This window comes from Anas acuta, chromosome 7, assembly GCF_963932015.1.
Source record: "Anas acuta chromosome 7, bAnaAcu1.1, whole genome shotgun sequence".
Lineage (NCBI taxonomy): Eukaryota > Metazoa > Chordata > Aves > Anseriformes > Anatidae > Anas > Anas acuta.
Window position 1 is genome coordinate 19,313,718 of NC_088985.1, and position 266,540 is coordinate 19,580,257.

Genomic DNA, 266,540 nt, shown 5'->3' on the forward strand with positions numbered 1-266,540 from the left:
CTGCACCACCCGCAGCACCAGAGTCGTGCTGCATGAGTGCTTGCGGCACCTCTGTCCCGTTAGAAAAACTGGGACAGCCCCCCCAAAAAGTGAGCCTGTGGGAGATATTAAAAGGCTTGGAAATTAAAAATATTTGGTGAGAGGTTAGGTGATACATGCTAATAGACCTAGCAGTTGCAGGGGGAACGAATAGATAAATTCAGCGTAGATAAACTGAGGTTAAAAATAAAAAATCAACCACGATATGAAACTATCAGGAAGTTCAGAAATATGCAATGAAGGCAATTTTCTCTCTCACTAATGTCTGTAAAAACAACCGAAAATCTAGTTATTCACCAGTAGTAACCAGGACATTTATGACTCAACTTGGGTGAATATTTTCCCAGGAAAAATAAGAAAAAAACAAACCCACAGTTTTTCCATTTAGAACATTTGCATAAGAAGCTTCTGATTTTAGGGGTGAGGAAGAGACTTAGCAGAAAGAGCATGAAATCTGCAACCCAGGCCACTGAAAAGTATGGTTGAAAATATATTTCAGTGACAACTTTTATATTTTACTTAATGTTATTTTTAGGTCATTTTTGTTTTGACAAGACAGCCTGTCTATTTACTGAAAATAGATCCCTCCCTGCAACTAGAAAGATATGCATCATCCCCATTTAAAAGAAAAACATTTATGTCCCCAGAAATCTACTTATTAATCATAATAAGATTTTCCTCATCTCCATGTCTTTAGGGCTGACCAATAGTCAGATATCAGGGTATCATCATACCAGGCACTGTCAAGAGTTCATAAAAGAAATCTGTCCCTGTGCCAGAATTGCTTGTTCAGGCACAATGTGGAAAGTGGATAAAAGAGCCGAGACCAAGTGTAGTGAGTCTGGTACATGCTATTACGAAGTCTTGATTCTGCTGTGCCTCAGGATGTTTGGGTGGTATTTGAGGAACATGCCCAGGAGCTTATGATTTGTATCTCACCTAAAGGTTGCTTAAACCTCAGTTTCTGTGTTAAGAGTCTGTTCATCAGTTCTTGACAGGTGAAGAAGCCCGGGGCTCATGAACTGGAGGAAGTCCAGAGGATCTGGCAATGGCATGCCACCACAGCAGGACGTTCCCCTGACTGGGGGGCATCATCTAGCTGTGCAGCTCTCCCACACCCCACAAAGACTGAGCAAAGAGCCTCTCCTTCATGCTTAGTCACTTTTTAGTCCAGGTGAGAAATTGGGAAATTGCTAGAAACAAGCACTTAAAGGATCAGAGATTTCTGTCCTTCACAATGCATTAAAAAAGAAGAGAAATTGCACAAAATGAAATGGAAGCAAAAAAAAAAAAAACAAACACAAACGGAATTTTTTTTAAAACCATTATGGAAGTAAACAGTTTTTAATGTGTACTATGTGTACTAAGTATCCATGTTTCCCATGGAGCTTTGGAAATTTTTAATAAATTGATCTCACCCACCCCATCTCCCTTCCACCCCCTCACCCTCCTTGAATTAATGGAAGGATTTTCTGTGTGTGCATTTTCAGGCACTTATTCTCCAAATTTGCTTTCTGTATCCATTTCAGCATCTTCCTCCTAGATTTTGTCAGTCACTGCCACAGAGATTTAGCAAGGCTGTCTTGTAATCACCGCTGGTGTCATCCTGAGGGGGAAAATTTAAAAAAAAAAAAAAAAAGGTGAGTATAGAAGTCCCTCTTAATAAACTGGCTGCTGCCTTTGTCAGCAGATGGGATATACCCCCACAACAAAAACACTTTGAAAAAATCAAGCCAGATTTCAGCAGGGTTACTGCCAGCTGAAACCATCAAAAGTGAACAGAAATGAAGCCCATAGCTTCCACCTGAAACAAAATTTATCAGGTCCAATTCTTTTCTTCGGAATCCCAATGAGTAATTGATCAGGGCTCCATCCCACAGAGTGGCACAAAAAGTCAGCACGAACAAGAGAAACCAATACTGTTGCGTTCAGATTTTACATCCCTAGTATTTGTGTAGTGTTCCCTCCCTTATAGGAAGGGAATGAGCAGTTAGCCCTGAAAAAGGATGTTTTTAAGAAAGACACAAATATGGTCATTTTGGTCTAGAGAAGAACTACAGAGAACATCCTGAGACAGAAATTTTACTCCCTTTGAATATTTTGTGATGACAGCTATAAAGGCATTTCCACTTCTCAGAGGAATGAATATTCCATACAGACCCTCGAAGACTTGATCATTAATCAACATGACAGACACTGACAGTGTCAATTAGAAGAAAGGGCCCTCATTGCAGAATGAGACGTCCCATGGGAACTGATAAGCATAGGGCTTTTGTGCCATTTGCACTAGGGGAAAGGGATGCCCCAGAGACCTTATACAACAAATTATAAAACCCAGCTTTTCAGCCCTAATAGAAAACATGGCTTTTTGCTAGGGGAGGGTCCTTTGTACAGTGCTGAGACTCAAGCACCAAGAAATACAGTAAGATTTGACAAGGTTCAGTTTATAAACTTAACTCACCACAGCATGGACCAGGCCTTCATTTGGGGTAACTCAGTTTAAAATAAATAAATAAAAACGCAACTGCTTTGACTTACACGGCACTAGTTCTAGGTAGTAAAGGACAGCAGAAAAGAGAAAATGGCACAGCATGGGAAACATGTAACATGGATAATTTAATGCATCTAGATTCATTTAGGAGATCACGAAGAACACATGAAAAGCCTAGAGCAGTCTCTCATCAGGTTTGGCTTTGCCCACGTCATGTTTTTCTGGGCAGGTTAGGAATGCACATGATGACTAAGAGCTATTATATCAAGATGCTGCTTACCACAATCATGCTGGAGAGAGACTGTCCTGCAATCCGCTTGAATTCAGCCTTGATAAGATTTAAGTCAACTTCACTTCGAGAAACAATCACCCTTATAAGGGTCCCATCGCGGGTGCCAGCCCCCTGAAATAACAGATACATCAGTCTGCAGTGTTAGTGGGCATTCAAGGGATAAGCTGTTGCGAACTGGTCTGGGACTAGGTGCATTAGCTTTCAGGCATCACTCGGCACACATTCTGCAGCAATCTGCTTTTCCTTCTGAAGATGCAGCATCCCCACCACCAAGGGCCACTGTCCTTACCATAAGCTTTCTGTCTCAGAGTGCCATGAACCTTTGCACATGTCAAATGCAAAAGCACTTACAGGACTGAAAGAGGGCACTGAATACATACTACCCTTCTGCAGCAGCACCCATACAACCAGTATTGTGAAGGCACCTGCCTTCAACCAGTATTGTTTAATCAGTCACAGGAAAATAAAATTCACTTCAATAACAAAAACCTTTGGGGGAATAAGAAAATAAACAATCATCTCAGCTTTCCACCAAGTTGGGAGACCGGACATATTTTATACATCAGTTAAAAATTATAGGGACGCAGTCTGCAGTTGTCTTACATATTGCCATTTGAACTTTTTGTTTGTTTGTTTGTTTTAACTGTTTTATTAAGAGCATTGCTTCCTAAAAAGAAAATATTGCGGCCCAGTCCATAAAGTTAACATCATGGGCAAAATCCCACTATGACAAACCTCCTCAAAAAGCTTCTTCCAAAAGTTGGCAGAAGCCAGATTGCAGTAAAGTCTAGTATGGAGAAAAAAAAGAAAAAAAGTACACTGCAATAAATGTCTTACCTTTAAAGCATGGTATAGCCTCTCTGCAAAGTAGCAATGGATGTTCCTTGTGCATTTCACTAGGCATATAAAAAGACTCAGTAAGAATCAATGATAATTGCAGTCTAGGGCAGCAGGCTCAACAGATTCAGCTTTTCCATTCACTCAAGTCTGCCCCTAGGACATGAACTAAGCATCCTTTACTTCCTACCAGAGATCTTTATAAAGCAGGTCCATCCCATGACAGTCAACTCAGACAAGAGTCTGACTCAAGACAAGAAACTCAGGCAAAAGAAAGGGAAATGAGACACTTACCAATAGCCAGCATAGCTTCCTCTAGTGAGCCACTAGTCTCACTCCTGATGCTGTCTTCTATGCTTTTACCAGCAAGTTTCTGGTATTCTTCAAACACTGTTTGAAACACAAAGCACTTTGAATTTTCACCAAGCAATTGCTCAGGCATTTTGTACCCAACATTCACAGGTATTGCTTGTGTGGTGATATGAAAATGAATATCCCACTAAAGCAATGACCAAATTTGAACCAACTTCAGTAAGCTTTAGTCAAGTCCAGAAATCAGCTACAAAAAACAGCTTCACAAAAACCTATCTCCAAGAAAGAAGTATCTGTATGTACACAAAGCAACTAATTGAACAGAAGGGGCTTAATTCCCTGTCTTAATTTGTAAGAGCAAGTTCAGTCAACCTCACATTAATTTGGAAATCTGTTTCTTCATCACTGCATTTAACCACACAAATTAAGTAGGCTCCAGAAGGATAAGCACAACTATCACTTGGTCTTGTTGCTGTCACTAGCTTCAGGAGCCAAAATAGAATCAAATTAAGTCTAGAACTATGCTCATGGCCCTTGGACATTTAAATGATGACAACAGTTTGGGAAAACTTATCTCAACCACAATTTAAAAGCAACGCAGAAAACAAAAACAAAAACAAAACAACAACAACAACAACAACAAAAAAAATGCAAAACATAGTAAACAGATGCAGATTGTAAGCTATATAAACTCCCACATAAAATATCAACAGAGTCATTGTTCCCTTTATATACTCTGGATACAGATTCTGGTTCCAAATTACAGATCCCTGTTTTGATTCCTAGCTTTTACACTAACAAAAAAGGAAACTTGCTATGTAACACAATGTATATCATACTGAAGTTTGCACAGCATTCAGGATCATACTCCTAAACATTAACACACAGATATTTTGGTGAAAGGTACTACTACAGAACAGACAAATGGATACAAACCTTCTCAACTCAGACCTATTCTCCATGTTAAAAAAAAATAGTTGCAACAAATACATGCAAGTTTTTTAAAAATAAACTATTACAATCTGCTTTAGTGCAGAGGAAATCAGATTCATTTCCTTGATAATTTAGTATGTCCCAAAGATTGTTTACATCCAGACCAACTGCTGCAATTAAGTTTTTAAAGACAGACATGGCCAAAGACTAGAGTCAGCTTTTTTGTTTTGTTTTGTTTTGTTTGTTTCTAAGTGCTGTTGGGAGATTAAGTTTAAAAACACAAGGGGGAGCTGGCCTCCAAGGGCCTTGAAAATAGTCTCCAAAGACTTCAGCTTGAAAAAGTTCAGGCACACCTAGGTCATCAACAGCTAAATTTATCAACTGAGCTCCAGTAAATTCACACACTACTTGATGTGCTTGGATCAGGGACAACATAACATCTGTTAGTCAGAGCCTTGGACTGCTTCAAAAGTCTTGAGATGACAAGGCCAGGTCTCTGCTGCTTCATGCTTTGGGGAGCTGAGGGCACCCTTAGCTGGAGCTGGGTTATCATCTCCCCTCCCAAGCAGCCTCCAATGCTCTCAAAAGAACCTAGGCCAAAACTGGAAGAGTCTCCCTGTGGTTCTCCAGCACTGGCGTTGTCAGTGATTTTTTTCCAAAAGAAACCCATGTCCAAGGAGTCATGAGCCTGTAGACTGCACACTTCTATCCAGTTAGGAAGGGAATCTCTCCCCCTAGGCTTATAAAAATAGCTATACCATCTAGTCATCACTGCTGTATCAGGACTCCTGTATAAGCAGTCTGATTTTCAGTTGCACTAAATCTACATAAGCTTCAAAGCTGCTGGCAGCTTTTGGGCACTGATTGGGCAAGGATTAGTAGGCAGACTTAGGTGTTTATTTCCGATCACCTGAGCTTTGACATCTGTATCCCTGCCTCTTCTGTTTAGGCTAGGATGATTTCTCATTTCAGATGCTTAGGAACGTGGACTGCTTCATACCTTTCATCAAGTGTGTGGCACTCCTCGTGCACAGGATGGTGATGAACTGTATCTCATCGGTGCCCCGTATCTTCTCCCCAGCAGCATAGAGAGTCTGAAATTTAACACACTATTGTTAGATTTTCTGTGCATGCAGCTGGTAAAGGAATAGCATTTGGCTTGAAGTACTGCTTGGTACTCAAAGTAACCTAAAGTACTGTATGAACTAGACTCTACTAGAGTAGTTGACTGTGTAGACCCTTGATTGTGTCTTCTAGTGAAATCGGGGCAGTCACTATCTCCACCCTTGCTATCCCTCCTGAAACAGCTGGAGCAGCCAACAGTGCTATTGAGGTTTCTTCCCTATTCTTCAGCGTCCCTCTCCACAATGTCTATATATTTCTACATGTAAAAAGCAGTGGAGCCTGAGCCCACTTCTCATCCTTCCTGTTTGGAACAGCAAGGCTCAGCAGTGCGTGCAAAACTGAAGAACTCCAAGCTGCTTCTGCTTCAAGAAGGCCCCTCCTGAAACTGTTATGGATCCAACCCCATGCTGACCTGGACTCTGTCACCCAAGGACCCTGAAATTCAAGATAGGCGGGATGCAAGCATATCACTGATCACAGGCATTTGAGAGTACCTGTGCATCCTGGAGAGCCAATGCAGTATCCACATAGAGAGTAGCATTGTCCCTCTCACCCTATGAGAAGAAAAAGACAGACACCATTTGCTCTCATGAATTATTTTCCACACGGGGATCACAGTGTACACGCTAGACAAAGAACAATTCTCTTCCTCAGTTATTTTTGCAGAGTACTCAGTCAGTAATGTTTCAGGCAACACAAGAGCTAACTCCTTGACTGAAATCAGTAATGTGAAGTGGAGCCAAGAAGTTGGTACGTTATTCTGCTTCTTGGCAAGAAAATTGAGAAAATTCAATAGGATAAATAAATCCAAATGTGCTCTCAGCATTTAGGTGACAGACTCTAGAATAGTGTTGAATCATTGTTGAGATTTTTTTTTAAAGACTCCTATACAGTGTAGTGACACATGTATGTAAAAGTGAGATGTTTCCGTGCAGCAGAGCTGACTGTTCCCAGCTCTCTTACTGCTGCTGAGGGAGGGTTCCCTGCCTCAGTCACATCAAAGCTGAAAACAGAGATCCAGTTCAAGCGATGTGTTTGTCACTGTAGTTTGTAATTTGTGACTGCATTGTCCCTTCTATCGCACGTCTTCTCCAAAAAGTAATAGAAAAATTAAGATCTTTAGATCCTCTTTTCTCTAACATTACCTGAAGAAGGCAAACTAGAATCTGTTCAAAATATCCACTTGTTTCTGATTTTATGTCTTCTTCCAGATCAGAACCGTATTCTACACAAGAGAAAGAGAAGAACAATGGAAGTATTTATTTGGATGTTATGATCAGGATATCACAAGTCACCTGGGGACATACACTAATCAAGGTCACTAGTGAAAAAAGCAGGCTGAGGTCAGCATACCCTCTCAGCGATACCCAGACAGGCACTCCCATCTGACTGAGTGTACCACTAGCTCCAATGACAAAGGCATAAACCCATGGCTAATGTTAGGGATGTAGTTTGAGGGACCAAAGAAATAGTTACAAATATATTTGACAGATTCCCAATTACAGCACATTTAAGGGAGAGAAAAAGCCAAGTGTACAGCTGTAGCTTTATTTGCCTTCTGGCAATGGTTGCGCTGGGCACCACAGACTAAATTTGTGATTTGCTGGCCTTTTCCTCTGACTGGAAGAAAGCTAGAGAGGGATTTTTCAAATTCACTCAGTTCTGTTTGCCAGGCGGAGTTAGGCTGCACCTTCTTGCTTCTACAATCCCCTTTTCCTGCTGACAGTGTTAGCTGGTAACACCATTCCGCTGTGCAGTCATGCAGTGGCACATTGCTCTGACCACACAAACCAGAGCCCCAGGCACTTTACCTTCTTTGTACGCCTTGATTATCTCTCTGATCTGCGCCTTTGTTCGTGATGCCAGGATCTCTATGATAACACCTTCACTTGTTCCCACACCCTTTGATGGAAAACATAGTGGAAAAAAAAGGTAGAGAAAGATATCAGATGCAGTGAAATTTACTGCTAGAAAAGTATGGTCAAACGAGGAGTCTTATGGCAGCAAAGGGCCAGGCTGTGTGCTGAGCTGTGAGAAACTGTCAAGATGAAAACTGTAGACACAAAGCATGTTTAGTTTGAGTGTGGATTCATTTACTGAGATGCCCAATTTGTAAAGGATGATTGTGTGTAACCCTGCACTTTTGCAATGCATTTTTGGATCTGGATCTTTGGTGGACAGTATCAGAGGGATCAGAGGGATGTGGGGGCACTAATGTTTGTCTAGTCAGTACTTTGTACCATTAAAAAAAATACTATATCAACAGGCAGGATGCCAGTCAACCCCAGATTGGGCCTTGCACCAACACTCATTCATTTCTTTGATTGTTTTTTTAAAGGTTTCACTGTTCAGGTGGGATGTCATAGCAGCAACTTTGGCCCAAGGTCATTGAGCTCCATTCACAAGATGCACTACAGAAAGCATTGAAGAGATTCTACAACTACACGTTAGAAACTCATCTGTGGATGTTTATCTGTTGCCAAAGGCAATTTTAGATCCACTGTTACCTTCCCAGGCTTTGAGACACATACATACAGAAACTCATATATATATTACATATAAATATTACAGCAGCATTCCCCCCTCCCAACATACACTGATAGCACAACTAAATATTTTTCAAAGGGTACTGTTAATAATGAACTTAATAATCATCCACTAGCCCAGTTACTATCACTTTTCATTAATAGGCAAAGTTACAGGAAATGAACATTGGACCTATGCTACTAAAATAGCAACATGCAGTTTGCTTACCTTCATGGCATCATACAGCTCCTTTGCATCATACTTGTACGGGGGATACATAAGAGCCACAATGAGCCTCTCAAAGTCGCCACTCAGTTCAGACTTCAGGCTCTCAATCAGATCCTGTAGAACATCACCATGCTTATCACATAAAAAGCCTCAAAGGTTCTCTTTCCTGCCCAGTTTCTATCCCCATGGCCTACAGCCGTAAAGCTGAGTGACATCATTGTGTTGACAGTTTATTAGAAAAGGTCCTGGGGGGTGGAAAAGGCACCTAACTCCAAAATGGATTTTGTCTAGGTCCTTCCACTTCCTTTGTTCCCCAGTATCAAGCTTCCCCGAGGTAATAATTTTGCAGCAGAGCAGGGAAGATAAACATCTTCCTCCAACCTGTTTTAGACAGGGAGCAGAACCAGGAGCTGAAGGCCTTGAACTAAGTGAAGGATACAGCCAATATCCAAAGCCTACACATGCGCACAGACACATAGGACTTCTGCAGAATCAGGCATGCAATCTGTTTAAAGACAGGCTTCAAACCTTCCTCTCATTATCATATAGCTTTTTTAGGGTATGCCTTGCCCTGTTTCAGTGGGTATATGGAATGAAACCATTCTATTCATTGTCCCATACACATTTGCTTCCCTTTCTTAGGTTCTTTCAAGGCAGTTCCTGTTCCATCAGGGTTTGTTGAAGATTTCCTGTTTCTATATTGACCCAAGAGCCTATATTGCTCATTGCTAATAACTTTCCTTCCTCCACACTTTTAGATGCTACTCTCACACATCTGGCTACACCAGTGGGCTGGTGGAAGAGTTTGCAGCACAAGCGTTTCTAATGAGAGTAAAATTTTATCAAAGAGAGAAAGATAGCCACATAAAAACATGATTGTCAACAATTGCAGTTTGTTTTCATTTTTAGAATTTCCAAATAAGTGTAATGAAATAAGTATTTCAATTGAACTTTATCACTTAGAAGAGCCCCACACCAGCCCAATAATTTACTCAAAAGGCTACTTAGAAAAGTATAACTTTGTTATAGCTTCAAAAACAATAAGGAGTTACACTTTAAGACAAAATGGATTTTTAAAAAGTATTTCTGGTCAAAATGCCTTTTAGAAAGAAAATTACAATCACTAGACAAAAAGCAGTTTATCCCACCACAAACTAATTTCACATATTCACCCCAGGCCTTATTATCAAATATTAACCTGTCTGTTTGCAAAAGACCTGCATATTGTTTACACCATGCTTGCAGGATGAACTGTACACCCATTAACTACATCCCACATGCAGTGAAACAGTGACTGAATATGGCTTTGTTTTGGAAGAACCTTTCCAAACTGTCCTTTGAAGGATTTGGCAATCTGTTGACGCTGCATGTTGCTCCTCTTAGTTAGGACATCAATTATAGCTTGTTCATCAGTCCCTATGGAGAGCAACAAAAAGCCATAAACACAGTGCACAGAATAATAATAATAATCCCAATTCAAGTAATCAGACAACCTCCCCTAGTTTATTGCCTTCATGATGTAGAAATTCAATTATGTCTTGCAGAAATGATGATTTTGAATTATCCACATTAAAAATAAATAAAAAATCATCTCTAGCTGCAATTTTCTTCAGGAATGGCTTTTAACTGAGCAACTATAAATGCAACATAGAATTTACACATATGGATGGAGTCAACTCACCAAGCCCCTTCATGGCCTTGTACAGGGTTTGAGCATCAGGTACAGGGTCAAAGTTTAAAGCACCTGTCACAGACACACCCTCTGCTTCACTCTGAAAAATAAGAAAAAATACAACACTTCATTCCTGCATTTTGTCAGCTCAAGGAAGGGTATTTTGGAAAGTAAATTAATATTATCCACTGCTTACACATGTGGAAGACAGAAAAGTGGAAGGATTGGTTCAAAGCATTCTTCAGAGCAAAGCTCAGAAGACAACACAAGTTTTTTTCCCTCCGCTTGCCTGTGGCAGCCTCTGGGTCCTGGTAGAAAAATGAGGTCAAGCACTGTTGCAGAAGTCATTAGGTGCAGGTGGTCTGGCAGAAAAAGCTGAGTAGCCTGGACTTTCCCATTCAAGCCTTTCTACAATGCTTAAGAGCATGTATGCTGTCATATCATACTGCTATTAAGCGCCACAGTTTCCAGTGCTTTGGTGCAGAGTGGTTTTATACCTAGCATTTTGGTTTCATGGAATACATATGCTCTCACAAACCATGTTTCTAGTTAGCAGCTTTATTCTGCTGCTGCTTCACTCAAGTACAACTGGTTTCACATAAGGAAGCACCTCCTCGGGAAGGATTTGGGCCAAGAGGCTACTTTGATGGAACAGATCCATCTGGAGAAGTACAGTTACAATGTTCTCCTTCTCTGAGCTGAGAGCCAACTACACAGCAATCCTCCAGTCAGACCCGTAAGGCACAGCCAGCATCGGAGTAACAGGGCAGAAAGACACACTGGGACTTACTCCAGTCACCCTAAGATAGTAAGGACATCAACCAGAACCCAGGCTTAAGAGCTTCTGTTTAAACAAAGCTGTTAGGCAAGGGAATTGGCTTGAACATGCTGACATTTCCAACAATAATGTCCTATCAACAGGGAAGTCTGTGAATGGTTAGTCATAAAGAGTCATCACCACTTTATTCCAATAACTGCAATTTTCTTTTCCTTAGCAGCAGAGAGATTTAAGCTTTCCCAGGAAACTGCTGTATTCTCATAAATGGACTTGTAGGGATACGATTAATATCGAACTAATGATATCAGCATGACTTGATGGATTTTTTCTAAGGGGGTGGCCTCACAGTCAGGTAAAAAGCACCTTCAATCCAGAGCTTATGGAGCTTAAGAAATCACTAATGCTGTCCCATATGACTTGCATAATATAGACCTCCAAATGCCACCCAGAAGCCTCCTGCTCTGGTGTAAATTCCTTTTGCTCCTATTTCCTTTGTGACAGAGGGATCTTCCCCCCCTTCTCATTGCGCCCTCTCAGGTCATTCATGCCCTCCCCAGAGAAAAATCCTTCCCAGAGCTAACCTTCAAGCAATCTTTGCCAGGTAGAAAGGTTTGTGGAAATTTCCTTCAGGACCTGCGTTGCTGGCATTTTTTATTTTTAAGTAAGAGTCTGGAAGATTAATGTCATGCTCCTGAGCACACAGCCAAGAAACACTAGGCCTAGCCCAGCGCCACAGCTGAGGCATAGCCATGCCATGCTGCACAGATACTCAGGCTGGCTCAGGGCAAGCTTGTTCAGGTGTTCTTGTCCAATGCTCTACTGGTAGACATAGCTGGCGGGTGTTTTCATGCCAGCCAAGCTCTGGGAACAGTATCAAGCAACCAAAAAATGATGAGCTTCAACAGAAGCTGTATGTTCAGCAGACAGCAAGATCTGGAAGAACTTGTGTTTGCTGAAGTTTGCTTCACAGCCAGTACAGCAACAGAATCCTGTGCCACCACACCCTGCTCCAGGCAGGGAGAGGAGCTGAGGAAGGGACTGCATCAGTGGGAAACTTCTCACTAGATGCAACTTTGATTACGTCCCAGTGATTACTGAGCAGCAAGTTTAAGGCTGTGGTGAAGCTGTCACTGCAGAGCCACCCCCAAAGGCTTGCCATCAACCCGGAACAGGAGGCCTGGCTGGGCTGTTGGGCAGGATCAGAGCAAGCGCTCCTTTTCTGCTCCCCTGTGAAGTCAGCTACTACCAGCAAAACTTCCCCGGAAAGCAAGATACACTTATCTGTCTGATTTTGCTCTGAAATAGATGGACAGTCCTCTCTAGCTGCACTCAAAGGCTCATGTGAAAGAAATGCTCTGGATCTATGCCTGGTGACTCAGGGTAAGAGGCAGTGCGAAAGCTCAGCTTTCCTTTGGAGGCAGCAGTAACAAATCAAACAATGGCCCTTTTTGGTATTAATTCCAAGAAACACGGCCCATCCTCGTTCAAGTAGTTTACTCATGACTCACTCATAGGCTTGATTCTCTGTGTTCCAGCACAGGTACAATCACAGTCAGTTTCCAGAGAAACACTATTCAGTTTGGTCTTGTTTTCCAGATGAATTGATGCTATAATTACCTAACTGAAACTACTCAAAGCATCCATGCAAATCTCCTCGTAAGATGAATAACTAGTGCAAAAGCAATGTAATCTGTGTACTCTGCAGCTGATGATGTGAAAAGCATTCTACTTATAAATTCAGGGTAGGGGGATTTAAAATATATCAGAATATATATCCTATCAAGATGTTTTCTAACCTAAGGAGTAGTTCATCAAAATCCTGAAATGTGGGTGACAGGTGGAGTTATTGTTTTTTCAGTGGAAAATTTCTGAGAGTGTTTCACATTTTTCATAGTTTGCATTTGAGTTGTATTTTTATGGAGGATTTTGAAAAACAATTTATTTTTAGCTACTCCTCCACTGCCTGCCTGTCTTCATACCTCCACCCCTACAACACCAACAGATAAGAGTCCTCTAGAGCTTTCAATGACTTTTCCTCCTTTTCTCACTATGTTTCCAAATGATTTCCAGCTTGGAGGGTGGAGGCAACAGATCAACATAAAGGGAAAAATTAAAGTGAGAGTTCCTCCAAGCTTTGGAAAAAAAATCCATTTCACTATACTAACTTCCAAAAGGGTGGTGACCGGGCAGGGAGAGAAGACTTTTCCACCAGTAGTCCAACACATGGCATTCTCCAGCAGCTCTCTTCTAGGCCTTGGCTTGTAGATATCTAGAGATAAAGTCCCTGGGGAAACCTAGCCTTCCATAGAAGCTAATGGGAGAGCTGCCACTGAGCTGTATGTGGAGGCTGCTTCAGGGCACCCCACAACTCCCAAAGCCACAAGAGTTTAAAAGAGAACAAACAGCATTTCTGGCTTGGAGCAGACAGGCAGGGCGTCCAAGTCCACAGTGTTGAAGCAATATTCAAAACCCAGAAAAGAAAGACACTGTGGCTTGACAAACCATACCTCCCTCCATGACCACAGCCTACCAGCACACTTGGGACAGGCCAGTGCCCTGAACCCACTGCCAGAGGTGAAGGAAGGGACAAGGAGACTGCAGCGTTCATACCTAACGCAGACCTCTGCTGTGTAGCTTTGCTGATCCCCGGTACCGTATCCCCATGTACACATAATTATCCCTCTGCACCACTCAACTGAAGGGGCAGGGAGAGTCTGGTCTTCTTGAAGCCAGCATGCATATTAACACCTTCTTTAATTAAGGTTATGGAAGTGCTGAAAACTATTTTATAGTCAGAAAATCAGTAAACAGTTTGGATGATCTTTAAAGGGAAACATTTCATTCCCACACAGTACCTGATAGAGCTTACAAGTTAACTTATTATATTGCCAAAGAAGTCAAGGTGTTTCACTTCACTATTTCCTCTACTTACCCAAGCCTTCCACCATGCCATTGCAGTGTCAGTAGTGATACCTGGGCCTGTTGATGAAGAAAACCACACGCATCACACCTCACAGTTAGGGAATCTGAGATTTGAAGAGGGTGGGGGAAAAAAGAGGAATATATATATATATATATATATAATTATTTTTTTCAATAGACTTACCACAAGAAAATTAGAATAACTGTGTTCCTCAGGAGGCTTATTCCCTCTGGAAGCAGCAGAATGTAACTGGACTCTGTGCTGAGAACTGGCAGGTATAACCCATCCTTATCTACAAATTCCATGGGGCAACGCCCGCAGACACTGCTTAACCTGTTTTGCACGTATGATCTCACAGGGAGAGATCGAGTTGCTTAATAAACCAGGCTTCCCCTGTGAGGAGCCCTACATTCAACCTCAGTTGACTAATGCTCATTGTAATTTTTCCACTGCTTCTCCCCCACACCCTAACCCGCTAACACTTTAGCCTCTGGCACTGACATGACATGCAAATTAAAGCCAGGTAGTTTCTTGGCATTAAACTCCACTAAGACCCAGTGAGTTCTGCTACAATGAAATAAACCACTCTCACGTTATTAAGGACTCTTTCTATTTCTACCAATTTGGATGACAGCAAAACAGGATTCTCAAAACTTAACAAATGCTCACCTACATCCCTTCTTTCAAAAAAGCCTATTAAAAAACACTAAGTCAACACCCAAACATGCCCTACATGTCATAGCAAAGCTCAGTACAGCAGCAGACTGTATACTGACTTGGGAGGTCTCTCCCTGTCATGTAACCTGGACTCACACAGCATGAGCAAGAAGCATCTCTAGGCTGACACAGAACCAGCACGTTTCAGGCTAACTGCTCTCAGCAATGTCAGTTCCAGCAAGGTTACTGTAAGGCTTGCTATTACACGTTAAGGCTTAGTGCAATGTGAATATTTTTTCCTTTTTCTGTTCATAGTAGGAGCCAAAAGGCTCTTAATACTTAAATTTAGAGAAGTGTTTCCGTGAAACCAGCTGAAATATCTTACGGCTGTAGCAATATTTTCCTGTCTAGACTTTTGTCAGAACCCATCACGCCCGTATTATTTATTTGTTTTTAAATGGAAAGCTGCCCTGATGGAAGCATTCCCATCAGCTATATCTTAACCCTTGCTATAGAGGAACTCTGTCCCCTCTCACATTTACAAGCCCACACAGGACCCTGGGTAAACACCAAACCATGGGCCTCTCTTACTTCCTTCCCACACGCTGTTATTTCACTTAACCCAGCTGGGTCCCCACGGCCTGGGAAGCTGCTCTGGTTATTCCCACTGGAACGAGCTCTGCCAGCTCCTCCTGCCTCAAACCCATCCATCACACAGGGAGGGCAAGTCATGGAGGAGGAGGCACTGTCCTTGGCATAGAAAGTGTGCAACTAGGGTCCACACCAGCTTGGTTTCCAGTCATGTTTGAGAGGCAGGGTCATCAACAGCACACAGCAAGGAGGGTTCATGAGTGGTCCTTCATTCCCCCTCCTTCTCAGGAAGGGTGGTCAGAGCAGGATAGATTTGCTTTTGCTGGATCTCAGGGCTGTGCCTGGCTGCTTACATATGCCTTTTCCCTGTGTTGGGATTTAATTAGGTCAGCTTGCCATGAAGGTCAGCTTTCTTGAGGACTCCATGGACAAAGAAACCCTTCTAGACAGAAAGTCACAGAGCTGGAGCTAACAGCTGTAGGTCACAGAGGGGAGCAGAGACCAAACCAGAGAGAAAATGGGAAAACGTCCAACCAGTCATTTTTGCCAGCACAAACTAAAAAGGCTGTAAAGGGACATTAGAAGGGATTTTAACAGGGGAATTAGAATTTAACGCAGAGGAACAGTGGCCAGATTTTAAGAAATCGGTATGAATGGGCTAGGTAAGGTCTGGAGAAAATGAACCCTGAGCAATCCCTCTTCAGGTATGGTGCTATTGCTCTGAACTGATTCCTGATCTTCATTCATTATGGTTTATCCTGTAAGAATTGATCACTTTGTCAGCTGTGAGTTGAACTCTATTGCAGTATTGTCTCAGTTCATGATGGATGCAGCTTCAATGCAGCAAGGCTCAGAGCAGCGCTGCACAAGCTTCATGCACATGAGAGCAGTCACCGCTCTCAGTCCAGCGCAGCAGGAGGCACACACTGCAGTCCAATGCCCTTTTTGCTTGGGCAGAGTTTTTGTTTTGAACAGCTCAGGTTTACAGACTCATCTACACATCTTGGCCCTCCCATACCACACATGTTGTGCATGTGAGTGAACTTGCCTGTGGTTCGTGTACTTTACTGTTATGTACCAGGAACACACACACACCTTTTACAGCAGCAGTAGAACCTCACATAGTGCAGTGATTATCCACAGGATTGTGCAAAATCCCCAAAAGGGGTAGAAGACAATACACAGGTTTCCCCCAAGCCTCTCTGTCTCACACACACACAGAGAAATCATTTCTGCATCCCTGATAAAGTGAACTCCATATTCACTAAAAATACTGTCAGGAGAACTCTGCCCAGCAATACATTAAGGTGGTTAAAATTTGACCTCATGATCCTGCTTGTTTGCACTGTGGTACCCCCACAAAAGAGTCATCTCTAAGCCACCTGCAAGAGTGTCATCTGAGTGGTGGGTCAGTCATATTGTGGGTACAGACATCCACAAAGTGTCTCCACAGCAAAGGTCTCTCAAGCCTCAGCCCTGAACACCTCCAAGCTTTCAGCAAGTCCCTGGTTCTGCCAGTGTGCCTGGCCAAGTCAGCTGTTGGCACGGCTATCAGCCACCAAAAGCAGTCAGAAACCTCCAGAAGAAGCAGCACAAGCACCATAACTAGGTTTGGTTTGTGTGTCTTTAGGCCACTCAATCCAAACCCATTTTCAGCTAGACGTAATGAAGGTGCTCTGCACTTAGCTTTTTCTTGACTCTGCACTTGGGACTTTCCAAGCTTGAATCGGGGACATTGAAGCTACCTCAGTACATACCAAGCCAGTGTAAGGAATGCTATAAAAGAATTCATGAGCAGGACTGGATTTTGCTCAACCTTGTTCAAACCCATAAAAGACCTGAAGTATTAAAAAAAAAAAAAAAGTGCTGATAGCCTTCAAAAGGTTCATTACTTACATTGCTTCAAGAATGTACCACCCAGTAAGTTCTGACTGCTCTGTTTTAGGTTGGACAAAAGCTTAAAGGATGCTCTAACATAGATGGAGGGTAGCAGAACACTTTTAGAGTGCAGCCCCTTTCTCCCCTTCCCCATTTGTAGGTTAGTAAAGTCTGGCCCTGTGCCTGGAAAGTTTGAGGCCAGGAGCTGACTGCTTTGGAACATGAGAGCTCATGCAAAACAGGTCCTCAACTGTCCAGCAATTTTACTTACCCCGTGGCTTTTCACTGCTACTAGAACTTTATGCAGCACGACAAGAACAGAACAGCCTACTGGGAATTTCACCCCCAAGTTTATATATTTTTAAGCCAGGAGCTTAATCATTCTGGAAACAGCAGACCAAACACACATTGATACTTGATTCAAACCAATAACCTAACTAATCATGAAATATTTTACTATGTAAATTTGAGGAAATTAGAGCACACCCCTCAGACCAAGCAGGAGAGAAGTATTCTGCTGCAAAGAAAGAAGATAAACAACATTTTCCAGCCCAGTTTTTAAGTAACACTGTATAGAATCACAGCTCTGATGAGGACTAATTTCAGCAAATTGCAGGGTTTTCTTTCATGTGATACAAAACTGTTAATATCTCTTCCAGTCCTATGCTTTCCAGAATGGGTCATTACCCCCTTGCTTTTTAGTCTTCTAGCTCCAGACCCATTACTGACAACACTTTGCCCTACCTTCCAGTGACTTACATCAGTCTCTTGCCCTAACAGCTGCCATGTTTGCAGACCAGATTACACTCCCTCACTGTACAAACCTAACCCGTCTCATCCTGCAGATTTTAAATCAATGTGCAAACAACTCCACAAACCAAACACTAAGTCTTGATTCTACTTCTCCCTTCTTTTTTTCCCCCTTCTGTGTATTGCTACTTAAATAGATACTATCAGCTGACTACCATCAGGGTTAAGAGCAAATGCCCTTGCATCTACTAACCAGCTCACTATCACCTGAAATCAGATCATTATACGTGAAGGCTGTGTAAATTTGCTAGCAGGCCAATCCAAGCAAAAAGTTATTGTCTGTTTATGAAAGAGGTGTGAGCTGGGGTAAACGAGCAGATGGGAAAGGCAGTAGTTTTCAAAAGAAGAGTATCTGCAATGCAAAAATAAAGTCACTAAAGTCTAAAAAAATTATACTCACATACCTGGCAGCTCACTGCTCACCCTGCCCTTTCCTCTTGTGCCTTTGAACCATCTTTCAAAGTGAAAATGATCCCAAAATAGGATTATTTCCATTTGAAAATCACTAGCTCAGCTTCATTTTCCAAGTTTCCTTTATTACCACAAGCAGCTTTGTGCCAAGTATCATAAGAGAAAACCCATGCCTGTATGTTTCAGGGGATGTTCAAGCAGCAACAGTGTAAAATCTCAGGACCTGATTGTGTCAGCACCAGGAGGACGAGCCCCAGGGTCAGTGGGGCAGCCAGTGCCACAGGGGACTGTGCACAGAGCTGTTTGCAGGTTAGCAAAGGGTGTGTCAGCTTCACCTTTGCCACACAGGCCCCCTTGGCTACTGGTGGGACAGCCAGGGTGAGGCACTGACACAAACAGATCAGAGCTTGGCTTGCTCTGGCTCTGCTCTGACTCCGGCTGAGCATTTTTCTGCTCATTCCTTTCTTGCACTAGTGCTGGCGCCAAGGAATTCTTCCCAGTTGCCCTAACAACCATTCCCCACACAAAACAGGCAACTGCTGCTCGTGTTTAACCCCAAAGGCCAACAAAGAAAGCACCCTCTGAATCAAAACGGGCGAAGGCAGCACATTTGGGTCTGATGGGGACATGACAGATGCCAGGAGTTCAAATGCCAGCAGTGGGTGTGAGGCAGCATTCAGGATGCATCGGGTGCTTGTGTGTGAAATATTTTGTGCACATCCCCGGGCACCTCTACAGGGATTATTTTTTAATAGAGTCCTTGATGGAATAAGTACAGGGGCCTGTACACGATTAAAGACAGACCTGCTGTTTGAATCAGCCCTGCAATGGAGAAGGATGTACACAGAGCTGCCTAAGGGTAACCCCTTGATGCCACCTGCCATGCCCCTGCTGACGTGCTTCACTCTGCAGCAGGGATTGAGCCAGCAGCCCCACATCAGGCTCACCCTGATGCTGATCATATGGTGCTTACCCATCAGTAGCAGCTGCATCTGGATGGCTCAAGAGCCACAGAGTTCAAGCATTGTGGAGTGATTGGAGTGATCTATGCTAAGGGAGGTTAAATTTGAAAACAAGAGAACACAGTGTCACTTCTGGTTTGTTGGTAAAATTAGACATAATACTACTTTTTCACATCCTCCTCTACAGCTAGACTTTCCTTCAGCTTCAAAGTGGCCGTATTCCAGCCTAGATCTGGCAACACTGAGGACAGCATCCTGGAGCAGACTCTGTAGATGCTAGTGGGTCAGCTAGGCTAGTAGCTTGGCTTGCAAATGCTTGGTAGCACAGTCTCTGAACATTGCAATACTGCAGGCAGTACTGTGCCTATGCCAAAGGCCCAAAGCCAGTACACTTCAGACCATGCCCCTGGTGAGTGTATAGAAGCAGAGAGCCTATGAGCAAACAGACTGTTCTACTAGCTCTAATGGAATTATTATACTTCTAATATTCTTATATACTATGTACTTATATACTATATACTTATATACTACATACTTATATCTATATACTTCTAAGGTTCTACTTCTAATTAGGGCACTGCTATATCATGATAGAAGAAACAGTTATAGATCGATACACATGCACACACACAAAAAAAAAAAAAAAAAAAAAACAACCACCTTTTCTATCAGGTGCAGATGTTTCTCTGTGTTCCTTTGTCACCTATAAAACCAGTGGGAGCTCTGCCAGTGATTGGTATGAGTGCTGAGCCAGACTTAACTTTGGTCCCCCTCCCACTGTGGCAGAATTTTGACACTGCTGAAGTCAGCATGTCCATGATGCCAGTTACACTGGTGACATTGTGATTGGTATCCTGACTTCTGTTTGTTTACAGTGAGGTGTCTTGGTAGAGACAGCAAAGGCACTTGTGTCTCAAAATCTTGACAAAGAAAAAGGGAGGCAAGGAGACATAAAGTATTTCCCAGAGAAGTGGTCTTCAGACTCTACTCAAGTACCTGTGATCTTCACCATCTAAGCAGACTACTGGGAACCCTTTACATGAACAAAAGTAAATGAGGAAGTTAAACTTTGGTAAATGGTTCTGCCTGTCTGAATTTGTCATTCAATGTATAGACAGGTCACTGAGCCAGATCTCACAATGTGGGCACATACATCTGCCCTCTCACCCAGATGCCAGTTTCTGGGATGCACTGAAGAACACACAACTAGAAATGTGTGTGAGGTGGGAGTTGTTTGTTTTCTCATTTTATTGTGAGCTTACACAAAGGCTGTTGCTTTGTATGGGAAAACCAACATATTTCACAAATTGGTTTTGTAGTAACAAGAACTGAAAACAGGGCAAGTAAGTTTATAATGGAAAAGACTTTTGTATCAAAGGCACTAAAAATAGCAGCAGTGCTGCTAAAACAGCCAGCTTTCCTTAAGCTGAGGGCTGTGGTCTAGCTGTGCTAGTTGAAAATCTTCCAAATGTTCTATTGTTTCCTTAGAGAGCTCTGCCAAATATAGGTGGTTCATCCTTAGTGTGGAATGAGACCAGCCCCTCTGTAATACTGAGATAATTAGAGGCCATGGGGATCAAACCAGAGAGGATGTGTTTAGAATCATGGAGAGATCAAGAAATCAAAATAAGTTCGTTCTCCCAAGAGTTAGGCTCACAGTGCCACAGCATCTCAGTTGTGGGATGGTGGGATGTATCATCTGTGCCTCAACAGACTACATTGTGCCCCAAACTGTGAGTTATTTTCAGCACTAATTTTTGTCACAAAAGTGATAAATGAGGGCTGGATGTTTCAGACATTGAATCAGCAGCAGCTCATGAACCAGCTCAGTTAGATGCAAGAACAGAAGTACACTGATGGTCAGGGTTCTTCTGCCTGGAGGATTTTAGTCAGCACACATTTCAGGGCTGATTTGTGTCTCTTTGACAGTGATAGAGCAAGCAGGTCACAGCTCACCAGTGAATATGGCTATATAAAAAGTGCACTGCAGAAAGCACAGTGCTGCTGCATTACCAGCTTGGCTCTGCATGGAAGCTGCAAAGGGCAGAAGTATGGCTGAGAAAGGAGCAGCACTGAGGAAGGCAAAGGGAAGAGCCGGGAAAGACGATCTGCCCATGGCAAGGACTTGGGAAGGAGGTGAGGAGGTACCAGTAGTGGCAGAGGTCTGTAAGTGCTGGGGGGAGGAAAGATGGCAGCACCAAGGTTAACCCCAAGTTTTCTTCAGCCTACAGTGGAAACAGCACTGAGCAGTGGCAATACCAGGCTGCAGTTACCTAGCTGCAGTCCAGCTATTGAACACCCCAGAAATGCTGAACAGTTCCAGGTCCAAGAACTGCACCTCAGTGGAACTCTTAGCCATGAGACCTTTTCTGTTGCAGAGATCTACTTTGGTGCAAGATAAATAACAGTAGATGCTGTTAGCTGATAGGCTTAGACAGTAATCTTCTTCTATGCTGGGTACTAGGGAAAGCACCACATTGCTGCCAAAGCTGTGTGGTGTCTTGAGGACTGCTTTTCTTGGGTCAGCCATGTCTCATTCTGGTCATAGCCTTTGTGAATCTCAGCAGACTCTTAGGCAATTCCTATGCAAGCAACAGAAGTCCAGCATTGCATCACAAATTGATGGTAACCAGGAAACAAACGAAAACTCTTATCCCAGGAGACTTTTACAACTCTCATTTCCAGTTTATGTTGCTGTCAAAAGGCAGCTCTCTCATGCTGTGTGTGTGACCTGACCTACCACAGGGAGCACATGCTTCCAGCAGCAGGCTGCTCCTGCTTGGTGCCCATGCAAACCCCATCCCAGCGTGTGGTGTTGGCCTCATGCTCGTGGCGGCTGGGGACAGCTCAAGGCCAACGCTGGTGGTGGGTGGTGAGGGTAAGGAGGGCCAGCAGCTGGCAGGAGTGTGGCCACGAGTTTTACAGCCAGTGTGGCAGCAGTGTGGCCACGGGTTTTACAGCCGGGGAGTTGCTGCTCCTTGGCAGGTCAGGCACAGAGAGCACCATCACCTTGTGGGCGGTACAGGAGCCGGAACTGCAGGTTTAACCAGGGGTTCCAGAACAAAACCAGCTTAAAACACATTATTATTATTATTATTATTTTCTTTAAAAGCCACGTTGACTTCCCGCACTGCTCTGGGAGCTCCCAGCAGGCTGCTCCACCGCGGGCCATCGGCTGTCCAGCCCTGCCCTCCAGCGGCAGCCTGGCCGGGGCCAACCGCAGGCGGGTGAGAAGGAGCAGGGGGACCGGTCCCTCAGGGCAGGAGGAGGCCCTGGGGGGCTCTCCCTCAGCAGAGGGGCAGGGGAGGTGTGTGGACAGCCAGAGACCTCGGTGGGGCGCTGGGGGATGCCAAACTGTGGTGGTATGGGTACAGCAAGATGGGGTTGGTAGCAGCCCTTTCTCCATCCTGCGGATTGGTAGGGCTCTGCTCAGAGCATCACTTCCAGGGCAGCTTCAACCATCTCCCTCTTCGTTGTCCTGAAAGACGAGTGGCTACAGAGAATGTTGGGGTCGACAGGCTGCCCTACAGTGAGCCAGCAGGCTCCTGGGGCCGACATTTGCCCTCAGTGCACTGCCTGGCCAGCAGCAGTCTTGCAGGGTGCAAGTGCTTCTCTGCAGCTTGTCTGCCCCGCACAGCTCTCCAAGAGATGGTTGGGAAAGGGGCTGCCAGGGCCAGATCCTGGCAGAGAGACATCACACACTTGGCTTGGCTGCGAGCACACCGACAGGGTATTTTTACACTTGTTTCCTGCTGTTGATTGAGGCTGTTCACAACCAACCAAAACCCTGGCAGTCCAGACTGAGCCTTCTGTATGGCCAGTGTGGGGAGCCTGTCCCAGAGCATCCCCATGCAAAGGGGAGAGCTGCTAAGGCACCCAGAGAGGAAAGCAGGCTGCTGCTGAATTCAGACACAGCCACCATGGCTACAGCTGCAGAAACTGTCAGAGAAGGAGTGCTGAGACGCACAGTTCAACCAGCCATAGCTGGGCTCTGTCCTTCCAGCAAGGGAAACTGAAGCACAAAATGGAGGGCAGAGAAACAGCCAAAGCCTACTTCTCCTGTGGTAGCATTACAGGAAAGCAGGAAAAACTTGATGCTGGCTTTGCCACCCCACAAGAATGACACTGCAGAGCTGGTGAACCCAGGGGTGCTCAGTCAGCTCCTCAGAGCCACCCTTGGCACCAGCAGGCTGCAGATCAGGCTGTTGGGGAGCAGACAACCCCCACACGTACACAGCTCAGGAAAAAGAGAAGGATGCGATTCCTGGATGATGTAGGAAACCTACCCTCCAGATATACCTTTCAGGAGACCCTGCCAGAGGCACTGAGGCCACCCATGAAACATCCTGCCTGTTCTTCCTGTGGTGATGCTGGGTCCAGATGGGTTAGACGAGGACCTGTTCCTTTGCTCCTGTGCTAGGGAGGAAAATGAGCTATTTGCTATTTTAACCTGTGGGTCACTTCAGCAATGCAAAAACCATTAGAGTTGGCAAAAACAGACAGAAGGCTGGGAAGCTCCAGAGCCTGCAGGGAGCTGTCTGTTCTCCCCACTCACTTGTTCCCTAGAAGAGGATGAGTGCTGCAAGACATCTGCTAGCTCAGGAGCAGACAGACCTGACTCTCTGTGACTGTCCTGCTGGATGGCTGTCATTCACAATGTCTCAGACATGGGCTGTAAGCATTTCTGGAGAGGGAGGCTCCCAGTGACCCACAATAGACCCAAGTCTACTGTCATGATGGCAGTGGCTTTCAAGGTTTATTAACAATCTTCTGAAACCATCTTTCTGCTGAGGACATTGCAGCATTTCCCAGCTGGCAGCAGGCCCAACAGGTGGAGCAGAAATTCAGTAAAGAATAGAAAAGACCTCTAAAGCTGACCATCACTAACTCCTACCTCTGGTCAGGTTCACTTTTGCATAAGGTATTTCTCTTATACAAGGAAACAGAGGCACAAAGCAGTCACACTTGTGTTTTTGAGGAGGTTGAGCTGCCACAGATGCTTACCACATTTTCCCATCGGTTTTGGTTAGCCAAATATGCTTTTGATGACGTAGAGGAATCTTAAGACTCATGTTTTCAGCACAAAGCATCTTCCTACATACTGAAATAATGGAACATAGAAAACACTTTAGTGTACTTAATATTCTACCTGAAAGGTGCATGAGCCATGGTCTCTAAAGAAAGGGTAGTTTTATTTAGTAGCTTGTCAAATGCATGTGTTTTTACTACAAGAGGATGTCTTGAATGCTGTGTTCATCTGTGCCCTCTGTGAAGACTCAGTCTATAAATCCAAACCCCTTTGCCCTCAGAGGGAAAAGTGTACACCTCCAGTGCTGTGTGCTCTGGGTCATGAGACCTAGGATATTGCTGCAAGTCTGCTCCCAAGAATCATGTCTCTGAGGTTCAGCAGAATGCAGGAGAACAGTAGCATGGACAAAGGGCAACTCAGCTGTTACATGGCAATAACAAACTGGTATGGGAAGAGCTCACTTTGTTGAACTTGGTGGCAAAGACACAGATAGGTTTATATAAACACTTTTAATGAAGTATTTATAAATGCATGCCAATGCTGCATCTTGGAAAGTTTAACAGGAAACATTTTTCAATCAATGTCACAGGCAAAACCTTGCAGCAGGATGTCACATTGTTCCCTTGCTTTCAGGGCTTTTAGCTCTTTCGTTTCATCTTTGGGGTCTTACTGGTTCTCCTGAGCTGCTGTCAGAAATCAGAGTAGCACTTAGCTAGGAGACTTCCAGCATACCCTGCCTTGCAGTGACATGGGGTTCCTCAGCGTGAGGGGAGGGGGCAACTTAGTTGCAGAAACCAAAGAAGCTTGGGATTACTCTTACCCCAAGGCCAAAGCACATTCATAGAGTAAAGATCAGAAAATTTTCAGTATGGGCAACATACTCTGCCTGTGGTTTCTTTAGGAATGGGAGCATGGGGAGAATGGGTATTTTTCAGTTACTGGCTCAAATGCTGAAGCCAGTAAAATTCTTGCTGCTGACTTCCACGCAGCCACATGTTGGTGTATGTTCACATGTAAATGCCACTCCTGAGACTGTGAAGTATGTTTGGTGAAAGGTGCTAAATCAGCATTAGAGACTATTTATAGACAAGCCTGTAACCAAAGCCTTAGCCTTAGCCCGCATTGTGGGGAAGTTCAGGTCAAAGCTGAATTCTGTTGTCTCAGACATGCAGAAACCTAACCAACCACAGCTGCAGCCAGTGTTGGGTTTTTGTTAACGCAGAACAAAAATGCCCAGAGCCTCGGCTCCAGCTTTTATTTGTGTGATCTCTTTTGAGAGCCCTAGCCTCCCTTTCCCGTAAGAACCAGATGGAGGAACAAAAAAGAGTGAAGGCCACAAAACCATTCTGTCAGCCTGGGGAGCGGAGTGAGGGCAAGCTGGGCTTTGTCAGAGACCCCGATGCCATGAGGAGGCGCACAGCTCTAGGCAAAGGATTTCAGTTCCCACAGGGATGGGGGCACCTGGCTCAGTCACCATGCAGCTCCCCCCAGCTTTGTCAGAGTTCACACAGCAATCAGGCCCCCAGAAAGCAGTGCCTAGAGTTTTTCCAGATGAGGCTTTACTGTGCTATGAAGCTGGGCTTAACTGACCCCTCCCATTATAGCTCCTTGGTAAGGATGGGGATAAGAGCCCAGATTGGCCCAGTGAGCATCTTGTACTCAGCTGGCTGCCAGACACACACTGCTTTCACAGGAGGATGGCATAGACAGAGCACAATTACTCCCCCCCACACACAATCTCTGCTAACAATGAACCTAGAGAAGCCTTTGCCCAACTCCAGCTGAGAAGGAAGTCACAGATAAGTCACAGATGTGCTTGGCATCACCCTGTCATGTTGTGTATCCCAGGTAGCGATGGCAAGGGCTCAGGGGGCTGCGTGTGTGCAAGGATCAACTTCATTTCCCATTGCACACAAGACTGTGCAAACTATGCACATAGCACAGCTCAGCAGCTTTGCAGCATCCTTGGTTTCCCATAATTGTAGCCTACTTAGGTTAGAGATTTTTGTGGATAACCCCTGCTGACCTCCTTGCCTGGCTCATGTTTCCCCCAGCCCCCCAACCTCTAAATCCTCAATGAGGCTTGGAGAGATATAGAGGAAGCCTTAGCAGCAGCGAGAGAAGAAAAAAATAGCTTCAGAGACAGTGAAGGAGAAGGGAGTTTAGGATCAAGTCCTGCATTCTTCAGGCAAGGCTTCTAGAAATCAGTAGTTGTGCAGAAAAAATATTACAGATAAAAACCAACCATGGCCAGATGCTGGTGTCTCCAGTGTTTTCACAGGTGTAGGCTTTGCTATAGAATTTGCTGTTTGCCAAAGACTTGAGCTCTAGCATCTTATTTTGCTTGGCTTTATGTTCCTGTTTCTATGCACTAGACTCCTCTTTAGATAGCAGCAATAAGCTCACATCCTACTCCCTGTGTCAATCAATGTTCAAGTACCAACTTCAGTGGAAGTTACTCATCATTTCTACCCTACCTGAGAAAAAAAGGCTTAAAACAAGTGAATGAGACAAGGATTTCAATTCTCAGGAAACTGAAGCACTGAATGTACCCTCGTCTCTAGTCATATAATGACTAAACAGCAACTTGGGATGGGAATTCTGGCAGCCCAACCCCACATACTCCTCCTGACTGTTAGAGGGTTGAGCTGATTAGAAACCCAAGTACAGAGAAGCTTATCCCTTCTTAAGATGACCCTTATAATGAAATTCACTGTAGTGTTTAACCAGTAAGCACTTTTATTGTTGATTCTGAATCCATTAAGACTACATTATGTTGGATTACAAGACGTTGGCTACATCTCCCACATCTGCATGCAGGCATTACATTTGCAATGTTTTCTCAGAAAAATGGAGCAGGCGCATAAAATGCATAAAGGTTATATGATTATAACATGGAAGCAGCATGTCAGTTACAGAAATTGGTACCACATGTATCAATACCACCCCCCCACACACCCCCATTTATAACTTCTTTGTCCATCAAAAATCAAACTGGTTTCTCTGTCCCTCATCTCCGTTCCCTGGCTGTCTGTCAGCCCCCATCCCCACTGTTTCTGAAAACACACTTTTTTTTTTTTTTTTTTTAAAGAGTTTAGTACAGTAAACTCTTAGCAGAGTTTAGTTTTTCCCTTAAAAACAAAAACCTTTCTCCTTCACTATTCCCTCCCCCCAAAATGAAAAATCTATCATAACCTACACATCTCTTCAAGCAGTGTTAAATGTTAGGAATCTATTGCAGTATCAAAAGTATCAGATCAGTAACAAACTTCTAAACATACTAGGATGACCCTAAAATTCCCCTTTCCCGAAACTACCGAGAACTGAAAATGCTATACTGCATTATCACACTTGCATGCATGTATCCTGAGCCACCTGTATTTATTCACCTTAAGCCCCTTTTAATAAATAACTGTCCAGCAGTAACATCCAGAAGTGTGCTGTCTCTTCCAAATTAAACTATATTTACAGAAGTAGGGCTGTTTTTTTCAGTGAAATGTTTTTTTTTTTTTTTAAACAAAACAAAACAAAATAACAACAATAAAAACTAGCAAACGATTAAAGAGAAAGCATATTACTGATCACGTTGTCTAAAGACCAACAGGAGTAAAAAGCATTAGGAGCACCAGGTGCACATGCATTTGAACTGCTACAGTTCATGAAATATCATTCATTGTTATGCTCACTCATTCAGATGAGGAGCAGATTATTTTCCTTTCTTTTTCCTTTTTACATTTAGGACTGTCTGCTCTGCAGGCTACTCCCACAGATGGCAATGCATGCACTGAGGTTAAAAGATGGCCATAAATATGCTTTGATCAATGTGGTTCCGTATCAGCTTTAAACACTTGGGGTTACCCTCCCCGCTGCTTTGCACCTTGTGTCATTTCACATCTGTGCTAAGTGTGAGCCAAAGGTCCCTCAAATCCACATTTTTCTCTTGGATGAGGGGAAGCATTAGATGCTCACTTTTTGTTAAGTTTGAAATGATGCTGAGCTGGAAAACACAGGGGAATCATCCCACATGAGAACATTTCTTAGCAGTGTAAGTACTGTAATCAAAACTGATATACACGCATATCAAAACAAACATAGTTAAATCTTAAGCCAGTTAGAAGGATTTTTTTTTTTCTTTCTCTTATTTTGAGCCAGCTCTCAGCTGATACACACCAATATTACTGCCTTGACTTCAGTTGGCCTATGTTAATTTACATAGGTAAGGATACCATACACCAGGTAAGGATCAAGCTTGAGAATCTGAAATAGCAACTGTTTTCTCTTACTGCATTGTTATAGTGCCTGAGATCACTGCAACCAGGCACATTTCTACAAAACCAAAAGGCCTTAATGTAGCCAGTGCGGTATTTACATTTCAAAGGTAATTCAGCCAGATTCGCTTTCTTTTCTTCCCACGTTACCAGCAAACTATCACCTAAACCTGCAGTGCTGCCATCATAGAAGCTGGTGGGGGGCACCAAAAACTTTGAGTTATCCACCACACGCTTAAATTTTAATATAGTGAAGATGCTGGGAACTCCATTTATGCTAAACCTAATTTTCAATTTCTTGGTGCTTTCTGCTTTATCATACATAGATCTGATCACCTGGAATCACCAGACCACTCCTATTCTTGCTTCACTTGTACATTATGCAGAAATTATAAGTAATTTATATCTGCAAGGCTTCCTATTTGTAGCAAAGGAGAATATTTTCCAGAACTACAAGTGACAGGTGTGTTGGAAGTTTGATTGCAGAGAGTCCTCCCTAAGCCAACACCTGCATTTTCACTGAAAGCGAGTTAAATTCTACTTTAACATCAATCAAAGTCTGCAACAACTCTGACCCCCCTTCAAGATCTATACAGGAGCAAGAGAACAAAGAATCTGTCTCACAGGCTTTTTCATTAGCTGAACTTTACTCCTAACACATTAGTTCAACTTGATTAGCAGATACTAAATCAGTAAGCAAATTTTCCCTTTTAGTATCACGTAATTTGTGAGATCCACCATTATTACAATCCCATCACCACCTGTTGGTAAGAGACTTAGCATCTACAGAGCAGAGGCCTGCTCCAATCCCACAAGCAGATAACTCTCACAGGCTGTGTTTTGCCCCAGCAGGGGGATTTTTTTTTATTATATTTAATTACCCTCTGCCATTTCAATTCTTGAATAGCATTTGTGGCTTATTGTCCATTGTCCATCTAAACTGTATTTGTGGCTGATGTGAGATACTACCAGGTTCAACTGTATGTACACATTACAACACATCTTAGATCCAACAAGTTTACTTCACATAGGCTTCCATAGGACAAAAATAACATCAACCAGTGATCTCTGCTTGTGAAAGCACCTTCCCCCATATCCAGGTTCCCACCCTCTCACTGGAGTCATCCAGTTGCTTCCACTGGTGTCAAAAGTGGAGCTTCACCAGAACTGCAGTAGAAAATTGGACGCATTTAGATTCACCTTTCAACTAAAAGAAATGGAGATAAGTGAGCGATGACTGTGTTGCACTGGCTACAGAACGCCTTTCCATTCATAGGAGTGCTGCTCTCTGAGCAACTTTTTGTAAAGGAAGAGAAACCAAACATTAAAAACCTACACACTTCCCACACACACAGACACATACATACATACACACAGTTCTCCTCCAAACAGAAACCCATTCTTAGAGATCAAATTATGCAGACCCTCTTCAAGTGGCTAAAAACATGAGGAGAGCAGAGTACATCCCAGTTCTCCTTTCTGATTATGAAGTCACAGGTCAGCAAAATACTTGTGCATAAGGATGTTCCTCTTGACCTGCAGGACATATTAATGCATGCAGAAGTGCTTTGCTGGCTCCAAGGCCAGCTGGCACCCATGAGTGTGATTCCATTACCTGCACCAATATACATGAGGTAAGAGCATAACTCAAGAGAGCAGAGCAGTGCAAGAGGAGAAAAGAGGCTCTGTGGTTCTTCTGAGTTTAACTTTGACAGCCTCAGCTGCATACACACGGCATGTCACAGTGATCAGCACAGACTGATGAGAGCTTGGTATGGTGTTCTGCAAGTGGGACTTCCACTGGAAATAGTAAGCCTGATTCCTATTTGCACCAGTGCAATGTTATATGCCTGTAAAAACTGCATGAAGAGGCCCTTACATATGGAATAGTTACATGATACAGCTAACGTTTTATCTTGGATCTATATGCCAATAACTCATATGATGTGCTACACACCCACACCTACACACAGATGGAGAGATAGGTATATGCTGAGCCATAGTGCAACATACACATTATTTCTACAAACATCCTAACTACACAGCTAATGACTAAGCTAACCAGCACAGGGATTTGCAGACACCCTCTCCAATACCATATGATAAGTACTGGTGGAGAAAAGCAAGCTCAGGTGTTACTTTGATTACTAGGGAATGATCTGGGCACAACCCACACAGATGCCACAACACAAACTAGGCATGGGCTGTCCCACAGTCCCGCGTCAAACTCCCACCTCTGTGTAGGTGCCCCATCACTTTTCTGATGACACGTAGAATTGAGGGCAAGCAGTCAAGACCTGGGAAATCCTCCAGTCAAACTTTATAGAAGAGAGGGGAAAAAGCTAGCACCGACAAACCACACTGTGCCTATCGCAACCACAGGTAGACTGCAAGGCTACATGTTATTGGGATCTGGGCCATCTAAAGAAAGCTACTTATAGGGGGATTTATTTACGCCTGAATCACAAGAGGATCCAGTCCTGCCTGGCAGTAAGCCTGAGAGGAAAATGTTTAGTGATTAACCAGCAATGGAATCAGTCCCTCCTGATTTATATGACATTCTGTTTGCATATGGTAGCATTCATGCTCAAATTACACATTTTTGTTCCATTTTGGAGTGTGTTTTCTGTAAATGAAAACAAAACACCTATCCAAAACACTTTTCAAAATTCTTCTGAACTTGGATGAAGCTGAACCTAGGTTCAGACTTCTGGAACCAAAATCTGGTCTTCAGTGACTACCCCATGCAACCAAATCTAAACATACCTAGAAACGGCAGGCTCAAAACTGATTTTTCCAGAGAAAGACACCCCTCTTATATGTGAGATTACTGGCACATAGTCTTATCTTACCTTATTATTGTTATAACCTCCTTATAAAAATTTCATGGAAATTCCACCTGCAGAACTAAAGGCAGAAATTATCTTTGCAATTATTGTTCCATTTTAACATCTGGATGCAGTACTGTTTGGGAAACAAAAAGCAAATTCTTCAGAGAACTATGTTTAACCAACTTGCAGGTGGCAGCTATCAAAACAGATGCACGTGTATCCAGCTAAAGTTATTAACGTATGATCTGTCATACCAAGTCAGACAAATGTCATGTGTAAATAGATCTTCAAACGTATACATATAAAAGCTGCTACTGTATCTAGATGATCATTTTGGTTTGTTTCTGTACCCCATAGCTCTGAATCTATCCACTGAATGTTTACTCAGCACGTGTGGTATAAATATATTCATACACTAAAATTGACACTTGGCAATTTTTTTCTTTTTTCTTTTTTTTTTTTTTTTTGCTGACCAGCAACAAAATCTGATATCTTTAACTGTAAACCAATACTCAATAAATATGCCGCATTCAGCAAAGAGACATATTTTGTCGATCAGGATTTTGCTGTACTAAGCCATGGGCTGCGGAGGTGGCCGTGAAGGAGGAGGTCCAGGAGGGGCTCGAGACGGGGGTGGTCCAGGAGGCGGCTGCCTAGAAGGGGGCTGCAGAGACACGGGAGGAGAAGGGCTCCTTGGAGCATAGTTGAGAGGAACATCGTCACGTCGTGGCAGCTTTGGCGGTGGGCTGTAAGGGGCAGAGGTCCCATCTGACTTCACCCGAGTGAAGTTCATGCATCTTCCCTGGAGGTAAAAGAAAAATTCATTATTCATAACAAGCACGTGTTTTGACTCATCAGCAACTAGCCAAGAGTGTTGAAAGCAGAGGGGCCAGGCTGCAATTAGAGGTCTTCATCCAATGTCATTCACTGGATCCTAGACATGACATTGAGACAAGGCTGCACTAAAGGTCAGTACTAGAGTCCGATGTTTTTCCTTGGGTTTCAGAGCTCCTGCCTATGGAGAACAGCCTAGGACTGGTTTAACTCAAAAGGAAGCCCAGTGTGACTTTGCTCACATGCACCCTCTTCTTTGCTATAAGAGCCATGCAGAATCTGGCTAAAGCCACAGATCCACCGCAAAGTCCTGCCTGCCTCGGTGAGATCCATTACTGACACAGCTGTGCTGGAAAAAAAAAAACTCATTGGGAAAAATAGGATTATACCAAACAACATTAGCAAAGGCACTATCTGTAGCTTTCCTTTTCACAGTGATGCTAGCCTAGCTGGTGTCCATGCTTCCAACGCTGTGCTGGGATAGTATGTCTGTCTTCTCTGCTCCAAATGTAGCTGGGGCTTCTCTGTCATCCTCATAAAAACCTATGATGTGTGGGATTTATGCAGAGGGAGCTCCAGTGGGTGTATTTTCAGCATGGATGTGGGATACAGGCAGGCAAGACCTGGTGGAGAATTGTGGATCTTGGAGCAGGAGTAGATGAAGTTTGGGGAAAAAATAAAATAGCAAATGCTGAGGATATCTTACTCACAACTATGGGCTACACACAGCTACAGCTGGATTTCCTTAAACCAAAACAAAGCTCTATACAGGTTCCCACTAACCAAGTTCCAGACAGAAAGAGATACAGACAGACCCCAAAGACCACCAAGCCTTTCCTGTGAGGAGCAGCCAGAGGCATTTCAAAATCTACACAACAATCTCATTCAGGAACCAGGACCTCTGCTGTCTGCTTTACTTGCTTCTCCCATTGACCACCATGTTTTGTTACAAAGGAGTCCACTATTGCTGTGAAAGCCTCATGAAATCATGCAGACACAAACTTGGGTGCAGAGTTACAATTCTTGGCATCTCTGTACCCATCTCCTCACCTGGAGAGGTGGGAGGAGACGCTTTGGTAACAACCTCTCTGCTGCAACCTCAGCAGCAGCCTGCACCTGGAAGCCAGAAGGGCCTTTCATCATCACATGCAAAGGCTGGAGGTAAAGACTGAAAATGCACGAGTGGCACTGCCAACTGCCCATTTACAGGAGCCTTCAAATGCCTGGTGAACTGACTAATCCCACCAGTCTCAGCCCCTGAATTTTAACACAGCAGCACTTCATGAACACTTCAGATAGAGAACAGGGTCATTCACAGCTCCTATACGCTTATCAAAAAGCGCACACAGACTTATTTTCCTCATTGCAACTGGGACGTGGTTTCCATACAAGTAACCATAGGCAGGAAAATACCCATCTCATTGGTGATGAACTCCATTTTTCCTTTGTGCAGCAGGCCTGTTTTGTTTCGTACAGTAATCATCCTAATGCAGATGCCCTCTGCAGTTTAGCATAGAGAGGAATGTTACCTGTTTTTCTCTTTCCAGCACAAACACTGGGTGGGGAAAAGCAAAAAAGCTGTTTGCTGTGTTTAGAAAGCATGTTGCTGAAGGCACCTTTCCCTCCATTGTTTCAAAAGGCCTGCAAAGCCATAACACTGGCGAGAGGTTTAGGTTGCATGCTGGAATCAACAAACCAAATTCAGCTCTAGGTTATACCAACACCTCTCACGCAAAAATCAGGAGAATGATTCCAGATTCATAAAAGCTTCCTTCAGGACTATACAGCTGTAGACTGTGATCCCTGTAGTTACATTGCTGTGACAATGGGGATATAAGATCCCATACCAGGGACGGATTGCTGCTGGTACGGTGCTGCTTTGCACAAACAAACACTGAAGGTGTTTAGGGAACTGCCTGAGCTTCTGAATCACAGCTTCCACCGGAATCCAGGCAGAAGCCATCACAGCTTAACCACAACTATCTGTTAAGTGACTTGCAATGCCTGTATTTTGGTTCATGAAACTATTCCTTTAATAAGAAGGGAATCACTTTATTTTATGACTTTCTAAAGAACGGCAAACAGACATGTTTCTGCTATGCATCAAGAGAACCTTGTGCAAGCTCCAGAGAGCCTAGAAAATGATTCAACAAATGTAATAACGCCCAAATGGTACCACCCTACTACTTACTTGGATTGCATGGCTCAGGGCTTCAAGAGCTCAGCTGCAGCCAAGAGTTATTTGAATGGACATGTTGTTGCCTGTACATGAGATGTACTCAGTAGCTCTCAGCCCCAGTTTTCACCATCACAAATTCACCACTACACTTAAGCAACAGCCTCAATAAATAGGATAAAATCCTCTTTCTGAAAAAGGAGGCTTGTTACAGCAGACTTCACGTATGAACCTGGCTCAAGGCAACGCTGTACTGGGGCCAGATGCAAGGAGACCTCAGTGGGCAAAAGCCCAGGTCTTAGTGACTTCTGCAGAGATAAACCATTGGATCAAAAGACACCACAAGTCAGTGCTTTGCTCCACTGTCACAGAACTCAAGTCCTTCCCAGCACTGCCGTGAGTGACCATCCTTGTCAGCCTCCAACTGTAATTTGTCTTCTGCTGTGCTCCGCTGTACCCAAAGCACACTTTGGAATTCAGCACTATTTACTGCTAGGCAATGAATGCTACAGATAAACTCAATAGCTCTACTGCAAAAACATTTAAGGAAATTCAGTCTTGATATTTGTAACTTTATGAATTTAAAACAGCCAAATAATCAATTCAGGAGAAAAAAAGAAAGGTATTCAGATGAGATGCAACATAGAGGGAGGGGAAAAAATACAAGAAAAAAATAGAACAATCTCCCAGAAAAAAATGCAAAGCTGCAAACCCAGCACTAGTGCTTTTGCCTACAAGCCTTTCCAGCCTCTCTGTTGTCTTTCCCCCAGACATCAATTCCAAATATATTCATAGTCTATAATCAAAGGGGATCCCATAAATCTGTTTGCATTACTTTCACTTCAGTTAAAGTGATAGGCGACGTCAAACTGCTGCCAGTTTCTGCCACACTCACTGATTTGTCAGACAGATGGGTAATTTAAAGGCCATGCGCCGCATTGTGTCATGAAAAATACGGTTGGGTTGGGAGAGTCTGACAGACAGAGGCTCGGATGATCGATGTATGTATTGTGACACTTCCTCACAAAAGATTACCAGTGTTACCCTACAATCTCATACATCAAAGACTTCTGGTGAACACTGGAGCAAATCCTCCTGAGTACTTCAAGCAGCCATTGATAAATTGAGGCCAAACTTTTAGCTAGGGTTAGGATTAACAGCCAAAAGGGAAAGGGAAGAACAAGTGACAATAAATCGTAAGCCAGTTTGAACTTCTCTGGTATATTTCAAAGGATTTCAGCATTGGAGAATTAAGCCCTGCACTCATCATACTATCCTAAAAACAAAACGCCACAGCAATTCTGCCTAGCAGGCACACCCCTCTGGGATTAGCTTCAAAAAAATTGTGACTGTTTCTCAAATAAGCTCTTTCTTAAAGTAACCACAAGATTTTTAACACTGTGTCTGAAAGGATTAAGTAATTTCCTCTTCAAATGCATTTGAAGTCTCTTAAACCACAGAAATATTAGGACTTTATTCCAAAAGTATCCTGTACCTCTGCTCTCCTTGCACAGAAGGAAGGAGAAGCATCTTTTTTCTAGGAGCATTGTATACACCAAGTACTTTAGGGAAGGGGTTCTGAGTTGCAAGGTGCAGTAATATGATGGTGATCGCAGGCACAACAGCTGTGAGTAGCTGCTTTGTTGTCTACGAAGCAGATGATCTGCGTAAATCCAGTTCTGTCTGGTTTCAGCTCCACTCCCAGGACAGCAACCCTCAGATGCTGCGACCCGCACGGCGTTACTGTCATTCAGGCACCAACTGAAGGTCAACAATGCGCCATATGGAGTTACGCCCTTGCTTCAGCTCACATCTGCACAGTCTTCCAAATGCACAATTATTTTGCCTCCCCATATGTCCATCCACTTGTTAGGCTCTTGTTACGCTGCTTGCCAAATTGGCTTTTCAAAAAGTACAAATACTGAAGCAGCGGGATCTGCCCTTGTCCCAGCTCCAGCTTTTATCCCAGTGTAACAATCACATGTGCAATTCAGGCACTTTGTACTTCTAGGCAATGCCTCCTCGACCACCTAGGATGTGTTTTTTTGTGTGGTTTGGGGGGAGGAAGGGAGGAACCTCTTGAAAGCCACTGCATCTTGTTTCTGGACTAGTTTCACCATAGTGCTCAGTATATCACTCCCCAGTGCTTGTTCCCCTCAAAATTTTTAGCTACTGCTCAGCAAGGTTCTGTTAGAAAGGAACAATTCTGTTAAAAGGACCCAGGCAATTCAGTGTCATAGGCAAGTCTCTTCACCCATGATAATAAGAGCATTTCAGAAAAAAGCATTTCGAAAATCCACCCCATCTGCCAGTAACTGTCACTTTTCTCTGTCCATTACAATAAACATATTGATATTTAGCAAAAAAATCAATTCCACTTTTATCTGTGCACGATGAAATGTTTGTACACTCTAAGGTCAGCCTGTTTCCTCTTTCTAGCTGTATTAGTTGACCTAATAAAAGATATCCTTCCCATTATAAACTTAACTTGGGTTTCCGTTCACCCTCATTTTTGCTTATGGAGTCTCAGTGCCACAATTTTGACTAGCTGAGGGAGTATATGACTGCGGAAGAATTGGCTCCAATTAAATATTTACTGAAACTTCTTAGTCTTTATTTTGGATTAATATGATACTTGCCTTTATGGTTTAGAATGAATTAAATAGAACATACCTGCAAAGCTTAATTGCTCTAAAATGCAAATTTAAAGATCCTCACATAGTCGTCCAAAATATGGGACCATGAAAATTAATATATATATATATATATAAATATATATATAAAATGACTTTTTCATTAGTGTTTATTTCATTAGCATTTAGCTTTACTTCCTAAATCTCAATAGTTCATTGCAAAAGTGGAGTTCTAAAACTCAGCAGAATAGATCCAAGTTTCTATGCGAGCTAAAAACTCAGGAGAGGAAAGCACAGTAAAAGTAAAAGGAATGCTAAAACTTCAAACCATAAGGCAAAGGAATACGTTGAAGTGCTAGCATCTACAAAGAGTCACAATCACTTTAGCTAAGTAAAGGTTTTGACCCAAACACCCAGAAACTGATGGGGTATCACTTTTAAGATCAATGACTTCTGCAAAAGAAAGTTTAATTTTGGAGACATTAGAGGGCAGTGATTAAAAGAATAAAGACTTTTTAGTAGAAATACCTACACTGAATATCCTAATCAGCTACAGTACTGAAAGCTGTTCTACTAGATCTATTTGTGAATGAGGCAGATTATAGATAGATATTTATTTATTTATTTATTTTAATAAAAAGAGCCTAACCAAGGAGGTACAGAGCTCCCACTACTCAAGTCCGCTGGGCAAGTATCAGGATTAGCAGCTGGCTCCTCAGCAGCCAGGATCTACGTGAAGCAGCCTTTGCCAAAAGCTTCTTTGCACTGCACTGCTTCATGCTGACTGCGTGCTGAACATGTCATGGCTCATTAAAACCTTCACGGATTTCCTGGGAATTGCACTGATTACCCTGCAGCACACAGGCTAGAAATTAGTGAGCCACTGAAACAGTTTGTCACATAAAACCCAACCCTGCCCTGTTTTCAGACACAGTCCAATAACTTTTACTAACTACTCATCTTATATTTGGGACTGAGATACTGCTTTTGAGTTGAAAAATAAAATATCAGAATTGTCAGAGATTCCTGTATCAGCAGTTTGGTGGTTGGTCATGCTTTCAGTTGAATAAATATGTAATTTACATTTAATTTCTAGTTATAATTAATGGTGATTAAATTTTAATTCTTAAATGACGTTGTTGTTAACAGATTAAACACCAATAACTAACATGTAATTATTTTTTGTATGTAGCCATTTTTGGTTATTAGATCTCAAATCAAAACAATATAATTACCATAAAATATCTGTTTGTATGAGAGTTTGGCTCTGTAGACATCCTCTAGTTTGACAGGTCCTCTCCTGTCAGTGACTTTTATGGTGATATATTTGGCAGTTCAGAATTGTTACCTAAAGTTGTGTCAATACAAAACTATTTACAGGTAAGAGAAAGTGGGGTTGACTGAATGGAAAAGGATTTTAAAAGATTTTAAAGAAGTGGAGTCCAACAATGACAACATACTTATTCTTCACCACCGCTTTAAAAAAATAAAAAATAAAAATCTAGTCCATCCCTTTCTTTATCCACTATATTATGTGGCATCTTTACCTGCAAAATGATATCACTTTTGATCCCTCCTTTTATGATGGAGCTATCTGAGGGGAAGAAAATCACTATATTGTGGGCTATAAATCACTCATATGGTAACAGTGAGTGCCTTACAATAGCTGTAGGTACATCTAATAAATTGAAAATTACAACAAGATGAATTCAAAGGCACAAGAATGATCCAAGAAGCAGCAGAAAACTGCTTACAGGCCAACATGACATGCACACCTGCAGACACTGCTCCCACCTCACAGCTCAATCTGTGCAGGGCATTGCTTAAAACCAGGAAGGGGTCCTCTAGGAGAAATCTACTCAAGTTCAAAGTCCAGTGCAAGAGCACATGGAAGAGAAGTGGGCTAATTCCAACCTACACCAGGAGAAATCAGACAGGAATCAGATGGAGAAATTGGCTCTTTTAATCTAGGATCAGGGACCTTCAGCAATATAAACTTCATGATGAGCACATCCATACAATCTGTCTCTCACATGCCTGCTACCACTTTTCCAGCTTAAGAACAGAAGGAAAGAACAACACAGCAGGTGTTGGACATGGAGAACCTATCCCAGTAAAGAAGTCAGGACTATTAAATAATTTGCATCATGCTCCATTCAGCAGGAAGCTGCATGTTTTTTCCAGCCTTGCCTTAGCAAGAAAATGCAGCAATGGACTACAGACACCTCCTGAAAGAAGGGCCAGAGTCACAAGATATCTTGCAGGAATGCACAAAACATCACATGTCTTGGACCTTACTGAGGTTGTGGCTGAAGTAGCTCTCAGTGCAGAGCATAACAAAGTCTGTCAATTCTGAGCCCTAAAAAGCTGAAATGGTGAAAGGGATAGAAACGGATGACAATAAGCATAAACAAAGTAATGGTCCATCAGTCATCCTTTATGTTTGCTACCAATTTCCAAGAATAGTCATGCTAAACCAAACCCCATACAAACCTGACAGAAATATATTGCTTAGGTCAAACCTAAACCTGCACTCATGATGCACAATTTACTGCCTTCCTCTTGGCTGCCAGCTTTTATGGATGAAGCTCCTAAAGTAGAGGAAGTGAGAAGAGACACTGCTAGGTTGTATCATCTACCCAAGGTCAGGCAGAAACTTGGGAAAAAACCTGGTACATACAAGTTCAGGACTCGTGACTCACATCCCTTGTTTCAACCACAGCACCACACATTTCCACACTTGAATGCTGACCAGACTAGAATGTGGTTCAAGGGAAAAAACAGTGGTTAGTTTGCAAAAGATTTTTTCTCATTTCCTTAGCATTTTCAGGGAAAAGGAGGTTGCATGTGCACATCACCAAAACACGGAGAGCTTTGGAGCATAGCAACAATAGCAACAAATACTTGCTGGTCATGACAGGCCTAACCTTGAGGTGTCAGCGGGTTGCTGGGAGGAGCAAAGGAGGCCACAAAGGACCACAAGTGGTCTTGCTCCAACTGTAATTGTCACTGTGCTTTCCAGGGTGAATTGTTTGATTGTCTCTGCAGGAGCAAGATGGAGATTGTGATATACAGCGAGGAAGAGCACTAGGCTCTTTATGCACCCAGCATATAGGATAACGTTGGAGACCAAGAGCTTTCTAGAGAAAATGGCTATTAATTTTCCTTGACTTAGACAAAAACATAGAACTTGGGCCCACTGTGAAGATAAACTGCCTCTTTGTTTAAAATTTGGAAACAAATACTAGCATGCCCAAGCCCTCTCTGAGTAACTGGCCCTTAGGAGGCTCCGCTGCTGTCTAGGACAAGTAGATGGTAAAATTGCAATTTTCACGTTACCTCTGTGCTCATCTCACAAGGACTTTCCCCTCCTAGGATGACTACTACAATTCATTATCAGTATTAGCATAATTTGAAAGCACAGAAAACCTCTACTTGCCTCAAAGCTCCTATGTTAAGCTGGATGGAAGAGCTCCTTGGGACAAAGACATCTTATTTCTAGGAATGAACACACCAGTGAAGCAGTTCAGGTTCTGAAGTCCCAACATGGAACTTTCTTTCCTATTTGTAGTGCACTATAGAGACCTAACACCCTATGAAAAACTGTCCCTGCCACGCTTCCCCTACGCAGCATGATCAGTCTATCAAGTACCAGTTCTGCACTTTGAAGCAGACAAAGCTCTTCCACAAATAACTGATTGCCATCGCTCACACAAATTCTTGCTATACACCCTAGTCCCAGTTTACCAGAGGTAATGACTTATCCCCTCAGAAGCACAAAACAACAACAAGAAAAACATAAAACATAGGTACACTTTCATTTTTCCTCAGACCCCTAAGGAAACTCAACACTCAGAGTGCCCAGTCTTTATCATTGCAAGACGGGACACTACTTTGTGAGCTTCACTTCAAAATTTCTATGAACCCCACTCCTGAAAGTTATCAGCCAGTGAAGACTGAGGTTTGTACTTATGTAATTATATTCCCTAGAAATAACCCAAAAAGCAGAGAAGAAAAAAATATTTAATGTGAAAAACAAAACAAAACAAAACAAAAAACACAGAAAGACCTTAAAATGCTGTAGAAAATACCAAAGTTTTTGCTGCAAATGCACAGAACTCGGCTTCCTATCTGAGACTAAAACTGCCATAGAAGTCTGGAGTATTTTGATACTTACCTGATGTTTACGTTCAAAGTAAGATTAAGTGACTTAACAAATATAGCTTATAAGCTCTCAGGTCACATAGTGTCTTTGTGCTACCCACATACAATAGCAGACAGTGATTTTGGGTAGTCCTCTGGTACCACAACATGAACCACAATAGATTATACAAGAACAGAGGCATCCAGAATTACAGCTCTTCTGTAGACAGCAATGATGCAATACCTTTTCATCTTTAGTTAACATTCTGTATAATAAACTTAGAATGAATAACAGTATTAATATATCACAGCACTTTTTATTTCTAGAACTCAAACATCTTTAAAGGACGGTCATGGCATTACTCATTCTCCACATGGGGAATCAGATTCCTTCACAGCTAACAGAAGTATGTAAGCAGAGAGCTAAGAAAGGCTGGTTAGGTTAAGTTCTGGACTATTACCCAACTCAGAAGACAATGAGGGATGCATTTCCCAGCAGTGTGAAAGAAGGCAACATGGGGTTCAGCGTTGATCAAAGGGCACTCCTCCTAAACCCAAGAATACTCAAATGAATTCAAGCCAGGCATGTACAGCTCACACATTCTATTCCAAGTATTATTAGAGCAGCAATGCAGTCCTGCCTAGAAAATCTTGATGACATCCACCAAAGACAGACACATCAAGGTCACAGTTAGCAAGGAAATAAGCCGCTGGTTCTTAACCCAGGGTCATGTTCCCTATAAGCACTGAGAATCAGATCTAATAAACCCGTTCCTTTGCCTTAAAAAAAAAAAAAAAAAAAAAAATCAAAGTATCAAACTTACATATGCTTTAAGAGTAATAGAATATCACCACCCTATCTACCTAACAGCCAATCTCTGAAATGTTCAAAATGCTGACAGGTGCAGTCTCACTGACCTAGAACTTAATCTCATTTATTGGTGGGGAACTACAGTACAACAGACATAAAGCAACTTACATCAGGTACAGCCAGAGTATCTGAAGACACAGCTCAGTGTCTTAATCACAATGCCAATCCTTCTTCATTCTGCTGTGCAGCCCATGCTGAGTAGCACCAGCCCTGGGATCTGCACCAAACTTCAGAAGAGCCTCTTTCAGTGGTTGCTGCAGAACGTGCCTGTGGCTCCCAAAGTCGTGGACACACCACTGATCTGCATGGGGGCAGACAGGCAGCATCTACCAAAAAGCCCATTTGTAAGCCCTTCTTCTGCAACAGAAATAACATGAACTTGGCACAAGTGAGAGGTAGTGCCAGTATGTGGGCTTCTTACAGGACAGGAAACCCATTAGTCACTGATTATGTTTCCAGCTGCAGTGCTCAGCGTATCCTGGGAACCATGCATTAGGACACAGGCCCTGCACCAGGGAGCTTCCCCCCCATACCATGTCTCTTATAGCAGGAATTAACCTTACAAATACTGGTCTCCTTTGCCAAAAGAAAAATAAGTCAGGCAGGGGCTACATGTGTTATTTTCATCAAAAGTGACAAAGATCACCCTACTGTGGCAATGTCCCAGTCTCTTGAATTCTTCAGATAGAATTCTCTTTCTATCTATGAAGATAATTGGCTCCAGGAAGGTTAAAGATATGGAGAAAAACCCTCAAACAGCATACATCTCCTACAGCATACAGTCTGAAGGAGAACAGTGCTGCTTTTCCAGTACCCCTATAGATCTGCCAATTGCTACTTGGACAATTACAATACAGCTCTGATCTGCGGAGAAACCTATTAAAGGCCATTACTCAGGCTTGAAAAGCAGCAATTAGTCTGAGCTCCAACTAGCACTGGTAAGTGAGCAGCTAGTGTAGAGTGACAGGCGGGTGCTGCCATTCCCGTGGGCTGCTTTCAAACCACTGACCACCTGTGGGTAGTAGCCAGAAAATAATGACAAGTTATTAATAACCGATAGGCTTGGTGTCCCACCTTTCATCTGAGGAGTCCCAAGTGCCTGTCAGGACTTAATTAAACCTCACAGCTGTAAGGAAGGTAAACACTGTGTCCTCAAGATTATTTTGCAGTTGGGAAAACTAAGGCATTTATAATCCATTGTCAGCTTTACTAAGAATCACTCAAAATTTGACAATATTCAGATGTTCTGAACATTAACAAACACACCAGCTTAAGAGTAATTGCTTTGAAAGTGATGCACAGAATAAGGAACCCATCTCCTCATTTCGAAGCCTTGTGTTTAAAATCCCAGTTGCCACGACTTACTCCAAGTCATGCAGTGGATCTGTATGTAGAACTTGAAAGGACACAAGTCCTGGCTTCCAGCATGAGCAGCCACTAATAGTTTGTTAAATTTTTGAATGCAGCACAGCCTTTTTACGTTCAGTTTTGGGGGAATAAATAGGAAAAAAAAAATCCAATTTTTGTACCACAGTCTGCTTCTAGTCCCTTTCCCCAAAAATAGATTTTGCACATGCTAACCAAAGGTTAGACTGGTAAAGCATTACTTTTTTTCTGAGTACAGTCCCATGGGTATACAAGGGTAACAGTGACAGCAAAATCCAGTCTACACTCTCTCTCTCACTGCTGCAGGTAATTTTCAGTGACAAAAGTAGGATCACTTTCTAAAGCTTTAAGTAAACAAGAGCTATTTTGCGGGAGGGGAGGGGGGACGATATCTTTTTTTAGCTGAGGTTTTTGGTAAACCAAACTGCTGAGAATTTCCTGTGACAGTATGTGCTGAAATGCAAAATGGAATGGATTTGCTGAAAGCAGCAGCTAAGCAGACCATTTGAAAGAAGCATTTCACCTTCCTCTCTGTACATATCGGAACTCTTAATGTATATTTGATGGCATTGTTAACACACCCACTTTTGATCCAGGAGGCTGAAGAAGAGCAGCTCGAAAGCTCCCTTTTGCACAGAGTACTGAGAACCTGCCTGAATAACCCTGCCCCTGCCCCTCCAGCTGCTGGGGTTTCTATTAAATACTTTGAGATATTCATGTATGCCTATTTCCCAAACCCTAATCTTTATAGCAGCCCGCTGGCAAGATCACAAACTCCTGAATTTCACAGGGGAAGCAGAGGAGAAGCAGTCAACACAGCTGGTCCTGCTGGTCCCACCAGTGGTGTTGGCACCAAGGCTACTGCAGGGCCATGTTCCTGCTCTGTCAGTAAATTCCTCATTGGCAACCAGAGTCTCCTTTTGTCAAGGAAAACAAATATTATATGTGGAAAAAAGAATAAAAAAATCAAATAAGAAACCATCACCACCTGCCATTGCCTGGGGGCATCCCAAGCTGGTACTGCTTTGAAGAACATGTATAAAGGAACCCTCATTCAGTAGCAGGAGATTCCTAAATGCATTCCTAGAAGACTGAAGAGCTTTTATATCTGCCCACACTGTACGACTCAGACCTGATGCTGCACTTTTCAGTTAGAGCCCTCTGTTGAGCCACAAGAGTTGAGCAAGGCAGTGCCCACTGTTGCTCTAAACCCCAAATCACTGGTAGAAGAGAGGGGTAGCAGCCTTGGGATGACCAAGGAACAACATAGCACTGAAAATGCATGCCTCTGTAAGTACCAGCAGTAAACCAAAAGCCTGTTGACCACCTCACTCCTGCACATCTGGGTGGGAGTGACCACATCCTTGCATGGGCTCTTGGGGCAGCCCGGCTCCTCCAGCTCCCTACAGCCCTCCACCTATCCTTTAGCCAGGATGTATGGATGCACACGTGTGTATACAGGTAAGTATGCATGAGTATGCATACTTATGCAATATACTCATATATACTCACACAATCCCTCCTCACCAAAATCTAAAGTCAAAAAGAATTGGAAAAGTCCACTGAACAATCCATAGCCTTGCTCTTCTGTGCTAGATTTCTCCATGAAACACAGGCCTGTGATACTCTTTATTTATACAGCAGAATGATGTCCAGTTATTTTCTTGTTTCCCATTCAATTTTCTTCAGCTTTAGTTAATTTCACAGACCAGGGAACAGAGATTATTCTATTCTTCCACCAAATCTGGCTCAATAGGATTCTTTCCACCCTATTTCCCAGATGTACGTTTGATTTTCTAATGTTTGCCCTGATACAATAATCCTTCAGCTTGCTCTGCTTTACATAGCCTCTTTTGAGTCACCCGTCCTCCCTGCAGCAGAGCTGGAAAGCAAGTAACTGAGCATCCCTGTTCTGAGCCAGCCCCTGCATGTTTCTCAGCCACGCAGGCTAACAGAGGCTCTGTTGTGCTCTGCACCCATAGAAACGTACCAGCCAAGCGAGTAAAAGGCAGAGGATAGATTCGTAGTATACAATGTTAGCGCTATCAAAATACAGCTGGGCCTAAAGAGCCTATTCAGAAGCTCTAGATCGTGCTTAAAAAGTAAATAAGGTGTCTTGAGCACAGCTGCCATGAAAATGCAGCTTGATAAAACAAGTTAAAAGGACATCTTACAAAGTAGCATGGGATACTGAGTTTGTTCTCTTAGTGCCCTCACACACCCAAAGAAAAATTGAAGACAGTGCAGTTTAAACAGCAAATCTGAATGTTTGGTTAATAACTAGAAAAAAGCCCTAATGAGATTTTGCCAAAAGCCAGAGGGTTGCAACTTATTTGCCCAAGATGATGGAAAGTAGGGCTAATTTTAAGCCTGTTTTCAGAGATGAAAATCAACCAGGCAGACAAGCCCAGCACAAGGCCCCCTGTACCACAACCACCCCAGGAGAGCACCTGATGGCCCCCACTGCTGTAGCTCTATAACCCTTTCAACCGAAAGCAAAGGTGATGAAATATACATATTCTGGGTACAGAATGGCCATGGGGCAGAGAAGAAAGATACTATCATCGCTGCTTGATCCTTGTGTTTAAAAGCTCCACTGTGGAAGGACAAATCTGAAGGCAAAAAGAAAAAAAGCAGCAGCACTCAACTATTATGGAGTTTTTCCTCCAGGACAGCACAATAGACAACTGTAACTTTCCAGGCTCTCATGGGGAAGCAGAGAGCTTCTGGTATCACAAGTGACCCTGGAGCAGCAGGCAGACAGCTGTGTGGCTCAGAGGCACAAACTCCCTGCTTTGTCCCAGGAAGAATCTATTCCTGATCTGCATTTGACTTTAAGAAGACAGGAGATATCCTATGCCTCCATACAAGATATGGAGAAGAGATGCATCTCTGCTCAGAGTTCCAAGGAAATTTTTTTCTCCATTAACTTTGCTAGAGGTTATTTCTTCATCACCTGTACTGTTCATAGTTTCTCGTTAGCAATCAATTTTATTATCAAATCTGAAAAGCTGTTATCCTTCCTACCAAACCTCAGAAATATGATGTTGAATTTAATATGCAGTAGTAGTTTTACAAAACTCGCAGTCCAACAGAGAACCTTTCCTTTGATTCCAACAGGTGTGTGCAGGAAAGAGAGGCTAAGAATTTACATTAATGAAAGAGAGAAAGATGCTACCAAAGCTGGTCAGCTTCCACCTCAGTCTGCTCAAACCATAACAGTGGAGACATCGCTGTTGACCTTTTGGGGCAATACTTTTAAACAGATGCCACTGCAAACATTTTAGCTCATTTTGAAATCTCTGGTTCTCATGACAAATTTTTAGCCTTGGGGTAATATAAAAAGACAAGTTTTCACACACACACACACACACACACACACAAAAAAAAAAAAAAAGCAGGGAGAGGGATAGCACACTGATGCTGCTAACAGGGAAATGGAATGACAATTTGTTTGTGACACCTTACCTTATCCCCTGGCTGTGGTCTCATAAGAGAGACTTGATCATAGCCGCGTCGAACCAAAGCCCATAGTGCATCAAGTTTGCCCTGAAATAAAAATCACATGAGATGACCAAGAAAGCTTGGGATAACATCACGAAATTAAACTACAGCTGAGCTGATGCAGCCTTTCTGTATCAAACTGTATGAAAATTGGTCCTTGGCCTTTGCCCCATGCATGCCAGAGAGCCAGAATAGAGACCTCGATGTGGTAACACATACCTTATACACAGTGGGCCACACTCACCCTGCTCAAAATTCACTGAAGATGACTAGCTTAATGTGAACAGCACCTAACTGTACCTCTTTATGGAGTTATATTAGCAACAGGCAGAACAATGAAAGTGTTCTGTATTGGATAAACAGCCACTAGACCTAGGCAGGCATTAAAATTCACAGGTACTTTCCAGCCAATAAATTCAAGCACTGTTAAACCCATCTGTGAACCAGCCACAGCAGGATGGGGAAGGTGGAACTTCATTCCTGCACCCACAAAGCACTGGTTTGGGACTTGGCCACAGGTTTCTGGGATGAGTGTGGTACGTTCCTGCCTCCATCGGCACGAGCCCTCCAGCTTCCTTAGCTGTAAGCTGAGATAACAGCTCTGGGGTTGTGTGAGGATACATACATTAGGGATGGGGAGACATCAGATACTATAATGACACAGGAGAAATGAGGATGAAAAAGCACGGAGAGACTGAGTGACGTACCCAAAATCAAACACTACATCTTGTGGCTGAACTAGAAGGGAAGAGAGCTGAATCCCAACCCCAGGCCTTAGCCACATTGCAGCTGAAGCGAGGACAGGGCACTCCATCTGATCCTCCTTGTATGCTGCCGTGAAAGAGCATACAACTGTGACCTTTCCCAGAAGAGCTGAGATATCTGCTGTTGCAACCCAGTCAGCACAGAATTTCCAAAAAGGGGTGAGATAAGAGCAGGAAGATTTCTGCTCCTGCCCTCCAACACGCCCCTCTACCCCCAAAAACTGTGGCAACACAAGGCCTGGTGCAACACATGTTCCAACAAGTGGGCCAAGTTGAGGCCACTTTTCTATATACAAGCTCTCCCAGCTCCACCATAAGAAGGGCTGCACTATGGAGGCAGGATGTAGTAGCATGTAGGACATAAGATTTTGTCAAACCAAGGAACAGATTCATTACCTTGATTGGAGTGTACCACTTCCTCTGAGAAGGCGGTTTTCTCACGTGGGGCTTTTTTGGCTTGGGTTCCCATGGCTCATACTCCTGCTCTGGCAGCTTAATTATAGCATTTTTAGGTTTTTCCAGTTTTGCTCCTTCCTCTGTTGATCCTTTGTCTCCCCACCGCACCTAAAGCCAGGAGAGCACATTGTAAGTACAGACATTTCTGTGGTCCCTCCCCTAAGCAGGTGCTTTTTGCAGATGTTAATCTAGTTCCATCAGGTAATCCAAATCTAAATCAGGTAGTCCAAATACCTCCAGACACAAAGCCAGATTTATGTAGGTACCCAATTGTCACTGTAACCAGATACGCATTTCTCGTGAAAGCAGTCTGAACTACCAGCATTACACCTTCTGGCAACAAAAGGTGTTGTGGGAAGTTGCAACATCTAGGGCAGATTAACTTATTTTCAAGTGAAATACAAAGCCCTGCTCTGCTAGAACACAGGTGTAATTTGCTTCCCATTGACTCACCCTAAAAGCAGGCAGCAGCACTAGCTGCAGAAAGGCAGTCATTTATAAACAGCCTTATTCTGATTAGTTCAAAAACTAAAAAAGGGCCAGGGAGAAAGACTGGACTGTCTTCTTAAAAGCAGCAGCCCTCAGACTCATGGGTAGAACACTACTAAAAACATCTCTTCCAAATGCACAGCCACAGAAGGGGACAGTAACTTTATCCTCACATACCGTACACTACTTATCTCAACCTGAAATTCTGCTTTTGTAGTCTGGCTCAAATAGAAATGTTATCCCACACTGAAGGGCAACATGGGAACAATGGGACTACTCAACCTGAAGGATAAAAATTCTGAACAAAATGGTTAAGGATGCTGCATAGCCTTTCAGAGATTTGCAGAGAAGCCACTGCTTTCATTCTATTAGCCCTAGTTTGGTCCAGAACCTCAGCTGGCTTACATCAGACCACCTCCCTCGGCTACCTACTAGATCAGATAGGAGTTTCTGGTGGGGCATCACTAGAAGTCATAAGTAGGATCTCAGCAGATATGAGTGAGTGATGAGGGGAGACCTCATCGCAGTCTACAACTTCCTCGTAAGGGGGTGTCGAGAGGCAGGAGACCTTTTCCCCATTAACACCAGTGACAGGACCCGCGGGAACGGGGTTAAGCTGAGGCAGGGGAAATTTAGGCTTGACATCAGGAGGGGGTTCTTCACAGAGAGGGTGGTTGCACACTGGAACAGGCTCCCCAGGGAAGTGGTCACTGCACCGAGCCTGTCTGAATTTAAGAAGAGATTGGACTGTGCACTTAGTCACATGGTCTGAACTTTTGGGTAGACCTGTGCGGTGTCAAGAGTTGGACTTGATGATCCTTAAGGGTCCCTTCCAACTCAGGATATTCTATGATTCTATGATTTCACTAATATTATGGTGATTTACAGGAGTTAGTAGCTGATCACAGCATTATCAAATGTATGTATCACAGGATAGCACAAGACATGTTTATTTCACAGTAATGCTTCACCTCACCTTACACGTGAACACTGGCTTGTGCATGAATCCTAGGGCAAAATTTGATTTATAGGACAATTTCAACTCAGAGGATCAAGAGTGAAATTTTTCCCTGACAATTTTTGTGCATGTTCATTTTGTTAATGCTCAACTGAAAAAAAAAGTCACTGTTTATAATTCTCAAAACCAACTGCTTCCAGTCAGGAACTGTGTAGACAACATCCTCAAATACTACATTTTTTTTTTTCCTTATATATAAAAAAGATGAGCTTGTTTACTGTTAGGGTAACAGAGCACTGGATCAGGGATTGTGGAGTCTCCTTCTCTGGAGATATTCAAAAAATGTCTGGAGGCAATCCTGTGCAACATGCTCTATGTGACCCTGCTTGAGCTGGGGTTTAGACTAGATGATCTCTAGAGATCCCTTCCAAACTTAGCAATTCTGTGATTCCAAAACAGCATAACTTTGCAGCAGACAAGAGAACTGGAGCCTACTACACTGAATGATGAGTTAGTTTCAGTAACTCAGAACTTCTTTTGGTGCTTGTCCCATTTCTTAACCTGCAAATTTTCTCCTGCTCATAATGCTAGATTCAATTAATTACTCATGCAAATGTGCCAGATTGATGTCTGATACTTGGATGTCAGGTGCAATCAGGTGGACAAGCCTTAATTAAATCTCAGCCTCTACTCCAATGAAGTAGGTGTGTGGGTTTTGTTTTTAAACACAAACACATTATTAAAGTTAAGCACATTTGCGTTGATTTTTACAACAGCAAAGAAAAACCCAAATACCTCCATCCTCTTAATTCCACCAACACCTCGGCCTCCGTAATAAGATGCATCCACAGTCGGCCACTTTTTCTTTGGCAATCCATCTTCATCATCTGATTCCTGTGGGAAAGACGGGGAGATGTTACTGTTGTTCTCACATAAATGGGAAACAAATGAACATCCTATGGTCCAATCCTTTGATATCTGGCTTTGTGTGTTACACTTACTTGCTGACAAAAAACAAAAGTGTCTTGTCTCTGCAGCTGCAAATTTAACTGAGAACTGCCTATTCCTCTTGCCTCTTCAGGCAGCTTTTATTTAGTCAAATATGCATTGAGCTTCAAAATCACAATTGACTTTTAAGGGATGGCAAAGTGCGGATGAATTGTACATTATACTGGCTTGCCACTACGCTGTGCAGAAAATGCCACAATCAGCTAACCCAAAGAAATCATTTATTAATTGTGCTTTTAGAACTTAATGTCACCTAACAGGCAAAAAGCTACCACTGTGAGATTTCTAACATGTGCATCAGGCCCTTTTCTCATGGCAGCTGTAACCAGTTGTTCTACGCTACTCGATTCTTTGCAGAGTCTGGCTCAGGCTGTACAGTTTGGAGCTGGGACTGAGACTGGAGCACCTCCAAGTTTTTAGGAAGCTCAAATCCAGAGTTTTTGACCTGCATTTCTAAAGATTGCAGATTTTCTTCTTCTGGAACGTGGGAGATTCTGAATCAGGGTTTTACTTCAGGTTCACTGTTCTGTTCTTGCTTAACTGAAAGCTGGCAAATATTTCTTGTTCAACAACCCTGGGAACGCATCCCCAGCTCTATCATCTTGAGCTGTAGAAGTTACTGGGATTTCTCAGTCTCCCTGTCATTACACCAGAATCAAGGTGGCTGAAAGTCACACCATAACACTTTCCCTGGCAGTCCCAAGAATACATACGATTGAGGGAGGGGCCCAGCAAGCCTCTTACACTATTTTTGTTCCTCAAAAATTAAAAAAAAAAACAAACACACCTAATGTTGATATATAGATGTGAATGCTGCTGTTGGACTGGCCTCAATTTTCATCAATACAATAGCACTCAATTTTCATCAGTACAAGTATGATTCTAGAAACACTGGAATTTTTATTCAAATAACAATTAAAAAAATAAAATAAAATCAAGTGAAATCCAAATACTAGAGAAAGACAATTTGTTGCTAGGTTATTAGGTGACATTTTCTTGAAGTGGCCCTATATGTTTCTATTTCAATGTGAAAGGAATTGAGGCTCCAAAAGCCAATAATGTCTTTTTAAAAGCATGTCTTTATTTTTGCTTATTCATACTTAACTCTTAGGTTATGCTTTGGAGAAAGCTATTTCCATTCAGTGACATCTGAACTCTTAGCTATACCTCGTGAGTCAGTTCTTCTAACAAATTCTTTAGTATAGCCAGGCAAGACATTTCCATTACTGGTAAGGAATTTGGGGGTGTCACCCTCAAGTCACAGAAATACACAAGGAAGTCATTTCGTGCATGTTTTGATGTTCTTTTGGAAGGGTATAATACACAAACCCATTTTGTGTCACATTAAAGACAACAACCAGTGAACTATATCAGCAGTTTTAATTTGTTTCACTTCATTGGGAACTTGAGCACTACATAAGAAACCCCGTCTCTTCCATGGGATCTAACAGATTTAAATTCTGTATGTCTAACAACCCTTATTACTGGAAAGCCTGACAGTTACAGGACAGTTAATTATGGCTTATGCTATTATTGTTGATAAAGAATTTATACTAAATATCTCCTATACCAAGCATGATTTTTGGTGCATATTCTTAAGTTAAATTGTCTTGGTGCTGCTGCCCAGGACAAGCACCAGGATCACAGACACAGCAATGGTGGCCTTTCGCAACCTCAAAACAGCAGCTGTGGTTGTCTCCTGATATTCATGCCAAGTTAGAGCAAATTAGCAGCAAACTGTAGGCTTCTCTTGTGGGTTAGGCAAGTATATTCCACCCTTTAACTGCCTGTGCCTAGGAAAAGAACAAAGGCTGGCATGAGCTTCCTCTGGAAATGCTTTTATTTCTTGCTATTACTTCCATCAAAACAGTAGAGTGAAACCTAAGCTGAGGTCAGGGCCTCTGTGTGTTACCGTACCAAAAAGAGCTCAGTTCAGCCCAGCTTCCAACAGCTCACAACATAAATAGAGAAGGGCCAAGTGTCCTGCCAAGGGTCAGGCTGCAGCAGAACCACAGCCAGAGGCCAGCTCCTGCTCACTTCCCTGTAAAGCCACAAGAATGCAGTCTTCACTGTCGTTTCTTTCAGCTGACAGACTTTGTTTTTTACTTCCAAAGGGGCTAAACTGCTGCTGAGAACAGCAGCTCTACTGGAGGAGGGATGTTTTTGATGCTTGAGAAGCAAAGATTTTCATCCACACACCTGTGTGATGCACAGCAAAAGGAACAAAATACCATACAACCTGTGGGCCTGCGGACTTCTGAATTACGCAACTATTTTCTCTGAGAATGAAAATAATCTTGCTGTAGTTATATAAAGAGGCCAGAAGGCAGAAATAACTGCCCTGACCCAAGAGACTTCCTCTCTCAGCTTCAGGGTGTCATTAAGACACCTCCAGGGCTGATGCTCCTGGGCAGTACGATGCACTACAGTGGCTGCAGTGTGACAGCTCAGAAATAGCACACTTACAGGCTCCGGAGGTGGTGGTGGAGGTGGCTCCTTGATCACCTGGAATATATAAACAACAGAAGAAATCCGAGTTAATAGTAGGGCTCATCCATCCCAGTGCTACGCCCTCTCTGCTTTCATGCTTGTGTCATACATGGGTTGCCCTGCTCTGTTCCCCCACATTCAATTCTCTTATTAGCCTTTCTGCTTTTCAGCAGAGAATGTTAATGCAGATGAGAAGCTAAACCCATCAGATTGAACTATCCAGTAAGTGAAGTGCCTTCTTAAGTAACTCATAATACAGCTCCCCATCCTGGTAGTTCTGCCTTAAAATGTAGTGTGATTACCAAGCTAGTGCAAAATATTCATTCAGAATCTGCAGTTCCTATGCATAAAAAAAAGTCTAGCTCTAGTGTTTAATAGCAGAGCTTATGTACATATTAGTAGATCAGTTTCATTATGCTCTTCTGCAGCAGGTGCCAAAGCTTGTTTTACAGAAGCATCGACCCCTGTAGAAACTTGGGCCAAGCTCAGGCAACAGCAGGAAAAGGAACTGAAGCCTCTTGAAGCTCTCACGTGCTGTTTATTTGGCTACTTCTATATATTTCATTTGGTATCCTCTTTTGCAAACACTGCACTTGACCCTGCAAGTGTCCCTCCTGTGAAAAACCTCAAGGGAATGACTGATTACTCACGGCACACAGCACCACAAACAGCAGACTATAGTTACTTGCACGGATAGCAACGTTTGTGCTGCAGCACCAAGACCACCACATGTCGTAAAGAGACCAGGCTTCCAGCCCTGCCTGGTGCTTACTGGCCCCTGTGAAATGTCCACAACTTTCAGCTCTACACACATTAAACTGACTTGCATGTTTAATAAATAATGCAAAAGCATTTCTGATTTACAGGCACTTCAAAAATTGTGCAGAGAACTTGCATCATATAACTTTCAGGGTATCTAGGCATCGCTTCACCCAAATGCATGCGCTCTAGTCAGCTGATCTATTTTTGGAATAGCAGTGTGGGCATTTGCACCCTACATTACTCTGACTGTAGCTAAGGGTAGATCTTATCTGTGATGCACAGTGGAATGCATTACAGAATCCATAACACTGCAGAGTCAAGCTACTTGGTCCACTACTACATGAAGAAACTAGAAGTCCAAACCATTGTGATCGTTTTAGTGATAAGCCAAGAAAATGGAAATCAAGTAAAAATAAACAAATCTGTACTTACCACTGTGCAGCAAAGGGGCCAGAACCACCAAAGAAGAGCCAGAGCCAGCAGCAGAAAGAGAATCAGGAGAGCAATGAAAAGGATGGTTCCAGTCAGCTGCAAAAAAAGATGATTGCTTCTGAGTTATCTCTGTAAGCCAAAAATGAGGCTGGAGTCCAGAATTTATGCAATTAGATTGGGCAAAATAAGCCAGGTTTCCCTTACTGCAAGGGCTCACTTAGGCAGTGCAGTACATCATTGTTATCATTAGGGTCTCATCGGGATTTAGTGTGACAAATGTGTATTTGAAGTCATGCTCCAGGAAAGCACCTCCTGTTTGTGGTATGTATATCTGCAGTTTATATATAAATTTACAGTACGCCTATAGATCACTAAACTCAAAGGAACTAAAATTGTACACAAACTATTCCCAGATCTGTGCTGTCCCTTAATACTGTCAGAAGGACATTTCAAACTACATGGCCAGACTCAAGTAATCTTCCATCACTAGAGATGCAGAATATATCAATGTTGATATGCAAAGAATAGGAATATTGAGGCTAGGAGCTTACAGGTAACTTAACATGTCAACATCACACAATAGAGCAAAACTTATTATTATCTCGGCCTCAACAGCTCCCACACCAGCCTCTGTTGCCTCTTGACTCAAACAGCACACAACCCCAGCCTGAGGACTTAGACAAACTAGTCATTAATGCTGCTGGTTCTTGGTATGCTTCTTGGGACTGGTTTGACTTTTTAATAACATGCTGTGAGCTTAACCATTCCTCTTTCTTATATTCTATCTACCACTCTGCAGGTGGGAGTCTGGGGTCAAATAGTTAAGGAACTACATTCAAAACAGATGTCAAAGTTTTCTCTAAAGAGTTCAGAATTAAAAACAAACAAACAAACAAAACAAAACAACAAAAAACAAACAAAAACAAACAAAAAAACAAAAACAAAAACAAACAAAACACACACACAAAAAAAAACAAAACAAAACAAACAAACAAAAAAAACCGAAACATTTAACACTTGAAACTAGCTTTTCCTGTGGAAATCTTGCTCTGAGTGCAAACATGACAAGATGTGCTGACTGAGTATTGCTCTGATAACTATAGGAAAGCAGGTCTTTGATGTGCTGCTTGGCCCCTGCAGAACATATAAACCACATGGCTTTTTGGAAATTAAACATTTGATGCAGATGAACAGTGGCATGGTGAGACATGCAGTTTCCTTGGACTGCAATGGGCTCTGGGATGAGGTTAATATTAGCTCTGGTGATCCAGACCTGTGAAAATAAACCTCTTTAATGATAAATTGAGCTTAAGAGGTTTAATTCACCAGCAATTGGGATATCAGAGAATAAGAAAAAAAAAAACAAAAAAACAGTAGCAAACTGGAAGACAGCCTGGGACTGGGAATTGAAAAAAGCTTGAAGAAAGATCTGTCAATCAGGATGAGGTAATGTGAGATGGCTAGAGAGAAAGCTATAAGATGCTTTGAAACAAGGATAGGTTGGACGTTTAATGGAAAGAAAGCAAGTTCCAGTGCAGATGCATGGAGGTTAAGGTCCATGAGATTTACCTTCTTAAATCTGAAAACTACTTGCTGAATTCTCATGACAGGACAACTCAAACTCATAGCCCCTTCTTTCAACAGGGCTTCCCTTCATTGTTCCTAGTTGATTTCTTTTATCCCTCAGACAGCAAAAAGGCTGAGGGTAGAAAAGAACGTATGGGCTGATCAGAGTTTTGCAAAGTCTAGATGAGATCCTGAGTGGCTGACTAGGGTGATACCTGCTCTTCCTCAGGCCAAATCTTAGATCTGTCAGGACTGGCATGTGAAGACACGACTAACCTATCTACAGCTCCTACACCATGCTTAGGCATGGGCCCCAGTATCCCACAATTCTAGCACTGCATAACCAACCCTCCACTGCTCTGCAACTTCTTGTCTCAGATGCAACAAACCAACCTGTTCTGGGATACACTACATAGCTCACATCATTCGTTAGGTCAGGGAACAGGAGAAAGCCAAGGTGAAATGCCAGGTGTCCTGCCCAAAGGAGTCCTGTTGGAAGACACTATCCAGCTGCAGCAAAGCTGCATCCCCCTCTGGCACACCCCTGGCCCCAAACAGCACTAAAACATTTGGGAAACTGACACTTGGGAGATATCAACTCCCAGTGAAGCCAGTTTGCTGAGAAAAGAGTGATTAAAATCAAGTATAACTTTTAAGAGGCGTTTCTGTACTCCTTACAACAAATCCAAGCACAGCACCAATGCAGCACATGAGCCACAGACACGTACATACCACTGCTACTGTTACTGCAAACACACATTGCCTCCTTGTCCCGTTCCCAGGCATTGCTTTTCCCATGCTAAGTACTCATATAAATCACCAAGACATTTGCCAGCAGCAGCTCGGGAGCTGCTGGCAGCAAGAAGCTAGAGAGTCCTCTTTCAGTGATCGAATATACAAAGCATTGTAATGAAGCTGGACTTCGAAAAAGGAAATAGCAGACTTAATGCAGCTGAACAGAAACGAGCACAGGGATTGCACAGAGGCTTTAGGAGTAAAGTCAGGAGAAGATACTTACTGTACAGAAAGGACAGAAGCGCCAGCTGGGGAGGAGAGCTGAGCAGGCCAGCTGACTGCCGCTCACAGAAAAAGGAGCAGGAGAAGAAAGGAAATGGAGGGAGTCTCTAAAACAATAAGAGCGAAAGGCATGAGATTAGGACAAAGTTGGAAAGTGAACTACCAGCCTCCCTGCTTATGGAATGCAACTGGGATATCTTTCCTGCACCAGATGAGAATCAGGCCCCTTGCCTCCTTCACATTCAATCTGCAGGAGCTGGGCAAAAAACGTGAGATTGACAGGACTGGAGATTGGAGTTCTCTCTTTATCCTATGGCTATTGAGAGGAAAGCTTCTTCCGACCACATTCTGGCCTGAAGGGACCCCAGCTAGGACTAAGACTTCAGCCTCCATCAGAAAAATTACATGTGGGTAACTAAATGCACCAGTTAACACTTGTGTTTCACTGCGGACTCAAAAGGCTTCACGGTATCTGGGGTAGAAGGGAGTAAAGTATGGAAATATAAAGCCTTAATGTAGAAAACTTGGAGGAAAGTTTGTAAAAAAAAAAAAATATATTATATATATAAGGCAAAACTGCAAAATCATCTCTCTGCTAGACTCTGCATCCTGACACCCCGGGCTGTTCCAGCAATCTGCTGTAAAATTTCCCAGCTGCATTGCTGAAAACATCAGAAAATCAAGTCGCTGTTTCCATTCCAGTCTTTCTAGTCTGCAGCTATCAGAAAAGCCAACAATGATTACAAACCAATATGACAGCATTTGGTGTAGGCTATAAAAGTCCTTTTGACACTAACAATAATAATAAAGCCCAGCTTCGATACCAAATGCTTAATACCAGGTACTTTGGCAAACTTTTAGTCTGCAAGCACGAGGCCCAATCTCTAGAGTAAACTGTTAGCTTGCACTAGCTATTGTTGTTGCTTATTTCTACTCCATAGCAAGGAAGAAAACTATTTATCTACTTGTAGTCAGCTTTTTTTAAAATTCTAAAATCAGTTTTTGCTGAAAGATCACTTCTAGCTGCTGGTCCCTTACCCTCCCCCGGGGAAAAATGGTCTTCCTGACATCAGCCAGGATATGTGTAGCAAAGCCATTGCTGTCCCACAGCAGGACATGCTCCTTTAGCTGGGCAGCAGCCTTGTATCAGGAAGCTCACCACAGGATTTGAGGCTGGTATCTTTCTGCTCATCCCCCATGATATCAAGAGAAAAGCAGCTACCTCCTGTTGTTAAAAGTGCAAACAAAAAAACAAACAAAAAAAAGCCTTGGCAAGTCCTGAACTAGGTAAATTGTGGAGGTCTAACAACAAATGCAGTGAACTCCAACCACAAAATAAAACATGGAAGTTTAGAGGATCTTCCACGCTGTGGCCCTTCTCCGTCAAAGTTCCAAAATTTGTACATTTCACCTCAGACTCCACAGGTGATCCCAATGCTCAATAGCATATTGATTCTTGATGCTCTTTCTTCCATTTTCATGGATTCCCTTCTAGCCAGATCCTATCTTTAAGGACATTTCTCTCCTGGGATAGGAACAGGCCTGGAGACTTTTGTTGTAATTATTTACTCCATAATTATACCACAATCTAGCCATCAGCAATTATGATTCAGCCTTAACTAGCCTGGTTATTTTTCAAGGAACTGCTGGGATTCACTCAACAACTGTGATGCTGAAGCTGACTGAGCATGAGCTCCCTGCAAGGAGGCTTTGCCTGAAGAGCCACTGCCTCTTTCCTAGGTCTCATGGTTTCTCTGTCAAGCCCCATTGCAATTACTTACACACTGTGTGCTGGTGATGCTGACAGAGCTGGAGATGAACGTTAGCCCGTTGTTCATGCTGACTTGCAGGAAAACCACCCTAAAGCACAAACAGATACACTTATTTTTAGTGTCATCTTTATACTCATTGTTCCCTTTATTCCGGCTGTGTTTTAGCCATTGGCTGATGAACATGCATGGATAACATGCCCTGCTGAGTCAAGGCATTATTGTGGCTTCAGGTGCTCACCTACCTCTGTCTCTCTGCTTGCCCAGGAGCCATCCTTTTTATGTTGGTTTAATTGAGTTGGGACATATGCTCTTTATTTAAAAGTCTCCATCCCACCTGGGGCAAAGGGTACTAGGACAGTGAACTGTAGCAGTCTCAGACATTTGCAATACTACCCTAGATAGCACAGGAAACCTCCAGACTTTGCTTTTATTTTAAATCTTTCTGGAGCTTAAAGAGACAGTATTTTTTTTCTTTTTAAAAGCTTGTCTAAGTAAAGTCAGAGTACCTGCACAAGGTAAGGGGAAAAATTACTGAAACTGCAGTGAAATTGAAACAGAATCTGGCCCTAGACATTTTCCAATATCAGAGAAAGGGTCTGAGGAGAAAAAAAGTTTCCCCCACTACTCAAAAATAGGGAAGGGGAGGGAGACCCCAGTACAGTATTTAAGGACCCAGAAGATTACCAAGGAAAAAGCTACAGCCTTGTGCCATGTCTCCCTGAAGTCTGCAAGATCACAATGGCTGAACAGTACCAACACTAACCAAAGCAGAACAGGGGCAAAACACGGAAAGCAATGTAAACATCAGCAAAAGAATTCAGGTTAAGTATCTCTTTTCAATCAAAATGAAAAGTTTGCTTGGAACTCAGTTAACTTTTGGCCTGGAAAAAAATGGAACAGGAACTGAGGAGAAATTACACAGGCATCCTCAAAAATCCTCCCCCACTAGCATCTGAAACCCTCCCTCCCCACTCTTCTTATTAACTCTAGATTTCTTCAAGTCATCTCATGGCCAATAGCCTCCCAGCTGCACTGGGTTCATGGGGGAAGACTTCCAAGATGTCTTATTAGACCGTCCCTCCCAGGCAGAGCCTTCAAGTTGTAGAGATGCAGTACAGAACAGCTGCAGCTAGCTGGACTGCAGCTTCCTGGGCAGGCTGCGGTGGGAAGGTCAACCCTAACAACCATCAGCATCCACAGAAACAGAGTAAGGACTGACACCAATGATTACGGTGACTTAGGGCAGCTGTATCTCCAGAGACTGTGTATGACATGGGTCCAATGATGTCAAAAGGTTTGTGGCACAGCTGTTGTGGGAGTTTTTATCACCAGCCCTATTCTTCATTGAATAGAACTGCACTGGCTCATGCTAGGAGGGTATTTGGTATGCACAAGATTGCCCTAATCCCACTACAAAAATTAATCTTCTTAGCTTGGCACTTTGGGTGAAATTATGAGCCCTTGGCTCAGTAATGACATCCCCATCCAAAGTCCCCTCTCTCCTGACACCTACTGGAAAGCAATACTTACTGTCCAGCATCTTCTATTACTGGAGCAGGGCAAAGCAGATAAGTATCATGAACAAGGGTTGGCTTTTCATCTGAAAAGGAATTAATACAACTGTCAGAAATGAGAAAAACCTCAAGCAACAACAGTTATTAGAGCTGTTCTTTCCTGTTTCTCCCATCCCAAGCACACCTGAAGACACAGCTCATTTTCATGGCCTTATCCTGCCAAAGCAGGTAAATTAGTGATGTGTTTTAGGGCCAGCCTGATGGTGGAAAACAGCACAGCCAACACAGATCAGTGTCTTATCACATCAGCTGCTGCAGACCTAACCCAAGGAAAACACAGCATAGAGGACATATGGAATTAGGGCAGTTTTTCTCCTTTGTACTTCTAGGTCAGCCCTAGCACTTGCAGTGTGAAATACAGTCAAGGTACCAGTGGGTTAGGGACAAGGAAGACAGCCAGGAGTCTGGCTACCTGGTAAGCCACAAGAAGCAAATCCCCAGCAAAGGGCATCTGTAAATGTGATGGGAGTGAGACCACCAGAGTTTATTTAACACAGCCTCTATGTAGGCAGCAAGGATGGGAAATGAAGGAGCGATTCATGCGTACCCTCTCTAAGCAAATTCACTGCTAGGGAAGGCACCAGTCTGGCCGCAATAGAGTATGAAAGCCCCTACTGTGCTCAGCCAACAAGGGCAGCATATAGAGAGAAGGAGCCAAGCTCCCCTCCCCATGCCATGCTTCACCCTGCCAGACACACACTGCTTCTCACGAAGAAGAGAAGACTGCTGAGAAAATGGACACTCGATCTTTTTTGGCCATTCAGTCCTTTTCCTGGCTGCTGAGAAACCAAACAAAAGACCCCGTTGAGCACAGCGATTACAGGGAGTTTCCACGTTACACATTCTCTGCGATAAGACCGGCAACTTGTGTCAAAGAGGAAAGGAGCAGGGCTGAAGGGCCCTGCTTTATGGTAAGCATCTTCTGAATCAGTGAACAAATAGTTTGAACACACCACCAGGGTATCAAGATAGCATTATTTATTTTTTCTGGAGATGATCCATGGAATAGGGAGCAATTTTATTTCCTTCCTGTTAAAGCCCAATAGCCAGCCCTTGCTGGCTGTATGTATTACCCACGTTAATCGTTACAGCTAGCCTGGAATTCACTGTGCAGCAGTATCTTCTGTATAAGCCCTCACAACACAATGCCCACAGGTTGTAAGACTGAAAAAGGATGAATTTCAAGCTGCTAGATGCATATCCCCACCCATCTCCCTGACATCCACTGCAAGGGCTCCCCTGATACAGATGGGAGACAGGCTGCATCCCATGGGATGACAGCCAGTGGGGAACTGGAACCCCGCAGCCTGAAGACTTACTGATAGTAAGGCTGTCGTTGAGCTTGAAGCTGCAGAGTACCTGGTCGATATTTCTTGCATGATAAAAGCCATTGCCTCTTACCACAACTTGAAAGGATTCTGTAAGTAAAAGCACAAAAGAGTTATGAGAAATAGCCCAAATATAGCATTCCCTTCCAGAGTGGTCTGAAGTACAACGTGACAACAGCTGTTCTCCGCCCTGTGTCTGAATCCAAGTGTTCACATTGACAATCAGTACTTAGCAGCAATAGCCAAGAGTATTATAGTGACATTGGTGCTTTGCAGAGCAGCATTCACCTCGAAGGTGCTCCCACAAGCATCCCACAGACCTTCAGTGCCTCAAAAACACTGCAAGCCTGACTTGGCTGATGGTATCTCATGGTTCCTCCACAGCTTTGGGGGCAGATACCTTCTGTAATCACAAGCACCAGGCTTTCCTCTTTTCTTCCCAGCAGATCACGCTCTGGTCTCAAGCAACAACAGCTGCTCTGTTCAGTAAGACATGGAAAACAGGACCGCCCTCCTCACCCCGCCATGAAACAGGGGGAAAGGCTTTGTATCTGGCACAAGCCCTAGTGAAAGTCTTTCAGTCTGTACAAGAACTGAACCTGTGTATAGCCCCACTAGCATCTGCTGCATGTTTTACTTCTCCATAGCAAGGTTTTAGAACTATTATTAGTTCTATTATTTGTATTAATTACTAAATATTAGTAACAACCTCTATGGGTAACACTTCTTCCCAGAGCTCTGACAATACCTGAACACCCATCTAAAAATTATTTTTGTCTCTTGATTTTATAGAAAAGCAGCTTGATGAAATATAATTGCAGTTAGATCCTCCCCCCATACTAAATCTTAAAAAGCAGCAACCACAAAGATTTCACTGAGAAGTATTTTAGTGGTTTTAAAAAGATACAAAAAAAAACAAAAAAAAAACAACACGAAGACTTTAAAAACAAAAAGGTAAAAAAAAAAAACTACATCTAGAGGTCTAGTCTTGTCAGGACAGGTTACTCCTCCTGCCCTTCTTTTCCCCATCACTGCCGTTCTGCACAGTCACTTGTGAGAACTGACTTTGGAATAACCTGCCCATCAACACAAGCTGACAATTGAGTTTCAATCCCAGACTTGCAGGGAAACGCAGACAGCTGGTACAGGATTTGGTTATTGCTGTTGAGAAGTCTGCCCCTTCAAACGCTCCTGAGCATTAACATGTTCTGGGTGATGGTCTGTTGAAATGGCTAATTCCATTTAATTTTGCGCCCTGGCTCTGGCTGCGTCCTTTTCTTCCTTAGTTACTGTCAGCTCGTAGATTGCAGCTTTTGACAAGACAGCGAAGGGAAAAAGGTCAGCACTGAAATAACCGGGCAGCGCTGGCAGCGAGATGGTAGGTTGGAGCTGGTGTGCGCTGGCTGTGCTGTCGGCTTCGCTTCTGTGACTCTGATGAGAAGCTGACGGCTTGCATCCACACCTGGGAGTTGATGTGGCCAGTAGGATGCCACATCCAACAAAACCTTTCAATCACATCCACGTACCGTAAGCATAATCAAAGCAACGATGCTGTCAAACAGGATATGAGGCACCTCCGCTGCGGCACTGATAGCCTGTTTACAGGCTGCACGTCTTGGTCACTTTAAATCAGAGGGAAGAAAAAGGACCCAACTCCGTTTCTCCACAGCGGGGATGACAAATTTGCAGGGTCAAAAAGCATTAAGCATCAGATAGCTGTCATAACACAACTAGATCAATTTGTAAACGGACTCACTGGATAGCTTTGTCACAGAGAGCCAGAGCCCCAATAGGAATTGTCATAATTCAGCTTCAACCACATGGAAATCGTTTCATCAGCAATTTACTAAACCTCTGGCAAATCAAAAATGAAGCTGAGAACACCAGTAATCAGCACTGTTGTAATTATGAGCTGCAAGAATCATTGTGAGCTGCAAGAATAATTGTGAGGAGTAGGTCAGTCTGCTCTAATCCCCAGTACAGACTGGCTTCCACTGAGCAACACAAAGCCTGTCTGCTTCCATACCAGATTCTAGAAATAAGTAATAATGTTGAATAAAATCGAGACTGATTCTCCCCTCCTTACTCAGATAACATGCACACAAGAAATGCACGGATAGATCCATATTTCAAGGCTAAAAACAAGCAAGCTGTTTTGCTGGAGAATGTCACAATATATGTCACTTCCAAAAAAATTAAGTATTTTTGGATCAAAATTTTGAAATGCAGATTTTAATTATACGTTCTTTTTTTTTTTTAAATAAAATTCCTGACTAAAAGAAGAAGGGGGACAAACCTTATATTTCTACAAAATGTTGTGTTCCAATTTTCAGCCAGCTCTAAATGCACAGTCTACATATTTTCCTATAGGATTTAATGACCATGTGACCTTATTTCTTACCTATAATATATTACCAATAAACTATATTAGTGATTACCTAAATTTATGTGTTTTCAAATTTTTAGATTACTTCAGATGCCTCAGGACTTGTCTGTGTTGAAGTCTGAATAATGAACATTACAAAGTCACATTACATATAGAAAATAATTATTATCTGACTCTCCAGTGAACTGAACTCAGGATCTGGATTCACACTACCATGAAAAAAGTTGTTCAATCCAAGGGGACCCCTTCCAGGAGACAATAGTGCTCACAGCTACAAAGACGAACCTCTGGCTCTGCTGAAGGAAATGGGATTACTCAAAACAATAAAGCGAAGCACAAGCATAAGTATTTGCAGCCACGTGCTGTAGAACTCTTGCTGTTGATTCCAAGTATGGCTTGCAGGACTAAGCCCATAGTAAAAACTATTACAATCCCAATTCTTGATGTTAAAGACCATTTAACCCACATGTTGACAGCTTGCACCACTTAGAGCTGCACTTGCTGCTTCCTCCTATTTTCAAGCTCTCTGCTGCTATAAGCAAACCTTCAGGCACCTGAGATCCACATCTTCATGCCCTGATGATTCAGTAACATGCTTTGCTCTGAGCCCACCTTTGCTGAATGACTTCATCAGCGGGGACAGAACAAACCCCAGATTTTAAGCATCCTGCTGAGTTAACAGAACACAAAAAAAATTGTTTGAGTTCAGTCAAGAATTGAGCTGATTCGTTTTTCAAAACATTTTCGCTCTTTTTGCTGGAAGATGTCGTTTCCAAAAATCATGTAATCAGAGAACAGTTTGGGTTGAAAAAGACCTTAAAGATCATCTAATTCCAAACCCCTGCCATGGGCAGGGACACCAAAGGTAAACTTTTCCTGAAAAGTGAAGCACTTAAGAACTTTTGCAAAATATTTTGCAAAAATTGAAAATTTGAAAAAATTGTTTTCAAATTCTATGTTTTGATATGCTTAACATTATGCCAAATCAGTACTGGAGCTGTCACACTTTCATCTGGCTTAAAGCAATTTTCGATAAGCAAGAAAACTTGCAATAAGTTGTTATGCAAAAATATGCCTGTTGTACAGCAAGAAAACAAATGTTTTGCTATGAAATAAAAAAGCTTTTAAGTTGTTTTGATTAGTTCTACAGAGTCTGCAAAGAATATTTTTAAAAGCAAAATTATTCCTTTTTGAGATTTTCCACAGATTTTTACGACAAACGTCTGTTCCACACTTACACGTTTAAGAATAGTTCAAAAGATACAAGGATATTTGTTCTAAATTTAAATACTACGGGCAAGATCATACTGCGATTGACATGTGGAAGTGAGTGAACAATTTCTCTTTTGTGCTATTTAATAGATTTTTCCTGAACCTCTTATTTTATATCCTGCATTTGTATGCACTCTTTTTTCAGTGGATGAGGAAGTGAACACAAGACATGAACATCAGATCTAAATAACCATGCCATAAACTATACTGTCCAGCAAACTTAAGGTGTCACTCTCTCTCTGCTGCAATAGTTTCTTAAGTAGGCAAAAAAAAAAGAGCAAGCTGCTAATGTAAACAGAACAAATACAAGTTAAATATACCAGACAGAAAAGGCACGAAATTATCAGCAGCTCCTCTTGGGATTCTTCACATTTGCCTGTACCCTAATAGTTCTTTCAGTGCAAGTAAGTAAAACACTAATGCTTCAGAGAATGTCAGGTATCTCGGCCTATGCAGTTAGCTAATTACATCTGGTTCAGTAACCCTGAAGTTTCTGACTGTTCTGTAAAATCTTGTTCTAACTGCTGACAAGCCCTAGCAGCTCTGCGGAACGCAATCTTTCCAGAAATTTGTGAGATGTTGCGTTAGGCATTAAGATAGCCTCTGGCAGTCTGGCTTTATATCACTTTTGTCTCCTCCTTCTGTTGGATGTTTTAAAGAGCAGTATCTCCAAATTTCCCAGTACTCTCTCAGAGAGTTCTTCAAGCCAGCGTTCAGAGGCTACCTGCGTATTGACACCAGCAACTTCTCAAACTCAGAAGGGATTCACGAGGCTTCAGCTGCAGCCCCAAGGGATCTCTCCAACACATCCACAGGCTTCATCTCTGACACTATATCAGGTAGTTACTGATATTTCATCAGTGTTATTGGTTTGCCTTAGCACATCATTCTTGCGGAAGCTTACCTCCTGCACAAACACTGGATGGCTCAGCTGCTAGGATCTCAATGCAAGATTTCTTGAGAATCTGTAAGATTTAGATAAATGCATTTTTGGTGATCTTTTTATCTATGCTTTATTAACACAGGAATGAGTACCTTTTTTTAGGTTTCAGAATAGCCAACTTACTGAATCAATGGTTCCTCTAAGGGCATAAAAGCCTCCCGTAACTGGAAAAACATGATCGATGCTGTCAGCAATTGTTGACAGCTGCAAAGAAAGACAATCATAAATCATGAGGAAAATAAAATCACAGTGAATAGAACTGGGCTCCTTCATACTTGCTAAAAGATATCATACTGACACGAAATGATTTATGCCTCAAGTAACTAAATAAATGCCTTCAACTGATGCTGTTATTTCTGCACTAGTGTAACAAAAACAAAACAAGAAGCAAGCAAGCAAGATTACCTGAGTTTCATTGAAGTCTTTCACTCCAACACAATAAACAATAGCTCCAAAGCTTCTGGCTCTGTTGGCCTGCATGAGAAAAAGAGACAGTAAGTGCAAAGCCATGTAATCAGTAGAGCCAAAACAGTAAATGCCTACACATGAGCTAGTTTAGGTAAACATGAAGGTGACTTACTTCTTGTTCTGCATAATAAAACTGAACATCTTGCAACTCTCCATCCGTCAGAGCAATAATCACACTAGCAGTCCGAACTCCTACATGGACAACAGTTAAGAGTTAGAGCACATACAGATGACACAAGATTGAACAATGAAAGTAAGCGAAGTGACGCATGTCTCGTTGCTGACAAAAATACAAAACCACAAGGCCAGACTCTCAGCCTGATGTGTATGGACTTGATTGGAGATGCACTGATCTACCCCAGCTGAAGGTCAAATGCATGGCAACATGCAACAAGCAGGAACCCATGCACCTTCATCACACACAAGCAGCACTTAAGGGGGAGTAATGCTCTGGCAAAGTCCATGCACAAACTTTGTCCTGTGTAAAACACAATATCTGGCCAAGGCTATATCTAGACCCTTCATGTGGGGAAATGGCAAAATGGAAAATACTTCTCTACATGAGCATTGTCCAGAGACTGCTGATGTGAGACCTCTGCAAGAGGAGCTTTCCTACCACCCTACCTTTCCTTCCATCAGGTTTTAAAGCAGCAACCCCACTGAACACAGCACGAAAAGGTGCTGCCATAGGGGGAGGGTCAGTCCTATACCTCTCATGCAAGAAAGAGTGTTAGTGAAGTTCATAGGAATTCTGAGAGCAAAAAAAATGCAAGCCCAGATCCACTGGAGAAAATACATGTCTTGTGCTAAGCCATTTCATGTCCCAACTATTCTTATATGAAAAGAATGCACAGACTTTGGATAGCTATGTATGTAATGTGCTACAGTATACAATATGACCTGGAAAAATGCAAGATATTAAAAATTTAATCCCAAATAATATGCAAACTATGGTTCAACACACCATTCTGCTTCAATAATTCTCACTAATGTGTGCACACGTTACTTTCAGGGAAGTATTTATTATTTTATCAGAATAATCTGGTACAGTTTCAAGTGTCTTTCCTGATACTGTCTGAAACTAAAGACTGATTAGCTTTGACAGGTTTCTTATGCCATGCAGTCCTTCCCATGTCATGTCAACACAGACATAAAACCTTAAAAATGACCTGCAACTTTGGAGGGGAAAAAAAGCTTGGATTCCCATATTCATCATTTTTTTGGCTGAGGATGCTTGAAAGAGGCCATAAAGAATCTAAACTTTGTTTTCTTCTGAATTTTTGTTTCTTTCCCAATACTTTATTTTATAAATCCAGATGTCATCTACTCCTTTTTCCTTCCTAATCAACTTAGCTAGGAACTAAGCAACTACTCTCTGTCTGTTAGGAAGAGGTAAAACAGTTCTCTTTAGCTCATAAAAACTCTTGATTTGCCTGGTAGAAGCAAGTGAGAAGCCATACAAAAGAGTTGCTGCTCAAGACTCCACATGCACACCCTATTTTATTATAAGGCATTGACACTTAAGAATCTTACAAAAAGGCCATCTATCTACAAATGGAAAAAAAACTAATTTCAGGGTGCAAACTAGGCAGAAAGTGCTCAGTTCAACTTCTTAGGCCTGTTTTTTTCTTTTTTCTCCCCTCTCCCACAGAAAAAACAAAATAAAACAAAAAAAAAAAAAAAACAACAAAAAAAAACACAGATACATTTCCCTCTCCAAATTTAGCAAAAAATTGCATAACAAACTCAGATTCTAATCCTAACTTTTTCACACTGATGGAAAAAATCTCCAGCTGATCACACTCGTACCTATGCTAACAAGAAGGAGAACCTGGGGGCACGAAGCAGACAGGGCTGAATTCATCAGGGCAGGGAGATTCATCAGGACAGAGCAGGGCAGGGCAGGGTGAAGGTGTTCCTGTCCCCTAGATGCAGTACGGGCAGCTCCGGCTGCAATGTTCTGGTCTGTATTCTGCACTGGGTCAGATCTGGGATTATAATGGTCTCCTCTGGTCTTAATAAACCATGAATCATGCATCTGAAAGTAGGGCTGTAGTCAAAATGGAATGCAATGATTGTGTAACACCAGTCCCTTCTCCAACACTTCTTTCAGCGGGTTTACTGCAGGTCACATAAAAAACACCATCACCCCTGTCTTTTCCATGCAGATATGTAACATTTGATAAGCAATGCCTACCTCCATAGGTTTCATGGTAAATCTGCTCATTTGCCTGCAACAAATTTTAGAACATTATTAGCTCTTAAGTGCAGAAGAAGAAAGGAAATCAAAGTTTGCATATATAAATCAAAGAAAGGAGGTGTTGTGGTGTGTACCCTTTTAAATCCTTCATGCATGAACGTGTCTCCTCCAGGCACTTCATACTGAAGAATTTCAAGACCTCGTCTTATGGCTTCCCTTTGGATTAAAAAAAATAATTTTATTAAGAGGTGGTTTTCCCCTCCCCCCATGAGATATTCCTGTAACCCAGATAGATCACACATCCTGTCAATACATGGCACAAAGTACATACACACCAGCTAAAGCACTTGTAAAACTAAGATTAAAAAACAGTTGTGACATGAACTGAGCACCCACAGAAGCACAAAACCAGGCATATGATACAATACTGGGGTTAATACATTTTTAAGGGTGAAATGCTGACACTGCTCCCTCATTCTACTATATTGTCAGCCAGGAAAATACTGAATTAGAGCAAATGCCAGATATTGAACACTGACAAACTGCAGATGGAATGAGAATTTAAAAGCTTATGGCCCTGTCATGAAAATGGGATGACTAAAAGCTCATTATTCAATCAATCATCAGGACAGTTGGGATTAAGACTTTTCCATTATAAAGACAGAGGCCAGAAAACATGAAAATAGGATGGGAATGAGAATTTCCTGTCCCAGACGAGAGGCTCAAACTTCTTCAGACAGTTTCCTGGTACAAGAGTGACTTGGAAACCATCACTCCTGTTGCATAGCTTCCTACTCCGCAAACAAACACCTGGAAACCAAGAGGATCACTCAGGGAAATTAATACTAGTTTTCCTGATTACTTAGAGATTCACAGCCACAAATACAGGGGAAACAGGAGTATGTGGGATTAAAGTAAAAATCAGGGGCTGGGATTAGGGATGTCCTTAATACCACATTCAACACTATTTTCCTATTTGAAAATAGAAAATTCCCCCTGGGAAAAGTAAAGAAGTTTGACCTCTGTCTAGACAACAGAGGCCTGAGGACTTGATTGTGAAGGTGGCAACAAGAATTTTGCTCTGGCCTAAGACTCTCCTAAAAAGGCTGTGGCCTGGCTGCACAGTGGCAAAGCACCTCTTGCACAGGTGTTGTCCAAAGGCAGGGATGCAACAGCCTGGCAGATAACACTCCAGCACCATTGGTACAATCAGTGCTGGCATCAAGCAGGTACCTGAGCTGATGCCACACTGAAGACTGACACAGAGCTCTGCGTCCTGGTTTTGGGGCCACTCATTGAGAGTGACTTCAGAGGAGGGGTAGAGGGATGAAAGCTAGGAAGTACTTGCCTGTTTTCTGTTAATTTCATGATTGTAGTGCCTCGTGAAGAAAAAACGATGAAAGACATGCGCAGCATTGGACTGAAACAGAAGAACAAGCCAGATCCACGTCTCATACACATTACTTCAGCAGATTTTCATTTCATAAGGAGTGAATGAGAGATAATGCATGAACATGTGTATGTATACATATACGTAATCAATTTTAAAATACCATCTAAGAAAGCTTTACCTTATGAACTTCTCAGCCAGGCTTTCCACAAAAGAGTAAATCTCTGTCCAATGATTTCTGACACTTCCAGATCTGTATACAAAACATAATGGATTACCTTCATCGTATTTCACAGTGAAATTCCTTGTAGCACTCTGAATTTTAAGACTGTGATAGTCTGGAGGTGGCTAGAGACACAACCTGGACAGAGGTCCACAGAGATAGGGCAGCTAGCTCTGGTGAGGCTTCTACAGCAGTTGTGCTGGAAGTGGTAAAAGAACAATTATTACAAAACCCACTGACCTAAACACAGCAGAAATATTTTTTTTTTTAATATTTGTTACATAAAATATTTATAAAATGAATTGAACTAGAAGAAAATATTTGACATTGCTAAATTATCTGGTAACAGACTATTTACTTTCCTAGAGCACAGCTCTGCTCTTGCAGCCACACAGAAAGTCCGGACTGGTCTTTGACCCTCCCAGAACGCGTGGGAGAATGTTTCCATGAATTACTGTTTGTTTCAAAAGAAAAAGCTTTTGAAGTAATTCAGAGGGGGAAAGGCAGTACTAATAGCTAACACACAGCACTAGCGTTCTGCAGAGTCGATCCCTGCTTGTTACAGACTTCCTGTGAAAACTTGGGCAATAAGTTATATGCACAAACTTAGGGGTTTTTGCTCCCATTCCTGATCCATAAACTGCATTACTCACACTCCATGGCTTTTCTCAGTTTGGTCTTACATTCTCAGCAACCCTAGCAGTCTTGTGGGACTCAGACCTCAGAGCCCTGCGTGCAGCATATCTACAGTGCAGTTGATTTGCACTGTATGGATCTACGGCATACACTTCCAAGCCACTTGAAAGGCTACAAAACATGAGAAGTCAATGGTGTGAAAAGCCCTCCCCAGGACTGTGGTGTTAATGAATGAATGGCTCATTCACTTGGCTTGCAAGGTGAACGCCTGCATCAAGTGTCTTGGGCACAAGTGGAGAGATGAATAGTGCAGCAGCATGTCTGAAGGATCACAGAGGTTTAGACACAAGAACTAAAATACTTATGAAACATAACTACTGAAGTAAGAAACAAATTTTTGCCTTAGGTTTCCTTTTACACAGCAAATGTCTAATGACAGTGTGTTAGAAAAGGGAAATAAAATTGCAGTTCTGCTATGGGTTTTCAAAGCAATCCTATATCCACCCCTATACACCAGGTACGGATCAGCAAAGAGAAGTCCATGCGTGTGGTGCAATATGGCACTGCTTGCCTTGCAGCAGTGCTAGTGGGATGAAGGAGAGCAAAGAAAGGGACAAAAACCATCAAGGGACCACTGAAGTATTTAAACTTGAATGAGCCTGCCTGTGTGCTTTGATGCTACTTTTCTGGAGAACTGGTGACTCATTCACAGAATAAACTGGTTATCAAAGAATGAAGAAATTAATTTGCCAGACAGCAAGGGAGGGCAACAAAGCACCAGAAACTGATCAAACTAAGGACTGCTCAGTCTCCAATTTGTGTGTCAGTCAATGGATGCGCCAAATTCACACATTTGTGAACAGTGCCAAGGAAAGGTGATGGCATTACTAGAAAACAAGCCATTTTCTTATCATAAAAAAAAGTACATACTTCACATAGTCATGGATTAAGGAGTATTTTTTCAAAAGGGATCTGAGGCAGTCCAACACCTACATGTATATTTCTCTAGGATTCTTCTGAAAGTCTCAGACTAAGCCTCTAAGTTAGCTGAACTCAGATTTGCCTTGAACCTAAGCAAGGTTCAGGATATCAAGATCTATGCATTTAGAGCTCCCAACTTTTATTTTTAAGTTACCCCCTTACCCCACCCAGAAATGACACTTCATTTTCTCTCTGAGCTTGCTATCCCATTTCAGTTCCATTCTTGCAGTTTCCAGCAGGGTTACTTCTTTATACAGAATACCGTTTCCTACTCAGAAAACACGGACCTATTTTGGATGAGGTATCAAATTTCTACTGCCAGCTGCAGAGGTAATGATGCAATCCAAAAAAGAAAGTAGCAACTAATTCTCTTCGTAATGCCAACAAATCATCACCATTTCCAGTACCTTTTTAGAACTCTGAATTGCTTTTTCTTTTTTTCTTTCTTTCTCCTCTTACATACCTAATTTTTAGGCAAAGAACAGCTTGATAAAAAAAAAAAAACAGACACTGAAAATTTAAGAAAGTTGTAAATCATTAATAGCGGAAAAACACAAACACGGTACAAAAGCACAGATAGCCTTAATACATGCACTTCCTATGCACTCAGATAACCTTAAATATAACAAAACATCCCATCTTCGAAAGCACAAGTGGTGTTAAGAGTAACAAGAAGTGGCTGTAATAAATCTATAGGTACCTACCCCTGAAAAGCTAAGGATGCCTCTGTCACGCACTAGTCCTCGCAGGAAGCATACTGTCACAGAGCTACAACCCTGCGGAGCAGAGGCACTTCAGGGCAGCAGGGGGTTTCCTGCTCCACTGGGAGGAATTCTGCACCCACACATGGCTTATTTCTTGCGTGTCAGCTGGGAAATGTCAAAGCCAGACAGAAGCTCTAGCAAGAAAAGTTTTACTGTTTCCAAATCTTATATGAAGAGGGCCAGGGAAGTGGTCAGCACTTAACTACTTCCTCCATCACACTCCTTCAAGCTCAGGTGTTGTCCTGTTGACACCAATGCTCAAACACAACCAGTGCTGGTAATCTCAAAGCCCTCAAGAACCAGAGGTGGCCTGGCTTACAAAACGACATGATTTCCCCTCCCTGCCCCTCCAATTCCTCTCTAAATTGGCCACTTTAGTAATAGAATAATGAAAATTTCCAACAACAAAATGCAATTTTACTGTATATAGCTTTGCTAAGCTATATACTAAGCTGCCCGCTCCTGTCATAGTACTCCTAACACTGACAGAAACAGAAGAAGCCCAGCATTAGGGAAAATACCGAGACATTTCACTGCTTTCTGCATCTTAGCTTTAATACCACAAAAACCTTTTTGCTGGCAGCACAAACTAACATGCTGTGCTGTGTGGCTGGATGGAACTAGGAAGTTTCTGCCTTGCTTCTCCATGGCAAGTGGGAGGCTGTGACTTAAACCCCTCCAAGCATACTCTTAGCTCATTTCTGACAAAGGTCAATGCTTGAAAGACACCCATTTTCAACTCCACCATTCCTGATCCTAGATTAAGTATGAGGTCTTTCATACTCTCTGCACCACAGATTATTCCTGGACATCTTCACAGCCTGACTTTTACAGCAGTTTTTGTGCCTTTATCATTTTAGTCCTATGATAACTGAGAAAAAAAAAAAAAAAAAAGTAATTCCTGTTAACCAGCCTACTGTTGTTAATAGGAGCCTCAGACAAAGCTGGCATGTTGTCCCAAACTGCCATCATCAGTAACCAACCACAAACAGATTCATTGCCTGGCCTGTTTGGCCACTCCCATAAGATTTCAGGGGAGCAGTGAAGACTTCTGAGTAATAAGGAAAGCATCAGCCAAACACAGATCAGCACAGTGTAGAAAGCACACCGGGTAGAAGACCCATGCTTGGCCACCCTCACCAGCAGGTTGGGGAAGCCATGTGGCAGCAATGCAGCCAGGTAACCCTACGCACCCTGCAGAGCATTCAGTCAGAGACCCCTGTGGGTAATGACCCACCGCTTACTGGTGGCTCACGCACCCTCCAGAGCCAGGCAGGAAGACAAGGCCTCAGTCCTCAGAAGTTACACGATTCTCATGGTGAAGGCAAACACAGCAACAGACAGCTGCTGCAGAGAGCCAGAGTGCTGCAGAGAACATATCAGGGGCTGCTGCTGCTGCTGCTGGCTCACCGGGCTGAGACTGGAGCAAATCCAGCAGAATTCCCCCTGGTCCATACCTAAGGAACTGGCATCAGAATTGGGCCCAATCAGAGCACAAAACCCACAGGAGCTTCTGAGAACTTGCTCCCCAGTGCCTAAGCTCAGTTCCCATTACACACGAGACAAAGAGAGGAGTCAGCAAACCACAACATAGGAAAGAATGCACTCCCTGCCTCATGGCCCGCGCTGAGGAGCAGCTGCTGCTCCTGCTGCCGTTTTCCTGAATTTCACATTGCTACTGCTGGATGGGAGGGGAAAAAAAGAGGAGGCCGGTAAGTATTTCTGGGGGCGGAAGGAAGTGATCTGATCGCAGGCCTCGATTCTGCTCCTGCTTACTTTGGAGTGACTCCGTGCAACTTAGCGGAGCTCTGCATCAGTGTAAAAAAACACAGTGAGCGGTGTCAGTCATGCCTGACCCTTGCTGATGGCACAGCACAACATGGGCTGGAGTCAGCCCTTCCTGTCCTAGAAGCCCCCAGAGGCAGTGGAAACTGGAGGCAGAGAAGCCAAGCAGGATGACTTGGCACCCAGGCCATCACACTCCTCCCTACTACTTTGGGGTCATGTCTGAGGTGCCTGCCCCAGGACATAAGTGATCCACAGTTATAGCTGAACTCACTGCCAGGAGCCCACAGTGGTGCAATACACCTCAGACCTGCAGCTCTGTAGTGAGAGTTAATACCCAGGCATTGTCCAAACAGCCCGCGTTTATACTACCACACACACAGAGCAGGCAGCAGGACTCAGAGCCTCAAGCAAGAGAGGGAAACCCCTTGAAAATGAGGAGCTGCCCCTTGTCCTACATTTCACACACCCCCAACGTTTGCCTGTCTCTTACTAATTATCTTATAGCAGCTATTTCAGAGATCCCAGAGGAAAAAGAAAAAAAAAAACACAAACCACAAACCTGTTATTACTGATTCTGGGTTCAGTTTGAGTGTGGTGTCAGGGGAGTAAAACAGCTATCAAGTTTGCTGGTCCCTATAAGTATCCCCTTGAGCTAATGGTGGCCTTGCATACAGCCCTTTGCTCAGAAATAAGGCAGTTTGTTGTTATTTGGAGAGAGCTCTTTGTGGCCACAACCACATTGCAGACAGCAGGAGAATTCTTGCACATGGCTAATAATGGCTCTGCAATAAAAGCAAACCCTGGGGCATCTAGTTTGTTGTGGCTTCAGACATGCACGCGCATGTTCATCCATCCCTTGTCTCCCTTCTTGTGAGCCAGCAGAGCATTCAAAGTGACAAGGGCCCTCCTCTCTCAAACAATGCTTCTTGCAAGCATGGAAGGGACCTTCAGCGGGTGACTCATCCAGGCTAGGAAGAACTAGTTTATATTATCTGCTCCAAACGCAATTAGAAACACTGGCAGAAGTGGCCACTCCAAAGCGGTCCTCACTGCAAAGTACTTACAATATTAATGGACAAGACAGGGACTGGAGAGGGGAGGAGAAAGATATGGAAAAGCGGCTAGGAAGCAGATTTTTCTTAGTCCTAGGCCAGTGCACCAAACACAGGACTCAAAAGTACTTGAATCCAAAAGGTTTTTTTATGAACAAAACCGTTAATTTACAGATGGCTTTCTCTTATAAAACTACTGACAAGATCCGCAGCAACATCACTGACTTACATAAATCATCCCTCAAAACACCACCCATTGCTCTGGCTGTCTAATTCACAAATCCTGTCCTCCAGCATTACAGCTCTTGTGACACACCCAGCCACCTGAGAAGCACATTGCAAGGTAGAATTTGAAGGCCCTCTTGGACTGCATCCAACCACTTCAGACTTCCCAGGAAAGCTCCAGCGCTGCTCTGAGCATCACCAAACCTGGAGGACCTGGTCTTAGCATGCCAGTCCTGTTGAACAAAACACAGGGAGCAAAGCAGAGCCCTCAGTCCCAGTCAGGCTGCAGCACTTGTAACAAGGTGCAAGCAGTAACTGTGAGCAGGGAAGCAAGGCTCTGGCACTGTCAAGAACTCACAGGAGCCACTTCATTGTCTCCCTGTTTGAGATGAAAAGGTTTCGTGTTACTACACCTTGTAACAACTCAGACTGCATTGCATGTCAGCATTTGGCCTGCGAGCTTCATTACGAAAGTAATGAAATTCTCAATCACTGAGCACAAGCAAACTGAAACCCTAGGTCAGGGGGAATCTTACAGTTTACTTTCTTGGCTCAAGCCCCAAATAAATCAGATGTAGTTACATGCCTAAATAGACTGCAAATGACAAGCTGCCATGGCTTTTTTTCCCCTGTTAACTGTACACATTTTATGTCAAATAACTGCTACCCATTAGCGTTGTCTTGGGTTTAACAAAGAAATTTTTCTTGGTGCAGGGGGAAGGGAATTCTTCCCTTCCAAAAGGCAAATCTGGCAGAATAATATCAGACAAAATGCAAACAAATAAAGCCTGGTTCCAATAACATAGGTATGTCTGAAGCTGAATAAAAATTTCCTTTGGAACATTCCATACAATTATACCTGGTTGTAAGGAAATCCCAACACTGGCTGCAACATAACCACAACAAAGGAAGATACAAAGGCAAAATACCAACAGGCTATGTTTTGAAAACAATAAAGAATATTGCTTACAGGCAGTTGGAGACTATGAGAGGTGTCATGTAGATGATGAGTTTACATTATAAAGGGGAAAAGAAGTCAGACAGAAAAGGAAAAGATACAGACACTAGACAACTATTTTAAAATATATATGGCAGTCAATGAAGTCTAAGGAACAAAACTGATACTTCTACTCTGACATTGAGTCCTCTCAATCTTGATATGCAGTTTACCTGAATCAGGTCCCAAATCTTACAGTGAAGTTAACTCTGGCTGCAACAGGCAGATATCCTTGCTCACCAAAATGGAGTTCAGCAGTGTTTAAAGTTAGAAGTGAAATACGAGATTTTTCAAAAGCAATGGGGTGAGGTGACAGAACACATGTTCAAGTACCTATCTCTGCCAGCACTCCAATTTCTGACCACAACATTGTTAGCTCCACTCCTCATGCCTGGCGTAGCACCCATGCACAGAACTGCATCAGTCCAAGACACTGCAGAGAGGAGCTGCAGGAACTCCCTGGGCCAGCTCTGCCCCAACACTGGGGGACTGCGGCCACGTGAATGCAGGGAGAAAGGCAGAGGGTTCCAGTGAGAGTCTAAAGCCAAACTACTTGCTCTCACCAGTGCTTGTAATTCATGATTTTCATGAGTGCTAAATTCATTCAAAAAATTGGCAAGGAAATCGTGCATTCTTGGGAGGATAGGAGTAAAATGTGTTTACTGGACTCTTCTTTGTTTGCTTTAAATAAGGCATATGGGGTGGGGAATAATCTGGAGACCATCAATGCACTATACTTGCCTTAAAGTGATTAAAAACATGGTCCAGAATAGCAGCTACTGAAATGCCTTTTGTTCGGATGGCCTTCTGGCTCGCCTAAAATTTGAGGAAGTATCAACTCATTTCCCACCCAACAACTCTCACAAAACAACTGTTTTTTTTCAAGGTGAAGTGTCTGGGGGGGAACAACCAAGGGGAAAAAAAAAAAAAAAAAAGAGGAGACAGGGAAGTTAATTTCCCATCTAATCATCAGAGATTGTGCTCTCCTGCACCAGTTCCCTACCCAGTGGTGCTGACCTCTGCAGAGTGGCTTAGCAAGGGTAAAGGAAGGCATCTGCAAAACAGATTACCAGGGAGAAGGCTCAACCAGCTACACTGTGCTGATGTCTTTAGCAAAGTTGCTGCTATAAGCACAGGAGAAGCAGAACTGATGTGAAAAGCAAGACTGTTGGGGGCCCAAGAGACAGGAATACTGTGAAGAGGGACTATCCACAAGTTCAGGGGGAAGATGAGAAAGGGTAGTTGGTCCAGCCCCCAAAAAAACAATTGCTGCTCTAAAAGAAAGTCAGCCAGGGCCTTCAGACATCTGCACATCCATGGTCTGTGCTGTGGAAAAATGAAACATTTTCTCAAGGAAGCACAGCTCATTTTTCCTCAAAATCCAAACAATTTTAGCAAACATCCCAGCAGGAAAAAAAATACTTTTGAGAATCTCACATTCTCCCTTGCTTCCCCCTTCCCCCCCCCCAATTTTCCATCCTGTCCTACAGTCAAAAAATAACCAAAGATCTTTCTTTGTATTTGGTAAATACAGAAGCTCAGATCTGTCATATTAAGAATTGCCAGGAGCAAATATTTATGGCAGAGTTGGAATCCCTTTTAAAATCAGGACTTATATTTGTTGCACTAATCATTATGATGCCACCAGGCATGGTTATAATTAGAAAACACTAGAGGTCAGTCATCCTTTTTGCTGTGCATGTGCGTTGCAATATGATTACAAACAACAGCTGGATGTTAACAGCAAGGCAGGGATGAAGGGGAAGTGTTTACATACTCAAGCACAAGGATGTCAATACAAGACCAGAATAGTCAAGCAGCTAAAGCCATAAGAGGACATGTCCTCAGCAGTTCGGGATGGGTCTGAAAGAAGTCCTTCAAGCACTTCGACAACCAAAGCAAGTGCTCAGCTACCCATTTACTTGTTTTAACTTAATAGCTACGGTTGTTTAAAGATGAACATGAGGTCTTTGTTATCACCTTCTTCTATCATGATCTTACCATATGCCACAGGAGAAATGAATATACCAACAGCATGGTATACTGCTTACCTCATGCACAGGACTCTACTTGGCTACAAACATAAAATCTCTGCTGCTTCAGTATAATACTTTGAAGCCTTCCACTACACATACAAATAAGCTCAAGCTTGCATAACTCGGAGTATGACATACAGATAGCACAAGTTTGCAGACTCTAGGCAGCCGCTTCTGTAGCCAGCAAGTGTCCAGTTCTTGTAGCTTCAAGAGATTTGCTTATTTAAGTATTCCCAGAGACAAGACAGACCTACTGGGGCTCTGACATGGTCAGACAACCCTAAGGAGTACAGTAGCAGGTCTCCCTTCCACACATGCTGCTTTTCCTTTTCACTATGCCAGTTTCTTGGACATCCAAGGCTTAGTTCCGCTGCTCTGATCTTGCCTATCCCATAAAGTTAACATAAAGGGCTACAGTCAACTTCAGGAAAAGAAAAGCTGTAAGAATTCAGTGAGTTTCTCTTTCCAATTGGCACCACATACATTATACCGATAACTTCACAAGCAGATGATCTTTTCCCTCTGATGGTTCTTGCCTGCAGGATTAGACTCCCCACAGACTTCACCTGGCAGAACGAAAAGAAAGTCATGACCCAATAAAGTCATTGCAGTAACACACAGTGCCTACATGCATAAGGAGAATGGTTTGCTGTCTTCTTCCAGTTTGCCTCCTACAGATGAGAGATTACATCTTTCTACAGGGAAGCAAAGCAGATTTGAAGTGATTTTGCTTCACCCAGGCTGACTTCACAGACAGGGTATGTCATTCAGCTAAAGAGTGTGCTACAGGATCACAGGATTAAAACCCAGAGTTTTCACAAAGTCAATGCTTCAATCCCATTGTTACACAGCTAATTAAGACTGAATGCATCTAGCTCCTTAATGGCAAGGCACCAGCAAAGGGCCCTGGAGATGTGGGGATACCTACCAGTATACCAGTGTTTTTCCTCTGTGGATTCTCCCATTAGACATTAGAGCCAGGATTCTTCCTAGATATGCATGAGCGTGGATCCAGCTGTAAAACACATCCACCACACCTCCAGATTTGACCAGCTGCTTATAACTGGCTTCCTGCCTTCTCCCTACCAGGAATACCCTGACCCTTCTCAGCACTAATCTCCAGCTCCTTTCTAAAGAATTGTCCCAAGATCTGGAGTCTATCCACCTGCTGCCTCAGCAAGTGTTCATGTTGTGCCAGATGTCACAGGATATATCTGGGACTAAACACCAGCAGCCAGCACGTACGCTCTCTCTGAGTACCATACACATTGTGTTACAGCAGGGAAGCAGCATGGGACCTATGGCTCCTGAGATCTGCCACTCTAATATTACCCATGTGGATTGTAATGCAGCCTCATCAAGGCCAGAAGCAGCTCTGCCACTGGCCTGTAGGAGTGGAAATGGATTCTAAATCTACCCAGGCTCAAATAGCTTCTACTGCAGCTTTTTACCCAAGATATCCTCTTTCAGCCTCTTGAAGGTTATGAGGATGCAGCTTACAACTGAACACAAAGAGAATTTTCCCACTGAAACCTAAATGCATAACTTTTATACCAATCATGATAGGTCTAGTCTGAAGTGGAGCAATGCACAGAGGAAACAGCCCTGGGCCAAGAAGCAAGACCCATAGCCTACTAAAAGAAAACTTTATTTTGGGTCCACAACACTGAAGAGGATCTTAATTGTACAAACAGCATTCTATTGCTTGACGTACCTAACTCTGAGCAAGTCACTTTGTTCTCTGCCTTGATCTCCTCAAACACAACGTGACTGAGAACAGCAACCACCCCAGGAAAGCACTTTCTGATTTACAGAAGAGAAGTAGCACAGGAATGCTGTGTGCTGATTGCTAGGGGTGCACAATGGTATTGTAGACAAAGAAATCACTCGGAAGAAGACATACCATGCCACAGAGAGAACCCATACTGCAATCACCAACATTTACTGTTACTGGGATCTCAGTAGAGGAAGTGGATGTAACAGCACCAGGTGCGCCTTGAAACTGTGACGAGTGCAAATTTGAGCGCTAACCCTAGCCCCTCACAGAGCTCCTTCCAGACAGGAAGGGGCCTTCAGGAACAAGTTCAGTGTAATAAAAATAAATAATAATAATTAAAAAAATCAACAAAACCCCCAGACATTGTGTTAGCACATCTTTTAGAAAAGCAGAATGTCTATGGTAGCCTTCAGACCATTTTGCTCTAAAAGCAGAATCTTTACTAATGATGCTTTTCTCTTCTTCTGGAACATACGGACTTGCTGGCTCCTGAGCGGTGGCAGCTTTTTGCCTGATGCATGCTGTGCAGAAGGCCTGATGGACTGAACTGTTCTCCCAGCCAGGAAACAGCACAATGCAGACTTAGTACCTGGCTTACGTGCAAGGATCACAAAGAAAAGGCTTCGTTTTTCATAGTACCATGTCACATCCTGCCACATAACCCAAGATGTACTGGGTAAGATGACCATCGCACTCACTGTATGCAGAAGACCAACAATTTGCTCCTGGAGTGTAACCCTCGGTTGTCAAGCCAAAGCAGTGCACCAAGAAAAACAAATGTGGGCCTTCTGAGAACCACCTGCGGGTGTGCTAATTTACCACTGACTTCACTGGTACTTGCTGTAACGTGTCTACAAATGTGAGCTTACCCAAACCCTCAGGCCATATCTAAATTAGAATAGCGTGATACTAAAGGAAAGTGTTTGCCAACATATTTCAATAGATGTAACTCAGACATAGGTTTAGGCAATTCTAAAGAAGCTGATCAGAAACAAATTTTATAAAACTATACCACAAGCATGTGAAAAAGGCAACCGTTACATACAAGCACTTGAATCTTAACTTTAGGTAGCTCTGCACAGACCACTCTGGCATGGCTTAGTGCCACAGGTGGCATTTCAGCACTTTGCCAAAGCCCTGGCACCAGACTCCAGAGGTGCTGGGGGCACTGACCACTGTCCCCTTGAACCCAACACCCACAGCTCACACACCGCGCAACCTGATGGTGACCTGATCTCCTGGATTTGCATGTGTGACTAGCCCAGGATAAAGCACAGGGCTCCCCTAAATGCTGCCCTTGAGAACCGCACAAGTTTGGGGGAGCAAAACTAAGCCCCCTGCCCCACGCATCGTGCTCAGCACCAGGGCAGACGTGGGGAAGGCACCTGAAGAAACTGGAGGAGAGGAGAAAGCAACGTCCCTGCTGCTGCAAGGAGGCAGTGAGGGGTGAATAAAGGTTTTTAAACGTGGCTGTCACTTACTTGTCCAGAATGAAGTAGAGATCAAAGGCACCGTGACAGGAGCGTTGCTCTTCTTGCTCTTCCTCCTCCTCAGGCCGGGCGCAGGAGGTTAGACTCCCGCTCGCCAGCAAGAAGCAGCACAAAAACGCCGCTTTCTCCACGCCGCTCCTGCAACTCGCCATCTTTTCCCTTCCTTAAGTCTTCTTCCTCCCCCAGTCTCCCTCTGGCTGCCGACCTTACAGTATGTTCGGAAGCGCCAAGGGAGGAGAAAAAAAAAAAAAAAAAAAAGAAAGAAAAACCACAAAAAACAACCTCACCACCACTGACTTCAGGATCTCAGCTCAGCCCCGCGGGCTCCGGACAGCCCTGCCCGCTGGCTCAGGGCTTGCTCAGGGCTGGGGGCTGAGCCCGGCCGAAGGGTCCCCAGAGCCCTGTCCCCATGCCCCAGCGCCTGCCCCCAGCGGCTCAGCCCCGGTCCCGCAGGGCGCGGAGCGGCTCCCTGCGCAAGGGCCGGCGGCAGGAAGGGGCAGAGGGAGGGGAGCGGCGGGGGGAGACAGGATCTTATGGGGGAAAGCTGAAGCGGGACTTTCCTGTTCCGGGATGCCGAGCGGGGAAAGGCTGCTGCGAGTGGGGGGACCGGGGGAAGGGAGGGAGGGAGGGGAGAGCCTCCCGTCCCGTCCCGGGCTGCTCCGGGAGGAGAGGGGCAGTGGGGAGAGGGGGACCAGGTCGCTCTAGGGGTGATGGGCATCATTGCAAAAACCTGGGAGAAAGCAGGGGCGAGGGGGGGAGTACGCGGTGCGGGCACATGTGCGAAATTGGGTTGCAGGGGACGAGGGTAATTGCAAAGTTTCTTGCCTGGGGAGGGGCGAAAGGACGGCGTTTTCACGCCTGTCTTATGTCACGGCAAACTGCTTCGTTGCTGTGGTAGAAAACTGAGTTTGCTCTCGCTGCGTCCAGCAGGCAATGAATAACGCTGAAACGAAAATCTCTTGATGGGGGCAGCAGAATCCCACCCGCCTGCCACCCGCAGGGCACAAAGCGCTGCCCCGAAGAGCTGCCCCAGCTCATCTGGATGCTGCTTCCAAATTTTGCATAACTGCTGGCTGCCAGCCGCTTCTCCCTCCCCCACAGCCGCTGCAGCTCCTAATTAATGAAAAGAGCCACGGGGAGGGATGCGAGCGGAGTCACTTTGCATGACGGGCTTGGGACTAGACGTTTCCCTCTTTCTTGGGGGGAGGCTTTCGAGCAAGATTCAAGGGCGAGGCGATTCGCATCCCCCGTGGGGTGCTGGCACGCCGCCCCCCAAACACCCATCGCTTCGCTGGGGGCCGCTTCTCCTGGGGAGCCGAGCGGTCATGGGGGGGGCTCCGGCCGCTTTTCGGGAGCCATGAGCAGAAAGTGACACCTCCTCCCAGCGACGAAGCCTGCGCCGAGGGGGCGCACAGCCCCCGGCTAGGCACAGCACGGCTGCAAGGGCCGCGGGGTGCTCCCTACAGCCCCAAGGGGCTCTGTCCCGGGCCGTGTCCCCATGCACCCATCGGTCCCTTTCCACGCACGACACGGACACGCGTGGAAGCGGCTCGCTCCCGCCGCCCCGAGCCCCTGCCCCGTAGCAGCCCCCCGGTTTTCCGCTCTCCTGGTTAAATCCCTGCGCGGTTCGAAGACGAGCGCATCGCCCGAGCTAACCACTTGAAAAGTTTTTTTGTGCGCCGGCCAGCTCGGACCCAGCGATTACTTAGATCATGGAGAAATCCAAGAAACCCACATCCTCCCTGGTGACATTCACAAAAAATGAGCAAGCGGCTGCTGGGCAGCAGGAATTCCCCGTCCTCCCGCTCCGCCCCGACGGTGCCCACTAGCGTCGGTAGCCTGCGCCTTCCCGCAGCCGTTCCGCAGCCCCGGCCCCTTGTCCCGGCGCCGTGTCCCGGGCAGGTCGTGATAACGATTGGCACTGCCCAGTGATTATCGCGACTGATGCTGGGAGCCCCCGGCCGTCCCGCAAGCGAGGGTGCTGCGGGTGGCTTGCGGCCGTCCCCAGAGCCACCGCCGGGCTTCCCAGCCTGGCGTCCTCACCGGGGCGGATTGGGGACGGCCCGGGACGAATTCGGCTGGACAGGCACCGGGTACGGAACGGGAGAGAGTCTCGCCACGTCTGCTCACCCCCTTCTCACTCCTTCTGTAGCTATTTGCGCAAAAGCCGCGCAAACGTGAGCGCTTGCGGCACGAAGCGCAGTGGGGATTGCCCATCCCGGTGTGCCGAGATGCCTTCCTGGCCCGGCCCGGGGGGGCGATGGGGCCGGCAGCACCCAGGTTCCGGTGGGGGGCTCGGCGCTGCCCGTGCTCGGCCCCGGGGGATGCGCGGCCCCGGCCCCGGCCCCGGCCCCGGCCCCGTTATAGCGCGCACCGAGCCCGGAGGTGCCTCGACCCGTTATCGGTGTGAGATTACTCCCTAATTGTAGCGAAAACCCGCCCTTTCAAGAGCATTAAAGGCTTGACGTTTCTTTTTCCGATACAAGCCAATATTCAGATTACATGGACACTAATCAAATAACCCGGGCTATTCCCTTTGTCAACATGCTCATAAGAATCTTCTGCCAGGCGTTAAAGGCATTTATAGGGAACGACATCTTTCAAAACCGATGTTGCTTAGTCCGGATTTAGAAAATATTTGATTATGACAAGACGTTTGATGGTTATATTTTACATACCAGCTGTGCCATAAATCGTTTCATACCTCAAAGAAATTCCTAATTTTGTTTCCTGAGAGTGCTTTCTATGAAGCAGGGATTTCCATTTCTAGCCATCCTTACCCATACCTGCAGCTCCCCGAACACCACGATAATAAACCAAAAGTGGTATCAGGCGCCGCCGAGGAAGGCTTAGGAAGATTTTTCCATCCCTCCCCTCCCCCCCCAACTTTAAAAGAAACTCCTTTTTAAAGTACCGCTACAAGGGGAATCCCCTCCACCTCCCGAGCTCCCCCCCCCTCCCCCCGCTGCACTTCGCGGCCGCTCCCGGGACCGCCTCTGCCTCGGGGGGACTCCGCGCCCCTTGGGGGCCGTCGGGGATCCCTGGGGGAGGCTTTTGGGGGGCGAGGGGAATTAAGAGGGAGTCGGGGCGCCGCGGTGGGCGTTATCTTGGGCGGGGAGCGGCGGAGGGGGAGGAGGAGGAGGAGGAAGCCGCCGTGCGGGGGGCGCAGGGGGGGCGGATCGGGGCCGGCCGCGCTGCCGCCGGCAGAGCGAGGGCAGCGCCCGGCGGAGCGGGGGGCTCCGAACCGTCCCTCCCGGCCGGGCAGAGCCCTCCCGCAGCGGGTAAGGGCGGCGGAGTGCGGGGACGGGGCGGGGAGGGCGGCCCCGGGGGTCCGAGACCCCCAGAGGGGTTCCCCGGGGAGCGGAGAGGGCGTGGGGGGGGAGCACGGAGAGATCCGCTGTGTGGGCCGGGGGAGATGGGGCTGGGGGCGATGGGGTTGTGGGTGATGGAGATAGGGAGATGGGGACGGGGGTGATGGAGCCGCCGTGCTGCAGCCCCTCCTCAGATATCCCCAGGAGTTCCTCCCGGCGAGCATCCCCTCGAGCATCCCTTGCCCTTTTTGCTGCTCCCCTCGTTCGACCGGCTCCCATCGCGGCAGATCGGTGCTCGGGGTCTGGACTCTTTGGAGAAATTGGTGAAGTTTCTTTGCAATATCTCGCGTCGTTATTCTGTATTTGTATCGGGTATAACGAGATCTGCGCTCCTCTGCAGAAATTTCTGAGCGGGTCAGTAAGTTAGGAACTGCTGTTGTCACCTGGAAATGTCATATTGGGCTTTACGTTTGCAAATCCTGCCATGAAAAGGTTTCTGTAGGATTGAAGTCCGGTACCAGTGTGTGAAGCCTCTTCATACCTTCATTCTGTGATCAGACAGGAACTAGTCGTAGGAAATGTCAATGAAAACTTGATGGAGGACATCATTTTTATGCAACTCTGCATTTTCAGTAGAGTTGCTCTTAAATGAAAAGTGGTCGTACTCATGCATTGAATTCGGGAATTTAAAAAGGATTGTTCAGGAGCTATTCTTTTTTCGTGGCTTTTGAAAATGCCGAATTTAGTGCTCGACAGCTCTTGCTACCATTTGTTAAATACAATTGGTACTACAGAGAGAGGGATTTATTTAGGCAATAGGAAGACAGAGGTATTACATTTAGTATTTTTTAAAATGTGTAAAAGTAGATGAAATCACAAGTAGTTTTTCGAGAGAGCACATTTATTCGGTATTTATCATCCTCCAGTATTCTGAAGCAAAATAGAGCTGCCGTATAGAACTCTACAGAAATACCATCTTATAGGAGAAAAAATAAAGCTCTATAGCCATAGAAATATTGATGTAAAGTCAAAATATTACTTTAGCTTCTATTACCTAAATGTAAGATAACCAGATAAGAAAAAAACAATAAATTCTTTGTAAGAAATTATATGGAAGATTTGGCAGAATTAATTGCCTAAATCCTAGCATGTTATATGCGTGTTTTTTTTTTTTCTATGTTTATAATGCAGCGAATCAGTATGATTTTCCTACAGCACATGTTACTTGAAAATGCTATTAATAAACACCAGCTAAAGAACAAAGTATTTAATTGGGAAACAAATTATTTTAGATCAGAACTGCTTTAATTTACAAAATTCACTTTCGATTACAAGGTTTCTTTGCTTCACCATAGTATAAAATAAGTTGTTTGTGTTATTTCCCACAATTTCACATTACATAGTGTTATTCAGATCAGTTACTGGCTGTTAGTGGAGTAGACATTATGTAGTAAGTTTAGAATTAATGTAAATAACATTAAAGTAAGTGACTGTTACTTAGTACAGATGAAGTAATCTCCAGTATTAACCATGTGAAAGTGACTCGTTGTAGTTTTAAAATATTTTTCTTCATATGCAAATGATAAATATGCTAAATTGCAAAAGATTATATAGCTGTATGTGAATATATATATGGTTGTGAATGCATGTGTATTTATGTGTAGACATATACGTGCACACAAATATATTAGTTTCTTGTCAAAAAGAGGTGTTTGAACAAATATCACATTTTTTAAAAATCAAGAGCTATCAAAAATAAATAGCGTGAGTGTTAAATGGAAGCAAGCTTCTTGAACATCAATCAGATAAAGTAATTTCTCTGAATTTGCAAAAAGAAAACATGAATTTGAAATATATGAAGAGAGAAGAGAAACCGACTGTTTTCACAAGTTACACATTTTGTTTCGGTCTGATTGCGTGTGATTTGGTCTGATTGTGTCTGGGTTGTGGTTGGCTGCTTGGCCGCTTGTTTCTCAGTTTCCTCTGTCTGCAGATAAGGAATGGAGGTTTTGCCTGCAAGGATGCCTGTGTGAAGGAAGAGATGCACCTGTCTGTGTGAGAACAAGTGTGGTAGCACACATTTCCGTGGTTGGGTCTTTCCTATCTACATGAATCTACAAGGATTTTCCTGAAAGTGGATACATGCATATGTGTGGCAAGTAACTTACAGTGTGTTGACAGAGGAAGGTTTGTTCAGTTGCCTTCTCTTCCCATGAAACAGGAATTCCCATGAAATGACTTTACTGCTTTAAGATATTTGTTTGTTGTATGCTCCTTTTGTGTGGGGAAGAATTAGAGGCCTTTTGCATGTTTGCTCTCCCTTCCCAGTTGTTCCCTGTAAAACTGAAATTTCCTGTGACATTTTGGGGTGGTATGTCTATTGCTGAACGCTGAACTATGCCAGAGCAGCTGGGGCAGAATCCAGACCAAGCCTCTGAGATGACCACTGGCACAATTCAGATCTGGAATACAAAATACTGTGTGCTCTGAACTGAAATATATCCATACAGCATGCTGCATATACTGTGCGGCTGAAATCATGCTAATTCATTACATGCATCATACAGTAATCCTCAAACATGTCTTGAGGGTTACAATGTGCTCCCAGTATCCCACAGGAACCCTATTTTTTAGGTCCTAGACCTTGAAATTTCAAGAACAAAAGTGGTGGGTTAGGATAATGCTCCCACCACATGAATGATCTGTATGCTAGCGAAGAGTCAGCCCTTCAGTACAGATCCCTGTGCACAGAAGTTAAGTCTTTAAAAGCCAGCAGACTACAGAGCTACAGTCAGCTCTTCTTTGTCTGCAGGTGGGTTTTCTGACTTGTGAATGGCTTGTACAAGGCAGTACCATCCACCAGGGTCCATTAAATCAGATGCAGTGCCAGACAGAATGAATAATTCTGCCTCTGGGGCCAACCCAACTAGAAAGGAGTATTGACATTTTATGCATCATGGAGCTAAACTCCTAGATGCAGTTTGTCTGAACCTGGGGTAGCAGAAGATAAATATATTTCATGCTTTCTAATTAGGACATTGTGGTATTTACTACTGCTTGTCGTCCAGCCTGAAATATTAAGAACCCTGATAGTTTTTGTGGTTTGTTTGTGGGTTGGTTTGTAAGATTTTTATTTATTTATTTATTTTAATTTCTTGCATTTGGGAGGTGTGAAGCAGAGACCTCAGTGACTCTGTGTGGGGTCACTTGTGTTCTACCAGATTTAACACCTCCCATTCACAGGGTCTGCTAGATCAAGGAAGGCTCCACTGGAGCTGTGCTGATACCATTCCATCACACGTCCCAGCAAATCAATATTAGTGAGGCTTTCCTGCTGTGTGGGATGGTTCATTCCACTCCTGCCTGCCCTTTTCCTGCTCTGGAGGATAGTGGCAGTAGAGATAGGTGTTCAGTGTGAAAAGTGCTAAAGAGCACAGGGAAGTTTGCTGTGGAGCTCCCATTTGAAAATCCCTTACGTTAGGATACATGCCTCCTCTGGAACTTGTCCAAATCTCAGTTATTTCCTCACCAGACTAGCTCTGACAAAGAATTGCAGACATTTCATTCCTGGGCTTCGAGTAGAGTGGAAATTGCATCCCCATGGTCGTGTGAGAAAAGTTCTGCCCCTTCTGCAGAGGGACAACTCCCATGAGATCTCTCTCCAGGAGAGATCCCACTTCAGCTTTCCCAGTCCTCAGAGAAAAAAATAAAAAATAAAAAATAAATAAATAATACAAATAAAAAATGGAATCTTATCTTTTAATCTGTACTTCCAGTTGGCTCCTGTACTTCACAATACTTGCTTCAGGCAGATGTGGAGCTTTAGGTATTTACTCATTTCTAAACGGGGATTTTTGCTCTGTCTTCTTCATTATTGTCCCTGAAGTTTGAGAGATTGTTCATAATAAAAAGATTTGGCAGCTTCATGATTCACTAGGCTGGGTATCCAGCCAAGATATAATGATGGCTCATCAAGAGCTGTCAGTTTATATTGCATGTACTGTGGATTTCAGGTGATGGAAGACAGTCTGAAGACCACAGAGCCTTAAAATACCAGGATTTGGAGAACTGTTCCCTGAAGATACCATGACAATAAAACAGCAAAATTGTGAGCACCCCATAAACTTGGAGGTGTCTGACTCAATAAAAACTTTCAGATTGAACCAGCACTCAAGAAAGGGCCAACCTGGAAGCTCAACATAGATATCAGGCTCTTCACTCAGAGCTGCTTTATGATCTTTTCATGGGATGTGAAGTTTCCCTATTTCTACCCCTTATTTTTCAGGGCTTGTCAAGCCGGAGTTCTGCAGCTGCTGTGCAGAAAGGCATGATGAAAGGATGCTGAGGCCAGCTGAAATGCCAAGGGGAGACCATTTTCATGCACCAGGCTAGTTCAGCCCCGATTTTATTCTGCTCTGATCTGATTCAGTTAATCTCTGCAGCCAGCAAATTCCTCCCTGGTGCATAATTGTATTTCCTTTTGCTTCTCCCCTGATGCCTGGCTCAGGCATGCTGCAGGGACTGAACTGTCCCAGGAGCGCAGGGTATGGGCTCAGAGCAGAGGAGCCAAGAAGAGGTGCTCACAGTATGGCCCAGGATAGCCCTGAGTAATAAAAACATTCTGGTCTCCACGGGTTTCATCATTAGCATTTTGTTTATCAGTGCTAATTGAACTGCTCTTAATACATGAATTGGAAGTGGTACATTGGCAGTAAAGGCCCTTCTTTGAACCAGCTGATCCCATATCTCTATGCAGAATCATTGCTGGAATCTAAATTTGCTATGTGCAAAACTGGGAGGATGAAATAGGATACTTAGAGCTCAGGAATTCAAGGAATACTGTCCATGGGCTATTTCTAGAAGACGGACAGGATGCTGAGCTTGAGCTCAGCACTTTGTGCAGCCCACCTGGGCTGGGAATAACAGCACATGGCTGTATCCACCTGTCCTCTCCACATCTCCTTGTGCAGTTTTCTTCTGCCATGTACATGTGCTTTTCAGTTGCAAAGGTATGAAGGAACCACTTCAGGCCCAAAGGAAAGGTTCCCAGACCTGGGCCCAGGCTGAAGCACAGATACTCTATATTGCAGCATCAGTGAGCTAAAGGAAATGGCCTCCTTAGACCTTCTGTGCTTTGAGAGGACCTTTTCAGCTTGTAATTTAAATGATTTAAGAAGCAGGTTGCAGTTTGTTCCAGCATTTGCCTTGGGGTGTTTGGAATTACTTATTTTATCTTTCAGAACAAGAATTCTTTCTTTTCTTTGATTTCCTGCCAGTTTCCTCCAGTTCCAATTTTGATTCTTCTCCTTTGCAGTTCACTGCATGAAAAGAAAAAGAAAATTTTGCACAGAAGGAAAGCAAATGTATAAAACCCAAGAAGATTTTCTCACTTGTCCATCTCTGATTCCCTTGGAATTCCCTTCATGTGTTAAGAACCCTTAGTTCCTTATAACAACAGAGAATAATAAATACTGCAGACAGAAGCACTCTGTCTGCATCAGCTCAATTCCCTTAATATCTGTAGTTTATTGTGCATGACACTGCATGTCTGATCATGGATTCCTCAGACCGACAGACCCCTAATTGAAATCAAAGGCAGTTTTGGCAGTAGCCACGGGATGGAGTCCCAGGTTATATGCCTCAGGGAGAACGTTGTCACACTTTTGAATTGAGAGGAGTAAGTTCAAAGGTGAAGGAAATGATGGTTCCAGTATTTAATTTCTATTCTATTTATTTATGTTTCAGTCTTGTTGACATGGCAAATGCTGTTCAAGTTAATCCCTACTCTGGAGAAAGGCCAGAGTAGATGTAAAAATGTCTGGGAAGACTGGGATGATGCTTCCCCAAGTCAAATACTTAAAACAGTAGTTTTTGTGAGTATCTTTTTTTTTTTTTTGTTGGTTTGTTGTTTGTTTGTTTGTTTGTTTTCCAATGTAGGGTAATTGTTTTGAAAGGGATATCACTATATGCAGATTCCATCACAGTTGAAACGGAATGTGAGGGTGAAATTGAAGAAGCTACTTAGAGTTATTTTTTATCAAATTAAGAGAACCAGTTTTTATTATCCACTTCCATTTATGTTTGCAAAGAACTAGCTAAAACAAGTTCTGGTTGAGAAGTTTCCTCACTTGCAAAAGTGGTTCAGTTGTTTTCATTACACTCATAAAGTTGATGATAATATTAAGCAAGGCTACCAGTGCTTTTATGACCACCAAGAAGCAAAGGGTGATGCCACAGTTCAACATTAACGCTATGGCAAGAACCAGGATGAGTCCTATGAAAATAGCGAGGGGGGAGTCTGTGTTTAAACTGGTGTTTCTGCACTTGGATGTTTCCATGCATTTCTTAGAAGAGCTTGCAGTGACATCTGAAGGCCATATGGTAGAAAATCAGCTCATGAGTGTTCCTATGACCTTCTTTCACTTCTCCTCCCTAGAAATGTATTTTTGTCACAAGGTGAGGGAGCTACCCAAATATTTTTCAGGAAGACACGAGTTGTAATCTGATTAGTACGAGTGGGATGACATGCAAGTGCTAGGAAACGGGGAGAGAGAAAGGATATCTGCAAGGTTCCAGCTTGGAAGAGCATTCAGGAAAATGGAAAATGGCTACTAAACATTTCAGCAATGGAGCTATTTCTTAATATGCATGGGAGACTGTTATACAATCAACTAGGATAGATATACAGACAACAGCCCCAGCATTGGGAATGTTTGTGTGTTTTTTTGGTGAATGTTTTTGAAAGGAACAGACTCTCATGCTTCCCACCCAGCAGCTAGGCAGTCACAGCTCCTAGCCACCAGCTCAGTGGTTGGAGGCAGACAGCTGAGGGTGGGGAGCAGAAACTTAAGAATGCCACTCAGGTGGTGAAGCACTGATCCAACCTTGGTTGTCACAACTGTCTGACAACTCCACTGCACCCTTCCCTGCTAAGCCCAAACTTACAGACAAGCTGAATTGTGTCTTACACTGTTACAAAGCATGCTAATTCCGGGGAGGGAGGGGAGGGGGGGTGGAGGGGAGGAGTCTTCTTGAAGAAGCACAGAAAATGCCTAGAATGGGTCTTAGTAAGGGAGAGCTGAAAGGAGATGGTGCTTTAATCAGGCAGCTCTATTAACTGGATTAATAGAGAACGGGTTCACAGAGGTCTTCTGAAGACATGAAAAGGAGTAAGCCAAAACATTGGAGCTGTATCTTCAAAGCAAATTACTAGAAATACCTGCTAAATCACAGTGAAACTTGGCAGGAAAAAAGGGTGTAAATCTTTCAGGTTAAGATAAGGAAAACCAGCCTAAAGCTTCATAGTTGACTTTGCAGGGCCACAGGTTTGATATAGATTACCCCAAAAACATCAGGTTGAGCCCTTTTCAGTAGCAATTTTTGAGCTGCTTCTGGAAGCAAGCAGGCTGGGATCAATTGCTGTGAGCACCATCTACTTTGTGTTTTTTTTGATGGAACATCCACAACTGCATAATCCATAGGGAGTTGCCTGCCTATAGGTACTGGTTGCTTGACAGATCTGTCACACTCCTCAGAAATAAAGATGCAAAATCCATGACTCAGGGACATGGTATATGTGTATCAGACACTCTCTAGGGGATGAAGAGTCCATTAACCATCAAGACCCTAAACTCATCCATATGAAGAATTCACATCTGTGACAGATAGAATATGGAGAGTACCCATCGTCTAGCAGGTGATCTGACTCTAATGTGCTACTAATGCACTATAAATATTCAGTTTATTTCACCCTTTCAGAGACATGTGTGTGGGTGAGCCCAGAGGAATAGGAACTGCTTATGCAGAACATGAGTGAGAACAGCAGGGTTGTATTGCATGAGGGAGAACGTGTCTGTAGGAGGCAATGGCACTCATAGCATTGGCTGTTTGAGGCAAGCATGTCATTGCACAATACAGAGCTGAAGACATGACCTTCACAAAGAGGCTTATGACAAGGGTTCTGTAAACTTGCCAAATAATAGAAGAGGGGTGAATTAGTCGAATGTACAAGACAGCTCACAAAGCTGTGTGAAATGAAAACGCAGAATAATTACTGCTTCTCAAAGCCATGTTAGCCAAAACGTGGAAATCAGTAACATAAGACAAGTGTGATTTTAGTGTAGTTTATCTTCACCTATACGTTAAATGAATTAGCATCAAGTTCTCTTGTTGAGCACAGTAAAGCTTAAAGAGGGGTGGTTGCCTTGCTGACACCATCCCACTCCTTTGCGTAATGTCTCAGGATGGGGTTCTCTTCACACAGCACCGCCAGGTAGGTTAATCCCCTCCAAAGCAGGTGGAAATCAGACTCATTTAAAATGTTTTTTTAGGAGGACACTAACTGTCACTGTTCTGACACTGAAATCAAAGGAAGGTGCTGGAGATGTCACGCTGAGCAAAATACCCCTCCACACAGGAACACATAAACACCTTTCCCCATTACAGTTTTTTATTTGATTAATGAAAATCGGTAATATAAGCAACTGTCTCCTGCATTTCCACTGGAAAAAATCATTGTTTTGATATCACCCATGAAGCTGAGAAGTCTATAAAAGGAATAAAACCACAGGGAAAACTTGTAATGCTTGTCCTGATGGCATGTGAAAACACTGATGGGCATTTCTAGGTCACTGAAAAGAAGTTGATTACAACTGTAGCTGCTTAAGTACTGGAATGAGGTAAGAGAAGGACACTTAGCTCATTGAGGGACAGAGGTGATGGTGTCTGAGGAATGTATGAAGATAAAAGACAGAAATTATGCTCAGCTTGGGAAAATAAGCAATTAATCCATCAGTGGGAACTACAGAGATCCAAGTGCTTTGAGGTTCAAACACACCAGCCAGAGGGGGGGGGGGGGGGGGGATAGCTGAATACACCATACATAAGAGGTGTAGGTAGGAATAATGGGAAGTTAAGGAAATGAAGGCCTGATACCAGCCTCAGAAGTTCATGACATTCCAGGAAAAAATAAAAAATCAATTAGGTGAAGTTTTGGAGAATTCACTGTTATGATCGTTTTCTCCATCCTTTGCTCCCTTTGAAGAATGTGAGCAATTCACTTCAGTCTGTCAAAGAAAAATGCCAGTCATTCTAGTGTACCTTTTTCATTTCTCATTAGGACTCCAGTTGTAGGTTTCTAATGATTATAACCTTCTTTAGACTCTGAGGACTGTTGGCAAAGATGTGAAATTTGCTCTGGGACTGGATTCAGAATTATACAAGAGCTCCTGTCCTGCTGTCACTTTTGGGGACACCATGTTATACTGCAATGTTTCACTAGATGGTGCGTTTGACAAATTATTTGAAGAGATTGATCTTCCCTTGCTGAAAGCTTATGATGCAGGGCTTAACACAGCAAGCCTTTTTGCTCTCTATAAGCGGTACATCCTCTTCACAACTCTCTACAAAGTTGACCATGCTGTGCAAGAGAGGAATGTGACCATTGCTGTCACTTGGGGGATTTTTTTTTGTCCATCACAAGTCTTTGACTAATTCATAAGTCACTTAGAAATCATGGCATATTGAGTTCAAGGGACTCTTAACTTTGGAAAGAGGAAAGCTGTGTTGGTTAGAAAATATCTTATACTCCTTATTAGGTTCTATTTCCCCCATCTCATCAATCTAGGAGAATTAAATGGAACTGAAGATGTGCATATATTGATTTATTTGCTCCCAGAAGGGAGGATTAGCCTGAAAGCAGCTGTGTGGGACAGAGAGGACAGGCAGAGGTTCCCACATCCAGGGAATTAATTCCTGCCCTTCTTCTTGGATGTGTGGAAGCCCTTCTATCCTCAGGATTTGGAGCAAGGGCATGGGCAGCACATCAAGCAGCAAACACCTTTCTGGGAGCTGCTGACACTTTCACCAAGGAGCTCAGAAAAGCTGCCTAGGTTGGAGGTATGTGCTGCGCTTGTGCTCTGGGAGCTGGTGGTTTCACATCCATCTTGCAAGTAGCAAAGCTAAAGCGGGGACACGGTGCTAAAGCCTGTCTGGCCCCTCTGCCTTTTCCCTTTCTTTGGAAAAGATTTTTTATATTATGGCAGAAATCACTAGGTGGTGCTGTTACTCATAAAACTTGTACTTAGTATAGCACATTTTCAGTTTTTGAAGAAATGGTTCTGGTAAGCTTTGGGTGTGTGGAGGGAGCTTTTGAAAGCTGCTGAAATAGGGGAAGGTAGCAGGCAGCAGTAGCTGGCTGGAAGGGGGTGTGGATTTCTTAGATCTTGGTATTGGTGCTTTGGCTGGAATTTCTGGACAAAGGGAAGAGATTTACTGCACACAGGCAGCAACCCATCCTCTTCCTTAAAGCGTGTGTGCTCAAATTCAGCATCTTTGACTCCTTTCCCATCACAAATTCAACCTTGAGGGCCCTCAAAGGAATCAGGAGGTTCTGTTTCCTCTGGAGGGACAACAGTGTAGCCAAGGCACAATGCTCTCCTGGTTTACATGGAGACATTCAGATGAATTTCACAGAAAGGGGAATCTTAGTGAGAGGATTTGCCTTCTAAGGTCATAAGTGGATAAATAAAATAATGTTAGAAAGGATTAGGAATTTTAGATTTATTTATTTTTCTTTCTTCTGATAGTTAGAAACTTGTATTTTTATGTATTATTATTATTTTTTAATGTGACTTGACTGTTTTCATTTATTAAAAAATAATATAATTTAAACGGAAACGTGCATATGAATATGCTTATGTGCTTATGTGTTTATTTAGGTAGATTCTATATAGTGCACAAATATACACATACAAGACATCATTTTGTTCTCATAGCAATAGTAACTTCACCGGATTATCAGGAAACCAGGCAGTGAAACTCATCAGGAACAGAAAGCAGAGACCCATTCTATCCTCCTCTTAATGATTAATATCTGGCAAGCCACTTGAACTTTGGTTGTCTTTTTTTTTTTTTTTTTAAGGCCATCTTACTTCAGAGGCTTACAATGTTCTGTATACATAACCATGCATTTCAATATTTTCAGGGTAGGGATTTAGACTTGCCTACCAAGAGGAAATTATTCTGAATTAACTATACTGATTTAGAAACTGATTTAGTTAAATCAGTGCAACTCTCCTGAGCACTTTATATCACTTCTGTTTAAGTCATGAGTCAGTGAATAACAAATCAATTCTGTTGGCAGAGAGTGAGAAAGATTAGACTGGATCTTCAGCCCTTCTATCTCAGTATTTATTAGGCTAAGGACTCTTCAGGGCTTGTTGCTGTTCTCTTTAATTTTCTCTGCCTAATGGACCTGATCCATCTCTTGATGGCGTAAATGAGGGTTTTTCCATGACCTCCAGATGGGAGCTGGAGATGGCAATAACTTCATTAAAAACCTAGAGAAGCTTAGAATGACAAATAACTCAAAACTACCTCCTTGCTGTGTATACAGTTCTCAGACTGAGGCTCATAATGCAGAAATTGCCTCTGCTCTGAAAAATGTAATATTCTACATTCAGTGCAAGAAAATTCAGTCCCTAAGTATACCAACCTCTACTAACATCATGCAAAGAGTCATAATCTCATTCCATTTTCCTAACAATAGCTAACAGCTAAAATCTCACATACATTTTGAGATGGGATGAAAATAATCCCTGTGTCAATCTACAAAGATTTTGTGCATTCAGGCTGAATAGATTTGGGACTCAGGCTGTTCCTGGTTTTGTATCTGCTTAACCAGAACATGGACTGATGTTACACTTACAAATTAAAAAGCACAGCTTTTTCAAAACCTATTTGGTAAAGCATCTGCTTTTATGTTGTTCTCTTTCTGCATTTTTCTTCGCGCTTATAAGGACTACTAAACAAGAAATTTATCTGAGAATATGTTGAACAAGAATATTCTGAGTTCCATGTACTGAAGATTTTGCTTACTCTTACCAAGGCTTTTTACTGCTGGCTGCAGAGAATACAGTGCAGAAACAGTTGAGCTCTTGGATGGTCTCACTAGTCCAGAAAAGAGTAACTAAGTTGTTTACAAACCTAGTATTTTGGTTTATTGCAAAGCCTTTTTTCTCTTTCAAAACTGGATGTTAATAAAGCTCTGTGTAACCAACAATCTTCTGACATGGTCTTACAATTCACCTCCAGTTAGTTCCTAGAAACCTTTATATTGTAAGTAGTGGTGCCCCCTTCCATTTTCATCTGTATTACAAGTGTGATTTCTTACTCATTTTACAGGTTTATAATGGAACTCACATCTTTGCCTAAATTTCTGTGGACAAATGACAACAAACTTCTTCATCACCATTTTCCGGATGTATTGGCTACTGTTCACACCACACAAGACATTCCCGAAGAAGCTGTTTTTGGACCATGTATGCTCCAAAACACCCTAGTGGACACTGTAGCTTTTATTGCCCTCAAGTGTTCTGAAAGACGGAGCATCCATTACGTATTCAAGGTAGGAGAACGCAGCATTTCAATGCAAGTCATGTCAGACAGGATCACACCATCTCGCAGGAGGTGACTATGTCAGGGGGTAGATTTTTGTTCTGTTCAGCACAACTAACAGCTCCTCCAAAAGGGAGAAGTAGCCAGTGTGTTTCTAATTATGAGCTGTATACTGGAGGGACCTCAGTGAAAACTGGCTCCTTTGCAGGAAGAATACAAAGTCCCACTGCTGTGCTGACTATTGATGACTTGGCTTTTAAGTTTAGTCCAAAAAGGAGCCCTGTTTTTTTTTCTCTCATCCTCTTGGAGACCCTAATTTGAACTCCTTGGTCCAATTTGTATGCTTGGGTAAAGACAATGGCCACCATTGGCGCAGGTGGTTCTTCCCAGCCAGCCATTTACCCCAGCAAAGCAAACCTGCCCCTAAGCTGTCTTTCCCCTTTGAGTTCCTCTGAGCCTTACAGCCTCTCGTGGGGTTAGCCTCCTGGATCCAAGGAACAGCCTTATCTTCACGCTTCTTCTCCAGCCTCTGTCAAGGAAGCCAGACCATGTCCATTGCACAGCTCTGACTGAACCTGTTGTGCAGTAAAGCCCCTCCCTCATTTATGAATGTAAAAGATTCATATGAGGGATTTCCATCCCAGGAAGGGGGTGGACTTGCATCTTTTGTAGTGTCTCTGCATGCACGGAAAAACTGAAGCAGGCTCACGCTTGCAGTTAAGTGTACCCAGGTCTTCTGTTCTGCCCTGTATTCCTCCCCACCTCCTTCAAACTCTCTCAGCTCCTTCCCTGCAGGCCTGGTTCCTGGAGGAGCTGTGTTCCCTTTGACTTTGCTTAGAGCTCCGGGTGGGTACTTGGTATTTCTGAAACACTGAAACTAATAAATGACAGCCTCTGTCAAAGCTATTAGTTGCAACCACTGTGTGTGTGGGTGGGTGTGCTTGTGTTGCTGTCAGACTTTTGGATTTCTCAATCATTGTTAATTACCACGGCGTTTAGAGAGAACCAGTTACAGGGCATGCTAATTTATTTTCTCCCTTATAATAATTAACTCTTATACTAATGCCCCCTTAATGTTTTATTCTTTTATTCAAGCTCCTACCGTGGTCATACTTTTCATGGTAGGTAATCATCAAACTGAGCTAAACACAGAGAAAGAAAACCAAAATACTGTTTCTGATACAAAACACCAATGAATGGCTGCCCTGCAATTAGTGGAAAACAAAGAGCTATACATTGCTTGGGGTGAAATTTGGATCATACTTGTCATTAGACATTTTTCATTTCCAAATTTCTTCCTTTCAAAACAATGACTTAGTGCTTCAAAAATTAGTCAAGGCTTTTTATGTGTATAAGTGTTGCCCTTGATCGCCCTGTGTTTCAGCCTCCGAGCTATGAAAATCTTCCCCATCCTTCAAATACTGCTGAGGACATAGATCTGCTGTGGTAAAAACCAAGGAAAAAACCTATAAATAAATAAATCATTCCCTATTCAAAGCAAATGCAATCAATTAAATAAGATGGGAGCCACACACTGAATGAGGAAGACAAAACCAAATGTTTTACAGTTATATTATTTCCAGAGCATGGTCAACCTGTGACTAAATGACTCAGGAGTCCTGTGGAGAAAGGCATTTATGCAACTGAGGACTATGTTGTAACATGTACACAGAAGGGAGATTTAATTTGAGCAGTAGGGTTAATATTATGTTTTTAACTTTTGAGTGCCTGACCTTCCAACCTAAGTGAAATTTTCAAATTAAGCTGTTTGGTATTCCTGAATACACACATACTGAAAGTAAATCAACCCCTCACTACACTCGGAAGTAATGTAATGAAAAGTATTAATCAAATGAGTTTTTGTCTGTTCGTATACCCTGAAATGAATTTAAGCTATTTATCAAAGGAAGAAAGGGGAATATGTCATTTTATTTCTGAAAAAGGAAAGTGATAATATAAGTACTTCCTAGCTGTATTTGTTAAAATCTAATATTTACATAATTTAGCCAGTAGTAAATGTGGAAGTTGTCTCCTTGGGATGTCGACTCAAATAATCAAAATTATTCCTAATTTACCCCTCTTCTGACACATCCCATTTTCCCATGGGATTGAGACCCCTTCTTACAGAGGATCACGCCATCTGTACCTCTAAGATCCACACCCAACGCAGCCTCAGGAGACAACCAGCATCAGCAGAGGAGAGCACCTTGCCATGAGGGGGCTGGAGATGGGCCAAGGGAGCAGCCCTGGCACTGCTGGCCCAGAGCAGGTTCATGTGAAGAATGGTGTCCCCTTCTGGTCCCACTCAGTGCTCCCAGAGCTCTAAGCACTCACATGAGGGAAGCCTTCTCCCTCCCATGACTTTGAGTTTGATTGCAGCCGTGTGTGATTTGGGCTTGCAGCTTTGGCATGGGCTCTGTGTGAGGCAGAAAATAGGCTTTTTCTTGAATTTCATGGAAATCTATTTGGGGTCACAGGACTTCAAACTTGCATTTTTTGTGTTCTGTTTCACAGGTGGATGTTACGTCTGTGCACAGTCCTACAGGACTGCCTTGGATGAGACTTGTACAAGCAGCTGCCAATAGCAAGGAGCAAAACTTAGAAGCTTACTTAGAAAACAGTCAGTTATATTATCGCTCTACCAGGAAAATCAACAAAAATGAGGAGCTGCTTGTCTGGTATGATGAGGAGCTTTCCAGCCTCTTGGGTTTCAATGAGATAAAAGCTCAAAGTCCCCAAAATGGTAAGTACCAGACTAATGGTTCTGCGGGGGTCACTGAGGACTGAAGTGAGTCTGCAACATTAGCATGGGTGATCCTGTAATGCAGGAAATAAAACCAGTCTAAATCCTTAGCAGTCAGGTAAGAAAAGAGAAAAAAAAAGAGCAATCAGCTAAGAAAACATTCTGTTTTAGGGACTGAGCTGGAGGCATCCAGTGAGAAGAAATTTGTAGCTCTCTATACCAGTTTAGTTGTTACTTTCCAGCAGAGGACAGTGCACTAGGGAGCAGTGCTGAAGTTTTTAAACTGTGCAATGGAGATCTATGCACCTGACTACCTTGGACTCCTAAAAGCCTAAAATATCCATTGGAAATATGCCTTTAAAATAAAAATATGCCTTTAAAATAGCAATTTTATCTAATACAAACATGGCTGGAGAATCTAAATGAGAGCATTTCTGCAAGGAGCACATGGAGGTAAATACAAGTGAACCATTTTCCATAACAGTAGGGGACCTGACTCTGCACTGGCATTACCTTTACCATGTATAGTCTTGTATGACATAAGAGATGTTTCTGGGTTTGTGTTTTGTTTGTTTGTGTCAACAGCAGGGTCAGGATCTGCATCCATCCATGATTCTAACTTTGCAAAACTCATCATTTGTTGTCTGTTTCTGCAGAGCTGAGATGCCAAGAATGCAACCGAGTCTTTAAATGTGAGCATTCGTATCTCTCCCATGTCCGCTTCCTATGCGGACCAGAGAAGAGTGCCCTGCTATGGAGAAACTTCCAGGATGGCAAGACTGAAAAAGGCAACTTAGAGGACCAGACCACAAATTTCCACAGCCTGGCAAGGGATCTAGAGGTCAAAATGGCAGCTCATAAAGATGATGCCCATGGTCTCACTGGAGAAAAGAGAGCAAAACTAGAAGAGGCTGAGAACAACAGGAGCAGAAAAACAGTGTTGTTGGAGAAAACAAATAACCTGAGTGAGGGACGTAACTGTGGGGGCAAGGAAGAGGTTGGGGGAGAGCGCTCACTGCCAGGTTCTTTCTGGAAGCCTAGTTCAGGGAGGCAATCAGCTAGGAAGGATGCTTTTGAGCAGAAGCAGAGTGCTTTCACTGAGGTCAGGAGGGTGAAAGAGAAGATGAGGAATGAGAAACCCAACGAATCAGAAGAGGAGGATGACATGGTCCCAGCTGGTAAGGAGCAGGTATCAAAGGAAGTGTTGCTGAACTCCTCTGGCAGTGCATTCTCCTTTGTGTGGCCCACCAGAGCCCGAGGAGAGCAGAAGAGTGCTTTCAGCAAGCCTAGTAAATGTCTAGCAGAAAGAGCTGCAATAAATTCTTCTCATCCCATGAGTGAGTCACCAAAGAGCCTGGGGGAGCTGTCCGGCTTCATTGCCACCACAGACATCATGTGCTGCAGCACTCTTCTCAATTCCAAGTTCTTCGTCAGTGATTTGTGTAATGCTCAGATGCTGCAGACTAGCATCACTCGGAGCAATGTTTTCCCATATACCTCAGACCTGTGGTCCAAACAAGCAGGAGGACAGTTACAAAACACAAGCACCACTTCTTCCTCCTCCTCCTCCTCTTCCTTGACTCTTCTTCCCCCTACCTTCACGTCATTTGGAGTGGCTGCCCAGAACTGGTGTGCCAAATGCAACCTGTCCTTTCGCATGACATCTGATTTAGTCTTCCACATGCGGTCACATCACAAAAAAGAATACTCCTCAACTGAATCCCAGAGCAAGAGGAGACGAGAGGAGAAGCTAACATGTCCAATTTGTCATGAGTACTTCCGAGAACGCCATCATTTATCCCGGCACATGACCTCTCACAATTAGAGCTGTGCAGACAGATCTCACCAAGGGACTGGGCAGGTTGGGTGAAGAAGGGAAACATTATTCAATTGTATCAATTTCTTTTTGCAGTTACATTAATTTCTTACAGGAGATCACTGTTTACAGTAATTTATAATAGATGCTTTGCAAAAAATATAAAATGTTTACAAAAGTCTGAGTGGGTTGTTAGATCTGAAAACTCAACCTAGCCCTTTTCAATCTATTTTTGAGGAAATAAAGTAGTGAAATGAATGCACATGCAGTATTAATTTGCAAAGAGTTGGGAACAAAGGTATCATTTTTCAGATAGAGTTTGCTTTGCTTGTATCTGATTTGCTGGTGTATGTGCAGTACAATGTAAATACAGAAGTAACACACTCTTTACTGAATGTGGAATCTTTAAACACTAAAAAAAAAAAAAAAAAAAAAAAAAGTGTTTATATGCTTAAAGAAAATAAGTTACTTTTCCTAGTTTTCCTAGCAGCTTTGGTGGACTCACTCCTTTGTGTTAGCTGAATTTGCTCTCTTATCAGATTCATCTCACTGTCTCCTTGGCTTTGGAAGGGACTACTTAAAGTTAAGACTACCTGAAAATAGTGGTTGTCAAAAAGTGACCAACACACAGCCAAAGAGGATGTGAGTCGTAAATCAGTACATCTGAGTTCTGTTCTATGCTCTGCCGCTTTTGAAATATCTTACACAAAACCAAATCAAGATGGATCTGCATCAAAATGTGACCTGTTGTCAACACAATCATGTAGACAGGGAGCGCAAATTCTTCCCTGAGGTGTGCTTGCAAAATGTGTGTGACTTTGGTAGGCATATAGATCGGATAGGGGCAGAGTTTAGCTTGTGGTTTTCAGTTTCTGGATATACTAAAGAAAGTACCTGGGATGTCTGAGTTACTGCTATCTACTGGTAGACAGAATCTGCACCCTTTAAGTCTGGATGAGAGGCTCTGTTCTGCTGACAGCTAGAAGAGGAACATCCTTCAGAAAATGACAGAAGCATTAATTGCATTGGATGAGACCATCTCTATCATTTGCTTTCTACATTGGCCAATCCATCCATTTTAAAGAAGATGCCAAAGTCTCTCTATAGCCAGTCTATATGAGACAGTTTTCCATTGCCTTCTTTGGTTTGTGCTCTGCTTAGTCTCAATAAGTTTATATTGCTTGAAGGGGAGGGGAGGGAAAGCAAGAACCCTGCCTGTTGTTACTGCAGCTCATCTAATTAGCCCTTCATTACTTTCTAAATCCATTTAGGGACTTTCTCTTGATAGCTTATGACAACATGTTATTCAAGTGAACATTTATGTCTCTCTTGAAGGGGATTTTTTTAAGGCTGTCTCCTGTTTTTGTGGCCTGTCCCTGAGCTTCATCTGCAGTTATTCCCTTTCAGAAAGAGAATTGTTAAAAACTGCTTATTTCTCAAATAAGAGTACCCCTAAGATTTGTATAGGACATTACAATATACTCCTTATTATTTAACTTCATGCTGATGATACAGTCCAGTGTTTGTCTGCAGCACACTGGACAGAATTTTTTATTGAGTTCCCATGATGATGCTTAGGTTGATAATGCAAGTATCGGACAAGTGACAAGAGACAGCCCTAGAGTCTTAGGCTGTCAATTGGGATCAACATATTACCCTCATTGCCATCTCTTGGGAGATTTCTCTAAGTCAGAGACCATATTCTTATATTATTATTTTAATAATAATATACTGTTTATTATTAATACATGGCTGTTTCCTGTTAGCATAAACATTTGACTTATTGTAGGCCAGTCACCGGCTGTGCACTCCAGTTTTATTTTCCCAACATAAAGTGATTAAACCTTTACATTATGCCTTTGAGTTTAGAGGACATAAATTGAGACTGGAGGTCTGGTTGGACTGCAACACAGCTTTCCCAGGTCAGTGGTGGAACTTCTTTCATTGGAGTCATTAAAAACCAAAGTGAACAAAAGCTTTGAAACATGCAGCACAGGGAACAACCTTGCATTGAGTAGGGGATGATGTGGTTTCCTCCTAATCTTTCCATCTCTATTTTGTGTCCAATAACATTTACTGTGTAAGGAATATATTTATGGCAAGGTTTTACAGGCCAAATTTCACTCCATCTGGTTTTATCTGGGTGCCAGCCAGTTTACTGTGAAGTCAGTGTCCATAAAGTGTAATAAAGGACTCCATGGTGTAACTGCATTCATATGTGGTTAGGGTTATAGTTCCCATTAGTAGTTTAGGCCAGATTGTGATCTCACTTATTCCAGTGCAAATCCAGAATAATTCCATGTTGCTACTCCTGATTTACATCAATAATATTCAGATCAGTCTGACCCTGTATGAATAAGACTAAAGATTTATTTATTTATTTTTCATACCATTACTGCCAAACATTCTCCTCTGTGCTTTCTATAAAATGCTGTTGTCTTAACAGTTGTATGTTAGAAACTTAGCTTCAGATTTCTTCTGGAAAAAGACAGGAGCAGCTACGCAATGCTTCCCTGTATTATGTTGGTTCATCACTTCACCACTTCAAGGGCCTGTTTTTCCAGTGCGCTACACTTGGTTATCATTTAGGTCAGAATGAAGCAGTATCTAACTGGCTACATGGTTTCACTGATTTTGTGTTGGTATAAGTGATACTGGGAAAGCGTGGAAAAACAGCCACTGATAAAAAGCTGCTAAATCTCCAGATTTCTTCCAATGGTGTGTTAGATCTACATCCTCAGAGCTCTCATTAGTAATTAAACTTCATTCTGCCCATCCTGTGAGGCTTAAGTAAGCAGCAAGACTACGGGGAGAGAGAGCTTTCCTTTATATCATGAAGTTGTTTTCTTTGGTGAAAGAAAAAAAAAAAAAAAAAAAAAAAAAAAAAAAAAAACAGCACAAAAAATGACCTATAACCTAGTTTCTTTGTGGACATATCTCAGTCACATTAGCTTAGATACTGTGATGACAAACCCTGTATAAATGCCTTCTGTGCATAGAAAGAAAAGAGAAACAGTTACAAAGAGTGTCAGAGCTGATTCAAAATACAAAAATGAAGAGGAGAGGTTTTTAACTAGCTTTCCCTCTGACATTGTCCTTATCTCCTCCAGTTGCAGGAACAGCATGGATTACGCTAGCATGTAAAGATTGGGGGGTTTCCTCTTGCAAAACAGAAATCCCACTACAGGGAAGTGTGTACTGTCCTTACCCCTCTTCAAATGGCCAATGGCACAATGATTGAGTGAACAAATTGCTTTTCACACCGACAATTACAGTGTTTTGTGAACTAAGACCTGTTTACACACACTACTGTCCAGTATCACATTCTTTTGCCAGCTACACCTGTGCTGACATCAGAGCAAAATATCATCGGCGCCAGCAGAATCAGACCTTGATTCCTATGTGTGAAATAAGCTCTTGTGCAAAGCCCCTCATGCAACTGGGGGGAATGTCTTTTATGTGTCTCATGTTTAACTGAGTGTCTCATCTAAGTTGGGCTACATAAACCCTTGCACTTAGCCAAAATTCTGGGAGATTTTATTTCTTTATATGAAAATATTCATATTAAAGCTGAGTGAACCAAGGCAGCGCAGGCAGAAGGAAGCCTAATGAGACAAAGAAAAACAAACTTCCTGTAACTGAGTCATGCTGGAAGCTTTTTTTCCTAATGTCTGGAAATCTGAACATTTAAATTGGTGCGCATGAAAGGAAATCCTGCTGGAAGAAAAGCACTCCCCTAGATGTTCTTGAAGAAATGAAGGGACTTAAGGAATTCATGAAGGACTGCATCCAGTCCCAGTGCAATACTGTGATTTTACAGGAGGGATCTTTGTCTTTTGTATGACTAGAGATACTTGGAGGAAAAAAATGGAGATGTGTTTCTTTATCACAACCACACTCAGATTTTTGAAGAGTATGCATGTGCTTGTTTTTAGGAGTAAGTTTTCACTAATTCCTTACTGAATCTGTGGGCTCCCTACAGACCACAGTTTGAAAATCACTGGTCTAGGGCAGTTTTTGTGGTGTGATCAAGGAAGACTGCATTAGAAGCACTCTCCAGAGAGCAAGAATGCAGCATTCTGTAGCAAAACAAACAAACAAACAAACAAAACAAACAAGCAAATAAAAAAAAAGTAAGCTGGCTGCCATTTCTTGGTTGGAGTCCTGTGTACTCGAAAAGGAGAAGGATCATACTGCTAGGAGGCCTGGTACACCAACTTCTGTCTTCCTTTCTTCGAAAGGAACATTATTAGAATTAACCATTAGGAAGTTGTTCTAGGTTGGATGGTAAGGAAATTGTGCTACAGACTGTTGAATGTCCATGTCAGCTCTGGAACCAGAAGGGACAAGCGTGATGGTTTCAATGTGTTTCCTGTTGTATAAAGAGCTGGAAAAGCACTTCAGTATTTACCAAGTCCATCCCCAAGACAACATCTGTCTAACTTTCTCATTTAAACCACAAATCGTGGATTTTCCGTAACTGATTTTCATTTGTAATTTGGTGATATTCTAGTCTTTCACTGCAGTGTAATTTTCTAAACAATTACTCTCTATTGAGAGAGCATTACAGCATTATTGATATCAAATGGATTCACCAGCAAATGCATTTTCTTTTTCTTTTTTTTTTTTTTTTGACTGTATCCCAACTGTTAAACATTTATTATTCATAAGTACTTATCATATTACTCAGGCGAAGAAATTATTTATTATTTTTGCCCATTTGGTATAATTTTTGGTCCTTGAATGGATGGCTGAAGTTTTTAAATGTTGGGTTTGACAACCACTATTGTTTGTACATGACAGCACAACAGATTGTGTTTAGGAAAAAGGAAGCAGTATATTTGGATCATTTAGATATTAAAGAGACTTAAAAGACATTAGAAGAAATACATCAGTGTTGTTTACTCATTCATGACTAATCCAGTCTTTTCCATATTAAGTATCTTTAATATTCTTCATACATATATCACTTTACACAATATACTGTATGAGTTTTAATCCATTTAAATGGTTCTGCAAATCTGACAAATTCAACAACTGGCTACTGCATAAAAATCAGAATATGAAAATGACTCAAAAGAGCCCAGGTTAGTGATCACACCAAATGTAACTGGAAAGATAAACAAGTAGTAAAAAAGATGGAAAGTCTACTTTGTTGTTAACATTATTTCCTGTAAATACTGAAAGAGATTCTCTGCAGCTAGATGTTTAAACATGATTTATAAAAAATGGCAGTTACTTACAAATGAGCAAGCAAACAGCAATGTGTGACTACTACTGTCTCTAACTGACAGAATTTGGGGGGAACATTTTCCTAAGCTTAATGCCTTACAGGTGGTATTTTGCTGAGACAAAGAATGTTGAGATCTAGATTAGAATTATATGTATTTTTAAATCATTACAGAGACATACGGTTAGATAAAAATTGTAACGATGACAAGGAATGTAGGGCATTGATTAGGTTCATGTGAATAATATGAACTGTTAGTTCACATTATCAACCCTGTTATTTGTCCTGAAATACACTATCAGTTAATAACTAGCTTGTTATCATGGTGCAAAGGATATTTCTTTGCTTTCCTCTGGTCTTTGGAGTAGGGCACACAACCATCTGTTTTTAGCCTTTAGTAAAAACCTGATTCTTTTTCCTCAGTGTTGATCTGAGCACTGGGTTAGTCAATGTACTGCCTTTTCCCTCCTCATTTCCCATCCCTCTGCCAGATACTAGGGGAGAAGCAGACATGCACCAGGAATCTGGGCAACCCTGACAAACTGGGAAAGATTATTTTTGGTACAACTAATGATGAAATGGAGAAGACACTTAGCTCTTGCAGTTTGGAAAACAGACACTCACAACTACTGTTAATTCTGCTTTAAGATGTGTGAATGGGAATGTGCACATTTTCCAAAGGAGCAGATGTGCATTTTCTATCTTTGCATGAATGCTTTGAGGTGGCCCACATGCCTTCAATACTGAGCTGGGATTTTCTAAGGAACCAAAGGAAATCTCTGTGATCTGGAGCTAAATCTAAGACAGACAGTGTAACAACTAACATTTACATCTCAAGCCAGGAGAGAAATCCAGAAACCCCGCTGAATTATCCAAGTATCTCAACCATGCTGAGGAAGAGTTGGATTCCTCAGAATAGGGTGAAAATGCAACATGTTGAAAAGGGAGTCACTTAGAGCTATGTACAGGGAAATGATGACTACAGAGATTGAACCCAAGTTCCTACTCCTTTTTGTCTCTGGAGGTGGCTTTCTTCTCCAAGACACTAGGTTACTAGAAAATTAACACAAAAAAATGAGACTTTGGTGTGAAGCCTCCATTCTCTTTTAAGAACTCAAATCCACTTCTGCTATCCAGAACAGTACCATTCCTGAGGCTTGTGAATTATTCTGTGTAGCAGAAGGGCCTTAAAATAATTTCTCCTGTGGGAACTGAGCTCTTGTGCAGTAAACAACCCATCAAGCCAGACAGATAATGCATAGAAAAACACCTGTGCCCTGCACATTCCCTCACATGCAAATGCACACACACACACACAGTGAGATTTTGGGGGTATCATTTTTGCATTAGTTACCTAAATTATGGCTAAATACTGTTCTGGGCTCCCCAAACCGTTATTGGTTCAGCTCCTGAGAGCGTAAGTCCCCTCAGGCTTCTTTGAAAATTACAGCCTACCTTTTTTTCTAGGAGCACATGCCCCTGCTGGGCTATCTAGAGCTGTGCAGGTGAGCACTGAGCATCTCCTTTGCTTTGATAAGTGCTGTTGCAGCCGGTGTTTCCATGTGAGGAGGCACCCCTTTCCCTTCCCAAGAAGTGCTCTCTGCAGAGATGACTGATCTGGAAGTGGGGATGATGATGTAGAAGTTGGTATCATCTACTTGGTATGTCTGTGGGGAATGGGAGCCACCACTTGTCTGTTCCCCAATGATGAGAGCTCTGCCCAGCCTCTTCATTATGGATACAAACTCCTCAGCAGCTCCAGATGTCACAGCACTGGTGAGGATTACCAGACCTTTTTGAGACCCGTACCTCTCCCCTGCCAGAAAGGACAAAAAGCATCACAAAATGTGTCCATTTTCAGAGATTCGTTTGCATAACTGAGCCAAGATACACTTCTTTCCTTACTTGCTATTAACAACCAAAGAAATTTTAAAATATACTTTTCAACTATGATGTTATTAGAGCACTTTTTTATTATTTTTATTTTTTTTATTTTTTTATTTTTTCTCTGTAGCCCAGCTGTACTGTAAAAAAGACTGTCACCCTGTGCGATACTCCTGAGCCATCAGTTTCTGGATATGAGTTCCAACAGCTGATGGTTACTACTGCTGGATCTCTGTGGCTTTTACTTCTACAGCAGCTCCTGGAGCAGTAGGATAGTCAGGCAAGGAAAGCAAACTTCTCCATTGCTCCTGCAGGGTTACTCAAAGCTCAGCCAGCAGCATCTTCAGTTTCATTCTCATCCCTGCTCTAGGAGCATGGCTGTCATAGTGCTTGGCCTGCAGACTACGCAGGCGGCATATTATGAAATTATAATTATAGTGGTTTCCCACAGGCTTTTTGTAGTCTATAAATGGAAGATGTTGCATGGCCTTTGTCCCAAGCCCTTCAACAAATACCCTCATATTTTTGGGATGCCATCCAAGTTATCTCATTCTCTTACATAAGCCAGCTGACAGGAGGAGTTTTCTTGCACCCTATTTTCAGTATATCTGAACACACTGGATACTTTTCAAGGGCTTAGTTCCCTTGAAAATGAAGTCAGTGTGTCATAACTGGGACCTGATAACTTGAAAGGTAATCTAAACTGCTTCAAAAATGCCATTCTTTAAGTAAGTTGCAGTATGACATCTAATTCTCATAGTAAATCATAAGAGAGGGGCCAATAGCATGGTAATTAATTTTCACACCATCTTTGGTCTTCTCATTTCACTGTAGATGTAATATCCATTAGAAGACCCTTTTCACGGTAGATATATATAATACAGGACCAGATCCAGCTCCTTTGAAGTTAGTATGTGTCTGCCTGTTCTCTTTGATGGGAACTGGAATGTGTCCATAGTAATCATACTCCCTTAACACAGCTCATCTCTAACTGCCTGGAAAAATAGATGGACACTGCAGCCTGCTACTGAGTTTAACCTTTTCAGCATGCTCCAAACCAATAACTGCAGACACCATGGTGGCACCTCTTTCAGTGGCTTGAAAGGGGAGAAGAATTAAAACCATTGTTTAAGGCTGTTTAGTACTCCTACTGCACTTTATGAGCACCAAAGAGCTTTGTTTCTGCATATTGCAGCGTTTCTTCAACTTCCATGGACAGCAAGGTGGGGAGCGACACACTGACAAGTGCTCCAGACTTACTCAGATGTGCAGAACTTAGTGCTTCTCTTTGCTTTTGCATTCTCTGGACAAACTGGGCTATTGAGGGTGTTTTCATTTATTGAAATAGCATCTGATAGATCGCACAGGTAGGAAGTGAAGTGCTACATGTAAAACTATAAGTGAGTTTTGGAAGAGGTGTTACCAGAGTTTTAAGCAGCATGGGATTTATTTTTAATCTTAGCAACTTCTATAAGCAGTCATAACTGCTGTGTACTCTATTCAGCTAAACTTCTGAGAACCAGTTTACAAACCTATGTGTCCAGTCTACCCCATTCCTAGGAGTTATTTATAAATTGCATTAAGGACAGGGCTGAGATGCACATTTTTGTTTTTGCATTCTCTGCACAGCTTGAGCTAATTGCAGCAGACGCTTTCACCAAATGAGTTATGGTGTCTAAATGGTTCACTTTAAAATACACAAAGAGGAACCTCTGAAATGAAAAACTATTCTCAAAATAAATTGTCATTTTACCTTTGAGCTGGGGCTGGGTCCATATTTCCTTTACTGAGTCACTGGGTCTGTCATAAACTTTGTCCAGGAGAATATGTTGTCCTTCATCAAAGAAGTATGAGCATAGGATTGGTATTGAAGTGGTGTCACCTCCAATATTGTACCTTTTCAGAAATTTAAGATATTAATAAAACAAGTAAAAATTTGTGGCAGATGACAAATCTTCCTTCCAAATTTTTTTTCTTAACATCACTGCTGAAAGGGCTTAAAGCTACATTTTGATGCATTTACATTCATTCTCCCCTATCAACATTGGCACATCTATCAGAGAAACAAAATCCCATCTAACAGGCTGGGACTGTTATTGCCCACAGTTGGCTACAAAAGCAAACAGAATTCTGAATGGAATGTTTTTCTCTTGATTCAACCTGAGGAAAAAAACAAATCAGGAAGTACACAAAGGCTTTTATTTGTAGAGAAACATCAGATTCTTTTTCTTCTTCTGATTTGAATATTGTTATATATTTGAATATTAGGGTTACATATGTACTCATGCTTCCTATGTCATTAGTGATATTTAAAGGTAGACCCCAGTTTAAGCAACATCCAGCTGACATGGGTTCTTATTTCCTGCTGTACACAATAAAAACTACTGGTATTTGGCACCTCATAAGAGCAAGCATTTGTTTTTGTGCCTAAAGACTTTTTTAGCTGCTAAATTTACAGCCATCATGTTTGAAAACTTGGTTGTAATTTCATTTCATATCCATGTCTGAAGATTAAAGTCACAGAAGTGCCTAAATGTCAGTGGAGAACCCCTGCTATGTATACACATAGCAGAGTACCAAATTATTTTTTGTCTGCCACTTCTCTCTGGTAATAGAGCACATATGACACTGAAGTATTTGCACTTTGTTGACTATTGGGAGATAGCATGCAGTGATCTCCCGTTGTTGATGTTAGGAGTGCCTGGCACAGACATTCCAGCACAGACCTACTAGAAAGGGGTGTTTCGTCCAGTCCATAACTAAGTTCTTTTCATCTCCGGGAAAGGATTAGACAACCCAGGAGATCTCTGTCCCAAACAGTGAAGATTCCTCATTTTTCTGCAGCATTTGGAAGCTGTGTGCTGGGCTCACACTGTGACTGCCCAGAGCTGCAATGAGCCTCTTTAGTGTGTCCTGGGGAGCACTGTGCTGCCATGAGGTGCTGCTGCTGCATGGCCCAGGAGGCAGCTGGAGCCAGCAGAGCCCAGTTCCTGCAGCTGCCATCCCAGCTGAAGAGAGCGGCAAGCAGCCAGCTAGCTAGCTGCATGGCTGAGGACAAAGCAGCTGTCTCTGCACAAGGTTAAGAGGCAATGATCTGCTGAGTTATTGCCAAAAAAGCTGAGTCCTTCCACCTCTGTTGGTGGCATCAGACAGGGCAAGGTGGATGAGCACTGAAATTCGTTGTGTTCTTGGTGCAGTCACCCATCTCCAGGAGGATTTATTTGTCTGCTAGATGTAGCCTAGAACACATTATCTCCTCGTGCACTTGGAAGGAAGGAAGGAGGTCTTTAAGGTACATTTTTGGGACCCCATCTAGCCACAGTTATGCTGCAGTGCCAATCTCGGACAGCTGGCTGGGCAGCAGAGAGGCAAAAGTATGCAGCCAGTGTGAAGCCAGGCAGCAAAATGGCAGAGCAGCTGCATGCCCTACAGTGCACGTCTTACACAGACTTGAGCTGAAGAAGTCTACAAGATTTTGAGGGAAAAGCAAATGTCAAATATCTCCCTTCTCTGTGAACATAAGTTTAGAGGCTTCTCTGATTATCAAACTTCTTGTCAAGAGAAAGAGACAGGGTGGGTGACAAAGACAAGAAACATTTTGACAAGACAATAGAAATAGAGCAATGCTGGAGAGCTCTTCCTGCGACTCTCTAGGGCAGGGAAACTGGAGAAACTTTATTCAGTAATAACAACGGAACAATTGTTAGAATTTTAGTTTAACTCTTGGAGGCAAGTTCTTCATTCACTACAGACTTCTCGTGTGACATTAGGGAAGTGGTTTAGTTACCAATGAGTCTCTTCTCTAAGCTATGATATTTAAAAGTAAGGAGCTTGTGATTGGCCAGGGAAGGGAACTTATAAGGTGAGAGACATTATGCATTATGGAAATCATCCTCCCCTTAAAATCATTGGATTGGTTTAGGTAGAATTTGAAAACATAAAATGCTTATGGTTCTTTTTACATGACTTCAGAGACTGAGTCTTTTAAGTGCTCTCAACTCTGCTTTCTCAAAGGGCTAGAAATAAGATTTCTACCAAGGAAAGGACTATAATGACACCATTTGGTACCTAGGGCATGATGTTACCTTTGCTGCTTTGTTACCCCAGCCCTGGTTTGAGTTCTGACTTGAGAGAAAACTGGGACAAGAAAGAGGAAAGTGCTGGTGCCATCTCAAGTCTATTGGAAGATGGCAGGGTTAAGAGTAGGCATATGGTGCTGCAGCAAGAGTGCCACAGTATCTTGAGGCAATAGTGCCTTTAAGCCACCTTTGTGCTCTGCACAAGGACCATTCTGTACAGGGCCAATTGCCCAGCATAATTTGGCACTGAGGATATGGCAGACTAGATGCTGTAACACAGACTTATGCATGGGCTGTTTTTTGGACCATTCAATCACTTGACCGCTGCCAGCAGTGAAGGATTTAATTAAAACAAACATATATAATTAATACAAGACACATGCAGAGTCAGATTAGAAAGAAATCAGAAAAAGAAAACAGATGTGACGTCCAGGATTGCATCCTGCAGCGTAAACCCTAAATTTGCTTATTTAGTTTTAAACATGTCAAGTGATGGTACAATTTCTCTTGAGATATATTTCCCGACTGTTATTGTTTTCCTTGGCTGTTTTCCTTTTCTCATTTAATCCCAGTGATGTTAGGCTGTAAACAGGATAGCAAGCCATGTAAAGATAATTCACTGTTACAAATAAAATGCTGTTTTGAAAGAGGTTTGGTTATTTGCCATTCAAAGGTTTACCTCATGTCTATGATTAAAGCATCTGTATGAACAATTTTCTTCCAAACATGCTCTACCAGTAGGTCGGACACCTGGGTTAGAAGTTCGTAGTCTCCAAACATATCAAATCTCAGATGGCCGATGTTGTTTTCAAATACATTTGTGTGGAATGAAAATTTAATCAGATCTTCAAATACTTCTGGGGAAGGGATCTGAAAGAGTTTGGAAAAAAACAGAACAAATCATTTGCTGGCATCAATAGCTTGGCATAAATTTTAAAAGGAATTACATGGGTCAAGTTTAGTTCAGGTGGGACATATGTGAGAAATATGACCAAGTCTGAAGTACAATAATGTAACAACATTATGACTTCTGCATATTAAGCTTAGGTTAGCATGGGCTGCCAACCAGTACTGTTTGCCCAGTATTGGATGCCTTAACAGCATACACAGAATCCAGATCAGGCCCCCATTTGTCAAGGCTTAGCTTATTTTTCAAATATACAAGGGAAATTCTTGTGCCAGGGAGACTAAGAAGGCTACAAGAACAAGCCCAGGCCTGTAGCACAAGTCATTATTCCAGATCTGCCACCCAAAACTGCTTGCTTCCATTCTCAGGAAGGCACTTGAAGCTTTTATAGTCTCATTGATTGGGCTTAGCTGACAAACAGCTGCTGGCTGCAGGTGAGGCTGGCCTCAGCCCTTGTTAATGAACCAGTCCCTGTGACAAGGAGGAATCTCCTGTGTTGGGTATGTGCTGGGATACTCATGAAGTAGACATGTGTTAAATCTCTTAAATGGTGGCTATGTGCCTGGAATTTCATGTGTTAAGCTGTGATTAATTTCATTTTGTTTATCTGGATGTTAGCAGACATTTTTTTCATAGCAATGTGTAGCCAAATAATAAAGTTGTCCTAATAACCCCTATATGCTTTGGAGACAGAATCTGCTCCCTTTGCCAAACTTATGTTTTGCATGCATATGTCTGAAAATGGAAGACCTTCCAGCTTAAGGAGATAAGGTTTTCAGATATAGGGGTGACCTAGAAGGGTGACCTTCTGCAGCATGGGCTTTTCTCCTCAGGGTTGCTGTGAAACTGATTTTATACTTGCTTTTTCATCAATTCCCCTCTGCTATATCTCTATAATATATATATTATATGGTTTAATAGTGAAGAGAACAAAGAATCTGTAGTGTCATGTGCTAAAAGGTGCTCTCTCAATCCACAGTATGACCCAGAACTTGGGAGACATCTGTGTCTTCCGCAACTGAAGGAAGTCAGGCAACCTCCTGCCCTTTGTGCAGTGCCCTGGCCTGGGGTCTGTGCTCCTGCCAAAAGCACCTCTGCCGCTGCAGGCAGAGGGTTTCCAAGCTGTGTGAATGCAACTGTACTTGACATAGCTCAAACACATTCCCTTTACCTGAGGGAATGTTAGCTACCATATCACACTTCTGGCTGCCCTGGGCTTCTTCATCATTCAGTGCCTTCTGTATGCCAGAATTTCAAGAATTACTTCAAAAGTTCTGTTGGCCAGTAGTTGTTGATCTAGCGGTGAGAGCAAACTTGACTGAGCCCTTTCCTTTACTTTCTTTCTCACTGTACCTTGTGAAAATAACCACTGCATCTGGACTGTAAACATATCAGTCCAAGCTGCTGAGTTTGTCATTTCCAATCCACTTCCCAGTGACAGCAATGCTACTTGATCTGCTCGCTGTACTTTGATTAACAAATCACAGTTTTGAAGAATACATCCAGCATGCACTGCGTTGCTCTGACAGAGCTTATTTCTAGTTCAGAGGTACTGGTCCCCCCAGGAGAAAAACTCATCACTCATTGGTAACATACAAATAAAACTGATGTGGTACTTTCGGCCACTTACCAATGATATTTTAATGAAACACGCACATTTCTTTCTTCTTTCTCATACAATAATTGCTAGATGCACACCCAGAAGCATGTTGATTAGGAATAACCTCTCGGTCTATGCCTGGTAATTTTTTTCTACTTTTTTTTTTTTTTTTTAAGCGCTGTATCACATCTTGTGTTGCTATTTCTCACAAATTCATTACAGATTTCAAGGTAAGTTTCCCTTAGAGCACATCTCTTGGGCTAAAATGAATATGCAATGATCTCAAAAAAAAAAAAAAAGAGAAAATATGAAAATACATCTATTCCAAAGGCTCTGACTGAAAGTCAGACAAGAATCACTCAGTAAGCAATTTTCTTAAAAAATAAAAAACACAAAACAACAAAAACAACCAAACAACAACCACCACCACAACAACAACCATTTTAAGTAAAAGAGGGGAGGAGGCTGAGACTGACAGTAGAGGGTAATGGTCCTGGAAAACCCCAGGTTCATGACACTGGCTGATGGGCCACGTGCTGCTGGTACTTACAGAGGTGAGTCTAGCTTCAGAGACCAACCGCGTACTCCCCTTTGAAAGGCAAGGCTCTGCTTGCAGGTCAAGAACAAGCTGGGACAGGATGCAGCTGAGACTAAGATCCTGCTGGTCAGTTAGGCAGTGTTTACAAATGACTTGATGGTTAAATATAAACCCTCAGGTGCCTTAGTAAGAACACTATAAGCAATGTGGCTAGACTAAAGGACCTCCAAGCTAACACCACTTAAGCCAAGAAGAATTTCATTTGGTTAACTATATAGAGTCTCCAGCTCTGTTCTGCAATTGCCTTCCACATGTGTGTGGCCTAACTGGAACAGGCAGTGTGACACAGAATAGGACTTAGATTGCTGCCCTGTGACTCGTGCATGGGGTTTTATCACTGGCTCTACTACAGACATATACCCCAGCCACGGGCAAACTACTTTTCCAGCCGCACCTCTCTTCCCTCTTTTCTTCCCTTTCACGTCTCCCCTAAATTGTTTTGTTTATCTTGATGGAAACTGTATTTTCATAGCTAATTATATACTGACCACTGTAGTGTAACTCTTCTCCATTAAGGTTGCTAGTGCTGTCAGCCTCCGGGTTAAAATACTATCAGCCAAGATACCTGGGCCATTGGAAATCTGGAGGCTGGTTTAAGAACCATGAGATTTTGGGGAAGTAGGGGTTGTTGCTCCTTTCTTTCTCAGAATACCAATGGGTATCTTTGTTCACCCCCACAGGCTGAAAGGGTACCATCCATTTTAGTAGGTTCCCTAGAAAAAGGACTGAACAGGACCAGCAATATCCCTGACAGCTGCCTCTCAGTTGCTCTTAAAAACAACCAGTGATTGAGATTACGTGTTCTTCCCCAGGCAATCCAGTCTAGCACGTCACTAGCCTCACTATTATAAGGATGTTCCTAACATCTTGTGTAAACAGTCTACGTCTGCTACTTTCTACAGTTTAAGTGCATTACTTCTTGGCCTATTCAACATGGGTAAGGAAACAGATTATTCTTTTAATATTTGAAACAGCTTCTTATGTACCTGAAGACTGTTTTCATATATCCCCTCAGTTTTCTTTTCTCCTGAATAAACAACTCAAATCCTTTAAGCTTTTTCAAGATAACTCTTACTCAACTCTTCTCGTTATTCTTTTTCCTCTTCCCTGGGCCTTCCCCAGCAGAGACACAACTTTCCAAAAAAGCATTGCCCAAGATTGGGCACAGTGTGCTCCAGCTGAGGCTTCTTTAGAGCCGAATGTAGCAGAAGACTTCATGCATTTCACTGATTATATTCCTGCTTATCCAACCCATTTTGATGATGATTATTTTTTACTGTGACAACTTGATTCTGTGAACTTGTGTTCACGTTGTGGACTCTGAAGGACTTGTATACTTCTGTACAGGACTCCTTCTAAACAAGCCATTTTCCTCCCAGCATTGTGCAGCTAATTATTCCCACTCTAGAATCTGTGCAAAAACCTTGCTTGTGCTCTTACTTAACCTCATCCCAGTTTTCACAGATAATTTATCCAGTTTTTCCAAAAACATAGCTTTGAATTCTTATTCTGTCCTCTGTTGCACCCGGACAGCCAGGATGGAGAGGTTACCATAAGCAAAAGCTGAAATGCTCTGGAAAGGATTAAATGAGGTTATTTAAGGCTTTCAGTCCACCCTGAGGAGCTCAGGGCAGAGGGAGAAGCTCTCACAGCAGATGGCGCTGCACAGCGACCTGTCAGCCTGCTCTGACGACACTCACTGCAAGTCACCGAGCAAGAGTTTAAAGCATTGTTGTTTTCTTGCCTGGAATAACCTGGAAGATTACATTGGAAAACATGACTCATGGATAAGTTTTGATTTTTCATCTAAAGCGCACTGAAATTCCATAAAACTAATGGGGAAATCTACTGTAACACTGATGGCGATGGCAAAAAAATGAGCATAAACAGATTTCTTTGGTGGGATTATTGTAACTGCAAATGTAGCTGTATTGAGCTTCATTATCAGGGTCAAAAGATGAAAGGTGCTAGCAAAAGAACAAAACTGATTAACAAAATGCCATTTTCTTCTCTGCAACAAATATAAGAGGCAAGCAAAAGGTGAAAAGTCAAAGTTAGTTCCACTGACTGCTGTGGTTATGTTATAAAACAGCATCAGAAAGGCCCACAACATTTTTTTCTACCTGTTAGTGACAGATGTAGCAATTTGTTTACCCATCTTGACACTCTGAGGCTGAGTATTTTGTTTTAGTTGTTAATGGAAGCATAAAAGCAAGCATACTCATTTCTGGGGGAATGCCTGTAACTATTACCTCCATCAGCACAGCAGAATCTCTGCTATAGGTATTATTTATCCATGAAAATTGGTACTTCAAATGAAGGAACAGCTTCTCCTTATAAAAGATTCCTTTTTATCTTTTACTAGGGATGTACAGTGCAGTGGGGAGACTTTCTTCATCAATTTCATCTGCATTTCTAAAACATTAGCACAGAAATTCCCTTAGGTGTGAAGACTACATTAAAAAGATTTGGGCATCATCAAGGGGCCGCAAGAGTCACTCAGGGAGGGGCTTGTCACTTGAAGCTGGCATAACACATTTGCCAAAATCAGGCGGCAATTCTTCTACAGGTAATCTACAATACTCAGATATTCATGAGTACATGGAAAGGAAGGTGTGATGAGAGAGAGAGACAAACAGAGGAATAAGAAGCGAGGATTACAGAAGTGTTCATCACTGTGTTTACAGAGTTCTGCCTTACAAGCAAAAGGCAATTTTCTGTTTCACAAACAGTATATGCAACATTTGCCTCTGGGAAGTCTGACTTCAGAAAGTGGCATTTATGCAGCAGAGTGCTCCGGCTAGCATCGACCTTGCTGCTGTCACAGAGGAGACATACTACCCAGTATTATGCTTCAGCAGCTGTTCTACTACAGTAGATGCAAAGGTCTGCATTTCACTTGTCTGTCTCCTATGTCCCATTCCATCCCTCCTGCAGTTACTCATCTTCACTTTCAGTTAATTGTGTTGGATCTGCTTCACTGTCAAGGTCACTATCTAAAAAATCCAACTGTCAAGGGAAAGGTTGGTTTGGAAGGTTGGCAGCACAAGAGAAAAAATACCTCTTAGATCGTTAAAGTATAAGCATAGTACAGATTAAATAGCCACCGTGTCCTGTTTGAGACTGCCAAAAAAGTGAAAAAAAAAAAGAATTTATAAATGCATTTAGTGCCATGTTCTAAGCTTCACTGTAATCTTATGGCATGTGCTTTCTGCGGTATTGGTATGGGGCATTTTCTGAACTGATTCATAGAAAACATTCCTCTTAGCTCTGCAAAAGCAAGGCAGAAACAATTATCCTGTAAAGTGAGTCAAGAAGATACAGGGACACTGTAGGAAAGAAAAAAAAAAAAAAAAAAAAGAGGAAATGAAAGTACTTTTGCTGCCCAATGCTCTGTGGAATAGGTGAATTTTCTTCTATCACAGGGAAAAACCTTTATGTCAAGTCTTAGTTCACTCACCGTCTTCTGCCTTAAAATATTTTAACACCATTTTCTTGTTTCTCTCCATCCCAGTTTCCTCAAGCAATGTGAAAGGATGCATACCTCCTTTGGTAGCTATTCTAGTTCCATAAGAGACCCATGCTTTTCCTCTGCTGTTTATTAATTATTCCTCCATAAAGAAATCTTAGTTTTGTCCTAATTTTCATTCACACTGCTGTGATTTCTTTCTGGTGGATAATAATATAATTTTATAATAATAATAATATATAATAATTTTCTAGTAATTTTTCTTTACAAAGAGTTCAGATAAAAAGTGGCATTAATTAGCATAATGACATTTGCTCATTAGCTCATTAGCTCTATCAGGATCAGAATTTCATACCATGTAAAAAATAAGGCTTGTCCTGTACATTCTGTTCTCAACTTTCAAGGTCTGAATAAAGTAAGTAAGGTCTGAACAAGTAAAAATACACAGCAATATCCATTAACAGCCTGCAGCAAATATGGTGACTAAGCTGCAGGATAGGTCCACTTTGTAGGATGAAGAGAAGTTTATATCTATCAGTGCTAATATGCTGCTAATAATTTAATAGGAGGGGGAGAGTAATGGAATTTAAAAAAGAAAAATAAATTTATTTATTTATTTATTTTTGCTTAGAGGCATGAACGGAGCCAGCATCTCTTGGTTATCAAACTTGAATTGAAAAAATGTCCTCCCCTGGAAATACTTAGACTTTGTCCTTGACATTATTGTTGGAGATAATACCACAAAGCTCATGCCCACCTTAATTCATGCATGCCAAAGACTTCAGAGGGTGGAAGCCCGCAAATTTCCTCCCCCAGGAAACATTTAATAGTTACCTGACACTTGGTATACTCTGGTTCATTGCAAAGGCAAATGCATTCTCTTCAAAAAGTAATTTTATGAGTCCCTTGGGAAAAGTCTCTGATAGCCACGCTGGAGCAGTAGCCAGAAAGGAGCTAACTCCATCCAAGAAAGGGATCAGGTTATCCTAACCCTCCTTTTAATTTGAATGTGGAATTTTAACAAGTGCTCCTGGGAGCTCCCTCCAGCACAACAATGAACAAGAAAGATTGCCAAGACAGACCAATGTATAAATAGCCAGGCTCAGAACAAAGCGCAGACTGTTATGCAAACCATGCAGCAAAGGCAAAAGTAGATTATTAAAAATCAATTTCTCCCCGGGGCCACCTAATTTCCACCCAGATACTTCTTCCAAAGTATTTCTAGGTCACTGGGAAACTGTCTGATGTTGAGCATGAGATACAATCAGAACAACTTTCCACTGTCACTACAAAAGGAGTTGCTTGTTGTTCTAGTGTAATAGAATTAGAAATCAGGTATGGAAATCTTATATATAAAAATCTATTGCAAAGTATGGGGCTATGTGTTTTGCAGGTCTATGCATTTACTCTGGACCAACCGCATTTTTCTCAGATTACAAACTCAGTTTGTAACCAGTGGGTTTCTGCATTAATTTATTACAGCTTGAAAAGCCGTACTACTCTTCTATGATCATGCAGATGAGATATTTTCACTGTAACAGGGAAGCCCTGTATCAGCATCTTTTCTTGTGGTAGCCACAGAAAGAGATCCACAGCCTGAAGGCCATCGTCCCCAGAAAGTATGTATCCAGAACTACCATCTACTAACACAAGCTACTACCCTGGTTTGCCTTAGTGTCAGAGAGAATTCTGTCTCCAAAACCCACTGAGGCACAGGCTTCTTTAATGGATACAGGTAAATCCTGATGGGTTGATGATATGGTTTAGAAACAAGGTAAGATATCTGACTCAGTGCTCCCATTATAACTGGCATCAGTATAGCTGGCTACAGGAGAACTGTACCTGTTTTGGCATGATTCCTGGGATGTTGTCCTTGGCATGTTCAGGGATGTAGAGCATTTTGAGGTGTTCATCATCAGAAAGAGCTTGCAGGTTGGCAGTCACCTTCCTGGCCAACTCCTCTTCTGAATTAATCCTTTTGTAATTTCCTTTGTTGATATTCTTGGTGAGATTGGATGCTATAACAGCCCCAATGTCCACAAAAGCATAATTTTCTGCCACAAGTTTACCTACAGTTTGAAGTGTCTGTGGCACCTGGGCACGCAGGTTGGCAATGTGCTGGGCTACAGCCATGGCTTCACTGGCTTGGATGGTGATGTGTGGCTCCACCCCAGACACACTCCACACTTTGCCAGTGACTGGGCTGAGCACCACTTGGCTGGGGATGGAGGCATACAGGGAGCTATTACCAACACGATAAATGCCCACTGAGAGGGAACCTCCTACTGTGGGCTCACCGATAACTGTGGCCCGGTGTAGATCCTTCATAGAGCGAGTGAAGGCTTCAGCTGCTGAGCCACTCATATGGCTTGTGAGGATGTAGACATCCTTGAGGGAGCCGTATCTCTTGCCAGTCACCTGAGGGAGAGTCCATACCTCAGTGCTGCGGGAGGTACTACGATCGAAGACAGTGTAGAGGTGTTGCCGAGGCTCAGGCTCAAAGAAGTAGGAACAAAGTATTGGGACAGCAGTGGAGTAGCCACCCGTGTTGTACCTCATGTCAATAATCATGGCATCTGTGTCAACCAGCTTGTTCCACACCATCTGCACGAGCTGAGGCCCAATGGCCTTCACTGTTTCTGCCTCAGCCATCATATCAAAGCGAAGGTAGCCCAGGTTGCCTGGCAGTACCTCGATTTTGAATAGCGCCTCAATGATATAGCTGAGCTCCTCAGGGCTGGGAATCATGTTGGGAAGCTGTTCTTCTGGTGTTGGTTCCACATGGCTGTGGAAAACATGAAGCCGATGGTCTCCTGAGGCCTCCTGCAAGTCACTGGTAAGCTGGGAAGCCAATGTCTCAAAGTCTACAGCTGATCGATAACCTCCTTGGGCCCGTTTGGTGCTGAGCATAGCACTGGCCTTCCCAGCCACTTCTGGGATGGCATAGTGAGCTTCTAGGAGTTGCCCAGTACTTTCCAAAAGCATCCCCATCTTCCTGTGAAAAGCTAGCACCTCTTCAGCCTTCTCTAGCGCGTCCTCAGCCAGCACTATGGCATCAGGCACAACTCCTCCGCCCATCCAGCTTTCTCCATGGTTGTCAATGAAGGTGATAACTGGTACTGTGATAGTTAGGCCACGGGTTATTCCCTGCTCAGGCTGCAGCAGAGGGAACGTAGAGGTGTGTGAGAGGCTGCCTGCTGTGATCTCCCCAATCAGTGTGGCACGGCCCAGGGACTGCATGAGGTAAGCAAACTCCTCAGCAGCTGTAGCAGTGTGGTGGCTGGTGAGCAGGTAGATGCCACGCTGAGCTCCGTAGGGCTGGGCCAGCAGTTCTGCCCGGCTGTTGTGCTCCTGCGTGTGGTTGGTGCGCCTGTCATAGGTTGTGAAGAGATGGACAGGGCCTACAGCGGGGTCTTGGAAATAGGAAAGTAGCACAGGCACAGCAGAGGAGGAAGGGCCTCCAGGGTTGTAGCGTAGGTCCACAATCAGGTTCTCTGTATTTTGGAGGGGCTCCCACACTTTTTTTACTATGTAAGGTCCCAGTTTAGCAAGCACAGAGGCATCAGCAAACTCATCGAAGCGCATGTAGCCCACATTGCCTGGCAACACTGACACCTTGAAGACAGTATCCACCAAAGCATGCAGCAGTTGCTCATTGTCAGGCAAGTTGGCTGCCACTGCAATTGGTGTCTCAGCAGGGGGGACAGCAGTTTCACCTGGCATCATGACTCGGACCAACAGGCGAGGGTCCTCGGATAAGGTCTGCATCTCAGTGTTGAGCTTGGTGGCCAAGTCCTCTGCTGACTGCACAGAAGAGAAGTCAGAAGTGGTGAGGTGCCGCAGAAGCACTGGCACCCGCTCCACTAAGCTGTAATAGTCCTTTAATATGTCTATGAGGCGGGTTAGGGTGCCAGGCACTGCTCTGCGCACTGCCAGGATATCCAAGGATTTCTGCAAGGCTTGCTCTGCCTCAGTAGCCACACATGGCATCACCCCATTAACCTCCCAGCTCTGCCCACCCCCACTCAAGGGGCTCACAGACCGTGACACGGGAACCATTAGATAAAAATTAGAGAGGCCAATACGCAGTTTCTGGATGTCCAGTGATCCCCCAGCTGTCTTCTCCCCAACAGTGATAGCTCTGTTCATGTGCTTGAGGATGTAAGCCACATCTTCAGCCACTCCTGTGGTGTGGCGGCTGATCAAAACAATGACATCCTTTTCTTTGCTGTACCTCTCTCCCAACACTTTCGGCAATGTCCATATCTCTGTGGTGGTGTTGGAGGGCCGATTGTATACAGTCTCAACATGCAGCATCTTGTCTGCTTCATGCAAGTATGAGATGATGAAGGGAAGTCCGGAGATCTGTCCTCCAGTGCTGTGACGAAGATCTATCACCAGGGCAGATGTATTTATTAGCGTCTTCCATACCTTGTCCACCAGAAAAGCTCCAACTTTCTGCACAACATCCTGTCCTATGATATAATCAATCCTCAGGTAGCCAACATTGCCCTCCAGCTTGTCATATACAATCACATGCTCAATAAGACTCAGGAGTTGTTCACGAGTGGGGGAAGCCTCAGTTTCTTTTTCAGGAGCTGCATGTGGTGATGGCTCGTAGGAAATCACCAGTCTTGGGTCATTCAGAGCACCTTGCACTCCAGCTGTCAAGACGCTGGCCAGCAGTTTTGGATCTGAGATGTCCAGGATCTCCCCACTCTTGATGGCTTGTTCAATGGCTTCTTGCATTCCCACTAGGTTTTCAGGATAGCAGTAGTTACCCAGTAGAACTTTAGCCATGTCCAGCACTAGAGTTGGCTGAAAAATTTCCTCAGCTGATACGCTGCACATAATCAGAGAATAAAATAGGAAAAAATGTGTTCTGAACATTTTGTACTTGTATAGAATAAAAAATAAAATAGTATTTAGGAAAGAAGTCAGAAGCTCTTATCAGTCAGGATGAGCATAGCTCTCCGCTGACCCTCTGTGAATCACACTGAATTCCCTGTGATGATTCCAGGTGCACTGAACAGATAAAAATCTTTTATCTGCATTAAACCTTTAATCTCATTAAAATGGAGTGCATCATCCGAAGTGCACCAATAGATGAAGTTCAGCTTCTTGCTACTTTACAGACCTCTTATGAAACAGCAACAAACTTCAGTCATCAAGGAACATTTTTCTGGCAGTTAATTGTTTTCAAAAAATAATGCATTGCCTGTTACAAACTGGACCTGGCTTATCCTGACAGTGAATTGCTTAAATCCAAAACTTTGATTTTAACCACAATTAGAACAGCAGTCATCCAGTCTTTTAGCATTATTTATGAAAAGCTTATACCAGAAGATTTTTTCAGTGACTTAGTTGTATCAATATTTAATATTTTTTCAAAAGTTGTTGACAATACATTGTCTTTGGTGTTTTCCAGTCTGTGCTGCAAAGAACTGTTTTTTCATTCTCACTAAAGTCTCCAAACAAGGAACTCCAGACATTTGGAACAGCTCATAAAATCCAAGGTAATGACAGCCTGTTAATTTCTGTGCTGAGAATTGCCAGCATTTTAAACAGGACTTTGAAATACATTTGCTTCAACATAATGCAGCTAAATGTGAGGTGACTTTAATCTTCATAATTTGCACTCAATTAGGATTTACTTGTAATACCATTGAGTAACATATGGTCATGTCTGATGACAGCTCCCAGCCAATGGACTTTAGGCTCAACATACTAAAATAGAACGTGGGGGGTTGTTTTCTTCTGCTCACAATGTATTTGAGACCCTATTGTACTAAGAGTTTGAAAGAGGATCAGAATACGCGGGATGCAGCTGCAGGCTGTACCCATGTGAATTGTCAACACTCTGAGCTCCAGTATTACATGCCAAAGGCATACAAGAACAGATTCTTGGCTTTAAGTCTCAAAAGAGCTGCTACCCCAGCCATTCTGGTTGCTGGAGGTGGCTGTAGGAATAGACAAGGGCATGTGGCAAGGGCACGGTTTTGCATTGCTTTCAAAATGTCACTTGCTGCTACATATGAATACATGTGGAGGGGACAGTTTAGAGATGGCCTGCCCCAGCTGGGCACACTCTGTTGGTGTCTTGAGCAATGCCTGCCTGAAACAAAAATCAGCCACTCACATGAACAAAGTTTAATGCAGTCCTCTTTCTGGGTCATTTAGTAGTAGGAATGAAAGAATTTTGGGAAGCTCCTTCCTTCAACATGTTTGTATAGGGATAGCCTAGTCTATATACGCAGGTTCTATTTCATCCCATGCTTGATTTGTGCCTGTGTGTATGTAAATGTACAAATGATGGAAAGTTAAACATATTCTTGTGCCTTTTTTCTACCCATATAATGAGTTTTCAGAAAATGTCAAGCACTATATAAGCTTTCTGGGTACGAAAAATATTTATTTATTTATTTATTTATTTTAAACCTTAACCACAGATAATCTGTAAAGTGGTGAATATAAGTGTTGGAGACCTGAGAAACAGTTTAAGCAGTTTATCCTGTTGTGCCCCTTTGAGTCTGCTTAAAATTTCAAGGCCTGTGGTGTTTGTCAAAACTGACTGGAAATTCTATATTCATATATGAGGAATAAGAAAGTATGACATTTAAATGTTATGAAGATTTCCATATCTGTGTGCACTGCCTTTGTTGACATTATACTAAAGATTAAAAAAAATATATATATCCAACAAAAGGAACAATTGAATTGTTCTAAGAGTCCATTAAAGATAGGACTGCTCTATGGCAAAAGCTATAAAACATGATGCTATAATCACAGGTATCTGTGATAACCAGGCTGTGCTCTCATTTTCAAAAATTAAATCCTAGTTTAAAAAATGTAGCCAATTACCTTGTCAAAGGAGAGGACTGGGATATAGCTGGAATTTTTGTTGATATTGTAGAAATAAGTAATTAAGCTCCAAGTTTGCCACAACATTTTGTGTGCCTGATTGGTAGTGAAACAGGGAGATTCAGACTTGTTGCATCTTTGTAGTCTAGTGTGTGCATACGTGTGTGTGTTGGCTGCTCTGTGTTGTGACAATGTGTGATACCCACCACAGAGCTGACTCCAGGACATTATCACCAGCTTGAATTGCTCTTCTTGCTTTCTTCTCGCAAAGGATAATCCAGTATTCCAGGGCAAAAGTAGCTGGGATAAAAATGCTCCAGCAAAACCACACTTTGTCCAGAAATTGACATTTGAGCTCAAGGATTTATTGCCAGAGCTGAATTAATTTCTCATGTGGACAATACAGTGGACAGGGCTTCAAAAAAATGGGCTTCTGTTTCTAGCTCTGCCACTACCCTACTGAAACGACTTTGGGCAAATTGATTTCTATTGCTTTTCTAATCCGAGACTCTTCTGTCTGTTTAGTTTATAAAGTCTGGGGGGCAATGGATCTCTCTTGCTACACTAATGTCTACCACATACGCTGCACTTCCAATGTCAGACTGTGCCTCTAAAGGCTGTTAACACAGGAATAATTGTGTACACTGCAGTGTATGCTAAGACAATTAGTTCAACAGGCAAGATATTGTACTTCATAAATCCCCAACTTAATTCTTAAGCACCATGCACTCTGTACACTGTCTAAAGCAGGGGACTTTCAAAATAAAACCACTAGGAGCTGTGGTACATAGTTGTATCACATGTGATCTTAATTCTGACACTTCACTTTGGAGTGCTTAACTCTTTAACCGTAATTCACTATTAGCATTTTGTTCTGCATTCCACCATCTTTCAATTAACTTGAAAGTGAAGATATAGATTAACTAATTTTGTTTTGATGGAGAACAAAGCATAATAATTAAGAAGAAAAAAAAAAAGTGAGATCTAAAACAATGACATAAAAATGTGTAAACATGAAAGAGAGATTTTGCCTGCTGGGCTAGGGGGTTGGGTTGTTTTGTGGGTCCCCTTTTCTTCTTTCTTCTTTCTTCCTTTACTCCCACTGGGTGCTGGAGGAGGGCATGCCCAGAAGCCAAGGAGCAGGGTTGCAAAATGGATCCATTGTGACAGGAATTGGGAAAAAAAGTACAATAATCCATGTCCCTAAGAATATGTCAAGATGGATCTCTATTTCTGTCTGTCTGTGCAGTAGCTCTGAGCATACAACTTTCTATCCCACAAAAAAAAGAGAATGACATTGCATGTTTAGAGAGTGTACATAGTACTTTCCTTTTCAATCCTTCAGTACATAGTACGTAATGGCCACCTATAATTATATGAAAATATTTACCAAGTATGAATTAATGGTGCAAAAATTTAAAGTATTTGCTATCAAAACTGTAGAAACTCAAAGTTTCTGGATTTCATGTAAGTAACTTAATTCTGATAAGTAAATCACAGTAAATCTTCAAAAACCTTATTTTTTTTTCTAGAAGGGCCTTCTTTTACACTGTATTCTTCTCTGTGACTTTCTACTTTTAGAATAGACATAACTTGAAAGGATAAAGGTTTACTCAAATTATCTCATTTTCAACCTTCTGTGCAAAGGGTAGCATAGAATGTTATGAGTGTTTTATATGAGGTGTTAATAGTCACCTCATCTTAATCTGAATATAACAGACATAGATGAATAGCCGTAAGAACCATACTCAGAAAGAAGATAGCAATAAACACTGATCATTTTTGATCAAGATACGTGCCAGATAGTTATCTTCCATAGCTAAATAGGTTCTATATATCCTACATTAAATTCATTATATGATTTTTTACTTAGCATTTAAGGAATTAGTTTCACAGATTTACAATATTCTTCTCTACTTTAGGCATATTAAGAGGCTAAAAATATTGAAATAACCATTTCCTGCCTGTGATTTTTGTGAAATCATAAGATTAAAACAGGAACTCTTTTCTGTTTTTCACATATATATTGTGCATTTTATTGTGTTCTAAAGATTTTCATATCAGGAAGACTGGAAAAGGTAGCTGAGGTTTATACAAAGCTAGGATTTTGAGAAATATGCATAAGATTATGATTAGTTTCACCCAGTAAAATCCAAGATATGGAAACACTCCATACTGCAATATATTCCTCAAGTTCAGATGCATGTTCTTCCTCATGTTTTTTGCTATTGCCCTTTGTCTCTAGCACACTGAAACAAACCTCGTTTCACATTATAAATGTAAAATAAATGTTTTCTCAACATGTATGAATTAAAAGCTAGGACAGTGGAAAAGTTTCACACTGGATCTTTTCAGTGATCTCTGATTTCTTGTGCCCTGAATTCAATGTGATATGTATCACTCATTTCTACCTTTGTAATTTTTCTTAAATAGTGTTAGAAGGTGAGAATCCTTCCTTATGTGGTGTGGATACTTCAGGCTTTGGAGAAGAACAATTTACTTACTCCTTTCTTCCTTCATAGAACTTATATTTTTATCAAATATGTTGTGCAATGTAATTCTGTTCATTGAATTATCAGTATCTAGCATGTAATTCTATCATGAAGTCTAATTTATAATATAACCCATATATTATTATGAGATATTATCTCATATATTATGAGATATTTTATATCTCATAAACTTTCATGACCCTTTAAAATCTGTCCATGAGTATTTCATTTTCTGACTTCCTGTAGCTATGAACTTCCCACATGCTCAGAGAAGAGGCTTTTTTTTTTGTTGTTTGTTTGTTTTTTGTTTTTTTTTTTTTTTTAATGGACAGAGTAAATATTTTGGTACTTGTCCGATACTCCCTGTTTGTCATCTGCAGCTCACCATTCCTTTAGAGGACCATTATAGATCATTTGGTCACTGACAAGCTGCAGTAGCAGGAAGCTCATCTGAAGGTGGCAGCAAGAGCTGCTTTCTCTCTGGGAGAAATAAATTCTTGAACCTAGAAGCTATGCCAATAGGGTAATGGTGAAATTTGGACACAAACTACTTTTCATTTTAATAGAGCCTCCTAATATAGACATATTTTAAATTATATGTAAGAATTAGTATTAATTTAAAGGTGATATTGGGCTCCTAAATACTGAGAGGTAGGGTTTATTAGCTTAATCATGGGACTATGGTAATGAGAATGTTAATGTTTCCAGGACTTTGGTAAGTCTTTCTAGACAAACCTCCCCTGTCTTTTATAGATGTACAAGTCTGGGTCAGTACTACTTCATGGCTGTCTGTGTCGGGCATAACTGAATTGCATAGGTATGGTCTATGGCTGTCTTTTCTGTTCTGTTCTTGCAATTCTGGTACAAAGAGAACCTTGTACCTGAGAAGGCTTTCTAAGTTGCTTGGTAGTACAAATAACAAATAATATCACCCTAAGATTCTTTTATAACTTCTAAGCTAAAAAAAAGTAATGTTAGGTTTTTGTTCCTAAGTCTTGCAGCTTTTATGCTGTACAAACCTGTAGAGATTAAAATTGAAGCTGGTGGAAGGCTTTTTTTTCTTTCTTTCTTAATGTTGAAAACTTTCCATTTTATGAAAATAACTCTAAAAATGAATAATGATTACATTTGTAACAATAATACCTTAAATCCAAATTATGTTGGATATTAATTTTCTTCTGCTAACCCTTTCCCTTCCCTTCCCTTCCCTTCCCTTCCCTTCCCTTCCCTTCCCTTCCCTTCCCTTCCCTTCCCTTCCCTTCCCTTCCCTTCCCTTCCCTTCCCTTCCCTTCCCTTCCCTTCCCTTCCCTTCCCTTCCCTTCCCTTCCCTTCCCTTCCCTTCCCTTCCCTTCCCTTCCTTTTTTTAGTGTCCAAGAAAGAGAAAAGCAAAGGAATAAAAGAATAAGAAGACAACTTATATTTTTTACTAAAAGACTGGGGAAGGGTAGAGGATGTATATTCCCATTTTGAAACATCTCTAATTTCAGCTGGGATTCATTGTATGATCAGGAACAGGTGGAGAGTCATGGCACAGTTGTAATAAGCTCACATTGACAACTCTGCTGAACTGCCATATTCTAGATAAGCAGAAAATTCAGGAGGGTTTCAGATAAATGTATTGCAGCTATCCAGCCTGAGCTAATTTAAGCACACAGTTTTGCATTTTTGGGAAGTAATTTGTCAACAAAAATAGGAAATAGATGTGCAGTCCTTGGAGAACTGGTGTATTGTGTGTTTGCACTATACTATCTGTATCCTGTAGATCCTACACTTCTAATGGACTTGTTTGTCCAGCATGATGAACCAAAACAGAGTTAACCGATACTAAGTAGTAAATATTAAATATATCATCAGGAGCCCTCCTATCCTTAATATTTGAAAAAGCGAGAACTCCAGTAAGGCCTTTATTTAACTACCAGGTACTGCAAACAGCTTCCACCAAACTCATTCCTATAAACTGTGCTGCTGATGCCTCTCCAGCTCTGAGGGCAGATGAAAGCCACCCTGCTGCAGGTGTCTACTTCACTGGCCTAAAATGAACATGCTCGGTATGTCCAGGCAGATGAGCCATTGCTGTCTTAAGCCATAGCGTTCGCCATAAAGAAGTATTTTCTCCACCACTACTCCAGAACTCCACCAGAAGTTTTGGTTCCCAAGGCCCAGACCGCCAGGTCATTGCTTGCTCAGCTCTTCTGGTGCACTGGGCCTGTGTCAGGACGTGTGAGGGCTACCAGCGGCACGGCAGGGCTCTGGCCAAAGCTAATGTCCTGGTGAGGGGACAGACTCATGGCGTCCCATTTTCCAGGGCTACACTGAGGCCTTTCTCCTGCGAAGCTTTCAGCTTACTTATGACTGACTATCCAGCATAAGCTTTGTGATCAGGTACAAAAGAGAAACAGGGCCAGCTTGGCATCAACAGGCCACACAACGGCTCTGAGGCAGCCTGGTGGCAGCAGTCAGCGCACAAATGGCAGCAGGGCAGTTGAGAGACGTGAAAAGAGCAGAAAAGGCTGTGTCCAGCCCAAAGGGAGACAGACTTTCCACAAAGACATTAGATTAATGCACCACAACATGGGGAATAACGAAAGGCCATGGCAGCCCAGAGCTGGTGCTGAGGCAGCGCGTGGGCCTCTCACAGCCTAAACATGGCACTGAGACAACGTGTGGGCCCCTCACAGCCCAGAGATGGCACTGAGACAGCACATGGGCCCTTCACAGCTCAGAGGTGGCACTGAGACAACGTGTGGATGGGACAGAAATTAGAGAACGTGAGGAACGCTGAAGAGGGCCCAAAAATGGCTCAAGGCATTTTGTAGGCCTCAGTCAGCGCCGGGGCCGCAGAGGAGATTTGCGTCTCAAGCACATCCAGCTCCACTCTCCTGCCCTGCAGACAAGCAAGAAGAGCTCTTTGACCACCTTGCTCGCCAGAGACTGAAGAAGGACCTGCCCTGGTCTTCTCTGTGCTAAACACGACAAATGGTAAGTTGGGGAGTTCAAATGGGTAGAGGGAGATGGTTAGCTCCAAGATGGCAGCTAGAGGGGAAGCAGAGCTTCTGTTACAGTGTTTGAGGACAGGACCTTCCTCACACAGATTGCTCGTTTACTACATGTTGTCTTTGCCAGATTGTTCTGTATGCCCTTCTGTACCTTTCCAGTCTTCCCTGCAGTAACAAACATCAATTCAATGCTGCATATGGGCAGCTACAGTGAGGTGTTAATACCTCCTAGAGTGCGGGCCTATGTGGACCTACATGTGCATGATTACTGTGACCAGGCACAGAGGGAGGCTGGAGGAGACCCAGCTGTGGTCTGGGAGATGTGTTAGAGCACAATCGTGTCTGAAATTATAAGCCTCCTTGAGAGAGAGTCTAAAACCTGTTAATCTGAATTTCAGGAGTTGCCAGTTCTGGGTTAACATTTCTGTTATGGTCAAGGATATTTCCAGCATAAAGGTATCTGAGCAGATGCCAGCTGACCACCTCCAGATTCCTATGAGGCTATTGTCTTTTAATCAGTAATCATGAAAATGGAGATCTTCTTGGCTTTTAGTGATCACTGGTGCTGTGTTGTTGTTAAGTGCTAAGTTGCATCTGCTGTTCTTCCGTGTTGAGACATGACACAGAGGATATTTTGCCTGCTGTGAACACAGAAAATGTGGGAAGATGTGTAAAAATAGCAAGTTTTATCTCCTGAACAGCTTCCACCAGCTCATCATTGTATCTATTAAGAATGGAGTACTGCTGTGCAGCCTTAAAATTGTCTGTGGCCGTCAGCTGGTGATTCTGATGTTAAAATGGCCGTTGTTACACAGCTAATGGGTCTGAATAAGAGGAGGTACTTCAGCCACGTGTTTATGTTAAGCAAGTATGATTTGTTTTTAACTGTACGTGTGCTGGACATTGCACAAGCCCCAGCCTGCTCCTCAGTAGCAGCAAGCTGCTGGTCAGTATCCACTGTTTGGTGGTGAGGGAGGCTTTTCTCAGTGTCTGATGGGGCCTGGCTTGATGCAGGTGGCTGGGTGCTTTGCCTGCTCATGCAACCTGTATATTTTCTAGTGCTTTTTGGCCACCAGACTGATTCTTTGCACCCCAAGGAAATTGAAAAGTGAACTTGGGCAATTGTTTAAAATCAAATGTTCAAAACTACATAAATTGGGCTGCTAAATTTACAATGTAAAACCAAACACCAATTTGACACATACTTCAGCCATGCTGTAGGTAGCATCTGTAGTCACGACTGGGTTCTCATTCCTTCTTGACCCTGATCATCACCCTGTGGAAAGATTCATGTTTCAATTTACTGCTATACCAACCAAAATGTTAAGCCTTTGGGAACGTGATCATTAGAGCTGGCTGGAGGAGGAATTTTTGTTGTTGTTGTTGTTGAAATACAAAAGAGACTTGTACTACAGTTTTGGGAAAAAGTCTATAGAGCTTCACTGGAATTCTGATAGCATAGCTAGGATCTGAATTTTTGAGCCAAAAAAAAAAAAAAAAAGGCTTTAGATATTTTTATGTTTATTTTTTATTCAAGTAAGTTTGGAAAACAAAGATTGATATTTGACTTCTGAGTGTGACAAAAAGAACAACTGATTGTAGAGAATTTCTCTCTGTGGGGACTGGTCTTTCTTCTTCCCTACTATTTCATTTTTTCATTTGATTATGGATGAAGTCCTGTGTTCGGTGAACTTGGAATTATAACAAGGACCTTGTGTTTAGATGACTTAAGAGCAGCACACAGTTGCAATTACCTTAACACATGGGTGAATAAGTTTTCTAATGTGTTCACACCACATACTTGTTTGGTGTTTGTTTTTTTTTTTTACTTTAAGAGGACAAGTTGTACAAAATATCATGAGCTTAGGAGACATCAACAAAACAAGGAGAGAATACAGGGGGGTCTGAAAGGAGTAAGACATAACAACTGTAAGATGACAGAAACCAGTGGGGAGTGGTAAAATGAGAGGATGTCACAGGAAACCTAAGAGTTTAATGACATGCATCTATGGATGGATGGAGTTTGCATGGACCCAGACCTCAGATCTGATCCAATTGCAGCCCAGTTCTAATGAAAAAGGCTATAAATCAGTCCCAGGATTCTGATGAATCGTGCTTTGTGCTCATGGTCTGTGATATAACCATCAGTTCTCGATGGAATTACAACCATCCTACTCACACTCACCTGCTATTTTCTCTGTATTAAGTTAACAATAGTAAATAAACTGCATATTAGATTTCAAGCTGAGCTGTTCGTGCCGAATGAATTCGTCTTGCCCAAAGGCTGCCTTAATTTAAAACATATGTATTCATTTAAATCATGTTGCTTCCATACATTAAGCTTCTGTTCAGACAATATTCAATATTTTGTACAGACATATAGTTTGGTATGAGTTTGAATCAAAAATGTTCTCTGATAGATTTATTTATTTATATTTTTTTTTTGGTGGAAGGTGGAGTGATAGAAATGAGGTGGACCATGAGAGCTTTGTACAGCACTTAAAACTAGCACCTGAAAACAACACAAGACACTGTATTTTCTTGCATGGGCAAAACCTTCACTAAAATCAAAGAAAGTTTTCTTTAATTGCAGGAAAGATGGGATTCTTTTTTAGTGAAAATACAAGTGAAGTCAGGAGGATCATTGTATAATAGTGTATTTATCTCATGCAATAGCATGTGTCCCAAAACATAGACAGGAATTCTCAATTAATCACATTTCTAAGGCATGAAAGAATTTTGTATGTAAAATAGAGTTTCTCCCAAGAAAAAAATAAAGAAAAGAAAAACAGTTTGGTGGCAGACTCCAAAAAAATTATTTAGACCCCTAAAAATGAGTTCTTTTCACAAGTGCTGAGCACTGCCAACCCCCACTGGTGTTAGGATACAGCTCCTAAGACTGGACATTGTTTGACTGCATGTTCTTGCAAAGAAATACTAAGAATATGCAGTAGGTCAAAGTGGCTCTTTATCTTTGTCCAGAGATAAGGGCTGCTGTTCCTCCTAGGAAACAGTGTCTTAGAAGCGGAAGGCTGTGCTTCTTATCATTCAAGTATGTGCCATAAAGGGGTAAAAATAGGGACATTGAGGATAAGAAAGATGAAACCGAGGCACCTGCTACCCACAGAAGGAAACTTGGGAATGAAACAAGATGGAGAGTCTCGTCTGCTTTGGAAATCGAAAAACTTCACTTAGAGGAGTAAATAATTTGTCTTAAAATGATCTGTAAAAGCCGTTGAGATTACTGACATGAGAAAAGGCTTGCAGAATTTTGACTCCTGACTTTACCATGCAGACCAAATTCAGTTCACTGAGTTTTACAAAAGTTGAAAATATCAGAGTTGGATGAAAGAATTGTATTTCTCTGTCTATTAAACATGTACAGGACATCCTCAATCCCATAGGCTGCTTTGAAGATGCTTTGGTTTGTGACCTGAACTGAACTGATTTAAGAGAAAAGTTCAAATAAGGTATTCAGATTACATCACTGTTAGAAATAATGCATGGTTCTTTCAATCTCACAAAACTTGAATTCATGATACATAATGCAGACTATTTACAGCGATTGTGATTTTTTAAATGCCAGCTTTCCTTCAAAAGAAGCGGCACCAACAGCCAGCCCAATGCTGTGCTCCAAACCTTGTTTGCAAGGATTTTCATACACATTACTAATGTACAGATTTACAGAGAGCAGAAGGAGGTGTATTCTTATTCTCAGAGCTCCTGCCTTGTATACTACCTGCAGCCACATTCTGCCACTTTCATCCCTTCATAGTTATATATCAACGTGGGCACCCCAGCATCATCCTTATAGAGAATGGAGATGGAATCCAATTTGGTTGGAACACAGCAGGCCTTAGAAGCTTTTTTCGGGTTTTGGAGGTGCACCAGAGTTTGGACAATAGCATGTTTTGTTGGGGTAACGTTATCTGTCAGAGGGAAGAAGCAACCTCCTTTGCACTCAAAAGCCTCGTAGTCTTTGGGAGCAATGATCCAGGAATCCCAGCCAATCTCCTCAAAGTTCACATGGAGGGAAGTTCTCCGGCAGTGGTTGGCTCCGATGCTTCTCTTGCTTCTGGAGGAGTGCCGGCGGGGTCCAGTGACGGCCTTTCCCTCTCCCGGTTCTTCTTCTTCAGACGAAGTGTTGTTCTTTCCTAATTTATTTAGTACACTTTCTTGTTCATGAACAATCATCTCCCGGAGCTCCACCCTGGTCTCTTTTGTCCTATTGCTGCGGTCATTGGAGAACACTATTAACAGGGGCAGATTTTTATTGTCAGGAGTAACACTGATATCCAGCTTCCCACAATTGAAACCACCCAGAGCCTTACTCTCAATAACAACCTCTAGCTTGTTTTTAGTCTTCATTTTGTCTGCCCTGACCCATCTTTTCACAGCGCTGGATACTTCAAACATCTCCCAGCCACACTCCTGGATATTGTGGGAAACGAGGAAAGATTTTGTGCTTTCTGGGTTTTCCCAGTGGTCTCCATCTAGAACATCATAAATGACCATGTTGCCTTCCAGTCTAGACAGAGACCCAACTTCCCTGTGACAGGAGATAAAAATTCTCAGTTCAGCTCTGGTGATTTCCTCATATCGTGGAATAGAGATGTTGAAGAGCAAGATGTGTTTCTGAAATGGATTTTCTTCTGCTGAAGCTAAAGAAACAACATCTGCAATAGGAAATTAAAAGACGTGGTTACAGTGCTTCTGACTGTCCAAATAACTTGCTTTTCAAAGATGCAGGATATATTTTGGGAGTGAAATAAGAACATGGTTACCTAGTAATAAAAAAAATAATCCTGTCTTCTGGCCAGGTTTCAGGAGCAGGGAGCAAAAAGCCAAAATGGAGGTCCCTGATGGTGGTGGTATTTTCGCTAAGATTTCATGGTCAGGTGAGTATGGGGAGGAGTGGAGGGATAGTATCAAGAGTCTGCCTAGAAGAAGGTGTGGGTGATGCTGGTCAATAGTAGGTGAGTAAATAAAGCACCTAAAGCGTCCAGATTTAGCATTTTCCTGAAGAGATTTTTACAGAAAGGATTCTCAAAAAAACAGTGGGAATTTACCACTGATCATCATGCAATGGGATGAACTGCTCCCCCAGTATGGGGAAGTATAGTACGTACTTGTCTCTTTCTAGAATTAATTGTGCTGAGGCTTTTGCCTCAGCTGTCTTCAGATAGCTTTGAAAGCAGCTTGGGTTACTGAGAGTTAGGGGAAATAGAAAAGCATTTGAAAAACCTGAATCGAAGCTTGAGGGTCTGTCTAATTTGGCGCTTGGTGATAAACAGCCTTTCATGTTTGGGTCTGTTCCAGGCTGGACTCACTGAGCTTGTGTGATATATCACAGCTTGTGTATATATCACACAAGCTCAGTGAGATATATGTATATATTTATTTATTTATTTTCCTGCAAATGTATGTGCAGTACCAGCAGTCTGCTGCCTTGGGAGGGGCAGATATTTGGCTGGAAGATCATACTGGTAATGTTTTAAAGTGATCACTGACTGATGTCTGTTTAATGGTCAATGTAAGATAATTACTCAAGCATCATTGAGTTTTAGGGTACTTTTAATTGGCTACTTTTGACACCTGGCTACTTTTTACACTTTTTCAGTGATCACCCTTTAAAGAAGTCTGAGAGGAGAGGGGGATGTGGGAATTGTAATCTAGCTGTCATACTGTTAAGGTTTCTTTCCATTTCAGGACTAGGGTCACTGATTTGAGGATTTGGAGATCTCTATAGTGCTGTTACCTGCATATGTCTATTTTGTATATAAACAGATTCTCCCTGTCTCATTTCTATCCCAAGAATTGCATTTACTTATAACTATTTTTTACTGCTTCTTTATGTAGAGCTTTCAAAAATCTATTTATTTTTACACAGATCTTGATCTTTTGTTGTTGTTGAGACAAGCTTGACTTCCACTTTCCCTGTAAATCTGCCTGCCTAACCCAGAATCTGTGGGGAGCAGTGCTGTTCCTTGCTTGGATCCATAGCAAATTTCTCAGCTGGCTACTGTGTTTTTAAGGATGACAGGAGCCTACCAGAAAGAAGAGCTTTATTGCATGGATATCTCAGTTATAGATGATCAAAAGTATTCTAACACAGAAGCTCAGTGACAAATCTCTAGCTTGGAGAAACATGGTTCATGTAAATGCTGTATTCAGGGCATTGACTCAGTTGATGCATTTGAGAAGAGAATATTGTACAATAAGAACATCAAAGAAGAAAACTTAAGGTAATGGTATTTTTTAAAGATGAATGAAATGATGGAGCAAGACTACAGTCCAAAATTTTAACCTGCTTAGTTTCTAAATAATCTGTGGACACTCAGTTTCCTCAGAAATTCAAAATAATCTGAGTAACTGTTGTCCATATAATTCTCCAAAAATTCTAGTCCACATATGCAGGACTTCTCCTACCTTCAGTACTGAAGCTCCTCACAATGTTGGATGCGGGGATGGAGGACTTGTCCGCAGTATATCTGTTGTATAAATCAATCATGAATTGTGGTGGTTCTTCCTTGGCCTTCACTTGTGAGGGGACCCTTGATAAATTCAAACTCCGTAGTAAATCCATCTTCATATTCTCCAGGAAAGATTTAAAGTCAAAATGGGTCTCCTCTTCCACTTCCCCAGGATCGTGAAAGGGTGCGTCAGACTTTCCCACAGCTGATAACTTGTCCCAGTTTTCCAAAGGCTTGCCTCTTGTCAGACAGGCAATGATATTGAAAACAGACAGTGCAGCTAATACTCCAAAATAATGCATTTCTTATATATTTACTTTCTGATGGAGAGACGAGAGGACAGGGGTATTTTAGCTGATTAAAAATGTTGTACTATTACAGACAGAGGAAAGGAGATGGAAGGCAAACAACTGGAATGCCCTTTGCAAATAACTTTCTTGTGTTCTTTTCGCAGTCTGCTTCAAACCCCAGCCTCTTGTCAGTTGTCAAGCAGATTGGTTGTACACTTGCCCTTATCTGAGTCATTGATGCCATGCTTCAGCTTCTGTTATCTAGCAAAGCTCTTAGTTAATGAAGATTCTGTAAACATCTGACAAACACATATGGCTGTTGGGAAGGACATTGTATATTGTAAAGAATCCACATTTCACTTAAAGGTCATCATTGCTTAATTACACTCTTTTTATCATTTCCTTTCCAACACAGACAGAAGCTTTCTTAGGGACGTGGAGGATTACACAGTTTTCATCAAGACTAGAAAACAGAGATCTAGAACAAAATTACTCTATTGGCTATTAGTAAATAACATCTCACAAATCTCTGTCATGGTCCCTTAACCTGCCATCAGAAAATCTCCAGTAATTTGATGGAGACCTATGATTCTGCAAGACATGATCTCATGGCAGTGCAAACAACCTTAAAACTTAATTCGTTTATCAGCCAAGAGCTATTATTTGTACACAGTGAAATATCTGTTTTGTGTCAAGTTTGCTTTGTGCTGTTTGCAGGCTTGTCCACTTGCAGTTTGATTCCTTTGGTAAATGGGAATTAATTATTGTTTTTATAGTATCTTACGTAATATATTTCTTAGATTCTTGATGGTCATTCCAGTCCCAGAGCAACCAGTCATTATTTCGGTGACCTCAGAATAAAGACAGAACTAGGCCTTCAAGGCTAGGCGGAAAGTAAGAGGTCTCTGTGAAGATTATCTATGCAGATAATGTTACCCATGAAAAGGAGTGGCCAAGAGAAAAATACAAGTTTGATGATATCATTTCTCATGATACAGAGGAAAATAAAAGGTGTATTTATAAGCAAAAATGGCACTTGTTATTTATCTGAATGAATCTCATTATCTAATCTAGTGATACATGTTCTGTCAATATTATTAACGCATCATTTTTAATAAGCACAGCTTAATCCACACTGCACATGTGCCACAAAGTCTGAATAGCACTAGGAGCTCTTACATTAAAAAAAAAATCGCAAAGATACAGACAAGATTTTGTCCTTTCTTCTCTAGATTTGTAGCAGGGCATACACGGTGTTTAAAGTGAGCCCAGACTTCTCAAATGCTCACTTTTGTATCTGTTCAGTTGACAACTGGGATCCGACAGTCTGGTAAACTGTGTTCCTAACCTGTAAAGTGAGAAAGGATTGCTTTGCACTGATGCTGTTCTCCTGAATTAGCAAGATTGTTATGTATCAGGTATCTTCTACCTGTGTGCAAGGGCCTGATGGCTTGTGTTTGGCTAAAGCATAACTTTTCAAGGGTCTCCAGAATATCTGAAGATATCAAAAACTGGAGTGTTTTGTTTTGTTTTGTTTTGTGTTTTTTTTTTTTTTGTTTGTTTGTTTGTTTTGTTTTGTTTTGTTTTGCTTTTTTTTTTTTTATTTGTAGCACTTTTTCCAGAAGACCATCACTCACACTTAAAAAAATTCCTGGTACTTCATTTATTGTTTCATTGTGTCTGCCTTCACCTTCTAGACACTCGTTCTTTCCTGCTGGCTTAAGGAGCCCCACAGTGCAGGCATTTCCCCCCTTTCAAAGTACTTGCACAGTGTAATCAAGTTACTTCTCAGTTTGCTGTCTTATAAAATAAACAGCTACAGAATATATTTTCCAGAACGTGTCTAAAAATGCACCGACTCTTCTTGTTTTCCCTGTGTCAGAATTTCAGTGCTTTTTTGAAAAGGTGAACCATGTGAGGCTACACATGGTTTTTCTAGTCCACCAGTACCACATGCAAAAATAAAATCTCATTTTCTTCTGGGGTTTGCTCCACTGTGCATCTTTTAAGGCTTTCATGTACCTCTTTTTACATAGTAGCATCACTGTGGATGCTCATATAATGCTATAAGACCATGACAACCACCAAAACTGTTTGAAAAGTCATGATTTTCAAGGATGCAATCTTCTGCTCAGTAGGAACAACCTCCATTTCTTGTGCCTAGGTACAAAGTTTTGCATCTGTCTACCTTGAAATGAGTTTTGATTATATAGAGTGCGGCTAAATCAAGATGTCTATACAAATACTCCTCTCCTAAACACTCCTATGCAGATGCTGTGGATGTTGTCATATACAGACTTCCAGTTCATATACGAAGATGTCACATAGTGTCAGGCCAAGTGTCATCTTTGCAGAAACTTTACAATGAACAGTTTCATTCAGTGACAATTGCTTTTGAAAGCTGCTCTTTGAGGTTTGGCAGTGAGACAGTTGTTAATTCATTTGATAAACAAATACATTTATATTGTCCAGTGGTTTCTTCTAATTGTGCTGCCTTGTGAAAGTGAAGTGAAACAGTCCAACAGTCCGCAAAAACCTAAGTGCATTCTATCTGTTGCTTTTACCTCTGACAATTAAATTGTGATCTCAAAGAATGAAATGAATTTTGGTTTAGAAAAAAATGTCCTTTAAACTTCGCTGACTAGTATCAGCTGTTTTCCTGTCTTATCTGTCTTTAATCATGCAATATTACTATATCCTCAATTCTGTCAGGATTAATTGTGGGATTATCTTGACCTGCTATTTTAAGTGTTTGTCAATAAAACTTTCTCAAGAAATTTTAACACTGAGTGGAATGGTTTATAGGATGGTCGTAGAGACCAAAAGGGCTGTTGGAGGAGAAGAACCAAGAGAGCAGTGATGGTGATGTTTTCCAACAGCAGCTGACTGCATTTGTGCCATTTTAAAAATAATTTAAAGTGTTTAATGCAAAGCTCCCTTTTCTGAAGGAAGTTTAGATGTCAAATACCAAAGACACAGAAAGTAATAGCCACTTCTATACAGATAGTGGTTAAGGCCTTGGGCACATTTGAGAATTGACCGATACAGCTAAACCAGAAAATGCCTTGTGAAAACATGGGTTTCTACTCGAAGTTACACTATTCCCCTAAATGAAACAAATTTTACTAATAAGAGAATTGTTTTGTTTGTATAGTAATTTTGGTTTGCCTGTGGTAAATTGCATAGTTATGCCAACAAACCTTTAAATGCATATTTGATCTTTCAAGGTTTTCTAGGTATCCTAAAGAGTAGTAGGAGTAGTGTTTTACCTTATATCCTATAGACCTTACAATAGATTGTAGGATGGTATCTCTATTTTGTAATTGCTTGCATGGCACATCTTGGAAAGCAAATTTGTACTCAGCGACTAACTCAAGATACAGAAAAGATTCCCAGAGGAGAACAAAATGCAAAAGACCATATCATAAATACACTACACTAATATGTCATTCTGTTCACAGCTGGTGCTAAATGGGATCAAGATGACCTACAAAAAAGGATAAATCTTCATGTAGAACAGAAATGGCAATGGCTTAACGTACTTTGGAAAGTGTTATGCTTAACGGCTGTTCTGTTGGAACAAATGATGGATTTCTGAGAAGTTTCTCATTTTTCTTTATGCATCAGCATTACTCTGTCAACATGAGTTGAGTGTCTCTTGATTTATAAAAACATAAGACCCTACATTTTTAATGGAGGTCTTTAACAACAATAGTATGCAAAGGTTTGTCCTGGTAGTATGCATGTAAATCCCTGTAATGCTTTTAGAGAAGAAATGCCTAGCAGGATCCATGACCTTTGGGCAATTGCTACAAGGTCTTAGAGATAACTACTTCTTAATGAGAGCTGTTGGGAGGAACTGGGAAGAACTGCTGATAGAGTAACCTTGCAGACACTCCCATGTACACAGAATCTTGGTTTGGTGTAGGTTAGCAGGAAGGGCCACATTTACACACCCCCTGTTGTCTGTTAATCTGCACCCCATGAATATGGAATATTTATGGTAGAAATTACCTAGCGCTTTAGCAGGAGAGGAGCCTTCCAGGTCAAGTCATTCATCTGAGGGTAGTGTGTGTTTTGTCCTTTCCATGAGCAATACAGCTCTAATAAGATAAGCTGGTACAGAAGGTTGGACTGTCCCTTGAGTGAGAAAGGCTCCACAGCTTGCTCTTTGTACTACCTCACAGACCTCAGAAGGTTGTTCTGCTCCTGCTCCGCTCAGGTGGTTGTACAGCAGGTGGGTGAAAGTGGAGCACATCATCAGCATGTCCTGGCACTCAGGGATGCAGAGGAAGAGAATTGACTGGCTCAGTAATGGAACAGCAGCTCTTAGAGGAGTGCTGCAGTTATAGGGGCTACAACAGATGCATCAGCAGAGGATTATGCAGGAGTTAGAGGGAAGCAGAGTTATTTCTGTTAAGACTTTTAATGGAACAACTGCCAAAGATTGTGTCCCATTTTGAAGTTCTCTGTTGGAAAGAGAATTTAATGAAAGTTCTGGAAAGACTTCAGAAAAGAGCCATGAGAAATTGTTTTGAGACTTGGAATAATAAGAAATCAAAGTACCTATTTAAATCTTAGCCAAAATGTAATTCGACCCTGCTCTATATACTAAAAATACACAGTGAAAGTATTTTGGATAATAGACAAAAGGGATCTAATAAAAATAGGTTACAGTAAAATCCAGTGAATTGAAGCTAAAGCTTAATAAATTCAGACTAGGATTAAGCCACTGCATTTGAACAAAGAGCACTAACTTTTGGAACAACTACTCATAGTCTAGTAGAGATAGTCCATTACTTGAAATTGTTAAAGCCAAATTTATGCAGTTTTTTCAAAGGTATTTCCAAGCTCAAAACAGAAGATCCATAATACATGGTACAGAAACTACTGAGCAAAAATCTTTGAACTGTGCTGTGCAGGAGGTCAGTGCAGATGATCAGAGTATTCCATTCATGCTATAATCTGTTGAAGCACATTATGACAAGCTTAACATGCATTTACATGTTTCCATCTAATTACCAGAATGTAGCAGAGTGGATTTATAGAAAGACAATTCAACTATTTTTAGATACTACTGTACCTTTAATTTATTAGCTTTTGTTAAAAGCATGTAACAATCTAGAGGATATAAAGTATAATTTACAAAAATATAAATCTTGGTTATTTTATTTTTAGTATTTCAACATATTACTATAAAGAAAGTGTTACTCAGAGCATATGTTTAACAACCTGAAATTATATCCAGCAAACCAAAATTGTGGGATACTATATATGTCTTTCGTAGAACAAATTATATATTAGGGAAGGGTAACCAAAAATGGCTGTATTATCATACTGTATATATGAAAGCTTATACAGTGCGCTATACTTGCATCCTGAAGAAAATATACATATTAAGCCCTTTATTACAGCATTTTTCATTATAAATATGCAGATTAAGAGAATGAGTGTTTTAGGCAAAAAGTTTCGATCTGTTTACAAAAGTGATATTCTAAAACAAGCCTGCCTTTGCAAATTCACTTCCCATCTCCTTGGTTAACTGAAGAGATAAAATAGTCAGTAAGAATAGTGTATAAAAACATATTTTAGTCCATTGATTATGGAAAACTTTACATTTAAATTTCTCACTAAATACCATGTTTCTTGGCTAGGTGGGTTAGGAAGATACTTGCAAAAGTACTGAACTCCTGGAAGGTAAATATACAAGACAGATGACAATTGTAAGACATATCCTTCCAGGTGAGCATGGGTATTGTTTTAACCTCTCCGCATGCTTTTTGTGGAGGAATTGCAGGGATTGTAGAGGAATTGTAGGCATCAACACAAGTGGATTCATCTCCCATTCACAACTTTCCCAGTGTGGTCAGGCAGGACGGGTAGGTAGGTCTTGTTAGAGATGTGTTTGTATGAACTTATCGGCAGGCACAGGTTTCCACCGACATATTGGGATATACCTTCAAAACAACGTTTTTGTTCTCATCTAAGAACAGGACACTGAGGGAGCTCATTTTGTCAGGAACACAGCAGGGCTCTGGGATGCCGGGAATGATTCCCACTGCTTTTACGATGCTCTGGATTGTAGCATGGTTTGATGGTCGGACAACCTGGAACAGAGAAGGAAATGGTTATTGCTTCACTGATAAGTAGCTGCTTTTCCAAAGCAGCTTGGGAAATGATACAATTCTGTTATTTGTCTTGAAAAATTTAATATATGTGATTGAGTCACAGGGCCATGCAACATAGCCATGTGCTCACATTTTCAGCTTTTCTGCAGAGGATGTATCCAAGTTTGTACTCCATATGCTGCTTTCATAAATACCAGAGGAGGGCACTGGTGGCACAGCCAACAGTCAATAGCTTAGAAAAAGAGAAATGTCCATGGCTGCACCTATTAAGTGCTGGAGACAGGCATGCAGGGAAAAGGGCTAAGGTGGGGCAGACTTCTCAGTTGCAAGATGTTCTCTCGTGTTCTTAACCTCTTATCTGACTGAGAAAATTGGCTCCTCTATTTCCAAAGTAAATATGTTCCAGTACTGTTGCTCTTCACATACACTAACCTGGAACTAGTTACTTTTTCCCTATACTAATTACTCTGGTTTAAAAGAGTGCTCCAGAAACAGCCTCAGCAAAGGGAAGTTGATCTAGAATAGACAAACATGCTCACAGAGCCTTTTCAGATCATAAGCCTTTGCAAACTAGTACTGTTACCTACAGTTTTGATAGTTTTCAACAGATTTGGTGTACATGGCATCTGGGGGACAACAAACAAAGACTTTGCAAAAATCAACATGGAAGCAGATACTTTAAGTGAAAAGAATTAGATTAAGTTAAGGAACAGTTGAAAGCTTTAATTTAAGTGACATCATTTGAGTCATTACAAGGATGGACTGTGAAATCACCTTTCTGCTTTGTTGTTTCAAGACAGCATCCATATCAAGACAGTCCCAAGAAATAACTGGTCTTGGAAAGAGCCTTTCTGTAATTAGCATGTGTTTACATAATTAGCAACAGTTTGCTCTCTTAGATTTCAAAGCTGTCCAAAACCAAACAGCAGTGAATTAGCCTTGAAGCTGTGGCTTGAAGTAGAAATAAGCTTCTATCCACATTGGCCATGGCTGCCAATCTGGACAGCAATAGAGACAGAAGTAGCCTTCATGTATATAAACAACTGCAGAGTTTAGAAATTCAAAGAACTGGAGCTTCTAGAATCTAACTCTTGCATTAACCTTTACAAAAAGCTCCTCAAGGAGTCCTAGCTCCCTTATTATAGTGTTACTTGAAAGTCACAGATCTTAATGGGCTACTGAAAGAATTTGTTGACCCCATGCCACAAATAACCACCACTGCCTTCAGTGCCAGTAGCTGTCTTGTAGAACTCCTTTTAATGAACCTGCAGAAGATCCTATTAGGACCTTCTCCGGCCATACAGCCTCTAGGATCTGCAGGGAACAAACAGATGTGGGCCAAGTCTAGTGAGAGCAGCTGTCACCCCTGAAACTAGTTAGAAACAATTCAGCTTGAGTAAATCAAGCTACCAAGACGACAGCACTAATTAGGTTTCTAATGCCTGCAAGCGTACACATTATGAGCAACAATGCTTAAAGAGAAAGCTGCTTATTATGGACTATTACTTGGTAGAAAATCTGGCTGCCTGAGCCCTACATCCACAGTGGAGCCAAGCAGCACACCCATCCCACATCCAGCCAAGCTCCAAATGTTCCAGCCCTTCTGGAAATCTGGCCCAAGTGCTTAGTGATCTTGGGTTAGGCTTCACATTGGCTTTTGTACCGATGTGCTAGAGTGGAAAGCTTGAAAGACCAAGATGAATGCCCGGTAGTGATGGTACTGGGCAAGCACTTGATGACTTAAATGCTGGCTACAAGTTAAATAAAGCAGGCTAGGTTCTGCTCTTTTTTAACCTCTAGGACAGTCCTAGATGGGGGAAATTCTGAACCTCAGAAAACAGGAGGGTGGTGATGTAGTTGAAAAACAAGTCTGAAATACTTCAGCTCACCTTCTTCCTGGTTTGTACCCCTTCTAAAGTCTGCTTTATCATGAATTTGCCCATTAGAAAACACCCTGTCACATCTTAATAAGCAGTACTTCTTAGCTTCGGGAAAGCTTTGTTTTCATTTCAAGAATGGAATTCAAACCTGAAACTCATAAATTGATTCTCTTAGGAGGATTAAAAATCGAGTATTCTGATTACTGTAGATCAGGGAGAAGGTTTGGACAAACACTGGTTTCTGATGTTTAATGTTACCAAAATAAACTTATTACACTGTTCCAGCTAGAAACATGTCCATCGTGTTTTGGTTCGGTTTCCTCTTCTGTCATACTAGTTTGCCCTCAGGAAGCCAGGTGTTTGTTTTTTTTTTTATTATTTATTTTGTATGTATGAACCATGCATCAGATTATGGCTGAGGACCCATATTCCCAGGCTGGGTTTTGCATTGGGTAAGTTAAATGGTCATGGTGCTGCATAATATCCTATACTACAACAGAGCAGTGAAATTGTATGTGAGCCTCTGCAAGCTCTAATTTTCACCAGATCATGTATGAGTTTGTGTACCTGGTTGAGCATTGCCCAGCAACACAAGAACATAGAGTCTGGGCAGATTTCTGCACCCCACCCTGAAATCCACATTTCTGCTGTTCCTGGACTTAAACTACTAGCCTGCGTATTCTCCCTTCCTGCAGTCATACTACTGATTTCAACACAAACACACCAGACTCCCTGTAGGGCAGATTCCTGTCTCAGATCTTTGATATTCTTTGTTGTAAACCACTATCAATTATTCATGGGCAGATTGACCATGTGCAAAATTGGCAGTTCAATGAATAATCAGACCATTTGTAGGTAGAAACGTAAAATTATTAGTTTTTGAACATGCACATTATGCAGTGCTTTGAACCTCCTTCCCCCTTTATCTGAAAGCCCTGTAAAATGAGAGAACTTTTGTGTTTTATAGAATTGCCAAAATCTCTACTTTTTGCCAAAGGGCAAGTGAATTGGGAGTAGGCCAAATCAGAATTCCACTAGAATTCAAAAACTCTTTGCCTCTTTATTAGGAAATTTCACACTGCTTCTTGAGGAGGAATTCAAAACACCAAAGTCAGAGTGTTACAGACAGCTATTTGGCATTTTCAGCCACATATGGAAAAGAAACTTTTTTCTAGTTTGAGCAGAATTTTCTCAATTTTAAGACTTTGACAAATTAAAGAAGCACCAGAGAACTTTGAGACAAATATAAGTGTAAATAGCATTCCTCTTCTCAAGGTGACAGGCAGTTTCTTAAAGTATGTGTCACTACTCTGCATTTTTTTCCTAAGGTATTACCAGTAGAATTCAGAAATACTCTGATAGAGTAACCTGTTTTATTAGTTTTAATACTGACTACTTCTGCTGCCACACAGGAGTAGTTTGATTCTTCAGTGTGCATAACCATATTTTAATGAACTGTGCAAGTCTGTTGTGGTTTCAAGATATAAAATAAGGATTCCTAGAAGTTATTTTACCTGAGACATTTTTCTTATAAAGTTGTTAAAAAACAATATTGCTTTTTTTCCCCATCTAAACAAAGTATGGTGAGATGGTAAAAGTCTAAAGGTAAAAATCTAGCTAATGAAGTAGTTGGAAAGGCAGAGCAGTACTATTTGCAAGCTAACAAGAGTGAAAAGGTGTACTACCTTAGGCATTGGAAATTCACATGTCCCTGCACAATAGTAGGCATCAAATGATTTGGGAGATATGATCCATTCATTCCAGCCAATGTCTGCAAAGTCAACTTTCATATATCTTCTTGAACAAATCCGTGGCTCATTCCATTGTTTTCGCCTTGCCTTCTTCATTGTTTTCTCATCAAAATTTAGCATCTGAGACTTTGCAAGTGTTTCTGTGTTTTCTTGCCCTTTTCTCCTTCGGTCTTTGCGTGAGCCTTTTGGTTTCAAGGACTTATAGGCATTTTCCCATATGTCATGTTTGTTGTATTTGTTGTTGTTATACTCTACCTCTGGCAACTCATTGTTCTGAATAGAGCTAGAGAGGTACGTGTCCCTTCTCACTCGGGTATCAGTAGAAGCATTAGGCGAAAGATTTTGGTCCCCATCACTGGAGGGAAATGGGTCATAACGTTGTAGGGTGACTGCCACACTGTTGGGTTCAGAGATTGCAAGGTCATTGGCATAAACCAGAATATAAGGCAAATGGCTGGTGACCTGTTCAGGGAAGCCTTGGTGCTTCTCCCCAGAATCAAGCTCAGCACAGAGGATGAGCTCCGCAGCCTGTTTTGATTCTTTTATGATGTGTGAAATGTCCTTTGCATGCCAAGCACCTCGCCTTTGAATAAACACGGTGATGTTCCCTTTCACTAGTCTATAGGCAGAATTCTGGGGGATGGTTTGGAAAATGAGGTTGAGACGCAGGATGGGAGGCAGGTGAAGGAGTCGGCAGGATGAGTTCTTGGACCGCTTACAAAACAATTCCCGGTGCCGAGGGCGTTTGTCAGCATAGAAGTGAAATGTGGCAGCAAGGATCATCTCTGAATCCTGCATGGATGTCAGGTTGAAGCAGTACAGCGGCTTCTGGGCCAAGAACTCTGCAAGAGAACGAGGAAAACATGGATAAATATGAAAAAAATGGTAGTCAAACCACTTATTCCAGAAAGCACATTAGCAAAGTTTGTTTTTTGCTTACTCACTTTAAACCAAGGGACTCCAACAAGGTGACTCCAACAAGGGAGCTTGTTGGAGTCACTTCAGCTTAAAACTGTAGTGAACGAGAAGAGGAAAAAACCCTAGCAATATTTAGCAGCAATATTAGATTTCAGAGGTGAAGAGAAGCACTATTTATACCATTATTCACTGATCAATAAGATCTCAAGGAAAAAAAAAAAATACAACCATCTGAGGAACATACTGCTCTCTTTAAGCTCAGACTGGTACTAACAATGCTTTAAGGGACTAGAATGGGTAACCACTACATTGGTGCTTGCTGCCTTCCAGTTCAGAGGTATGCTAGCCAGAGCCATCATTTGGATAAAACCACAGCATGTTAGGATGTTCATCAATACCAGGACCACAGATATAGTCTGAAGTACTGAAATTCAAATAGGCAATTTCCATCCACACCATCTGTATTTCTTCTCCTCATGCAGAGGAGTGGAGAAGTCTGTCCTGATACCCCTGTAACATTTCCATAGGTGGCAGAGCAGCTGACAATGTTCTGTGATGACAGCCTGTTTGTTTCAGTCAGTTCAGGACAGGATTCCTATCAGTAAACTTTTCAGTCAATTGTAGTTGGATTCACAGGTGCTCAGACTACAAAAAAAGTTGAGTTCAAATTCTACTAAAATCTTTGGAGTAGTACACTGCCAGCACTATCTGTTCTATACTGAGAACTTGAATGTATGCATCACTTGGATAAAAGTGTTTCAAACACCAGAGGTCCCAGGGTTTCTGATGAGAAGAGAATTTGGAATGAGAACTCAAAGAAAGGGAATTTTAGTTTTTCTGAATTGCTAATTTTTGCATTCCAAAGTGAAAGAAATCCTTCAAAGTCAACATTCTTTGTAGAAAGAGTGAATCAATAGCTACTGAAAATCCAGAACCCTGGAAGTGTGGGCTTCTTAGGAATTGAGGAAGCCTGAGTTTTGGATGGAGTGCAGCCATATTTATTGTAATTCAACAGATTGCTCATGCTTTTACCAACCTGTCAGCCAAGAATTGTTATGTTTTCCAGGCCTACTCTGAATTAAGCTGTACTAGCTGCATGCATTAAAGCTATGAATATTTTACTGACTGTATCTACCTCTGATCACTCCAGGCAACTTCAAGTTCAAAGTACAGGCAAGATGTATGGAGGGTGCATGCAAGAGATGGGTATAGAAAAAACAGACAAGTGACCAAGGAAAGAACATTTGCTGTTAGTAGGCAAGCCACCTACTAGGAGAATATTGATTGCAGTAAGTGAAGATTAGCAATGCAGATTTACTGATAACACACTTGTGTGAAAACCAATATGCAAAAAAACCTAGTTTAAAATATTTTAAGCTATGAAATTATGTTAAAACAACTGAAAGCCTCTAGAGGCCAGAATTATAGTTCCTGAGAAATCTTAATTCGCTTTTCTTGCACATAAGCATTATGGTACTGTCTTAATTAAACTGCTGCTATTTTCCACTCTTCACTGAGGCCTGGGCTTCATTTGGAGGATGGGTGGCATTCAGTGAAAGAGCCTGAGCTGTAAGAGGCAGTTTTTGCAGGAGGGTTTCATGGCTTAGAAAGCTGCTTGCTGCCATGAAGACCAATCCCCTTATCTCAGGTATCTAGATGAAGTTGGACAATAACTTGTTATTTCACATTTGGTTACAAACTGCACTCCAAAACCACTTATGACTTGACTGTGCAGCTAGCTTTGGTCAATTGGTGCCATTTTCTAAAGCTACAAAGTTCCCTGAAAACAAGAAAAAGCCTATGAACTAATTTGCATTGAACTAAGGGAAAACTTGAACTGTGTGTCCATCTCTCAGCTCCTTCCCAGAGGAATAACCAGCTCCTGGGAACACAGGTGGAGGTGAGAGGCAATCAGATGTTTGGGAAGCATTCTTCCTGAAGTTATTGGTACTGCTAGAGAAACATTAAGTTATATTTGGAACACATGCAAAAATCATATGCTATATAGCAATTACTTCACATTAATATCTAATGCTTTTCCATATTCAGCAACCCCAGTCAACATCACCCATATCCTGTAAGAGATGTGTGGTTTCTCAGGGCTGTGGTAATACAACTGTGTAATTGAGGAGACTGCAGTGGCACATCTGATAAAGGAGCAACGTCAACCCAAAATCCAGTGAGAGCCCTCATCTTGACAACCCTATCTTGAACACTGATGCTAGAATGTGCCCAACGAGCTTTAAGTTGCAGTGCAGGAACAGAGGGTTACAGGTTTTCTGAAGGGTACCTTTTTCAAATGAAGTAAATCTATTGCTTGGGATAACAAGAGGAAAGTTATTGTAGGTGTAGTCTTTTGTCTAGATAAGATCAGAAGTGTCATCTGTATTTCATAGAGAACAGATGTCCCCCATATCGCATTAGAAGACTGTGCTGATTTCTTCTCTCAGAAGAATACTAGAATTTCTTTGAGGAGGTAAAGGAAACACTCTGCAAAGTGAGCTTCTCCCCACCCTTGGTCTTATGTCATTCCATGGTTGATTTCAGACTGCTCATCACTAGGTTGATGAATCACAAAGAAGTAACATTTATTGTCATGAAAAGCATTGCAGGGGAGCTTTGGCTTTCATGCCACATTACTGGGGAGAGAGGAGATCCCACAGAGAAGGGATATGGACAGACTACAGGAAACAGGAGGTTTGGACACTGGTGTGCATGACCCTGGGCAAGTTACCATGCAAGCATCTCTCTCTGCCTTAGTTTTGTGATCTGACAGATGAGCAAAATACCAGTGTGCAGTATATGTAAGTAGGAAGCACTATTCTGGTGTTTTAAAACTGAATTTAACCACTTGGATGCAACTTGCTTGTTGAGCAGAATAGCTAAATAAGAAGAATATGAAAGTGCAAGAGTTGTGCCACCAAATGGGGCTTGTGGCCCAGGGCCTTATTTGGGTAGCAGGCAGCATCAGCTGCTCAGTTCACTGCGAAGGAAGAGCAGTAGTAGGCAGTCACAGAGCAACCATCCACCATGGCAGCTCCTTCCTAACCCCGTTAGTTAGTGGCTGCCTACTGGTGTAGCGCATAGAGATTTCCATCCCAAATGGCTGCAGTTGCTTACATCCTAACTCCTAGGGGGCTGTGTGTTTTAACAGCCACAGCCCTCTGTGGGATCTCTTCCTAGCAGGAGGACTTGTAATATTGCATCTGACATAGGAAAGATTTAATTTGTGCATTACAGATAAGAGTTACTATGTGATATTCTAGTAACCACTCACTACTAATTCAGAGGTGCCTATAAAATCAGCACTTAAGTGTAACAAGTGCTGTTCTGGAAGCTGGTCTAATTCTCGTTTCAGAAGTACAATGCTAGCTATAACCTGTAAGAGCTAACCAAAGAAGGAAGAGACATTTTCCAGAAACGTTATTTTAAGTATCCTTGGCAAAGGATAACAAACATAAAGAGCATTAACTGAGCAAACAACTGATATTAAAGAGAGACAGTGACAACGTAAGCATAGTTGCTCCCCGGTAAGCGCTGCTGCGCCCTCGTAACGAAGCCAAGCAGAGCTGGGGAGCAGGAGGCAAAACGGGAGAGAGCCCCTCGGTTTCTCGGGGCCCGGCAGCGCAGCGAGCTCAGTGCCCCAGCTGCCAGCGGTCCTGCGGACGGCACCACTCCTGCACAGGAGCCGCGGGGAAGGTTTTGGGCCCCGGGAGAGGTTTTGTCCCCCCGGGGTTAGCGCAGGTCCTCCCCGCAGTGCCCCGGGCACCACCGGTGTGCTCGCCCCTAGCAGCGGCAGCTCGCCGGGGGGACCCCCTCGGGGCAGATGCTTTCGGTGGAGGGCAGGGAGCGGCGACACCCGGCTGGGGGGCACCGAGGGACCCCGGGACTCGTGCGGGCGGCACCGTGAAGCCCCCCGCAGCCCCCGGGTAGGCTCCCCCCAAGCCCCTCTTACCTGGCTTGGCTTTGAAGCTGCGCACCGTGTTGCCGTCCCCGGGCCGGCTCCTGTGCCGGTTGTACTTCTCGTAGAGCTTAAGCATGTGGACAGCGACCATGTCCTGGGCGAGGCCGCCCAGCGCGGGGGGCGGCGGCGGGGAGCCCCCGCGGGGGGCTCTGCCGGCGGGGCAGGCGGGGGGCCAGCCGGCGGCGCTTCCCCCGGCGGCGGGGGGAAGGCGCAGGGCCCAGAGCAGGAGGCAGCAGCAGGTCAGGCGGCCGGCCATCGGGGGCTGCTGCTGCGGGCCGGCGGGGACCGAGCCGCTGTGTCCCGGGGCGGGGGGGGGCGGCCCCCCGCTGTTAAAGCCGCTGCCGAGCCAATCCCCGGGGCTTGGGGCTGGGGGGGGCCGGGGAGCCCTCGGGAGGGGCCGCCGCGATCCTGGTGAGCGGCTCGGCCCCGCTCTTTTAAGCGAAGCGGGGCGAGGCCCCCCGCAATTAGCGGCCGGGCGCTGATTGGAGACGCGCGGCCCGCCGGGGGCACGGCGAGCGGCGGGGAAATCGCGCCCCGAGGCGGAGAGCGGACGGCGGTGGGTGGAAAGGAGGAAGGGAGAAGAGGAGAAGGGAGGAAGGGCCCCGCTGGAACCGCGATGGCTTCCCGGGGGCCGGGGAAAAAGGCAAATCCCCGGCAAGAGCCAGCGCGAAGCAGCCGGAGCGCAGCGGGGCACTGCTCGCTCCGGGCGGGCGCTCACGCAGTTGGGCGCAGGGGGCTGCGCCTGGGCAAACTTTCCTCGCTGGGCCGTTTCCACGGGGGTTGTGAAGGAGGAGAGCACCCGGGCGAAGTTCTGTAGGGCTGCCACGGCTTAGGTCGGAGGGCGGCGATTCAGGCGTGGATGGTGCGCGGTGTGCTCATCCATCAGGTGACAGCAGCTCGGAGCCAGGCTTAGAGTCACCCAGCGGGCGCAGCAGCCGTCCTCGGGCAGGCAGCCTCCGAGGGAGAGGGCTGTATTCCTAGGGAGTTCGTTCATTCCGCCTCTTTTTAAGTCTTGTCCTCCGGTAGCCAAGACAGTTACTTTTCTTGGAGAGTATACAATGCAATAATTGAAAAATTGTTGGAAAAAGCTACTGTTGCTGTGTATAACACAACTCTTTTGTGATTTTTTTTTTTAACCTTGGATGTCAAATCTGAGCAGATACTATTGAAAGCCTCTGAACCACAAGTTTGTAGCTTTTGGATCCTTGCAAAGAAAGGTTCGATTCATTTTTAAAATTAGCACCAGGCCACATCTCTCTGTGCCCCTTGAACGTCTGAAATGACCAATTTGCAAATACAAATTTGTCCAAATGTACGTTGCTAAAATATCAAACTTCCCATTAATTACTCTTTGCTTATAAATAAGCCAAACCATCCTTTGATGCTTTTTTTTTTTTTTTTTTTTTTTTTTTTTTTTTTTTTTTTTCTCCATGGTAGCATGCTCATGACCTCCACTGGGGGTGTGAGCGAACCTTTTGTTGTTTGTGGTTTTTGTCTGTACTGTTTCTATACAATCAAGGTCCTGTGAAAAGGAGGAAGAGGCAGCAGGAGGTAGGAACAAGCTGGGCTATTTTGGACCAATGTCCCATTAAAACGTTCTCTCTCTCCTTAACTCACTCCAAACTCCTATTCAGGCATACACTTTGTATCAGTCTTTAACCTGCACTAAAACCTGTAGGACACTGATACTTTGACATTGTTGGGAAAGAATTAAAGAATCAACCAGGGATGGCTAATATTTCTTGCCTTATTTTATTGCAGAACAGCAGGAATTCTAAGTCTTTAAAGCTCTGGTACTTTGACTCTTTTATGCAGTTGAGATGATGAAATAAAAATGTGTTTGGTAAAGGAATTCAAATTAGCACTGGGTCACATAATTCCCCTGTTCTGAATATGGCCAATCAATGGCATCTCTAAGGCATCTAGAGGCAAGAGCTATGCAATTTCTGCTCATGCAGAATAATATTCCTAGCGTGGAAATTTCTGCTAATTAAAGCTCTTGCCAAGTAGAGTCTTTTCTTTTTTTCTTTTTTTTTTTTTTTCTTTTTTTCTTTTTCTTTTTTTTTTCTTTTTCTTCTTAAATAGCTCAAGTCAAAGCTTTGCAAGCCAGGACTTGGAGAAAGTTTCCCTGTAGTTAGAGCAATGCATTCAAGATTTTAAATTGCAGATCTAAGCTTCCTGCTAAAACCATCAAGATATAAATAGCATTACACACAGTTAATAACATCTTATATACAAAAACAACCCAAATAACATTTTCTTTCATTAGAATTAGAGACATCTATCCAAAGGAATTGTTGTGATCCATGCCTCTTTTGTTGTAGAACACAGATGTAGGAAATATATACAAAATATATAGGAGGGGAGAAACATCACTAGGAAGGGAATCTATTTCCTTTGTTCTATGGTAAAATTGCTTACTAACTCCCTTTAATGTTAAAACTTTCAAATCTGTATTAAAATAGTTTTGCCTGACCCTTTTAATAGTAAAGTCAGTGGCAGGGATAATGATGGTTAAAACTCCATGGAAGTTGATGAAACAAATTATTACTGAATTTGGGCTTCAGTCCAAATTTCTGGTTATTACTTATGGTAGGACGTCTCATTCAGTTTTCACTCACAAAAATACTGTGCTACATATAATGCTGTGCAATTAGCTAGGACCGTACAGGACCGTTCCTTAAATATATTACATGTTAATTGGAAATAAACTGGATGGAATGCAGTGGGCTGCAGGTTCTCCTGGAAACTGGTGGCAGAATTCTAAAAATCTCATCACATACCTTCCAAAATCACACGGTGTGGCAAGAATGATATATGGTCAGTAAAAAATCGCTTCCATCTGTTGTTCAGTTTTTCTGAACAATAGTGAAATTCTCTTCATGCCCAAAACAGAAACAAAGCAGCACAATGCTGTTTAGGTGTTCCAGCAGGTGGAATGGTCAGAGCTGATCCAGAGCCTTGGAAGGCTCCCAATGTTGAGAGGAGAAGTTTGGACATATCAGGCAGTGCCCGTTGTGGGCAGGGAAAGCTTTGCCTATCAAGGAGCAGCACTCACTGTCACAGTCCATCCCATCAGCTCAAGAACAAGCTCCCACCTTGGATTTCCACTCTGGATCCACGCTTTCATCTTCCAAACTGTTGCAAGCACAACCCCTGCTAGGTTTTCCATCCTTCATCTTAGTAACAACAGTTCATTTTTTTTTGTCTTGTTGAGAACCGAGAATTGCCTCTCTTCACCTGCTACCACACTGTCTACAGCGTATAACTACAAAAAGTAAGGAACTAGGAACCAAGAGGCACAGACTCAGTTCCCATCATTTGCTGACACTCTTTGATTGCTGCTAGGACATTGGACCAGGTTTTACAGTGGTCCCTTTGGGAAATGAAAGAAAATATGCTGTGCCTTCACATCTGTGAAATGATAAACTTTATCTCGGATAAGTGATGTGAGGACAGATGAATACAAGTGTAAGAGGTACCAATGGCTCTAGTCAGGTACATACCTAAGGATTGTCATTGTAGTGTAGTTTCTGAGTGTTTTCCTAAATGCTAGGTGTTCATACATACACTAAACAAGATGAATGATCGTTAACAGCAATAATGATCAGCTCTGTAGTTAGGTTTATCAGGCCTGGAGAGCACCAATAGGCCCTAACTGTCCTGAGCAGCCTCACGTGGGGCTTCCAGCCCCAACCTGAGCTCATGACCCTGGAGCACTATTTAAGCCCAGACTGAAGGCTTTACCTTCTGTTTATGAGGTGTTCCTGAGTGTGTCTATTTCTAGTCTTGCTCATGAGATGCTGTTTGGGTTTGGATTTCTCGGGTAATCTGTGGACTTACTGCTTTTACTGTCTCATCAGCAGACTGATGAGACAGTAAAAGTACCCAGCTCAGGTACTGTGGGGCTGTGTTTGGTGGGGAGGTTCCTGCCTGGCTCCTCTAGGCTTGCTTTTTCTTGGGGAAGGGGACTTTCTCTAGTCCCTGAGTAGTTAACCTGTACTTCTGCAACCCCACTATGCTCCTAACAACCCCTATATTGTCCTAAAACACTAACAGTGCTACTTGCAGGCCCTGTAAACTGAGAGAAACCTGGAAAAGTCCATATACCAGGGAGCTTATACTTAGTCACAAGAAGCAGCATTCATACATTTTCACTGCAATGTCTATATTCAAGGCAGCATATCTGAACTGCTGGTGTTGGGCTGCCTTTGTAGTCAGTGGGGGAGAAACAATGATGGATTCAGTGTAATTTGTTGCATCCTGTAGTAGGTGTCCAAAGGTGTATGTACATAAGGTCTGTTCTCTTGGAGTGCCTGTAGCTCCGCCTTGGTTATAAAAGAAGTCATCTAGCTAAGATGTGTGGGACATGAATTTCACTGTACAGGACTGGCTGCATGAGGTGGAGAGCACCTTCCTCTTTCATTAGTTTCACTAGAGTATGATAGCAAGTGGCACCTTAGCCTCAGGATTAACATTTTGTACAACTGGATTTAACTGCAGTTTCTCATCATGTAATTTGCATTTAACAGATATTGGCATACTCATGTCTTACTCCATGAGTAATGAAGGTGTCCCAGGTTTCTCTTTTCCACCGCTGTCCCACTGGGAGGTTGGGATATATTTTTCCATATTTGAAGGATTTCAGAAACTGCTTTGTTTACAATGAGGCTGTCTATCTGGAGTCACAGAGTTGTGTTTCTGCCTTGAGGTTTGCTGTTTGTGCCCCTAATTAGGATAGCCTAGGCAATCATTAGACAAACACCTCTCATTTTGTTACTACCCCCAATCTGCCAGGCTCTGTTGGAGAATTTTCTCTATTTTTAGGTTACTAAATGCAATCCCTTCATCTTGGCAGTTTAATCTAGCAGAGATGTCAGCAGGTATCAGCAAAAGTAGAAATTCTGTGATGTTAGTAGGCGCTGGCCTGAAATATAGGTGATGTTTTATTTTATTTTATGGCAGGCACTTTCAACTTTTCAGTGACCCATGCGCCACCACATAGAGTCATTTAGGGAGAAAAAGGATAGATGTTTCTTTCCATTAAGAAAGGGAAATGAACTTTCCCAGTGGAAATTCCAGTGGTAACTCATATGAGTTGCAGAGCAGGTTGGTAATGCTGCCTTGGGACTTGTGCAAACTGCAGTAGCTCCTGTCATTGTCTGAGAGGCATCTTATTGTGAGATGCTGTGTTGGCTCTTGTACTTTCTGGGGTATGTACCCTCTCCTTCTGTGGGATGGAAAGCCACATACCAAGCAGGAGGAGAGCACAAGGCAATCCAAACACTCAGACTGTGGCTGTAGCAAAAATACAGCTTTAGGGAGGGAAGGGGGGGGCTTAAATCCAATTTCCTGTTCAAAAGCAATTTTAAGGAAATATTTCAAGCAGCCCAAGGCAGCAGTCTTCATGTTCCAGCCAGCAACCTATAGGGCTCTGAATTCCCTGTCCTTTTACTCAGATTGTTTCCTAGGCAGCAAAGACTCTCGCTGAGGTCAGTGTTCAGTCCAAGTTCAGAGCTCAGCCTGGTGCGTTTAACAGGCAAGATCGATACCTGCTGGGCTGCAGCTGCCAGAGTAAACAGCAGGGCTTTCCAGCAGAGCTGGGGGAATGGGAGATGGGCTGGGTAGGCTTGGTGAGGCTGTGGCGTGCCCTTACACACGGCTTCAGTGCTCATGTGGCCAGCGGTAATGCGCATCTCCAGGCTCCTGTTTGTGAGTGCAACCTGAAGAAATCTGTGGAAATGCCAGGGGGAGTGGGGAGGTAGGGGTGGGAAGAGGCAGCAGTCGTTGGGAACAACCTGTGACCACAGCTGTTTTTGCACAGATCTTGCAAATTGGGTTGGGATCTCTGCAGGATGTTCTTAGTCTGGGTAATGCTGCAGATGAGAAGATGTACTGAGCTGATAGTGCAGAAGGGTTTCTGCACATGGTAGATGACAAATTCTGGGGAAGTATCTTAGAAGTACGAGGAGCGGCTCCTGACCAGTAGATGGCAAGCGTGCCCCTAAGTCAAGGCTCACCCATTGCTCTCCTGTGTATGGGACACGGCTGTGTCCTTAGGATGACAGTTAAGATGACTTAAGATCCTGTAGCATTTTTCTAGTGAGTAGCACTGTGTCAGGTAGCCTCAGTGTTTCCAGCTTGCCTGTTCATTGCTTTCTAAGACTAGGGAGGGCCATTGTAATAGCTTTGGCTGATCTCTGCTTTTGGGTGACCCTGGCTCAGTGAGGTACACCTGGTGCTCCTGGATCTCCCTTGGGATGTAACAGCTGTGTTAAGGATCCATGCAATCTTTATTGCAAGTGGTAGAGAACTTGCAACAAGAATTATATTATCATTAACGTTTAAAATTTACATGTTTATATTTCAGACTTGCTGGGTGTTTTTTCCTCTAGAGATTCAGAGCTGCAGTATCGAGTCAGTGCAAGAATGAGTGGTTCTTGTGCCCTTCCAGCAGGGGCAGAATTGCAGAAACGAATGCAGGCAGTTAGGGATGTACTAAAGCCTGCCTTATGACTTATCCATACCAGGTATGGCAGATAATGCTAGGGCATTTCCTCCCCTAGAGGAGGAATTCTATTCAGGCATTTAAATGATTAGGGAGACTTTATTTATCTAGCCTTTTTTTTTTTTTTTTTTTTTTTTTTTTTTCCATATTTCCTCAATCCATATGTTTTTCATCTTCTCAGATCCAACACTCCTGCAGGGAGGTGCCAACCTATCTCTCCTTTGGAAATTTGAGGCATTCACCATTCAGCTAGTCCATTTGAAAGTCATTCAGGTTATCATTCCTATTGCAAATTTAATACTGATTTTTCTTTTTTTTAAAAAAAAGGCAATGAAATATCAAAGTGGAGTTTGTTTCTGATTTCTATAAACAGAATTCCAGGTAGTAAGCAGGATTCACACATGTATGAACTGACTTTATGGATCACTGGTGTGTAGCTTGGCTTCATGTGGGTGTTTTGCTTCTTGTAAAAGAAAGCATAAAAGGGGATATTCTGTTTTTCTGTCACACTGAGTTGTAGGCCAAAATGTAATGTCACTACATCAACTTCAGAGTTGCACCCAAGATGAATTTGGTCTTGTCATTATGAAATTCTTGCTATGATCTCAGAAAGGGCTTGTGCCAGAACAGCAACCACAGAAATCATCAGCTGAAACGCCACCGAAGTTCTCATTCCATGTATATTAAAAATTAAGCTTTGAAATAGAATGCTTTATTTTGCAATCTTGCATTACCTTTTCATTAATGTTATATAACGGAGGCTGTTAGGAGGATTCCAGTTGGAATGTAGGTATTTCAGCTGCAGCATGGAATGGGTTGAAGTGTGAGTGGAGAAATGGAAACATGATTCCAAGTGAGATATGATACTAGTTCTTGGTATCTTATCTCTGATATTTTCAGTTATAAATTTCAGGTTGCCCTGTCCCCATTAATCAGATGTACACTTCAGTAAAATAAGGCCTGTTCATGGATATGCTATGAATTCAAAAACATCTTTCATGTGTAGGAATGATGCATAACCAATGCTTTTCGAGCTCTTCCCAAACTCTCTTCAGAGGAACTTTTTTTCCACAACAAACCCCCCTAGAAATTCCATAAGGTTTACTTGGAATTGCTTTATAGCAAATGAATGAAAAAAAGATGGTAGATAAATATGAATTCTGGAGTTAACACTAGTTTTTTCCAATAGTTAGAGGCAGAATTGCATGCGTCTTAAAGTTCTATTCTGAAAGTCTGTTCTTCCAATGTAATTTTTCAGACTATCAATAAGTCAGTGGACAAAAGGAACAGATACTAAAAAAATCTATCATTAACTGATGGATTAGTTGGTATTGTATTAAAAGGACCATTGGTCTAATGGCATGGCAGTCTGTTTATGCACTAATCATGGCATTACAGAATCACAGAATTTCTAGGTTGGAAGAGACCTCAAGATCATCGAGTCCAACCTCTGACCTAACTGTACATTCATATTTTTATATACTAGTGATTTCTGCAAATAGCTGTCTCCCCTTTTTGCACAGCACTGGTAAGGGTCTGCAAGCCAACTTGACTCCCTTGGCCCAGCTGTTTCACATTTCTGGTGAGGACAGGTAGGACATGGAAGTTCAGAACTAGGGGTAATCAAATTGTAATTAGAATGCAGTAAATTATCACACTGACCATCAGGTGTAAAATTTACATTCCAAAGGCATGCAGACATGAAAACATTTCTTTATCCCTAACATAAGAAAAGCAGAAATGCAGGGAACAAATGATATTACTTTAAATCTCTGCTTCTTGGAATGGAAAGCTAGGTTGAGACTACTTGCATGCATTAATAATCAGCATTATTTTTATTTCTTTTTGTCCAATATTAAAAGTCTTATGTTCAAAAGAATGCACGTGTGATTTCATAAATATACCATTTGCAGAAGCAGCGAGGAAGGGCTGTGTTAAATTTGCTAGATTTCCTGTCATTGAGAAGGCTAACAGAACTTTTTTTTTTTTTACTGAAAGACCCTGAAGCACTAGAATAAATGTGAACTCTTAGAGGCTGGAGTTTTTTATAGATGTGAAAGACAAACATCTGTGATGAATGGTTAGGTGGAATTGAACCTGCCATGGGACAGGAGAATGGAATGAGTGACCTTCTGATGTTCTTCCCAGCCTGATTTCCTATGCATCGTTTTGCAGATGGAAAAAATGAGTCTAATCCAGCCTGCATTTATAAAGGAATAGAGCAATCTGGGTAGTGAACTTGAAAAAGCTGTGCACAAAAGTTGTAAATTTGCAAACTCAATTCTTATTTCATCATTTCTTAATATAAGATGGTTGCAGTAGCAAGTGGAGACCCTAAATGTGTGATGTAGTTTTGTCCTACAGATCTCCTAAAGAGCTGCATTAAATTCTTTGTGAAATCCACATCTTCAGTAAGATCTCTACTTTGAATTGAAGAGTTAGCAGTATCTTAGTTTAAGAAATATCTCAGCATCTGTGCAGATCCAATAAAAATGTTAAATCTGATTGCGGTTCCTCAACTAGCTTGATCTGTCATCATGACCTTCCCTAGAAAGGTTCTGGGGTGCAGAACAAGTCGGCTGTGGCTTGTGTGGAAAGGAGGGATCTCAAAACTGTAAGGTAAATAAGTAATTTGCTTCACATATTGGAGAAGTAATGGTAAATTAAGTGAATTGCCAAGTAAATTGGTAATTGCTGATTGTTAGTGATAGTCTTACAGACATGTCCTTCACACCTTTCCAGCAGGTGGTTATCTGACTTGCCTGGTTAATGAAGTATTCAGCTGCTGCAGTTCTTTGGTAGCACATAATCTTCTGGGGATTTCAGGAGATGGAAGCTTCTTGAAGACTCTCTTTGAAACAGTAGAAACCATTTCTGAGTAACTAAGGGCTACTGAAACCCGTACCAGGTTTTCCTCTACATTCAAGGTGCATTTCCAAGACATAGCGTATTTTTTCATAAAACACCACAGGTATTGGCTTGTTGTGTTTGTTTATAAGCTACAGGCAAATAAGAAACTTCCACACTCAGAAATCTTTGGATGGCATTCTGATGCTTGGATGTAGAACAACTTGTATGTGTTAGGACAAACATGCGAACCTTTGTTGCCAGCATCTTAGTGTCTTCCAGAACCCAGGTAGAGAAGTAGGTGTGCTCTAATGAAGTGGGCCAAGTCAGGTGAGCAAAGGTCACTTAGGAGACTACTGGCTCCACCAAGGTCTAACCTCCTTGGTTCTGCTCAGTGAGGCAGCTGTGAAGTCATGAAGCAATGTGTTCTGAAATTGGAAAGGGCTGCAGCAGGCAGTAAAAGTTTGTAGTCAAACAAAGCTCTAAGCCTCTACTTTGTTTTTGGTGGGTCAGACTCCTTCCATAGGAGCTGAAAGCAGCCGCGGTGCCGCCGAGTCCCAGAGCCGGGAGTCAGACAGCTAGTAAAGTGGCTCAGCAGGGCTGTGCTGGAGCAGAGGCAGCTTCCAATGGCCCTGTCTTTAGTGAGGAGTGTCAAGTTTTTATGAGCATCGTTATGTTTTTATAGTTTAATGGCTTTGACTATTAAAGCATAACAAAGCACGTTAAAAACTTGCCATGGCTCATTTCCGCACTCAGTAGCAACTCCTTGCTACGTGCAGTGTGGGTCCCTAGGAAATACTAAATAACAAAGACCAGCTTAATACAGTGCTTTTCACATCTTCCTTACCCACTTTAATCATTTTGGTCCCTTTCTATTTAAAAATGGTCTTGATTTGGGATGTGTTTTACTCAGCTTCAAAGTGCTCTGCACAGTGGCTGGTCTGGAATTCCCACCTATCGGTTGACTTGTTTCTAAAGCAATGGTAGTTTGCATAAAGACCCCAAATGAGCTGGAGATAACTAGAAATGTGTTTTAAGAGACACTTCCTTAGAAACTAAAGAGCCCTGAATTGAAAAATAGGGTGATGAGTTTCCATAAAGAAGTAAAGAAAAGAACTACGACTAATTGCCGACACCTGGAAGTTTGACAGAATGGAGAAGGATGTGTTTTCAACAATGATGCTGTCATCTTCAGCTACAGGAACACAGATGTAGAGCCAGGTTGTAGTCCAAGGCAAGTGGTGTAGCAGCAATTCAGAATTCACTCTAGCAGAAGAGAGATCTATAGATGCTAAATGCTGTTAAATTGAGACTGGACACTGCTCCCATGGATGTCAGTGTTGCAGAGAACGTGGGCAGGCACTGAGGTACTCTGGCTGCCAGGTACTCTGTTACTGGAGCTCCACAGGGAAACAAGGATGGGGAATGATGCAGAATGAGGAGCAGTTCTTTAGGGTGGGTGAGAGAGCATTAACCTTCTGATACTTGTGAATGTAACAAGTGCCTTGGGGTTAGATTTCTTTGTCTTTTTCTACATTTGCAGTGTAGAAAGTATGATAATTCACTGAAAAATCTTGTACAAGGGAGAACTTTAAGTCTTAATTCCAACCAGCAGTTTCATGAAATGAATGAACAGAGTACTTAAAGCTTTGTTTGATTTTTTGGTTTGCTATTTCAATAGGATCTTTGCAAAATAAAATCTTAAAGTTACTGTTAAACTGAAGCTTATAAGGCAACTTAAATGTAGTGGAGCACTTATGTACTTGCATTCATTTTTTTAAGAAGTTATCTAGGTGTCTAAAGATGCAGATGTACATGCACCTAATGACATTTTCAGAAGAAAGCTGGTATTTATATTGGGAATTTTAGAAAATGTTACTAGGTGCTAATTGACATTGTTTCATGCCTAAATATGATTATAATTGGGTTCCCTGTGAGCTTTGGGATCAAAGTCCTTTGGAAATGTAAAGTATTTTATTATTATTTACTGCCTTTACTTAATTTGCTCATATGTTTTATAAGCTCTTGAAAGCCATTGCAGAGTTATGGCAACATGATCCAGACATGGAATAAACCCATGGATGATGCATTCAGAAGGGATGTATTTACCACAGTGCATTCCAGTGCTTGTCAGTAGTGCTTGATCCCCAAAGATGGTTTGTTACTACATTCATCTTCCTGCTAGCAGTCTGCATTTAATACCAGTCCCGCTCATGACTCAGAACACAAGTTCATCATGGGGTTATTTGCTATTGCCAAAAAGACTTCACTGTCTTTTTTTTTTTTCTGATTTCTTATTTCCAAGAAATCAGGATTCTAGCAAGCTACTTGAAAGGGAACTGCTAAATTTAGGGATTCTGCTTCATGACCCACGTGTTACAGGATCTTTTATAGCAGAAGGTAGTTATAACAAATGTCACTGAAAACATATTACAGATCACTGTAAAATAATCCCTGCTTTATTACAGTGAAGTGATTCAACAGTAGAATGATGAACAGGAAAGAAAATCCTCCTAATAGCAGGGCATATGCCTTTTTAGGGTTCTGGAATGGTAGCTAGACTTCTTGGGGAAGACGAGTAAGCACAGGTGACAGGGATCCCAGCCGACAGATTTTAAAAAGCTTCTAGCATGGGAAAGCAGAAGAGGGACCTATTGTGAAGCAGTTTGCTAGAAAATGGTTTTCTTAAAGAAAGGTGTCCCTGTTTGATAGGAAGGAGTAGAAAGTTGCTCATTCTTTTGACAGCAAATTAAAGATTGATTCTGAGATTTCACGCCAGAGCAACTGTAATACTTTATCCCTTGTAGGAGTTATGGTATGCTTAATTCTGCCTGTAGGTCAAGTGGCGAAACTGAATACGTAACACAAGATAAAGGAAAATCTTACGTAAACATCGTTGTCTGTTCGCTTAGCTCATTCATTGTACCTGAATAGTACAGTCTTTTCTCCCCTTTGTAGATAGAAAGTGTTGTTGGCTGCTGTCAATATGAACTGTTTTATTAAGAAATGTAGAAAGTAATTCCAATTTGACTGTTTCTTTATATGGGGAGCCTTTATGTGGCAGTAGGTGAGGTGTGAATAGGAAAAATGTGATTTTGGCCTTTCTAATGTCACCAGAAGTGGATTTGTCAGTGCAGGTATGTTCCATGAACAGTAAGAGAGGTAGGAACACGTGGACAGAGTGCTACGGGACTGAAAGACAATAGAATGATGCAATAAGTGCAGTACAGGGAAAGGTGAATAAAACTGGATCCTGTGAATCACCCTGTGGGGTGGGGGAGTTTAGCTGCCTGAACTTAATGGGATAGTGACTGTTCCACTTCTGTCTTCATCAGATGAATGGCAGCACTGAAAGTGAAACAGAGGCTAAACATGATGAAATTCGTATACTAACAAAGCCAGTACCATCAATGAGTTGGGTACTGTAGTCTTCCCATAATATGTAACGTGTGGTTTGTTGTGTATTACATCCATCAGCTGCCTATGCTCTCCTATCACTTGCCAAGCAGCTAGCACATCGGTACCTCCATCTAACTGCGCCCTCTGCTAACACAAAGCATAACACAATTACTAAGGAGAATTCATTCACTTGTGAGACAATCCAGTGAATTATTCTTTGGCTGTTTCCACCCCTCAGACAGGAAGTTCTGTTGGTGCTGTCTGGATAGAGACAAAATGATTTGCCATCTTTCCTGTATCAAAAATAGTTTCAGTACAGAAAATGCCTTTGTATACATGTACAAACATACTTTCATACCTGTATCATACATTTCATGTAGCAATGTTTGTTAAAAAGTCTGTGTTTCTTTTCATATTCACTTTAAAATGAAATGGAAAAAGCTGCCTTTGCAAGGAATTTTTATTGGCGAAGCATATCATTTACTTTGGCTCCATAAATCAAACTGCAGTCATGCTGCAAAATATGGGTAGCCCATTTCGAAATATTCCATCAGGAGGTATAGAGGTACAGTATATTATACCTGCTGTGTCAAATAAATAGCATTCTCAATTCCTGTTCATCTGTATATGATATCTTTTACTGCAATGTGGTGCTTTCCATCAAGGTAGTTAATTTTGTTCCTGCAATTTAAGATGGAATTGATTGCTACAGTACTTGCCCTTGGGACAAAGTATCTTTTTATCCAGCGTGTCATTTTGACTTTTCACCATTCTTTAAAAAATATTCTATATGAAATATTGTAGGGTGTGCAATAAGCTTTATAGTTCACTTTTTTTTTATTTTCTATCTTCAGCATCTGTACATAGCCTGCAGTAAGTACTATATACATCCTTCTGTTCTCTGCCTGCACTTGGCTTTGCAAGATGTATTTCAGTATCATTTAGATGAAGCCTATGGATGACTTTGGCTAGCTTTAGATTACAAGGTTCCTCAATCAAGTATTTAATTTTTGCACCAAATCTCCTATAGTTTTTATAGTTACTCAAAGAGAGATGCAGAGCTGAGTTTTAATTTCAAGATGTTATAAATGAAAGCAGCTTTATAGTATTACCTTGAAATAATTGCCATGTTTGTGTTGGTTTTCTAAAACTGTGTGTGTTTTATAAATTAAATTTTATTTTGAAAGTAATTTCCAATGAAAAAAGGAAGTGTTGGAAATCATTCATAGGTAGCTACTTAGAAGAAGGCTGTGTCAGACTTCAAGATGAATTGATAACCCAGAGTAAGTGAACAAATAGCTCGGGATGGTTAGATGTGTATATCTTTTAGTAAGCTGCTGAAAGAAGTATTGCCTTGCTGAGTGAAGCTAAGCTGGAATGCCCGAGGAGCGATAGATTTCAAACAAAGCCATAATGGAACAGTGCAGTTATTTCAGAATTCAAGTGCAAAGCCCTTTGGGCAGGGACTGTATGTACAGGGGGTCCTCTAAGGTACTATTCCAGTACAAATAATGATAAAAAATTAACACAGGCATTAGAAAAAACAAAGTGGTTGAAGGAGGCTGAATGCTTGCCTCCTGGCATTAGTGGTATGGGTGGGGAACAGCAGGTGATACTCTGGGAGGATTCGAGCTAAAAAACTGATGTAGTTGAGTGTATTTTGTGGACTGAAAATTCTAGCTCTAGCCATCTAATCTGGATAGAAAAAATAAGAAATTAACTGTGAATGGGCAGTGTTCTCATTGGGGAAGTTCAGTCATGTTTCTGATTCCCAAAATATGTATGTTTAGGCAAGTGGGATACAATTAGTGCAGCATGGATTGCAATAACACATCTTCAGTAGAGAGTGAAATCCATTGTTAGTAATGCAAACACATTTCTATTCCACCCTGAACAATTCTATTTCCAGTATACTTTCATGGATGAAGAAAAATGGCTGTGTAGTAGTAGGAAAACTTGTACAGTTTAATAGTAGTGTGTGAGCAGGAAAAATTTCTATAAAGTGTTCCAGAGTAAACATAAGTAATTTCCTTTTTGAAACACCCCTAGTAGAATAGCCTGAATGTTTCTTTAAATGTCAGTGGTGCAGCATAGCTGCAAACACTTTCTCCATTGAACCACATACTTAGCACTGAAAGTTTCTTGCCAGTGTAACTGTCCAGGCTGGCTATAATTGTCTTGAGCCCTAATGGATTGCATACGGCCCTGTTCTTTCAGCGAGGCTGAGTGGAAGACTTGTGGAGAAGGCGGCGTGCTGGTAGTGGGCGACTACACACGGGTACTTGGAGCATGAGAGCCTGGGGCTGGCGTGGTTAAACTGACAAGGCCTGTGAGATGTTCCTGGTTACTCAAATAGGACTGAACTATCAGACTAGAGCATTGAAGTGTACTCTGTAAAGAAGTGTTACGGTGCTTATCCAATGCCATCAAGACTCTGGGATTCTGTCCATTTATTTCTTAAAAGGTGGTGGGCTGGACAATATGCTTGTGGTCCCTGACAGCACTTGCAGGTCATTGCCCCCGTGTGTCTGTGGTGTGCTGCAGGACTGTATTTCTGAGATCTCACTTGAGCATTTGATTTTCTTTCTGCAGATAAGATTCATGGGATACTTTGCTCTTACCTAGCCTGGTTTCTGTGTGTTTGCTGTGTGAGGTGAAGATGTGGTGATCTTGCTGGGATGTTTTCCTGACCCCTCTGGCTGTGGATAGAGAAGCAAGAATTACTTTTCCATCTCCCTCTCATCAGATAGTACACAGTGGGTGTCCGTGCATGTCACTTGCTGACCGATACCAGTATTTTACCAGCAGGGTGTGTGTATACATACCTATGTGTGTATATAGTTCCCATCATTCACCAGAAATGTTGCCAGAAAGAATTTGAGAGTTAAGTGAATGAAAAACGATACTTATTTTTGTAATACTATTTCAGGAACATTCCTTGCTGTTGTGTGTCCTATTCTACTACATAAACATCCATTACTGTTTGAATTAAGTAGTTAGGCCATTGCTTTTCACATATGGAGTCATTTTTAATTCTGAGCTTCTAAAAAAGAGTTATGTCCATTGTTTGAGTGTTATAGGAATTTTGAACTTACAATAACAGATCTTTTATTCTTCTGTTCTTAAGAATGTTATATTGCTAAAGTTATCATACACTGTGTGTTAAAAGTATGCATCCATGCTTCAAGCATTAACGATCAGGGCAGGCAGGACATGAATTGGACATTTAAGTATTCTGCAAAAAAGAAGGAAATAGACTGTATGAGTCTGTGATCGAAGAACACCAAAGGTAGATGGAAAGTTGTATTAGGAGTTCTGGTGCTGAGTCTGCAGCTAGCTGGGAAAAAAACTAGGTAAGCAGACTGGGTCCAGGATATATAGATTGCAAAGGGAAGATTGCAAAAGGAAATAGATGCACTAGATCAAGGATCCAGAGGTGATTCTTGTAATCATCTGCCTCACTCTCTGCAAATCTACCAGCTTTTGCAGTAAATGAGGCAGGACAATCCTTTGCCGTGCAACTTTCCTGGAGCAGGTTTGTCTAGAGCCCTGAATTAACCAAGAATTTATAGATAAACAATGTTTCAGATGTGGCTTTAGATTCTCAGATGTACATGCACAGAGTCAAAGTTTAGGATGGGCATGCAAACTGAACTACAGTATTTTCAAATATCTGCTGTTTGACTTTAGTTCAAAAGTATTATTTTTTTCTGTATATACCAAAAACTTGTGTACAAAAGGATGTATATCCTAAGATGCTTGTTCAGATATATGCAGACTATAGAAATGGACACAGCAATGGAGGAATACACACAGAATCAGGAGGGCATAGGACCATGTGTGCACATATGCACATACAGGTATGAATTCACATACATGTACAAGTGGAAGGTGCATAACTGGGAAACAGCATTGCATGAATACGTAGGTATTTGTGCACCACAATCTCCTTCTTGGCTATATAAGGTGACAGAAAGGCCTGGAGCTGTGCAAACATCATTAAAAGGTACCCACACAGCTGTGGCCATCTCGGGCTGGGGAAGAAAAAAATGAATACTGAAAAATACTGTCTGGGAGAACAAAACAGGAGAGTCAACCCATCAAATGGCTGGAACTAAAATAATGCCAGAGTATACCCCAGCCAAAAGCACTGCCAGCAACTCAGTCAGTCACACAGCAAGAGCAGTCATCCACACATCCATATGCTGCAAGAAAAATATCCACCACCTGCCAACTGGCTACTAGCAACCATGACCTGTGTGTGTGTGTGGCCAGTGTGTTGGTGCCAGTGTTGGAAGAGGAGTGGAAAGAAAGGAAACAGCAATAGGAAATCAGAAACAACAGAGGTGAAATGGAATCAGTGCTCCTAGTCAAAACATTTGCTTAATACAAACAGAAGTCTGGAATGCATACAGTTTGTTTTACAGTGAAAGATCCTGGTCATGTGTGAAACTTCAGCCTTCTTGAGTTGCAGGAGGTCCTGTATGTGTGCAGCATATTTCTCCACTTAGCACACATCAGAGGTCTTGAAAAGGCTGAACAATGCAACAGGTGGCTAATTGGCTTCCATCCTTTCAATTCATATAACATGAAAAAATCTAGTCCAGTGCTGAGAATAGGATGTTCAGTCTTCCCACTGGTATTCTAGGCTCTCTGAAGTGCTCTGTGGTCTTAGGTGACTTGTTTGTGTTCTTTGCCTGCCATGTGTGAAATAAGGACAATGATGCATTTCGGCCTCTCGAAGGTACAGGAAGATCAAAAGAATGGATATAAAACTCAAGACTTGTGAAAGATGCCAAGCAGAAGAAAGCTGACTTGTAAATGAAATTCCTGAAGTCTGTCAGTCAGTGACATAATGTAGATTTGAGCAACAAAAGCATTTCATGGCAGTCAAATTTCATTTCCATGGTGATTTCACATCAGTATCTCCTGTGTTAATAGCTTTTAGTATGATACAGTACTTTGTTCTTGTGTCTTACGATTACTGTATGGCATCTCCATACCTAAACTTCTAAAACCAAGTAATTGGAAAAAAAGCAAACTTGACCCCTGTAATTTCAGCATTTTCATATTTCACTCTGTATGGCCAATAGCTATTTTTGCCCTATTGTTCTTACCTGTTACTTTCTGAACAGCTTTCTTTGAGCCTGAATCCTGATGAAAAATGATCCATAAGTTAACTGCTTATGTGTCCTCCTATAGGAGATACCCTGTAAATGAGGAGCTCATCTATTCTTACATAAGGTAGTAGGAGTTTTTGAATTAACTTGATTTAATGCTGTGTTGCCTTCACTCACAACTCTTAGGTTTGTAAAGAACTGTTACCAACCACCGTGCTGGGAATTCTTTTAGCTATTCCAGGTTACATGTGTTGGCTTCTCATCTGTCATAAGACTTGGTGCTTTGTCAGGGATTCAGACCAGGCATAGGCAGGATTTGAAATAAGATCACATCCATCCAGACACCCACCCAGCTGAGTGTGGTTTTGGCCAGAAATTCAATCCAAGATATAAGAATGCAGATAAATTTCTGTTAAAATGGTAAGTACAGTAATTTTTTTTCCCAAGATATTCAGGTATTTTTAACGAAACATGCACTCCATAAAGTTCCAGGCCAGCAATATACTAAACTTTCTTACCACTGAAATTCTCATCATGGACTAAATATATAACTAATTAGAATTTCTCATTGGGTTGTTTTCTTGTCAATGAGTGTCATTCAAAACTGTAACTATATGCAGGCTGTTGATTTTATGCATCAAGAAAATAGAAGACGAGGCATTTTAGTGGGGATGGCTGGTGTAACTAGATTTGTATGAAAATGCATTTGGTCTTGATTTTTTTTGTCTTCAAATAATATTTCATTTACTTTACTTTTTTCACCATAGTACATCCCATGCTTTACTGGGTGAGTAGAGGCAGTTGTGCATCTGCTTTGCCCGTGTTTTGAGCCTGGCAGATATGAGAAGTCCAATTCAGAAGCCATGTGCTGAAAAGCAAGATATATTAGCGCAGGCTCAGTGCCATGTTCATATGGTTACATGGCTTTTGGATAGAGCTGGCTGACATCTGGCTTGTGTGAAGTGTGGTAGAGTAAAATCCCAACTGTCTACACCTATTCATCTGGACATACCCAACATGTGGTTGAAGTAACAAGTTGTAATTCACTGCTTAGTAAACTTGCTTCACCATTTTTAGTTTCTTTTCTGACTTGTGTATTAGCAGGTTACATCCTGTGTTTACACAGTATCTTCATTGCTCTAGCATTCGTCTTATGCCTGTCATTAATACACCTAAAGCACTGTACAAATAAATAACTATAGCTGCTCAAGATTACTACATTCTCAGAATAAAAACTGGCTTTACATCTACTTGGGAATAATCATGAAATAATGTTGGTTTAGAAAAGAATTGAGGAGCCATGCCTTTCTAGAGAAGTTTGGATCTCCAGTTTCCTTTATTTCAAGAGAAGTATAACTTCAAAAAGCTTCCTATTTGTGTTTTCAGTAAAGACAATAGTCTAAAGAAAAATCCTTTAAATCATTGCTAGTCAAAACTTGGTCACTAATTTATTAGAAAATGCTTGGATGAGTTGTAGTTTACTATGAATTTACAACTTTTGTCTCAATCTGTTTATGATATGGTTATCCCAATGCAGAGAGTTCGTAAAATTGGATTGAGGTTAAATGTTTTAAATTACTTAAGTCCTAAAGCTTCTGTATGAATTTTAAGAAGGCTGGGAGAAAGCATGCTGGTTAAAGTTCAGGTCTTTGTATGATTTATGAATGATTTGCTTCTGTTTTAGGTTATGAGCCTCTCAGTACCTTCATCAGTTTTTCAAGAAAGCCAGGTAAGATGATCCGTTAAGAGATTTTTTACACTTTTGTACTGAGCCTAGAATCATGGTTCGTCTGCTTGACATCAAAACACTTTTCTTGTGAATAAAGCTCTGCCATAAATCACACTTAAAGGAGCAGATCTTAGACTCCCTTTGGAGAATGAGTTGACTAACTTACTCTGAAGTTTGGCTTTGTTCATAACTCCAATAGCTTGAATTCTGAAAAGCCTGCTCTACAAAATCTTCTACTTGGTTTTGCAAAGATTTGCAAAAATGAGCATAAGGAAGGCACTAAGCTTATTTCATGTGATGAATGAGCACCTGCCTCTATTTGAATTTTCAAGGTGAGTGGTTGAATTTAAGCTTGCTATAGTCTTTCTAATACTGCACCACACACTTACCCTGGGTTCTTTAAAACAAATGGACAAAACATCATTTTTTTCACCCTAAACTTTGCTGGTATTATTTTACAAGCATAATCTTGTTTAATACCTGGTAATTAGTGGTGATAGCCTTTTTAACTTCTGCAGCTGCCAAAACCACACATTTCTAGCAAAAGAATACTAGGTATCCAGGTAGTAGGCTACAATACCCCTCCAGTTTGCTTCAGCTAAGAAAAATCTCTAAGGCATGTAGTTTTGGTTCTTGTTGCTGCTCAGATTTGTGTTGGTGTCTTTATCTTAGTCCTAGAAGCATCTAAAAGGCACAAAGCAGAGAAATGTCCTTTTTTAAGGAGGATCCACGGATCTCAAATCCAAGAAGTGCAGTGGAAGCCACCAGAAATGACACGTCTTTTAATTTACTGTCTTGCTTGTCACATGCCAGTACTCAAAAAGTGGGATGCTATAACTATCTTAGAAACAGACTGCAAACCCTACAACTGTTGTAACGCTGTGAATCCAACCCTCTATTGTAGCTGGCTCCAAGATCATAAAAATAAAAGCCCAAAAGCCCCTTCCACATACTCAACCTTCAACACAGTTACATTCTTAACAAGCTTGGAAGCAGTGCTGTCTGTGCTCTGTGCATTGGTACAGGGATTTGGGAGCATGGCATTGGTGCTGGTCTTTGTTTTGCAACTAGTATGTGGAAGAATTGTCACTTATCTTCTAGATGTTGGATCTTAGCACAGGATAGCATGTCAAACCATGAATAAAGACAGCATCCCTAACATGTTTAGGATGTCTGTGATGCTGGACAACACAGGAGTTAAAGGAACATGTCTTGACAGCAAAGCAGTAGCATTATGACCCATCCACCTATCACGAGAAGTTATCATATCATGTATGGACATGGAACATGCTTAGAACAAAGCTAGCTGTAAATGGCTGTTAATGTCAGCAAACTAAGGGGGTTATGTCATCTTAAATGATTCCAAATCAAGTGTTTTCTAATTACTATGGCTGACCACTTTATGTATGCATTTCATTCCCATGATGAAAGCTTTTTGCCAATGGATTTTCTGAGACCAATTCAAAGGAATGTATAGAGACCAGAGCATCTATCAGTTGAGAGTTCCTACAGGCACAAAATGCATGAAGGAAACCCAAAACAGTGAAAGCTCAAGACTGACTCTCCCTAATGGTATCCTGCAAGTTGGCTGTAGAACCAGGGCACATAACTATCAGCTCTTTCACTGGTCACGCAAGCTTTGGTTTTTCTTAATTTTCTGAACTTTTCCAGCTGAATATCAAGCACATTTGTATTTGGAAAAATATGTGCCTTAAATTTGTCTCTGTACTCACTTGGGAAGCTGCACTCCATCTTTCAAAAAGCATGTTCATTTTTTTATTCCCCCTAAAACAAGTTTCCATTTTTGAGAATATAGTTCTTTAAACTTTGAGTTGCCCCTTAATTTTTATTTTTAATGGGGAAAACAATTATTTCTCAAATTTAATCCAAAGCAGAATGTAGTAGTTAAAGATAATGCTCTTTGGCTGCAAGTGGTGCTTCCTTTCAGTTTTTCAATGGCCAGAAATGTTGGCTTGTGACTGAGACTAATTTTTCTTGATGTCTTAGAAATGTCATCAATGAAAAAATTGATGCAACCTTAGTTCTGACCTCTTGTCTTCTCCTGTACACACTTAACTCATGCTTTTCCTCTTGTATTTCAAATGGAAAGCTCTCTGCTGTTCCTCAGGTTTCACAATAGTCCTCAATTAAAAAAACATCTTTTCCAGGAGCATAAAGAGAACATGTAGCATGGAATGTGAAAGCTGCTTAGAAATGTTGGATTTCAAGGCTGCTGATTAAGAATTTGATTCTGAATTATGTCTTTTGAGAACTTTTCTTTTTGCTCAGATCCTGGAAATTCTCCTACTGCCATGCTGGAGACTATGCAGCAGCAAACTGATGGCACACTAGAAGGATTAAGCTTTTGAAAAACTATTTTCCTCTAAAGAAAACCCTCTTAGGAAGTGATGTTTATTGCTGCCAATGCAAACATTCACCTAGCAGCCTAGTGTCCATGACAGCAATAAAACTTTTTTCCAGAAAAAGCATGACAAACTTGTGAGGAGCATGGTGTGTGGTGAAAGCATGAAGGGCACGCAAGCAAGCCCAGTTATACAAGAAACTACTCAAGCTTAGAAAAAACTTGTTATCAAGGAGTGATATATGGTCACTTCTGTTTATGTTGCTCAAGTGTTTAGAGCACTCGTCTGAACTCGCCACCCCGTATTGCAGTAACTTCAGTTCATTACAAGAAACAGCCTCAGCCCTCAAGCTGAAATACAAGCAGGCTAGACAAGTAAACTAGGAGGGTGATGGGCATAAAAACCCCTGTCATAAGGGAGGCAGTTGCAGAACTGAGAAGTCATAATCCAAAGGAGAGTGCTGACCTCCCTGAAGTCAATATAGCTTTGTCAGCTGATGGTGAAGTGGTAGGATTTATCTGTCCTCTGCTTCCCTGAACAGTACCAAACTTGGTCACATTTTACTGATAAATTCCTGCCACTGGTGAATTTCCATGAGTGACAATTATTAAATCTTCTTTTGAGGAGAGAAGACACCTAGTGTGTTAATGTCACAAACCCTTCCACTGCTGGACTGCTCTTCCAGCCAGCTTGTTCCTGGCTCATTCAGTATCACAGATACTTGAGAAAACTGGTATTGTCTGTTAAAAAGAAACACTTTTCAGAAATAATTTTTGAAGAGTTTTTTTTTTTTTTTTTTTTTTATCAAACTGTGAAACTGCAAATATTTTGACAAAGAAAGTATGGTATTTTGAAATGTTACTAGTCTTGTGCCCTGCTGTCCAGTTTCCAAGTAATTAGGCTGGCCACTTAATGCCTGGGTAGTGGCCTTGTTGATGTTATATAGAACCATTAAATTCCTAAGGTCTTAATATCATCAATGCTATATGGTTAATGTTAAAAGGCCTCCTAAGAATTACATAGTTGGCTGCCCCTTTTCCCTCCATTCCCATGTTTCTGTGTGCATCTTTCAACTATTAATTCACAAATTCATTCCTTTTGTAGATGCAACTTGTAGTTTTCCTTCTTGCACATAAGCTACTTGTGCCCTCAGTATCAGCCAGCACACCAATTAGGGTTTGATCTGTGTAGTTCATTACCTATCCTTCCTTCCTGTAGGATCTGAATCAGTGGGCAGAGCAAGCCTGTGCAAAACAGCTTGTTTAGTAATAAAACAATGCACTAGAGGGAAAGAACTCTCAAACATAAAGCAGTTGGCACCTAAATTGCTGTACTTGCCTTTGTGCTGACACTTGTGCTTATGTGGCTGCACAGGGAGCTGAATCAGGGAACTGGATGAAAATTTCCTTTTGCAGAAGGAGGGGTTGGTTTTCCAGCTGGATTAGTTCCCTGACCCAAATTACCGTGCAACCACACAAGCATCCCTCTTAGTGGCAGCCCACACTTAGATCAACTTCATTTGCTTGTATTACCTCAGCTTAAGTGGTTGGTGAATGGTGGAAATAGTCATTTTGCAGAATAGTTTTTCCAAAGATCTGTGTTTCTGGAGGACTTATTTCTTGTTCTGTGTTAAGCTTGCATCTACTCACCCTATGCCAGTGGTTACTTCCCTGTCTTTGCTCCGCCTTCTGCTCTGGAAATCAAGCCTAGGCACTTGGATTGTATGTACTGGACAGGTGATGACATACTTTAAATAGTTTTTCAAGTGTAAATTATTGAGATCAATTCAGGACTTGGATAAGTAAATTATGAACAGCTAAAGGCTGTTACTCATCCTGGTGAACTTAAGTGACACTGCCAATCCAGTATGTAAGGGGAGGAAACTGCTTTTTTTTCAGAGGTGATCTGAACACATTTCTGCAGAGACTCATCACTTTGTTAGCTTGAAATTTGTTTGAGTAATGAAGACTGAACTCCAGCAAGGATGTAGTTTCAGACAGAATATGGGACTGTCTCAATACGGATACTTTAGTTTGCATTTAAACACCTATACAGCAGGCTCTTTCCAGAGTAGAACAGGGGTATATCTTCACTTAAGCACTGTTAGAGAATACTTCAACTCAAGCTACTCCTAACTAAAGAGTGCTTGGACTTGTAAATGAAAATCACTGAGACCACTCTTACTTATATGGATTGAATTGTGAATTGTTTGCATTGCAGTAAGAAAATGCAAGGGCCCATGTTTCTGAAAAAGATACCTATTAACTTTAATAAAACTTCACTAGTGCAATAAACTTCATATTTTTGGTTTACATATTAAAAAAAAAAAATAGTGAAGAACTCTAGCTTCAAGAAAGGCTGTTTCATTAACACCAGTTTACCACTACAAAGTTTGATTAGGCTGCGTTACACTTGCCTGCTAAGCAGCTATGAGTGCATTGTACCTATTGCTTTGGTGTTGGCATGTATTACGAGCGTTTCTTCCCAGATAGCAGTCACACAGCAAAATCCTACTGGTGTGCAGTTGGGTTCTTTTTTTGACAATGTGCTTCATAGATATCAAATGTTGTGCTGTTTTTCAGTGTTACAAGAAAAATTGTGATTTGGGCAAAGGGGAGCGTGCCATCTACATGGAATTAAGAATGTATTTTTATACAATGGCTGAGTTAATGGTTTGGTCTATTAGACTTACAGTAACATACACTCAGGGTGTAAATTAATACAGGAAAAAATACAATTGAAATTGTTAGAGAGAAGAAAACTTTTCCTAATACTACTGGGCTAATTTTCTTATGAATATGTTGTGGTAAAGGCTGGTAGAGAGGTGGCTTCAGGCAAGAAGAAAACAGATTGCGAGCTATGTGGGAAAACAGAGGCTAGAGATAGCAGGAATGCATGTGCACATTTGGTGCTGTAAGAACTAAATTGTCTGGACACTTATCAGGGGTCTCATAAATGGATTACATTGTGAAATTACTTGGCATGGGTTTAAAAGTTGCATATTTTAAAAAGTTCATTAAAACCTATTGTATGGGAAGTTACGAAGGCTGCCATTAAATTTCAACAGCTAAATGTGGAACATGGATTAGGCAAGAACTATTTTGTAAATGCAGGCTGGGCAGGCTATTGGTTGTTTTACCAACAAACCCATAGGATTTGTGCTGTATGAGAAAGAAGGAAAAGAATTAAAGATGGGAAAAAAAGTTAGATAAAATAACTTGACTTCCCTTAGAGTAATAGATCTCAATCCTTTCCACACTGGCTGTACACCACAGTAGGCAAATGTAACACATAGCTTTTATACCAAAATGTGTATCCAGTACCCTTGAAGTGTTTTTCAAGGGGTGAGAGTCATTTTATCTCTAAATTATTGAAGGGGAAGCTAAGGCAGAAAACATTGACAAAAATTGTCTATGGTCAGCGTACAGGCAGCTGGCTTCTCAGAGAACATCACTGTGGCCCCAGTCCATTGTTCGAGACAGGGCCACACTGACAAAAAAAAAAAAAACAAAACGCTAACCCACAAATACAAAAATAGTTATTTCAGTACTTTCTCTCCTTTGCTGTAAAGAATAAGAATCCTCTTGACATCTGTTCGTACCCTGCTGGAGTTCCATTATCCTGTAGAACTCAACTCAGCCCCGATATCCTTTTGTCTGTTACAACATAAATGGTCAATGACCACACACTGTCAAGCCTGGAATTTCACTTGTGAATGAATGTATGCCATTCTTTGCAGTTGTCACTTCACAGCTACTCAGCTGGGATAGCTTCCATGGCCTCTGTCCTGCAGCCATGGGTGACTGCTTGGGCAGATCTCACCCAGATATATCACAAACTAAAAATGGTGTCACTCGGAGCTGTGAAACAGTACTCGTTTGGTCATTCTGGTTTGAGATTTTGCCAATTAAACAGGATGGTGAAGACATGCTCAGTGAAAAGGCAAAAAGTACCGATACTGCCTGGCAAGCAGGATTTGACAAATTACTGTCTGTGTGGCATGTCCTATAGGTTCCAGTTGAAATCCAGGCCTCATTGTCTTAGATGCTGGAGCTGGACAAGAGAGTCTGTTTTCATGGCTTAATTAAGTGCTATGCAGATACTCCCAGTCTGTCTGAATGATGATGCTCTCTCCAGCATGGGTTAATTAGATTGTTTCTGCATTGCATGTTTTCTCTGGGGATAGCTTGTGTAAGTTCTGCACTGAGGATATAGCACGGGAGCAAGAGCCTCCACAACACAATATTCTTATGTGCAAAGCAATATTTCCTCTTCTGAACGTTTCTCACTTTTCTCCATATATAGTTATCTCCCATAATTACTATTCTTTCCTGTATAAATTCGATGTTTTTAAAAGATGAACATAAATGTTAACTTCAGGCTGCAGAGGTGGATACAAAATGCAGGATTAAATTTAAATCTCTTGAAAATATATTTTTTAAAAAAATATCATTGTCTGGAATTAGTATGGAGAAAATCAAGGCAGATTTCAAAAGATCCACAAAGTTACAGCCTGACACATTTCAAGGCCTGGAGGAACCATCTAATTTGACTTTCATTCCAACAAAGGCCAATGAATTTATTTCAGTTGGTTTTGGACTGAATCAGTGCGATTCAACCTCAGGCTACTATAAAAATCCAAGCTTTAACAGAAAGCCACAGAGTTCAGACTTGGTCGAAGGATTGGAGCTTCCCCAAAATTGAGCATGTGTTCAGTCAGTAAGATCTGATCTTGTTTCTACTGATGTGCAAAGAAACAGTCAACTTCTGTGTTTTCCGTTATTATTTCTATTTATGTTCTTAATAGAAAATAAAAGCGTGCCCACCTTCTGTCCTTAGCTCCAGTTTGTCCCATCCTTAACAATTGTAGAATCAAAAGATATAAGCATCTGTGGAAAACTAAAAGCCACGGGGAAAATCTTTCTATTGCCCATTATGTTTTGTTTAAAAAACAGAATTTTTGGATGGAAGCATTCCTGGCTGTAGCCAAGCAATGACAGGCCATCAATATTTATTTAGAAGTGGCATCAAAAAGACAAGGAGGATCAAATGTCACAATGTATTTGTCACAAATAAGTATCACTTCAATTTCAAGCTATTATTTCTCCCTTTCTCTGAAATGAATGCTTGTGAGGGGAAATAATGAAAGACTGGTGAGCAAAGGATCCAACTGCAACTACTCAAAGGAATGAAGTCTAACTAATGATTACTAGGCTGAGATTCAGATTCTGTCCTGAGATGGATTTTGTTGCTTATTTAAATTTTTAATTTCCTTTGTATCTGGATAGATTACTGGGCTGAATAGGTGTAAACACAAACTGAGTCAAATTCACTTGCTGTGCCTAATGGTCAGAAGTGTGGGGTCTCAAAATAGTTCTTTTGCTTATTATTAATAGTGTGTAAACATGAAGGTGTCTGAAACAACCTTAGCCCTTACTCAATAGTGTGTTTAGATGCAGTCAATCAAAGATCTTACCTGCTGGAGCAGCTCATGAACCAAAGTGCTGCAGCGCTAAGGATGGGGTCTGAGACATTAAGAGTTAAGGCTAGTGACAGAATTTGGACAATTCCCAACCATGCTGTGGCTCACCTTGCCATTTAGTAGTTTTCTGCATGCTTTGCACCCTCAAAGTCATTTCAAAAAGTGTTTTGAAATTACATTTACTATATTAGAAAAAAAAGGAGTGCATTCCTGGCACTCCTGCCCATGGACTTTATAGTATTAGGCATGTCACTTTCTGTGCTCTCTGGACAGCACTTTGCCTGCAGAGCATCCATCGTACATCTTGCCTGTGTTGTCGTGTACTTGAAATCAACAAATTTCACTTCAGCTTTTTTGAGTAAACAGTTTCCTGTGATGTTGTTCTCTTCCTGTATCCTTGTCGAGAAAAGTAGCCTGTAGTAGAGCTTCCTACTTATCACCATATTTTAGGAAGAAGTATAGTTGCCTTTTATTTCTTATAATGAGATGTTAAAATACACAAAATTAGTAGCTAGCAAGGATAAGAACTAGATGCTGGGATTGTAGGCAGGAGAGGATATTTTATGTTAGTAAAGGGCTTCTTATATTAGCAGTCAAAGGCAGCTGAACCAGAGCACACAGAGCTAAGGTGCACACTTAAATGTGGAAATAGTTCCTGAAGGGAAATATTTAAATGGGATTCTGGAAGATTCCCTGTCTTCTAGGGAAAGGAACATGAGTAAACACTGGATGCTGTTCTGAAAGGGACAGTCTCGTTTGTCCTGAAATGCCGGCCAGCAGTGGCATTCAGTGGTGTAACTGCATGGACAGTTGAGTTAGCAGGGTTCAGTAGAGTTAATGCGGTTCTTGGCGCTTCTGAGAACCCAGCGCCTGTGCTCTACAGATGTACAGAACAGTCTCTCTTCCAAAAAACGTAGTTTAACCCAGACATTCAAAAGTAAACAAGTAGAGAGGGAATCTTTGCATGTTTATTTTACAGTATTATCAAATACTAGCTACTTTTTGGGGATGTTACAATAACTTGATTTATAGGATGCAAACTGAAACTCTGTGGGCTAGAAAGGAACTTCAGAAACTTTCCAACTTAATTATATTTGCATAAGAAATGTTTAATCTCAGCAGCAGCTCTGGTAACTTTATAGAGGGAATGGAGATGTTTCTTATGGGACGTGCTTCCAAATAACTCCCCTCAAAGCATACCCACGCTCACTGACTCTGAGGAAAGCATGTGGAGAAATCCTTCCACGGATGCTTGCAGCATATAATTTGATGTGTAGATTACACAGTATTGCAGAACAAACACAACAGATTCAGCTAGGGTGACAAAGCATTACAATTAGTTCAAAACCTTTTTAAGTAGCAGGCTGCCTGGCATCATTTTTCCAGAGTCCACCAAATGCTCTGACTCCAAATCCTTCTCCCATAGCACTATGGATCACTTCTCAGAGGTTGTATCAGATCTTCCTGAGTGTACCAAGATGGGACAGGAAGATTCCTCAGGATGTGAGGAAGTAATTGTGAAGAGGAACACTTAGGGACTTGATCCAGAGAAGGAAACAGGCACCTGTCCAAAATGAGGCAATTGCACTAGAGCAGCTACATTTCTGCACAGTACTGTATCCAAAACAAGTAACTGCCATTTTGGCCTAATTATTTTTTTCCCATGAAAGTGCTAGTATTTTTCTACAGAAAACAGCAGCTTTTTGAATTGTACCACCTTATGTTAAAAGCTTTTCTAAAAAGAAAAAGGAAAAACAAAAACATTTTTAGTTAGGAGACTTCCATTACAAATAAAGTGGTTAAAGCATAGAAGCACAGCAATTGATACTTTTGTGTACAAAATACAGGAGTACTGTATGTAGCTGCCAAATTGTGTAATCAGAACTGTCTGACAAAAACACCAATTTCCTCTTCCTCAGCCATTACAGTTAAGTGATCAAAACAGAAAACTGTACTTCTCTTGATGTGAAGCTTGGTACCTAGTGATAATAGCAGAGGATTTATTTTCCATGATTTAAACAAATGAGGTTGGCTCCCAAACCTGCAGTTAACAGTTGACAGATTTATCTTGATGGACAAATTTTTACTTAGGAAATGGAAACCATCATAAATGCCTTGCAGGGGCACTGCTTAAACAAAACAGATTCTTCAAAAGGAGTATAGGTGATGCCAATAATCACGCTGAGTCAAACAAATACAAAAAAAAAAAGTTTTCCTCCAAAAGACTTAACAGAATACACAGTTGAGGTAGCTGTTAAAAGCCCGTGCGTTTCAGTTGGTAAGCTGTACAGAGACCTGGGGCCACGGGAACCAGGAACCAGCCATCATGGAAAATCTAGGCTAAGTTATATGGTAGGTAGCTTATGGATATATGTGCAGCTTAACACATGTACCTCAGTAAGTGAGATGGAAAACTGCATTACTCAAGGATTCTGTGTACTCAGCCACACTGGAGGATGGTGAAAAGAGAAGTGATCTCCATGTCGTGAGGACTCAGGACAGATTACGAGCTGTTTCTCTGCATCTGGCCAACAAGCACCACATCTGTATCTAAATCTCTAATCACCCAATACGTAAGTTAGATAAATCTGCATTACCATGTAAATGAATTATCATTAAAATATGACCTGGCCATAGATCTTCTGTAGAAGAGGTAGCTTTCCATAGTGAGTTCTGTTCATTCTCAATAATGCAGTCTGATTGCTCTGAGATAATTATCAGCCCCTGTTTTGTGTTCACCAGGTGGTTATCAAATGACTAATGATCTTTCACTGCTTTGTAAGAGCATAGTTATTCTAGGTGAGGAAAGTATTATGTTGGGCCCTTTTGTGATCTGCTAGCCTGCGACTCCATACTTGGGTAAAGTGATAATGGTTTTGTGGCTTTAGCTAAAATGGTGCCTGTCAAACTGTGAGCAAGGAAAAAACTGCAAATTATATGTCTTAGTACAAGGAAGCATCAGGGGAGATTTAGTAAGCTGTGCTGCACAGGAGTTCAAGCTAGTCTAAAATCTATATGAAGTATCTCTGCATTACAGTGGGTTTTGAAGCCAGACACCAAAAAATCAAGCCAACTATATGTTGTAGCAGACCTTTACAGATATAGAACAACATCAGTCCCACTGCAGTCATTGAAAGCTCAAAACAGTCATCACCTGTGAAAATAAAGTGGGTAAGGAGGATTGGGTTGTACGCCTCCAGAATGAAAACCACTCACGCGTAGTCACCAAGATGTTGGCAGCTAGCAGCAGGAGTGAGGTTCAATAGAAAACCATGTAGTTAGGCTCATGTTTATGGTGTGGGAAGCACTGGAATCACCCTCTGCCAAAACCTGTTGTTTCTAATACTGAGCTTTCAGAATGTTTCATGGAAACAAAGTGGCAAAGGTCCATCCTCTGGGTGCTGTGGCAGAAGGAATGGTACAGTTCATGCCTGCACCCCTTTACTCTCTTCCACCCACAGCCATACATCCTGCCTTGAAGTGTGAGCAGGAAGCAGCCCCTGGCTGTAGAATTCCCGTACCGTGCCCAGGCATTGCTGGAGACAGCGACCAGTTAGCATGAGCCAAAATCGTGCCAGGGAGCACCCTGATATTCCAGTAGGAGGAATGGTTGTATGCCAGTGCTTCAGCTTGTGCCCTAGCCATGCTTGGTTTGCTAGCACAGAGGTGGTTTCATTATGCCCATGAGTTAACCAGGTAAATGTGTTCTAACAATATGGTGAGGGTGTCAAAAATAACTCTCTTCATTTTTACTCATCTCTAAAGCTATATGTTCAGCTGGCTATAAGGCAGAAGCAAATTGCTTTGGTAAGATTGTGAAGGCAGTGGAATAAATATTTGGAAGCTGTATTAGAAGCACAGCAGAAGGACCGAGGAAAGTGTGCTGCATTGCCGGTGTTGAGATATTAACTTGAATTTGTAATGTAATAACTCAAAGGTATCGGTATATTCTAACGGCTGGGTAAGCTCCCAGTCCAACAGGATTCTGAGTTTTCGTACCAAGCTCACAAGCTAACCATGGACCTCTCAGTTGGTAAAGCATGGCTGATGAGATTGGCAAACTATTTTAAATTTTGCCACTGAGAGGCTTGTAAAGTGCTAACTAGCGTTAGCTGCTGCAAATGCCTGTGGTGTACTTTGCCTCTGTGATCACTGATTGGAGTTGCAAAAGAAACAGCTGGCTGCTGGATGAAGATATGAACTGTGCTGAGAGTCATTTGCGGCTGCAGGCATTTGTAAAGCGTTAAGGGACACAATTTCAATGGATTGCAGTGGGCTTTTCACCACATAACTCCCTTTGATTGCAATGGGAACTGACTACTTTTGAAGGCTAAGTTGTGTCAGCATAGCACAATGATGAGGCTTTCATCTCAGACATTTGCATGGCAATGATTTATTTCTTCCATCAAGTCTTCTAAATCATAGAAAAACTGAATAATAGACTGCAATAAAAAATATACCCAGGGACATAATACGTACTGAGTAAGCAGGCAATGAAAAAAGGCATGTGTGTTAATTATGCAGACAAAAATCTCTTCCTAGCAGCCTGATTCTCAAGGCTGGGACTCCGTAAAACCTCCTGCTACATCATTTTTGAGAAGGAAGTATTACATTCACAATCAGCCCTACCTGCTAGGCCGCAGAGAAACCATAGGTTAATTATGTTTTCAGATCCGTATTCTTTAGGCACAAAACCAGATGGTTTTTGATGAAAACCAGTTTTTGATGCAAGGGAAGAAGAGCCTGTCTGAATAAGCTCCTTTGGAATAGCTGGCATTTCAGATGTTTGCAGGGAATACAAGCCCAGAAAACACACCACTATATGTGTGCTCTCCACTCCCAGTATCCATCAGAAATGAGGCTTGGTTGCTGTACTGCATGTAACTTGATGCCACTGACTGCTTAATCCTTTTGCACTTGTATACAGCAGGTGCATACAGTGTAATACTTCATCAAAAGCTTCAGCTTTCTTTGAAAATATAGGTCTTAAACAGCTAAAACTAGGATACTGCTGGTCAGTCTGACCTTACATAGAAGACCCCACAGGTCTGCATCAGTGTCCCTTAAAAGTGCTGACCTGTGGATGGGTGGGGCCTGGCTGATGGCTGGGTTTATATTCCTGGGTTTGTGGTAAAGCCTTGTGCGTGACTGTAATCAGATTACCTCTTTCTGTTTTAATTTGAGTTTATTTCTATCTGATGAAGTTTCTTATCTGCCACGTGTTAGACAGTAACACCATGGGTACAGAAGATCTGCTTAGTATGTAGACAGTGCTTTGACTGCTGGAGCTCTGGTCTCTGAACATGTAGGTACTGGGGCCATACAAGCACCAGAAGCCCCATTCCTTTACTGTAGGTAATGTAATGCTGCTCTGAAATCCATATGGGTAACAGAGCACCCAAAGAACTGTGTTGTGTTGTTTTTGTTGTTGTTTGTTTGTTTGTTCCTTTAAGGCGTTCCACACAAGAAACACTATTTTTGCAGGGTCCTGATTCCTAGTGACCTTGTTAGCGGGTACAGATTTGAGGAAAGCATGAGCTGGGAATAACTGATTCCTGAGCAGAAGTTATCATGGCTTATTTGCCACAAACCATCTGTTTTGGGCTGCCCCATTTGTATTCTTTCCCTGGGCCTGGCTCACTGTCACAACAGGCACAGGTTACACTGGCTGCGTTGATACAGCTTAAGTCAAAGATGACTCCTAAAAATGACAAAGCTGGGAGCAGGCTCAAAGCTACAACTACAAAACTAGCATGAGCCAAGAAACATTCGTCTCTTTTCCCCATTTTTTAAAATTCAGAGCCTACTTATTTTTTCCTGTTTTTTTTTTTTTTTTTTTTTTAAATCTGGGAGAATGGACAAATATATTGCTTGTAGTACATAAGGAATTTCATACTGCTTATGTAGCTAACTGCCTAAATATTACATGTCATCTTTTGCATGGAAATGGCCTTTGTGGAGTTCATTGCATTAATTATTTTCTCATAGCTATAATTTACTCCTTACAAATTTGTGATTTCTGCATGAATTATTTTGAAATATAATGAGAAATATGATTATAAACTGATTTATGTTGTGGCCCAGCCTAACTGGCAGTCAACTTCCCTCTGGTCAGTTCCATTTTTATTCTTTCAGTCTTTTGATCAGAATTCATTTAAACCATTTCAGAATTTTCAATTGGTTATTTTTATGTTAGGCAAAAGAAGGCTGCAAATAATATAAACTATTGCCTTAAAAAAAAATAAATCATTTTAGCATCATCTTTGACCTTGAAGTTTTATTGAAATTCTGTTGCAAACTCTTCAACATCCTCTTAAATTTGGAAACTCATTTTTGATGACATGCGCCTCCTATGCTATGGAACCTTCCCCCCGTACTCTTCCAGAATACTTAATGCATCTCATCCCAGCTAAGAGGTTTGTAGCATGGTCTCATTCCAGTCTGGTGTGATTGTTAACTGGATGCACTGACTTCATTACCTTCACGATCTTTCCAATGAAGTCAGTGGAATATGTCCTTGATTTGTATACATTTGTCTTTTTTCAATGACAATGGCATTACATTGATTTTTACCAGCTGATCTGATTTTAAAAATGCTCTTTTTACCAACGTAAAGCTGCTCTGTGATCCTAATCTTGCACGTAACAACATTTAAAAACAGAGCCAGATCTTCCAATGTGGAATTGGTGGTAAAATATGTGATAGTGTAGGGGTGCTCTGTGCAGCCAGGCATTGAGAAGATGAGCTTTTTTTCAACACAAGTAGTCTGCTTCTTCTGTCCACCTTCACTTCTACCAATCCCAGAATCACTGTTTTGGCTCCCCATTAACACACTTAGCTCACAGTTAACAGTTTTAACCTCTATTCTTGTTAAATTTAGCATCCACGTAAGTGATTCATCGTTGCTTGTCTATGAAGACCATAGATGCTGGGGCACAAAGCTGAGGAAAGCAGGGCATTGGAAATAGGACAATTTAATTCCTGTGCTGAGGCACAAACTCAGACCATCAGTGCTCAGGATGCATAGCTGTAGTTTAGGCTTTAACAGCGTTTTGGCAGCATGGTCTAATTACCCTATGGATCTAAACATAGAGCTGAGCAAGATTTGGGAATAGAGTTGGCAATTCAGTTGGACATTAACATTTTGAGTTCTGTTAGCTAGGTTAAATTGAAGCTTTGGGGAATATCACCTCTTAGGGGTGTGTTCAGGTCCTCTACAAGATAGGTGGAGTTCAATTTTCCTTTCTCTCATCTCCAGTCTTACACAGTCTTGTACAGGTGGCTATGATCAAGACTTTTTGCCATCCTCTGAAGCATTTGGTATAGGTCACAGCTGAATGTGAAATTCTGTGCCCGATGGACCAGTGACCTCTTTCACTGCAGCTAACTGCTGCTTACAAAAGACATGGCAGTGATGGCAAGGAGCAGGCTATCAGCCACTACGTGGCCCTTCTGTTCGGGCCATCTCCCCAGGCAGGGGGCTGCAAGGTAATCGGTGCTGGAAGAAACCAGGTCAGGGTGTGTGAGGTTTTGAAATGAATATTAGGAAGGGCTGTTCTAAGGTTAAATTTTACTAGAATATTGACATCTGGAGGTTTCCAACCCACCATTTAAACAAGAGCAAAACAGCAAAATCAAAAGCCAGCCAGTTTAGCTTGGAGGGAAGCATTCAAAGCAGAAATTAAAGTAACCACAAGACAGAATTGCCAGTATTCAAAGAGAGAAATGAGATACTGCAGTGGCGAAAGGAAGTGTCCAAATGTTCTATCGCAGTGCTATTATTTTTCAATTATTTTGTCGTGTAAGATGTTCAGGTCTAATGTCTTGCTTTACCAAATTTGGGTGATTTCAATTCTAGTCCTAAAATCACTTATAGGTATCATTTTTATGCGAATACTAAGTTTATGTGGTATAAGTGCTGTTGCTTTAAATCTGTGAAGTTCCCTAAATGTAGTAAGTACAGAGGTGCTGCAGTGTTGACCTCTCACTTTACATGGTTTAGAATATGTCCATTTGCAATTCTATTCCAATCATTAAGGACAATATTGTTTCCGTTAAAGTCCATGGGAGAGATTCTGTGAATTCACTGCATCGTGACTTTAGCTGCAATCTGAACAGTAAAGCATCTGCAAAATGTACTGGAATTTTCCACTGTGAATAAGGGAACATTTCACATATCTCCAAGTTTTTTGTGAAATTTAAGGTAGATACCTCTTTTCAGGGAATCCTGTTAGAGTAGCCATGCAGCTGTGAAAGAAAATCTTTTTTAAATGATAGCAAAGGGAAATATCATTCGCCAAGTGAATATTTATCATGTGTAATGTGTTGCCTCAGTCTGGTCTTAGTCTTGTCAGTTGATAGCAGAAAAGTGTACAGCTACCCGAGAACCTGTGCTCTATTTGTGAAGGACCGTGATGTTAAAGTATTCTGCCCTTGCAGACTTCAATGGTATAAGCAACTTGAGTGCCTAGTGAGGTCCCAGTCTCAGGACTATCAGGAGAGAGTAATTCAGGCTGGTTTGGTGCAGCCCAATCAAAGTGACTCCCACAAAAACACAGAAATGACTGCCTGACTATAAAAAATATACTTGCTGTGTGGGGAATGGCCACTGAATTCCAGGGGCCTCAACTCCCATTGCAGCCAAGGGACTCTTGGTTTTCAACCCAAGGAGTTCCCTGCTTAGATTTTGGTCTGGACGTTAGCCTTAGGACTGGGTTCTTTACAGTGGCTGACTCTATAGATTGTGGTACTAATAGCCCCAGTGTGCTTGGCGCTGTAACTGATTATTTTGTCCCTTGGAAGAGCAATAAAAATAGAATTGCCAAATTAAAATGGCACAACACAAAGAAACACAAATTAATTTCATATTTGCCTTATTTGTTTTGGAAAATGTTTTGCCAGATCAACCCAAACTAGAGGGGTTTTCACTGTTTCACACTTTAGAGACAATAAATGCTTTTAAAAAGTGTGCTTTTTGCATCTCAGTAGATCTTCAATGTTGAAAACACAGTGCAGACAAGATGCTTCTAGTTTGAGTAAATTCCTAAAAGTTAGACTTGACTTTGAAGGAGCTAATATTCTTTTTTTTTTTTTTTTTTTTCCATGGTGCTTTTAAAGCAGATAGCTGAACACCAAATTCAATTAAGTGAAGCCAGAACCGCCGTCATCTTTATTCAGCACTCCCTACAGCTGGAAGGAAAGGCCAGAACACATTTCTTTTTACCCTACGGTGGCGGAAAGACCATAATTCAACAAGGAAAACAGAATTAGAAGCCGAGCAAACTGTAGATAGACAGTTTGCATTTCTGCTCCACTTAGCATAACTTGGGTGTAGAACTGAGTGTCCTTGTGGCTTAATTGTCTTTGCAAGTACTTACGTGACTCCAGTTGCCTGTAACTGATTTACATGGTTTTAAAGATGTCTATGATTTTGATCTTTCTTAATTTTACAGATGTTGGGAAGCAGGAACACAGAGGAATAACTTTTTTGAAAGTAACTAGGATTTAAACTGCCTTCCTGGGTAGTTCTGGTTAGAGGGGTCTGTTAAGGGACTGATTTCCTAAGGGACTGATTACCAGCTTCAGTGGTAGCTACCTTTCCGCAGAACTGAAGGATCAGTACTTCTGAAAATGTAGGTCTAACTGACTTCACAAGGTCACTCAGTTGGCACCAGCAGCAGTAAACAGGTTTGTTTTGAAGACCCCCCTCAGATCAAACTCGCCCACTTTGCCATTTTGTAAATGTTGATAAATCCTGCCAACGTGGAGTCTCGGAAATCTAACAGCATGGCTATACACCCAGATCAGAAGGCCCTAAAGAAGGCCAAACCATTCATTTTCAAGTGCGTGTGCTCAGAAGCAACAGAAGAACTCTGGCTCTGAGCTTAGGTGTAAATTTATTATCATGGGTGACTTAAAATTCCAGCAAAAAAGCTTGCAAAACCAGGGTGTTAGTATCAACAGTGGAAAAAGTACTTCTTACAGGTTCCTGGAGCAGGAGCGCTAGCCTATAGATTTCAGTCTTGGAAAAAACACATAACATGTAAATTTTTTAGCTGGTTTCATGAACTTTTATAGCAATGGACAACTTACACTGTGGAAGTTGCGCTGAGTTGCTGGGAAATGCTAGTCAGGCAGCACGTCATTTGAGCATGGTAGAAGTTCATCATTGAGCCTGAGCTGTAGAAAACTGTCCTTTATTTGTGTTTTCCTCTTCCCTATTTCCAAAGTATTATGAATTAGGGAGTAACAAAATGTTGCTTTGGATATTGACTCTCGCTACAGCCCCTAATGGTATGGCTGCTTCTGGTGGTCTTAGAAAAAGTGTCTTTCCTGTCACACCTTCTCAAGTCTCTGAGCAGATCTGTGTCTAAAAGTATACTTCCATGATAGAGTGTAACTGCACTGAGAGTTGGCTCCTCAAGAAATGAGTACCTTACCTTTTGAAAAATATTTCAGAGCTTGCTTGAAGTATTCAGTGATATGTTTACACTGGGGGAAAGAGGTCCTAGTCCACCTGATAACATTTATGGAGTGATTCCAGCCAGTGACAGGCTGGTTAAGTGATAGAAATCCTGGTTTCAGAGTCTCTTTTACTGAAATGATTGGGCCTTACTTTGCTGTGTTTCAGGGAATTAAGTGATGAAATGCAGGTGTGCATGGCTGTTATCTGTGTCATGCCACTTAGTTTTTGAGGACCTATAACAATCAGTTTTCTTTTTTCTGCCCTGTGACAGCAAGTGCTAAAAGAATAGCAAGCCTTGAAATGCCATCTGGGAAATCTTAACTGTAAACAATTATGCATATTTTCCCCCAAACTGGAAAGAATTTGCTGTTTGTTTGTACTTCATTTAGAATCTGTAGTGTTTTGTTATTGTTTTGTTTTAATAAACATTTCAAGGGAGGGTCCTTCCACATTTTATTTCTCTCCATGTCATTCTCTTCCCTGCCAGAACCTCCCAGAAGGCATTGAACGTAAAACAAACAAAAAAGAAAAAAAAAAAATAATGCCATGGTCCATCTACCTTCATTTTGGCTGCAGCAAGCGGTCCTTCACAGCACTATGTCTAGGGATATGAGCTTAACAGGAACATCAAATTCTCCCAGAAGCATTGTGCCTGAACTTCTGGTGCCCTGGTAATGGTATATTGTTTAGGGAGCTTTCGTTTGTTAAAGTGCATTAAGTTAAACTTGTTGTGATGCACTCAAATGGAATGGGTGCCTGCTAAGTCTAGACAGTGACAGTGCAGGTCTTTTACAAAATAACAACCTCATTCCTTTTTTTTTTTTTTTTTCAGTGTGTGTAAAGGGCACTGTGTGCTGATGTAGCTAATCCATGCACCAGGCTTTCAAAGGATCCTGGAGCCACGCGCACCCTAACGCAGCATAAAGAATCGGCAAAGTACTGGGAGTGCAGGTTTTTTGTTGTTGTTAGTTGTTTATAATGAGCAGAGCTTTAGATGCATCTGAACAAGCCAGGGATGGGTTTGCACAATTCCTAGAGGGAGGAGAAGGCCACACAGAGGTCTGTGCTCTGTACCCTGAGCTGTGTATTGATTGCACAGTACTGACAGAGAAGAGCAGCAGCATTCAAAGTGGAGTGGCAGGATAAGAGGGGAAAAAACACGCCTGCCCGGACTGGGAGTTTGCTGATAGAGAACAGCAGGAAACTGGTGTTTGCAGGTGTATTCCACTGCGCTCCTTGTACAGATGAGCCATCTGCCACATCCAGGCTCTTTAGGCTGTATAAACTGAAGGAGACTTTGTGAAGTTTGAGCTGGAGCAATCGGGTTTTATCTTCTCCTCTTGCAACCACGCTGTCTGCTTTTATGGCCATCTGTGTTTCTCTCATCACTTCCTTATATTGGTCCAGGTCCAGTAGAGAAGAACCCAAACCCAAACCAAAGAGGCACAACCTCAGCAGTGAGCTTGGAGCACAGTGTCTTGGCCCAACTGCTGCTGCTGCAGGCGCAGCCCTAACCCTGGAACTGGGATGAGGCTCAGATCCCCGGCCAATCCCAAATCCTGGATTGTATGGTTTTACCTCAGTTACCCTTTTGCGAGAAGAAATTCTTTTGAATTAGCTGATCCTAGTAGCTGTGCTTTCTGACCAGTATTGTTGAGTCTGTACTGTTTTCATCCCCAGCAGCCCTGGAGGGCAGAACAGTACTGTTATCTCAATTTCATTACTGGGGAAACAAGCGCATGTAAAGGAAATGTGTGCATGTCTTTGCGTGCAGCAAAGCAAGGAATTGCAGAAACATTTCCTAGCACTTGATTGCATGTTGTTTCTAGCTGAATTAATGCTACATTGCTTTTAAATGCATATGTCCTGATCTTGGAGTTCATGCACAGAGTAGGGGTTATTTTGAAGTGTGAAGTGGAGCGATGTGCTGTGTGGCCACAGCTGATAAGAGCTGTGTGACCAAGCAGCCATCTGGTTCAGAAGGGCTCAGACTGCAGAAATCAACTCTCATAGCCTAGTTTTGCCCTTTTGCAGTGAATGTCTTTAAGCTGAGTTACTGATACTAGTCCAAAGCTAGAATTATCTGAAAGCTGATACCATCTGTAGATGGTTTGTCTTTGTCTATTTTTCTTTTCTTTTTCAAATGGGGTTCAATGCAGTCAATGCAGTCACCATCCCTGGAAGTCTTCAAAAGACGTTTAGATGTAGAGCTTAGGGATATGGTTTAGTGGGGACTGTTAGTTTTAGGTCAGAGGTTGGACTCGATGATCTTGAGGTCTCTTCCAACCTAGAAAATTCTGTGATTCTGTGATTGACAAACCAGACAAATCTCAATGTCTTTTGATTGTCATAAATCTCACAGTAACTTTTTGCTCTTCAGTCCTGCTGAAATCTCATTTCTTCTGAACAGCTTGGGTATGAAGATGAGCTCAGAAAGCAGAAACTTGGGTTTGTCCTAAGTCTTTCATCTAAACTGTCCCTTTGTGAGGCGATGGCAGCAGACACGCAAACAGGAGTGTTCAGGTTCTGTGCCGAGCATTGTCTGCAGCAGAACTCCATGCGTACAGGTAGAAAGAGACAGACACGTTAGGAAATGCTTAGACGGTGCTGTCCTCTGGTATTGCAGTGCCTCTCCGTGTCAGTCATCACAGACTGGCTCACGTTCTCGCAGCTTGCTTAGGGACTGAAATGAGAAGGAAGAAAACAACCGAGGCAGTAAAAAGGCACATGGAATGCCTGGCAGAAGGCAGTCCATTCCTCATACTTGATTATTTTTTTAAGAACAGATTTGGGATCAAAGCGTCTTTTGGAAACAGATGGCATTGACTGCTGTTGGAGAGAGCCTACTGGACTAGTTTGACCCCAGGCTGCTCCAGTGTGTCAGTGCCAGTGCTCTTGGGGAAAAAACAGAGAAGGAAATGTGATCGTGGGAGAAAGGGATCTTTTGAGATAGTCCGGCGGAAGGACACTGGTCCGGATGTCGGAAGATAGCGCTTCTATTCCCAGCTCTGCTCTTCACCTTCTCCTGACCTCGAACAAACTTCTTTGTTACGAGGATTCTTATGTGCGTACAACTCTTAGCATTACAGGGCTTCCATATCACTTGAAAATACCATGAAATAATACATTTTGATTTCAACCTGACATTGGCTCTTCTCAGGCCAATTCCCAACTCTTTTTGTTGTAGCTGTTCAGCCAGAAAATTAGAGAATAAAACTTAAACCAAAAAGGGATGATGTAGCTCCAAGAACAACTTCCAAGATCTCATGAAAATGTTTATCCTTTAATCAAAATTCAAGTAACATAACAGTATTGTTGCTATCCTATATCACCACAGCTTATTATAACAATAATTTAGTCACTTAAAAAAAATACCAAAAAACTTCTGGGCTCACATTTCAGTTCTCTGCCAGAAAGGAAACTACAGAATTGTATCAAAAACAAAACAAAACAAAAAAACTACAGCAATATCAAAATGTGTTTTTCATCTGGTGCCATAGCAAATGTGTGGAAAATTTACAGGACCATTTACTGCTATGGTCAACAATTTTTTGTGGTCAAATATTATGGGATGTTAGGAATATCTTTTATGACTAAGGAGTCTGTTATTTTCCATTTGCTGTGCTGTTTGCTGGTACCGAACTGGGATAGGACAGGAGTATTGTAATGTAAAGCAATACGAACCCAAACTGCAGCATCTTATCATAGACACAGAAAGAACAGGAACAGGATCTATCTTACCAAATAGTTCTTCCATTTTCCAAAATCTTTCCTCTGCTTTCTGACCCTTGCTTCCTGTTCCTTGCTAAGGACATATGCTAGCCCTGTGGAAGGCACTGAGTTATGTCACAGGTGCAGGCAGGCAGTTATTTCACCATAATGCTCCTATGCAGAATAGCAAAAGTCTGGCACATGAGAACACACACGTGGCTGGCAGTCAGGTTTCCATTACAACAAAGACATAGGTAAGCATTCAGTCTGTCCCAGAATATGCTGAGAAGCTGCAGTGACAGTAGGCATTAGGTGAAATGTATTATGTCTATCAAAGCAAAACCAGGCAAAACTATGACAGCATGTTGTTTGGCACTATCTAAGTAATCACAGAACGTTTCAGCATTATAGCAGTTATCTTAAGCAAAAAAGCTTTTTTTGAGCTGGTGTGACGTTTCTTAGCTGCCTGTGGAACATGGAACTGGGGCTATAAATCCAATCTTAAAAATAAACAATTGCAAGGTACTGAAACTGTGCAAGGTAACTAGACGTGCAAGTATGGAATTGAAAACCAAGATCTTATGTATAGTAACTTCATGTCTGACATTGATTCCCAGTAGGCAAGTTATCTAGTGGACAAATTCATCAGTTCAGTAGGCAGTCATCAAATCATTTTGCCCATTTCCCTCCAACAAAAGACAGAAAATAATCACTCACAAGGATTTTCTTGTAAAACTGTCAGACTGACCAGCAGCACAGAGCCCTGATTTAAACACAGTCTTTACCTGCTTGCAAGGACACCGTGACTGTTCCAATTCGTGTTAGCAGGGAAATTGGCATCAAGATGTTTTACACTAGCAGAGACTAAAGACATGTGGATTCTATTTGTCCAGAAATTGTGAATAATAAACTAAATAACAATTTAGTAGGTAATTTATGGACAAAAAAGAAGAGAGGCATTTGCCAAAACTATTACTCTCATAGTTTAAATCCGCAGATAGTTTAGTTGCTATTTCCTAGCTTTTCTGTGATGCTTTATGCCAGCAGTTCCTAAATGTGGTTCTGGACCACTCACTGGTGGTCCATAAGACAATGAGAAATGGCTGTGTAGCTGGTTTCTGAAACTACATCACCTTTGTTGTGTTTCCAGCAAAAATTTAAATGGGAAGGGTGAGGCTGAGAGAAATTCTTAGGGTTGATGGTGACAAAAACTTTGGGAGACCACTGTACTAGAAAATACGTGACCTTTTACAAGACTGGTGTGTAGTTTGGTTTGAAGGTTTCGTGCATTGCAAAGCCGTGTTTAGGATTCAAGTGTGTTCTGGGCTGAGTTGTCCTCCAACCTCCGCAGGTCCGGCTGGTGCATTGCCCTTGTTGGGGTCACGCTGGGAAGCCTCAGCTGCAGGAACCACACGTTCTGAAGAAATGGGGTTCTGCATTTCTGGCACTGATTGCCCACCATTGGAGAAAGAACTGGATGACACTTAATGTAGAGGGCTAATTACTCAAAACTTTGAGGTTGAAGAGGGGAAAAAGAGAATCCTATTTTGGCAAGTAATTCTGTGGCAGATACATCCCACAGACAGTTTATGCCCTGAAGCTTGGTCTGATTACTGCAGTCATTATCTCTGCCTAGCATGGCTAAAGATGTGAACGGTCATAAAATGATCCAAGCCTTTCATTAGCACTCAGCCACAGTTAATCTCACTCTGTGACCTTTTGGGGTGGTGAGTTTTAACAGGTCAGCTTCATGCTGTTCAGAAACTTTTCCATTTCTGGCTTCTAAAATTTCCTGCCCTTTAGTGTCAGCAACTGTTTCCATATTTGGGATCAACAGGGAGGATGGAGCGATCAGTGTACTGGGAAGAAATGGGTTTCAAAATGCGAACCACTGATGTTTAGAGGAGTGCAACTGCCACTTCTCGGTGTTGCTGAAGGTACGGAGCGTGACTGCATTATTTGATAATAAAGCAAGATGCTTCTTAACTCTAACAAAACTGTCCATAGAGCTATGGACCTATTTTGCTACCTGCTTTCTAGGTGTTGCATGTTTAAGTTTATAGGACTGCCACTTTATTCAAAGAGCATGTTTTGAGGGTAATGTGCTGTATTCCAAAAGACTGTATCTTTCCTTTGTGGATTAATCTGAAGGAAAATTTCACAAAAAAAAAATACATATTTCTTTCTTGCATTTGGAGGGGAAAAAGATAAAAACATACCTTAAGGACATTCTCCTGCAACTTAGTCAACATGTTCATTAATACCAGGAGGGGAATGCAAATAGTAGCTCTGTTCAGAGATACAAATGAGTTACCTAATGTGTTCACTGCACCTCTTCCTAGAAAGAGAAGGGGTGAATAAGAAGGCTGTTACTGTGGTAAGACTGTCCAAACTGCATAGTCAGTAAGCGCAGGCAAAATGGCTTTACCTTGTCTGAGAGCATGTAATGCTACGACTCTGGTGCTAGCTGATTGCTGTCAAAATTTTAGTACTAGAAAATTCCATTCAGCTTTGAGCTGAAAGCCTTTGATTTATTTATATATATATATATATTTTTGAATCTTCATCAGCTTGTATGGGTGGTCTAATAGGCACTGAGGGGACAGAGCACATACACCACTGCAGCCATGTTTTCCATCAAACATGCAAAGCATCCTGTTGGATAGCATAACTTTCCGCACCTTAGCTGGCCTTGTCTACACTGGAAACCAGCACAGAAAAATTGGCGTGGGTATTATTCCCCTAGAGCTTTGCATAGGTTTGTGCATGGGAAGGAAGGAGGGAAATCCATGCTCATGGATGTCTCTTGGAAAGTCCCTGCAGGAGAATTTATCCCTGTGGTCTATTGTCTGCTATAAGTTACTCCCTTGTTGCCATTTGCTACCAGGTTCTCAGGCATTTGAAGTTTGTAGGACCTATAAAAATAAAATTAGACTGCTTAATAGAGATATTCTATCTCTGTATCTGTATTTTACTGCTGGATCCTGTTTAAGCATGGCAGATAAAATGAATAACTTACACTGGTAGTCTTCAAAACTTTCTAAAATTGGAAGCTATTTCTGACTTATCATGAGTGAAGCAACAAAATGACCCTGTACAACAGCTTAAACCAGAAAATGAACAGAGTTTTTTTTTTCATTAAAAAAAGGAGATGCACTGAATTAATGATTAATCATTCCATCGGTATTTATTTTCGTCATAGACAGGGACTACCTTGTGCCAAGAGGAGTAGGGCCATGAAAAAGGACAGAGTCTTTTTCTTAAAAATTACTGTTTAAAATTTGTCTACATGGAATCATTTCTGAATAAATTGTAAATGTAAAGTTCAGTAGCTATTGCAGAAAAAAATCCACGGGGAATTCCTTTTTCTGAATCCATATATTTTTCTGAGAGTCTATATAAATTTTATTCTTGCTGTGTAATCAGAAGGGCAGGAAAAAGTCCCTGTGATTTTTCTTTTCTCTAGGTCGCCGCTCACATGTTTGTGGATCCCCAGAGTTTTCTCTTTACTTGTTTTGAGTGTTTCTCAGTCATCTCCTTTTACATATATATTTTTTTCAGTGTCCTAATGGCATGTCAGCTGTTGCAAATGCTTTGGCTTCACTTATAACATGTCCTAGATATTTTTATTATTTTTTTTTTTCAGAAGAACTTTAGAAGTAAAAGGTTGCTGAACTCAAACTGATCTAAGAATTTGATTTAAATTCATTCCATTTAATCCCTGGTACTTTCCTAGGGCATTTATTTTCAAAGGCATTTAGACATCTGCCAGTATTTTTGCTAGTTTCCAGCTGTCACATCCATATAAGAAGATAGAAATTACATGGTTTTGTAATTGAATTATAGATTTGGGATAACCAAATTTTGTTTAAACTATGGATAAAGTTGCTGCCTTGTCAGCTTTGACTTTAGTCTTTTGGAGGCATTTCTTGATTTGAGTGCTACTGTCAATGCATGTTAACTGAGTCTTCTTTTTTTCCTCTTTGTTACCCCTTTTCTTCACTAAAGAACCCAGGGAGCCTGTCTCTAAAAATTATTTGAAATGGCTGTACCCACAAAAAGCTCCATAAGTATTCTAAAAAAAAGTGTTTGTCAAAATTCCCCAAAGATTCCTGATTCTCTGCACAGTCACAAGAGCTAGCATGTATTCCTGCCATTATTTGGTTTTAGGTAAGCTGAAGAACTTAGTTGAAGACGATTACCAAAAAAAAATATGAGGTTTGGCTGCTTTGTGCTGAAGTGCAGGGAATCATAGGGAATCAATGAGACAATATTGGTCAATAATTTAGAAAACAGGCTTGGTATACCAATGGGCTGGCTTTCACAGAGATTCTTACATGCATCTCCAGATGAGCCAACTCTAAGCAGGTCATGCAGGCTAATGTTTCAAAGATGAGTTCCATCGCTTCTTTGTGCACCATTGGGTGTGGAAACGTATATTAATCTCATTAGCTGATTAAATTTTCTAGGCTTGGAATAAGCTTAGTTTTCCTGATTATGTCAGGTATGTGAAAATACTTAAATTGAACATCCGCATTAATAATTTGACCATTCTAGGAACTGGGTCAGTGGCTTTTGGCCACAGTTTGCCATTTCTTCTGATGTGCAGCATCTCTAGCAGTAGGGTGATAGTACTAAGTAGAATGAGAAGGGAAAGAGTCATGGTATGAATCCCAGATATACCTGGAGGTCTCGTTTTCTTTCATAAAGCATTGCAGTCCCATGTAGCTTCTGAAATTAAGCATGGTCTCATTTTCAATGTAGAATAGAATAGTTCAGCTGGAAGGGACCTTCAAAGATCAACTAGTCCAGAGATTTGGATAGATGAAACTTTGATAGTATTGCAAGTCCTAGTAGAGGATCACTGCATAGATACCTGCCTTTTCACTGGTACAGTTTTTTTGCAAATATTTTTCAATGCCAAACCTGCCATTCATTATGATGACAGCAGCAGGTAACTGCTGCTAGGTCTGTTGTTACCTTTGAACACCTTCAGAGCAAAAGATACCAGGAGCATATACATTCATCTTTTACTCCACAGAAGTAAAGTGAAAACTTCTCAGAAGACTGTAGGAAAACAATATTTCATGTTGAACGTGCTCTATATATCTGAGTAAATGTGTCAGATATGTGAAAGAATACTTTTTCAGCCAACATATAATATGTTAGTGTTCTACAGCTTGTGCTGAATTGCTATTTCTTATAGTTTTGTGGGGCTGGTACTTACTAGCTGTGCCTTTAAATGAGTAAGCCTAGGCAATCTGAAAAAAAATCTTACAGGATGATGTACTATTTTGCAAAGCATCAAACCAGTAAGAAGACTGGTGGTGCCTTTCCAAGTATCCATCTTCTTAACTGCTTATCCATCTTTGAAAAGATGGAAAGGAAGGAAGATCATTTTCTGATTATCTCTCGACCAGATCCTTAACTACTATAAGTTGTGTGACTATGAACATTTGAATCATTTGAGAATCTGAAACTGTGTATTGCAGATCAGATGGCAAAGTAAAATGGGTACATTTTGAGTGTGTGCAGAGTACAACACTGAACTTCAGATGAGTTTAGGGCTACAGGTCACACTGGTTCAAATTTCAGTTTGAGCTGCTTTTCAGCTTGCTGAAAAATCTGGCTAAATTAAAGCAAAATATGGAATAATCCATTAAATTTGTGATTTCCAAGTTTTCCTGCGGTTTCCATAATTTGTGGTATTGCAGTATGCACAAAAGCAACAGAGCAGCCTTGGAATGAGAAGCTTACTATGTGCTTCTGCCTTTGCCTGCCTGAAAATTTCTTGGATTTTCATCTAGGTTCTGGTAACAGGGCTTTTCAAAGTTCATATATAACCATTTGTGGGCAAGATGAGAACCATTCTTTGTGCTTTGCTTGGTAAGTCTTCAAACAAGAGATCCTAGTTCATTTGGTGCATTTCTGAAGGCTTCATCTTTGAAAAATATGCTTAGGAGAACTTGCCTTACAGCATGAGAAAACGAAATGACAAACATGAAGTTGCTTTTCGCATTCTGGTGTTAATCACCTGTTGGGGTTGGGAGTGTAATAGGAAAAATAGCTGCTTCTACTCTTCCTGCATTAATGGGTGCAGGAGCAGTACCTTTGCTTTCTGGAATACAAGAAAGCATAGAGAAAGAATGAGGTAAACATTATTATTTTAGATCATCCCAAATGCCTAAATTCAGGATTTTAATGACTTTGAGTGACAGATTGCACCAGGCTATTGCGTTTATTAGCTGAACTTAAATGTAAGTCATTTCACAAATCCTATTGGTAGGATCTATTTTTAATGTGTTTTTTTTGTTTGTTTGTTTTTTGTTTTTTTTTTTTTTTTTAGACTCAGTAGTGCTTCTGGCCTCCAAAGATCCTAAGATCCTGCAGCAGTTTGTTTCACTACTGCATTATGTACTATATAGAACTATGTCCTTGGTAGACATTGGTTTAGTCCCCTACAGACTTAAAATTTAGGGAAGGGCTCTTTTTTTTTTTTTTTTTTTTTTTTTTTTTTTTTTTTTTTTGTGCTGTAAAATACAATGCTAATTCCATGTTTGCTTGCTCCACATTATTTGTGATTTTATAGATTTCTACCATGTGTCTCCTCAGTCATATTTTTTCCATCCTGAAAAGTCCTGGTCTGTTTATTCTCTTATCTTCTGTAATGCAAGTTTCACAATACCTCTCACCATCCTTGTAAGGCTGTTGGTACCTGTTTTGGGATGTGCTTGAATCTTTCATATTATACTCTGGTACTGGATCATAGGATACATAGTGTACACTGTATCCCTTCATAGGAAATCTACCACTGGCTTGGCTTCAAGCTCTAAACTTGGATCTTAAAATCCTCAGAAGAAAAAAACAAACACAAACAAACAAACAAAGAAACATCCTAGGGTATGTTGTTAAGGACTTAATGATGTTTCTTACCTAACTAGACAGTGGATTAGTGTCACACATCTAGATCCTCAGCAATAGTAAAATGGGGAATTTTATTAAACTATCTTACTCTGACCTTTGTGGGAATGCGGCATGACTCTCCTGGGGGGATCTGGGTTGTTCTACTTAATATTAGCTGTGGGGTGATTTTATGTCAGGTTTTAAAAATATGTAAGATAGAAAATGGTTTTAGCTAATTCGTATTTGCAGAAATTATGTTACTAACCACCTGCTTCTGCTTCATATCCAAAGATTTTCTGTCTTATTCTCAAAAAAAATCTCTCATTTAAACACAAATGTCTTTAAAATATTGAACTGCTTGGTTTTCAGCACTTATAGAAGATATTATTTTTCTCCCTGTCTTTTATTGCCTGAATTCAGCCCTTGTTAATATTAAAACAAATATCTTGGCACCAAACACAGTCTCCCTGATCCCTGTTTTTTGTTAGCCACTGTTTGAAAACCTTGTTAGCTTAGTGTTGGGCACTCATTAAACTTCCAGCTTACACAAGGTGCCTCCCAGCTCTGACAGATTCTGCGCTGCGGCGTTTATATGCGTGAGCATGTGTTAGTGTGTGTTTGAGTGTGTGACTTACTGACCTGTACACCAGGACAATAAAACCGTAAAAGAAACGTGCCCTCGCTTCCCCCCGGCAAGTCCGGGGTGTAATTCCTCCCTTCCCTCTGTGGTGTGCAGAATCCAGCAGTGACCCCATACAGGGCTCCGTTCTGCTCCCAAACAATGGGCTGCTGTTCGTGCCATATTATCATGTACTACCTTAGCAGTGGAAACTCCTCATTACTAAGTTAATCAAATATTTTTCTTCCTTCCCTCAAAATTTGTCACAACAAAAAGATGCATGCCTTTGCATTCAGAATGATCAATATCTCTACTTACATATGCAGGTGGTCGCATGTTCTTTGTTTTATTTTGTTTTCATTTTTTTGTAGTTTTTTTTAGCAGCGCTGCAGGCAGCACAGGAGACGAAGGGGATTCTGTTTTTCCAAAGGTTGGACTTGGATATGCCAATGATTGCCTGGCTTGCATATGTGGAAAAACACCATCAAACAGCACAGCGGCTCTTTATTTTTTAATTACTACGTGACGTTTAAATGTTTTACTTTAATTACATATCCCTTCTCCCAACACTTGCCTGCTGTTCTGAGAAGGAAAAGGAAAAAAAAAGAAAAAGAAAAGAAGTCCTTACAGACCAATTAAACAAGTAAAGACACTTCTGTGCAGTGCATCAGAACAAAAGGGAGAGATTAAAATGCTTTCGTCCAGCTCTGTCTTCCAAGGTCCTTCGACCAAACAGGTTCCATTTATAGCAAAAGGAAAGCATCAGGAATTTGAAATATGTGCACACAGGTCCTCCGTTTCAGTGTAAATCAGCAGTGATGTCAGTGCTGCTGTGCTGATTTACACCAGCTGGTTTAGCTACCCGTTGTCTCGGTGGGGTTGTAGTGTCGTACACCTGCTGAGAGACAGCCTGGGACACATCTCGAGTATTAGTTCAGGCACAGAACGCTGTTCTGATTCTGCTGTATCTGGTATGAATTAGGAATTAGTCCCACAAAATTAAGGGAGCTTGTAATAATATAAGGGAGGGTTAAATTGGGCTCCTTCAATATCTGCTAATTTGCTTGGCCTCTGAATTTATTCCCTTTGCTATTCGTCTCTCAGTAGCTGCTTGTACTGCTAAATATCAATATTTACATCAGGATATGTTGCCTTTAAACCCAATGGCTGATTATTTTTCGTGGTTTGTGCTTGAGCTGAGATTCAAGGTAATGAGGGCTTTTCCTTCCCTCTTACCTCCTCATGCTGAGGAGGTTCAGCTGGTTTCAGCTGAAAACTAAAACTAAAACAAAAAAGCCCTAGATTTTGATGGATAATTTCAAGAAGAAATTCTGAAATGCCTAAGACTCAGTCTGTTCTTTTCAGGATAACTCTGTCTCCAAAATAATGCCAGTTCTGGCCCTTTTGGGGAAGGGCTGTGGCAGATGAGCTGTGGCTGGCCTAGCCCTGAGGCCTAAGCCCTGGCGCCCTTGCCTGGGGCCTGCCAGTGCAGCATGGGGCAGGGCCGGCCCAAATCCCCTGCGCCCATTTCACAACCTAGCACCAATGTCCTCTAAAACCAGCCTTGGGTTTTGCCAGCAGATCTCCATATGTGTTTGCTGGCTTACCTGCTGGTTGAAACTCCACTTTAACTGAGGTAACCTAGATTAAATTCTGTGTCAAAGCATGACATGGATCAATAGCAAGGCTTACTTTAAATGTTACCTCATAATCTTGATGAAATGGTCCTTCCAGGAATGCATTAGTGAGTCAGGACAAGGCCAGATCTTGCACGAATGAAATTCTCTTTCCATGTGCTGATATGGCTGCGTGTTTAGTTGCCATAATTCCTAAGAGATGGGCATCCAGATGGATCATATTTTCTTTAATCACTTAGTGAAATCAATGAAAGTGCTTTCTACTAAGAGTAAAGGTTGCCCAGCTTATTTCTAGGAGGCATTATTTTTGTTCTTTATAGTTTTTTTGTTAAATTAATATAAAATAGAGGTTATACTGAGTGATCTTGCACAGCTCTCTGGATGCATCGTATTTCTGTGGAATTGAATAGCCTCATCTTTTTCATGTATGTCAAGGTGTCTCTTTCAATCTCAGTTATATGAAATTTCATTTCAAGCTATTTAAAATATCCTGCTTTTCTGGAAGCAGAGAAGTATATAACAGTTTGACACCACTGAACCCAAGTAGCTCAAAGCTAAAGAACATTTTATTTTATTTTATTTTATTTTATTTTATTTTATTTTATTTTTTGCATTTAATCTCATTTTTAGGACTCTCAAAGTTCAGTGTTAGGTTTACAAGTTCCTGACTCATGATTTTAGCAGGCTTGATTTGCCAGCCATAGAGCAGCCTTTGAAAATGCGTTTTAATTCTGTGAAATAATTGAGTCTTCAGAAAATGTTGTTCCAGGGAAACCTTCAGAGATTGGAAATAAAGCTGTTTATACAGAATATTTGAATTTGACTAAATCAGCAAGTTATGAGAAAGACCACTTTGTTGGAGTACTTCTGGTTTGGTCTACTTAGTAGTACTACTTTTGACTTGAAATCCATCACTGTCTTTCTGAAACATCAGTCACATTTGGAAAAATACATTTTCATTAGCCTTCCCACTTTTGAACGATGTTGCTCTTCCTCTGGAGCTTACTGTCTGTAGAGAGCAGAAAGCAGATGTTTGTCTCAGCAGCTGAGATGTGTGTTGCTGCCACTGAAATGTGAGGGGGACGTTGCTACTAACGTCAGTGGCACCTGATTGTAAACAAGTGCATTCTCCTCACTATCTGCTTTATCCATTTGTTATGCTAACAGAAATTATTCTAGTGTATGTCACCAGCAGGAAGAAATTAGTTTTTACAGATTTTCTGCAAGTTAGACTGTTTTCCAAACAGAGAGAGGAAAATAAGGGAAGCGGAAAAAGGGAATGGGGCAGGGATTTCCTCTTTCCTGTTTTAGCAATGACATAGAACAAAGCAGACTCCATCATCACTGCACCTCAGGTGCTAGTATTTGTTGTCACAGGAGGAGTGTGAGTATGTGCCATGTGTGACCTGACCTGGTGGCAGCACCCTGTGTCCCAGAAATGGAGCCTGTCTATTGAATACTCCCTACAACTGAAACTTTGTGAACGTAATGGTCAATCTGCACTGGTTCCCTCAGAGAAACGAAGAGGGTGGCTTTCAGAAGAGGTCTTTGGGATGTCTTTTTGTATGTATGCAAACCGTGTCTTATTTTCAGTGGAGCTGAGGAGATTGAGGGTTCTGTCTAACCCAAATGGAATAAACTCTAAGAACGTAGATAATGGATTTTATTCCCTTTTGTTCACGTTGTAGTAAATTCTTGTACAGCGGTAATACAAGTATAAAAAAATGCCATACACATCCCAATCAAGGAAGTTCACCTTGGAGACTATATTAGACTTTTGTGTAGTTCTATATTAATATGGAGATGAGCTAGATAACTCAGTAACTTTTCCCATCTTCAATTTATATTTTTTGTTTCCAGAAATTCTGTAAAAGTGCTGGAAGATGTCCCTCTTATTTGAGCCCATTCTGTGCTCTGTTCTTGGGTTTCAGGAAGGAATATGAAGGAGATACCATCTTTGTGTTTCTCTGTGGTTTTTTTTTTTTGTTTTTTTTTTTTTTTTGTGTGACATACCTGAGACTAATTAAAAGACAGTAAGTTGCAGTTGATACAGAAGATGCAACATCTGTTCACAAAGTATGATTTTCTCTCTTCTGCCTCGCACCATTGGTTTACCATCCTGTCTTTCCTGTTGGAAACTGAAGAGGTAAATGATAAAAACTGGGCTTTGTCCAGTTTGCAACAGTTCAATATGTTCCTCTCATGGGATTTAGCTTGAAGTGCTTGGTTGCATCTCTTTTCCCCACTCATGCTGGTTCAATATCCTGTCTATTTTAAAATAAGTTTTGCAACATACAAACCAGATGTTTCTGAGACTGGAGAGGAGATCTGTAGTGGAGTTTGAGCATGTGACTCCTGTCCTTCCCCCACTGTGGTGAGTAAGGACAAATAAACATCACCAGAGTGCAAAAGACTGGGCATTTTTAGCCCTGTAACTTTCAGCAGCTTTCTCTTGAACACCTCCTGAGTTTGTTCCTTTGCTTCATCTGCTGTCTTGCTAGTTGTCCCTTCTTCTGCAACAGCATATGATCACTTGTTGTACGTGCAACTGGTGGTGGCAGTTCACCAAATAAGAGCGTGAGCTATTGCTTCCTTGCATAGCACAGCTTGTTCCCCTCTTGTAGCCAGAAGGCTGGGTTAGGGGGGTTCAGAAGGCAGGCTTAGGGACTGTCCCTAATGTATCCCTTTACCTCTCTTGCTGTCCCCTTGCTCCTGCCTTCATCATCTTCTGGGCCCTTCCCACGTGCAGGTGTTTCCAGGTGCACCTGCAGTGTAAGCCTTTTTACCTTCCAAGACATGTTCCCACAGTAACTTCTGTTTCTAGCAGAGTCAGATGAAACAGGCAAGTGTACATGTATTTTGTGTGAGAGTCTGAATGTGTGAAAAATGCTTGTTTCACTTCCAAAGAGCTTGTTTTTTATTTTTTATTTTTATTTATTTATTTATTTTTAATCTGAAAAAGAACAGGTTAGACAGAATTGATTTGTCTTTTTACACTAACTTCCTTTCTTCCAATGTGGGAAATGCATAAACAAATGAAAGAAAAGCAGAAAGTAATAAATAAAAATTTTTGGCCGCAGCTGAAGTTCCACAGAGAAAATATATTCAATTGAAAAGTCATTTTCCATCAGTAAAACTTTGAAGCCAAAAGTGTCAAACAGCCTTTTCAGCACATTCTCCTTTTCAGCAGTCATCCAACAGAGGCGATGTGACTGCAGGCCAAGGGGAAGGTGGGCTTCAGCCCAGTGGCTCAGGCTGCGTAACCGTTTTTCAAATGATTTCTAATTATTAGAGGCATCTCTTATGGGATCATTTGATGAAGCCTGATGTTGTCTGACCTTCACAGAACATAGTACTCTGGTAATTGTACTGGTGTTTTATTCTTTTTCAATAAGGAAATTGTTGTTTATAGTTCACAAATAAGTTATCATCTTGACCTTTTCATCTGCCACTCATACACTCCCTCGAGTGGCCTATGTTATGAATTACATTTACTCAACAGGGCTGTTTGGTTTGTCTGGATATAATTTAGCTGGTATTTTGAAGCACCTCAATACTGCCTAAAACAGCAAAGTTTTACTGTGAAATTGTGAATGTTGGAGTTGTCTTTAGCTGAGAACTTGCTGGGTAGAAACAGCAGGAATGGAAAGGGTTGCCGCCTTGTTTCCCTGTCCATGGAGTTGCTGTCTTGACCATGTGTCACCCACGGATCAACTTATGTGGTTCTTCCTAATCAATGTGGCTTAGCAGTGACATAATTCATGTAACTCTTTCACTTGAATATATCTTTGTATTAGAGGTTGGTGCCAGTTCTACGTAAAACTCTGAATTCCTGTGTTCGTATTTTGTTTACCGAATTATCAGTATGACATCTGTGAGGATACCCTCTCTGCTTCTTTAAAACTGCAGTGGGAAGTACATCAACAAGGTTTGGGAATGTTCTTGGCTGACACTTACAGGGGAAGACACACAGGAATGTTCCAGCCATTACTGATTTTCTTTTTCAAAGTGCTTTGTGTTTGGTACTAAATCTTTGTGGAGTGCTGTTCCCTGATGAAAATGTCATATGTATGACTGATGGAAATGTCATGAGTATGGCCCTTGGACATCTCTGACAAGTATCACATTCTCACTCTCCTTTTCATGTTATTGCTAACACCATTTTAAGGGGCCAGATTTGGGAGACATATTTCTTCTGTCCCAGATATTCATGCTGTTAGTGAAAGATGTTTAGAACAGTGATTTTTTGAGGGTATGATCCTGTAATCTTGTGAATCAGCTAGATGCCTGATTTTCTAGCTTTGACCAGGCTGTCCGATTAATCGTAGGAGAAAGTTTCAAAGTCTCACTGCCTGACTCTGACCCTCACAGGTGTTTGGAAGCACTAGCTGCTTGTTTTTCTCTGCCAGCAGGTGTTTGCTGTTGTCATTATCATTTGTGCTGCAGTAGCATTTAGAACTGTTCCTCATGAACCATTACACAGTACTCTACAGAACAAGATTTCAGCTCCCAAATCTTAGAGTGTGCCTGCCTATAGTCAAAGGTGTGGCTGCAATTTGTGTGAACATCAGTACCTGAGCTGAAAGCTAGGTAGTTTGGTTCCAGCATAGCTCTTCATGCAGCAGCTGAAGCATAGAGAGAGGAGGTGACATCTGCGAGATCATTTAAAGACCCATAATCTAGGGTGGGTTGGGTAACCAAACTGCTGAGCTTCTCTCTAGTGCTCTGCCTACCAAGCTACATACATACTGTCTGCTAATTCTACTAGGATCAGATTCTTCAGTGATAAAAACATAAACCCAGCTGCATTTGATTTTCACTACAGCTTTTGACAGGGGTATTTCCCCTGTGTGGCATCCAAAGAACAGAAGATCCCAGTATGTAGACACCATTAGCACTGGGGGGTGCCTCGGGGGGTGTTGATCTGCAATCAACAGGGCTGGCTTCTAGCATAATGATTTCCTGATAATTGGCCCATGACTGGAAGTGGCAGGGCATACTAATATTTGCCAGAGCCAAAGGGAGTGATGGATATTGTGGACCTTCTGTCAGTTGATAATATCCTCACTGCTGCATGCGTCGGAAGAAGACAAAGGCCTGCTCTTCCCTGGGGTTTCTCACATGGCAGAGGGAATGCCTGGCAGTTTTACATGGACTTAGTTATTCAGCAGTGGAAGCTGTGATCATGAGCTGGCTTCATCTGGTTTCAATCAGCCGTTTCTCTCTCTCTGCTGAATGTTCCTATGTTCATGGAATATTTTTCCAACTGCCAAATGTGTTCCTTTGGCATTACCTTTCCAGCCCGCAGCAGAAGGATTACAGGAAAAAAAAAAAAAAAAAGTGGCTTCATCAAAGTAGCAGTTTGAATCAATAAGGCGTTATCAATGCTATGGATAGCTTTTTTGGCTGCCCTGGCAGCTAACTTGTTCTACTTCTCTTGCGGGGAAGTGCATCTTAACCTTTCCCAGCTCTAGCCTCAGTGAAACTTAAAACGATCAGATCGGTATCTTCAGAGTCCTCAGCTAGCTAATATGATTCTATCTTGCTGGTGTGGAGTTAAAGGGTGTTTGAATGAAGAATGGAGTAGTGTTCTTCCAAGATATCATATTATAACTTTGCTTTGGGGGAGATTTTCTTTTAAGCAAGTAACAGTTGTGATGGAAAATAACCTCTCCTTTATCCTTCTTATACTTCTGTCACCAAGAATTTAAGCAAATCTGTTCTTCATCGCATCCAGCTAAAGTCACAAGCAGATTTCAGAATCACTGCATGTGTCAATAATCAAACAATATAGAGGCCAGGGGGCTGGTTTAACTTTAGCAGTTTTGTGCTGGGATTATTAAAATGCATGGTGATGTGTTTCAAGAATGGGAATATCAAAGCGCCCTCTTTTATGTGGAGGAAGCAATAGCACATGTGAGAACACTCTAACTAAAAACTGCATTTTAAATAAAAACATTTCCAATATAAAGGCAGATTAATCTGCATGTGTCTGCTGCGGGGTCCCGTACTGACTCCAGGAAATAAGTGTGCTAAGTGGATCACTTTTAACTTAGAAACAGAAGAGCAAGATGATGTCAGTGTCCTCTGGCAGATCTAAAAAGAAACTAATGGCTATTTCAAGGAATTAAAATGAGGACCTATATGTGTGTTACATATATATCTCTTCCTTTAGGTGAGGACTACTTTAATTTGTTTTAAAGAAATGGCATTCAAGAGCTGTTCCACGTGGTCTGATCACTAGAGAGGGCCAGAGATGCACATTACATTAATGGGGTTCCACCAGCAAGATGCAAAGGGACTTGTCTTTTAATTGAGTGGAGTCATTTTCCAGTGGAGGTCAGGTGGACCTGTATTGAGTTGCCTAAAAAAGCCCAAGAGAATGTCATCAAAATACCTTTTGTGTCTCTGCCCACGATAATGTTAACAAAAGCTTTCTTAGTCTGGGTAGATTGTTTAGATCAGCTTCACAAGTATCTTTCATTACTTCAAGGCAGCCATGACAGAGACAATTGTCTAAGGTTTAAACATCTCTGACTAAGAGCTAGAGGGAAGTGCCATCAACTTCAGGTGGTTGCTATAGAGGGCCAAAAGAAACTAGATATACAGCTGAGCTAAATTATAGCAAATTTAACTATTGCAAGCTAGATGAACAAAGACATTAGGCTTCAAAGACACTGCACCATGCAAGATCAAGAGTCCACAGGTAAGAGCACTCACAATTCTTAATCTCATAGCTGTCTGTGCAAACCTCATCACCAGTATTGCAAATGATAGATCTAGAATCATTTTCAGTTCTAAGGTAAGTTCACAAATTTTGCTTCAGGTCCTTAGCTTTAGAGATATTCCTAGTTAAGGTAAAACAAAAATACAGCAGAAGATGGTGGGAATAAAATGAATTGATTGAAAGTTAAGGTGGGAGTTGGAAGTATATCAGCTGCAGGGGCAGGCATGCAGCTGCAGTGCAGTAACGGCTGGGGAAGGCCTCCTCCTGACATCGGGCAGCTGTTCTGTCTCAGGGAACTGGTGGAATAAAGCAGAGCAGAAAGTGCTTTCCTTAAAGCACAGGTGGCAAAAGCATCATCCAGAGCTTGCTGAGTGCAAGCCAAAAGCATACTTTGTTCTGTGGAGCAGATATTAACTCTGATCAAGGCCTTAATGAAAATGCATGTGCAGACACTTGCCCTGGCTGGAGTTTGTCATTGCTACAGAGTGAGTTTGGATGACCAGCACCTCATCATGTCCCTAGCAGTGAGCAACAGCCACTTCACAAAGCCATCCCTACAAAACTGGTCCTTCCTTCTGCACGTGCTCTCTTGCTTCTGTACTCCCTGTTGCGCCAGTAAGTTGTCTGGGAACGTGTCTTGCTGTTTTTGGTATGTCAGTAAGCTGAGCATTGTGTGATTCTTTCTGCCTGATGTATTTCTCCTTTTGGCCTTACATGGGCAAGTATGAGACCTTCAGATAACTTTCTGTGAAGGGTTACAGTTGAGAGTGAGCATGATGTCTGGTCCCTAGCCTCTAACCTGGGGGGAGCCAGCTATCCCAGTTGGAAAATGTTATAATTGTGAGAACATTTTAGGGTGTTTTATAGCAAAAAATTGAGTAATTGATTACGCTAAAGCTAAGGAATGGGAACTACTGTGGACTTACGTGGTACATAAGATATTGATCTCCTGCCTGGGAGCTAGGCTACATCTGCAGTACATCGTAGTCAGCTGGACTAGGACCAGAGCTCAATAGACACCTGATAGCAATACAGGACATATAGCGATAGGACAAGGAGAAATGGCTTTAAACTAAAAGAGGGTAGGTTTAGATTCAATTTTAGGAAGAAATTCTTTACTTATGAGGGTGGTGAGGCAATGGAACAGGTTACCTAGAAAAGCTGTGGATGCCTCAAGTGTTCAAGGCCAGGTTGAATGGGGTTTGAGCAACCTGGCCTGGTGGGAAGTGTCCTGGCCCACGGCAGGGGGGTGGAACTGGGTGGGCTTTAAGTCCCTTCCAACCCAAACCCTTCTGTGAGTGCCTGTGGCTCTGTGGATTTCCTCAGCATTCCCATGGGAGCACAGACTGTGTGCAGATGCTGATCTCCTCCTATGAAAGAGGGTTTTAAGGCACTGTAGGGAGAGTTCTACAACATCTTGTCTTCTCCCATGGGCTGAACTTTAAGAACAAATCTGGAATGGGTCACCGTGCCTTGTCCAGATGCAAAGGGAAGCTTGCGTGACGAGGCGGTATAGACCAGAGTTCTCTCTGTCAGAAAAAGTTTGTCCTCACACAGGATGTAAGACAAGTATGGGCTTGACCATAGTTTCAGTCCTGCTGTAGCAGTCTTAGCAAATTCTGAGTGTTATGCTGAAAACAAAGAGTGCAGAGTGAGAAATTCCCATGTTTCTCACCCCTGTGCCCTGGCATGTTTCAGAGGGTTCTATTTGTCTGGTTGGATAGTGTGTCTTTATGATCCTTTCTTCCTTTTTTCTTTCTAGAAGGATTTCATACAAGATGTTCCTTAAATGATGTGGGGAAGGCTAGACTTCTTAAGCAGAACTGCGGTGCTGCCTGCTCCAAATACTTTGCTAGTCAGTCTCTATGCCACTTCGGCCAACAAAGCCACCACTTGCCCATGTCAACAGTATCTACTGCTGCTTGTCTGGGGGCACTTCAGAGCTGCCTCTGATTCCTAGGACTAAGCAAAAAAAGTTTGTTTGGGAGTCCAGCTCACATCCTGTTCACTAGCCAAATATAAGAAGGTCTTTGGTCATTTGAGTATAACTGATAAGTATTTGACTCAGTGTTGTATTAGAGTAGAAATCTGTCTCTGTTGAAAGGTATCGTTCCTCCTTTTTACTTATGTTCATGGATGTCAGCTTGAGATCATATTGACTAGGGGCTTCTTAGGTACCAAGGGGGTAGAAACCTTGTAAAATGCATCTAAGACTGCAGGGTTAATTTTTAACCTGCTGCAGTATAAAGCAGTATAAAATCAATTTGGCCAAAGCCTGCTTAAGTGGGTAATTAAGGTCACAATCAACCAAAATGGCTTCTGAAACCATTGCAGCTATAGATCATTACACTTCTCTCCCAGCACAATGCAAAAAGACAGGCCCCAGCTAATGCTTTCATCTGGCTATCAATCATCATTACATTGTAAACTGCCAGGGTGAGAGAGGGCAAAGCTTTGAATTCAGAGCTGATGGAAGTTCTATGACCTGGGGGCTTTCTTAAGCTAAAGGCTAATTAACCATAAAAGAGTCAAAGGTCTGCAAGTCTAACACATTAAACGATGTGGCTGCCTCTTTAGGTTCCATTGTATCAGTAAACATTAATTCTGTTAAGTGTGAACAAGTCTACGGCAATCTGTGCCTTCTCCCACCTCTCCTTCTGCTTCCTTAATTTTATATCTTGGAAGTTTCCCCACCTACATGAAGTTAAGTGGAGCTTGGGAACCGTGCTCCCGCTGGAGAAAGTTGTGAGCGGTGCAGGCTACATCTGGAAGAGGAATTCTTGACATTCTTCTTTCCTAATCTGCTTGGCCAAGCTAATCACATTAGCTTCAGAGAGTGTGTTTGGTCATCGTGGTCCAGAATAAACAAGCTCATAGTCTAAACAAGTGTTTGAGATTTCATAGTCTGTGTGAGGCAGCTGTAAAACCATATGAAGCTGCATAATAAATCTATGGATAGTGTAGAATTGAGAGATAAAGGTAAAAATTGAAATGTAAAGGTAGAAATGTCACAATATGTGACAATAGCAATAGCAATGATTAGGCAGATCTACATTCTGGAGAGTTTAAATGTTTGTTTTCCAAATGGTGTTTTGTTTCTATAAAAACCATCATTTAGTGAGAAAGGTGTACGATTTTTGTCATGCAATACCTGCTGTTGGGGCTTGACTTAAAGGCCACTGAATGCAGGGGGATTTCTCCTATGAGTGCCCATCAAACGTAGGTCCAGAAGACACCACTGAAATATGGTATTAAGCAGTGTGCCAAAGCTCAGGAGATGCATATGTGCCATGGGTGTAATTATATATGTTTGGTACCCCACCTTCATTCTAGCCCATCTTTCTCTTCGCCTGCTGTCATGCTCCAAACCTTCAGTTACATCACAGTGGTTTGCTGAGCTACTCTATAAATCAGAATCAAAATAGTGTTGTATTAAAATAAAACCTTTCAATCCATTTCAGTGATCCAATTGCCAATTGAGAAGAGCTGGGGGCAGAGAAGGGCAAGAACTTCTTAAGTCGTCTTTGGCACTGGAGAAAATGTTTATCTGGGAACATTCTGAGTCCCTCAATGATTTGCCATTAGCATTTAGCAAGTTTCTGAGGTTGCAGTTCCATTTTGCAATTCCTTTCACAGCTGAGCATAAGAAGTTCCTGTTCCTGTCCCTTCTAAGCCTGCCTGCATCTGTCAGCTGCTTGTTCTTACTACCTGCTAGACATCACAGCCCTTCTGGGCATAGCAGCAAAGTTGTTTATGTAGCTGTGATCCAAAAAACTCTAAGAAATGACCTGCATTGTGCATTTGAAAAACGCACGACACAGACATCTCTAATCTGTTCCCCCTAAAATTCAGTAACAGCACCTCCTATCACTCCAGGTATGTTGGCTCTGCTAGGATTTGCTTTGATGTGAACGAGAGGGGAGTAGCATAAGAGAGCTGAAAAACATGGAGAGGTTTGGTTTTCTGTTTTCATTTTGAGATCTCTACACCAGCGGTCATGTTTTGTTATCACAAGACAGTTTCTCAAAGGAGTGCTAGTACTTGGTTGGAAGTCTTATTAGAAAAGTCTGTCTCATGCTAGGAAAAAAATATTGATGTTTCAGAGGCCAGAGCTTTATGGGCTTTGGGCTGCTCCAGGTAATGTTTTCAGAAAAGCTTGAAAACTACCTCTTTTTAGTGTCAATTGAAGATGCCATGATGCCCTTCTCAGGAGTGTTAGAGCATTTTTTTTGGTTCAGTTCCACCGTGACTTAAGATGTTGTAGCTTTGTGCAAAAGAATTATTCCTTTTTTTGCCTCTCTGAAAGTGCTGTATCTTTGCTGGTGCTGAATGAGAATGTATCCAGGCTATACAGTGGTGTTGGACGGGTATTTAATAAATCTTGGAAAACTGAGGAATTCCACAGGACTGGAGGATTGCCAGTGTAGTTCCACTGTTTAAAAGTGATTAAGAGGAAAGCTAGAAAATTACAAAAGCGTGTAGCCTAATGTCAGTTGTACTTAACATAATGGCATGGTTAATTTGGAACTGCACCAGCAAAGAACTGAGAAATGGAATCCTTGCCAGTAGTATGGCTTCCTGGAAAGCATGCCTTGTTAAGTCAACCCATTATCCCTAGCTAATAAGGTTGTTGATGTTTGATATGAGGAGTGTTCTAAGACAGCATACTTGGCTTCCTCCAAGGTTTTCGATTTACTACTAATAGCTTTGCCTGCATTCTGGGGTAAGTTTTGTTACAGTGTCCCTCCACTTGCCCCCATCCAGCCCTAGTCCTCCGAGCAGCAAATGGGAGCACCTAATGGAGCTGTGGGAGTTCCCTCCCTGCTCGCCTGTCTGTCTTTTGCAAGCTGCAGCTGCAGACCTGCTGAAGGGTCCTATTGCACTGGTTGTTAGTGCTCAGAATTAAAAGGTGCATCAAAACCAAATCTCACCTATTTTTTTTAAGACGTTCTAGGAGGGGTCCCCACAGACTACTTTTTGATCCGATAACATTTCATATTTCCTTCAACAAACTTCATAATAAAATAGTTTCAAATAACAGGTGTTTTTTAAATAAAGAATAATGTAATGGTAAATGAAGAAGAAGGCAAGTTTCTGTCACAAAGAGATCAAATCATCTAGGCAAGTGCTCTTCCAGCAAACTGAGTTTTAAGACTGCAAGCTATGAAGGTCAGGTATTTCTGTATGCCATGAGACACTGTCGTGGAAATTCAGAGGAGTTAGATGTTGTCCTAAATAACCATAACCCAGCAAGAGCTGTCAGTGCAATGCTGAAAGAAAGAGGGCCAATGTGATCTTTTTAGAAAGTAAAAAGGCACCAAAATGGAAATATCAACCAGTCATAGAGAATACATCTTGCATATGTACATGGAATTGATGAGATTAGTTTGGGTATTCCTATTACCAGGAATAATGCATGAGAGGGATTACCAATGGGAAGCTTATGAAGCGAGTTTTGAGAGTTGCAGCTGAGGGTATTTATGCTTAGACATGTAAAGAAAGATGCCAGATTCTCTGCCTCTTTTACAGGCTGTTTAGCTGCAAACCAGCTTTTGTCAGGAAGCTGTAGCTGCAGACATGTGAGTGGCATGCATGGGAGCACTTCTAACATGCACCATTTTCCCTTTACTTGGTGCCAAAGGACCCGCTCACAAAAGCTGGGCAAATGAGTGACACTAATGGAATTATGAACAGCGTTTGACTCTTCAGGAGTCTTGTTTCCGTAAGCACAGTGCCTTGGTATTACACCCAGCAAAACTAGGTAAAAGTTGAGTGATACCTGATGAAGTATACAACAGAACGTGGTTGAATTGATACCATTGAATTGATGCAGGCTTACTGACCACTGCAACACTGCTCAACAAGGATACTTTTAGTCAAAGGAAATAAAGCCATTTCAGTTCATTTCAGACATATGCAGGTGAAATTTGATGTCCTGAGTAATACAAAAGGTCAGATGATCCAATGGCTACTTAAGTACTGAGATCCTGTGAGCCTTAGGAACAGCTTCTGCTTGCCCTTCAGCTCGCCATCTCCCTGTGCAGGACAGGACGGGTCCCACTTCACCCAAGCAGGAAGGCACTGTAACCCGGCTGGCTTCGCAAGAGTCATGCTGGTGTCAGACTGGAGGAGTGCAGTGACAGGCTGTATGGTTTGCACAGAATTTTTGGGATACCTCAGGATAAAAGGTGTTATATACATGTAGGTCATTTTTATTAAATGCCTTGCAAATCATTTATAATGCCTTTAAATATCAGAACAGCCATACCACATCAATAACTTGTGCACATGTGTTTACTTTATTTTAGGGTTTGCCACAGTTCACTATAAATGGCTTAGATATGTTCAGTAATTCACTTATAATGAAACGTGCAAGCCTTCAATAAACGTATGTGTTACAACTGGCCTCTGATGTAAATACTTTGCCAATTATATGTACATTAGTGATGACTGTAGCAGGCTTATAAATACTCTTTGTAATTCTTTGGCCTCTATTCTCTCCTCCCTTACATAAGTTTTATAGTGGTGTGTAATTCTAGATCTACAGATTTTAAGGCCGGGAGGGACCCTTAGATCAAGCCTGACTGTCGGTGCAGCAGGCTAGAGAATCTCATCTGGTTATTTAAGCATTAATCCCAAGAACCTTTTTGCTTTACTAAAGCCTGTCTTCCAGTCTGCATATCTGCAAGTGCTCAAGTGAAGATCTTGAGACATGAAAAATCCATTTGTGGCCTCAGAAGTTTGTTCTGGTTGTTAACCATCCTCACAGCATGTCATCTTCTACGATATCCTGTATTACTTCTTTGGACACAGGAGATGGTCCTGTGAGGAGAGCATCACCTTAGTTTTGAGCTTCAGACCATTTCTTTTCAGATTCTAACCTACATAAAGTTTAGAGAAAAAAAAAATCATGAATTAATTCTTGTTAACTTTTTTTTTTCTCAGCAGACCTTTAGATGTTATTTTCTACGATGGATAAATTCTCTGCAGAAAAGCTGTGTGAAAGCCCTATGTAATTTAAAATTTGTTTTCAGCTTTTGAGCACATTATTGAAAGAATTCATCTCAGATCAGTAGAGCTTATACATCCAGAAATGATGTCACATTTTCAGGGGTCAGGCGCCTTTGTAGGTATATGCGTAAGATAAAAGACCCTGTTGAGTTTTACCAAGAATATGAATAAATGTAAAGGATGCTGAATAGGAGCTGAACACCTTGAAAAATCTTCCTGCTAAATCTTCTTGCTTTATGTGGATATATCTTTTGGAAAATGGGGCTAATAGACACATGAATTAGCTTGGCAATTCTTTGTATGGACTCACTAGAAAGGAATAAGTGTTCCCCCTTTCTGTCCACCACCATACAGGTTTCTTACAATCACCAACATTTCTTTGGACTCTTTACCTGATTGTCACAAGTCCCTTTAATCTCCCATGGTCACTTCAGCACTGTCAGAAAGTCTACACATTTCTAGCAGCATGGTTTTATCTGCCAGGTGTACAGGGACTTGCATTCTGTGGGAATGGAGGAGGAAGGAGAAGGAGATTTTAAAAGCAGATCTGAATCTAGATATGGTTTCATGCTTTTAGGGAATCTCATTTTATGTAGGTTGTTTCTGTAGTCTGTAAGGATGAGTAAAATACAGCAGATTTGTTAATGGCTGGCAGAGGAGCAGGTGACAGGGAGGAGGAGACCTGGATGCATGCAGCTGGTAGGTGGTGCCTTGGAGTCCTGTGGCAGAGCAAGGCACATCATCAGGGAATGTGCAACCCGGTAATTTAAGCAGAAACTGGGCACAACAGAGAACCCATAATAGTTGATTTTTTTTTTTATGTTAATGGAAGCACAAAGGGGCAGGAGAGGTCTGTATTCTCCTGACAGGTAGTGATTTGCAGATCAGCCCTGAATCTGCAGGAAAGCATTGAAATCTCTGTAGAATGAAAATGCAAATTTGAGATGGTGTGCATTTTTAATTGCTCTATTAGCACAAAATAAAAACGCATATAAACTTTAGTGCTTTTAATATTACACTTAGGACTGTTTACTTGCTGAAGGTAAAGTGCTTTGAGAAGGAAAGCATACTTCCTCACAGGGGCTGCTTCCCATAATTAGTTGGAGTATGACTGTTTAAATTGTAGCTCAGCAGAAATGTTTTGATTCTGTGGGGCACCAGCAGCCCAGCAACAGTGCTGCCTTTCACATCCACTTCTTAAGCGTAACAGATCATTTAGACCCTGGGTTGGCCAAGCTCACATAAACCAGGTTTACAAAGAGTTATAAAAGCTTGGCTTTCCTCCTCCCTTTTCCCTCACATTCCAATTTTTCCCCTTATAATTTTACCACAAGGCAATGCAGTCAAGCTTTTCTTGGATCATATGAATCTAGATCAATAAATATCAGTTGCAGAATGGGAATCTATGCACAGGCATGTGCTAGAGGGATGAAATGGTTGTGTTAGTTTAAAGGAACCTCAAAGTTTGTTTTGTTCTCTGTTTGCAGGGCACAATGCCTATGTTATATAGGCAAGCAGAAACTGGAGTGGAAAAAGAAAGTTCCTACTGCAAAAGCAGCAAAGCTGGAATGTGCTGTGGAGACTCAGATTGTTTTTCAGCTCTGTGGGTGTGTATGGTAAGCAAAATGATGTTTCTGGCTGGGCAAGGGTACTGTGTTTGTTTGTTTTTTTGTCTGTGTCAGTCACTACCGGGGACCTCGTCCTCACTTCCCCAGTTCTTTCCTCATATTGCACTTGCAAGAGATAAGTGACATTATTAATTCTAAAGCAAGATTCAGAGTGAAATTCAACCATTTGCAGAACAACACTACAAAGATTAAGCATCATTTAGTGGAGGTCCTATCGGAAACCCATAGTGCATGACATTCCTGGCCTGAGCCATTTTCATCTACCCGTCTGATGTCGGTCACAGTAACTAACTTGAGTGAGCATTAGATCAAGTCTGTACTCCATGTAGTGTATGAATCAACAGATCTACTTAGAAATCAAGGACCTCAAATAATTCTCCAAATATTAGTAAGTTAAGCCTTATTCCATATGCCATGCTTATCTGTGATGTAAGTAAATATTAGTAGATGTATCTTACAAAAAGACAGATTTGAGTTCCCTTAAACTACTTTGCAAGCCTAGAACCAGGCATCATCAGAGCTGAGAAGGGACCTGAGGAACTGTGACAAAGCGCTGGAGGCATTGGCTGTTTTGCAGCCTTTACAGAATCCAGCAGCAGCAATATGAGAGGTTTTCCCTTGATCTCTGAGCCAGCCTGAAGTAACTTTTTAATTTTTGTCATGATGCATCTGTGAAAGAAAAGTGTCTGTTGTCTGCATCAGATAAAAATAAAAATTCCATGGTCATGGGATTAGAGTGCCAGGAGATTCTCATGACTGCTCAGAGAGTTCCAAATTGTAAGGAATTATGAGGAAGGGGAGCTCCAATCTCTTCAGTGTAGTTAAGAAGTTCTGATCTGTTTCTAGATGGTACTGTTGAACTTCACTGCTTTAGTGAGGTCCATGTTGACTAGCAACCCACAATAGTAGTCCAGGCACTGGGGAAGAGAGGCTTGCCTACAAGGCAGACTTATAAAACAAAAATGTGAACTTACATGTTTAAAGATATCAGGTATCTAGCTACTACTGAGATGTCAGAATACTTTTTCAAAACTGGGCTTTACAGGTTATTAAGCAAGTGAATGAAATACCTGAACATACATAACTAACAGACCAGACACAGAGTTCTGTCGTGAACATCTTTGTAGGGCCACATTTAAAAAATAAACATGAAGGATGACAGAACATTGCATAAACATATCTCATTTCCTTCAGTTTGTGAATCTGTAGTTCACTGTCTAATCTGAACCATTCATGGTGATGATGAGAGCCAGTCATACACCAGGTTTACTGTCTGCAGTCTTGAGGAAACTGAAGGATTAACTCTGATAATTTACTCTTTTTTTTTTTTTTTTTTTTTGAACAAACAAGCTTTAGAACCTTGCTTGTCTTTTCCGAGATCTGACAAAGCTGCTGTGCTTGCCTGTCTTGCCTAGAAGGGGTGAAGAAATGTCTGGTGTAAGAAGCTGGTAGAGTCACTAATGCTAGATAGCCCTGTGGAGCAAAACCATGCAGCCTCACATGGCTTGAAAGTGCTCCTTTCAGGGTACTGGAACAGTGGGAGAAGGAATCGGATAGTCAGGTCTTCCTACTAGTACCTTACAGAAGCTGTCATGTTTTCTTGCTAGCTGTGCTTTTCTAGGTCCCCCTCATCCTTAGCTCAAGTAGTGATGGCTTCAAGGCCCACAGTGCAGCCTCTCTCTTTCAGGAGAATCTACTGAGCTAAAGAACAGATCTTAAGCTGAAATTTCTAAAGTCACCTGGAAGATTAGACACTCTGTTCCTGTTAATTTAAATAATAACTGGCCGTTCAAACTTCTTAGGCCCCCTTTAAAATAACAAATCTTAAATTGTACACCCCTAGAATTGCCCAGTTCACACGCAGCACCTGAACTGTGCAAGTATTTTCCAGGAGTTGTTCAGTTCACTCCAGGTGCTCCCTGGAGCAACGCTGTTCCCCGAGCAATAAGCCCCCCATGGAAGTGACAGTCCTCATCCCTCTAAGAGGAAATTAACCTGGACTTTTTGTCCTCCTTCCTGTTACTCAGCTCTGTCAGACAAGTTAGTACGTGGTAAGGGATGTAGGAAAAATCAATAAGACACCCTGAACAGGAAAAGCATGCTCAAGTCTGACAGTGTGAGTCCCAGAATACAGATAGATATGTGCAAAGCTTGGTCAGTTTTACCCAAGTTGGTAACTGGAAGAGCCCTGAAAGGGAAAGAAAGCTGCAAGGAGCAGTTCTGACCATAAGCAAAACAAATGTAATTGCTTTGCCTTGTTCACGTCTGATTTGGGATTCAGTGGGAAGGAGGATCTGTGCACAGTTCTGTTTGCAGATGTACAAAAAAATCTCTCAGAAACTTTTACTAACTGAGATCAAAGTAAAAAGCCAGGGCAAAGATAATCTGAGAGAGCACAGGCCAAAGGTTGAAAACCCATATTTTTGCTGTTTGTAATCCTGCACTGTTGTTACTTACAGAGCACTATCCTTTTCTCTAGTTGCTGTAATTACAAGCTGATAGATGGAAACTGTGCAGATTGAGGGTGCTCCATGTTTTCTGAAGAGAGTCCTTAGAAATATCATTGCCTTGTGCTGGGATTTCCCATTTTTATTGCAAGATACATGTATGTGTATTTTTATACCAACACATACATGTACACTCCTGCAGTTCCTGAAGATGACATTTTTCTGGATAAAGTCCTCATTAAATGAAAATTGATCTAGTTCCATTGGTCAATTTATAGCAAGTAGGGCTCTGAATTAAGCTGGATTCAAAAAGGATATAAAGAGGAACCTGATCCCACCCCAGGGTAGTTGCATGAAGATGGGCCATGGCTCACAACTGGTGTAGCTGAATCACAGATTTGGGAATTACTGCAAACATCACTAAGTTGAATGTCTTGCATGTGATATGGATTTTGGAATTGAAGGTTGCTGGTTTGTATTTTAAGTATAACAATTTGGCAAGCACACTTAGTTGGAAAACCTAACATGAATAGAGGTGAGGGTATTTTTTACTCAATTATTAAAGGGTATTCTTTGAACAATGTGCATGTTACAGGTAAACATATCATAAGCAAACTCAGAAACAGGGATATAGCCACATTTTTCTCTGATTTAAACATTTTGTGAGTTAATTCTGCTGCATGTACTGCCCTGAATTAGAAAACAAATGTTAAGAATGGTGACTCTAAAAAACATGCTGAGGGTAAATTGGGACCCAGGAACAGGAAAATGATTTAATTTGAACTTGATGGCAGTTCACTGCCTGGCATCAGAGTAGTATAATGATCAAACTGTTCCAGTAGTGCAGCTTTCTCTTTGCGTCTCTTAGGATGTCATTATTTCTATGCAGATGCAATGCTATTTTACGGTAGTGCTGTCAGCTGCAGATAAAATTCTGACCCTAATTCTTGGAGTTATTTTAGGAAAAGAAAAATAAAAACTCAGTCCATGCTTTGCAGAGCTTGCTGTCTATAATCCCAGTTGTGCAACCTGTGGTAGCCTTCAACGCTACTCTGACATCACTGGGAAAATTAAAAATGTGTTCATTCTCATTGCAGTCCATCTTACCTAACCCTGTATGTAAGTTAAACAGAGGGGTTACATATTTCGCTGAGTAGAGACAGCAGGCTGAATTAGGACCCCAGAGATGCTTACATGGATAGCTTGTTCAGAATTGTACCAAGCCCTTTTCCTGCCCCATCATGATCCAGTAATGTTCTTGTGGCAACCACAATAATTCCCTGCAGGGGGCAGGGATATTAAGAAAGTATGTTTAGAGTCTCTTAATGTAATTTAGCAGCAGGAAGCTAGGAAGGAGTGCCAGAACCATGTGAATAGCCAGTTCTTTGTGCACCACTTGCAAATGCTCCACCTAGGCCACAACAGGGTAATCGCTGCTTCATTTGAATTTCTTGCTAAGAAGTGTTTGTCTGCAAGTATGCTCCACACCTGATTTAAGGCTTTTCATTTACATGTGACTTGCGTAATAGTGAATTTACTGTTCAGATGTGGTTAATTAAAATTAGCATTTTGTTCACTGGAAAGTCTTGTTGGACTTGCTAATTATTTGCATGTTTAAGCTCTGTAACAATTCCAAGGAAAAAAAAAAAAATCCAAGGCAAAAGAGTTTCTTTCCTAAGGCCAAGTAAGTCTGTTAGGTGACAGTGTTGCCTCTTAGCACTGAATGTATCGCACAGCGCTTCATTGCATCTGAATACTTTAGAAGTGTCCTTCTTGTAGTTCTGTGGTAAACCAGCCATAAGAATATTTTGTTGTAACAGCCATTCACTTGGACCTAGTCAGTAAGTAAATACATGTAAGTCTTGTAAGTACTGAAGTATAGTGAAGAGAGAGCATCTGTCTTCAAGAGCTTGATGAAAGTGGGTGATCTAGGCCAGCAACCATCAAGCTCAAAGGCACAGGGAGCTAAAGTGGTATTTTCTGGCTCAGTCCCTAGTGAGGGTAACTCCGACCTGTGATCATGTTGTTCTGTTATATTGGCTACAGGAATCTGAGAGCAATTGCTAGTTATAGAGCATTAATGAAGTAGGTGGCAAGTACCAAATGACAAAACAATATTGAGCAGCCAAAAAGCCACCCCCTCTCCCCAGTCCTCACACGTGTCCTTAAGAAGCAGTTAAAAATATCAAGATAAATTTATCCCTCTGTTGCCTTCAAAGACAAGACATCAGGGATGAATTTGGTTCCATTTTATTCAATTTGTCCTCAATTTGCTAAGCTCATTAATTTGCTCTTGTTTTACTCTCTGTTAACTGAGAAACAGCAGCCCCTTTGCATTAGGCATTAGAGGCAGGAAATCTCAAGGAATGTTTCTAATTGTCCTAACTTCTTTCCCTCTTTCTGCTGTTCCTGTTCTTAAGAAAGCACGAGGGGGTGGCCTGAGCGTGAGGTACCACTAGGAAGGCAGAAAAGAGTATCAAGGTCAGGGTGAAAACCACACAAGAAGCAGGAAGAGATGCTTGCAGTTAGGTTCGTGACCTTTGTATTTTTTCTGATTGTCCAGGAGAGGGAGGAAGGGGGTAGAGAAGGAAGATAGGAAGTTAGCATTAGGGCAGATGTGTGCATAACCCCTGCTAGAAAACATCAGAGTGCTATGCAAGCTACGTTGAAGCTGCTGAAAATTGTAAGGTTCTTAGTGCTGAATGTCTGGGGAAATCAGAGGTGTGTCTGGTCTGTTCCTAGGCAGCTGCAGTAATTCCAACAGGTAAAGGCCAAAGCCTGGGCTTTAAAGGAGATCTGAACCTCAGAAAATACATGAAACATGTCTGGTTATTAGAAAACAAAACAAAAAATATTTAAAAATAAAACAATAGACTTAGCAATCAGTAAAACAGAAGTTCTTACCAAATACAGTCATTTTGAATGTTTATAAAAGCTGGCAGGTACTAGCCTTAGTGAGGGTCTTCAAATTCTCATCAAGGTAGTTGCATTCTTCACCACTTCTCTCTGTATTTTGTCTTGAGCCATTAAGTACGTGTCTTTGTCCACACATACGCAAATGGAAAGCTGTGACCAGGTCAGAGTGCTGGTTAATTTTGTCCAGGCTTGCTGAGGTCTCAAACATTTCAGTTTGCTCACATTCCTGAAGAAGATAGAATCTTTTTTTCCAGTGCCTTGGGGAACAGTTTTAGTGCATTACCACGAGCTGAGAGGGTAAAAATGCCTGTTACAAAATTCAAGCTCAGTCCTTGCCCTATTTCATTCCATGTGGAACTACATAGCGTTTCTTAATATTCCAGTCTTGAAATAAAACTATAAAACTCAGCAGCACTGAGGCTGCAGGTGATGGATCACTGCAACTGAAAGATGCTTGACAGAATGATGACTCTGTAAAACCTCTGATGGTTTCCTAGGAGGATGGAAGGAATGACAAGTCTTGGAGTGGGGCAGTAGTTAAAGAAAGTTGTTACGCTGCCTGCAAGGGTGATCCCTGTAACACTACTCATTATATTGTCACCTGCATTATGCTCTGAGCCACTTCCGTATCCTTCCTGTTTTGGTAAAATATCCTAAGAAGCTACAAAGCAGTCCTCAGCCAAGTTTATACTTGGTTTTATAGCCAGCTCTGGAAATTGTAGGAACAGAATTGTAGGGACAATAAAAAATCTCTAGGGACAACTGCAATTAACAGAAAATGAGCATGTGAAGCGATAAGTGGAAAGACGTGTTAAGATGCTGATGTTCTGCTGTGAGTAGCTGTTCACCTAACAGCTTGTTCTATGTGCAGTAAAGATGCTCCAGAATTTAAAGGGCTCTTCAGGCTCCATGTGTGATATCCTCAGGCATATCACACACACACACAAGAGCTTAGAGGTCTGTTTCCAAGACTTTGTACCTTCTGATATCCAAGCTGATGACTGTGTGTCAAGGAGCTCAATGTAGTCATGTATTGATGGAGAAAGGAAACTGAATTCTTGGGGATTCCGGCTTATGTCTGGATGGGACCAGGTCACCGCCTCTAGGGAGTCAGGCAATTAGAGCAGGCTTCATTTTCCTTTCTGCTGGGTGACATGGTAGGCATATTAGTGAAAATCACTTCAGTTTCGTGTACATCAATAATAAGACGTTGTTTCTACTGGGTTATTAGAAGACATGAGAATCACACCAAATATGCCTACTGTGAATGGTTACCAGACTAATTTAAGTTTGGTATGATTGGATGCTAAGAAAAGGAAAAATATAATGGAAAAAAGTTTTAGTTTTGGTAAGTATTCATGATGGCAGGAATCTTGCTTGGGGTATCACATGGTGCTGAGCTTTCTGGGGAGAGCTGGTATCAGGACACCTTCTGTAAACCATGGAGGTGATGTTCGGGTAGTTTTTTTGTTGACATTGGAGCGGCCAGCAGCTTAGCAGAAGGATTTCTCTGAGCTCCCCCCTTGGTTATCAAAGCAACACTTGCTGCAGCTGGGTTTACAGAACAAATACGGAGCGCTCCCCCCGGCAGAGGTCTTCATGAATTCTGGGCTTTACCAGCTCTGAAGATAAAAATGTGATTTGCAAAAACAGAGGGGAGTGAACTGGTCATTGCAGCGGACTGTGGTATTAAGTACTCACTTAGAGAAGGGGCCAAGCTTAAAACAGTTGCAGAAGGAACGGTCTTATTCTGCAAGGGCCTTTCTTGATATGTTCAGATGTTGATGCTCCATTGTTGCTGTCTTTTGCAAGTTTATTCTTTCTCCATTTTCTAGCTTCTAGAAATGTTATTTGTTTATGCAGCTGGCTTAGAGTTTCCATATGCTGTACACCTTTGAATATTGCACTGTTCCAGTGCAAATATTTCACAAAGTTTGTGAAATATCAAAAGTGATCTCAAAATGGGATTTTTCTTGCCTCATAAATAGTTTGTTTTCGTGCTTCCTTTTCTAAACTGCTGCCTTCAACTTGCATTCAGAAATTTCATCAGTGTTCGTATAGATTCAGGGAAGAACATGACCACTTAAAAATCACATGCTGTAATTATCATTTGAGAGGTGTTTGTTTCATTTTTAATAATAAAGGATCTGTAAACAGAATTTATATAACTCTATGCTTTGATTTAACCAGGACAACCTATAAGAATCTGCATGAGACTGGTAAGTCCTGAATTGAAGACACAACAAGGTTGGGGATAAAAAGCTGGTTGTTTCATATGACTGAGCCTGAAAATTATTACATTCTTGAGAATCAGAGGAGGAAGTAATACTTTCCAGAGCTTTCTGTAACAGTAGAGAAAACATGTTCAAATACCTGGGATCTATGTCTACAGTGGGAAAACTTTCATACATTACCATTTTTGCTAACTGTGACTCAGCCCAGCAAAGCTAGCAATAAAAAGGGTTCTCACAGGCTTCGTCTACTAGAAAAGTAAACTGGGTCGGGAAGTGTTCCTCAGTACTGGGTCGGGAAGTGTTCCTCAGTACTGGAACTCATTCTCTGTATTGTTAGATTGCTCCAAAAGTTCCTGGCATGGTTCCTCTTCCATTACCTGGAAATCTCCTACATGATTCCTGGGCGTGGTTCAGGAGTTAGCAGTTTGCAGTAAGCAGTTAGGATATGGTCACCCTGCTGCAGGGTAGGTGAAGCTAATAGCAGCGATGAGGACTGTTCCATGCTAGTTGGCGTTAGTGCCAAATGACACACTTGGGTACATTTCTTGTACTGATGAACATGCCAGGGCAAATGTTAACCATCTCAGACAAGCCACATACTGGCTTAAAAATCAGTCTCAATAGCAACAAGTGATAGCTTGTTTACATGAATGGCTTCTGGGGAAATATATTGTGCTTACAGTGATAGAGACCAGGCTGGAAAAAGGGCATTAAAAATGAGGTCCGTGATCCAAGTCATTGCGGGGTTGCCACTGCCTGCCTTCCTTGGACATGTTACCTGACTTTGCATATATCCTTCAGTGGCTCTAAGATAGTTTTTGAGATATTAGGACACAGCTGAAGCATTCTGGATTTACATTCCTAAAGATGAAAATCCTTGTTTACCCAAAAAGCACTTGCAGTATAGGAAATGTCATCATTTTCTCAACAGAGCCTTTCCAGCATGACTTAGTGTTAAACTGGAGTGACTGCTTCTAAAGTAACACAAACTAATCCAATTTCCATGACTAATTCACTGACAGTCAGCTTGATGGAGAGCTATTAGATATGTTACCTAAAATGATCATGCTTTTTCAGACAGTTGGAAACTCAGTATCTGGTGCAGAAGTTCATCCAAGATAAGGCCATCTGCAGGCAGGACCTGTTCCTAGCTTGTGGTCACCCTTAGTCAGGACTGAGCTCTGTTCCACTGCCAGTCTTGTAAGCCATTATGGCTCTTAACGTGTTGACATTTGACATAAAACACAAGTCCATTGCATCCTTTCTGTCACTGTCATGAATCATTAGATCAAGTGAGAGAAAAGGGGTAACACACTACCATCTCCTGTCCCTGATATCACAAAGCAGGTGCTTGGGAGGGAGCCACTTGCCCCCTGCCTGACCATGCTCCTCCAGCAGCTGCAGCTGTCAGAGCCTGGCACTGAGCAGGTCATGGCAGTGGGAAGTGCTGCCAGAGATGGGCAGGAGTCAGTGGGGGGCAGTGGGGAAGGAGTTAAAAGTTCTGAAATTCAAAATGCAAAGTTTGAAATGCATGGGCATGGGATTCGCTGAAGAGTGAGAGTGTGTTGGTCAGCTGCTGACAGCTCAAACCCAAGAAGTCCTTGCTGCCATGTTGCAATTGCTTTGGAGTGACTGGAAGATAAGAAAAATGCCCACTGGGAAGGAAGAGCAGGTTCCAAGGTACCAGTAGGAAGGAGACAGCAAGTGAGCTTGCTGGGGAAGATAAAATAGGGTTGGGTCTGTTTTGAAAGATCACTGTGATTCGAAGTAGGATGGAGAGGTGATTAGTGGGGTAGGTGAACAAAGAGAGGGCAGGGATGGTGCCCACTAGACTAACTGGAGGTGGCAGTAGCTTGAATGACCCATGCAGCAGAGATGGCTAATGACGTGCCTTGTACTCTCAAGAGCAATAGTCAGCAGTACCCAGGGGAAAATGGTGCTAAATGACCTGTCAGCTTCAGCCTACTTCCAGGGGATTCGACTCCAGACTGTCTGCAAGTCGCTCTGAGAAATGGCACCGACTGGCTCCCCGGCTGCTGCTGTCGGTAAGGAGGCCAAGGCCCAAATGCTCCTTTCCTTCTTGGGGTGGTCTCCTGGGTCTCGGAGCTGTGTGTGTGGCAGAGACCCTCTCCCTGCCACTGCTTGTCTTGTATCTATTCTTCAGACAGAAGGGCTCTGTCTGCAGTCTTGTTAAATTGGCATCTTCTATCAGCAGTGGATTCACTAAAAGAAACATGTAGGAAGGGAGAGTTTATTTTGCCGATGCTCTTTATTTTAATCATACAAAGAAAATGACAATTTTTATATAGAAGCCATTAGGGATGCAAGAGGCGTCGGTTCCTAGCTCTGGGGTTCTTTCTTTTAACCAGACTGAGGCAATGCAAATATAACCCATCATGATATTTATATCTTTAATTCTCGCATTCACCACATTACTAACACACTGATGGGCCCCTTGTTCTTCATTTGTCTATTTCCTTAAACTTTCTGCCCCCTTTTTTATTATTATTATTTTTTCTGTCATGTGTGCAGTTCTTGAAGGTCAATCAGACGTCACGGATAGAGCCATTCTGTTCAGGGGCTCGCAAGCAGCTTGTTTGTGAATGAAGAAGGCTTTGTGAACTTCCAGGGACCTGCTGAGCTTTTTTATAAAACTACCAGTGGGACAAGAAGCTTGGGAAAGTAAAGGCCTCTTACGGAAACAGAAAGCAGAGGCGCACTGCCAAAAAACCCGGGCTGACATTCTGGTTTGTCAGAATCTTGTCCAAGTAACAAGCTTCTAGAAAACAAATCGGGTATCTACAGAGCCAGGGTTTGAGTCTACTGCATGAGAGCACAGGGCAGTATGTGTGCTGAGAGACTGACACAGCGAGTGGTTAAGTCAAGATTTGAACATAAAGGTGTCATAAAATTAATAGACCAAGAAGCCTAGAGCTGAGCTTTGTGGAACAGAAGGTGAAGGATGAGCATAGAGTTAAGGAAAACGTTAAGGGACTATGTCTGAACAGCAGGCAATAGGGTTTACATATTGATCTAACACTGACAGTCACAATTTTTTTACCAAATGTTTTCCTGTATTTAAACTGGTGTTTCCTGCAACTGAAAAGATGATCTTTAGTTAGAGGCATGCATAAACACTTCTATAAAAATGAAAAGTGTAGATGTCATAAAATAAAGATAGGTGAAGACAATTTTGACTCCAGTGCAGTATCAGCTCATGCAGATAATTTTGAGATCAAGATTTTCTTCATCCTGATATCCTGACTATCCCATGGGGTCATTATACACGTGTCTAGCTTTTGAATCCCACATTTGGTGGGATTCTACAGTGAGATTTTGCTAGCTGTGATGAAACCTTTTCAGCTGCTACCACCTTTGTAGAACTCCATAATTTTGAAAATGTTAAAGAAGATGAAAGTTTAGTTTGAGAAGTAATCTGAAAGTTTCAGGTAGGTGAAGGGCAATATCAGGCAGATTGAGTGAGGAATCAAAAGTTGGGTTGAAAGGGACCTTAAAGCCCAACTTAATTCCAACTCACCTGCCATGGGCAGGGACACCTTCCATGAGAAGATATACCACATAGAATTATGAAAGTGAATTCTTTCTTTTTTATTTTTTTTCTTTTCCTTTTTTATTTTTATTTATTTATTTATTTATTATTTTTACTCTATTATTTCTGTTGTAAATTAACAGCATCCAAACTGTCATTGCTGGTGTAGCTGTTAGTAGGGAACAGAGAGGTCTGCACAAAGTGGTTCAGCCCATTCACTTTTCTACACATTTCATTGTTGATTGGCATTGCACTGTTAAGGGTTTCCTAGGGGAGCAAGTCAATATCAGCCATGATACAGCCTGCTCTGTAGTAATGGCTTGGATGTGTACTGCTGCCCGGAGATGTCACACCAAAGTGTGCAACTGCTTCTTACTTTAGACATCAGTAGAACAATTAGGAATGATCTCTTTAAATCTCTTGGATTCTGTGAGCCTCTTAGGTATGTTGCATCCCTCTTGCACTTAGCTGGACAAAGAGGAACTAGCAAAATCTTTTAACTGACCTAAATTACCATTGCTCTTATTCAAAATTTAGATGCCAGCACAGTGGAAGCTGGATGGATACTGTCTACCAGAACTTACATTTTTGTGTGCATTGTTCCAGTTTCTTCAGGGAAATGCTGATACTCTTCATGAAAGCAGGCACAGGCACATACAGCAAAGTACCACAGAGGTTGGCATGCAGACGTCTAAGCTGAACCTCGGCTTTCTCCCGAGACTTGGCTGTGCAGGCCATAGGTACTACATGCAGCCTTTCTCTGAATGTCTGGCATTTTATTTAACAACAGTTACAATGACAAAATGAAGAAACCAGTAGTCTCCAAAGCTTCAAGATGTCAGCCAGCCAGCACAGTTTAAGAATGCTTGCTGACATCAAAGGAATAACAAATTGTGGAAATCTGCAGTTACAGGTACTCGTTTTTTGCTTGTCCTTCCAAGTTGTGAGATTTTCTCTGACTTCCTCTTCAGCTCTTGCCCTCTGATCTCTGCATCATCATTGCCTCCACTGCTTTTTGCCCAGTCTCCTCCTTGCGCCTGATCACCTTGTCAATTTGTCCTTTTCTCCTGGGGCTTTTCTAGTTCCATGCAGGGTCTTCTCCTTACATCTGTGCCAGGCTGCTTTCTGTTCTGTGACACATGCAGATGAAAGAGGAACATTTCCTATTATCTCAGATTTGATGCTGGTTACAGCATCAAATCATCCCATGACTGAAAAATCAATCGTGGGAAAAGTCCTGATAAGCCCCTTAAAATCTGAAATATACTCACTGTAGAGTTTAATTGCCAAGCTCTATGACACTAATGAATATAAGCAAATGTACTTCTTTTTCCCCAGTGACTTACTGTTTGGCCAACTTTGAATTGTTATTAGTGGGGAAGACAGAAGCTCATTTCTGCCAAGAGAATAACTCATTTAAATTGCAACTCTCTTTTTCAACAGAACTCTCTGAAAAGAAAAAAAAAAAGAAAAAAAAAGAGAGAGTATATATGAGAATATATTTAATGTGCACAGAATAAGATTGCCCACCTAATTTAATTGTTGGAAAGAGCTAACCTTTTTTACCACAGCATGGAAAATGAAATAACAACGATTCTCTGGCAGACATTTAGCATGTGAAATTTCACTTCTAACAGCTAATTATGGCAAAGCCTGGTAAGTATCCTAAAAAAAAAATAAGCAATTGCTATGCCTAATGTGTATAAGATGATTTTTGGTCACCTTGTACAGCTGAGGGTGAAAAACCATTTAAAAACATGGTCTTTGTTTTGGATGCTTCAAAATACTTTAGAAGTGCAAATTAGTTCTCTTGTGCTCCAGCTGTGCTCAGTGTAGGTGTTTTGTTGGTTTTTTTCCTGTGTGTATCTACACTTTTTATATCCGGAATTATGGGGTTAATTTAGAGAGAAATCATTTCCTTAGCTGGGATTTTTGCAGGCCTTGCAAAGCAAAAGTTGGAGATAGAAATCCCCTAATCGAAGTGAGAACAAAGCTTTGAGTGAGTGAAGATATATTGAGTGGGACTTCTGGAAGATCAATGGCTGTTGGTTTTTTTTTTAGAGGACACAGCTGAGGAATGGAATCAGAAAGGAAGCTGGCTTCTGGAGGGATAATAGGGTGAAAGAAATTACTGACTTTTGCTGTTTTATATCTAAAACCCTGATAGGAATCCCCAAAACTGACAAACCTAGAAGTCCTCAGAGAGCAGATAAATGCTGTAGAGGCCGTTGAGTGCTATCCTGAGAGGGAAGAACATCTGCTGGAGATCAGCTGGGAAGATCAGGGTGCCATGTAAATCACTTCTGTTTTTTGACGGACAAAGGAAGACTGAAGCCAGGTGACAGCAGTTTCCCACCAAGTTACCTTGGGGAGGGCTGGGGGACAAAATCCTTAGTGCTACAGCTGCTGTACAAAAGGGAGGCACTCACCCTTGTTACACACATGAAGTCCTACTGCAACCCATTTAGCAACTTGAGCTGGCCTTAAAATGAGGCCTAAACTGTGAGGCCACAGTTCTGTGTTCTGCCTCCCGTCTAATATCAAAGCTTCCCCTGCTTGTGTGAGTGAGCCCCTGCTGCAGAGGTCCAGCCTGGTGACTCTGCTGCTGAGAATTCCTTCTGCTCTGAAACTTGCCCTATAAGGATTCAATAAAGAGCGGATTTTTATTTATGCCAAAATATGTTTTGCTGTTTGGAAGCTATGTGAAAAAGCTATGGTCACTAATTGATTCAATATTTTTCAACAAAATGTCGGCATGGTTGAGGCTTCGCTGGTTTTCATAGACAAAGTCAGCACTGCAATTTGTTTTCATTCTTTACTAAGGCTTTGCAGCACATGTGGTACAAACCATTCCTTCCTCTGCTTATCTCCTGTGAGCTTAAAGTACAGATGACAGTTTTCTTCTACGTCTGTAGATTCAGAAAAGGTGGGCTCTAATAATCACACGAACCTCTACTTCCTTCTACTGCTGTCAGCTCCCATTCAGGCCCTGGCTTTAAAACACTTGGACTGGTGAGCTGCCCAGTGCACTGCAATTGTCTCCACGTCATGTAAGGGGCAGAAAGATGTTCAGCCCATCTTGCAGCAGCCAGAGTAGGAAGTACTCCTGCCAGCTAGACTGGAAGAAAAAGCCTTTAGTACTGTAGCTAGGAAACCTGGGCTTTTGCTAGCTACAGACACCAAGTTCCTGGAAGTTCTAGGGCCACCCAGCTAGAGTAACTGGTGGCAGTGACAGCAATAAGGCTGGAGCAATTCCTGTTACATTAGGGTGAGCATGGGAGAGAGGCAGTGAGCCTGTCCATATTGCAGCTGCCATAGTAAACACCCCTGCCTTCTATTAATAAATTGGTAATCGGGCAGTTGCTGAATATCCCCTTGTTGTAGGTTGGATAAGAGCCACCTAGCACTGAAGGTTGCAGGTCAGAGTCAGTTTGGACGCTGAAGCCGTGCCCGTCCACAGAGAATGCTACAAGTGATGCAGAGGGCATCATGGTGCTGAGGGGAAGAAGGGGATGGCTAGAACTTTGCAGAGGGTTTAACAGAGGACAGAACATGGCGTATCTCATAAGCTAAGTATTTCCCAATTCCAAGTCAGAAGCATCCATTCTTTGAATGGACAAGTAACATTTCCACACCTGAGAAATGTCCGGAGTCCAACAGAACTGTCCCACCATGCCTGTGTGCTCTGGCTCACCAAGCATATTGTGTCTCACCTTGGTATCTGGTCTATGTGCTGCCTGCTTCCCTCTTGTTCCTTACCTTGCTTATTGCATTTTCTAAGTACTTCCCCTTGGCACTGATTTTTTTTTTTTTTTTTTTTCCTGCTAGTCCTAGAAATTTCTCTGTCTTTAATTTTTTGTCCAGAGCTTGCCCTCCTTTATCCTTTCCCAACCTCTGAGGTGTTCTTTGGACTTTTATCTTCTACTAGAGTAGTAAAGGATGTGCAAAAAGACTATTCAGAAAGCATGTCTTGCTTTTTTGCTCATCTCTTGTCCACAGTGGATCATACTCTATTTAAAGATGTCAGTTATTTCTGTTTGAAAATATTTATTCTCATACAGCAGGAGTCTCTTCTGTGCTTGAAAAGACTGAGGCTATGTTTATAATGCCACGTTGGCTTGGGGCAAGACTTTGTCCCAGTTGCCCACATGACCTAGTTTTAGTTCTCATTCTAGCTCTGGTCTGGAGTGAACCCACTAACAGCAAGTGAATCCAGGCATTGGACACAGACTGACATGAGAGATTAATTATTGTTCTGATGGACAATTCAGACCAAACAAACTGGATGACAATGTTCTGTGAACTCAAGCACAGCTACCAAAGGCAGGCTAGGTCTGGCTTGGCAGACCTCAGGCTTGTAGAAGCAATGAATAAAAAAAAAGACCTGGCAAAAGGCTAGGAAATAACATAGTGAAAATACATTGGATGCTTTTTTTTGAAAGTGGGGACCAAAAGGCAACACAGAAAAAGTTGTCTAGATGATGATTGATCTGAAGAACTCATTGTCACAGATGTCGTGCAGACCAAAAGTTTACTGGGTTTTCAGAACTGGATGAATGTGAACATCCTGGGTGAATTACGAGGAATATAAAATTCTTGTGCTCTTTAGATTAAGCCAACTGTAATAGAGACTTCTCTTCAATTTACAACTGATTTTTGCTTTTAAAGCAAAGCTGGTTATTCTCTGCTCTGATCGTTCCTTTCCTTCACTCTTTCATTTTGGCATATGGTACTTTAAGCAAGACCTGAAATTCTGTGCAATTTCCATGAAGTCCCAAGACAAGGCTCTCAGACAACTGTGACTTCTTGAGTTATGAAGCTATGGAATCTTATCTGGACATTCCTATGTCAAGGCCAGAACTTACATTGTATTTAACATGCTTTTTTCTACCATTGTGAAATGTTTCAGTATTTTTTTGCTTGAAACAAGCTAATGTTTCAAAGAGCTCTTCTCTATAAGTACCTGATAGTCTTAAATATCAGTAATTGGAAACATAGTACGTTTTGATCTAAATTAAGAAAAATTCTTAGTAGAAAAATTCCAGAGTGTGCATCTTATTCCAGTTGGAGAATTTACTGATTGGGTTGTGCCATCCGAGCTTTCTGCCCTCTACTTTTGCAAAATTTGCATGAGTTGAAAATATCTTTCTTTGAAAATCCAATCAAATATAAAATTTGTTACCAGGATCAGTCTTGAGCAAGTTGGTGGCCCCTGGGGAAGCAGGATGAAACCAGGATTTAAAGTTTTTACATCTGTGGGTGTTGATGTCTTCAGACATGGTACACTTAGTTTACTTCTTGGTAACAACAGTAACATAGATTCTTTTCCTAAAAAGATGTGATTAAACACCTGCTGCACTTGCAGGATGCCTTCCTGTCATTGCACTTGCAAAGGTTACTGACTCATACAATGGGTTGGTAGTGAGAAAAATCCTTTACAGAAACGTGTATTCATTCTTTCCATCTTGCTGTTGTGCTGCTTATCTTTTAGATGAGGTTTAGCCACAATTTTCTTGGACCTCTTACAAGCATATGAGCAGGCTCATGCAGCTCAAAAGTTTGGTAGTCAGTGTAACACTGAGGTACTCCTCCCAGTCCATGCGAACATTGGCTTTCAGTCCCCAAACATGAAATATTTGGGCAGAACCCAAATCATCTCTTTAAGCCTACTTTGTTGGAAGGATATTTCCACAATGTGCTAGGAGATTTAGTTATTCAAATTCCATTAAAAACTTAGTTGGAGCTGGGTGGCAAATTTAATTGCACCCCAGCTCCCCATTTCCTTTGAAACTTCCCTGTCTAAGGGAGCAGACCTCTGTTGTAGTGCCAGCAAGTTGTTACAGGGCCACTGTGACCTAGTAGAGCATGAACACACCTGGTAAGTTACCAATAACATACTGACCTTCACAAAAGCCATTTAGAAACGCAGACAGACTTAAAATAGTTTCTACTCTGAGTCTTCAGCGACAGCACACCAAACCCTACATATTTTAATGGAACATAAAGAACTGTTGCTCAGACTCTCCAAATTTCTAGCTCTGGGGATCATTCATAAAGTATAAATGAAGGTCTGGATAAATCTTAACCTTCATTCATACCTTTGCAGGGAAAGATACAGGACTGGGGTTTCTGGAATCTGGCACCCTACTAAGTGATTTCTCAGTATGATCAGGAAGCTCATGGATATTTGTATGTACATCTTTATTGCTAGAATTATAAGATTCAACTTTGTTAATCAAGGGTAGAAGCATGGTGAGTGATCATGTTATGCGTCTCAGGCTGTCTAGTGGCAGAACATATCAGTCTGAGAATGCGTGGGCTGATTACAGCCTAGACTGTACAGTCAGCAGTGATGAAGGGAAGAGAAGAGCCTTCTCAGAGGCCAGAAAATGTAGCCCAAGAGAAAATGTAGATGCCTGGACTAGACTTTAATGACTTAGCTGTATTTGCACATATTATGGGACTATGTCTTATGAGGACTTAGACGCTAATAAATGAAGGAAGATATAAACCTGATATAATTCCTTCATTCCTTCAAGGTATAATTCCTTCACTTTGTCAGAGGGCCTGTTATCCCAATGGTACTTTTCCATACCAATACAGTATCACTGAGGCTTAGGTGATCTGGAAACATAGATGGTCCTGCTCGCTTGGCTGCAGAAACAAGAATGGATTAAAACATCCTGCCATACCAACGCAGAGTTATGCAATGTGGTAAACTTCGCATATGACAATTCCAATCATGTCTTAACAGAGATCTCAAACAGAGCCAAGGATTTACAAGCAACTTCTGATAAATTCTTGAAAGCAAAGGTCTTATTTCTATAGCAATAGTTTTATTTAGCATTGAAATTTTGTATGTGGGATAAGATGTGATTGGTAAATCAAAACATCCCAGAGTGTCAGATGTGAGCATTTACTGTATCTGAAGGGAATATGAAGGTTTCTTTTTAGCTACTATTGAACATTTCTTGAACAATTACACACGCTGTTGAGTTACGCTGTTGAAGTTAATGGGAGCTTTGCATAATTGTTTCAAAAGAGCACTGAATTTGGCCTATGAAAAACTCCGAGTTTCATCCTATTATTTCTATGCCCACTAAATAGTATTTTCATAGGTAACATGTGGGAACACCACAACCTTGATGTTCTGTTGCTACCTTTTGCTTTCTTTTTTGTTCTTAACTTTGGTTGGCTTTTTGTTCTTAACTTCTTATATGAAGAATTGCTCTAGGCATTTGTGTCATGTACAGTTAAAACTTAGAGGATGCTTAGAGGAAGCATCAAGAAATCATTCTTTATTTTCAAACACCCCAAATCAGAGCCCATAGTTAGATGAAAAGTTCCATTCTTATTGCCTACAAGTAGTTTCTGTAATTGGTAAAATTGCCTGTTATTGTTTGAGTGTGTTTGGATCTCCTGCGGTAGGTTTTATATGTTTGAGAATTGACTGGAAAGAAAAGCAGTGGCTTTCCCAAGTCACTGTTTCATTCACACAGGCCAAGCTGTAGGTATGAGATTAACAGGGTCTGACATGAATGGGGCTCCTTCTCTCTCAGGCCTATTGGAAAACAAAACACATACCGGCATACATTTGAGCAACTGTGAGTTGACTTTGGAGAGCACTGGTATTTTTACACAATAACAGTCCATTGGATTCCCTCATAAGTCTTTCAGTTCTTCATTACATAAGGACTTTTCCTGAACTGCAGGGCAGAGAGCAGCATGTATGTAATCCCTGTTTCACACTAATGCATCACATGTGCTTTGGATTTCAAACATCAATATTTGTAGGAACATACAGTAGGGCTCTTTCTGTGAGCGGGGATTGGATTCTCACACTTACTGCCTTCACGGACTCTCCATAATTCACTGAGCATGGGCTTTGCTTTTCTTTACTTAAATTTTTGTACTTCAAAATTGGCCCTTTATATTTAAGTGCCGTGGAACCCTCCAGTAACAATCCAAAGGACTACAGCATGATATTTATGAGGAGAGGCTCTCTTATAGGTGAACATTGCTGTACAGCCTTTGTTTCTCTCCTAAAATATTGTTTTAATTGATCTTACTGTCTAGATCTTCCTCAGTTGTAAATCAGCACATATGTATTGATTGCAATGGTAATATTGATTCACAATAGCCAAAGGTTTCATCTGATCTGATTCTTGTCATATCTGTAGACAGAGAAATGTGTAATGGTGTTTTTAGGAATGCCTCTTTGTTAGCTGATTAACTTGTCTGGAACAGTTTTTGTGGACCGATTCTGTAACACTACAGAGGGGAGTACCAAACAGCCACTGGTTGCATCGATCATGGGGGATCAAGGCGCAAAAAGAATCCCCAGTTTTGCATGCTCAAAAGCAAGGTGCTGTAATCCCCAGATTCTAAGTGCCAGGTCTCCTCTGCAGTATCCAGAATTCACTGTTAATTTCCAAGGCTCCAGGCACAGGGAAGCTAAGGCAGGTGTCAGAGAACGGGAATCAAAGCGCCCAGTGCTGTGAGCAGGAAGACTTGCAGAGAAACCAGTTGAAAATGCTAAGCACAGAGCCCCGCCTGAAATAGGGGTTCATATCCTGGACAACACTCAGGTTCTTCCATCCATTCAGGGTTCAGTGCTATGAATCACCTCCTGAACATGGGAACCTACAATGATTTTTCCCAAGAACTGAGCCAGGCTCATTGCTTTCCTTCAAAACATGACTGCAGGCAAGGTTGGACATACCTTTTCTGTAACACCAGTTAACATTGCTAGTACTTTTGCCCAGAAAGGAGGAGAGCTGAGTGCTGTGCCTGCCCAAACCCTGTTGCAGTCGAAGGGGCTTCAGGTTGGTGGTTAATAACGAGGCTGTAGACTAGTGTGAGGGGGAGTCCTTCTTGACCCCTGGCAGAAGGTTTCCCATTGCATTCAGGCTTCACCTAACATCTAAATGTGATCAATTAAGCTATAAAAGGACTATATTCTTCTTTTAGTAACACCATGGCAAAACTAATCATATTAGTACAATTGCACAGCAGATGTTGGCCTTGTACGTCTCAATTATTTCACCTGCTTGGGTTGCAGGCTTCAAAGATCCCAACAGAAGAAAGTGTCCTGTTCCTAAATACGCTGTTTGCATTTATCCACAATTAATCTGTAAAGAAATAATAAAACCTAGAAAGTAGCTTTCTCAGAGAGAATTGCTCTCATTTTCTTTTGCATGCTCACAATGAAACGCTTGTGAGTGCTCTTAACAGCAGACGGCTTCTGTTAGCTGCCTTTCGCCTGCTGAGTTAAACAGAAAGAAAAATGTTAATGGTCAGAGCTTGTCAGCAGCACATTGCCATTCACGTTTAGTCACACTTCACTATTGTTTTGTGTAGTTGTTAGGATACAGATATGTCTAGGGTCAAAAAGGGAGCGGATTCATCCCTCTGGAAACTTTAATAAAGTTTCAGCTCATGAAAGGCCTGCAATACCCACAAAAAATAGGCTCACTGACTTCTAAAAAAAAGTAAATCAGTGGGCAATGTGAGAAATACTTATAATTTCTTAATTATCTGCATGTCTGCATGTAGCATTTTTTACTCATGTCATAAATGCTCCTGTAGCATAAATAAGAATGCATTCTATTTTGCTAATTTTTTCAACAAGACATTTAAAATTGCTTTAGAAATACTGACAAATGTAAGGGAAAGGATGCAAGTGGACTAGAAAGCAGATAAAGCTCAGTCATAGGATTCAGTAGATCCCAGTTTAATTCCATTCCATCAGTGAAAATGAATAATTCACTTTCTGTGCCTAGATGTAAAATGAAGTCAATACTGCTTCCCTCAATGGATCTTGTGTATTTTTACTGCAAGCTCTTGGAAGCAGAGAAAATCTCACGTGTCTTCAGAGGGTAACAGTGGGAATTGGTGCATTATCTGATTTTTTATTTGTTATGTGGTACAGAATAGTGATCAGTCAGAATTAATTGAACACAATTCTGTAAGTCTAACACACAATCTTACACTCACACCATTAGATATCCATTACAGAGCAACAAGGGACACTTCAGCTGAGGATAAAATTTGCTTTCCTCTATAAATCCATTTTTTACTGGCATCTCTGCTAAAGTACTTTCATTCTTACTTTGCTGAGTTTCAAATTTGGCATGAGTGGGCTGAAGGCAGCTAATAATTTGATCAAGTTTAAAGTTATTTGAACAAGCTGTTTCAAAGTTTCAGAACTTGGTGAGGGGAAAAGTATTCTATCAAATTTCTAAAGTGTTTTCTTTTTTTCCCCTTTGCCCTGACCTACCAATAAAACAGACTGAGTTTGAGATGCTACAGTTGTATGTAAAATCTGGTGGGCTGTGCTACATGTACCCTAGCAGGCTGTTGAACCAAATAGAGTCCTCAGGCTGCTGAAAAGCATATTTGGAAAGGGACTGAGTTAGGAATTTTGGAATAGTGTGCTGGAATCCAGCATACTTCCAGGGGGCCAACCTATTCTGGTGTTTCCTTGCAAGTTTATTAGCAGCTGGTTCAGGCAAAGAGTTACAAGCAACACAGTCGGGTGCAGGAGGGAGCCTGCAATGATGGGGACAATGAGGATGGCCTGGCTAAAGGACGCAGAGGTTCAGCAGGCAGGAGGGATAGGTACTTGAGTGTGTTCTTCATTCCTTGCTAGGAAAATACAAATAGTGTTATCAAATTCAAAAATCAGAAATGAAACCCTGAAAAAACTTGAAAAATTGTCTTTTCATGACAACCAAAAGAACTTGAGGGCTTTTAAGAGCAAGAGGTTTGGAGCTTACTTTCTTCACATCTTGCACTCTTGAAAGCAATGTTTTTTTTCCTCCTGCAAGTTAGTTAGAAACTAACACTCAGACTTATGTCTATAATCAGAGGCATTCACCTGAAACTGCAGTGCTCTTTTAAAGGCCCGTCATGTTATTGCCACTGCTATTTTGAAATTAAAGAGGGCTTTTGGAGGCCAAATTGCCTCTAATGTTAGACAGGTATGCCAGACAGATGCCATCTCCTGGCTGTCTCTGTTGTGACAAGTGGAAGAGGTGAGGTAGGTGAGCCTCAGCACAGCGTGCCAGCCTCGCTCCGGTGAAAGTTCTTGGTTCTTTTGTGAAGAAGGAAAAAGAGACGAGGACTGGATTTCAGACACAGACTTTTGTATGCAGAGAGGCAGTCTGAATCCAAGTCCCATAAAGAGGCTGCTGTGCCCCACCGGGACTGGCACTAAAGGAATGGTAAAACACAGCTTTTCCTACCTCAGGATAACCAGTGGCTTAAATCCTAATTTTCCCTGTATATCTGCATCAAAAGCATTTCAATGTGGGAAATAACTATAATATCAGCAACAGCTGCTTTTAATTGAACAGTTCTTTGAACTTCAGGAATACATTAAGTCGTGGGGGGGAGATATTCTAATTACTTGTCCAGTTTTGCAATGTACCCATCAAATGAAGAGTCAGTGAGCTGGTACCTCATTGAGCTGCATTAATCTTAACTATAAGACTAACAAAAGCCTGTTTAATAAAGAGTGTGTGAGAAGAGAAGCAGGGTGCCTCCATCTCCAGGCTACTGCGTACAAAGCGTGCCTCTGCCGACAGCTCAATGCAGGGAGCTGCTTGGCACTTCACACGGGTCTGCGCCGGCCATCGTGCTCCCTGGCCTCTCTTCAGCCATTTCATCTGCCCCATGGAAAGGGTGTAAGTTTTCCTCCCAACCACAGGGTGAGTGAGCCTGTGTGGAGATGATAAAACCTTTGCAGTTGAGGGAGGGTTTTTTTTAAAAAAAAAAACTTTCTTCTTTAAAGCTCTGCTTGCTGCCAGAATATAGTCTCAGAAATGGCTAGAAGGAGAAGGGAAGTTTGTTGCCTTTGTTTATAACCCTAATGAAACCTTCACTGAAATATCCAGGGCTGATCAGCAAACAGGAATTCCAGTTTCTTAAAAATAGGTAGGATATGTCAAATTCTATTTTTGTCATGTGTTGCTATGCAAATGAAATGCTCTAAAATAGCCTATCCAAAAAGAAAAAAAAAAAAAAAAAAAAAAAAAAAAGCCTTATGCTGAAACCCTGTGTTCATGGCTGCTTTTCCAGGTTGGTCAGAGATTGCATCCTGGACCTGAACTCCCTGCTTAAAGCTTCACCTCAACCACTCCATGGCATGAAGGTGAATCAGTAGCTCCTCGCAGAACATTTCTAACTGAAAAAAATAGAAATGTATTGGCCAACTCAAAGTATGACCAGTGCTTATGCTGGTTCCTTCAAGGATATTGAGTCTCCCAGTCCTTTACACTTTGAAAAGAATGATTGGAAACCTTGAACACCTGCCTTAAATCAAAAGGCTTATGTAGCTCAAAATATTAATCTTACCTAAGTTAAAAGAAAACATCCACAAGAAGGAGAGATTTCTGTTTTAATCTGTTAGTAAAAAAATATTTTAACAGTTTATATAATAATATAATTTATCAGTGGAATAACTTGCCAGAAATGTGGTGGATTCTTTGCCACCAGCAGATATTTGGAAGGATACCTAAGCTAACTTTAGAAGATAGATGACAGCTTAGCCATGTGCTACAATGTTGATGTAGAAATTTTTGGGTGGATTCGTATAGATAATTGTAATGTTTCTCTACAGTTTTGCAGTTTGTTCATCTGTGAACCAAAATACATCTTGGATAATGCACGATGGCATATCCTGTGTTTATCCCATATCCTAGAGCTTCCTTTGAAATTGCTATTCATGAGCTTAATTATTTAAGAGTATTCCTATCTGGGGTTTTTCTCGCTCAGCTGTATACCAGGGGGGTATGACAGAGCATAGCTTGCTGCAGATCTGGGTAGAGGGGATTCCACATTCAGGTGTGTTGGGAGCAGGATTTTGGTGTGGATTTCTTTTTTTCTTTTTTTTTTTTTTTTCTTCCTTTCTCTCTTTTTTTTTTTTTTTTTTTTTTTTTTTTTTTTTTTTCAGTTTATTGTCCGCTCTTGACACCTGAGCAAGGTGGGTTGACTGAGCATCTAGAAACTGTTTTTTGACTTCTGCTGCCTACCACCCCTGTTAATTGACAGTCTGCCTTCTGCCTTTCTGATGCCATGTAGTGCTGCCAAGCCACATTAACTCAGCCTTACATCTCCTGGCATATGCCTCCCCTGGGGCACAGTGCCTGCTGTTCAGCTCCCAGCACTGACAGATGAAGGTAAACACTTCAGGGTAAGCAAGTCTAATGCTCCTTATTTGCACACCTATGAAAAAATCAAAGTCAGCCATTCATCTCTCCTGGTCGGTAAACACAGAAACCAACTGGGCTGTGCTGCATCTGGCTCCCTGGGGGTTTGTTTTCATAAGACTTCTTGTGAGGATTTTTGTTGCTGATTTTGAAAACATTTTGAGGTTGGATTGCAAATGTGATGTCCTCATTTACAGCCTTTCCTTAACCATAAATCAAGGGATATGTAATTAAATGAAACAGATAGTCAAAACCTTGACTAAGCTGTTTATTGAGCTTTGGAAGGGAAAGAGATTCTGTGGTTTCACAAAGATCTAATATAAAGATCCACTTATAAAATACAGTTGTTAAGGTTCAGGTATGCCAGCATTAATGCATGATAGCAGCTAGCATTGTGCAGCACATACTAGAGAAACCCATTTGCCTGGATGAAACCCGGACTGTAGGACACTTTGCAATATGAAATGAGAACTGTTCAAATCAAATAACTTGCTTGGGCCTGTGAATTATTTATTTAGGGTTCTTTTTCCATAAACCAAAACATATTTTGCCCCCCTGACATTTTTTCTAACATTACTGGTAAGAGGGGAGATCTGTATTATTTATTTATTTATTTATTTATTTATTTACTTATTTTTAGAATCTTCTAAGATGTTTTAAAATTTAATTTTATGACATAGATTAGCTTTCAAACAAAGAGCTGCTTCTACCTGAAAACAAGTTTTGAATGGGAGGAGAAGAAAAATGTCAATCTTCTTGCTGGAAAAAAAAATTCCAATTAGATGTTTGTGAGATATGTAAGTCAGAACAATGCTGCACTTTGACAAAATTTTTGTCAATTTTTTGGTCAAATTTTTTTGTCAAAAGATTTTGACAAAAAAAAAAAAAAAAAAAAAAAAAGGAAAAAATGATCAGTATACCCAAGGAGCAAGAAGAGGATGAGATTCTTGCTTTTGAGTCCTTATTTCAGTTAGTTTATATCAGCTGGATAAGTGTCCCTTCTTGCTTTTCATCTGCCCTCCTCCCTCCCCAGCATAAATTGGGCAACCCGAAGCACCACGGTCGTGATGGTCACTCTCACAAGGACTTGAGTTGAGGGTGGAGTTTACAGCACAAGCTGGGAGGCCGGGCAGTCACCGTTCTGCATGGCTGAAGTGATGGGGCATCTGGGGCTCTGCGCTGTAGCACAGTGCTCTCTGCAGACCAAGTGCCACGGAGCTGGGAGCGCTGAGGCTGGCTTTCTCAGTTTTCTTTGCTGCTGGAAACAAAACACTGCAGACAGACTGACAGGTCTGGAGAGAGCACAGAGTCATCAAGAGCCATGTTAGAAGTCAAGCTGGGACACTCCTTAGCGTCTTTTCCAATGTTACCTGCTGATGTTTGATCTGCTATGTAATGCAAGTGAATGCCACTTCTCTATTTCCCCCATACATTTATATATGTATGTAGATGTATGTGTACATTTGTTATTATACAACTAGTCACTTAAGTAAATACGGATCTCCATGCTTATTCTTACTTCTACCTTCCAATCCTTTTAACTTTAATCCATCCAGCTTTGTGAAATCCAAGTTACGCTCTTCACCTCCTGCCTTGGTGATATATTGTGAGCAAAATTCTTTAAAATTACGTCAGTGCATCCCAAGATGGGTATCTTTCCTTTTGTTTGGTCCCTTATATTCTTAGACCACACACACCCCACTAGAGTTTGTTAGAATCTGCATGTAAGCAGTAAGTCACTACTGTTTTCTTCACTGCCATGTGCTGTTTGCATCTTCTTGCTTGGCAAATTAAAAAAAATCTTTAAAGGACCACACATAGCAGCTGAGGACATTTCTCCATGTCCTGGCCTTCTGACAGCATTGTCAGCTGTGAGCATGTGAAAAATCAAACTAACCCTGGTGTCAGGGGATGTGCTTTCTTCTACATCTCAGGAAATCCACTCTTCCTAGCTGCTGGTGCCACTGAGCTCCCCTTTTCTGTAGTTGCTCAAGCCTCTCTGTAGCTAGAGATGTCCAGATCTCTTCAAAACTGGGGAGAAGTTTTGAATAGCTACTGCTTTTACTAAGGGGACAAATCTGAGCTCCTATGTAGGTTTGGGGTTCTTTATTTGTCTATTTCAGTTGCAAGCATTTCCAAATGTAAGGTAACCTGAAATGGCATCACCTCTCAGGGTTGGAATGCTGATGCCTCAAGATCAGCTTTTGCAGAAATTGCTGCAGGGATGTAGTTGGTGTTGGGGTACGAAGATGGCATGTGGGCACCCAACGATTCCTTGCCTAAGCGATGGCAGCAATGACAGCAAACTCTTGCTCAGTGTCTTCAGGAGGGACAGGATTCAGCAGTTGTCTCCATCACTAAGCTCAAGGTATGTTTGGAGAGGTTATATCTGGTCATAGGTTCCCTCTCCCAACACTGATATGTTGCTGGAGGGTGAATGGGAAGTTGTTGGGATTGAGATTGTATGGGAAGGTGTGGGAGAGCAGGGGCTAAGTATGGAAATTGCAGCAGTGAGTCACAAGGACAACCTGCTCATTGCATTTTCCAGAGAGATTAAAGATATTTTAACTGGATTTTAAAATTTGCAATGGATTAAAAAAAATAATAATAATAAAAAAGACAGTTCGCTTAATCTTTCAAACTTTGATTACTGAAGAAAGTTTTGCCTCTTCAGTACTGCAGCATGAGAAGTGTTCAAGAATCATAGGATTACATTAAAATTCCACACACAGAAGGTGTGTAGTGGGTGGCAACCAGAAGTATGTGTGACTTAAGACTTGGGATAATGTTGTCTTCTAAGTACTGATTAAAGATGAAATACTGTCAACAACTTTTTTTTTTTTTTCCGTACAACTTAATGCAGCAAAAAGCTGCTTCCAAGATGGAAACTTTGCAGCCATCTTATTCTGCTTATCTGTTGGACTGTGATTAATAAAAAACAACTAGGATACGTACTGCCTGACAGAATACTGTTTATTTGTGCATAGAAACAGAATTATAGGCCAGATACTAAGTGCTATTTCAAATACAGATAAAGTCATTAGGACAGCTTAAAGACCTTTGTTCCAAGTTTAATTTATTAGACATTCAGGCTTACATAATGGAATACTTAGATTACTGACACCCACTGGTCTTCAACAGAATTGTGCACATAAATTATTACATAGGAATGATGGAACTTAATTTTCAGTTCACCATAGGTGCAGTTTTGTGCAAGAATGAAACTAGGGATATACAATCATTTTCATATACAAGTGACAAAGGCTAACATAAAATCTGAGCACTACACAAGACGCTAGCATGAAGCTCTTACTTCCCACTCCAGAAAATCATACTGAAATGCATGTTGAGCTCACCTTACTGAAAAGAACAGTATGCTTGCAAATTGGTTGGGCCGCTTGCACAAATAAAGCAAGCACGGCTTTGCTAGGAGAAAAAATCATTTCAAGCTGTGCATCATGTAAAGCTTATTCACCAGTAAGTCCCTGAGCCCTTTCTTCACCAGGTACCAGATATCAGACCATCCGCTTCACCAAATGCTCCGTATGTGGCTGGCTAGGAGTGACCTGTTTCACTCAATGCGTTTGCAATGTGTGTGCAGCACTGCAAAGTGTCAGAGCCTTGCTGAGATGTCAACAGGCAGATAGACACAGCCAGTCAGTGCTGCCCTTTTGCCTCAGTCAGAGCTGAAAATCCAAATAAGACTAACAGAAGAGCTGCTACACATGGCTTTGCAAAGATATGCTCTGACTTGCTGCTTGTTTTTAAATGCTGCCTTAAATCTAGATGGCACAGTTAATGTTTTTCTCCTGTGGAAGGCTGGAGGATTAACAGTAAAGCTCTGGTGTGAAATGAATCACTCTGAATAACCAGGAACCATGCTAGAACTGTCTATAGTGCAGGGACTGTATAAACAGTACTGGAGGTAGGCCCCGTTCCAGCAGTCCTTTTGTGCTCTGCAGAGGTTTTGAGTGAATACTTACAATTAAGCACATGTTGACATTTTTGCTGAACAGAGATTGATTTAAGTAATACATGTAAATGTTCTGTGAAACTTGAGTCTCTCTTCCAGGCTGCACACTATCAAAATAATTGTAATTTAACAAAATATGCTGAGAAGCTGGCTTTAAAAATATTGTGAAGAGTGAGAGGAGAGCATCTATAGGTAGGATTTCTCTCTAATATGAGGAAGAGTGATTATAACAAATATTTACATATCTTAGAAACTGAGTAAGGGTTGGGACTACTGGCTTCTGAGTATCAGTAGGATATCAGCTGCCAAACGAGAGAGCGCCGACTTGGATTAGAAAGGAATTGCTACTTGGCTATCCAGTACTCCTTTGAAAAAGGTCAGGAAGGTTTCATTGTCAAGTGTTTTGTGGGGGAAACTAGATGAAATACGTAGTGTGTCATCTTCATCTCTTGAGTTCTCTGATTTACTGTCAAACTGGAACGCCTCTGGTTAGTGATTTGTTATCTTTGAACAGCATCTTAATAATGTAGGTAACTGCTAGGAAACTGTGTGCAGCCTGCCCAGATTTTCTGTTTTTTTTTAGCTCACAGGAGAGGAGGAATCAGGCTGCCCAAAGCCATAAGTGCACCATTGTACTTCACCAGCTGCGTATGTGTAGTGTCCCTGGAACGGGTTCTTGGACTCCGCTGGAGTCACTCCAGATTTACACCAGCCTGAGATGGGAATCAGGCTGTACCACCCAGCAATTAGTCATTTCAGCTTGGGTCTGCCCTTTTTAGTTTCATAATTCTGCCCAAAGCAACTAAGCCAAAAAGCTATTAGAAAAATATGTGATCAGGCAGATTTATTTTGTATTAATTTTGTGCATGTGGGGGTTTCTGTGGTTTACCTTTTCTGTAGGTGGCAAGAAGCAGGAAGCACATGGATTTCTGGCACCATGTTCACCATCAAGGGAGGGAAATGCCACAGATTGAGGGAACAGGTCAGGAAGGGTGGGGAGAGAAGCAAACCACATTCTGAACATCCAATGCCCAGAGGCCATGCAATAAAGCAGTGCAGATAATATTTGTTTGTTTGCAATGTCTTAATTTGTCTGGAAGTATTCAGCCCTTTAGGTTAATTGGAAACGTAGCACTTTCAAAAGTGAAAAATAAGAAAACTGCTACATCTTTTTTAAAGTCAAATCCAAAATGTTTCAAATCTCCTGTTTGTTTTTTAATCTATACCTATTTCATGCTAACCATTTTACTGAACTTAGGCTAAATTGGCATATAATTTGGTCTCTCTAACAAAAGTCTCTTCATGTTCCTCTTCTTTTTCATATTTAATAGGATCCCTGATCTAAATTTTTCACACAATTCCAGTTCCTCACAGAACAGAGCATAACATCTTTGAACCTCCTGACCTCTCAGAAAACCACATGATAAACACTGGGTAAATAGAGTTCAGCTCTGCTCCCCCTGCAGAGTCTGACCGTTTTCACTGATGGCTATTAACATCAGCTGTCAGTGAGTAGCTTACTTCTTGAGCCCTTTAAGATCAATGTCAGGGCCTTTAAGTGGGTCCATGTTGTACCAATACATAGCAAGAAGCCCCAGTGCAATGTGTTATCATCTGTCTTTCCCTTACCATGAAAGAGGCAAGTTGCTATGCGTTGTTGATTCAGCTGGAGCTCCTGGGTGGCCCATGTGCAGTTGGTCACAGGTAGATGTATTGCAGCAGTGCAGAAAAAATCCTGGATTATTGTGCTCTGACTGGTTCCAGGAAGAGCGATGCATCCTACCAGCCAGCTGGTGATATATAAAAAAATATTCCTGGCCATTGGTAGTGTTTTGGCACCCAGAGGCAGGAGAGGAGACCGGGAGGATGCTGAAGTTGCAATACCTCAACAAAGAGGAATGTCTCTCCAACTGTTCCTCAAGGCTTTTTCTAGTTTGCTTCTGTCCTGGCTTGAACCCACTGCATTTTATCCAAGAGCTGATTTGTATCAGTTGATGATATCACAGTTTAATAGCATCAGTTGTGCTACATATGAATGGACCAGGATAGGGCTATTGTTCTTAGCATACTGCTTGCAGTATGGCTTCTGATTTGATGAATACAATATACGGAGATGGTAGATAAAGGCCAATTCCCACATATCTGGTGAGCAAGGCACTTTGCTTTTCTGCTACTTAACCTACCAAAGAACCCCTGTCTGTAGATACTCAGAGTACCTACATAATCTTTAGGCTGAGAGCCATCCTTCAGAGTTTAACTTCTGGTGTTTTCCATGTAAGGGGCAGAGAGGGGCTCTTCAGCTATGCGGCATCCCCCTGTAGGAAAGCCAGGATACAACTGGACTGTGGAATCTCACTGATTTCAAGCTTGCTCTCCAATGCTGGAGATAAATCTTAAAACATTCTTTGAAAGGAACAGCAAGAGATTTTGTTTTCCAGTTTCCACAAGAGACTTTTTTCCATTTTGTTTTCTTCTACAGATAAAGAAATAAGGAACCCAAATAGAACAAATACATCAGAGAAACAGAAGATAAAGTATCCCATGTAGAACTTTGACACTGGAGGCATTTCCTCTTTTCTGTATAGTGAAGTGCTTTTGCAGATCAAGTATAATGCAGCAAAGAGGAGAACCTTGCAAGCCCTTTCTTTGTTGTACTCAATCTGCTTTCTTACATTGCTAGGAGTATGGGTAGATCACAGTCTTAAGGGCAAAAAAAAGTTCATTTGGCCAAATCTGCAGCCCTGAAATTGAAGGGTGATGAGCTGGAGAAGCATGCATTTGTGGTAGCAGTGATCTCTGAGCTGCTTCTGTGCACTAGCTGATTCCATAACCTCCCTGCCTGTAAAACCATGAAATGTGTGTGCTTGCAGCATATTTACAGTTTTGCAGCTGTCCACAAAGCACGGGTTCTTGCTTTCAGAAAGACACCTGACCATTACCTGACCTGCAGAACCTGGGCTCGTTGTGTAGCACAGTCTCATCATGTAGCCATTCTGCGTGTTAGAGGCGATGAGTATCTCTGGGTTGATACCTGACAGCTGGTGTCCAGAACATCAGCCACTTGGATATTACAGGATTCACTTGCAGGGTAGAACCCTAGGAGATAAAAACTTTTCCTTTCTCATGGCATGTATTTGTACTGGTGGAAGAGTAGGGTGTTAATAGTCAGCAAGAATTAGTGCTTAATTACAGCCCATGCTAGTAGTGCTAGTAGTCCAGATAGTCTACAACAATAGAAATGATGCAGCTGTCAAAGGGAATAACTGATACATTTCATCCTGAAAATGCTTCTTCGTGCTTATCAAGAATGCCAGGCTTATCCTCCCTCAGTAGCTGGTAGAACAGCTCCCTCTGCTGAAGCGATAGCAGAAGTCTCAGCTGCTCCAGCTCCTTCGCCAACTGCCTATGTATGAGCTGCTTTGAAAAAGGAAAGGAGGCACACACCATCAGGGCCAGGTGAGATGGTGAGCAGATAACGGGAGGACATTTTGTCTTCCCTCTTACCCCACCTGTTAACAGGAGTGGTGTAATGCAGGGACATCCTCTTACACAAGAGAACCTCAGTACCTTGGTGCATTGATCACAACGGTTAGCAAAAAGCTGTCAAATGTTTTCACCTATATACTGAAGAGACTTCCAAATTTTATTTTTATAAGTGGCTAAAATATGTGGCATACATGATTTTGGAAGTTGAAACCTGTTCGGAAGAGAACAGATGGAATTATAAGTGGAGTCTGGCCTTGGATTCCAGAGAAAAGAGTCAGATTTCTGACCATAAGCGGGTTGCTTCACATCTCCATGGTAGGTTCAGTATTCCCTTGGCAAAAAGGAATAGTATGAGGATAAATCCTCATGGCTGTGGGCTGCTCAGAAGCATTGGTGAATGTGATTTTGAGAAAAAGCCAGCCCGTGACAACCCAGTCTGGTGCCTCAGTAGTAAAACATTGATGTCTTAAGAACTGGCTTAGTCCATTAAAAAACCCAAACCCTAACCCTGCTGTTATTTTAGTATGATCGGGTTTTCATGAGTATGCCCTGAAAAATATGAAGACAGGACTGCATGCTATACCTGATCAGCATGCTAATCCCCTGCAATATAAAAAATGATGTTAATTTTCACACTGCTGTTAGCCCATAATGTGAATCTTCTTGGTCAAATTTATAGAAGGATTTAAAAGCAAAAGAGAGAGAAAATGTGTTCTGTGTTGATTATGCCTTCCTTCTAGTTACAGTGTCTTGTTATAAAAACTAGCTGGAAAATTAACACTTAATTTCATTGCAGAGTAGTATGAACAGCTGAGAGGAAATACACTGATTATGATAATTCTGAAAAGAAAAAAAAGAAAAAAAAAAAGTTATATTTGGAAATGTCAGTGTGTCATTCAAAATATTCAGTATCCGGAAAAGAAAACATTTAATGTTTTCCCTTGCCTGGTCTTTTCTGAAATACCTTGTTAACATTAAAAAGAGAACGGGAGCTGGAATACAAAGATTCATGTAGCCATATGGAGGCAAATAAACCCTGTGAAATGTTTTGAAGCACTTCAAAAACAAAACAAAACAAAAAAAAAGTTTGTACATGTTGCAGAACAAATACAAAAAACTCTTTTTAGCTTTCCTGACAAAGCTGATCATTCTTTAAAGAATATCCAAAGTACTCTTATGGGATAGATCTTGTCTTATGCTTTCTGACTGGGTCTCCAGGCAGCAGTAAAGCCAGGTGACTCCTGTCCCCTCAGTCCTCCATGGGCAAGATCAGTTGCAGTGGCAGGGCTACAAGAGGCCTGTAGGTACATGGGCTGGCAGCTGACCCCTCAGTCTGTGGGGCTGTTGGAGAGTGTTAAGAAAGAACAGCCTTTGAAACGAAGGGATGGAAAGCCTTAGATGAAATTCTATGCCTTCAGTTGTTTGTGGGGTGGGAGAGGTTTATGACACGGACTGATAAAAGGGAAATACACAAAACCCACGTGGCTGCCTTGCTACATCTCTTTCCATCAGCAGAGCTTCTTTGGGGATGGAGGACTAAGCGTGAGGCCGGTTCCCTGTGTCAGCTCTGACAGGAGCTGAAAACAGGTGTGCATGTAGAAGTTATGACATCTTGTTGTCTCTCACCTTTTAGTCCATCTCAGTGAAAAGTATAGTGTGTACCTCTTGGCCTTGCCAGGGACGTTCGTGAGTAGTTCCAAGTCAGTTTTGTAGGAAATGGCCTCTAAAAAGCAAAGCTTAGAAGGAGAAAGAGCATAAGGAGGGCAGCTGGTACCTCTCCCAGCCTGGCAAGCCTTTGCTAGAGACCCCTTCCACACATAACTTCTGAGGAAGGAAAAGGCAGGACGCAGCAGTGGCTCACCGTCCCTTGAGCAGGCTCACTGGGCCTGGGACAGAACACAGGAGGAAAAACACAGAGATTTCACCAAGGCTTCTTGGACAGACCGAGACGTCTATAATGTTATGAGAGGTTGTGAGAGGAATAGGACAGAAAAAGATAGTTGCAATCCAGGCAGCTAATGAGGCCTTGGAAGGAACAGATGCAAGCTGTCAGTGCAGGACTGGAGCAGGAAGAGAAGCAGAAGGCTGCTGGGGAAGAAGTTTAGGAGAGAAGACAGATGATGGGGAGGAGGGGAAAGTTTTTAGGTGGGAGGAAAGAAAAGGAGACAAGAAAGAAGGACTCTGCTTGGGAAGAAAGGGCATAAGGGAGTCAGAGAGATTTAGAGAGAGGAAAAAAAAAAAAAAAAGAAAAGAAAAAGAGGGGTTCCTAGGAGAAAAGGCTGTGTGAATGTGTAAAGCAGGCCTCTGCTTTGATCTCCAGAGCACTGCGTTTCCATACCAATTCCAACCAGCTGGCAGTGCAGTGTATGTGCAGCTGGCTGACTCCTCTGACTCCTCACCCAGTCAGTGAGGGAGGGACCCCCATAGCCTCCGTTAAGCCTGCTGGCTTAGGCTGGTACCTCCACAAACCCATGTGGGGCAACCATCAATTTGGTTGATGTCTGAGTTAAGTCTACAGCGAAGATGTCCTGTGTGCATTTACAGACCATTTACTCCAATGTGACAATGACCTCAGCTAGAACTCTGGGCTCCTAAGGCAGTACAGATAATATTTAAGGGAGAAAAATTAATGGTAGAGAAGGAGGTGGAATACAGCTCTGCTTTTGTAGGCCTTGTGGCAAAGAACTGGGCAAGGCTCACACTTCTTGTGCTAGCGGTTTTGACATGAAGACTGGCTAATGAAGCCTTATTTTCTGCTTGAATGCAAGGAACAGACTTGCTGTTGGACTTGCAGAAGGTCATTCAGTGATGCTGGTGATTCATGGTAGCAGGACAGTGGTCTCTTGAGAGTAGTCATGAAATCTGAATTTGCTAACTGGAAATAATGATATTGTGGTGGAAGGCTCTCATCTGTTGCCAGAGGCTCTTAGCGGAAGCTTGTTCCAAACCATGTTTACCACAGATGTCTCCTCTCCTTTCTCTCACCAAGATCCTTTCCTGGCACATAAAGATGAGAAGGATCATGCAATTTGCCACTTCTCTTGTCCAAACATCAAAAATTTTGGAAATTCTGACTTAACCCAGAAGAAGCTTTTAGGGGAAACAAATTAGCTCTGTTCACCTCAGTAGTGATTAAATGTCAATACAGCTGTTATTTATGTGAAATAGAACTCACTGACAGCTGGACCCAGATTTGACCCTCTCCAACCTCTGCTGGAGTCCATGAGAGTTGGACATGAGCTCCTTGTTCCTGCAGAGGCTGGGAGGCTGTGGAGACATTGTTTGTAGCAGACTTTGGGGACAGAACACAATTAGGGGCTTGGAGGGCAGTGGAGGAGGAATGTGAAACTGAATGACAGGCTTTTCTCTACAACTTTTACAAGATGCTCTGGTGTTTTACTAGATTTACTTAGGCAGAGTCAAATTCGTGGTGCAAAACCTTCAAGTACTTTGAAAAGGAAACTGTTCTCACAATGCCCCATTTCGCCTGTTTTGATCGTGGCTGAAACCTAGCAAGAGATTGCTGCTTCAGAAGTTCAAAGTGATTCTGAACAGAACCTGAGAGATATTCCATATGTTAAAAACAACTCCTTTTGTTTCTCTGGCATGTACTAATACTTGCCATGGAAAAGCCTGTAAGCCTTGCTCTGACATTGCATGTCAGCAGCATCTTTATGACAGTCCGGTTCTAAAAAAGCACTTACTACTCCTATCTCCTTAGCAGTTGTACACACTGACTTACAGAGGTTTGTTTCTGTTGTGTTGTTTTTTTGTTTTTTTTTTTTTGTTTGTTTGTTTGGTTTTTTTCCATAGAAAATGAGAGGGGAAATTGGACAAGACTTTGTATTTTAGAGTCAAAAGAAGGAACTTGGCTTTGTTAGGCACTTTATTGGTACCCAGAAGAGCAGATTTTCTGTCACAGGTCTACCAGATCCTTCTTCTCACGGTGTTCTGACTCATAAATTTAGGCTACAGGTTATTGACTGCTCCTGTCTGCTTCACTTCCCTCCTTTGCAGATTCCTTGTCATTTGGAGAATCCTTGCACCACCATATGAGTAGCTTAGCTGATCCTCAAACACCTGCTGTATTGTCATAAGTTAGTGCGATACTCCAAGGAAAACCAACATCTCTGTTGGTTTCCTTGATAGACCAAGCTGTAATTTGTAAGGATGCCGATTCCTATCAGCTCAGCTGCCCATGCAGTATATATGCCTGAGAAACAAGTACATGTAGGTTGGGCAAGTCTGACTTTTATTTTAAATGTCAGTGTGTGAGTCAAGGCTTTTAGCAGGGATGCTGCTGTCTTTCTAGGGCTGATTGAAACTATATTTGACTGAGAAATGTTTTCATCTCTTTCGCAAAGATATTTACTTTAGACAAGAATCTCACTAAAATCCAGGAGCAATGTTGCTCCTGCAGATGCAGTGTGTTCTAGTTGTTTTGCTTTGATCTCCCTGTACAACAGCTTGATCTGCTGATATCTGACAAACAGGCTGAAGCCTTGGCCCTGTTTTGTTTTCTCTCATAAGTGTAGCAGGGAGTAGCAGTACTTAAGTTCTCGCAAGTGCAGAAATAATAGGGAGATTAATTCTTCTATCCCACAAGAAAACTGTGAATTTCCTATTATTTTCTCATCTTACTGGGATGAAGATGTGAAATCCAGAAAATTGCTATGGGAAATGGAAAAAAATAAGATTGGGTTTCTTGAAATGCTGTTTCAGTAGTTTAACAACATCGCTTCACTTTGATCTTTAAAAATGCCTGTGCTTCATACATAGAAATTAAATTTCAAAACAAAATTTCACATTAAGAAGAAAAATAAAATTAGAAAAAAAAAATGAAAAAAAAGATAGCCACAGTTGCATGCATTCTTATCCCCTCGTCTCAAAAAAAAAAAATGTTTTCCAGCAACATCGGTTCATGAAGAAAATATGAACAACCTTTAGAACATCAGAGCTGTTTTGTCCTCAGGATTTGGAAGAGGATGCCAAGGCTGATCACAGTATATTCTCCTCCTCCTTTGTGAATTAGTGTCTTCTGTTCAATTATGGCCTCTGGAGAATCAGGCTGAAGCCTTTGCAAAGCATCCAGCAGAAGGCTGGGTGCTGTAGAGGGTGTGGTAGCCTGCAGGGCTCAGAAAATAATCAGCTCATGTCCTGAAGCATGAAATTTGATTATCCTCTCTTTTTCAGACCACATCACTGCGGTTACATCTAGCCACTTAAGAACCCTGTCGCAGTGCTTAGCTCTGTGCCCCCCGCAGCAGTGAACGCTGCCATCTGACCATGCATTGCATACAATAATCTCTCTTTAGATTTATGTCACAAGCCATTGAATTTCATTGACAGCCCCAGCTCACTTCTCAGGAAAAAGGGTGAAAGGATGGCAGGTTAATTTTCTTCTCCTCTGTAACTTTGATTTTTTTTTTATCTTTAGCTTAATGCTCCCCTTTTCCAGTATAAACAAACAGAACCATGCTTTTCCAGTTTTGGTCCCATATATAGACTGGATCTACCACTGGTTTAAGGGGAAAATAATGCAGGTAACGCATGGGAAAACAGCTATCAATTTCCTCTAGCCGAGTGTGTATCAACTCGGTGATGCTGTGGAGCTGTATAACTTTAATCCATAGGGGACCTACCCAGGCCTTTGTAGAAGGCAACGTGAGCTGATGACAACCATGCTGCTCTGGAAAAAATCCCATAGAACTTCATGTCGGAGTAAGCGAGCATCTGAGTGACATTAGCAAAGACATGTCCAGTTCCCAGTTGGAGAAAAACATGTGTTAACCATAACCTATAAAGAAAGAAATCCCAAATGCAAGTGAAACAGATCAGCACTTGCAAAACAAAGCTGGGAGGAAGGAGCGTGAAGAAAGAAGCATGGCAGACGTGTGTTGTACTCTAGCACCTGAATGGACGGCTGCCTTCAATTACATAAACCATTTGACAAGAATGGAAAGTGCTTTTGAACACCAACAAACAGCAACCACAAAGATTTCTAGGCAGATGTTAATGAACTTTGTACTGAAAGCAGTGAATGGAAGTACTAGGAGATGTGGGGAAATGAAAAGCAGGGACTCTGGAAAACCAAATATTCTCCCTTCTGCTGTGCTAGCATATAACTTCCCTGCTGGTAAATCATCAGCCATTTTTCAATATAATTGTCACCTCTTGAAGGCATTTATGCAGCTCTATTCCCTTGCAGCATAGCCATCTCCCAGTTTCTTGATGCTTTTGTTCTTTCATGTGGTGTTAGGTAACTGTACTGCTAGGTAATACTCTACAGATACAAGTGGAGAACTGAGACACTTGGAGATGGGAGTTAAATTCCCAAGCGTGGTGCAGCAACGACTCAGTGTCACAATGTGTAATTTAGATGCCAAGTCATAATGCAGAATTAGAGCCCTGAATTAGGTGATTTGCCTCCATGCACAATGCAAATCAAGCTAGGTGTCTACAAATGTGTTTTCTAGATGTCAGATGTCTGTCAGCAGACAGATGACTGTTGATACTCAGCAGAACCAGTTAAGTTGCACAGTAACACAAAGAACAGAGTAAGGTTGAAATCCGATGTCTAAAGGAAAGAAGAGAGGCACCGCCAGTGCATTGGGCAGGCAGCATCCATCAGCTTCCCTGCGGTGCTGTGCTGGGAGACTACCACGTAGGCTGGAGCGTGCTGAAGGTGTGAATCCTACAGCTGAGCCAAGTTGCGTTACAGTACTGTAACAACATCCACTTCCGTGGGGTAAAAGTTGTATCACGCTGTTAGAAAAGTATTTCAAACTCTGCTTCACGCTTTACATGTTATTTTTCTTAAGTTTCCTAGTAACTTCCCTTTTACATTATTCATATTTTTTGAAAGATCAGTTAAAAATAACCATGAAACTCAAACAGACTCACATGTATGTGCTTTACATTTTCACTTTTAAAGATAGAAAAGGCTTCTAAAGCTGCCTTAGAACAATGTACATCTAGGGATTCAAATAATTTAGGAGACTAAAGAAAGCATTTCTCCAGGGCTGTAAGTGTCCATGATACGTGGATAGAACTGGTCAGTACTCTGCAATTGGCAAACTAATGTCTAGTCAGTGCCACCTTTCTTCATGGCTGCATGACAGAACAAAAGGCTAAGAGAAAGGTTAGGTTTGGGCTTCTCAAGTGATACAATTTTATATTATTCAGCAGCATTGAAAAGCTTCATATTTGCTCTTTCTGTGATGAACATTAAACACAAGTGGACTCTGTTGCCTTCAGAAAAGACAGGAAGCACACATCACTTCAGCACTATGGGAGATTCAATACCAAAGAATAACTTGCAAGTAAGAGCAGAAGACTAGCAGGACATGTGGTTTGGTCCTCTCTGATGATCTGAAAAACCTGAGCCCTCTGCTGCTGTTCTGGCCTTATGCTGGAATGGGGTGATTGTTAATATTGAACTGTTTGTGCGTATTAGAAAATAGGTCAGCCACAGAAATATTCCAGAATCTTTGCCTGATTTGCACACTACTACCAGAACAGCCCACCACCTCTTCTTTCTGAACAACCTTTCTTTTCCTCCACTGATTTAGCTTTGAATTCTCATGCTGCACTAGCATGACATTAAAAAAAAAAAAAAAAAAGGACTTTGATCTTTGGTATCTGCCATACAAAAAAAAAAAAAAAAAAAAAAAAATCAGTTACCTTGCCATTGTTTAGATAGTTTTTAATAAGGTTAAGGGAGAAAAAAGCCCTATTTATTGTGTCTGTATCCTCCATCCAGTGCTCTGATGCTATTACAATTTCTGTGTTCCTGCTTAAAATGTCTTGGCACTTTTTCTTTGTATGTTTCTGAGATAAGCTATAATTCTCTTTCCAGAAAAAAATCACACAAAATTTCTCCTTTGCTGTTTCATTGTGGGATCTGCATTCCTCATAGGTTTTAAAGGTTGCATTTATTAGGAGGTATCGACTGTCTGCATAACAGCCCGGTTACTCTGCTTTGTTTTTCAACATCTTGGCATAATATCACCCAAAGAAGGGCTATGTGTCTTCTTGTGCTTGTACGCCAAAATTATTTCTAGTCTGTCCACTTGAACAGCTCAATCATTTTTTGCTTTTTATCTGTGTGCAGATTTCCAAAAGCACTTTTCTATACAAAGGAAGAGAAGAAAAAAATATCTTAAAATGGATCGGCCCTCCTTTTGTATGCAGACTAGTGAACTGCTGTGTTGTTAAATTATTTTGGACGTAGATCTCAGTATAATGTTCAAGTTCATATAGAAAGAGGCACAGGACAACTTAATGAATACTAAGGAGCTGCATAGATGTGTTTAAATTTATCTAGACAGCCACAGCAGGGGGGCCCTGTTACTCCCACCCAGGATGTTAAAGGGGCTGTCTGTGCCTCTGAAGGAAAAGAAAATGATGCCAGAACAAAAGGGACCTGAAAGAGAAGTCAGTTCCAGTTGGACATTTAAGTTTGTTCTTATCAAATTTCAAGTGAAGCAAGCAGGGAGGATGTAAATTGAATTATATTCAGGGTGTGTGCTGTAATGAGGCAGCTGGTATTGGCAAACTGTTCTCTCATCCTTCACCCCCTTATGAGAGGCTAATCATATTGCATAAAACGCTGTTGCCTGGAAAAAAATAGCTCCGCGGTCCTGTTTCAGCAACAGAGGATTCTGGATGTGGCGGTGTGTTGGAGAGAGTAAACGCAGGCATCAGCAGTAGCATGTGTGGGTCTTATGACAAAGAACTAACTCAAATGTGATGTTGTTCATCACAGTCAGTCAATGAGAAAGCCGTTGTGAAGAAACTGCTTACCAGAACCTAAGCAGCACTCTGTAAATTTCAAGGAAATCATTGGCCACCAGCTTGACTTTTTCTAGGCTTTACGGGGTTAGGTTACAAGCATGGAAACTTTCATGTGTTGAGTATGCAATGGGAGAACTTTCTGTTGTTCCTGGAACACAGCAGAAAAACATGCTGAGAACTGGAAGAACAACTTAGCAATAAAAAAAAAAGGTGAATGCAACAAATAGTTCCCAGGGTATGAGCTTTCAGGCAATGCAGATTCATTCCTCATCCCATCTGGTCTGCAAGTAATGGGTGAACCTATAAATAACCAGAGTCTGGTTAAGAATTCAAAAACTGGAAGCCCCCTGCAGTCCCGATCATGCGACTCCGTGCTTTATTTCCAAAACACCTATCTTCACAAAACCCAGGCAGCAGAGCCCTCATTAATACATTGTATTAGTTTTGTTCCTGAAACTAAAAAGACAGCTATTTCCAGAGAAAAATTAACAGCATTGGCTGTAATGCCCAGGTTCGCTTTGAACGTTTCTTCCAGCGTGCTGAATAAGGTCATGCTGAAGTTTGCCTGCGAGGTCCAGTTAGGCTCTGTTCCTGCAGGGAACGCCAGCTTGAAGCAGGTATCACATCCAGCCTCTGTCCTGGAATCCTATCAGAACACATCACTGGCAGAAACCGTTTGCTGTGTGGAAGACAGAAGGGCTAAGCAAAGAAGCCTGGCATAAACAAGTGAAAAATCAATATTACTGACCAGAATTATGTTTATGAGTTAGCAGGCTGGAAAAGCCTGACATTTCTCTGGGCACATCTAACTGGCATGTTTGCTGCAGATAACCCAAGCTGCCACTGGCTTGGCCAGAAAACACAAGACTAATGTTTTCCTTTGTATAAACTGTTCCTGAGCTTTTTCCCCAAAGTATTGGAACGTGCTTTTCATCAGTATAGGTTGACATGACTTCTTTTTCCATCTACTTTTAGGGGGGCATGGTGGAGCTGACATTTTCATTTCTATAAATAAACACCCAGGTCAAAAAATTGGAAACGTTCACTCAACAATGGTATTTCGAATTACCATTTACTTTGGATTCCTCCTCTAGATTCCAGCGTCGTGGAGGAATATTTGCTATTTGAGCAGTACAGGCTTATGTAACTGGAAGCTTATCATGCCTGTCTAGCAAGTTAGTGAAGTATGTCGTCCCTGATACAAGATCCCTTAGCTCAAAAAACAAAGTGGGGTGGAATGGGGTTCTCTTTTTGGGGCAGTGAAAATCCCAGGGTGAGGAATCTGAAGAGAAGCAGACTCCCAGCGCAGTCCCTGTAGGTCATCACAGATATTTGTTCATTCCTTGTGCATCCTTTTTTCATATAAAGGCTGCTGCTTTGGCAAGTGTGAGCAATGGGATGGTTGGTGGCACGAGGACAATTGCAGTTGTGGGCGCTATCATCTGCCACCTACCGAACAGTAATTAATAAGGTCTGCCCTGAACAATGCCGCTGGCTTGTCGAATGCTGACATGTGCAACAGATTCTGGAGGGAAGAGACACTCCGTCTGGGGTCCCACCCATCCTCTCCCCCTCCTCCTCATCTTCGCAGCCTGCTTGGAAGCATTTTTTTTCCTTTCTTTTTTTTTTCCTTTTTTTTTTTTTTTTCTTTTTTCTGTTTCTTCTTCCTCACAGCAAAGGTTGCAGTGTATAAAAAGTGGTGTGAAACATTTTGTCTCTTCGGCCTGTTTCCAGCAACGTTATGGATTTCACTGGTGCAGTATAATTAGAAGCTGCATTCTGAATTGACAAAGAATGGGGTTTGGTTGTTTATGTTGATGCTTTGCAGCTATGAGATTTCCCCATGTCACTGAAAGTCACTGGTTGCTTCAGTTTGCAAGGGTAGCTTTATTTGCTCGGTCATCACCTTCACAGTGATTTGCCACGTAGTTTTGAACTTTTTTTTTAACTGTAGTTCTTCAAGAGACATCATCATCCAGAAATAAAGGGAAATGTTTGTTCTTTTTAGTGTGAGGGAATCCCTGTACTGTTAGTGGGCACAAACATTCAGTGAGGTTCACTGTTTTTAAGTAGAGAGATCCAGTAAAGAGCTGTCTCATTTTCAAGGTAACTGCTTTGCAGCACTTCCAGATCTGCCTGCAGTTTAACTAATGCTCTTCACACACTGGGGTAAATCAGGTGGAGCTCCACCGAGCTTGGTGTGGTTTCCTTTTCAGAGAGCCTAACCTGATATTTCTGCAACCAAACATGACATTTAAGTTCTGAGTTGTGCTACAGCATGGAAATCTAGATTAAGTTCATCATTTATTAACATCTAACATCCCAAATAGACAAAAAAAAAAAAAAATCTTGCTTCACAGATGTGAAACTCGGAGAGATATTAGGTTTGTATTTACTTCACGCAATACTGTGTTGATATCCCAAGCTAGCAATGTATGAGCTAGTTTCAGCAACTGGAAGGAATAAAGCCACATAAAAGTGGCACTCAGTCAAACTGTCTTGCTGAGTGGTAGCCATCATACCCAAAGTACAGCCCAACGTCAGCCTTTGTTAATATAGGTACTACCCTGCGGCATCCAGAAGCACCAGATTGCGTGGTGTTAGCTGCATTTTATGGTGTGAATGTCCCCAATGTCAAACAGGGTTCTGCTAGACTGCCTGACTAAATGCAGGTGAGTAAGCATGTTGAAGCCCCTTGACCTACCCACCTTGCACGCATTGCCAGGACCTCGGGTGCTTGTAGACACATGGCATGTTGAACTTGGGCTGCCCACCTGTGCTGTTGCCCCGGAGGGAAATTGTCTTCGGAATGAAGCATAGTTGGGCCCATGCTGAGCATTAATGTCCTTCTAAGCTTGTTCCCCCGTCATAGCGTAGCCTTAGTAGAGGGATATGCCCAAACACTTTGGAGAGGAAGTGAATTTAAGTTTTAACACAGGAAATTGCCTGTGTATCTATCTACAAAGGCAAGAGTGAGTGTGACTGGAATTAAATGTACATCTGCTCTTAATCATGCTGCAGTCTGTGTTTTCCATTAATTTTATCGTCTGTAATTTGATCAGATGAGTCCCATGAAGTTTTAGACGATGTGTATAATGCCATGGCTGCCTTGTAGGATTTGGAAGCAGGTGCTATTGACCCACTTCTATGGAATACAAGGCTGTGGAAGAGAGTGAAGAGACTTCCTCCCTCCTCCCCCTGAAACATAGATTTAGATAGGAATTAACTGTCCTGAGTTTGGCCACTATCAATAAAAGTGAGAAAGTGCAGAGTGTGTTTTATATACTTGCGCACATATATATGTATATGTGTGCACATTTTCTGCTTTATTAGCAGTAAATTCTGACAAGATTCTGGAAACTTGGCACCTTTCCTCATCCCAGGTCTGGCATTGTGCCCACTCTGTATATAGAAGGAGTGAAAAGCTTTTCATTTTCTACAGTCCAATTCATTATGCAGCGGTGCACAAGTTGCCACATGTGTGCTGTTAGGAAGTCTCAGCACAGATGGAAATAGACCTTGTCAAAAAATATAGGCATTCATCATTGGTGGTGCTGAGCTTCCCCACTCAGAGATTGATTAGCTGTCTTGAAGTTCATTTACAAACTGATCAAAGCCGTGAAATGGGGTTGACTGGCTAAGGCCTGTTTATTCCCACATGCCATTTGAAACAAACTGGAGGAAGACCAAAGGGGGAAGACTTCTGAATACCACAGGTGAGAAAGGCCTCCTACTCTTAGATTTGTAGATCCTTTCTTCATTAGAATAAAAGGAGACTTTTTTACAATTACATTTTAGATACCTGAGGTGTATGGATTCAGTGTAGTGAGGAAAAAAGAAAAAAGGCCAGATCTTCATCTGGAGTTAAATAATATAAAGAAAATACTGGCTCCTGTATTTCAAAATGTAGTACCAGGCACTACTTAGAGTAGCCACTGACTGTATAAAACATGTGGGAAATCCTTTAGGAATGGTTTATTTCTCATGATATGTAAAATCATACAGATGGCTGTGCTAGTTTTCTGTTTCTTTTTCTCCTCTGGATGGTGCTAAGGACTGGCAACTTCCCGGAGTTCACTAAAACACTAATGGAATATAGGCATCATTGAAATCTCAGGCTTGAACTTCTGGGGTATGAGGTTTATAATATTCACCTCTGAAGACTTGTATGTCTGGGGGAATAGGGAATGGAGAAATTGAAGCCTTTACACAGAAGACCTGGACTATCTCTTAGCACACTAATTTGCATCTCTCTGGTAGCAACAAAAAGGAGTATGCTTTGTGATGCAAGACTGACCTCAGCCACCTGCTCAGTGTGACTTAAATGTTAGTGTTTTTTCCTATCTTTTTTTTTTTTTTTTCTTCCTGGTTCTTAAAATTGAGGAAAGAGGGAGATCATTTTACTATAAACTTAAAAGGTGTTTGGAACTAGGGTTTTGGTATTGGATATCTCCAGTGGAAACACCTATAGAATCAGATCCCTCAAAATGTTTCATATCTTTATCTTAATTTTAGAAGGCAGGGACTGACAGAACCCATCACAAATGAAGTCCCAATCCTGATGGGAGGCAGTTTGCTCAGTGAAAGTGAGTAATGGTTGTGATAGCAGACAGAATAATGCACGTAGCAGAGAATTCTAGAATCCTTTTCATATGAAGAAGGAAAAACATAACAAGTACCAGCGCCTTTCCCTGATAATACCATCACACAGCAACGTACCTGCCAGCATTTCACCCAACTGGATGCAGACTCCAAGATTTTCAGTCCTCAACTGGATTCTGTGGCTCTTCCTGGCAGCTTGGAAAAGCTTGGTTCAAAGGGTCCTTTTTTTGTTAACAGTGCTTCTTTTTCATGGCTGTCTCTGTCGCCCTTCGTTCCAGCTGGAGTCTGAAATGGAAGTACTGTGCTAATGCTCCACAGCACAGGCTGGGGCTTTCCAGCCCAGCCAGATGCTGGAAGTCCTGGAAATCTCGCAAAAGAGCCTGCCCATATCTGCCAGCTCAGTTGTTCCTTGGTTGTTTACAGCCATGGAGAATGGGCTGTGATGGTCTGGGTGGCCCTACCAGTCCTGTGTTCACAAGTTCAGATAAGATGGTTTGGTTGTGATCTAGACAGACAGGTACTTTCTTAGATGCTATCTACTATTGCAGTTTACCAACCGTTCTTTTTTGGGTAGCTGGTTTTCCTCTTGTGCCAGGCCCATCATGCTGGGCAACATACTGTGGAGATAGAACTCTTCTTTTTTCCATGCCTGGCCTTGCACACTTGTGTGGAGAGGGCCAATGATAACTCTGCTATGAGAGTTCAAGGAGCTGCAAGCACTTTATTCAGCCCCTGAATAATTGTGAACAATTGCATACCTCAATATGCTGACTTGTGATATTAGCTTGGTACACAACAAGCTACCCGTTTCTTTCCTCCAACGTTTTTGAATCTTTTATCCAGCAGCGTGTCAAGTGTCCACACCTCTGAGCATGAAGCCCAAGTCCTACCGAAACACCATCCCCGTAAGAATGCTGTGTTCTGCAGCTACTCACAACTTTTCATTGTTTGCTCAACCTTTCAGCCCATCACAGTGGAATCTTAGAAAGAAAACCAGATTCAGATC

General features: G+C 41.7%; 6 protein-coding genes and 1 long non-coding RNA gene across 12 annotated transcripts; 2 read left to right on the forward strand and 5 right to left on the reverse strand.

Moving 5' to 3' along the window:
• Nucleotides 1–1,385: 1,385 nt before the first annotated feature.
• LOC137859525 (annexin A8-like) lies at nt 1,386–18,172 on the reverse strand. Of its 2 annotated transcripts, XM_068688658.1 has the most exons (14): nt 18,042–18,172; nt 14,340–14,385; nt 14,166–14,212; nt 10,465–10,555; nt 10,105–10,199; nt 8,784–8,897; nt 7,841–7,931; nt 7,175–7,254; nt 6,524–6,583; nt 5,905–5,998; nt 3,954–4,049; nt 3,660–3,718; nt 2,811–2,933; nt 1,386–1,645 (listed from the first exon to the last, which is right to left on the reverse strand). In XM_068688658.1, exons 3-14 carry the CDS (start codon nt 14,184–14,186, stop codon nt 1,589–1,591), a joined length of 981 nt encoding a protein of 326 aa, XP_068544759.1. In that variant the 5' UTR covers nt 14,187–14,212; nt 14,340–14,385; nt 18,042–18,172; the 3' UTR covers nt 1,386–1,588. The 2 variants fall into 2 exon arrangements, with proteins under 2 accessions (XP_068544759.1, XP_068544758.1); XM_068688657.1 differs by lacking the exon at nt 18,042–18,172 and having other exon boundaries at nt 1,387–1,645; nt 14,340–14,520.
• Nucleotides 18,173–28,013: 9,841 nt separating this feature from the next.
• Nucleotides 28,014–82,969, reverse strand: ANTXRL (ANTXR like). 3 transcript variants are annotated; one of them, XM_068687977.1, is made up of 19 exons: nt 82,376–82,969; nt 70,597–70,668; nt 70,374–70,445; nt 69,160–69,241; nt 69,023–69,056; nt 66,938–67,017; nt 66,763–66,831; nt 66,481–66,561; nt 66,319–66,379; nt 61,748–61,846; nt 60,385–60,454; nt 58,864–58,942; nt 54,500–54,595; nt 53,282–53,320; nt 50,603–50,701; nt 48,301–48,468; nt 47,105–47,185; nt 42,359–42,576; nt 32,255–32,395 (listed from the first exon to the last, which is right to left on the reverse strand). In XM_068687977.1, the coding sequence occupies exons 1-18, from the start codon at nt 82,534–82,536 to the stop codon at nt 42,400–42,402; spliced, it is 1,620 nt and encodes a 539-aa protein (XP_068544078.1). In that variant the 5' UTR covers nt 82,537–82,969; the 3' UTR covers nt 32,255–32,395; nt 42,359–42,399. The 3 variants fall into 3 exon arrangements, with proteins under 3 accessions (XP_068544077.1, XP_068544079.1, XP_068544078.1); XM_068687976.1 differs by lacking the exon at nt 42,359–42,576 and having other exon boundaries at nt 28,014–32,395; nt 82,376–82,961; XM_068687978.1 differs by lacking the exons at nt 42,359–42,576; nt 82,376–82,969 and adding an exon at nt 72,960–73,014 and having other exon boundaries at nt 28,014–32,395.
• A 2,563-nt stretch (nt 82,970–85,532) lies between these two features.
• Nucleotides 85,533–105,545, forward strand: ZNF488 (zinc finger protein 488). 2 transcript variants are annotated; one of them, XM_068688637.1, is made up of 4 exons: nt 85,533–85,665; nt 97,879–98,101; nt 100,606–100,834; nt 101,491–105,545. In XM_068688637.1, the coding sequence occupies exons 2-4, from the start codon at nt 97,886–97,888 to the stop codon at nt 102,657–102,659; spliced, it is 1,614 nt and encodes a 537-aa protein (XP_068544738.1). In that variant the 5' UTR covers nt 85,533–85,665; nt 97,879–97,885; the 3' UTR covers nt 102,660–105,545. The 2 variants fall into 2 exon arrangements, with proteins under 2 accessions (XP_068544738.1, XP_068544739.1); XM_068688638.1 differs by lacking the exon at nt 85,533–85,665 and adding an exon at nt 91,361–91,568.
• A 1,743-nt stretch (nt 105,546–107,288) lies between these two features.
• On the reverse strand, nt 107,289–125,307 carry RBP3 (retinol binding protein 3). Of its 2 annotated transcripts, XM_068688636.1 has the most exons (4): nt 122,260–125,307; nt 114,523–114,713; nt 111,518–111,660; nt 107,289–109,696 (listed from the first exon to the last, which is right to left on the reverse strand). In XM_068688636.1, exons 1-4 carry the CDS (start codon nt 125,305–125,307, stop codon nt 109,368–109,370), a joined length of 3,711 nt encoding a protein of 1,236 aa, XP_068544737.1. In that variant the 3' UTR covers nt 107,289–109,367. The 2 variants fall into 2 exon arrangements, 1 of the variants encoding a protein (XP_068544737.1); XR_011098349.1 differs by lacking the exons at nt 107,289–109,696; nt 111,518–111,660; nt 122,260–125,307 and adding an exon at nt 112,636–114,425 and having other exon boundaries at nt 114,523–114,661.
• An 8,969-nt stretch (nt 125,308–134,276) lies between these two features.
• On the reverse strand, nt 134,277–144,447 carry GDF2 (growth differentiation factor 2). Its single transcript, XM_068688474.1, has 2 exons — nt 139,196–144,447; nt 134,277–137,442 (listed from the first exon to the last, which is right to left on the reverse strand). Exons 1-2 carry the CDS (start codon nt 139,539–139,541, stop codon nt 136,502–136,504), a joined length of 1,287 nt encoding a protein of 428 aa, XP_068544575.1. The 5' UTR covers nt 139,542–144,447; the 3' UTR covers nt 134,277–136,501.
• A 146-nt stretch (nt 144,448–144,593) lies between these two features.
• Nucleotides 144,594–155,130, reverse strand: GDF10 (growth differentiation factor 10). The gene is made up of 3 exons (XM_068688473.1): nt 154,162–155,130; nt 149,223–150,130; nt 144,594–145,636 (listed from the first exon to the last, which is right to left on the reverse strand). Exons 1-3 carry the CDS (start codon nt 154,424–154,426, stop codon nt 145,445–145,447), a joined length of 1,365 nt encoding a protein of 454 aa, XP_068544574.1. The 5' UTR covers nt 154,427–155,130; the 3' UTR covers nt 144,594–145,444.
• A 17,448-nt stretch (nt 155,131–172,578) lies between these two features.
• LOC137859150 (uncharacterized) lies at nt 172,579–244,026 on the forward strand. The gene is made up of 3 exons (XR_011098176.1): nt 172,579–173,773; nt 220,179–220,307; nt 243,548–244,026. It is a non-coding gene; the product is annotated as an uncharacterized lncRNA (long non-coding RNA).
• The last annotated feature ends 22,514 nt before the right edge of the window (nt 244,027–266,540 follow it).

Bases quoted from the DNA above. Each gene is read 5' to 3' on its own strand.
- LOC137859525 (XM_068688658.1), bottom strand. From the start codon at position 14,186: ATGGCATGGTGGAAGGCTTGG. The intron at 8,898-10,104 runs GTTCTTCCAAAA...GATGTTCTACAG, and splicing joins TCAAAGGACAGTTTGGAAAG to GATCTGATTGAGAGCCTGAA. The intron at 7,932-8,783 runs GTAAGCAAACTG...TTTCCATCAAAG, and splicing joins AGCTGTATGATGCCATGAAG to GGTGTGGGAACAAGTGAAGG.
- ANTXRL (XM_068687976.1), bottom strand. From the start codon at position 82,536: ATGGCGAGTTGCAGGAGCGGCGTGGAGAAAGCGGCGTTTTTGTGCTGC. The intron at 70,669-82,375 runs GTAAGTGACAGC...TTTTGTATACAG, and splicing joins CTCTACTTCATTCTGGACAA to ATCTGGAAGTGTCAGAAATC. The intron at 69,057-69,159 runs GTACACACCACA...AATTTGTTGCAG, and splicing joins TGCATGAAGGATTTAAAAGG to GCAAATGAGCAGATTTACCA.
- ZNF488 (XM_068688637.1), top strand. From the start codon at position 97,886: ATGGAACTCACATCTTTGCCTAAATTTCTGTGGACAAATGACAACAAA. The intron at 98,102-100,605 runs GTAGGAGAACGC...TCTGTTTCACAG, and splicing joins GCATCCATTACGTATTCAAG to GTGGATGTTACGTCTGTGCA. The intron at 100,835-101,490 runs GTAAGTACCAGA...CTGTTTCTGCAG, and splicing joins AGCTCAAAGTCCCCAAAATG to AGCTGAGATGCCAAGAATGC.
- RBP3 (XM_068688636.1), bottom strand. From the start codon at position 125,307: ATGTTCAGAACACATTTTTTCCTATTTTATTCTCTGATTATGTGCAGC. The intron at 114,714-122,259 runs GTACAGTTCTCC...AAACTCTTTCAG, and splicing joins CAGGAATCATGCCAAAACAG to ATCCCTTCCCCAGAAGTATT. The intron at 109,697-111,517 runs GTAAAATGACAA...CCTTTCTGGCAG, and splicing joins GACCCAGCCCCAGCTCAAAG to GGGAGAGGTACGGGTCTCAA.
- GDF2 (XM_068688474.1), bottom strand. From the start codon at position 139,541: ATGCATTATTTTGGAGTATTAGCTGCACTGTCTGTTTTCAATATCATT. The intron at 137,443-139,195 runs GTAGGAGAAGTC...TTCCTATTGCAG, and splicing joins GAGGAGCTTCAGTACTGAAG to ATGTTGTTTCTTTAGCTTCA.
- GDF10 (XM_068688473.1), bottom strand. From the start codon at position 154,426: ATGGCCGGCCGCCTGACCTGCTGCTGCCTCCTGCTCTGGGCCCTGCGC. The intron at 150,131-154,161 runs GTAAGAGGGGCT...GTTCTCTTGCAG, and splicing joins CAGCTTCAAAGCCAAGCCAG to AGTTCTTGGCCCAGAAGCCG. The intron at 145,637-149,222 runs GTAGTACACCTT...TCTCTGTTCCAG, and splicing joins GTGAATTTCCAATGCCTAAG to GTTGTCCGACCATCAAACCA.